Consider the following 285,467-nt stretch of genomic DNA (forward strand, 5'->3'; position numbering starts at 1 on the left):
TTCACCTTGGGCCCCATATGTGCATGCCCAACTGAGAAAATATGAGTCCTTCAGTAAATGAAATTTGGATCTCTTAGAAAGCCTTTGGGCTTCCCAAGTGGCTCAGTGCTAAAGAACCTGCCTGCCAAGCAGGAGATGCAGATTTGATCCCTGGGTTGGGACGATTCCCCTGGAGAAGGAAATGGCAACCCATTCCAGTGTTCTGCCTGGGAAATCCCATGGACAGAAGAGTCTGGTGGGCTACAGTCCATGGGGTCACAAAGTCAGACAAACTTAGGGACTAAACAGCAACAGTAGAGACCAGGTGACCTTTCCTTGAGCATGTCTTGTAGGGGTTCCACCCTCAACTCCAAGCAGTTTTTCAGAAAATTCCTTCCAACTGCTTTAAGAGAGGTTGCAGTTACTACACTTTCCCATCATGTAAATTTTGAGATGAGATTCTAGTGTTTTTAAGGGTGCTCTGGACCGCTGCCTGGCTGGCTTGCCTTGTTTTTGAGTCTAAACTTGGACCAAATTGAAAACTCTAGACCTGTGGTGAGAATCCAATTATTATGTTCCTATGAGTGGCATGGGCCATTCAGGGCAGGGTGGGTGGGACAGAAGAGGGGAAGGGTGCCATGGTCCCTGCTTGGTATGGGGTCAGAGGGAGAGGGCTCTGGGTTTGAAGAGGACTCAGGGATTGGTGACAATCCATTTTAATTAAACTGTAATGGGATTACATAGGCTTTAAGTTTGGAAATGTAAATACTGCTTAAATACATTCTGGAGAACACATAATAAAAGCCACAAACTATCTTGCAAGCAAAGTTTCAAAATAAAATCCATTTGGAATACAGATTATCTGTGTATAAAAATAAACTGATTTGAAAGTGATTTCCTTTTGTGACTTGGAAGAGGAATTTAATCCTTATTTGTGGCAATTGGAAATACACAAAGCAGAATTACTGAAGTACAGTTGAGAATTACGACTTCCCTGCAGCTCAAATGGTAAAGAATCTGCCTGCAATGCCGGAGACCTGGGTTGGATCTCTGGGTTGGGAAGATCCTCTGGAGAAGAAAATGGCAACCCACTCCAGTATTCTTGCCTGGAGAATCCCACAGACAGAGGAGCCTGGTGAGCTACAGTCCATGGGGTCGCAAAGAGTCAGACACAACTCAGCAGGTAACTACTACTACTACTAAGACAGTAGTAGTAGAGATTTAGTGAAATGAACATCTTGCAAGATGAAAAATTTATGATAAAATACTCCTCCAGAAGATAATCTCTTATAAAGGTGCAACCTTATTTTTATTTAATTATATTTTAAAATATTTATTTATTTATTTTTGGCTGTGCTGGGTTTTTGTTGCTGTGTGTGGGCTTTCTTGAGTTGTGGTGAGCAGGGGCTCCTCTCCAGTGGCGGGGCATGGCCTTCTCATTGTGGTGGCTTCTCTTGTTGCAGAGCACAGCCTCTAAGTGCCCAGTCTTCCGTAGTTACAGCATACAGTCTCAGTAATTGTGGCACACTGGCTTAGTTGTCTCGAGGCATGTAGGATCCTTCCGGGTCAGGGATTGAACCTATCTCTCCTATACTGCAAGGCGGATTCTTAACCACTGTACCACCAGGGAATTCAGCAGTAACCTTACTTTTAAAAAATACTTTTTTACTGAAGTTTAACCTTTGTACGGAAAAGTAAACATATCGTAGGTCTGCAGCTGGAGAAATTTTCACAAGCTGAACACACTTGTGGAACTAGCTTCCAGATCAAGACACAGCACACTTCTTGTAAATATCAAGAGCTCCTCATCTGTAGGAGTAGAACCGGAGTAGGGACCTGGCTGGAAGGATGGCCAGAAAAACTGTCTTGTAACTGGGATTGCTTAGGAAACTTGGTTTTAATTGCAATGCCTTGGATTGGGCAATGGGAATTGTGGGGTGCGGGTGACACGTGGAGCTGCTGCAGCTTTGGGGTCATCCTCTATTTAGGTCTAACTTTGTCTCTGCCATTGCTTTGAAGAGTGACTGTAGGCAGGATTCTCAACCCCCTGAAGTCTCTGCAGTTCTGAAATGTAGATCTCCATGAAGACAGCAGCCAGCTTGCTCACTATCATGCTATTAGGATTGATACAGTGCCTGCCACAAGAAGCCCCAGACAACTGCCTTAAAAAAAAAAAAGAATAAAACAGCTGATGAATACTATATACAGCCCCTAGAAGATGTTTAATGATGTAAATAAAAGTCACAAAATGAGCTCATTGATCCATTAATGCCACATTTATGAATATATTCCCCAAGAAAATTGTTCCACATAAACATTATTTCCATAAATGCATATATATTTAATATATAAAATAACACTTGTTCATGACTGTGAAATACTGAAACTAATTCAAAGACTGCTAATAGTGGGAAGTGGCTATGTAGTTATGAATTGTTGAAACAATGGAAAACTATTTAGTTAAAACCTGGCAAGTATGTAGACTGTTGAACATAGAAAAAATTTTATGTTGAAAACAATGTTTAGAAGATATATAAAGTGTATATATACCAGTGAATGAAAACTGAGTGAGAATTTGGATTGAGAAAGTTTAAAAGTGACTCTATTTTTCCTCTATGAAGTTACTTAAATTTTTTGAATTCATTCTCTTTTCCCAGAAGAAAACAAAATGAAATGAAGCACCAGCCCCCACTGCTAACTCCCCATACTTGGATTCATTCATCCACCCCCAGCAGGGCCTGCTCTTGGTGTGCTGTCCCTGCCAGGCTGTGGGCTGGCGAGGGACATGGAGCGAAGGCGCTGGCAGGAGATGAGTTACTGAGAAGCATGATGATTTCCTAATCATCTGCATGCTGAATTCATGGCAGAAGCAATTTCCTTAATGAATAAATTGGCTGCTGCCAGAGCAGGTCCTTTGCCCAAAACTCTTTTAAGAAGGATGACATTCAGATGTATTCTCTGTAATTGACAGGCCATCCTCAGCTGATGGCTGCCATGGATTCATCTTTAAAAAAAAAAAAAAAGAGTTTTTATCAGTATTTTGGCTTCTCTGGTGGTTCAGATGGTAAAAAATCCATCTGCAGTGTGGGAGACCTGGGTTTGATCTCTGGGTTGGGAAGATCCCCTGGAGGAGGGCATGGCAACCCACTCTGGTATTTCTGCCTGGAGAATTCCCATGGACAGAGGAGCCTGGCAGGCTACTGGGTCGCAAAGATTTGGACACGACTGAGCGACCGAGTACATCAGCATTTTGAAGTAAGCCACCTCAATCAAAGCCCAGATAACCTAAAATGTGCAGTAACAATTATTAGTCAATGAGTCATGATTTCATCTTAGTTTTGTTTTTCTAAGCAATACATTATATTGTTGTCTATTATTGTTTTTCTTTTTTAGACTATTATTTTTTATGCTCTATCATTATGAAGGAACTTTCTCATAAGACAATCAAGAGGTATTCTTGGATGTACAAAGTCTTATAAAAGTACAAGCATCGACTATTGCTTGTTGTCATTTCCATCTGGTCCTTATGAACTCCCTGTGAGAAAGCTCTCATTCCAGTTTTTCAGGTGAGGGAGACGTGCAGGAGGACCAACCATGCGAGCAGAGCGATGATGGAGGCGCAGGGGGGTATTATGGCAACACAGGAGGGATATCTGATCTAGCAGCTGGTCAGGTGATCAAAGAAGATTTTTCAAGAAGAGGTAGAAGTTGGAGGAGTGAGTCTTCCCTGGAAAACAGAGTATGTGTCTGAAGAAAGAATGATAGTGGAGAGTGGGTAGTTGGGATGAGAACTGAGGCTAAAGTGAAACGAGGGTTTCCTACTAGACAGCCCTCCAGAAGATGGAATGGACCAGGACGCTTCATCTCCAAGCCCTCCCTTTTGTCTGCCTCTCAGAGTCGGACACAACTGAAGCGACTTAGCAGCAGCAGCTGCCTTTGCTATGATAGACGCTATTGCCTTTGCAAGATGAGCCTCCCTGTCCTTTTCCTATCTCTGTGTGTGAACCATGCGGCTCTGGGGAGGGCATCTTTTCTGTGAAACTTTGGAAAGAAGAGAGAGGGAGGTTACTGGTACCTGAGAGGCTCTGGACTTGAAGGTTTGTTAATTCCAATCTGACTTAAGTCCTAGAAGGGTCACTCACGATGCTATCTGAAGTTGCTTTTGGTAACTCCTCTGTATTGATTGGGAGAAGGCAATGGCAACCCACTCCAGCACTCTTGCCTGGCAAATCCCATGGATGGAGGAGCCTGGTAGGCTGCAGTCCATGGGGTCGCTACGAGTCGGACAGACTGAGCGACTTCACTTTCACTTTTCACTTTCATGCATTGGAGAAGGAAGTGGCAACCCACTCCAGTGTTCTTGCCTGGAGAATCCCAGGGATGGGTGAGCCTTGTGGGCTACCATCTATGGGGTCGCACAGAGTCGGACACGACTGAAGCAACTTAGCAGCAGCAGCAGCAGTCGTATTGATTGACATATAATTGGAGCACCCCTGCCAATTAGCCACTAGTGAAATATCATTGAAAACCTGCTTCTATTTTTCTTCACCCAGAGCTCCTTTGGGGAGAAACTTTCTCTTCAGGTGAAATTCCACTGAAATCGAGCCAGTCAAACTTCCATACATTATGTAGTGACCTGTAGTGGTTCTGTGTGGGCATCATCTGAAGGTGATCTATCATGTCTGTATAGGATGTTGCTCCAGTGTAGACCATAACTCCTCCCACTACTCCTCTCCTAGACCCATGTTTAGCCATCTGCCAAGGGCTACACCCGTCATCAAGTTTTGTCATCTGTCTTTGCTGCTACAGTGCTGCTCTGGAATAGCATGGAGAGTTATGCAATTGTAAGTGTGCTGCAGGCTATAAAGCTTTCTCCTTTGACCTCAGTTTCCATAGTCCTGCAGAGAGCTAATCTTGTCCAATCACTTAATGATTTGGGAAACTGAAGCCCTGAGAGCTGGTTTGATGTGCCTCTTAGTGCCAGAACTGCCTGGGAATAAAGGTCACTTGACTGAATAGAGCTTTTTTCTCCAGTCTGAGTCTTCGGAGCTCTCTGAGTGGCCAAGCTGAGGCACAAATTTCTTTGCTCATATCATAGTTTATTTTTATGCTCAGTTCAGTTCAGTCGCTAAGTCATGTTTAACTCTTTGCGACTCCGTGTACTGCAGCATGCGAGGCTTCCCTGTCCATCACCAGCTCCTGGAGCTAGGTCAAACTCATGTCCATTGAGTTGGTGATGCCATCCAACCATTTCATCCTCTGTTGTCCCCTTCTCCTCCTGCCTTCAATCTTTCCCAGCGTCAGGGTCTTTTCCAATATGCTACAAGAAGAATATTGTAGAATATATATGTATTGTAGTCACAGCTGGGTATAAGACTCTTAGAGCACCCTTTGCCACAGAAACCTTTTTAGTGCTACTTTGAATTCCCCACTGATGATATAAAATTGCCTATTATTATATTTGATGAGATGATTGGATGGCATCACTGACTCAATGGATATGAGTTTGAGCAAGCTTCAGGAGTTGGTGATGAACAGGGAAGCCTGACGTGCTGCAGTTCATGGGGTCACGGAGTCGGATGTGACTGAGCGACTGAACTGAACTGATAATTATACTTGGTAATTCCTGTTTAACAATAATTTTAGTAATAAGGACTGTTTATTGTGTTTTCTATGTGGTGACTATGTACTTGCAGTATGTTTACATGATGTACTATGCTAAGGATTTTGTATATTTAAGCACATTTAATACTCTCAACAACTCGGTAGATATTATCACGTTGCATTTTACAAAGAGGGAAATTGAGGCTTAGGGAGGTTAAGAAACTCTTCTCAGTTCATGGTAATCAGTTGGTCAGTTCAGATTCAGTTCCATATCTACCTGATTTTAGAGCCTGCATTCTTAACAATTTTGCCTCAGCAACTTCCTTTTGTAGATATATAATCAGGAAATTTGACTTTATTCAATCTCTTAGAAATTATTTAATAACCAAAATACCTGACATAAGCATATTTTTCTTGGTCCTGGTCCTACTACACTGGGGTCGACATCAAACTTGAAACATGTCTTAAGTCTCGACACTGGACTCAGTAATGAGGAGGTCACAACTGCTTCATTTAAATCATCCATAGGTTTAAGGAGCTAAAGTCTGAGACCCAGGGAGCTCCTAAGGGGACCTTACTCAAAGGTCTGATGACAAAGAAGTGTCCAGGACCATGGTGTATGAGAATGACCCGATGTGGAGTCTTCAAAGTATGGCCTAAAATCTGACATCCCATCCCCTACACTTGGACATTCAATATTTGGCATTTTAAATAAGCAGTAGTAGAAGTTGGAAAATATGGTGCCTGCCCATAGATTCCATGTGCCATGTTTTGTGCTAAGGCAGACTCTCCCTATACTGAACTGTTACAATAATTCCATCAAGAAATTGCCTTTCTTATTTTCATCTTTATGAAGAAACCAAGGCTCAGAGAGGTTAAGTAACTTGTGCAATGTTACCCAGCTTATGTGTGGTAAAAATGAATATGTGAAAATCATGTGAATTTTTTATGTGATCAACTCATTTGTAAAGGCTGCTGTGCTATGGTTAGTCACTCAGTCATGTCTGACTCTTTGCGACCCCATGGACTGTATCCCACTAGTCTCCTCTGTTCACAGGGATTCTCTAGGCAAGAACACTGGAGTGGGTTGCCATGCCCTCCTCCAGGGCATCTTCCCAACTCAGGGATTGAACCCAGATCTCTCACACTGCAGGTGGATTCTTTACCATCTGAGCCACCAGGGAAGCCCAAGAATACTGGAGTGTGTAGCTATACCTTCTTCGGGGGATCTTCCTGACCCAGGAATCAAACCGGGGTCTCCTTCATTGTTGGCAGATTCTTTCCCAGTTGAGCTACCAGGGAAAACTGTAAAGGTTATTATGTCTTATTAAACAGAGACTGTAGGTGGACAAGGATAAAAATGTCTTGGAGGGGAATGTCTGAATTTAGAGGAGTGATTTTTAAAAATTATGTTTTGAAGCAGACATATCCTATAGATCTGTTTTACATTACTTTACATGTGACCTGTCATGAAGACTGCCAGTGGAGGAGGTTATAAGCCCAGATTGTATTAATAACCTTTACTTTGAAGTTTGGCCCAAAAGACCTTTCCCTCATCTGAAGCCGGGCTGGCCTTGTGATGATGTCCTTCAGCAGACAGGATACCGTCTCCAGGGTGATCTCATCGTCTGGAGCTCTTTCATCTGCAGTGAATGAGAATTTATTTGACCCTTTCATGAAATTTAGATGCTGCCATATTTATGTGGCCTTGTTTAAGTGACAGGCACCGAATACAGCTGCTTTTAAGCAAGTTATTTTGTTTAACCAGAAGCCTAGCAGAGTTCCTCATATATAGGTAGCTGTCCAGAAAAGAGAGAAACAATTTTATCCCCACAAGATCTCTGAGAAGTGGTTCCTACATTTATCACAATCTTGCAGATGACTAAACTGGGGCTACAGATTAAGCAAAGCCATATCATTGCATAGATAATGGAGTCTGACTTGAGATGCAGAAAATGCCAAGGACAGTGCCCTTTCCATTACATTTGTAGCCAGTTTTTGGAAACACCTCACGGGAAAAACCATGGCAAATTTTAAAAGTTTTGGTGATTTCTTCTCCTGACCTCAATACAAATTCCCTCATAAATCAAACACTGGCTGATGAATCAATAAATGAAAGGAAGTGCTCACAGTATCTGAGGCTCATCACATTGCTCTCTTTTGCAGTTTCCAAAGTGGCTGGGATCCATTAGGAACTGAAGCGGCGGAGACCTCTGTCAGCTGTGGTCCCCACTTCTTGGAGCAGAAGGCCAGAGAGAGAGAAAGCTGTTTGAACACGTCTCATTCACACCAGGTTGTTACTGAGGTCTTTTTCATGTTGCTGCCAGAGCAGCTGCTTGTATTTTTATCGCTGGGCTGATTTTAGAGATCAAATCAGCTTCTGCTTTTTGACTGGGTGGAGTTGTGGGTTCCAATGCTGGGGTATAACAGATTCAAGTTTTCTCTGCTGGGGTAAGAGTGGCTTAGACAAGCGGGGTCGGGTGGCTCCACAGAGATGGGATCCCTCATTAATCTGTTTGTCAATGAGGAAGATCCCTGTCATCAAAAAAGGGAAAAAAGACTCAATTTCTCCACTTCTCTTTCTTGTTCCAGTTGAACACCAGCTTTTGGATACTTTCAGAGTAGACTGTGTGTCTCCCTTGGATGGCCCAGAAAAAGTAACATCCTGCAAGCGGCTGTCAGAGGTCCTGAGAACACAAAGCCGTCTGGCTCTCCTTCCCCGTGTTGAATGGCATTTGTCTCAGTAGCCCACTGAGGGCTGTCTTCCTCAGGATTCTGAACTTGTAACTAGGAGTTGGGGCTGCGAAGATGCTGAGTTCCATCAAGTGTGTGTTGGTGGGAGACTCTGCTGTGGGGAAAACGTCTCTGCTGGTACGTTTCACCTCGGAAACTTTCCCTGAGGCCTATAAGCCTACAGTATATGAAAATACAGGTGTAGACGTCTTCATGGATGGGATCCAAATCAGCCTGGGCCTCTGGGACACGGCCGGCAATGATGCCTTCAGGAGCATTCGCCCTCTGTCCTACCAGCAGGCAGACGTGGTGCTGATGTGCTATTCCGTGGCCAACCACAACTCCTTCCTGAACCTGAAAAACAAGTGGATCGGTGAAGTCAGGAGCAACCTGCCCTGCACCCCCGTGCTGGTGGTGGCCACCCAGACAGACCAGCGGGAGGTGGGGCCCCATCGGGCCTCCTGCGTCAATGCCATCGAAGGAAAGAGACTGGCCCAGGATGTGAGAGCCAAAGGCTACCTGGAGTGCTCGGCCCTCAGCAACAGGGGCGTCCAGCAGGTATTTGAATGTGCCGTCCGAACTGCTGTTAACCAAGCCAGGAGACGCAACAGAAGGAGGTTCTTCTCTATCAACGAGTGCAAGATCCTCTAAACTCCAGAGACTTCATCCCACTTACTCACCACAAAGACCAGCTGGGACAGAGAGAGCAGGCAAGCCAGCAAAGGACTGATGCTCTTTCTGGGCATGGCCTGACTGGCTTTTACTACAGGGTACAGTTGTTGATGGGACTTAGCCACTGGATATTTTTATAATATGTACTCTACGAATGAACTCTTTGCCCAGTACAATTAGAAGATTCCTTGGGACACTGTAATGACTATTTCATCTTTGATTCAAAAACCAAAGTGGTCTCCACACTTTTGGACAATGAAGTGAGTTTTCCAAAGAATACCATATTTAAAGACACAGTTTATTTAAATAATAACAAATGAACAGCATTTGTATATAATTAGTTTTCACACTTGGAAAGTCTTTTCCTCCCTACTCACAAACTGATGTGTGAGTGAAATGACCTTACAGGGCTCTGACGTATGTTCATAGTGTTAGCATTTTCACCTGAAGTAGTAATTTTGTTGAAATCACACTTGCCTGTTAGATTTTATTAGGTAACCAATTTTAAAATCACTGTAAACTGATCCTTGCAATTAATTTTCCACTCATTTGTTATTCAGAGTTGTATATATAAAATACAGTTAAATGTCATAAGATTACTATAATACTGCCTAATGATTTTTAAATGACTGTCATTTTATGTCTCTGTAATTATTGAAGAAAACTATTTCTTATAGTATTGCCTTTCACCCAAAGAATTTCAATTATGCACTAAGTATTCTGTCATTCACTGAAATAGATTGAAGGAAAACTTATCAGATAGAGAATCAGACTGCCGTAAGTGATAGCAGCAGAGCTTGGAACAGATGTGGGGAAGTCTTTCATTTCAGAGACTGCTGCACTTTGCCTGCTTCCTAACTTATTGTAGGTCGTATGAAAGAGCAGGCTCAAAGTTCCCCATAACAGTGATTTAGCAAGATTTGTCGTTTGAGCTGTAAACCGAGCTAGCATGGCAACATAATTCATTAATTTTAGGGTCTAATCAGAATAATTGGGGCAATGTCTACATGAATTGATATGTGTTTAAAGGGAAAAAGGGAATTTATAGCTTTTACTATTTCTTGAGTATGAAACATCTGAGTAGAAAAAAAACACAAATTCCAAGGACAGGTAACAGGAAAACTGTACAGCAATTGTAATAAAAAGTTATCAGGGGAAATACTGAATCAATGGAACATCCCCCCACCATTCTATCTGATAGCTTAAAAGCAACAGTATTAACCATCTCTTAAAGCTGAAAACAGAGGACTATGTAACTTAAGAAATTGTGAAGCCTGGAACCCACATGTTGCAGTTACTTACTTAATCAAATAAAACCTAGAACTACTCTGAACCACGATTATTAAAGTCCATCATTGTTATGGTGCAACACACCGTCACACACCAGTGGTAAGGCAGCTGGCATAAATGACTATGATTAGACTTACACTGACCTAACAAAACCAATTTTCTAGTTTCCTTATGTGGCCAATTATTTATAGCACTAATCAGTGTCAAAATCAAAAGTGTGCTCATCTTTACACTGCCTTCTCTCTTTTTCCTCTTCTCTCATCCACCTCCAGTAAGACAACTGGACCCGGGGTCTGAGTCTTTGAGTCTGAGGTTCCCTCAGTTCCCTGGGGCAGACACGTCTGCCTGTACCCGACAGCACCAGCTCTCCAGTCCCATGGCCTGTCCTCGCCTCTGTGTTACCTGTTTCCCATGACATGAGAGCTACTCTATCCAACTTTCTATGTTAAGCATCCAGGGAGTGGAGGCCTTCAAAGCTGGCCAGGCAGGGGCAGTGATGGGAGCACATTTCCTCCTGATATGCTTATTGACATCCCTCCTCTTCTCCAACAATCACAAATGGTCTTAAATAACTCATGCAGGTTTGCCTTCAGGGCCAGTCTTTAGGGTGGGAGGTATTGCTCAGTCGTGTCCGACTCTCTCCAACCCCATAGACTGTAGTCTGCCAGGCTCCTCTGTCCATGGGATTCTCCAGGCAAGAATACTAGAGTGGGGTACCATTCCCTTCTCCATGGATCTCCCCGCCCAGGGATCCAACCTGGGTCTCCCGAATTGCAGGCAGATTCTTTACCTTCTGAGCCACCAGAGAAGCCTAAGAGCACTGTGCATGCATGCTACGTCATTTCAGTCGTGCCCAACCCTGTGCAACCTTATGAACTGTAGCCGCCGGACTCCTCTGTCCATGGGATTCTCCAGGCAAGAATACTGGAGTGGGTTACCATTTCCTTCTCTAGGGGATCTTCCCACCCAGGGATCCAAGCTGTGTTTCCCACGCTGCAAGCAGATTCTTTATCTTATGAGCCACCAGGGAAGCCCCATTTACCGTGATACCAGGAATAAATTTCTAATGACAAAATTGGCTGTCTTCAAGCTTTTCTTTCTTTCTTGTTGAAGGGAGATTGGTGGGATGGCAGGTGGCAGAGGTAGGGATCTGAAAATGGGAAGGGCAACTGACTCGAAGTGAGGGAAGAGGAGATGATTCCACCATGCAAGCAGTGGGGGAAGGGAAGTCCAGAGAGACGCAGTCTGATGACTTTGCCTTCGCCTGGGCACATAGATGCGTCCCCTGTCAAACTCAAGGACTCCCTCTGGGAACCCTCTCATCTGAGAATAGGAATCTATGTGGAAATCCTCCCCAGTGATGGGACCTGAAAGAAACTGCGGCCAACTGGTGTCTGTCTCCCCTACCTGATGACAGTGCTTGAAGTCAGAGCCACCTCCTTAGGGTTCCCAGGGCCTAGCTCAGGGAAAGAATTGCAGTTGAACGCAGTCGTGTTGAACTGGAGAGAAGGACAAGAATTGGGCACTTGTGTTGAAAGTGGTCATGGGAAGGAACCCCACCTTGTGGGGGTGGGGGTGGGGGAGGGAAAGAAGTGACAATAGGTCATTTTGTTAGAATTCATGCAATGTATTCTGCGAGAATGTTCTATGTGACTGTATATCTCTTTCTCCTGCCTGGACTCCAGTATGTTTCTTACACTTCAAAACATGCAGTGCTTTCTTTTTCTTAAATTAATTTTTTAAATTGTTAATTCTTAACCATCCCAAGTAGCAACATTAACTATGCTCTTGTTTACACTGAAGGGTTGGTTTGAGTGGTTGAATAACTCATTTTCTTTTACTTTATACTGACAAAATGGGGTGGTAGAAGCTAGTGCAATGAAATTAGGCTGAGTGACAAGAAAGTAGAAAGCATTCCAACAGTTATAATTTGTTGAGGGCTTTGGAAATGCTAGGTCCTGTGCTAAACACTCGAGTGTTTGTTATCTCACCACGTGGTGTGAGTACCATCTTATGTGGGGAAACCGAGGCCCAGCACACTGACTGATGAGTCCGAGGCCCCAGAACAGGTGAGTGGCAGCACCAGGAGTCTCGAGTGTGTTTGCTGAACTTCAAAGCTGTGCTCAAAACCGCCGTGTTGAGAGCAGCCTGACTGTATGTCTTTACCACATGTGATCTCATATAACCTTGTATGCCCCAGCCCTACCAGTCAAGTGGCCTGTATTGTAAAACTGATTTTTAATAAAACATTCCAAGTCTGATCTTTGCCCTACCTTCTGATTTTTCTTCCTGGCAATGAGAAAGGGGCCCATCTAAGTCATGGAGCACCATCATTTACAAAGGTGTCCATGTCCTGACATAGAACTTAATCCCTAATGGTAGATAGACCACCATAACGTGGGAGTTAAGAGGTAGATGGTTGTGACATATTTTGGAGTCACAAAGTCTGGGTCATGTGTCTTTCAGCCTCAGTTTCTCTAAATTAAAAGAGATACTAATTCCTGGATTTCTCTAAGAATTCATACAGTAGTGACTGTGGAAATGTATTATGTCTGTGAACTATGGTTCATGGCTGTGTTTTCATGGTTTGGGTGGATCTCTATGCAGATACATGGGCTGAAGAATCTAGGTCCGATCAGAATATTCTAGGACTTGTTGATACTGGGCCACATAATGGGAAATTACACAGAAGCGGGTGCTGTTTGTAGCAGGGCTAAATAGGGTAAGATGAGCAAAATGGCACATAATGATAATAGCAACAAACTGTATTTGATTCCTACTGGTTCCAAGTTTGTGCTAGGCCAAGCTTGACATACACCATCTAATTAAATCCTCAGAACTACTCATAAGGTAGATATTATTCTCTTTCTTTTGATGAGAAACCGAGGCTCAGACTAATACACAGACATATTTTCCTTGCATCTTTACTTTTCAAAGTGTAATTTTGGTGTAATTAAACTCCACCAGTTAAAAATTATATGGTGCGTTGCATTTAATGTTCATTACGCTTGCTACCTTAGCTAAGATGGTGAAAGTGACTCTTGTTACATGCTGATGGTTAGGGCTCGGCAGTCTTCCTTCGTGAGCGTCCTTTTGTCACTTTTCCTAGGAGAAAGTCTCAGATTGTTCCTATCACATGCTCGTGGTGGTCTCTGCTGGTTGTCCCTACTCCCCCATCTCCATTTTTCACCCTTGACTGCCCTCCCCTGTGGCTGAGAGGCCAATCATTGGACTGCATCACCCAGGGTCTCTTCCTGGCTGGCTTTCACTTGGATGCAGCTGCTAGGAGACTCTGGAAGTCAGAGGGCAGGATGAAATAGTTGGGCGTTTTTTCCTATTTGTTTGCTGCGTGGGTGATGCTTGTCCGTAGAGTCCCTCCCACCTGCTGAGCAGCTCCTCCATATCTCCACGGGGCCTCTGGACTGAATTTCCTCTCTCTGTCTCTCAGTCCTGTAGGAGGTCCCGCTGGTACTAGTCTTGAGATACTGCCTTAATCCAGACCTCTCCCAGTAGTGCTTTCATTCATATCTCTTCATCTGAATCATCTGGAATAAATTTGGTTTCCTATGAGATTTTGGCTGGTATATACTCACCAAATATTCAAGGTCATCTCTATGTGCTGGCAGTCAGTGAGCACTCAAAACTCTTCCTATGTGTTTTATGCACTCTTGTGTGCCTGATGTATTTCATAATTTAAACAGATTCGTTTTGTTTTTTTTTTCAAAGTTCAGGTTGTACAGTCAAATTACCAGAATTTGAATTCTAGCTCTGCCACTCACTAGCCTTGCAGCCTTATGCAAGTTAACTCCCCTTCTGTGCATCAATTTCCTCATCTGTAAAATGGAGGTGGCAAGGATTAAAGAGAAGAATGAATACAGGTAAAGGCTGCAGTATGACTGGCACATAATAAGTTTTCAACAAATGGCAGCTGTATCGTTCAGTTGGCATATTGTGTATCTCAGAGCTGGGAGGATCCTGCTCTTCAGTGGACGAAGACATTATAATCCTGGACTGTTAAATGACCTTACCAAAGCTCTATGAGCTTGTGGCAGACAAGGTCCACCTCGTTCTCAATACCACCCTTTGGATTCTCTTCCTCTCAGATTCATGAGTAACAGGTTTTGTTTCACTTGTGCACTTTTCGTAAGCTCACTTTTCAATCCAGGTTTCCTGTACTTTGTAATTTGCAGTATTCTTTCTTAGCACAAAACAGATGACTTTCTAGTGCCTTACTGAAGGGATCAACAGAGCCTTCAATCCCTTATTCATTCATTCATCATTTACTAGGCTCCTTATGCTTCCCTGATGGCTCAGACAGTTAAGAATCTGCCTGCGATGCAGGAGACCCGAGTTTGATTCCTGGATCGGGAAGATCCCCTGGAGAAGAGAATGGCTACCCACTCCAGTATTCTTGCTTGGAGAAGTCCATGGATAGAGGAGCCTGGCAGGCTACAGTCCATAGGGTCACAAACAACTGGACATAACCGAGCAACTAAAACTTGATGTTCTTTAAAAGGGGTGAGTCAAAGAAAGTAGAGAACCCCATCATTAAAAGAGATATAGATCTGAGCATTTCTCCATTACTGGATTTATAATGTTATTTCATAATTATGTGTTTATGTTTCCATGCTCCCATTGGACCATGACCTTCTTAGCACCAAGACTGAAAATAGCCAAAGCTACTGCTTCTGTGGAGTTTAGGATCTAGTTAGGGAGGGATAGCTGTGTATGTGCAGATAATAACTACGTAAACAAATCTGATAAATGTGGATGTGTGATCAATGCTATAAAGAAACAAATTAGGAAAAGAGAGAGAGGACATTTGGTAGTTTATTCTCTGAAGTGAGGAGAAGCCTGGCTGATGTAGACAGATTGTATTTAAAAAAAAATAAACCACCCCTCTGAAAAAGAGAGCAAACTTAACTTTGCTGGCCTCAAAAAAGGGACACTCATGTTTTTCACAGTAATCAGTGTTCAACACCCAGTTCCCTCCAGAAGTGACGGACTTAACTGGGGATTCCAGCCCATCTGGCAGTTCCAACCCTGCTGGAGTTGGGGCTGTTCCAAGAGATGAATTAGCAGACTGGCTCAGAAAAGTGACACGGTTTACAGAAGCAGGTTGATGCTGGGGGCTTACACGGGCAAGTGGTTTCCAACGGATTCTGAAAACAAGGAAGGAAATGACTTAGAACTCATAGAAGAGACAGGCCACAAAGGAGGGCCAAGAGCTTGCCTGCTGTACTCTGTGGACCTATTCCAAGAGTTGGTGGGTGTATGGTGGCACAGGCTTGAGAAAGAGCAAGGTTACAGCACAGTAGAGCCCGTCTACTGATGCAGTCGGAGTACTTGCCCTTTATGGCCGTGTTGTGTAAACAAAGCATAGCAAGATGCCCAATCTGTCTTCTGTCTGTGGAACTTTCACGCAGAGGGAAACAGGCAGGGGTGTAATTTACGAGTGAGTCACGGGAATTAACCGAAGGGCAGTTGTTGGATGGTAAAGCCATCATTTCAGGGAACTAAAGGCTTACTGAGGATTTTGATTGAAGCCATGTTTTTTTTAAGTTTTCAGAAAGTCTTCAATAAATCACTGCACGTATGTACTTCTCAAATATATCTCTCCCTCCCCATTTTCTCCTCCTCCTCATTTCTCTCTGCAGCCAGGTACCCCTGTCACCCACCTCTAGCTGCTCCAGCATCTGAAATGGGGCCATGCTAATAGTAGACCCTGACCTCTATTTCCTGAGTGAATCAGTCTCCACGATCACCATCCCACACATTCATTCATGGAGCACTTTAAATGGGTCCAAAGTGCCTTTCCATGTCTTACGGTACTAATTGCCAGTGTTTTTTTTAGCATTCTCTAGCTTTGTGTACATTTTCTCCCAGGACCTCACAATAATGCTGTGTGTTATTATTTGGCCCATTTTACAGGCCAGGAAGCTAAGACTCAGGAAGGTTGTTGCTGTTTTTCAGCTGCTAAGTCGTGTCTGACTCTGCAACCCCATGGATTTGAGCACACCGGGCTCCTCTGTCATCCACTCTCTCCTGGAGTTTGCTCAGATTCATGCCCATTGAGTTGGTGATGCCAGCTAACCATCTCATCCTCTGCTGCCCCCTTCTCTTGCCCTCAATATTTCCCAGCATCAGAGTCTTTTCCAATGACTCAACTCTTCGCATCAGGTAGCCAAAGTATTGGAACTTCAGCTTCAGCATCTGTCCTTCCAGTAAATATTCAGGGTTGATTTTCTTCAAGACTGACTAATTTGATCTCCTTGCAAAGGGACTTTCAAGAGTCTTCTCCAGCATCACAGTTCAAAAGCATCAGTTCTTCAGGACTCAGCCTTCTTTATGGTCCAACTCTGTCATCCATACATGATACTAGAAAAACCATAGCTTTGACTATGGTGGTGGTGGTGGTTTTTGACTATAGGGGAAAGTTAAATGACTCCATCTATGTGCATCTAGCTAATGCTTGGCAAAATCAGGATTGTGCTTAGATCTCTTGGTTCCAAACTCCCGTTTTTTCCACTCTATCAGGATTTCATCTGAGGCTCAAGATGACCCTGTGAAGAAGTGAGAGAAATGAGAGCCAGGAAGGTGATGTGATGTGTCTAGGCCATGCACAGTTACTGTTCAGAAGTGAGGTCCCTTCTAAGCCCAGCTCGCTAATAGTATCATTTTTATTATCAGAACACATTTAAAAAAATTGAACCCACTTCTATGTGGTTGCCTCTGAGCAACAAACTGGAAAGTCTGAAAGAAGGAAATTATCTGTCCAGGTCCAAATCATATTTGCACTAATTCTCTGTACTTGCATGCAAACTCACACTTTTTTTTCTCTCCTCCTGTTAGTGTACATGCTTCTGTTGAGGGTCTAATATCTAAAGCAACATGGTTGGAACATTTTCTTGTGTTCTCTATTATTTTTGTCTTATTATTTTAATTATTTTATTGTATAGTATCACTTTATATATTATAATTATTATATTATTATTAATGTGCTATTACTAGACTCACATTTTTGGAGTTGGAAGAGATCTCAGGGAAGATTTGGCCCAAGCTTATCACTTTGCAGATGAAGAAACTGACTCTTATAGTTGCCCAAGACACAGAGCTGCAGGCAAAGCTGAGACTTAGAGGTCAGGTCTTGGCTCTGAGGAGCTCTTCCATCTTCCCTCAGGCCTCAGACCTCCCAAGCTCTACCTTTGAGATTTGGACTCTGTGTTTATTTGTTTCAGGTTTCAGTGATGGAATTTTAAAGGTTTACCCTTTGCTTAAAATGTCAGGGACATTGGCAGGTGATTAAAAAAAAAAGAAGGAAAATGTCAAAGGGAAAGGCCAACACGTGAAACCAGAAACAGTAGAGGAGCAAGAAGGTATAAGACACAGCAGCCAGTCAGCAGCGCTGCCTTGCATGTTATTAACAAGCTCAACAACCAGAGCTATGAGCCCTGAACAACTCAGAGCTGGGCTTTCATGGGTTCAGGGGAAACCAGAGACACACTCTCCCTTCCTCCACCCAAATGCTCAGAAGGGAAATCAGCAAACCAGCCTGGTCAGGACAGGTTAAAAGAGTCATAAAGGAAAGCGATTCTTCACATAGATATGTATTTCTTTTGTTTAATACAAGTTTTACTTAGTTTTGACTGCACTGCGTCTTCGTTGCTGCGCGGGCTTCTCTCTAGCTGTGGCGAGTGGGGGCTACTCTCTAGTTGTGCTGCACCGACTGCTCACTGCGGTGCTTCTCTCGTCGTGGAGCACGGACTCTCGGGCCAGTGGGCTTCCGTATTTGCAGCATGTGGGCTCCGTAGTTTCAGCTCCTGGATTCTAGAGCACAGGCTCAACAGTTGTGCACATGGACTTTGCTCTTCCGCGGCATGCGGGATCATCCTGGGTTAGGGATGGAATCTGTGTCTCCTGCATTGGCAGGCAGATTCTTTACCACTGAGCCACCAGGGAAGCCAAGATATGTATTTCTATGCCTGTCTTCCCAGATTATACAAGTATTGCATCCTTGTTGTTTAAAAAACTTAGAAACCAATACAATATTGTAAAGTAATTGACCTCCAATTAAAATAAATACATTTATATTAAAAAAATTAAAAACTAGAAAAAAGCAAAAGACAATAATTAAAATCACTGTTTTAATTATTATTGATAACACTGATTATCACTGTTAAACCTTTTTTTTTGGTATTTACCCCTCCAGAATTTTTCTTATATATGTATGTGTGTATCTTTGCAAAAATGGGATCATAAGGTACAATCTGATTTTCAATCTACCTTTTAAATATTACTATATTGGGAACAGCTTTCAATGCCAGCATATTAATGAATATACATACTCCTATGCTGTTGTATGTAAAGCAGAATGGTAACTATTTTAGATTTTTCCCAGGAACCTGAAACCATATATTGGTTAATTGCATCTCTGGGCGTCTATTGAACTTTGGGAAGTGTGTATGTGTATGTGTGTGTATGTGTGTCCTTGCTTAAAGCTGTAGTAAAAACCACAGATATATCTGGCACTATGTGCTTTATGTATGTTAATTAATTTTCTTGTAAGCACCCAAGATGAAGTTAATATCATGATCCCCATTTTACAGATGAGGAGACTTACCCAAGGACAGACACCTAGCCTGTGTAAGAGTCAAGATTCAGTCCAGGCTACGTGGGGCAAGCTTATGTTCCTGACACTACATTTCCAAGAATGGTTCCACCTGTTCGGTTTCACCCTCTAGCTCCTGTCACGTAACTGGGGAGAGGGTGCTGTAGGAACTCCAGTCCTAGAAAGAAAAGTCTTAGTATGACAGGTATGAAGTCCAGAGAGTTCTTGCTTTCCTATCAGGCTACCTGTAAGTTCATCACAGAGTTTGACGACCATCCATCCAGCTCTTTTTTCTCTGGTCTTCTCTGACCATCTTTCCCCTACCTGTCATCCCATCTTTTTCTACTTTCTCTGCCCTTCCTGCAGGCTTGGGCTCCATGTAGAAGGTCTCCAGTGGAGGCTTAAGCCCTTCAGAGTGAAACAGCTATGAAACAAACACACCTTTCCTTGGTTACTATTGACACCTGTCAGAAGTATTTGATGTTAGGCTCTCGCAGTCACTTTCTTCCATTTTACCAGACTTCCTCCCAGGAAGGGCTGGGAGGGGATCTTGAGGAGGAAGGAAAGAGAGGGAGGGGGGAAGAAAACCCCCATCCTGCCACAACACAGAGCTTCGGATTTTGCTCCGCTTTGATGCTAACGTCTCTGATTCTCCCTGGTTCATTCTGAAGTTTGGGGGTGGGGTAGGGAGGACAGCATGAGAGCCACTGAGCCTCTGAGCTTTGAGAAGCTGTTTGATGAGGACCCTTGAGTGGACACCTCTATTTCCCTCCCCTCCAAAGAACAATAGCCACCTTGGGTAAGTCTGCTGTTAAAGCTGACTGGCTGGAGGTTTGTGTAGGACAGACTCAGGGTCTCAGCTCTTCCAGGTTTTCAGAATGGAACTTGTCATGTAAGAAAATCATCTGGCCTTTCCAGTGGGTCTGTGATCTTCTGATTAGACCACCTTGGTAAAAGACCTTTGCTTTTTCTTTATTTCCAATCATTGCCGACCAATACTGCTTAAAAGTGCAATGAATTTGTGGAAGAAGAAGAAAAGACAAGGATTTAATAGGAAAAAATGAAGTAAAAAAAGACGAAATGCAAGTCCTATTTTTATTTGTAGATTCAATAGACATTATCGAATTGCTAAAAAACTTTCTAAATACATACTCTTGATTTCTCTGCTCATCTTACTGTGGTCCAGTAACAGTTTGCAGACCTACCCTGCTTGGTCTTTGGATCACAACTTTGAGTGACTTTGATCCAGTTCACTTGTCCCTTCTCTGTTTGGAAAATTCATTCATTTGCCCATTCATTCTCTCAATAAACATTTATTAAGCACCTGTTACAGGCCGGGCATTCAGGTTGATCCTGACTTTCTCAGGTTTACTGTAACACCATGATCATGTGTTATTTTTACATAATTAAACTTCAATAGTCCTGGAATACATAAAGATAACGTGATGTCCTTCATAATATCACTGGAAAGAAAAATTGTCTTAGACCTGGTCTGGGACAGATTCTTTCTGTGTGTGATGTCATTCAAAACCTCTTACTTGGGAGAAAATCAATGCTCCTGATAAAACACCTACACAACTTTCTGATAGACTGTAATGGGATTGAGACTTGTTCTGGGAAACCAGTCACCCTCGCACTTCCTTCCCCCATCCCCTGTTGACCGTTAGACAACTGTGTGGTTGACATTTAGCCATACATTCTTTTCTTCCCTTTTCTAGTCTGATTATCTGGCCATTCCTATCAAGTGTGAATCTTTGAAATGGACTCTTAGAGACTTCTTCCCTTGAAGAAAGCCAACAGCAGTTTGCCACATGATCGTATCTAAGGAAGGAGGAGACAGTTTTGATGGGTTGGTGGAGTTGGCAGGAACCTGTGACCTTGAGCAAGCTTTGTAATATTTCTGAGTTTCATTTCATCTATGAAATGGAGAGCATAACACCTCAGGTTGTGGGAATTAGGTGAGGCGTTGGATGAAAAGTGTTTGGTAAGGAACGTGTGCACCGTAAGGGTTCCTCATTGTTATCACATTATTGACCAGAGACGTATTAATATGTGTCAATATGTCTTTTGTTACCCAAACATTATTAACTGGAGACGTTTCAATATTCACTTACATAACAAATTGCCAGCCACAGGCATAAGTTTCTGCAAAAATTCCCCTGGTCAATAATGAGTTAAGATGATGACTGTGGACTCTGGGTCTCCTTGAAGTCAAAAGGCCTGTGCTACCAAGTTGCTCCTCTGCTCCAAGTCAAGCTCTGGGTCTTGGCTTGCTCTGGTGGGAATGAGACTAGAGACACAGACTCTACCCGGGGGCTCAGGAAAGGAACTACCCAGGGCAGCAAAAGCCCAGTCCCTCAGGGGGAGGAGGGAACAGCCTGCAGTGGGGAAAGTCAGCCAGGCTTGCTGACTGACGGGGTAACTCAATTTCCCACACCTTGAAATCTCCCCCTAAGGTCAAGGGGAGGGCATTAAGCTTGAATCGAATCCGCTTGGGGCCAATTCTGGCTGAAAGACTTACAGCAGGTGTGTGATCTGGAAGCCAGCCAAGCCGACTCACCCCACAGCTGTGGGAGAAGGCAGCGGTCTCCTGTGGTTTCAATTCTGCGGCTGTTACTCAGGCACCGTTTATGGGCTGTCCTTTTTCACAGCTTTTCTCTTCGCTCCTCGAGGTTTGGGTTGAGGGGAGGAGGGAGGTCTGTTTTGTTCTTTGTGCTCTTGGTAGAAGAAGCACACTTGTCATGTAGTGGATAACGTTTCTCCTTCAGCCTCGATTTATTGTTTCTGAGAGAGTAGAGTCTGTGTGTAAGAGGCCCTGGAAAAGGCATGAGGGTGAGATGAAAGGGTGGAGTCAAGGGTATGGGAAGAGGGGAGATAGGAGTCTGGCCAGTGTTCCCAGACCACATAATATTGTGGAGACTTGAACACTGACCGGTCTCTGCCATAGTCCCCTCTCCCCATAGAAGAGGAGGCAGCAGAAGAGAAAGCGTGTTATGCAGGTGGTACAGCGACACCAGCCGGCAGAGCACCTGTGTGAGAACTAGAAAATGGCGCCTGCTCTGGGTGCACATGGCCCCTGAGCTTGGCGAACTCAGTCCGTGTGGGCCTTCAGTCTCCATTGTCCCCTCTACCTAGAGTTTTGTTCAGTGAACAGCCTACGCGACTGTGACCAGCAGCTCTGACTGGGGGGACGATGGTTCCCAAGTGCTGTGAAAGATGAGGCTTACAAGAAACTGACTTAAGATGTAAAACCTGTCCTGGGTTACGGCTACCATGTCTGGTGGGTGTAAAGATACAGTGCGTTTCCAGAAAGAAAGCCTTACTTCTAGGCAGTCCCTCTACTCATCATGTAGTCTGTACTTCCTCCATGAGGCATCGGTCAAACCCTGTATAACTGAGTTCTCCCCCTCCTCTTTCACCAAACTTGGGCTCCGACTCTGTTTCCCCCTTGTTTTGCTTCTTTTGGCTCCCCAGGAAGAGGCTTCCTGGACTTCAAAGTGAACTTTCTACCCCCAACATTTCTGCTACTAATACTACCTCTTACAGGAAAACTCTGGTGCCTTATTCTGCTGAAAGAATCTTTTTTTCCCTTCTTATCAAACAGCACCTCTTTCAGAAAGGAGAAGAGGAAAAAGATAAGAGGGTAAAGGAACATGAGATTGGAGAAAATCCTGTCTAGTCACACATAACTTTTTGCTTAAATTCATTCCCTGCCTCCCCCACCGTGGAGAGAGCGTCTAAAGCTTTCATCAGATTCTCAAAGGAGTCTAATGAGCCTAAAATTTCAAGAGCTGCTGCTATCAAATGATTCACAGAATCCAAATGAAAAGGATGTAGAAAGTTCAGGGAGGGTTTATTAAATTTATTTTATTGCACTGTCTGATTTTCAGGAGATGATCTAATTTCTTTTAGACCTTGAGCGTGAACACTGCCACTGAATGTCTTACCTGGCTTGAATGGCCCCCAGAATCACATTATTCTAATTGCCAACTAGTAGGCAATATCACTCTTCATCCCCTCATCCTCCACATGTCACCAGAGTTACAATCCTAAAGTATATCTTTCATTATATCTCCACCAAACTCCAAGCAGCTCACTGGTGTCAAACTCCTCCATTGTCTGGCCCACCCAACCTCCCTGGCCTTATCTTGCTCTGTTCTCTAGCTAGTCCTGCAGTTCAGCTGGATTGGCCAATGTACTGCCCGGTGCATGAACATCATGACCATCAGCCTCCGGGTTTTTATCTTAACTTAGGTCCTTGTTACCCCTTTCCCCTCAGCTTTCCAGAAACTTCCCATCATTTAAGGCCAGCCCTCTGATGTGGCGTGCCCTGCTTCTGCATTCCCACGGCACCCCATTTCCCCCATCACAGACCCCGTGACTGTGTACAGGAACTCTTACCTTCCCTCTTCACCTCTCCCATTGGTCAGTGAGTTTCTTCTGGACGTGGTTTGTGTCTGGCCAGCGATCTCAATATTGCCTGGAAGTTAGTATGTGCTTGGTAAACATCTGTTGGATAACAAGCCTTCTCTGACAATTGTAGTGCACGCCTCCACTGAGGCTGTATTTTCTCAAACTTTCAATATATTTATTGTTTTTACCAATGACTGATAATCAGAATTACTGGGAGAGTTCTTGTAAAATACAAATTCTCAGAGCTCTATTCTAGCCCTACAGAATTAGAATCTAGATGGGTGGGGCCCAGATTCTGTATTTTTACCAAGTTCTCTAGATGATTCTGATAACCTAGTTTGCTTTAAATCTGTAATTCTCAAACTTTCTCTTTTTTGTCTTGGGATCACTTTACACTAAAAAATCACTGAAAAATCTAAAGAGTTTTTGTTGATGTGAGTTGTAGTTATTACTGTTAACCAAATTAAAATTACAATGGATAAATGACAAAATATTTATATATTCACTTAAAGTAACGATAAATCCGTTCACCATTAACGTAAATGACACATTCTTGACTCAAAAATATTTTCCTAAACACAAATTTTAATGAGAAGTGTACCATTGTTTTGCATTTTTGCAGTTTGCTTTAGTGTCTAACTTCATAAATGATAGCTGCGTCTCAGTCTGCTCCTGCATTCAATATGGCACAACTTGTAATGTGTCGTTTCGGATGCAGTATATGAAGAAAATTCAGCTTCACGTGAACAAAGAGAAGCACTTTAATAGGCTTTTTAGATCATTGTGGATGTTTTTTCTTTGAAAGTACTCCAAAAATTGATGTTATAATTCCTTAAAAGTGAGTTGCAATGTAAAATCTGAGCCACATCGATGAACTCTGAATACTTGCAGAGAATGAGAGAAATAGGTCTGTCAGTCCTTACTATTATTAGAAAATAGTTTTGACTTTTTTTTGAGGTTTCTACAGTGATTATTGTTCGTTACTTTTACAACTTTTTCATGAAATAATTCTCATTGTTTATTTCATGCAGCAAGCATTGTTGAGTGCTGTGCGGCAGGTGGTATTCTCGGCACTGAGGCTCTAAATGTAACCTATCCCACGGTGAAATTAATTGACCACAGAGGCCCCAATTTCAGAATTGCCTCCTTGAGAACCCAATTTCAGGGTTGTTGCTAGGCCATCTGACACCTTTGTGTATATTAGAGGTCTCACAGGCACACACTTCTGCAAGAAGAGCCCCCTCCTTCAGGTGGACATAACCTCACACTGGACACAGAGCTTAGAGAAAGGACTGTGGGTATAACTGTAGCTACCACTCACTTATTGGCTGAGTACTTTTGTGCAGTGAACAACTTAGGCAACTGCTCGAGGTAGTCTTACATGTTCTTGTTCCCTAAGCCGGTTAGCCTCAGAGCCAGAAGTTGAACCTAGGTGGTGAGGCTTCAGAAGGTTCCAGGAAGTCTGTGATCTTAACTACTGGACTATGTAATCCCTGATGCATAGGGGACTCTCACCAAATGGCAGGTGTGTGAGTAGTAGTTTTAATATTACATCCTCTTAGACTTTAACAGATTTCTGTTGAGAGATTTATGTGACTTGAAAGATGTGGTACTTCCTAAAGACTAATAAAAAGAACTGAACTTATTTCACAGAGGGGTATGTCCACACCACTTCAGCACAAACAAATGTTCAACAACTACAAAGAATACGGGTCCACTTTGATGTTAACTACTAAAACTTTGTCACTGGGGCATTGATAACCTCTCAGCCAAGTGACAATATTACCTGGTCACTTATCCTTTCTTCAGCTGTGTCAGATGCTGCTGCTAAGTTGCTTCAGTCGTGTCCAACTCTATGCGACCCCATAGACGGCAGCCCACCAAGCTCCCCCGTCCCTGGGATTCTCCAGGCAAGAACACTGGAGTGGGTTGCCATTTCTACTGGGTTTCAACTGGAAGAGAACTGAGAACTGGCTGTTGGATTTATTAACGTAATAGTAACCTTATCAACAGCCATTTCATCTGAAAGGCATTGGCAAAAGCTTGATTAGAATGTGTTCAATTGGGTCGAACTGAATTTTTCAATTGGATCTCACTGAAATGTCGAAGAATGGGCCTTCATCAGCTGTATTTCTACAGATCTCTGTATTTTGTATAGTTATATTTCATTCCTTTGCTACTGCACGAACCCTTGCAAAGTTTGGAGATGCAGACATCTCAGCTGCAGTTGTTGGTGGCCAGAGGGTGGGGGAGACCCACTGTCTGCAGCAGAGTGATGAGACTACCTGGAATGTGGCGAGCTGAGAATAGCTGAGGTCTGGGGGAGCCTCTCGCCACCGAATCAAAGCTCTCACCTGCAGCCCTTCCTGCACCTGCGTGTGGAGCACTATGAAAGCAGGCAGCCCAGCAAGTACAAACAGCTTGACAGATGACCTGACCGAGGGACTGAGGATGTGGTTGGTGGGGGATGGGGGAGGTGGGGGGAGACAGAGATGGAGAGAGGGCAGGTGACTTTTTCAGTGCTTCCAAGAATCACGTGAACAGAGATTAAAGCTCTGTGGAAGGGGCCAGGAGAGAATTAACCGAGGCCTCATAAAATTAAGCCTGGACTAAAGCGTTGTGTGGTCATGACAGTCTGTTGTGCCAGCTGCAGTGTCTTCAGTTATGAAAGGAGGTGACTGGTTCCTGTAACTCTGAAAGTCCCTTCTGGTGCTCTGAGCTGATATAGCATGACTGTAAATTTTATGAGTTAAGACCAATGTTTTAAAAAATCAAAACTTTTTTTGGTCTTTCTTCCCAACAAGTAGGAAAGAGTGTTTCAGAAATGAAGCTTGTTTTGGAACCTATACTACCTACCAAAAATAATAACATAAAATGTCCTTTCACTAATCTTCTAATATATCTCTTCTAGCCTTTTTGGATTTTCAACATGCTTCCCTAAGATGTTTCATAAATTTACATCAAGAGCGTATGGTAGGAAGGTCAAAGGCCAGGTTTTAGCATCATCAGATGGATCTGAGTTTGTTCTTTCATGGCCATTTGTTAGCTGTGTGAACAAAGGCAAATTATGTAGCTTCTCCAAATTCCTGTTTTCTCAAATAAAAAATTGGGGATAATACCAATACCATTCTCATGGGTTTTTGCAAGGATGAAGTGAGATAAATGAAGATTCAAAGCTTAGCATAGGGTCTGGCACATAGCAGGCTCTCATTAGCCGCTCTTACCAGCATCATCATCACCACCATCACCTATGAAGTGAGAAAGGGCAGAAAGAATCATCCATTTTACACCACGGAAAACCAGAGTCCATACTCAAACTACAAGATTCAGGAAGAAAACTGAGTTCCACCAGCTCATCAATTACGCTGTCTTTAGTCAGTAGCTCCCTTCCTCCGTTGTGAAAGTGAAAGTGAGGGTCGCTCAGTCGTGTCCAACTCTTTGCGACCTCATGGACTATGCAGTCCATGAAATTCTCCAGGCCAGAATATTGGAGTGGGTAGCCTTTCCCTTCTCCAGGGGATCTTCCCAACCCAGGGATCGAATCCAGGTGTCTGCATTGCAGATGCATCTAAACCCTCCTTTAGAGGAATGTCTGATGGATGGAGTGGCTTCTGCTCCTCACTGGTGCCCAGGAGGAGGGAGATCTTCCTTTCCACATGCAACCAGAGGAGGGCTTGCTGAAAGCTGACTGTGACCGTGACACCCTGGGTGTGAATGTTCCATCAGACAACTTGGAACCCGGAGAACAGGGATCATGCTGTGTTCAGGCCACCAGGCAATACTGTTGACGGTGAGCTGAACACAGCATATTGCCACTGGTGAGGATGAACCTTTTATTTCCCTGTTATAGTCTGTAATATAGTGTTGGAATTTTGCTTTGTTCTGTTTGGTTTTTAACAACAAGAAGGAATGAATGTGGTTTGGGAGTAGGAATGAAAGAATGAGTCCTAGTGTAAATGTTCAGATTGCAGGTTTTGAAAGAATAAAAATTTTGCTTATATAATAGCTTTTTCTTATGTCTCCCAATAAAACATATCAATATTCAACTACATTTATTGATAAATACCAATAAAATAACATATTGTGATTATTCACCTTGAGTAATAGCCTAAAATACTTACACTTTTTATGGTGGGATAGCATAATGATCTCCAGTGTTCTTGCCTGGAGAATCCCAGGGACGGCGGAGCCTTGTGGGCTGCCATCTATGGGGTCGCACAGAGTCGGACATGACTGAAGCGACTTAGCAGCAACAGCAGCAGCATAATGATCTGTATTTTCCAAACTTTAGAATTAGAGTATACTTGATAATTTTATTAAAATTTTAACTGAAAGGACTATTTATATTATTCAATATCCTCTTCCAAGTGTTTTCAATGTGTACTGTATTTTTGTAGAATTGCAATTAATGTGTATTTATTATTTTGTGCATGCATATTTTTCACTTAACACTATTTTCTGAACAAATTTTCATGTTTTCCCCCAGTGATATTTATTTTAAGGTTAAATATTCCATTGCATGTGTAGATGCTGTAAATATCTAAAGTGTTTTTGCCTATGCTATTTTTCTGAAGTATCTTCAGAAGGTGTTTTTACCTTGATCAGAAGGTATAAATATTTTATAATTCTTATCAAAGTTGTTTAGTACTCAACAAATTCACATTATTTTGGTCCCTATCAGTTCTTAGGATATTTCCAAATAAATAATCTGCTTTTAAATTAGCTTTAATTGATAATAACTTACCAGAACCAAGTAAAGTTTAGAAATAATTCTTTCAGGAGAAAGGGACTAAAGTAATTTCACTGAACATCTCTTAGAGACAGTTTGCATCTATCTAGGCACTATTCATGGATTTAGTTAATAAGTGGGAAATTTGGGATTTAAACTTGTCAATCTAGCTCCAGAATGTATGTACCAAATCATCGTCTGTTCTGCTAAACTTAATTCTTAAAGAATCCACCAAGGCATGTGTGTGTGCTAAGTCACTTCAGTCATGTCTGGCCGTTTGTGATCTCATGGACTGTAACCTACCAGGCTCCTCTGGCCATGGGATTCTCCAGGCAAGAACACTGGAGTGAGTTGCCATGCCCTTCTACAGGAGATCTTCCTGACCCAGGGATCGAACCCATCTCTCTTAAGTCTCTTGCTTTGGAGAGCGGGTTCTTTATCACTAGCGTCACCTGGGAAGCCCAAGGCATGTGTTTTTAATCTCATTTTACAGAGAAAACTGAAGCCTATAGGGTTTCAATCAAGAGCTCAAACTAAGGTACTCGTAGGGAGTGGGTGTAAGATGACGCTTTTCCCTCCACTAGTTTTGCTTAGAATATAAAGCTCTCAATCTGTTTTGATAGTCATGGTTATAAGAACTCTTGGTTTGCTGTTAACTGAATGATGAGAAAAACAACCACTTAAGAATGATAATGAGATGTTACTAGTGAGAGTTCAGTTCAGTTGCTCAGTAGTGTCCGACTCCTTGCGACCCCATGAATCGCAGCACACCAGGCCTCCCTGTCCATCACCAACTCCCGGAGTTCACTCAGACTCACGTCCATCGAGTCAGTGATGCCATCCAGCCATCTCATCCTCTGTCGTCCCCTTCTCCTCCTGCCCCCAATCCCTCCCAGCATCAGAGTCTTTTCCAATGAGTCAACTCATTTGGCATGAGGTGGCCAAAGTACTGGAGTTTCAGCTTCAGCATCATTCCTTCCAAAGAAATCCCAGGGCTGATCTCCTTCAGAATGGACTGGTTGGATCTCCTTGCAGAGTTAAGACCTCTCAATTAGTCAACACAAACAACTTAAAGTTTAAGATGACCATTCTTGTTAAACATCATAGGTAAAGACAATGTGATCAGGGGAATGTTTAAGACATGACTTTGTCAGGCCTTCTTGTGACTCAAATAGTTAAGTCACTTAAGCTCTCAACCTCTGTTTCTTCATCTTTAAAATGGGAACAATAACATCTACTTCATAGTGTGGTATAGAGATTAAATGATGTCACGCACTATAGCACATGTAACTGTTCAATCAGTGTTACCAACAATGCTGTTGTTGTTCAGTCACTCAGTTGTGTCCAACTCTTTGAGACCCCATGGACTGCAGCATGCCATGCTGCCCTGTCTTCCACCATCTCCCGGAGCTTGCTCAAACTCATGTCCATCTCATCCTCTGTCATCCCCTTCTCCTTCTACTTTTTATCCTTCCCAGTATCAGGGTCTTTTTCAGTGAGTTGGCTCTTCAAATCAGGTGGCCAAAGTATTGGAGCTTCAGCGTCAGCATCAGTCCATCCAATGAACATTCAGAACTGATTTCCTTCAGGATGGACTGGTTTGAAATCCTTGCTATCCACGGGGCTTTCAAGAGCCTTCTCCAACACCACAGTTCCAAAGCATCAATTCTTTGGTCTCAGCCTTCTTTATGGTCCAACTCTCACATCCATACATGACTACTGGAAAAACCAAAGCTTTGACTGTATAGACCTTTGTCAGCAAAGTTGTCTCTGCTTTTTAACACACTGTCTAGGTTTGTCATAGCTTTTCTTCCAAGGAGCAAACATCTTTTAATTTCATGGCTGCAGTCACCATCTGCAGTGATTTTGGAACCCAAGAAAATAGTCTTTCACTGTTCCCATTGTTTCCCCATCTATATCCCATGAAGTGGTGGGACCAGATGCTGTGATCTTAGTTTTTGAATGTTGAGTTTTAAGCTTTTTCACTCTCCTCTTTCTCCTTCATCAAGAGGTTCTTTAGTTCCTCTTTACTTTCTGCCATAAGGGTGGTGTCATCTGCATATCTGAAGTTATTGATATTTCTCCCGGCAATCTTGATTCCAGCTTGTGCTTCATCCAGCCCGGCATTTCGCATGAAGTACTCTGCATATAAGTTAAATAAATAGGGTGACAATATACAGTTACCAACAATAAAATTTAGTAATCCTACCGTTATTATGCCATGACTCTCATTGTTGTCCTGTACTTTGAGAAAACAGACCTATAAAAGAGCATATGACTCATTAAAACAAAAAAAGAATGACAATTAGTGTCAACTTGCACTCAGCTTCTGTGTCAGAAAGACAAGAGGGTACAATGGCAGGAGCAATGAGGAGTCGCAGCCTTCCAGCCTCCTCTCAAGGGGGCTGTTCCCCCCAGTTAAGTATGATCATGGGGCCAGCAGGCCCCGCATGGCCAGGTATGGCAGTTAGCTATTGCTACCTGACAAACTACCCCCAGACTCAGTGACTTGCACAATAAGCATTTATTATTTACCTTCAATAATAGGTAGGTAGTTCTTTAGTCTTGGCTGGATTCACTCATGCATGTGAGGTCATCTTTTGGGTCAGCTGTGAGTTGTTTGCTGATCTTGAATAGGCTCTCTTGCGTGTCTTGGGCCTTGGCTGGGACAACTGAGATAACTCGTGTTTGTTTGATATGATCTCTTACTTTCCTGTGAGTGAGCCTGAGCTTGTTCACAGGGGTCTTGGCACGTTTCCAAGAAAGAGAGAGCTATGTCCAAGGCCTCTTAGGTCCCAGCTTAGGACTGGCATGCTCATTTCTGTCATATTATTATTTTAGACAATTTTAAGATAGTTTATTATTAACCAAGAGCCATTAGGATTTACAAAAAGGAATAAGCATAGCTAGCTTAAGATAGCTGTTGCCAAAGAACCTCAGGAGATTCCTGGGAAATAACACTTTAGACTGCCCAAGATCTCTGGCACTGCAGTGGAAGTTTCCTTCTCATGGGACTAGAGAAGATTAATAAGTGACGACTGTTATTCTCAGGTATGGCATACTTAGATCCATTTTCCCTTACTAAAAATAGGATGTGCATTCACAGTTATGGAGAATGATGCCTGCAAATTTCCAGCAAAATGATCGTATTTGTCTCAAAATTCTTGTGTGTATAGTTACTCAGTGGTGTCTGACTCTTTGCACCCCCATGGACTGTAGCCCACCAGGCCCCTCTGTCCGTGGGATTCTCCAGGCAAGAATACTGGAGTGGGCAGCCATTTCCTTCTCCAGGGGATCTTCCCAACCCAGGAACTGAACTGAGGTCTCTTGCACTGCAGGCAGTTTCTTTACCAACTGAGCCACCAGAGAAGCCCCAAAACACAGTGCAATGCATCAGCTGGGAATCGAACCCAGGCCTCCCACATGGCAGGCAAGAATTCTTCCACTGAACCACCAATGCAAGCCTCAAAATTCTTACTGGCATATTTCAATAAAAGAATTGGGAGGATCTTGCATTTCAGGGGTCCACATGAGATCAGAGTGTTTGGATTAGATGTCTCCATAACTCATTTCTGTCATATTCTGTTGGCCACAGCAAGTCACAAGGCTTGATCCGGAGGCAAAATGTGGGGACATAGATGTCAACTGTTTATGGGAACTGCTGTAAAGTGACGCTGCAAACCGTGCGGTCAAAGGGAGGGGTGAAGAATCGGGGCCATCTTTGCAACCAATGGACCACATGCTGTCTTCCAAGTTTTCAGCAGAAGTTAGAAATCCAGATCTTTATATATGAAATCTTCTGAGTTTTATGTACTATCAACTAATTTACAACTTTCAAGACAGTGGTGGGTCAACACTCTGAGTTGGATGTGGTTTGTCGGCCGTTTGCAACCTTTAGGTAAATAATTTGCTGTTGTTTCCGCAGTACTTGGCTGAGAAGGAGATTTGAACCAGGGCTGTCTGGACTCCAGGCCCATATTCATTCAGCAAAATTTTCATGTCTTCCAAGTTAAGGCTTTGAAAAACAAAAATAAAGAAAACACAGTCCCTTCCCTAAAGGGTCTTCCAGTCAAAAGTGGGAGACAATATGTAAACAAACAAACATTTAATTCGTGTGATTAAATGCTGTGCTGAGCTGTGCTTAATCACTCAGTCGTGTCCAAAGGTTTGCGCCCAGGGACTGTAGCCCATCAGGCTTCTCTGTCCATGGGGATTTTCCAGGCAAGAATACTGGAGTGGGTTGCCTTGCCCTCCTCCAGGGAATCTTCCCAACCCAGGTATTGAACCCAGGTCTCCTACACTGCAGGCAGATGCTTTACTGACAGATTAAATGCTACAGATTGATTAATATAACTGGCTCTCTCTCTGCCTTTTCATATATGCCGCACCCTGAGGACTGATGCTAAAGTACTTTGGCCACCTCATGTGAAGAGTTGACTCATTGGAAAAGACTCTGATGCTGGGAGGGATTGGGGGCAGGAGGAGAAGGGGATGACAGGATGAGATGGCTGGATGGCATCAGCGTCTCAATGGACATGAGTTTGAGTGAACTCCGGGAGTTGGTGATGGACAGGGAGGCCTGGTGTGCTGTGATTCATGAGGTCGCAAAGAGTCAGACACGACTGAGCAACTGAACTGAACTGATCCAACCCTTTGCATATTTTCCGTCTATCAAAAGAGACTGCAGACTGTCAGGTTGTGCCGGCTGGGGAAGCCCGTTTTCCTTACCAGCTGCACCCAGAAGCTCACCCGCTCACTCTCCTTCATTCTCTGTTCTTCCTCCTCCCAGCATGCTGCAGCCAAGATGAGAAGGAATCAGTCCCATGGAAGGAATTTCATGTCTCTCTAGCAGTTTGGCAAGATGAGCTTGAGAAGGAAGCCACATCAAAAAAGGAGGCTGCTGCCACCATTAGGCATCTGCAGTGCAAATGAGTCAGTCAGAGCCCTCATTTCCATGAGGTGCCTGCAGCTACCTTAGGGGCAGTTAATACTTTCCATTCACAGAGGTATCTGCGACCATTTACAGTATATGCGTAAGACTCCCCATGACACAACACTTCCCATGTCACCTCATGTTGACAAGTCAATTCTGGGCCCAGAGTAGACTTTGGTTTAATCAGTACTGTAATATTCTAGATCCATTCTCTGACCAGGAGACAATATCTGGGGAAGTAAAAATCATGGAGTCAGACGACCTGAGTTAATTAAAACCCTAAATGACTTTATTTTTAAATCAAGTCTTTTTTTTTTAGACTTATTATATGTGAACCATTTTCAAAGCCTGTATTGAATTTGTTACAGTATTGCTCCTGTTTTATGCCTTTAGTTTTTTGGCCATGAGATATGTGGTATCTTAGTTCCCTGACCAGGGATCAAACCCACATCTCCTGCATTAGAGGGCAAAGTGTTAACCTCTGGACCACCAGGGAAGTCTCCCTAAATGACTTTAAAGATGTTATTAAACTTTTAAAATATCAGATTGTGGTTTTATAAAATAATAATTTTTTATTGACTGAGATAATGATAATGCCCATCTCATAATGTAATTAAATTGAAATGAGGTAACGTACTCAGCATGTGAGAGGGCCATATGGAGACTCAGTGAAAAGTTCATCTCTGTCATTTCTGGGGTATCCTCAGTCTTGCTGCTGACAGAGAAATAAAGAAGGTAAGAAAATGTACTACTTGGTCTGACAAAGGTTGTCCACAGTGCATGGAATGTACTTCCAATGCTCCCAGTACCACTTGAAGTTGGAGTATTTCCCAGGCCAGTCAAGTCTTAGTGAATTGACCAGGCACAGAGCTGCCGATGTTTTTTCTCATCCTCGAGACAACAGGTGGAGGAGGCAGGGCTCCAATTGCCCCGATACAACTGGATGGAGCAGGGAGAACCTGTATTACAAATACTTTAGGCCAAAGCACCAACCAGAGGGTGATCCTGAGAGGCATCAAGGGAAGGCTCTGAGGTCAAGTTGGAGAAGTGGAAAAGCGGAGAGAAAAACAAGAATGAGAGTGAAAATAGAGAAGGTTTGACTGAACTCTCACTCTCTGCCCAATTCTCTCTCTTTTTCTCTCTTCCTTGAAAATGTGCAGGAGATTCTACCTGGCTGCACTGGGGCTTCTTTAGAAAGTTGGGGAAAGGGACAGGCCCAGGAGTGCACAGGAGTGTTCTCTGAAATTTCTGTCTTACAGATGGGGAGTCCCTAGTGGGTGGTGGGCTGCCCTGCTGCAGGGGGTGGGGGAGAATGCTTTTAGCTCCTCAGGGTGCGAACCAGCTGCACTTAGAGAGAACAGAACATTCTCCTCCTTACATTGATTTAGGCTGATTTTCACTGTCAGATTCTTTAATGAAAGCCCTGGGAGTGGGTTGCCATGGTTATGCTGGTTTTAACATCTAGGAACTTAGGGCTAAGTGGCTTCCCCCAGGCCCTGCAGCTTTTAGCTTCTGCATTTAGATTTTTAACTTCTCCTCCCAGGAGACACTGTTCTGCAAAGGGGAAAAGATTGCAGACAGGCATGTCCTGGGAGCCACGGGGGGAAGGAGGTAACTTTGATTTGAAAGAATTTATGCTTTCTCCATAGAAAAGAGATAGAAAAAGGTGGTGATCAAGGGAAAGGGCTTCGTCAGAATCCCAGCTTAAGCTGATGACCTTAAGCATCTGAACAGTGTGCACTTGAAGAGTTAAACGAGATGATATATCAGCCATGAGATTCCAGTGAGTGTTGTTCATCAGGTTCTTTCACTCCTGTTACCACAAGAGCTCCAAAAATAACCCCAGATGCTGTGTCAATGGCTTCCCAGTTTTCAGGAGGACTGAAGCAGTTGCTCAAGGACCTCCCTCTCTGCCCTTTGAGACTTATATGTGCCTGTTTGGACATCATCTCCCTCCACTGCCACGCCTGGCCTGCCTCTTACTGTCCCCCTCTTTTTGCTCCTCAACCCTTGCTTTTCATGAGGACTTCCAGGTCCTTCTTTGGTTTTCAGCTGAAGTCACCTCCTCGAGAAGCCTTTTCTCTTTTTTAAAAATATAATTTATTTATTTTTGGCTGTGCTGGGTCTTTGTTCCTTTATGGACTTTTCTCTAGCGGTGGAGTAAAGGGGCTGCTGTCTAGGTAGAGAGCGCGGGGCTTCTCACTGTGGCGGCTTCTCTTGCTGAGGAGCGCCAGCTCTAGGGTGCATGGACTTCAGTAGTTGCCGCGTGTGGGCTCAGTAGTTGTCATTCCCCGGCTCTGGAGCACAGGCTCAATAGCATGTGGGGTCTTCCCAGATCAGGGATTGAACTCTCGTCTCCTGCATTGATAGCTGGATTCTTTACCACTGAGCCACCAGGGGAGCCCAAGGAAGGCCTTTCCCAATCACCTTAATGGGAGTCGCAAAAAGTCAGACAAGGCTGAGTGCACACACACACACACACACACACACACACACATACACACACACACATACACACACAATCAACCACCCTACTTACTACTCAATCTCTGTCACTTTGTTTATTTTCTTTAAATTCATTATAGTCTGAATGATTTTATCGTCTTGAAATAGCTCATCATCATCTGAAGTTATTGTGTTTATTATTAATTTCCCCTGATTAGAATGCAAGCTCCTATTTTTCTTACTATATTCCTTGGGTTGAACCTAAACTTGGAGACCCTCTGGAAACTGTGCCTAGCATTTGGAGTCTATGAATTTAAATAAAACAAAAATTATACCTTTATTTTCACTAACCCCTAACTGAAATGTAGCATTTCCTTTCGTTGTGAATGTAGGCAACAAACCACAGTCCTTGAACTGTGCTTGAGACTTTGTCAACCACTGCCCTTTTACAGATATCTTGAAATGTCATTTACGCTGACCACTAACAAGTTAAGCATTTTCTAGACCCACTGCTGGATCTTGTTATTTAACGCAATAATAAAGAAACATATATGTTACTGTATCAAAATTTTAAAACATTTTAATAACTATTTTAATACATTTGGCTTCTTTTATAATCCCTTCTATTTGTTCTATGAATTTAAAAAGCATTAGCCTGATCCTTCCTGGTGGCTCAGATGCTGAAGAATCTGCCTGCAATGCGAGTGACCTGGGTTTGATCCCTGGGTTGGGAAGATTCCCTGGAGGAGGGCATGGCAACCTAATCCAGTATTCTTGCCTGGAAAATCCCCATGGACAGAGGAACCTAGTGGGCTACAGCCCATGGGGTCACAAAGAACTGGACGCAACTGAGCCACTAAGCACACAGCCTGGGACATAATTCAACGTATATAACAGCTCTCTTCTTCCATCTTTAAAACCCTCAACGGCAGGTCAAGTCCCTCTCAAGCCTCAGATCTCTCCTACTTCTCCTTCCATCTTCTCTAACTCTTCCACTTTCCTTTTTTTCTCCACTTTTAAGGGCACATTTGATTACATTGGACTTACCTGGATAATCTAACGCACTCTCCCTATAGGGATAACCTCCCTATAGGGATAATCTCCCTAAAGTCCTTAATTTTATTTGGAAGTTTTTTGTTGTTAGATGTTATATAACATAGCATATACACAGATTCCATGGACATTTTAGGGGAGCCATTATTCTGCCTCTCCTATCAACGTTCATTGTAATCTTTTCAACTGTTTGTAATATGTTGGGAAAAAGAGGAAGTACAATAATATCTACCTTATCTAGTCAAAGTGGTGAGGTTCAAGTGAACTAAGTAAACAGTGATATAAAGTGATATTTATATAGAATTCATCATCCTAAAAAAGGAAAAAAGCATTAGCCTGAGAAAATGGTCCATAGGTATCATCAGAGTTCTAATAGAGATCATGGCACAAAAAAGATTATTTATCTTTGTGGCCTAGAACAGTGCTTTGACCTATAGTAGGAGCTTGATAAAAAAAATGTTTTTGAGTGAATGAGTTAGTAGATGAAAGGAGGTAGAGAAGGAAACAGTGTCCTAAGCAGAGGAAGCAGCATTCAAGGGCTGGGGGCTCTGTACTCTGTTCTAGAAACAGAAAAACTGTCTGGTGTGGTTTGGGCTTTGAGAGCGGGGGCAGGGGGGTGGGGTGTTTTAAACTGACACTAACAAGGTAGGCTGGCTGAACCTCACCCCGGGGCAATGGGAGGCTGACAGAAGGTATTAGGCAGAAAAAAAAAAAAAAGAAGGTATTAGGCAGGACAGGGATAATGATATTTGGGTTTAAAAAAAATCCCTATGACTTCCAAGAGGAGAGGAAAATGAAGAAACAAGGGCAGATGCCAATTAAGAGGCTACTGTAGGTGATTTGAAGTACACTGGAAGTGAAGGTAGAGAAAGTGGATGGATTTGAGAGTGACTTCAGAGCTGAAATAGACACCACCCGAGGGCTGATTAGAAGCAGGGGGTGAGGGAAAACAGGAAGTACAGAACCACTGTGGCTTTCCTGCCTGAGTTCCTGAGTGAAGGTGGTGGCTCACGGAGGTGGGGACACCATGGTAAGGAGGAGCAAGGTGTGGGGACAGGTCCCAGAGCACCTGAGCCTGCCGGTAACAGTGTTCTTATTTTGTTCAGCCTGGCTTTGCTGAAATGCCTTAGACCGCAAATGATAGTGTGAGACCCCAGTTTTAGTGTTAGTCCTGTCACTAACTTGCTACCTCAGGCACTCTTCTCAACTTGTTTGTTTTCTCAGCTGAACAATGGGAAACACTTGGTTCTGAGACAGCTTACATGCTGGAGTGATGCCCTGCTCCACCCACTGTCCTTGGGTTGTGTCAGAAACATTTGAGCTTATGACTTTGCCAGAGAAGTCTCAAAGTTAGTGATTTTTCTCTAAGCCTTGATTAATAGCTAGGATCTTATATGAATATCATGATGAAATTAATTAATATTAATTAATAATAAAGGCCAGTCAATATTGTTCCTTCATCATATCTTACACACTCTGCTGAGTGTTTTATGTACACTATTCCTTTTAATTCTCTATAATAACTCTATGAGAAGATTGTTTTTATTATACTCAAATTACAGATAAGGAAACTGAGGCTAGCATTTTAAGTTACTTCCCCAAAGTCACATAGTTGTAGTTGGGAGAAGAGAAATTGAAGCTCATTCAGTCTGACTGTAGAATCTGTACTGTTAATCACTACATATTCCTGCCTTACGGATTAATTACTGTTTCAGTCCAGGTGTTTGTAGGAGTTATCCTGACCCCTAGGTCCCAGGTTGAATTGAATCATCACTGCATTCCGTACCCTGTGTGATGCCCAGGCCCTCCCCGAGATGTTGGGAATTCGGGTGGGCTTGCACTGTCATGGCAGTCTGGCTTGAGCTCCTGCTTCTGGGGAATTCTTCTGGTCCCTGGGCCATCCTGCATGCGTTCTCTTCCTTGTCTGTACTCTGTCAGCCCAACTACGGGACCCAGATACTTTCCCTATTTCTACCAAGGCTCTTACTCACACATTGTAACGTATTTTGCCAAAGGTCAAAAGATGGAGGGTTTATAGCACAGAAAAATGCAGATTTAAAGAAACTGAATAATAGCTAGCTCCATTTTTCGAAAGTCCCTTAGTGATTTTGCCATCGTATTACTTAAGATTTAGGCTAAGCTGCTGAAACAAGATCCTTCCCTCACAACCCCTGCTGACTCTCCCACCAAAAAACACTCCGCTTTCTCTCTAGGCTGTGCCTGCTTTGCTTCCCTTCCGTCTTGTTGCTTTGCCATCCCCTGGGAGTGACTCTATCCTCTTCGGTATAGACAAAGCCAGGTCAAACCACAGCTACAAAACAGCCCATGGGAGAGAGAAGAGGAGGGAACGGAGGCTAAGGATTTCCTCCAGGGCAAGTAGATGCGCACATCACTTCCCTTCTCATTTCATTGGTTAGAATGTAGTCACGTGATCACATTGGCTGCAATGGAACCTGGGAGATGTAGTCCCAGGTAGGGTGGTCACGAGCGCAGCTGGGATTCTGTTACTATGCCAGGAGGGAAGAACTGGGTTTTGAAGATAACTGGAGGTCTCTGCTTCGACCAAGCCTCTTGCCCTTTGCTTAAACTTTCTCTTCTTTCTTTCTTTCCACTTTCTTTAATTTCAGCTGTCTGCCTCTGCCTCCCTGCTCTGCCCTCTTTCTTATTTGTTTTTAAAGCAGAACATTTTAGCCATCTTTTATTTCCACTCACCTGTTCTCCCATGACTGAGGGAGACTCATTTTCCATCCCAAAGGACCTATAAAGCTATTGTCCTAAGCAGAGTACTTTATATGCAAATTGGGAGCTGGTTCCAGCTGTTAAGATATTTTTTTCCTACACTGGTACATGGTAAAAATAAAACAAGGCACCATTTAAAGACATCTCCCTCCCCCACCCCCAAAAAACTGAGTTAAGATCCAAAAAAATCCATTGGTCTGTCAGGTAAACATCCCAAATACTAAGTGACTGAATAAACCCTCATGAAAATAAGAGGCTGCTTACTGCTTAAAATGAAACAATTTCACACTGCAACAGAGCAGAAAATCTAGACTTGCAGAAAAAGTTGCATAAGAGGCAGCTGTTACTTTTGTTACTTGAAAAGTAAAATGATCTTTGTGAGAGAACTTTATACTCTCCATCCCCACCTTCCTAGAGACCATCTGCCCTCGGTTCTGCCAAACCACACAAGCATTTCAAGTTTCTGCTAGGATGGGTATGTCATGTCTGATTACATTTCACTGGGCAAAGCAAGTCATGTGGACAAGCCCCAGCTCAGTGGATCAGGAATCTCTCACTCTCCCCACAGGGGGGACTACAAATTATAAGGCAAAGGGTGTGGATGAACAGTGTTATTTTTGTGGGGGTGGATATAATGCATAATAATCAATTTATCAGGTCATGAGAGGTAGGATTGGGAATGGAGACTGAATTCTGGACACGGAGACTCCTAACGTTAGACCATGTAATTGGGGCTTTATTGGAAGACTACAGAGAATCACTGAAGATTTTGAGCAGGTTTCTGAGGTTATCAGGAATGCCAGTTAAGGGCAGGACCTCTCCACCTTTTGAACTCACTTTCATGGGAGAAATTGTGATGACCTTGAATTAATAAGTTGTTACAAATCAGCATTTTATTCCTGCCTCTATCTGGACAATGAGGTAATTGGATGATGGGATAAGCCATTGTAATTGTCAGGGTTCCTCTGAGAAACCAATAGTATATATATCAATAATAGTAATAGTAGTATACATATAATGGAAAATGGAAAGAGATTTTAAGAAATTGGCTCATGCAATTGTGAAGGCTCACAATTCCAATATCTGGAGCACACAGGTTGGCAGGCTGGAGACCAAAGGTAGAGGGGCAGACTGCAAGGAGGATTCCTGCTTCCTCAGGGGATTCATTCTTTTTCTTTTTTGCTAAGGTCTTCAATTGATTGCATGAGGCCCACCACCTTATGAAGAGCAATCTGCTTTACTCAAGTGCATTGATTTAAGTGTTCAGTTCAGTTCAGTTCAGTCCAGTTCAGTCACTCAGTTGTGTCCGACTCTTTGCGACCCCATGAATTGCAGCACGCCAGGCCTCCCTGTCCATCACCAACTCCCAGAGTTCACTCAAACTCACGTCCATCGAATCAGTGATGCCATCCAGCTATCTCATCCTCTGTCGTCCCCTTCTCCTCCTGCCCCCAATCCCTCCCAGCATCAGAGTCTTTTCCAATGAGTCAACTCTTCGCATGAGGTGGCCCAAGTACTGGAGCTTCAGCTTTAGCATCATTCTCTCCAAAGAAATCCCAGGGCTGATCTCCTTCAGAATGGACTGGTTGGATCTCCTTGCAGTCCAAGGGACTCTTAAGAGTCTTCTCCAACACCACAGTTCAAAAGCATCAATTCTTCGGCACTCAGCTTTCTTCACAGTTCAACTCTCACATACATACATGACTACTGGAAAAACCATAGCCTTGACTAGACGGACCTTAGTTGGCAAAGTAATGTCTCTGCTTTTGAATATGCTATCTAGGTTGGTCATAACTTTCCTTCCAAGGAGTAAGCATCTTTTAATTTCATGGCTGCAATCACCATCTGCAGTGATTTTGATGTTAATTTACCCTAAAAATATCTTCATAGCAACATCCAAGCTAGTGTTTGACCAAATTTCTAGGTACCACTAGATAGCCTGGCCACCTTGACACATAAAATTCACCATACCAGCCGCAAATGTCTCAGCCTTTACCTGTAAAATAGGCATCAGTTCAGTTGGGCTGTGGGGATTGCATGGGTAAGTGGCAGCTAGAGAGCAGCTGGTAGGAATGAAGGGCTATGTCAGGCTCTAGGGACTGACATCCACCTCAGGCAGCCAGGCCTTCCTCTATAAAACCTACTAGTGGAGGGACTTCCCTGGTAGTCCAGTGATTGAAAATCTGCCTCATAACACTGGGGACGAAGGTTTGAAAACTAAGATCCCACATGCTGTGGAGCAGCTAAGCCCGCATACTGCAACTACTGAGCCTGTACACTCTGGAGCCTGTGTGCCACAACTGGAGTCCGTACACCACAGTGAAAGACCCCGCATGTGCAATGAGGGTCCCGCATGCCACAACTATGACCGACACAGCCAAATAATGAATATTAAAGAAAAATCCTACTAGTGGAAAATTGTCTTCTGAGAAGTAGGATCAGTGAAGGACTCCAGTGACCTACCCTCTTGGCATGGCCTCTGCCCTAGTTCAAGCCTTGATGACGTTTTCTCTAGACTGAGGCACTTCTTCCTTATGCTGCCACTGCCTTTCCCCAAGCACAAATCTGAGCACACACTCCTTAGAAAAACCTCCTCAGTGGTGCCCCACCACATTCCCACAAGGCTGAGTGTGTTAGGCCATCCGGCCGCTGTGCTACAGATCTCTAGATCTACTCCAGCGCCTGCCTCCACCACCACCATCCACCCTGCTTCACCTCCCTGTGGAGTCTTAGGCCTTGTGAGACGTGCCCTATCAGCCCCCTCTCAGGAGAGGTATCCCCTACAGCCCCTGATTGTATCTGTTTTATCTGCTGGGTTCCCACATGCAATTTTTTTGTTTGAAGAAAGGATTCTGTGTGTGGTGGGGGAGGGAGAGTTTGGAGCGATTGACAACACCAAACTGCTCAGAGTTGACTGCATCCTGCATGTCACTTCGCACTTCTGCTTCTTTGTTGATGCTGCTCCTGCCTCTCGGAATGCCCATCTTGCTCTGCCTGGACTCACACTTCCCTTGCTATGGACAGAATGTTTGTGTTCCCCCTAAAATCGTATGTTGAAGCCGTACTCTCCAGTGTGATGGTATTCACATCGAAGTGGAGCCTTTGGGAAACAATTAGGCTTGAGGAACTCCAGAAGATGGAGCCCTGTGCTGGGAATAGTGCTCTTATGAGAAGGGACAGAGGAGAGCGCCCCCAATCCTGCACCATGTGAAGACACCCTGAGAAGGCAGCCTTGTGCGAGCCAGGAAATAGGGCTTCCACCAGAGGTTGAATCTGCAGGCACTTTCAACTTGGACTTTGCAGTTTACAGAATTGTGAGACATACAAGTCTGCTGTTGAAGACACCCAAAATCTGGTATTTTGCTACAGTATCCTGAGTTAACTAAGTCATTCCTTAAGCCTTAGCTCAAGAAACTCCACTTCCAAGAAGCTGATCTGAATCCCAGAGTGGGCTAATGTGCTTTGCCTGTGTTCCCACTGAGGCCTGCATGTGTAGCTATTCTAGTATTAGAACAGCTAATACTTTCCCTATTAGGCAATATAGTCTTGAAAACAGGCATTGTTTCTTTATTTCCTCAGTACCTTGTGTAGGTGGGGTTTAAAACACTGTGTGTAAAAAAAAAAAAAAAAGTGTTGTGTGTATTAACATTTATAGAGATATCCACTTTTTTTTGGTAGATTCTGAGAGCTGGAAGTTTTACATGCACAAGAGTTAAGACCAAGTCAGCTCCTAGAAAACACTTGGCAGTTGGCTGATGGTTTGCAGACAGCCTCTGCATCGTTATGTTATTTCACACCCTGACATGTTGGGGCTGTCAAAGGATCAAGGTTCTGCTTGTCAGCTCGCTTCAGTTCTGCTTCAAAGAGGACTTCAAGGGTCAGTTAACCCTAAAGCTTCCCCATTTTTGATGGCATAGGGTGCTAAAGAATAGTCCTCAGGTTTATTCCGAGGAATGCCTACCAAGCTGCACTTCCCTCAGGAGAACTCACATAACGTGACTAATGTATCCAGTTATTATTATTAAAGTTAGATTTTTAAAAATTGATAAAAATAATTACTGTGGGTCATAAAAATACTCGATAAATATCCAACAAAAATTAATTATTATCGTTATGAGAATAAGTGCTAAACTAATAGTTTCTAAGAAAGAAAAAGTAAAGCTTATGGTAGCTAACCATGACCCACAGTTAAAGCTTTCTGAACTATATTGTAGCATTTCAATTATTTATTGCAATATACTGGGCTTAGGAGCTGGTTTTCACTTGGGGCCTCTCATGTACTTGAAGTCGGATGGTGACTGGACTTGGAGGCATCTCAAAGACTGTCTGTTGTCTAGGGCTTCAACTGAAGCTGAGGACGGGAAGGTCTATTCTTGGCCTCTCCATTGCCACCTGGGCTTCCTCAAAACATGGCACTGAGCTTGAAGAGGAAGCACCCCGAGAGAGAACCAAGCTAAAACACCTTTTATAAACTAGCCTCAGAAATCACACAGTGTCCTTAAGTACAGCCCATATTCAAGGGTAAGGTAATTAAATTCTAACTCTTTATGTGAGGAGTGCCAAAGAATATGCAGACATGTTTTTTTTTTTTCCACTGTAAAGAATTTTTTTTTAAACTTTCACAATGTTACGTTGGTTTCTGCCATACAACAGTGCGAATCAGCCATAATTAGACACACATTCCCTCCCTCCCCGCCCTTGCCTCCTTCTCCTTCCCCATCCCGTCCCTCCAGGTCATCGCAGAGGACCAGGCTGGGCTCCCTGCGCTGCACAGCGGCTTCTCGCCAGCCGTCCATCTTACACCTCATAATGTATATGTGTTGATGCCACTTTCTTCATTCTTCTTGTCCTCTCCTTCCCCGACTCTGTTCACAAGTCCATTCTCTACATCTGTATCTTCTAAAACCATCATATGTAGTAACTCTGCAAACTTTATGGTTTTCATCAGAGAACGATCATTCCTCTGCTGACTCTTACAGTGGGCTCATTCTCTGAACATCCCGGGCACACACAGAGCTTTAGCACACATCCACCTATTCTCAGAGGCCCCCACACCAGGCGTATTACCTTTTAGGACAAACAGCTCTATGATGCCATCTATCTCCTGGGTTTTGTCACTGCCTTTAAAAACCCTTGATGGTTCTGAAAGTGCTTTCTGCGGTCCACCATGATTCTCTGCAAACGGCTTCAAAGGGGAAAGGCTCTTTGCGGAGGCTGGATGAGTGTTCCTCTGGTGAACTTTCCCTCCTCAGAAAGCTGCATGGGGTAACTGAGGTAAAACGGAAGGCTCTGCTTAAGTCAACAGCAGGTAGCAACTGTAAGGAGGGCAGCCATCAGAGAAGTAAATAGGAAGTGGATGAACCCTTTTTGGACCACGATTTTGTTGCTAATAATACTGAGCATTTATTGAGCTCTTCCTGTGTTCTGGGCACCATGAAAAGCATGGTGCCTGCATTACCTCATTTAACTACTCTTCTTATCAACTTTAAGTGATAGGCACTATTTTAAACCTCACTTTACAGAAAAGAAAACAGTGGTCAGAATGGTTGAGTGAATTCCCCAAATCTGCACAGCTACTATCAGATAGAGCCTGAATTTGAACTCAGTTATGTCTGACTCAAAAGGCAGTATAGTGGTTATGAGTGTGACCACTGGGGTCAGAGCCCTAATGCTTGGGCTTGAAACCTCATTTTGGGTGATCTTTGACCATTAATCTCTTTGTGTTTCAATTTTCTTGTTGGCAGATAGGGGATGAAAAATATAAATATATATATAAAAAATAAATATATATATTCATCTCACGGAGGTTTTAGCATTAAATGGGATGAGGTATATAAGGTGTTTAGCACTCAAAAATGTTAGTTATTCCTCCTTCTCCTCTATTACTTACCTCTACTTGGATAGTAACTTATTCAAAAGCATAATATGCTAAAGATCCAGAGATGTAAGGAAGTACAGATTGAGGAATCAGCCTTTGACCCACTATCAGACCTCATTTCAGTTCTGAAATTTCAGTTGTGACTCTATGTTCCCATCTGCAAAGTGGGCAGAATACTGAGACTTTGTGATGATAAATGGAGGCCTCCCAGGTTTCTCCACTATGGCATTCCAAGCCATCTCTATTTCCAGATCTAATTAAGTTTGCAAACGAGGTAATAAACCAAATACAAATTATGCATAATGGAAATTGATTCAGGAGCTCAGGATCAGAAAGGAGGGCTGGGGACAAGTCCTCTCCACCTCCTTTCTGGGTTTCAAGCACTTTCCAATCCCAAGTGGTCAGATTTTGGTCTCTTCTCTTTGGGTTAAAGTCTGAAGAGTAGGGCTATGATTTTCTAAAATGTGTTTAAACTGCAGGAAAGCTGTAATCTGTTGCAGTAGGATTTCTTCTGCTGTCTATGTGAATAACTTGGAGGCTCTGGCTGGAAAGGGCCCAGGGCAGAGCTTGGAGGGTGGTGTGGGCCTCCCTCTCCCATCAGTGTGGCTCAGCTCCCTATCATCGTGGCCTACACAACTCAGAGAGGCTAGGAGGTTCTCACACCGGCCCCAGGCTGTCGATGAGAGCGGTACAGCCCCCTCCTTGGCAGGCTGATTTGTGAATGTGCTGAACTCTAGAACACTAGGCAGCCTAACCACAGAGCGAGGTGTTTGTTTCTCTACCGGATACACCTGCCCAAAAAGCAGCGTTCCCTCATGCTTCAGGCTCTGGTTTGTCTTACTTTTGAAAGATTGCACCCTCCAGATAAACCATTGTGTGCACGGAGAACCTTCAGAGGCTGAAAAGCAATGAAATTGATTTTCTTTTCTTTGGGGGCCAAGGGACAATTGTACAAAATTGTTTTTCCATCTAAATGAGCATTCTCCACTTTCCTGTTAGTTGGTATTTCCCAAGGCACACCAAGAGGACTTTAGGGATTTGGGATACATGGACGCAGCATAAAAGAGCATTGAGTCACAGACTGAGAAACTTAGTCCCTTTTTATTTATTTTTTTCAATTTTCCTGATTTTGTCAGGAAAAAATTTTTCACTTGAAGCCTGAATTTCTTTAACATCTAACACGTGTTAATCTCCCTTTCAAAACACACATACACAAAATGAGTACAGACCTCAGATTTAGAGTCTTTAATTAGATGTATTGTAATATCTACTATAATATTGTCTAGATAAAATTTGATAATATTTTTGCTGTGATTATTTCTAGTATTATATTTTTAATTTTGCAGAGTTGTCTTTAATTTATGGCAATGGATAGCAATTTACCATTTATTTTAGGGATGTTTCTTTTAAGAATAAGTATATTCAAGTTTTAAAAATCAGTTAAAGAAAAATGATAAGTAAATATTGTACAGATGCTATTCCTAAATAGTGTAAGTCATGAGGATAGTTTGTGGTGGTGTTTGGATGTGCTAGAAATTGGGGAGTGCACAAGTTTCTGACGTGCTAGAAATTGGGGAGTGCACAAGTTTCTGACGTATGACCAATTAATTTGCAAAATCATGAGAATGGCAGTTCATTACTCACTTTGGGTTTTGTGAAGACAGTGCATGAAATGCATGGTCCTGGAACATACTCAAGAAAGTTAGCCATTATTAATATTATTGCCAGGAAACTACGCTTGTGTAAGCAGTGCCTGGCACACAGCACACAGGAAAGTGTAACAGTTCCCATCACTGCTGTTTTTATCGTTAGCATCATGTGTTAGTTTGTGTCTGCTTCAAAGCAAGTGTCCATGTGGGATTAGGTGTGTAAGGGATTTATGGGGGGGAGGCCTGTGCAGGATGAAGCAGAAAGGAGCAGGAGGAAGTGGAGACAGAAGTTCTGTGAAAAGTATGTGGCTTGGGCCGAAGGAGTCTCAGACTTCAGCGCAGTTACAAGAAAGGTTTGGCACCAGGTGGACGATGAGTTCTGGAGTCAAACTTGACTCCTGGAGAAGTCTCCTTTCTGTGCTCAGTCATTGGTTGGGAGCATCTCACAGGACTTATATGCAGCGTACATCATGTGAAATGCCAGGCTGGATTAATCATAAGCTGGAATCAAGATTGCCCGGAGAACTGTCAACAACCTCAGATATGCAGATGATGTCACTGTAATGGCATGAAGTGAAGGGGAACTACAGAGCCTCTTGAAGAGGGTGAAAGAGGAGAGTGAAAAAGCTTGAAACACAACATTAAAAATACTAAGATCATGGCATCTAGTCCCATGATTTCATGGCAAATACAAGGGGGAAAAGTGGAAGCAGTGACAGATTTTATTCTTTTGGGCTCCAAAAATCACTACGGACAGTGACTGCAGCCATGAAATTAAAAGATGCTTGTGCCTTGGAGGGAAAACGATGACAAACCTAGACAGCATATTAAAAAGTAGAGATATCATTTTGCCAAAAAAGGGCCATATAGTCAAACTATGGCTTTTCCAATAACTGTGTACAGATGTGAGAGTTGGATTGTAAAGAAGGCTGAGCACCGAGGAATTGATGCTTTCAAATTGTGGTGCTGGAGACTCCCTTGGACAGAAAGGAGATCAAACCAGTCAACCGTAAAGGAAATCAACCCTGAATATTCATTGGAAGGACTGCTGCTCAAGCTGAAGCTCTGATAGTTTGGCCACCTGATGCAAAGAGCTGACTCATTGGAAAGGACTCTGATGCTGGGAAGGATTGAAGGTAAAAGGAGAAGAGGGTGGCAGAGGATGAGATGGTTAGATAACACTACCGACTCAACAGACATGAATTTCAGCAAACTCTGGGAGATTAGTGGAAGACAGAGGAACTTGGTGTGCTACAGTCCATGGGGTCACAAAGAGTCAGACGTGACTTAGTGACTGAACAACAATAACAACAACTCGTGGAAGTATGGTCTTCACGTGACCATAGCAGCATCTGACCCAGATGCTGGGTCCCTGCCACTCCCTCCCTCCACCCCAGCAGGAGACCTGAGCAGTACTTTTTGTGACTGTCATGCAGATCATCTTCATCTTACTCATAAAAAGGGGGCCTGAGCATTTTCTCTAATTCATTTATCTGGTTAACTAACACCTGGTCATTGCAACCAACAGAGAGATTAAAACTATTTTACACCTAAAATTAAAATATGAAGTGAAGTGAAGTCACTCAGTCGTGTCTGACTCTTTGCCACCCCATGGACTGTAGCCTACCAGGTTCCTCCATCCATGGGATTTTCCAGGCAAGAGTACTGGAGTGCGTTGCCATTTCCTTCTCCAGGGAATCTTCCCAACCCAGGGATTGAACCCAGGTCTCTGCATTGTAGGCAGACACTTTACCCTCTGAGCAACAAGGGAAGTCCAAAAATTGAAATATAATATTTGACTAATGATTTTCTTGTCTCAACACTCAGCTAACAAACCAAACACATTATTTACTTTAAAGCATTTATCATGATCACAACTCTTTATTAACCTTTTGTCTTATAGCTCTAATTTTGGATTTCAAAAGTTTTGCATTTCAGGCAGAGTGAAGCAGAGTTGACACTTTCATGCAAATTGCATCTAATAAAGGTTCTCAAATGTCAGTCCACACGTATTTGGCTCAACATTTTTGAATCAACATTTTAAAAGCGGGAGATAACATTTTTTTAAATGTTGATAGCAGGGTTCTCTTGAAAACCACAGGTCTGGGACACTGAGCCTACATTTGTGCATGACAGTATTATCCAGGGTGAAAGCAGCTGCCGCTAAAGTGGGGCTCTCTTGTTTGCTATTAAAAAGCAGAGATGTTACTTTGCCAACAAAGGTCTGTCTAGTCAAGGCTATGGTTTTTCCAGTAGTCATGTATGGATGTGAGAGTTGGACTATAAAGAGAGCTGAGCACCAAAGAATTGATGCTTTTGAACTGTGGTGTTAGAAAAGACTCTTGGGAGTCCCTTGGACTGCAAGGAGATCCAACCAGTCAGTCCTAAAGGAAATCAGTCCTGAATATTCATTGGAAAGACTGATGCTGAAGCTGAAGCTCCAATACTTTGGCCACCTGATGCGAAGAACTGACTCATTGGGAAAGACCCTGCTGCTGGGAAAGATTGAAGTGGGGAGGAGTAGAGGATGACAAAGGATGAGATGGCTGGATGGCATCACCGACTCGGGATAAGTTTGAGTAAACTCTGGGAGTTGGTAATGGACAGGGAGGCCTGGTGTGCTGCAGCCCATGAGGTCACTGACTGAGAGACTGAACTGAACTGAACTGAACTGATAGGACACAAGCCTCTTCAGAACAGAAAGATGAAGACAGAGAAAGAAAAGGATTCACTCCAGGGAGGCCTGGAATGCTGCAGTCCATGGGGTCGCAAAGAGTTGGACATGACTGAGTGACTGAACTGAACTTGTTTGCTTCAAGACCTATGACTCACATAAAATATGCATATCCCCTTATATCCAGGAGGCTTCACTGATTTATAATCATATCTGATCCTTTTGTGCAGAGAGTGCTAACTTTGCCTCAATATTACAGTCTCCCCTTCTTCTATAGTGAAATTATAGCTGCAGGCATGACTGCCCATCTAGGGCTACACTTTCCAGTATCCCTTGCAGCTAGGTGTGGTCATGTGACTAAGTTCTGGCCAGTAGTATGAAAATGGAATTGACATTTGAAACTTCCAGACTGCTTTTTAAAGAAAAGTCTCTTCTTTTCTTACCAGCTGCAAAGTGAATGTGATGGTGGGAGCTGGAGCAACCATCTGATATCACAAGATGGAAGCTAGTGTATTGAGAATTAACAGCAAATATGCATTGGAGAAGGCAATGGCAACCCACTCCAGTGTTCTTGCCTGGAGAATCCCAGGGGCGGCTGAGCCTGGTGGGCTGCTGTCTATGGGGTCGCACAGAGTCAGGCCCGACTAAAGTGACTTAGCAGCAGCAGCAGCAGGAAGAAACTGGGTCTCTAACATCAAGGAGTTACATACTGGCTCTGGAAAACTTATGCTCAGACTGTTATATCAGAAAAATTAACTTCCATTTTGTATCCCTTTTTCACAGCAGCCTCATCTGTATCTTACTTAACACAACTGTTTGCAGTTGAGTCTGTGGAATGTGGCTTAATTGGAATTGAGGTCTAAAAGAAAAGAAAATGTACGATTTGGCAGATTGTTTTTCCTTATAAATGGGACCTGTGTGGCCAGCATCAAGTTGCACGGAAGGCTGAGATGAGGCATAATATTGCTTTATGGTTAAATCAATATTGGAAAATCCTGGCCACGTCTCACAGGCTCTGTTTGCAGGTGGTGCCACTTTCTGGCTGTGAATGATTTGTCCACACGGCTCCTCAGGGGCTTTCATATCCACAGCTACACATCTCAGGTCCACAGGCTGCATTCTCATCTCTTCTTCATCTTTACCTTGTTTTTGAAGGCCACACTTGAGCAAGCAGCCCTCCCACCTTTTCTCGGCAAAGCTCTTGAGTGGAACAGAGTAGAAATTTCTTGGTTGGTACTATTCCGGCTCTCAGGGGTCCAAGAGAGGCTTCCTAGTGCTAAACACAAAACCACTGAGGATTCGCACAGTTTCGATTTGAGCAGACCCTACTGTATTAGGTGAGGGTAAAGGACTAGTTATAAAAATGATCTATGACAAAAAAAAAAACAAACTTACTGCCTCCCCAGAGGCAGGAGCCAAAAATGACATGTGTTCATTAGAATAATGAATAAAGTATTCAGTGAACTTTGGATAATAATGCTGAACAACTTAGTTTGTTGTTAATCAATCAGTTGTGTCTGATTCTTTGTGACCCCCAAGGACTGTAGCCCACCAGGCTCCTCTATCCATGGGATTATCCAGGCAAGAATGCTGGAGTGGGTAGTCATTCCCTTCTCCTGGGGATCTTCATGACCCAGGGATTGAACCTGGTGTCCTGCATTGCAAGCAGATTATTTACTGTCTGAGCTACTTAGATTGCCCATGAGTCTCCAGACTGGGACTATTTTGGGCAACAAAGAGGGGAAGAAAAAACTTATTAATGAGCACCAATGTGCCATGAATATTACATACATTTTCTCATTTAATTCTCAAAAATCCTATAGGATAGTATAACTATTTTGTTTCTTCAAAGCAGAAATGCTAAGAAAAGGTAACTTGTCAAAGATCATATAGTTAGGACATAAAACAATCAGAATTTTGACATTTTTCGACCTATGTTCATTCCATATCATGTAGCCTCATGGATGCTCTGAGGCTGGCCTGATCAGGAGGAAGAGTCAAGCGTGATCACAGACAAAACTTATGGGGATGGAAATATCTGGGTGAGGAGGGTAGCCTGGAATGGAGGCAGGCAAACAAGAAAAGGAAACGGGAGAGAGACAAGTTGGAGAGACTGTATACCTGCATCAGAGCATCCTAAGGTCCCCACAGTACAGAAGACCAAGACGAGTGCAACTGTCTGCTCCCTGAAGGAGAAGGGGTTCTGAAGAGGAAGGGTACAGATACACAAGGCGATGGATTACCTGGAAGCAAGAGGAGAAAAACCTGAAAAAGAACATTTTCTATGCTCCTTATATTGAAGGGTCTTGCTGAATAATTGGTTGGTATGTAATAACCAGCCAGTTTCTGCTTATTTAGTGCTTTTCCCATTCCTGGCAAAGTCTTTTGATTGACATATGTATCCTCCTTCTTCTTTTATATAGATGCTTCTATGTCCATTCACACTGTTCCTCAAGACCAAAAGGGAAAATAATTCCCAAAGCAATGTTCTGGGACAAGTAAAGCTATCAACCATCAAACAAAATTGCATCACTTTTTTCCTTCTTTAATCATCTCTTACCTTCCGCCTCTTCAGGGAAACAGTTCATCTTAATTTTCATTTCGTGATAAAGTATTTTCTAACCACATCAGCAAAACTCCTTTCAAAGTCGACAACTAGTTTTTTAGACATAAAACACATGCCAGTTCTGTCTGGCACAAAGTAACTCTAACAGATCTAATATATTTCTTTATCACTCAGCCACTGATGAGTGTCTGATAGTTCTAAGCTCCCTTAAACTGAAAAGTGAAGTCGCTCAGTCGTGTCCGACTCTTTGCGACCCCATGGACTGTAGCCTACCAGGCTTCTCCGTCCATGGGATTTTCCAGGCAAGAGTACTGGAGTGGGGTGCCATTTCCTTTTCCAGGGGATCTTCCCCAGCCAGGGATTGAAACCGGGTTTCCCGCATTGTAGGCAGATGCTTTACTGTCTGAGCCACAGTTTTCTTGCTGCTAAGTCACTTCAGTTGTGTCCAACTCTGTGTGACCCCATAGATGGCAGCCCACCAGGCTCCCCATCCCTGGGATTCTCCAGGCAAGAACACTGGAGTGGGTTGCCATTTCCTTAACATTAAGTCAATTAGTTAGATGGATAAAATTTTCAGAAGTGGAGACACTGCCTGTAAGATGTAGCTATTTATATTTCAGAGATGGTGGGGAGGCAAGCTGGGGTCACCGATGTCTATATTTAGGCTATAAGGAGAATGATGTCCTCTAACCTGGGTCAATCAAGCTCTTTTTACAGAATGAGTCTCAGGTGACTGAATACCATTCTCCAGATAGGATCAGGGAAGGATATAAAATTGAAACATTAAGATGAAAAATGCATTTAATACACCTAACCTAACAAACCAGCTTCCCCCATGGCTCAGCAGGGAAAGAATCTGCTTGCAATACAGGGAGACACCGGTTCGATCCCTGGATCAGGGAGATCCCCTGGAGGAGGAAATTTGACAACCCGCTCCAGTATTCTTGCCTGAAAAATCTCATGACAGAGGAGCCTGGTGAGCTACCATCCAAAGGATTGCAAAAGAGTTGGACATGACTGAGCACACACAGCACACGCAAAATTAGCAAACATCTTATCTTAGCCTAGCCTACCCTAAACATGTTCAGAACACTTAGATAAGCCTGCAGTTGGGAAAAAACTCATGTAACACAAAGTCTATTTTATAATAAAGTATTGACTATCTCATGTAATTGACTGAATACTGTACTGAAGGTGAAAAATGGAATGGCTGCCTGGTTACAGAATGGTTGTAAGTGCATCAGTTGTTTACCCTAGAAATTGAGGGGCTGATAGGAGCTGAGGCTCACTGCCCAAGCCCAGCATCATGAGGAAGGACTGAACTGCATATTCAGTTCAGTTCAGTTGCTCAGTCCTGTCCAATTCCTTGCGACCCCATGGACTGTAGCATGCCAGGCTTCCCTGTCCATCACCAACTCCCAGAGCCTATTCAAACTCATGACCATCGTGTCGGTGATTCCTCATATTGCTAGCCTGGAAAATATCACAATTTCAAGTTACAGTTTCTACTGGATGTATATCACTTTGCAACATTATTAAGTTGAAAAATCATAACTTGAACCATTGTGAGTCCAGGACTGTCTGTAGTTAGGAACTGGAAAGTACATTGACTCACCAAGTTCTTTGACTTAAGTCTTTTGGCTGCCTTGAACTGATAAAAACAGAAATGCAGCTTTTAGCGCCATGGACAATAGTTCTCCATTGCTGTGACCCTGGCCTAGTGGGGAGGAAATGAAATTAATTTGGGCAAAGACATGTGCTGTCTGTCCTGTCCATTCTTCCTGTGGGGGCCCTGGCGTAAAAGCAAAGGGTTTTGCATGTTGAGCTAGAATATTAGGAAAGAGGAAACAGTGTCTAAAGCGGGACTTTGGGGTCAGGGATTGTTCAAAATATAACAACTTCCTTTTGCTTTTTCACCTTTTTCCTTTCCTTTTTCACCTTTTCTTTCTTTTATTTTTACAGTGAAGTTCCAAGTAGAAAAGGCAATTTTTGCCAAGTGCTACAATTTACGCCGATTGGGTTCTGAACATTAAGGCCCTCTTTACTCTGGCGGTAATTTAAAATAGCAATAACGGGAGAGCCCTGAGTTATAGGTGCCTCGTTTAATGCTATGATAACCCTCTGAGACAGGGATTGTTCTCCTCTCCTGTGGATGGGGAAATCACAGCTCAGAGAGGGTATGTGGCTTGCCCTCAGTCACTCAGCTGGCAAGTGGCAGAGTCTGGGGTTTTCTCTTTCCACCGCACTGATCACCGTGACTCTCACGCAGTAGTCGCTTCAGATACACGTGAAGGTTTCTATTCCCAGCAGCCCTCTGGGCTCCATGTGATAAGCAGCTGTTACTCTGCTTCCCACAGGTGTGTTGTGAGGCTCCCCAGAAATTCAGTTCTTCCTCTCCCCATGCATCCAGAGCAAAGGGCAGGTGAATTTCATAATGATCGCTTTAGAAGTGATAAAAATTCCCAAAGAGAATTTTATTACTGACATGGAGTTGGTAGCCTTTTTTCATAAGGAATGCACTGTGGAATGCTCTGCTTTGGTGAAGAGGAGACATTCTTAGAAATGGAAGACGAAGAAGAAAAGGGAGGAAGTGGGGGAGAGCCAAAGGGAGAATGTTCATGTAGGATGAGGAGTATTGGCTCTTCTTTCTCCTCCTCTTTAGCTTTAGGGTTCTCTGCCTTCCTTCACCTGGGAGAGAGAATGCACCACCGACATTTAAGTCAAATAGACCATGGCTCTGTGAAAAAAGAGACAACGGGCCTCAAATGGAGTCACTTGTGCCAAGCCCATGTCACCAAATCAGAACTTAAAACTAACCTAATTACAGTTTTTATATCCACCAGGAATGTCATCTTAATTCCTGTTTGAAAATTTCTGGTGAGCACCAACGAAGCAATCTACCATGTAGATCCTTTTTCATCCCTCAGAGGAAGATAAGGCAATTGCTCTTTTCTTATCCCTTCCCGTCTTGCCTGCAAAAGTCTTCCATTGTGTACAGCTCCTTGGAGGTCCTTTTTATACGCTAGATGTGGTGCTGTCTGATTCATGAATTGCTGGGTAAAGACATTTTGAAATTCAAATTTACTCAGTTGAATTTTGTTTCTTAAAAGTTCAGATCTCAGCTCTGGTGAAAACTTGTGAAAGCTATTTAACCTCAGTTTTCTCATCTATAAAATGGACTAATATTAACTTTGTTGGATCACTGGGGGAACTGAATGAAATAATGCAATGTTTCTCCAAGGAAAATATTTATATGGGTTTCTGATGATACATTTTTTAATGTAATAATTAAGCCACATATAGATAATTAGCATGCTAAACCTGTCATTTCATAAGTCATATTACTTAGGGCAAGGCTAAATTTAAAAAAAATCCAATTTAAAATCTATTTCCAATTAATTATTTTTATTTTTTTGTTTTAACAATCCAATTTAAAATCTCTTTTGATACAATGTTGAATGTATGATATAGACATTGCAAAAAGTATGTAGGGAGGGAACTCTGAGCCAGTATGAAAGCTGCTGGTCCAGCCTCCTCCCTTCAGGAAGCGACTCCTTTCCCACTAGTCTTGGTTAAGGAAGGCATCTTTGGACAAAGAAAAGCTGGAAGACTCAGGCTGGACAGGAAAGCTGAGTTACACTGGGGTCCTGGAGTTAGCTGCCCTGTGGAGTCCCTGGAATGTCGCCTCCTGCTGCTGCCCTCCCATGCTAAGTGCTGGCCCCAGAGTCCTGAATACAAGTCAAAGTTGACACCCAGCACCCCCACACCTCCCTTTCTGTCCCCTTTCTCACCTCTCCTCACCCTGCCTCTGGAACTCCCCCACCCCCATCAGTCCCACCTGGCCCAGGCCTACCTTTCCCAAAGTGTCACTTGCTTCTCCAACCTGCTCACAGCTGCCCTTCCCAAGATTCCTTATAAATCATTGGAGGACATTCTGATTCTCAGGGGTGCACCACCAAGGGTGACTTACCTTTCCTAGGGGACATTTGTTTTAAAAGAGGAACTGGCTCTCACCACCGCGTGTCAGCCTGTGTTTTTTCCCTCTCTTTCTTAGCTCTATAGTTCTTCCAGGCTTCTTTGGAGCAGTTTGAGCCTACAGCATCGCCTTCCACTGGCACCCAAAGATCTAGGAGGCGCTTCAAGCTGTGACTAGACTTCCGATGGATTCATCAGAAGATAACCCAACCTGGACCCTAGACTCTCTGAAAACATCCATCAGTGACGCTTCCCAGGCAACGCAGGTTTCCACTCAACTCTCTGAAATGTTAGCAACAAACCTCAGTAACTTGACTCTCAACCCAAGTATCAAGTTGCCGTATCTACCAGAATACCCATCTCAACCGACTGGGCAGTTACCTAGTGAGAAAACACCCAATAGGCGGAGAGGAGTAAGAACGCTGTTGAGTGAGCGGAGATACAGGATGCAAAAGTTGATTGAATCTCTCAGACTTCGCTATGCCAAAGGAGTTCCTCGTGTGATCTGACTCTCAAAGAGAACTACAGCAGCAGGAGGACACTGGGATTCGATCAAGAGTGCGAAGATTCCAGTGTACCTGTAGTTATTGCCAGTTTAAGAGAAATCCTTCTGATGATACTTATGAGAATTATTACAACACAACATACAGTAATTATGCCATGGAATCGAATGAGTCATAAACCTTTTTCTTGTACTGTTTTCTTGCTGGTAATTTTTAGGATCATTATGAAGCAGCTTGGGAAAGACTGTACCAATATTTTTATAATGTATGTTGTGTTTGTCTCTTTTACTTGCATCTCTTTTCTACCTTAATACAGTTAACTTATGAGGAATCTATATGTAGCTTAGATTTGAAATGATTTGAATACACTACACTAGTTCCACTTGGATCTGACACCATGAAGTACTAGTTAAGTCTCAGGTATTGCCTGTTTCTTAAACCTGAAGTTGAAACTCAATATCAAGAATTTGAAACAAATTAACTTGGGAAGGAATGTGAAGATAACATTGGCTGGCTTGGCCAGACCATTATTAGTGTGTTAAACAGTAATAAAAATTTTTGATGTGCTGTTTCAAAAAAAAAAGAGGAACTGGTTTAGACCAAATGAAGTCAAATTGGCAGGAAGTACAGTGGCTGTATCACTATGATGGGGATCTTTCTTTGGCTCTCACCTTTCTTTATGAAACAGACCTTCTCTTTAAGTAGGCATTTAGATCCAAGAAGTAAAATCTTTTTCTTCCCAGGAAGTTCTGCCACAAACTTTCAAAATAGTTTTACTGCTGGTGTTAGAATTACAATATTTTGCTTGAGATTAAAAACCCAAAATAGCAATGGCTTAAAAAAGATTTTTGATGGCATCACTGACTCAATGGACATGAGTTTGAACAAGTTCTGGGAGACAGTGAAGGACAGGGAAGCCTGGCATGATGCAGTCCATGGGGTCACAAAGAGCTGGACACGACTGAGCAATTAAACAACAACAACAACGAAAGATTTAAAAACATTTCTGTCTCATGACAGGACTGATATAGGTTCCTTCTATCTGTTTTTGTCACTTTCTTCAATGTTTGGCTTCCACCCTGTGGCTCAAGATGGCCGCTCCAGCTCCAGACCTTGGGTCAGCATTCCAGTTACTGGTCAGGAAGTCAGGTCCCATGAAGGGTACTCTCTAGTTCTTTAAAGCACTCACTACCTTCCTTTAAATCTTCTGGCCAGGACTTGGAAGTGAATTCATTGTACAGCATACTAGGAAATGTGATACTTTTTCCCCCTGAGCAGCCTGTGCCCTGCTAACATTTGATATTTTGTTACTGAAGAATGGGAGAATGGGTTTTGGAGGCAATTACTTCTCTTCCACAAGCCTATTTCTGGGATTGTGAAATGTTCAGACGCAAGTAGGAATCCAGGACTAAAATCAGGCTCTCATACTTTTTTCTGCCATTGTGAAAATGCTGCTAGTGCTGGGATAATGCTTTAGGTCACAGCCAGGACGCTAGTTCCAGCTTTGTGCTAGCCAGTGTCACTGCCTTGAGAGAGAAGTGTAACATTCCGGGACCTCAGTGTTTCTAAAATAAGGTTACATAATTTGATCTCCAGGGTCCCTTCCTGCTCTAACATTATGACTTTATGTAACGGTCTTGGCGTCTGTAAGATCAAGCAGTTAAATAAAAAATAAATATGCTTTTTCCTTTTCTCTGTGGCCATTAAATGCCGCAGGTAATTAAGCATAGATTACCAGTCCCTGGCCACCAGGTATCCTTTTAGCCTTGCCAGCCTACCACAGGACTTCTTCCTGCAGGAACTGGCTAGAAATGGGGTTGGTGGCCAGGAGGCCCACTTTATTTTCCCATTGAGATTTGAAAGCAAGAGGGCTAAAGTGACGGAGAAGGAACCTCACGGTTGTAAAGATTCTGTTTATATCCGGTTGTAGCGGCTGCAATCGCCCATCTCAAACCGCTGGGACAGGAAGTACTTGCAGCCAATTGATAAAGAGGGTACAGTGCTGTGCTGTGAGCATGCTAATCTCGAGGAAATGGGGATCCCAAGGCACCTGGATTAGCCACAGACCAGAAAGGGCCCTTTTAGGGTTCCTTTCAGTTGCTAAGACACACTATGTTTGAAAAAACACCTTCTCCCCCACCTAGAGGGAGAAAAACATAAGCTGTCACTGCTTAACTTCCTTACAAATAATCAACCAGGCAATGGGTTAACATCCAAAATATACCCAAAACTCATACAACTCAACAGCAAAGAAACAAACAATCCAATTTAAAAATGGACAAAAGACCTGAATAGACGGTTTTTTAAAGAACACTTACAAATGGCCAGCAGCTACATGAAAATGTGCTCGGCTTCACTTATCATCAGGGAAATGCAAATCAAAGCCCACAGCGCGATATCACTACACACCTGTCAGAATGTTATTTCAAAAAGACAATAGATAAATACTGGAGTGGATATGGAGAAAAGGGAACTCTTTTGCCCTGTTGGTAGGAATATAAACTAGTGCAGTCACTATGGAAAAGAGCATGGAGGTTCCTCAAAAAATTCAAAATAGAACTACATATGATTTAGCAATCCTACTTCTGGGTATATATATCCAAAGAAAATGACATCATAACCTCAAAGAGATAGCTGAACTCCCATGTTCACTGCAGTATTATTCAGTTCAGTCGCTCAGTTGTGTCCGACTCTTTGGGACCCCATGAATTGCAGCATGCCAGGCTTCCCTGTTCATCACCAACTCCCAGAGTTCACTCAAACTCATGTCCATTGAGTTGGTGATGCCATCCAGCCATCTCATCCTCTGTCGTCCCCTTCTCCTCCTGCCCCCAATCCCTCCCAGCATCAGAGTCTTTTCCAATGAATCAATGAAGAGCATGAGGTGACCAAAGTATTGGAGTTTCAGCTTTAGCATCAGACCTTCCAAAGAACACCCAGGACTGATCTCCTTCAGAACGGACTGGTCGGATCTCCTTGCAGTCCAAGGGACTCTCAAGAGTCTTCTCCAACACCACAGTTCAAAAGCATCAATTCTTCGGCGCTCAGCTTGTTTCACAGTCCAACTCTCACATCCATACATGACCACTGGAAAAATCATAGCCTTGACTAGACGGACCTTTGTTGGCAAAGTAATGTCTCTGCTTCTGAATATGCTATCTAGGTTGGTCATAACTTTTCTTCTAAGGAGTAAGCGTCTTTTATTAGCAATAGCCAAATGATGGAGACAACCTAAGTGTCCACTGATGGATGAGTGGATAAAGAAAATGTGATGTGTGCACAGTCATATCTGACCCTTTGGAACCCCATGGACTGCAGCATGGAATTTTCCAGGCAAGAGTACTGGAGTGGATTGCCATTTCCTCCTCCAGGGCATCTTCCTGACCCAGGGATTGAACCTGCATCTCCTGTGGCTCCTGCATTGGCAGGCAGGTGGATTCTTTACCACTGAACCACTTGGGAAGTTCCGTGTGTATGTGTGTGTGTGTATGGATAATTATATTATTCAACCTTTGAAAAGAAGAAAATCTTGCTATTTCAGATTCATGTGGATGAATCTGGAAGGTATTATGCTAAGTGAAATAAGCCAGACAAAGACACATACCACGTGGTATCACTTATATATGGAATCAAATAAAGAAAGTTGAGTTCAGAAAGAGGCTAGAATTGTGGTGGCCAGGCACTGTGGAGTAGGGGAAATAGGAGAGGGATTAGTGAAAGTATCAACTTTAGGTTTAAAACAAAAAGAAAACAGAAGAGGAAAAGCCCGGAGACTTCCATAGACCATAATACTAATTCCAGGGGTAAAGCTGGTGCTGTCCGTCACCAGTTGTTCCCTCTCCCAGTGAAAGTGTGGTATGAGTGGAGTAGTGTAGACTCAGACCCACCGCTGGGAGCCCAGCTCCCTCAATATGCAGCGAGTGCACTAAGAAGTTCTGTCCATGCAAATAAGTGATGGTATGTCACCAAATGAAATATTATGCAACTTCTACAAAGAACAGATCGATTTAGGTTGATGTAGAAAGATGTCTAAGATACAGTAAGTAAAACAAGTCGTAGAACAATGTATAATGTCAAATAAACTAATATATACATATACTTCTATATTCATAGAAAATTTCTGATAGCAGTGGTTACTCTAGGAAGTGGTACTAGACAGACAAGAGAGGGAAATTTACTTTTTAATGTCCTGTTTAAATACTACATGAACAGGGAATTGCCTGGCAGTCAAGTGGCTGGGACTTGGTGCTTTCATGGCTGAGGGCCTGGGTTTAATCTCTGGTCCAGGGGACTGGGGCCCCACAAGCCACACAATATGGCCTCCCCCAAAAAATCATAAATAGTTCAATATTGTAAAAGAAGATTTTTAAATGATCAGGACTTTTGAAATCATTTTTATGATTTTTATCCTGAGGAAATATATAGTAAATGTTTGTATCAACATCATCATGACAGCATTTATTATTATGCTGTAAGACTGGAAATAACCTAAATGTCCAGCATGAAGAGAATGGTTAAGTAAATAATGGAAAATGGACTAAGACTCTTGGGAATCCCTTGGACTGCAAGGAGCTCCAACCAGCCCATCCTAAAGGAAATCAGTCCTGAATATTCATTGGAAGGACTGATGCTGACGCTGAAACTCCAATACTTTGGCCACCTGATATGAAGCACTGACTCATTGGTAAAGACCCTGATGCTGGGAAAGATTGAAGGCAGGAGGAGAGGAGGATGACAGAGGATAAGATGGTTGGATGGCATCACTGACTCAATGGATATGAGTTTGAGTAAACTCTGGGAGTTGGTGGACAGGGAGGCCTGGAATGCTGCAGTTCATGGGATCACAAAGAGTCAGACACAACTGAGTGACTGAACTGAACTGATAATGCAGTCATTTACAAAATCAATTTTCTGAAAATTTTAGCCAGATGGGGAAATGCTGACACTCTACCAATGGAAAAAGCAAGCTCCATGTAAATTCAATATTAATATCAATGAGGTAAAAAATGCATCGGGAGAAAAATAGCCTAGAAGAAAACATTTCCAAATGACAATAGTCGTTGCCTCTGATAGTAAGATTATGGGGGATTTTTTTCTTTCTGGACCTTTGTATTTTCACATTCTTTACAATTTTTTTGTGCAATGAGTAGGCATTATTTTGTAATGTGAGAAAAAAGGAAAGTAAAATACTGAGAAAACTATTACATGCATTCTTGGCATGAGTCAGGAGCTGAATTTTTATGTTTAAATTAGTTTCAGAAACACAGGAGCGGTTTCTAGGCAACCTGCTTGGGAAATCATGTTCCTTTCCATTGTTGCTGGAGTGTGCGTGAGTGTCTCAAAGAAAATGGACCTCAAAGATGAACCCTTGCGAAAGCAGACTCCTATGAGGAAAAAACAAGCTTTGTCACGGAGGCTTGAGTTTCTATGACCTCAGAGACACATAGGGACCCTGTGGTATTTTTTTTTTCCTGGCCGATGAGTGCTTGATTTTAATGAGGATTGCCGTAGGGAGGTAGAGTAGGACAGCTATTCAAGTCTCTGCAAGTGGTATGGGAAATTGGGGTGGGGGAACAGGGGCCAAAACCAATAACCGAGGTGGATGGCTTTGGATTCAAGACAGATTGCAGTTCAAGACGTGACAAGACTGCCTCATCCTCATGTGAGCCATTTACTATCATTATAGACAATCCTGCTGAGCCAAAGGGCTTTTAAGCAGAAGAATGATTGAAAACTGGAATCGGAGCCTAGAAACCCTTGGCCCAGCCACATGGGCTGTGGAGGATGGGCTGAGTCAAAAATGATTTTGAGCCTTAAGGGAGCCGTGTTCTTTACAAAGGGTTTGTACAAGGTGCAGAAGGTGTTGTTCTCAACCCACAAGGTAGGCTTGTGGACCTCAACTACATTGTTTCAGCAAGAAAACAAAAAGCATTCTGCTTGGTAGATGGGGTCAGAGCTCAGCCACTTGCTCCTACACCCCCTGGTGGTGGTCTTTTGTAATTACAAAAATTAAGCAAGGAAGTAAACAGCAGGCGGGGCCTCCCAGGGGGCTCAAAGATACAGAATCTCCCTGACCATGCAGGAGACACAGGAGACACAGGTTCCATCCCTGGGTGGGAGAGATCCCTTGGAAAAGGAAATGGCAACCCACTCTAGTATTCTTTCCTGGGAAGTCCTAGGATTTCCCTAGGGGAGCCTGGAGGGCTACAGTCCATGGGGTCTCAAGGAATTGGACACGACTGAGCACACGGCACGAAAAGCATTTGGAGCAATGATAGCAGTTAACTGAGGGTTACTGCCTCTGACCTCGGCTCCCTCTAGACCTCATCAGAGTCAAGGGGGAAGCTTCAGATCAGGAGATCTGGCCTCAGGAGTTACAGGTTCAATTTCTAATAGAAGGAGGAACCGGAGGGCAGGAATCCTCCACAGAGGATGTGAAGTAAGGAGCCTATTCTGTCTCCAAACTTGTGAACTCATGTCCTGAATTCCCCCCAGTCATGGGCCACTGGATCTGGCCGCCTGTCCTTTAAAGTGGCAGATGCCTAGAGGGAAAAGGAAAAGGGAGACTAATATATTTTTCTGCCCCTCCTCATGTGGGCTTCCCAGGTGGTGCTAGTGGTAAAGAATCCACCTGCAATGCAGCAGACATAAGAGACGCTCAATGATAAAGAATCCGCCTGCAGATGCAGCAGCCGCTGGAGATGTGGGCTCCATCCCTGGGTCTGGAAGACCCCCTGGAGGAGGGCTTGGCAACCTACTGCAGCACTCTTGCCAGGAGAATCCCATGGACAGAGGAGTCTGACAGACTTCTCTCCATGGAGTCGCAAAGAATCGGACAATACTGAGCATATGAGCTCACACCTCATGTGATAGGCTTCAAGGGCAAGACCCTTCTCTTGCCATCTTTGTAATCCAGGACTTAGCACACGTGTTTGTGCAAAATGTCTGTAGTCCTGAATGATGTACGGAACCCATGAGGTAGATAACATTACCCCTGTTTTTCCAGTGAGGAAACGGAAGTGTAGAGAAGTTCAAAAATGCCCAAGCTATGTAGCTAATAAATGGCAGAAGAGGAACTCAAACTACAAGTTCCAAAGGGTCTGTTCTTTTCTTTCTACCATGATGCCCCCTCCTGCCACCTCATGCCCTCTGGCTGGTCCAACCTGTCAGGTGAAAACCCCACTGTCTCTGTCCTCTGAGTCAATCCAGCCTGGAGGGCAACGTCTGAACTTCTCATTTAGCAGTGAGTCACCCCTTCAAGGCATATTCTTCTTATATTACTTGTTTAACTCTTTTACTATTATTCACTTTCCCTTAGAGGTTTGTCTTTTCCTCCAAGAAGTCCATAAGCATCTTGAAGGAAGAAGTAATTTATTCATTCTTCACTAAACTGTGCCCAGCATTCAGTAAATATCTGCAGGAAGAATGATTTTAGTGGCAGAGTTCTGGTCAAAACATAACCTCCCAGGGCTCATTGGTACTAGGAAATTAGCAAATGATTTTAATTTTTATCTGAAAACATTCTTATCAAAACACCTAATTAATTGACTTTTTACTGCCCCACCCTACACACACTGAGGGGCTGACTGCCTAAGATAAGTTAAATCCAGATCTCTTTTTCTAGGAACTTAGCATCTTGAGCACACGCGTAGCTGTGCTGTTGCAACACTGGATTTGGGTCAAAGGTGGAATCTAAATTCAAATTCACCTCTTCCATTCTAACTGGAATCTGTTGGTTCCCAGGCCAGATACAGGATTCTGCTCCAACAAGCTGTGACACAGGTGGTCCTGGGAACAAGTAGCTGGCTTCCCTGCCAGATGCATTTATATCCAGATTTGTTTTGCCTTCCTCTTACGGCTGCCCTCCAGGGAGCCAAACCTGGCACAGGTACACACATAGTCAGGTTAAGATCCAAAGCGCTCAGCCCTCAACATCCTCCCACGGTGGACAGCAGGCAGCACCAGTCCTCAGGGGAAGCAGGCCAAGACTGCCAGGGGCAGGTGTGGTGTGGGAGGGTGTCAGCTGGCATCCTGACAGGCTCTGGCCTCTCCAGTCATATATTTCATGAACATTTATTGGACACTTCTTGTTTGCCAGACACTGGGGATACAGTGACAAATAGAGCATTTGAGAGGTGTTAGTCTAACACGTATCCATTGTAAAGAAACAACTGGATACAGGTTAGATTAGCAGTGTGTGTGAGACCGTGATAAGAGAACAGACTCTGTAATTTCAATACCTTTAGATCACGACACTTTTGCACCCCATTTTATGTCCCTGAACATGTTCTGGTGTCTCCTAGCTTATAGTCTATGGAAACTTGATTAGAGTTTGTATCCTACTGTTGTGTGAAAATTGTATAAATCTTAGTTATGTTGAATTGGTTCATGGTGCTCTTCAGGTCTATCCTATCCTTCTACTTTTCTGTATATTCATTACTTTTTGAGAGTTTGATATTGAAACTCCAACTAAGAATCTGAATTTATCTGCTTAAAAAATGATTGTAATATATAGTGGAACTGTAAAAAAAAAGAAGAAAGGAAAAAAAGAGAGAGAAAAAAGTGTGAGAAACCTCAAGAACACAGAGGGAATAGAACAGAATTCTGCCCCAGGAGGCTGGGAAAACCTTCATTGATTAGGTGATTCTCGAAATGTCTTGAAGGAGAAGTTGTTCCTGGTTGGGTGAGGCAGGATGAGGGCTCCAGGCTGAGGAATAACACGCACAGCAGCATAGAGGCGAGAAGGAATGTAGGGAGGGCGCCTCGGTATTAACACTGGGTGGGATGACCCAAGGTGAGAATATGAAGGTCCTCTTCGACTTAAGGCAGGTCTCCATCCTATGGATGGTGGGAGAATGTGGAAGGATTTCAAATGGTGAGGAGCTGTAACATAGATTTCAAAATATCTATGTAATGACAATGAGGGTTTCCCTGGTGCCTCAGATGGTAAAGAATCTGCCTGCCGTGTGGAAGACCTGGGTTCAATCCCTGGGTTGGGAAGACCCCTGGAGAAGGGAACGGCAACCCACTCCAGTATTCTTGCCTGGAGAATCCCATGGACACAGGAGCAAGGTGGGCTATGGTCCTCAGGGTTGCAAAGAGTGGGGCAGGACTCGGCCTCTGACACGTTCACTTTCAATGACCATGTGGGGCTAGAGGAGGCAGAGCCTGAAGCATCACAGGTGGCCCAGTGATCACAGGCGGCCAGGCCACACCACCCTGTCTGTGCCAGGAGAGATAAGAGGGGCGCTGTGGCCTTAGCTGACGGGACTGAGGAAGCCTGGCTAGTGACAGGTGGGCTATGGTGGTTTGTGGGGGCAGTCTAGGACATGCCCAGTCTTGGCATGGGGAGATGGGAATGGTGGCCCCATTCACCAAAATCAGGAACACATGGTGGAGGTCAGGGAAGAAGGGCAGGGTAGTTGGTGAGTTAAATTTTGACCACATCTAAATTGCATGTGGGACCTCCAAGCAGAGCTGCCTAGTAAGTGGTTGGTATGTGGGAATCCGAGCTCCCGGAAGAGGCTGGTTTCTGATGGTAGAGGCTGGATCAGGCTTCTGTGTCTGCAGACATTCAATAAACATTGTTTTGAGAGCTAATTAATGATTACAGGGCACTGGGAAAATAGAACGATGTTGCAATGTAAATGCGGATGCTCTTACAGTAATGGACTGATGGGTGCAGAAAAGCTCAGGCTAAATAACACTAATTTTTTCCAGCTATAAATAGACCTTCTTCTGCAGTCGGGGTTTTCAATTGCACAGTGAAAAGAAACGCAGCAGTGGAAGCGAGGGAAAAGGGGAGAGACATCTTGTTTACAGGGTACAAACGGTAGCAAAGTCCAGCCACAGTGGAAAGGTAGGGATCTGACTTGGTGCCGGAGTTTAGAGTCTAATATTCTGGGTTCAAATATTGATTTCTCAACTAACTGGTTAGGTGTCTGTAATAGATTATCAGATGTGTAATAGATGTTTGATAACTACTTGTAGAGATACAGTCACAGTTTTAAGCTCCTTCAAACCTCAGAAAAACCTCACCGTATGTCCTTTATTAAGCTTCCTTTGAAAACTAGTAAACTGAACACAGAGAGTTTAAGTGATTTATCCAAGGCCACTCAGCTCAAAAGCGGCATTTCCAATATTTGAAATCAGACAGTCTGGCCCAACTAGCGCCACCTGGGAAGCCCCAGAATCCTTTTAAAAAGAGGCAGTTAACTACTGTGTTATGCTGCCTTTCCATGTAAAAAAGTAAAAATAAAGGAAACATCACTTTGGGCTTCCAGTTTATCACTGCATGGATTTGGTAAAGAGCAAATCACCTAATTTACATTAAGGCCTCAATCACAGGTGGACATTTCCACTGTGTTCTCCCATAATTGATCCTTCAAGGAAGCAGTGTTCAACAATTTGTTCCAGATCTTCTTTCCACGAAAAGCTATGGGAGTTCCTATAATTGTGTGACTTTGTATTTGCAGACCATAGCAGGCTCCCTGAGCAGCATTACCATTCAGTAAGAGACCTATTAAATGCAGTGTAATCTTACTGAGGGCTTTCCAGATGACTCTGTGGTAAAGAATCTGCCTGCTGCTGCAGGAGATGCAGGAGACCCGAGTTCGAACCCTGGGTCAGGAAGATCCCCTGGAGAAGGGAATGCCAAACCACTCCAGCACTCTTGCCTGGGAAACCCCATGGACAGAGGAATCTGGCAGGCTATAGTCCATGGGGTCGCAAAGAGGCCAGCGTGACTGAGTGACTAAATAATAACAATTATAATGATCACGGGCTCACGAGTCAGAGAGACTTTGGTTCCATCCTGACTCTGCCTGGTTGTATTACCTAAAACTCTTTAAGCCTGCTTCCTCGTCTGTTCATGGGGTGATATTAATTAACTGCATAGGGCCGTGAGGGTTACAGACAGTGGTACAGAGTTCATGATCCAGGGTGAGAGTCATTAAGGGCGCTAAGACACAAATAGATGTGTGAAACGGGGAACATGCATTCTAGGAAAAAGGAACTCCAGAAGTCTTGCTTTGGCAGGGAACTGGGAGTGGCTAAAACACTAAGAGAATCAACAGGAGGCTGTGTTGTAAATTTATTAAGCAATTAGCATTCTATTAATTTGTCAACAATCAGCATTTCTCTCTCTATAGGACATATATAACTAATAAAGCAAAACTCATGATTTTAAGAGAATAATTTCCCTCAAACATTTGAACACTGATTGTGAGCCTAAATTAATAAGTTCTTTCATCCATTTAATTAAAATCACAACATGAGCACACTGGATTTTCATAAATGCATCAGAAATCTTAAAAAACTGACAAGATGCACGCTAAAATTGCAGTGGTTACAGAAATTAACATGTAAACTGTACTTAAAAATTGCTGCTACCATGGATTTAAGTTGGTTGTTCATCATATCCCTTGTTAGCCATATTTTAATTCTTATTTTTATTTTATACCTTCCTGGAATTTCTATTTCTACATCAGTTTATAGCAGCAATAATCATACACATCTCCCCCACCATGCCAAAAAATTTCAGTCCAGTCAAAATTGCAGATTTTGGATTATCACATGATTGGTTCTTGGTGAGGAAACCATACCTAGCAATTCAAACCTGCACAATTAATCTTTAGGTTGAAACTTTTAAAAACAATCAAGTCTCATTTTTGATGTCACAGAACTTTAACGTCCCTTTTAAGTTCTAATAGATTTTGAGTTTTGAAAACCAAAAGAAGCATGGGCTCTTTAAAGTGTCCACAGTCTGGTACACAGTCGGGGAAGGAGAGGATGGGATGAACTGAAAGAGTAGCATTGAAACATATATATTGCCATATGTAAAATAGCTAATGGGAAGTTTCTGTATGACACACGGAGCTCAACCTGGTGTGCTATGACAACTCAGAGGGGTGAGATGTGGTGGGGGATGGGAGGGGCATATGTATACTTAGGGCTGACTCACATTCCTGTAAGGCAGAAGCCAACATAAAGCAATTATCCTCCAATTAAAAATAAATTTTAAAAAATGTCCCACAATTCAACCATCATAATATATTGATCTGATCTGTTACTACCTGGCAACTTGCATGTGCTTTGTTAATACCTCATTATAATGGTAGTGTCATCTAGAACCTCACTACTCAAAGTGTGGCCCACGGACCAGCAGCATCAGCATCATGGGGACGAAGACTCTCACTTCAGACCAGCAGACTCACAACCTGCATCAGAATAAGACATCAATCTACCCTGTAATTTGACTGCACTTTAACACTGAGAAGCACTGATGTAAAGAATCCATCTGCTTGGGGATGACGGATCGTCTGCTGCTGGCACCCCTCTTCTGTCGTGCAATTCATTTATCCTCTTGGCAGCCACTATTGCTCCCCCTCTTTCCTTAGTCTGAGATTTCATTTTAACTGCTAAGATTTTCTGCTACATTGGCCAAGAGAAGCAGGCCTGGGACTGAATCCGAGGAATCCAGTACTGGAAGGAGTAGATGAGGTCGAGTTGTCCAGAAATCTAGGAAAAAAACAAGAGAGTGTGACTGTCATGGAAACCCAAAGCAGAGACCTTTCAAGGTTCTCTAGTCAGGTTCTCTTATCACACTGGTGAGCACGTAGTAAGTCCTCCGTAAACATCGGCCGTTGTTCCTGTGATTATTAATAGTAGTAATTCAAAAAAGAAGAACAGATGCTGTGTTGAACAAGCTGGGGAAACCCAAGAAGCATCAGTACAGAGATTTCTCATAAGAGTAATATTCCTGGACCCTTTGAGAAAGGATTTATGATCCCTCCAGGGTATTGAATGAAGAAGAGCTGATCTATAGAATAAACTCAGAAAAAAAAAAATTGAGGTCAGAGGAAACAGTCTGTTCACTGGTGTGCTTACATTTATTTTGGGGGGCAGGATGAGTGGTGTGAAGGAAGAGGATGATAACACATCTAGGTACACTGACTTTTGCAGAATGGCACAACTTTTCCACCACTTTATAATCTGGACCCTGACCTTGAATACTGTTTTCAAAATTTCCTGCCCCAAAGAAATGAGATAGCTAGTCCTACAAATTTGATGAAGAGTCAGTTTCCCTGAGACCTGAGAGTGCTCTGTTAGAAATTAACCCGGGTAAGGAATGAGGACAGAATAACACAGGAACATTCTAGAAAATATATTGATTAGGACACACTAACTCTAGTAATAATCTATTTCATAGCTTAAATCTGTTGGTAGGTTGTATTATCATACGTATTTAGCTATTAGCCAGAAATCCTAGATAAATCGATGGATCTCTGTAGATTTTGTGTCTGATGCTGTTGCATTTCAAGGTGTGTGTGTGTGTGTGCGCGCGCTCGCGCGCCATCTCCTTAAAGTTGGCTGAAAACCAGATTTCACTTGTGACGTTATCTTTAATACCCTGTGTGGGGACGTGCAGGGAGTTGACAGCGACACCTGGTGGCTGATAAGGTGAAGTACCCCGGCTTTGTTAGAAAAAGGATTTGAATTGTGTCTCAAATTTGGTTTTTGATAGAGAATTCTTCATTCCAGTTCCTTTTTGTAGAATTGCAGTTACATGTTTAAAAAATAGGCTTTGATTCTTTTAGATTATTTTTATATCCTCCAGCCTTTCTTTCCTAAAGAAACCATCAGTCAGGTGGATTGACTAGCACCATAGCTGGGCTAGGAAAGCCAGGCAAATGCAAATTTAAGGAGGTGCCAAAAACATCAGTAATGAATACAGATCACATTCTAATGCAATTAATTTAAAAAGTGAAAATTAATTCAAAAATTCTTTATAAATAAAAATACTAAAATTTTTAATACAGGAATCAATACTACTGATTTTTCCCTTTTTATCTCAGGTTCCAATATGTCTCCGAAGGCACTGAAAAGAGCCAACAAACTCGATGGCCTAGCCCCTCACCGGCTTCACGCATGTTCAGTGAATGCATGGCAACCACCCCACCTCCACCCATGGTTTCCTTGTCCCTCCTGTGTCACATCCCGTGTCCTCTCATTCTGGTCAAGGGTAAGGAGCCTAGGTCAAGGGCAGTGATCGAGAAGAAGAAAAAATAGAGAACAGAAAACTTAAAGGTGGCCCTGGGGGAAAAATAGAGAATGGAATCTTCCATTTTTCCTGTTTTCCTTTACAGCACACTCTTTCCTCCATGTTCTTCCCAAACCTGCTTCTCAGGAACAGGGCCTGAGTCACACGGTCACACCTAGCTGCGCTCTGCTGAGTGGGTCTGAGGTAGAGGAGGGCATTGTTCCAGTGAGAAAGTTCCTTCTTGCTGCTTTTCTGCTTTAACACGCTCGCTTTGTTCCCCTGTGGCCAGGACCAGGGCAGGGCATGGGGGAGGGAGAGGTGAGAGTCTGGAGCCTCAGGCCGTGCTGCTTCCCTGGGGTGCATGTCTGCGGGAGCTAGTCTATCTCAAGTGGCCTGGAAGGGTGGGAGTTCAGTCCCCGCGTTTCCCCATTCCTCTTCCCGAGAACTGGCAATCCGGAAGTAGCCTGGTGGGTTCACAAGAAGAGAGGGTTCCCCTCCTGCCTTCTCCTCATCTGCCTTCCACCTAACTCTGCCTGGTAATCAGACTGATGGTGACTGCAAATAGCAGGAAAAGATTGTGCAATTGGAACCACAGAAACTGCTGTGAAAAGAGGAAGTAAAGCCGGTGGGTTGAGAACTTACTGGGGTGAGAAAGGATCAGAAACTCAAGTACAAAGAAGAATTTCAAAAAAGCCCTGAGAAGCAAGTGACCTTGACAAGGAGGCCCAAAGAGTCTCATGGATGGGGCTGGTCAACACAGAATGAAGACAAACGCCAGAAGTAAGAGGAAGCCAAGAGGTACTCACGCTATACAACTGTGTAAGGTGTTATGGCTTTCCAGTATAATCCCCCTGGGGATTTCAGCAAGAAGCTCATGAGCCCTCTGACAAAGCACAGACATCAGAGCCGGCCCCAGTCCCCGGATCACTCACCAGGACGCATCGGATATCCTAGATCACGCATCAGCTGTTCTCCTAACCCAGAAAACTGCACATCCCCTATCACCTCCCGTGGCTCCTCACGACCCTGGCTCCTCTCTCGGCAATGTAATGGGTCTCTTTTTACCAGTAGAGGTTTTGCTGACTGCTGGAGCCCATGTAGTCGGCAGGGGAAACATACCGACGTTTATCCACAGCCTGCTATACACTAAGTATGTGTTGGCGCTTTATCTGTTTTCTCTTTAATCATCACAATAAACCTTTTGAGTAAATATTATAATTATCATTTTTACAAATGACAAAGCGAGTGAAGTGGAAGTCACTCAGTCATGTCTGACTGTTTGCGACCCCATGGACTATACAATCCATGGAATTCTCTAGGCCAGAATACTGGAGTGGGTAGCCTTTCCCTTCTCCAGAGGATCTTCCCAACCTAGGGATTGAACTCAGATCTCTGAGACTCAAAGAAATTATGTGACATGCTCATGCTCACATAAATAGTAAATGATGGTCCCAGGATTTGAACCTGGGCCACAGGACTGCTACTCTGTCTTTATGTTCTTTCTGTTGCATTAGGTCAGCAGAAACACTGGGAGATGGCTCCCCACCCTCCTCCTGCATCCAAGGCAGACACTGCTAATGATATTGGTGGTTGTTCCCTTCGATCTAGGACTATATACAAGGCACAGTCTACATATAAAGAAGTGGAAATTATGATCCATGTTATCAAGGGGTTTGCTTTGACACAGGTTAAAATATAATGCAGCTGTAGACTAGCAATATAAGGCCATAAATAACACTCCAACCTTGAGTGCTAAAGAGATTCTGACAAGCTTATGAATCATAGGAAATATATCCAGTGTCCTTTGTCTGAAAGCTGGCCTTTTCCCTGCTTTCTAATTCCTTGGATTTCCTTTCTCAGCCTAGATATTACTCATTTATTCAATCAATAGATATCTTCTCTGGGTCTAAGAGTACAGCACAGAACAAGGCCAAGTCCCTACTCTCAGGGAACTTAATTTCCTGTAGGAAGACAGACAACAAAGAAGCAAGCATACAGAGACAGGCACATACTTCAGCTAGGCATGAGTGATGAGACTGTGAAGCAGGGAAGATGGGCAGACGTGAGTGGAGTGTTGCTTTAGGAAAGGTCATCTGGGAAGGGCCTTCTGATAAGGTGGCATTCTAACTGAACCAGGAGGGAAGAGAGAGAGGGAGCCAAGAAGATATCACCAAAGGTCTTGCAGGCAGAAGGAACAGGAGGAACAAAGGCCTGTTTGTGGGATGGCCAAGACCAGCCTGGCTGGAGTGCAGTCAGTGAAGGGACAGTGTTGGAGGTAGAAAGTCAGGGCCTTGTAGTTGCTGGGAAGGATTTGGGCTTTTACTCTGAGCAAAGCGAGAATCCACTGGGGAGAGCTGAGTGGAGGGGTCACATGGTCAGACGGGCACTTTAAAATGCTCCCCTGGGGTGGGGTGCCAGCACCATGTGGACCTAAGTAGCCCCTCTGCCTGTGTTCTAGGAGGTCCTCTTTCCTTCCCTCCGGAATCCCTTTTGTTCTGATTTCACCTGCATTTCCCCAAGTCAAATGGATGTGGGCACAATGGAGGGGCGGTGGGGTCACTATCCTAGAAACAGAGGAGGGATCTGGGTTGCTACTCAGTGATGCTGCTGGAGTCCTGCCTCCAGGGTCTCTCTGTCTCCTTCCTGGGCACCCGAGAGGGTCTCACGTGTACTTCTGAAACATTCCTCTGCTGCTCACTGCTCTCAGCTCCTAGCCTGGCTGTTGCCACAGGTTCTATCACCACTGCATACATCACCCATATCTGGGGACTCTGATTCCCTCCCAGAGGACTCCTGTGGTCACTGTGGAAGTGAGAACTGTCAAGCCTCCAGACATCAAACAGGACTGATGTGGGCTCTCCAGTTTCCACGTGTTTCTGTTCAGTGGAAGGTCTCCTTTTATGTAGAGCTCCCTCTCTCTCGGAATCTGGTACAGGACCCCTGGGAGCCTGCACTGGAAGACAGGTGGGATCCAGTGGAACTGGCTGAGCTGCACTCAGTGTCAGCTCCAGACTCACCAGGCATCTACCTACATCATGCTTGTGCCTTGTGGCTCTCGTTTCCCTTCAGGTGATGATCCATCTTCATCTGGAATGCTGATCCCTACTGCAGTTTTTTTGAGCCTGGTTAAGTGGATTTAAGGGTTTGATGACATATATTACAAACCAGCAAACTCTGACCAGCCACCCATTTTTGTAAATAAAGTTTTATTGGAACAAAGCCACGCCCATTCATTCACATATTGCCTTTGACTGCTTTTACAACATAACAGCAGAGAGGAGTGGTTGCTAGAGAGACCATAAGGCCTGCAAAGCTGAAAATATTTACTATCTGGCCCTTTATCTAAAGAGTCTGCCAACCCCAGTGAGAGAGTTAGATCTGCTAACTCTCACAGGGCAGAAAAGAAGAGTAAGGGCTTCCCTGGTGGTTCAGTGGTAAAGAATCTGCCTGCTAATGCAGGGGACATAGATTCTATTCCTGGTCCAGGAATATACCACATGCCTGGGGACAACTGACCCAATGTGCCACAACTACTGAGCCAGCGCTCTAGAGCCTGGGACCCGCAACAAGAGGAAACCCCTGCAATGAGAAGCCCAAGCACCTCAGTGAAGAGTAGCCCCTGCTTATCGAGACTAGAGAGAGTTCATGCACAGCAGCAAAGACCCAGTGCGACCAAAAATAAGATAAATAAATAAACAATGCATGAATAAATAAATCCTTAAAAAGAGATGAAAAGACTGTCACAAAATATGTAAAGATGAACTCCACGGTGGATTGACAGTAGTACTCACACTGCAATGAAAAAAGGAGGAAACAAGACCATGAAGCACTCATACTCTCCCACTCACGGTGCAGATTGCGTGTCAGATAAAATAATTATTCTCTAATCAGGTCTGTCAAGAACTTGGAAGAGAGAGAACAAGGAAGAAGGGCAGGGGGCAGGGATAGGGGAGAGAAATGAGTAGATGATAGGTGAATTGTGGCTATAGTTTATATGTTCAGTATTTTAAAACATGCTGGGGATGCATTTTTCCCCTTTCATCATCACTTGTTTAGTACTTTTTATAGTTAAGCACTGTTATCAGGGTGTTACCAAGTCAAATTTGGGTCCTCTCACCCGACTCAAAGCAGAGCCAATCTTCTGACACCAGGTTGTGCTGAAGAAAAGGGTAGCATTCATTTCAAAGTGTCAAACAAGGAGAATGGGTGGATAATGCGCAAAGACCTAAATTCCCCAGTGGCTTTCAGGGAAGGACTTTTAAAAACATCATTAGAGGTGAGAGTTCTGGGGTGTTTGAGCAGCTCATGAACATTCTTCTGATTGGCTGATGGTGAGCTAACAGAGTCGGAGTTCAGAAGTCAACAATATCAGCCTTCTGTCTCCAACCTCTGTGGTCAGCATGCAGTTAATGTCTTCCACCTGGTGGTGGTCTTACACCTACAAAACAACCCAAGGGTATGGCTCAGGATATTATCTCTAGCCCTTGAGGAAGAACTGGAGATCCTTGATTTTGATTTAGGGCTAATATCCTAAAAATTATATTTTGGGAACAGACAAGTCCCCTGAAATTTGTCCACAGAAGAGGATTTGGCTCATAGCAACTCTGAAATGGCAGAAACACTTTATTTTGGCAAGGAATGCTGCTTCTCAATACCTTGGCCGCCTGATGCAAAGAGCCAACTCACTGGAAAAGACCCTGATGCTGGGAAAGACTGAGGGTAAGAGAAGAGGGTGACAGAGGATGAGATGGTTAACTGGCATCACTAACTCAATGGACATGAGTTTGAGCAAACTCAGGGAGATAGTGAAACATAGGGAAGCCTGGTGTGCTGCAGTTCATGGGGTCACAAAGAGTCAGACGTGACTTTACTAATGAACAACAACAAGCTGCTTCTCAAAAGATGCAGATATTGAAAGGATTTGTGCTCTCTAGAAATTTTCTGAATTGTAGGTCCCTGGGCAGGGCCAGAATATACTCCCTCAGATGGTGATATCTCACAAACTATGGTGAAATGCTGTTTGGAATTTCTATCCATGATCCAGGAAAGGTAACTGCTGGCCTGAATATCATGAACTTCCCAACTTGAATCGTTTTGTGCCCTGTGAATCTGAATTAATATGCTAACAGATGAGACTATTCCAAAGTTAATGGACTCTCAGGAAATGGGATGTACCCTGGAGGTTCCAGATTTCTGGATGGCTGTGGTTTATTCATTGCCTGAGAGTATGTTTTAGAAAGTCAGTCTAAATTATGTCTGCTTGCTTTTTACCCTTATTGAACTCCAAATGGTGAACTTAATGGATTACTTCTGCCACTAGTTTCTTACAAGTTATAGGACCACTATGTTAAAGACCTCTCTGTCTCTCTCTCTAATTTGGAGCTAATGGAAGCGTAGTAATTGGGTAAACGTGTGTAGGTCCCGAGGAAAACACCTAGTGGTTGTTTTCTTTAATTTTAAAGTTTTCTTTCTTTCTTTCTTTCTTTCTTTCTTTTTGACTGAACTGGGTCTTCTTTACTTTGCGTGGGCTTTTTCTAGTTGTGGTGAGCAGGGACGACTCTTCCTTGTAGTACACGGGCTTCTCATTGCAGTGGTTGTTTTTAGAATGAATTTAAGAGGAGTTTGCTTTCTAGTTATTAACATCTTTGCCCCCTCAAACGTATTGGCTTAATTTGGTTCATGTTAACATTGACAGATGAGCCTCAGTCAGTTCAGTCGCTCAGTCTTGTCTGACTCTTTGCGACCCCGTGAACTGCAGCACGCCAGGCCTCCCTGTCCATCACCAACTCCCGGAGTTTACTCAAACTCATGTCCGTTGAGTTGGTGATGCCATCCAACCATCCATCCTCTGTCGTCCCCTTCTCCTCCCGCCTTCAATCTTTCCCAGCATCAGGGTCTTTTCAAATGAGTCAGCAATTTGCATCAGGTGGCCAAAGCAATGGAGTTTCAGCTTCAACAACAGTCCTTCCAATGAATATTCAGGACTGATTTCAGGGCTCTTACCATTTTTTAAAAGAACTCCAAGTGACCAACTGAATGAACTGAGTTAATGGAAAGCAATCAGACTACCAAAGATGATTGCTTTTGAGGCAGCTTTCAAGCAGCTGGAGCAGTAGCTAACATCATGTGAGTGTTCACTGATCACTTATTCAGGGGCAGTTCCCAGTGATGGGGCATCAAAGACAGAAGATAGAGCATCTCTCCCCATAAGAAGAAGAGGCCGAGTTAGCGTGGGGAGCACAGTGAGCAGGGGTGGGTGGCCTGGATTCTGTCTCTGGCCAAGTGCTGCTGGAGGCAAGCCACTCGAATCATTAGACATCAGCTTCCTCCTGTGAAAATGAGGCACTTGACTCCATTTCAAAAGGACCTTCAGCCTCTAAGATTCCAGAGTGGATGGTTTTTTTTCTAGGAGGGAGGGCTATGCGTGGGCACCAGGAACTGTGTCATCTGATGAATGAGTCAGACTAAGGGCGTCAGAAAAGTCACATCTTCACAATCAACACAAGGGCACAGGCAATTAAGAAACACACTTAGCTGACGGCTTGAGTGTCTGTTACATTTGGAGGATATATTCCTGAAGAGGGACAGGGTGACTCATCGGATGGCTGTAACCTGATGAAGTAGAGCTATCCAGTTTCCTTGCTCTGATTCCAGGCAACCGAACGATCTTAATTCAGTTTTCCAAGGCAGTTTCCCCAGGCAAGAGAAGGGACAGACTATGACAACTGGAAACTGACATTCTTTTGTGTGAGCAGAATTAGATCACATAAGAGAAATGACTGAGAGTATATAAAGCAGCATTCAAATGCAAAGCACCATTAGTTATGAATCATTCTTATACATTCTTAGCATTTGAACTTTTTTTTTAAGTGCTAGTAAACCATGGATGACTTGGTAAATGCAGAAATTCTGTATCTCCAATGCTGATCAGAGGCGAAAATTAGTAATATTTACATGAAAGTTAACGTCGCTCAGTTGTGTCCAGCTCAGCGCTTTACAATTTACAAACGGTTTCTACATACAATACCCCAGTAACTCTGGGAGAGAGGGATTATTTTCCCCATCTCTAGTTCAGGAAAGCTGTGTATAATGAGGACGGTTTGGACTAGCAGTCAAACCTAGGTCGTCTGCTGCTGCTGCTGCTAAGTCACTTCAGTCGTGTCCGACTCTGTGCGACCCCATAGACGGCAGCTCACCAGGCTCCCCCCGTCTCTGGGATTCTCCAGGCAAGAACACTGGAGTGGGTTGCCATTTCCTTCTCCAATGCATGAAAGTGAAAAGTGAAAGTGAAGTCGTTCAGTTGTGTCCGACTTTTAGCGACCCCATGGACTGCAGCCCACCAGGCTCCTCCGTCCATGGGATTTTCCAGGCAAGAGTACTGGAGTAGGTTGCCATTGCCTTCTCCGCGTCTACTGCTAGTCCAAATCAAAGGGCTGCTGCAGCTTCCGAAGGAAGCGAACGCTCTGTTCCCATCTACTGGTGCCCCGCACCCACCTACGCGCGCGCATGCGCACATGCAGACTCACGCACCGCGGACAAAGTCCATGCTCAGTGGGACAGCTGAAGGAGTGGTGAGCAGCAGGGGCAGAGAAGAAACCCCAAAGATCACGGAACTGCTTCTCTTTCCCTCTTCAAAAGGCACTCAAAGCGCTTAGGGCCTTTCTGGATGGGCTACCCCATGGATGCATCAGTTCAGCTTTTCTTAGACCCTGAACTCAGACTGAATCTACTCACTGCAGGTGTCGAAAATGCCTGGTCTGCATAGGTGGAATCTCAGGTGTGTTGGGCTCCCACCTCTCTTCCCTTGAAAGATTGATCTGGATATTCCTAGTGAAGGTAGCTGGGGATTCTCAACTGGGGCAACTCCCCCAGGGCAGCACTGCCTGACCTAACCCACCTGGGGCTCCTGGCATCTTACCTGCTGGAGCTGCTAGTCTCAGATTACTGATGGGGAGGGGACCTGGCAAGCTTGCTCTGTGCCTGGCAAGCCTGAGCTCCCCATCTGCTGTGCAGAGACAGAGACAGAGTGGCAGCTGTGTGCCCGGACCCTTCCCATTGCTGGAGAAGTAGAAGACTGTAGCGCCTAGCCGGGGACTTACAGAGACTTAGGGGGAGGATGAACTGGCCCCATTCCTGCATCTCCTTTTGCTGGATTTACTTTGCTGCCTCCAGACTGAGAGGTAAGAGGCTGGCAGGTGTGCAACTGTCTTAGCTCAGGGATCACTTCTTTGGTGGAATGTTGGGTGGGCCAGGAGAAGAACAGATGCTCCAACTGTAAGGAAGTATTTCAGCTTCTTACAGTCTCATGCTGACCCTGTAGGCCTGCCAGAGAAATAGCTCCACTTGACCCAGAGCTTGTTCCTAGCTGATGGTAGGATGGTAGGTAGGGATGATAGAACCAATGCTAGTCCTTGGTCTGTTGCTCTTTGCCTTGAAATACTCATAACACTGAAGCTTGATCCAGATCCCACTTTTTGAGCAGCTGTAGAACCAGCAGATGGAAAATATGCTCAGAAGTTGTTCAATGACCTTTTTGAAGACTACTCTAATGCTCTTCGTCCAGTAGAGGATACAGATGAAGTTCTGAACGTCACACTCCAGATTACACTTTCTCAGATTAAGGATATGGTGAGTAACATAGTGTTGACTCTTCTGAATGGCTAGAATGAAACTGACAGTGCTTTCTAAAGGGAATGTCTTACCTGGGAATTTGAGGGAAAATGAGAACAGACAGCTCTGTGTGCAAGCTGGAGGGAGAAGGGAATAGAAGCGAATTCCAGGGGAGGAACACTTTCTACAAAATTAATTGCACTAAATTACCTGAGTCTTTCCATGAACATTAACAGTCTTAGAACATCTCAAGAAAGTTGGTTACACATTACATGTTCCATTTCTATGAAATGTGCAAAGTCAGAAAAACCATAAAGACAGAAAGAGGAGTTAGGTTGCCAGGAGCTGTGAGAATGATGGAGAAATAGTGATTGACTGCTTGATTGTCATATGATTTCTCTTTTGGGATGACAAAATGTTCTGGAAGCAGAGATTGGGGATGGTTGCATGACATTGTGAATAAACTGGAAACCGCTGAATTGCACGCTTTAAATGGTTAAAGTGGTGAGTTTCATGCAATATGAATTTTATCTTAATTTTTAAAAGATGTTTTAAGATGACATACATTAATGCTCATATGTGTTTTGTTACACAGTTATGAAACTTCAAAATCTTTTTTTCTATACATTGTTGATGTTTGCTGACTTTTTCATTCAAAAAAAAATCATTCATCAGTTGATCAATTTTCAGAGAAATTTGAGCAGTTGACCCATGCATCTGATGATTTAAATATTTGTCCCCTTGATGCTCCAAACACTAATCAAGCAGGAAAAATATGACCTTGGCAATCGATCAAGGAGATAGACTCAAAAAAACTCTTGCTTACTTATTGGAAATAGATTAGTGTTCTTGGAATTCCTGTTTTGAAGACAGGTGTTTTACAGACAAAATGTGTTTGATTGAGGTGTCTACTGGACAGTTATATCTGGGTTAATTTTGCAGGATGAGAGAAACCAAATTCTGACTGCCTATTTGTGGATCCGCCAAATCTGGCATGATGCATATCTCACGTGGGATCGAGACCAATATGATGGACTGGACTCCATCAGGATCCCCAGCGACCTGGTGTGGAGACCGGATATTGTCCTATATAACAAGTAAGTGCAAGTCAGTAGCTTCTCAGGAATGAACTTGTTGATTAGACAGAATGTAAACATAATGGGGCCTCCCTGGTGGCTCAGTTGGTAAGGAATCCAAGTGTAATACAGCAGACCCAGGTTTAATCCCTGGATAGGGAAGATCCCCTGGAGAAGGAAATGGCAATCCACTCCAGTATTCTTGCCTGGAAGATCACATGGACCGAGGAGCCTGGCAGGCTACAGTCCCTGGGGTCACAAAGAGTCCGACATGATTTAGCAAGTAAACCACCATCAACCACCACCACTACCACCACCAAACATAATGGAAGAGGGAAGTTTGAAACACGCATGAAGTTAAGTCAATTCATGTTCCTAGATCCTGAACTGATAGTTATAAAACCTCAGATAATAAAATAATAATGGTCATAAAAATCTTAGAGCTACATTCTCCCTTTCAGGTGAGAAACTGTATTGGAAGTCACGTTAGTTTTCTAGGGCTACGGTGACAAAGTACTACAAACTGGGTGGCTTAAACCACAGGAACTATTGTCTTGCAGTTCTGGAGGCTAGAAGTATAAGATAAAGGTATTGGCAAGGTTAGTTCCTTCTGAGGCGGTGAGGGATCAATCAATGTCTCTGCCCTAGACTCTTGGGTGGTTGCTGGCAATCTTTGGTCTCTTGACTTGTACAAGCATCACCCCAGTCTCTGCCTTCTTCTTCACATGGCATCGTGTTCCCTGTGTGTTGTCTGTGTCCATATTTCCCCTTGAATTGACGACACCAGTCATATTGCATTAGATGCCCACCCTACACCAATATGACCTCGTCTTTTTTCTAAAATTAAAGATAAGTTTATTGCTTTTCTTAACACAGAAAATTTACAGATTTACTGTTTAAAAAAGATAAAGTTGTCTAAATTACCCTGATAGCTCAGTTGGTAAAGAATCCGCCTGCAATGCAGGAGACCCCGGTTCGATTCCTGGGTTGGGAAGATCCCCTGGAGAAGGGATAAGCTACCCACTCCAGTATTCTGGCCTAGAGAATTCCATGAACTGTATAGTTCATGGGGTCGCAAAGAGTCGGACATGACTGAGCAACTTTCAGTTCAGTTTCAAGACAGAAGTAAAAATTACTCATAATCCCACAGAATATGATCTCTTCTTTTAAATACATTTAACTACTAATTACAGCTGCACTGACTCTGTTCCAAATAAGGTTGTATTCTGAAGTGCCAGGGGCTAGGGTTCAACACATGAACTTTTTGCAGATGCAATTCAGCCCGTACCAGTGGTGCTTCCTTGTCTATGATCATGTATGGAAAATACATGATACTGTTAAGATTAAGGGGCTTCCCAGGCAGTGCAGTAGTAAATCTGCCTGCCAATGCAGGAGATGCAAGAGACAAGGGTTCAATTCCTGGGTTGGGAAGTTCCTCTAGAGTAGGAAATGGCAATCCCCTCCGGTATTCTTGCCTGGAAAATTCCATGGACAGAGGAGCCTGGCGGGCTACAGTCCATGGGGTCACAAAGAGTCAGGCACAACTGAGCGACTGAGTACATTAAGATTTAATCAGAAGGAACCAGCTAAAAGCTGGCCCATGGATTTTGGACTTTGTATAGAGTGGAAGATGAACTGGATCATAAGATCCAGTTGGCCTTTTCCTGGTCTGAGAGCAAGGGGTTTTAGTGAGTGGGCAGATAAGGCTTAAGTTTCTAAAATTGTAAAGTGTGCATGAATCACCTGAGGAACCTGCTGAAATACAGATTCTTATTCAGTAGGTCTAGGGTAGGTAGAACTGGTCATTCTGCATTTCTCTGAGCTCCAGATGGTAGTGCTGCTGGTCCATGGACCACACTTTGAGAATGAACCAGATCACTCTGTCACAACTCAGGCTCAGCTGCTCTACCTGTTGTCAAAAGGGCTCTCTCCCTTCTTATTCTGGAACTCAAGTCTCTCAGAGTTAGGAAAAGTCCTCTTTGAGCAGAGTGAGATGAATGAGGAGCAACTTGGAGAGGGGGATCCTCTGAGGGAACTCACTCTTCTACTGGGCGTGAGTTTCCCTTCAGGATGCCACACTGGTTGGTTGCAGCCTGGATTTTAGTTTCAGTCCCTACTCAGCTTGTCCAAGGGTCACAACTTTGTGAATCATACCTCTGATCCTGCTGACTATTCCCCACTCTGAGTGGCCAGAGGTATCTTCCGTATGCCTTCCTAAGCAAGTGCTAAGCCTCTTTCAGTCATGTCTGACTCTTTGCGACCCCATGGGCTGTAGCCCACCAGGTTCCTCTGTCCATGGGATTCTCCAGGCAAGAATATGGGACTGGGCTGCCATTTCCTCCCCCAAGTACTGGTGCCTTATTACCATGGTTCCCACCCTACGCACCCCCCTCACAGCACACACGCGTATTCACATACATAGAAGGCAAGAGAATGGGCCAGGATGTCCATCACCTCCTCCTGGAGAATAAGCAGAGGACATACTTTACATAGAACACTTATAGCACTCTGTAAGTTCCGAATTCTCCCTGAAAAAAACAGAATGCTGGTTCTCCTTTTCCTCTTGCTTTGATTGACTGAAGCAGTGACCAGCTCTTACTGAAAGTCTTCTCTGTGAGCTGGAATGGTGACCTAAGTTAAGTCTGCCCCAGATCTCCTTTATCAGAGAAGCCAGTTAATCACTCGTGAGCTCACACAGACCTGTGGTGGCTTTGGTAAATTTTGACCCCATTCTCCATCCTTCCCCTCCCTGCCCAGATCACTGGCCTCCTTGAGATGTGTGAGTCTGGTCCCCACACTTTTCCACACAGACCTTTCCCACTATACTGATTCATCAATTCTTTTCTGTTCGTCTGGGTTAACTCTTAGTCTTCTTTGCCCTCCTCTTATGGACAGTTCTGTTTTGAATCCTCTTTTCTCCTGTGTATTCTCCTTCTCAGTAACATCAGAGTTTTACTATCAATATTTAGAGGAAACCCTAAATGTAGCTGTGATTGGATGTCACTTGCATCCTTTTGAGCAGCTGAAATGAGAATGGAAGAGAGTTAGAGTATCAGGCAAAGAAGGGACCCCAGTGATAAGTGTTGCCCTTACCCTGGTCCTTCCAGCTGAATTCCTGGACCTGTAGAATCTTCTGATCTCAGATATAATATCAGTACTTCTCAGAAACCAGTACCAAAGCTTGTAGACCCCAGAATGGGCTTCCTGAGTGGTGGTAGGGAGAATAAAGAGGGATGTAAGACAGGTGATCCAGTTGTGTGTGATAAGCATAGTTTGGGCAGGAAGATGCTGAGCATCTAGATTCACCATTGGTACCTGAGTCCATGGGTTAGATTATCTGGGGTGAGTGAGCAGGATGGTGATGTGCCTGGAAGCTATTTCATGTGAGGAGCAGTTGAATTGATTGATGCTTAGTTAGAAAGACAGAGGTCCTTAGGAAGACTTGATGGCTATCATAGGCAATCAGAGAGAAAACAAGGTGGAGAGAGAAGAGGAAATTCCTCCAGAGGACAAAACCCAAAACAACAAGAAGAAGTTAAAGTGTTTTGAAATTGCATTTTAATTCAATTAAAAGAAAAACTAATAATTTGAATAATGAGTTTTCCTAAGAGGTAGTGAGCTCTATAACAATATAATGACTCAAGCAGATATTGGCTATTAGCAGTTCAGTAAAGGAATAAATAAATTGAGGCTTGAAGTTCTGGTGGGGTTGTTTAGTATAGGTCTGTGGGCAATATAATGGTTGGTGTAAGAGACTGCAAGGATTCCTGACATTTTTAAATTAGGTAAAGAGTGGATTACAGAAATTTCAGATGTGTGTTTATTATGAGATAGTTTTAATGGTTGGATTTCAATAAACAGGTTTAACACTTGGATTTTAGACCTAATGAGAAATTAGGTACCCTGCTGAAATCAGAAGATTTGTCTATAATTTAGCTTTAAGTTCTGTTTACGTAGCTTAGGTGAAAGAAAATGTAGGAAAACTTTCAGATGAGATTGGATATACATATGTCAAATTTGTTCAAATTTTACATTTTAAATGTATGCAGTTTATTGTATGTCAATCAATAAAACTCTTTAAAAAGAAAAAAAAGATGAGATTGGTAGTAAAGGAGGGAGAAGAGTAACAGGTTTGGAGAAAAAGTGTGGATTTATTGTGAGACCTGTTCACTTTGGGAGACCAAAGGAACATTCATATGGAGACGGCCAACAAAGAGATTGCAAAGCAAGTTTAAAGCCTGGAAAGGTCAGGGATAGAGCTGTCAAAAGCCCTTTAAGCCCTTATAGAACTGCTCAAGGAGATTTGGAAGCATTGGTGGGCCATAGGAAACCATTGCAAGTGCTGAGCTGTAAAATAATGTGATCAGAGAAACCAGGGAAATAAAGTACTGGTCATGAAGCAATTAATAGTAAAGTCTTCAAACTCCTCCTGAGTAGCTGGGGTGATGTTTTCAGACAGTGGGCTCCTTTGCTTCTGGGTGGGTTGGCCCAATAGGAAACATTGTGAGCAGCTGGAGGGAGAAAAGTAAGGTTGGGGCATGTATTCCCTTGCTCCCTTCCTAGAGTTATTATCTTTGGCTGGCTGTGTCCTTTGACAGAAGGCATGTCTCCTATTGGAGAAGGAAATGGCAACCCACTCCAGAATTCTTGCCTGGAGAATCCCAGGGACAGAGGAGCCTGGTGGGCTGCTGTCTATGGGGTTGCACAGAGTCGGATGCGACTGACGTGACTTAGTAGCAGCAGCAGCGGCGGCAAGTCTCCTATCATGCTGACCCTCTTCTGCCGCTCTTCCCTCCAGGTACTGGTAATTGCACCTTCCCTTCATTTCTTCAGGCCCAGGAATGGTAATAACTGTGCTGTTACTGGTCCTAGAGTGGTTGCCCTATACTTATCTTAGTAGAGTCCTTTTATTAAATCCTCCTCAAGCTATCTAATTTGAATGTGCCATCCATTTCCTGCAAGGACCATGACTAATAGAATCATTCTAGCTCCAGATATATTCTCTCTGACTCCCAGATCTCTTATACCAGGTAGGATAGGTGAGTGATGCTCCAGTTCTCAATATTTGGATGGCTAATTATATATACTTTTTATTTTTACAGAGGGTAGGTTCTGTCATTTTCAAAAACGCCATTTTGTTGTCTTCATAAGACCCACATTAAAGATCCCCTCTTTAGACTTCCATTAAAAATTGAGCACCACAATTCAGCTGCAATGCTTTGATTAGAGTGGACACAATCAGACCATTGCCTTGTGGTACCTAAAGGTTAATAAGTAGGAAAAAACTTGTAAAACATGTCAGTTCTTAGATCTAATACATCATCTTCTAGCAATTTAACCTAAGGAAAGAGTCAGTGGATAAATGCAACAGTTTGATGACAGGTATGTTCACTGTTGCATTGTTTGTAAATGTAAAAAAATAGAAACAAGCATAATGCTGAGCATCAGTGAGCTGGTTAAATTACTACGGCACATCTCTAAAAAGGAGTATAATTGCATATAATTTAGCTATGAAAATAATGTTGCAGAAGATTATGGACAAATGACCACCTACATTTTAAAATTGTCTCAGTCTTGTTTTTGGTAAACTAACTTTTTTGTTTCAAGATAATTTTACAGAAAAGTTGGAAAGATGGTACAGAGTTCCTGTATACTTTTCACACAGTTTTCCTTAACATCATGTCTTACATAACCATAGTACATATGCCAAAACTAATATAATACTATTAGTGTTGGTAGTGGTAAAGAATCTGCCTGTCAATGCAGGAGACAGAAGAGACGCAGGTTTGATCTCTGGGTCAGGAAGATCCCCTGTTGTAAGAAATGGCAACCCACTCCAGAATTCTTGACTGGAGAATTCCATGGGCAGAGGAGCCTGGTTGATTACAGTCCACGGGGCCGCAAAGAGTCAGACACGGCAGAACGACTGAGCACACAACTAATCTACAGGTTTTATTTGGACTTCACCAGCTTTTCCACTAATGTCCTGTTTTCTGTTTTAGGATCTAATCCAGCATATCACATTACATTTAGCCATAATATAGTTTATAGGGAAAAAATTGTAAGGAACACTGAGAAAAATATGCATTAAATATTAACAGAAATGGATCAGTTAAGGCTGAAAGCATTGAAAACTGACTTTGTCTACCCTGTCAAAAAAGGAATTTGTAGGAAGGATATGCTACAGCTCACTGAATTAAAGGAGAAAAATCATTGATAAGGCCTTGGAAAGAACAGACTAGGACTACTCCATAGTTCAAGACAAGGGGCTATTGAATTTTTAAAAAAATTTTAAATAATTGATTTTTCTAGGAATCTATTATCAGATTGACTCTTTTTTGGTCTTTGGGTCACTCTGCTTAATATTTAAACCCCAGGGAGTATGAATCAGTTGGACCTAGCTCAGGTCACAAGCCAGCCCCTGGCCAGGGGAGCCTAGGGTACCTTGATCATCATTTCATCTGCCTTACAATGGTGGTGGAAAAGTCATTCCCCAAAGCAAAATAGAAATTTTGTACCCCCAAAATGCCAGCCATAAATGTTGATAAAGCAAAACCAAGATATATCTAGAATAAATTATTATCTTTTAATTATAGATGAATAATTTTTTCCTGTGTTTTTCAGATGTTCTACAATAAACATGTAAAATTCTTCCAACAGCAACAAAGAGCTACTTTAATATTCTTGTGCCCAAAGTTAACAAAATCATTTAAGCAGAGCCTCTCTGTCAGATTTTAGCCTCATTTACTTTTTGTCTGGGTGTTTGAATCATTATACTTGGACCAAGAGAATGGCATTGGGAACGGAGAGGAAGGGATGATAGGCAGAGATGCTTGTTTACCTTTGGTTGCCCTGGGCTGCACGTGGGTTCTTAGTTGCAGTGAGCGGGGTCTACTCCTCGTTGGGGTGCACTGGCTTCTCACTGCAGTGGCGGCTTCTGTTGTGGAGCACAGGCTCCGTGTGCACAGGCTGAGATTGTGGTGCATGGGCTTAGTTGCCTCGCAGCATGTGGGATCTTCCCAGTCCAGGGACTGAACCCGTGTCCCCTGCATTGGCAAGTGGATTCTTAACCACTGGACTACTAAGAAAGTCTGGCAGAGATGCTTTAAAGGAAGAATCCAAGAGAACTTGGCCCTAACTAGTTATAGGAGGTGGAGAAGAAGGGCAAATTAGAGTTGATTTTGGACTTTCAAGCCAGTGTAACAAGAATGGTGGTCCATTGCCAAAGACACTGAAGTGATGGGAAAAGGGCAGTGAGCTGTCTGGGTTAAGGAACTTGGTGAGTTGTCCTGGTAAGCAGCTCTCATTTTCCTCCTCTGACCTCCAGGGCTGATGATGAATCTTCTGAGCCCGTGAACACCAATGTGGTCCTGCGGTATGACGGGCTGATCACCTGGGATGCACCAGCCATCACCAAAAGCTCCTGTGTGGTGGACGTCACCTACTTCCCCTTTGATAATCAGCAGTGCAACCTGACCTTTGGCTCCTGGACCTACAATGGCAATCAGGTGGACATATTCAATGCCCTGGACAGTGGAGACCTCTCCGACTTCATTGAAGACGTGGAGTGGGAGGTGCACGGCATGCCTGCTGTGAAGAACGTGATCTCCTACGGCTGCTGCTCTGAGCCCTACCCGGATGTGACATTCACTCTCCTTCTGAAGAGGAGATCCTCCTTCTACATCGTCAACCTCCTCATCCCGTGCGTCCTCATATCTTTTCTGGCTCCCTTGAGTTTCTATCTCCCAGCAGCCTCTGGGGAAAAGGTCTCCCTGGGAGTAACCATACTGTTGGCCATGACTGTATTTCAGCTCATGGTGGCAGAGATCATGCCAGCCTCAGAAAACGTCCCTCTGATCGGTGAGTTAAAGTCTCTTACACTTTTGAGTCAGCTTTCTGGTGACTGCAGTTGTATCTGTGCCTTTAAATTCATAACAATTAAATCAACTACAAACTCAACACAGGCTCATTTAGTGTCTTCAGTTGGCATCTCTGAATAGTGATGTGGCTGTTCAAGACAAAGCTGGGCTTGAGGTCTCCAGATTTACCCAAAAGAGGAATGAGAGCCGTGTTGTTTAGAGCAGTGGTTCTTGAAGTATGGTCCCTGGACCCACAGCATCAGCCTCAATTTGGATATACAGATCCTCAGGGCCCACCCTAGACCTGCTGACTAGGGTCGGGGTAAAGCCTGCAAACTGTTTTCACAAGCTTTCTGGGTGATTCTGATGAGCTTTTCATTCAAGTCAAAAAACCACTGGCTTTTAGGCTAAGGCCCTGATTTTGAAGTCAAAGAAATCTGCATTTGAACTCTGACTTTGCCATTCCTTCCTTGATCAACCTTAAGCAATTTACTTAATCTTTGAGTCTCTACTTCATCATCTTCAAAATTTGTGTAATTGCTACCTCACTGTGCCATTGCTTAGCACAGAGCCTGGCTTATGGTGAGGACTGAGCAAACAGTGACTGTTAGTATCTTATCACATCACAAGTGGTTTCTTCTTGGGAAAAATGGTAAACAAGATGGGAATAATGAGCTAGATTTTTAAGCCTACCATCTACCCTTGATAGAATAATTCTCAATCTTTATTGGGTATAATAGGTGTGAGGGAGACTGTTATAAGTACAGGTAACTGGTGGTCCAGTGGTTAAGACTCTGTGCTCTACTGCAGGGGTGCAGGTTCAATCCCTGGTCAGGAAAGTTCCACATGCCATGAGGTTCAGACGAAGGAAAGAAAAAGAAAAAAATACAGGTTCTCACAGCAAAAGAGGTTTTTAAAAAAGCAGTCTTGGACAAGATTTGGGAATCTGAGGTGATTCTAAAGTAGATCACATTTTCAAACATCTGCAATAATGAAATGTTCCTCCAAGGGTAGACTGTGGCTGCCATCACTGCCTTCCTTTTCCTTTACCTCTCTTGTTGTGAGATCCCTCCTAATACCTTTAATACCTACTTCCTGCCACCAAGGATAACACCCAGATCCACCACCTCTGCCTCAGTGACTTATGTTGTAATAGATGCTTTCAGGAGAAGGCGGTGGCACCCCAATCCAGTACTCTTGCCTGGAAAATCCCATGGATGGAGGAGCCTGGTAGGCTGCAGTCCATGGGGTCGCCGAGGGTTGGGCACAACTAAGCAACTTCACTTTCCCTTTTCACTTTCATGCATTGGAGAAGGAATTGGCAACCCACTCTAGTGTTCTTGCCTGGAGAATCCTAGGGATGGTGGAGCCTGGTGGGCTGCTGTCTATGGGGTTGCACAGAGTCGGACACGACTGAAGTGACTTAGTAGCAGTAGCAGCAGCAGCAGATGCTTTCAAGAATCAGAAGCTAGATCTAGTTTTTAGTTCTGTAAAGCAATCAGTAGGGGGAAATTTCAGAACACCAAGAGACTTAGTGACCAATAGAAAAGAAATATTATACTGCCTTTTCTCTCCTGAATGTAGTATTACCCATCTGAATAACATTCAGATGTTATTACGTTGGTTTCTCTGTTTGGAGAGTTCTTCCTTGTTATGTTTCTCCAAGCAAGCCACACACACACACACACACACACACACACTCACACTCACACTAGCACTTGCACTCATGCACATCCTTTTGAGAAATAGACACAGAAAGTTCTCTCCTTTCTCATCACCACTAATAAAGAGGAAAGGGTGTGTTGGTTCTTTCATTACTTTTCCTAAGGCAGAAATGATTGACAGTGATGACATCCAATCATAACCCTGTTTGAGGCAGGATCGATAGGCAGATCCTGCTCTCTGCTTTACCAGCTAAATTCAACAGGAAGCTGGCTCAGTTTCTGAAGAAAGATGTCTCAAAACATGACTCATGAATTTTACAAGCATTACTTTTCCTGTCTTTGTGATAATATGAAATGTATCTTTTTAGGAAGGGTGCACACAGATCTTTCTTGAGAGATTTAATAGTCACAATGTGTTATTTGTAGCACCTATGAAATAGAGTTCCAGTTTTAAGAAATGTATTTACATTTACTTCATTAAGTATAGCATTTGATCCAGGCTTTTGACCCATAGCCTTTACAATGTTAAGAAAGATTTTATTTTTAGTTTACTCAGCGCTTTTAACAAATAATAAACAGATGATGAACATTATCAAATGTATTGTTTTCATCTGTTAAGACAATCATGTGAGTTTTTCTTTTCCTCCATTAGTGTTGTGAATTACAGTTTTCTGTGGTTGAACTAAATCCTTCTTTATCTTGATGAGTTATCAATTAAAGACACCATAGGATTTGGTTCAGAGAAGGTGATGGCACCCCACTCCAGTATTCTTGCCTGGAAAATCCCATGGATGGAGGAGCCTGGTAGGCTGCAGTCCATGGAGTCGCTAAGAGTTGGACACGACTGAGCGACTTCACTTTCACTTTTCACTTTCATGCATTGGAGAAGGAAATGGCAACCCACTCCACTGTTCTTGCCTGGAGAATCCCAGGGATGGGGGAGCCTGGTGGGCTGCCATCTATGGGGTCGCAAAGAGTTGGACACGACTGAAGCGACTTAGCAGCAGCAGCAGCAGCATACTAGTCACCATTAATGTGTACAACTTCCAGTTGTTTATTTGTGAGTCAAATATGAAGACAGTTTTTCCCTCTAAATATATATTTATTTATTTGGCTGCTTTGGGTCTTAGCTGTGGCACGTGGGATATTTCATTGAAGCACATGGATTTTCTAATTGAAGTTCATGAGCTTAGCTTCTTCTCTAAATGTGGGATCTTAGTTCCCCAACCGGGGATAAAAACCACATCCCCTGCATTGCTAGATGGATTCTTAACTGCTGAACCACCAGTGAAGTCCCTTGAAGACAGTTTTAAGCTAACTTGGTTGCTATTATTTTCCCAGGCAAATACTACATAGCCACGATGGCCTTGATCACAGCCTCCACTGCCTTGACCATAATGGTGATGAATATCCACTTCTGCGGGGCCGAGGCCCGCCCAGTGCCACCCTGGGCCCGGGTGGTCATCCTGAAATACATGTCCAGGATCTTGTTTGTCTATGACGTGGGTGAGAGCTGCCTTAGCCCCGACCAAGACAGGGAGCGAGACTGTCTTACGAAGGTTTATGACAAACTTCCAGAGCCTAATCTGAAAACACCCAGAAATAAAGACCCTTCCAGAAAGAAGGAAGTGAACAAACTCTTAAAGAATGACTTGAGGTACCAGGGTGAGAACCTGGAGGATGGGGACAGCTACTGTGCACGGTACAGAGTGTTGACGAAGAATATTGAATACATCGCCAAGTGCCTCAAAGACCACAAGGCCACCAATTCCAAGGGGAGCGAATGGAAAAAGGTTGCAAAAGTCATAGACCGATTTTTCATGTGGATTTTTTTCATTATGGTGTTTGTGATGACTATTTTGATCATAGCAAGAGCAGATTAGTAAGCATTTGATATGTGGGAATAAATCAATATAAGTCCCTGTGATCTGCTCTAATGCTCTTCCAAATCAGAAATATCTATATCCATATTTACACACAGATACACAAATATATATATATTAGGGGTTATATTGTCTTTACTTTCTATTTTTTTTTGATTGATATGCAGTTACTTCACATTTAATTTTCTTCATCATTAGAAACATACCTAACGTTAATATATTTCTTTGAGCAGACTACTTCCAGAAGTATCTTAAACATGTTTTTCTAAAAACTCAGATAACTGGGATTCCAGAACAAAAATAGAAAAAAGACATTTTAGTCAGCATTTTACTGATGTCCTTTCCTTCTACATTTCCAAGAAAAATCCAGACTTAGGTAGCTTTACTTATGTCCCTTAAAAGAAAATGTCAAAACACATCCAAGCAAATTTGCTTTACATTTCTAGAAATAAACGGATGTCACTTAAATATGACAGTTTTAAGTTTTTGGACATTATTCTGTCCATCTAGAACTGAGGAATTCATAACTAACATTCCAAAAATCACAACTTTAAGGAAGTGACATATGTGTAATTATGGCTGATTTGCATTTTTCTACAGCAGAAACCAACACAAGATTGTAAAGCAATTTTCCTCCAATTAAAAAATAAATTTTTTTAAAGATGAGAAAAAAAATCACAACTTTTAATACATATGAAATAAAGTATCCAGGTTATAGAAGATTTTAATATCAAAGTATAATTTACATGATTAAAAAGTTCTGATTTCTATACAAAGTAATCTACTTGGACAGTATAAGAAGCTGATAATGTATAATTTCTAAGTAACATCAAGTGATTTTATCTTCTCACGTTGCAAATGAAATGTTAATGGCCTAAAAACTACACAATCTGCCACGGATGACAATAAGGAAGAGTAGCACATATCAGCAAGTCATCAAATGTAACAAGTTCCTGTTTTCCTTGTTTGTGATCCCCAAACCGGCAGCATTCTCGTTTCATCCACTCTGCTCTTATGTATTTGAAAAGCGGGTGCTATCCATCTGCCACAGGAGCACTGTTCACCATACCAGTTGAAAGAACCCAACTTGGCATTGCATTTGGGGCAGAGAAGCTGTCCATCTATCACTCCCAACAAAGTGGATTCCATCCACTGTACAGGTTCAATGAAGTAAGATGTACACTGAGCCTGACTCCCTCTGGAAAGCATAGGGGATGCCGTCATCCTCTTGTGGGCAAAGGCTGTAGGACCGCTTCCTTCATTATGATCCAAAATGCTAGAACTTCTAAATAAAGATCGCCTGCACTTTCTACATTTGTAGAGACCCCCATCTTTCAATCCTTGTGAAATGGCAGATGGGTCAACCGCAAAGAGTTCTTGAGGTAAGTTCTGCAATTCTGGATACTTCTCTGTAACCTTTTGTAAACGATATTGTTTATAAACTGCACTGGAGGTATCTACTTCACAGCCCATTGCCTGGTATAATTTCAGTTGCCACTCAAACCCCTCATTCATCTTGGCCTCTGGCTTGACAGACTTAAGGATTTCATAGGCTTTTTCAAAGGTAAGCTGGTCAGTCTTCATCATAAAAGCGGTTATTACAGTCACACTTCGACTGACCCCTGCATGACAGTGCACCAGCACCGCGCGGCCCTCGGCGCGAGCCTGGACGATGAAGGCCACACAGCGGTCCAGATGACTGAGCAGGTCGGTCTCGGGTCTGTCCAGCGCTGGCATGAAGAGACTCCGTAGACCCTCGACCCCAGCCCCCGTTTTGAAGTTAGGCTCCTCCGAGTCCACCGTCAGCACTGCCGTGACGCCCGCCTCCCTCAGGTGGTCTGGCTCCGCGACGGCCGCGGCTCCACCCAAGAACAGCCCCGGACGCACTTCCAGCGTGTGCCTGGCAGAGCGGGCCCGGCTCCGGCCGCTGATCTGGTGCTCGCAGCCATGGCTCCCGTCCTGCGCCTCCTTTACTTTCTATTTCTAACTTCAGATCAGTATTATAGCTGTCAGTTTAAATTAAGCAGGAGGTTCAAAATTTCCAGGGCAAGACAATGGAGGAAATAGAGAAAAGTGACAGTGAAGTTGCTCAGTCGACTGTAGCCCACCAAGCTCCTCCGTCCATGGGATTCTCCAGGCAAGAACACTGGAGTGGGTTGCCATTTCCTTCTCCAATGCATGAAAGTGAAAAGTGAAAGTGAAGTCTCTCAGTCGTGTCCGACTCTTAGCGACCCCATGGACTGCAGCCTACCAGGCTCCTCTGTCCACAGGATTTTCCAGGCAAGAGTACTGGTGGGTTGCCGTTGCCTTCTCCTAGCTCCTACTAGAACATGCTTTTAAAAAAAGAAAAATAGTCATATATTCCTTAGTGTTAAGTCTCCATGTTACCTTTCTCATTTCTCTGGTGCATTTCAAGCTGTATTTCAATTGATGGAATAAAAACATTTTGCACCACATAAAGAAAGTCTAAAGATCGGCAACTCAGTGGGGGAAAAGAGCTTTCTTTATATTGATGATGTCATATATGTTGGTTATGTTTTATATGAACCTTAAAGATGAAGTCATTCCTACATTTAGCCTTGGGTTTAAGCAAGATCACCTGCAAACTGGGCTGATTTTTTCATTCAGTTATTCACCAAACATTTATTTTCTCCTACCTATAATAAAGCTACATGATTCACATTTGAAGTGGGTATTGTACCAAATCTTATGCACAGGTCTGATCCTTGCTAATCTTCGCCACAATTTTGTGAGCTAGGTGGACCAGTGGTTTTAGTCACCTTTCTCAGAGGAAGAAGCTGTCTCTGAGGAAGGTGGGTGTAAGTGACCTGCCTCCGAATCCACCTAGGTGCTAAGTAGAGCTGGGAGATAAACCCTTGGCCCTGTGAGTCTAGGCCAGGTCTACTAAAGTCACACTGCTTTTTGGCTGAGACAGATCATGATTTAGAATGGTAGTGATTGAGGGATTTTTTTAAAGATTTTTTTGATGTGGATGATTTTTAAAGTCTTTATTGAATTTGTTACAATACTGTTTCTATTTTGTGATTTGGTTTTCTGGCCATGAGGCAGGTGGGATCTTAACTCCCTCACCAGGGATCAAACCTACATCCCCAGGATTAAAAGGTGAAGTCTTAATCACTGAGCACCAGAGAAGTCCTGATTGAGGGATTCTTGTTCTTAGTTCTGAATTTCTGCTCTAAATTACTGTCTGTGCTTCTCCAGTGTTTTCCTACTTTGAGTCAAATATGTCTTCAAATTTCCTCACTTGCATCTTGATTAAAATGATCCAAGTACTAATACACATGACCTAACTTCCAACCCCTCAATTATTCTTTTACCAATAAAAAACAAATGAGCCAACATGGAGAGAAGACAACGGTTAAGCTAGAAAAGAAGGATGGTATTTGGTTTAAACATATACATTGTTTTTTAATCTTGTGTTTACTTATTTGTAAAATATCTATTGTGTACCTACTATATACTGAGTGCTATGTCAGCTTTGAAGCGAACAAATACAAAATGTGATTTCAACCCTTTGGTTTCTCATATGGTGCTTTGTAGTTCAGTAGAGGGGATAATTAAGAAAGCAGACAAATACAACGTAGTGTAAAAGTGCTATCATAGCAGCATGGACAATATGCCATGGAACAACGAAGATACATCTGTTTGAGGGAAAGCTTGGGAAAGACTTTGTAGGGGTGTACCGTTTGAGCTGGGTTTTGAAGATTGCATAGGCATTTGCTAAACAGAAAAAGGAGTGAGTTGGGGTTAGGAAGATTTGGGGAAATATAGTTTAGAATCAGATTATTTTTTTTCTTTAACTATAGAAGTACTTTTATAAGTTACAACTGCATTTGGCAATAAATAATAGAAAACCCAATGGACTGTGACTTAAGCAGATAGAGGTTATTTATCTACACAAAAACAAATCCAAAGTTACAAAGTCCAGGGATCTAACCATCTTCCCTTTGTGTTGTTTTAAGGCACAAAATTCTAAATTTGCAGTAATTTATTATAACAGCAATAGAAGACTAGTACAGTACCCAGCGAGCAATTTTATGTGTATAACTTTTTCTGTATTTTAGATCATTTGTCTTAGATAGATATATCTATAGCCAGATGGAGGCAGCCCTATTGAACCATGTGTCCAAAAATGTTGAATTTATCCTAAAAACGTCTGAGAACATGAAAGAATTGCAATCACGGAGTGATAGAGTCAGACTTGTATTTCAGAAATGAGATTGGGGTGGAAGTCAGAAGATTGTAGAGAAAAGAGAGATCTACTGAAAATTTTTAAAAACCAGTTCAGGGAATTGATAGTGAAGGCTTAACCCAAGATGGTGGGAATAAGAATGAATCACGAAGTATTTATGACCTAGACTGGACAGGACTTGGTGACCTGTTGGATGTGGGTTTGGGGAGACGGTGACATTGAGAATGATCCGAGCTTTCCATCTCAAACAACTGAGGTGAAGAGTAAAGAAGGACCAGGTTTTGGAGGAAAGAATTCTATTTAGGATGTCTTGAGCTGGAAATGCTTGTGGGGCATCCTGGTAGAGAAATTCGGGTAGTAACTGAAGATGCATTTAGAACTTCAGAGAAAAGTGAAAACTTCACTCAGGTTAGTTGTTAACGTATTCATTAAATGATTTCAGTGGGTAAGACACATGTTACACACAGTAAGAGAGTCAAATGAACAGAAATGCATTATTCATCAGGGTTCCAGAAGCTTATAACTGTCCTGCATCACTAAAGCAATTCTCTGCTGTGCTGACATTTCTGCATTCACAAATCTACTTCCCCAAGCACACTGAGGTCCTCTCCAGGTCTAGGGCCCAGAAACTCTGTCATTATTCTCTTTGTATCCTTTGTGATAAGGATATTCTGTTTTTATTTTTTGTGGCAATGAAGGGTGTAGTATGAGGTCATTAGCCATTAAACACTTACTGAAAGAATGAGAGAGTAAAAGGAAGACTTAAAAGGTTCCCACAAAGTGCCAAAATGTTTAGACTGTTAACGAGCCCCCATCCTATGCAATGTACAAAAATAAATTCCAGATGATTCAAGACATAGATGTAAAAATAAACAAAAGCAAAAGGCATGTAAGAAAGCCTACTTGACTTTCTGAATAAAATTCTCCACCTCCATAAAATTTAAGACATGGTTACTGCTTTGAAAGAGGAGTCTAGAAGATTCCCTGAAATGGGTGAGGGGTGGGGACAAAAGGGACTGGGGTGGTCATTATGCTGAGGAAGTGACTTTGAAGATGAGCTCTGATCATAAGAGGGAGTTAACCAGGATAAGACTTGGGCAGAGTGCCAGGTTGCAGGCAGTGGAAAGGTCAGAATTCAAGCTCAAGGGCAGAACAGAGCTTATTATTATTTGAGAAAGAGAAAGGAGGCCCTCGGGGCAGAGATGGAATCAGTGACCTGCAAAAGAGGAGACTGCAAGGTGAGCGAAGTGAGCAAGGCTGGGTCACCAGGGCCTGGTGTTTTAGAAACACCAACAGCTTTACTGTCTGACCGTCTTGGTGCAGTGAGGGGTGCCTGGGTTTGTTGAGGTCCCAACCTTTGTTCTTTCTCCTTTTTCAGCCTTTGTGTCTACTTTCCGATCAGTTCATTGCTCAGAACAATACTTGCCAACACAACCATGAGCAAACCTGGCAAATGGACTGTCTTGGTCAAACTGGAAGCACAGGTTCCAGAATATTTTGAGCAACACTGGTGGGGCCACTTGTCATCAACTCCAGAGGCAAGCAAAGAGCTCTCTGCCTACTTCTTCCTTCCTATCAGATTACACCTTTGAAACAGGCCCTGGCTGTTAGAACTCCATGAACTTGTCAGTATGCCCAAAGTTCTCTAACTTAAAAAATAAATTCTGCAGCAAAACCTCATTTGTCTTTGTGTATTTCTATCTCTCTACTCTTCCCAGCCAAGGTCCCCCACCCTCTTGCATCTTTCAGGGTTCCACCAGGACACAAATGATGTTCTCAAATTTGGATAATTCAAGGAAGGATTAATAAAGGAGTATTTACAAAGGTGTGGGCAGGATGTAAAGAAACACAAAGGGTGGTAGGAAACACTAAGGCTAGCAAAGGAGAGCTATTACCACTCTGGGGCCTGAGAGGAGGCAGAAGTGGTTACCTGAACCCAGCTGGAGAAGATTGTGAACTTCGATTGAGTGAATGCAGCAGACCCCATGGGCAGGGAGTTGGGGGAGTCCAGGAGTCCAGGGAGGTGGACTTATCTCCACCTCACTCTCTTTCCCTTCAATCTCCTCCCAAGGCTCACCACTGGCCAGACTCAACACAGTCATGGAAACTTATTGATGTTAGCATATATCTGGGACAGACGGCACAGTGGTGAAGGGTAGAGCACGGATCTGAACAAAGGGAAGACACCTGGGGCATTCTCTCACTCTTTGACTTCACTCTACAATTACAAACTGACTTTCTTTCACTGCACTCAACTGAAACTACTTTCGCCAAGTTCATTATTTGGGAATTGCCAAATCTGCTGGATGCTTCTGAGACCTCTCTGCTGCTGTCAGCACAACTGACCACGTCCTCCTTCTTGAAGCTCTCCTCTCTGGTCTTCTGGGCTACCACTTTCTGCTTCTTAAGTGGATTGTTCTCAAAAACCTTTGCTGGCTCCCATCCCCTCTCCTCTGGTAAATGTTGGTGCCCTTCACTGTTCCATCCTCAGCTTTCCTCCTCATGGTTTTTACTACCACACATGTGCTGATTATTCTCAAGATCGCTTGTCCATCTTGCTCTCCCTTTAGCTCTAAATTCAGTATACTCTTCATGTCAACCAAGTATTGCAACTTGAATGTCTCACAGACTTTCAAACTCAATATGCCCCAAATAAGCTCATTATCTACGCTATCATCGAAGTCCACTCATCCTCCTCTGTTCTGTGGTATTTATCTACACCGTCATTAACTCTACCACCTAGGCTAGAAATCAGGCGGTCATTCTGGATAACATCAAACCAATCACCCATCCTGTTGATTCTACCTGCTAAACGGCCTTCAAATCTGTCCTCCTCCCTCTAGGCCCCTGGCAGTTGCCTTATTTCAGGTCTTTGTCATCTTGGCCTGGACTGGTGCAGTAGTACTTTAACTGGGTCTCCTGTTTATTTTCCTTCTGTTCACTCTCCTTCGCTGCTGCCAAACTAATCTTGTGACTCTTGCACCTAAAACTTTCAAATGGCTAACCAAACACCTACAAGTTGAGTAAAGTCCAACTTCCTTAATATGATACAGCAGAGATTCAAAATGTGTGGTTTTTTTCTTTTCCACTGCTCCAGTAATAGATGTTCTTTTGTTCCCCCCAGGAGTATGAATTATCTTCTTGGCCTGGAAAGTAACCACCTTACTATCTCTTACAAGAGAGTTGTGAGAGTCTGAGACCCTCTGGGAGCAATCAGAAGAAGATTTTGGTGTTTGATGGTTAGAACAGAAACAAGCAGACTGACTTCCTATCCTGGGCATGTGATTTAGAGTGAGCTAGACATGTACTCCCACCTGAGACCTTGATTCTTAAAGTTTATCTGGAAGAATGAATACTAAATACCAATAGCCAAGAAAAAATATGCAAAAGGAGACTGGAGAGTGCTGACCTGAGAAGATATTGAAGGCAAATAAAATTGGGATTAGGCTAGGAGCAGACAAAAACAACAAACAAACAAAATCAGTAGAAATGAGCTGAGAATCCAGAAACGTATCCCAGTGTGTGTGACTATAATATATGATAATGAGGGTAGTTCAGATCAGTGGGGAAAGGCTATCCATTTAAAAAAAAAATGGGGCTTTATCTTAATATTAACTCCAAATGGATTAAAGACAAGTGTAAAAACAAAATCAAAACATATAGATTCTGTAAGAAAACGGTGAACTAGGATGTTGCCCACTCATATCCCCATGCAACAACAGTAATCTGACAGCTTTTCGTGGACGGAAGTGCCTTTGTGGGAGCACCGTGGACCCAGACAGGAGACTGGGAGACCCTGGTAGAGCCCGAGGCTGAGGAGAGCCATTTGAGAAGGCAGGCACGTATCCAGGTGGCAGATCCACCAACTGTGGTCCTCGTTATAGACGCAGAAACAACCTGGGGCCTCAGCCGCAGCCCCACGTGGCCTCGGCCCTGACACCAGCACCATCTGATGAGGGCCTTGGCCAGAGATATGGCCATCTGTGTCCCCGTACGTAGGCTTGCCCACCTGAGTTGGACTGCAGATGCTGAAACAGCCTATGTCTGGGTGGCGCCTCCTCTCAGCCATGGCCAGGAATACTCCTGTTTGTTCAGGGGCGCGCAAGGATACACGCCTGTGTCTCCTGAGGCCTGATGACCTCAGTCCCACCATGATACTGAAACAGCCCTATGCCTTGGTTCCAGCCCCTTTCAGCTGCCATCAGTCAGGAGCAGTCCTGTCCACCCAGGGACCCAGTGGGAGACACGCTTCTCGATCCAACGCCCACCAACCTCGATCCAACTGCGATTCTAAAGCAGCCCGGTGACTTGATTCAGCTCCTCTCAGCTGCGGTCTGGGACTGACCCTGTCCTACCAGGGACTTTACACCTCAAGGAACTAGAAAAAGAAGAAGAAACTAACCCCAAAGTTAGCAGGAGGAAGGCAGTAACATATATTAGAGCAGAAATAAGTGAAACAGAGACAAGAAAAACAATAATACAGGTCAATAAAACTCAGGATTGGTTTTGGAAAAGATAAACAAAATTGACAGACTTTTAATTTTTACATTAATCAAGAAAAAAGGGCAAAGGACTCAAATAAATGAAATTGTAGATGAAGGAAAAGACATTACAGCTGATACCACAGAAATGCAAGGAATCACGAGCCCACTATGAACAACTATATCCCAACAAATTAGACAGTCTAGAAGAAACAGAAAAATATCCTAGAAACATACAACCTACCAAGTCTGAATCCTGAAAAAATAATCTTAAATGACCAATAACAAGTAAAGGGGATTTGTTTTTCAGGTAACCAAAATACTTCCAACTAAGAAAGCCCATGGGAACAAATGACTTCACTGCTGAATTTTACCAAACATTTAAAGAAGAATTAATACCAATTCTCTTCAAATTCTTCCCAAAAAATGAAGAGGAGGGAACTCTTCCAAACTCATTTTATGAGACCAGCATTACTTTCAAACCAAAGCCAGGTAAGGACCCTACAAGACAATAAAATTTAGGCAAATATCCCTGATGAACATGAATGCAAAAATCCTCAACAAAATACTAGCAAACTCCAGTCAACCATGTGTTAAAAGGATCATGCACTATGATCAGGTGGGATTTATTCCTGGGATACAAATCAATAAGCATGATACACCACCTTAACAGAATGAAGGATTAAAATCTTCATCTTAAGTGTTCTAGTCACACATATGAGAAAAACAGCAACTATGTAACACTTGTAAATTAACTTGAAGGTGGTGATCATTTCACAGTGTGTGCATATATTAAATTATCACCTGGTACACTTTTAAAAAATCACATTGTACTACCTAAATACATAGAATTCTTATTTTTAAACTATAATAAAACTGGGAAAAAAAGAAATTTAGGGGGCTACATGTAAATAGCACAGGTTTTTTTCTTAATTGGAGGTATACATTGATATGGGTTTCCCAGGTGGCTCAGTGGTAAAGCCAACTTAACTTAATGACATCTGCAAAGACCCTACATCCAAGTAAAGTCACGCTCATGGGTATGGGGATTACGACTTCAACACTTTTTTTTCAGGGCACAATTCAACCTATAATAGTCATGTAGTCAATACTTGATAGAATAATGTTTTAATTTAATTGAAGTCACAGGTTCTTCATATTAAAAGAAATAGTCATAGAACAAACAATAAAGTTCTAGTGATCTAAGGGAAAGTGTAGGAAAAGCAACATGTGTGCTGATTTGTAGCCAGTGATTCATGCCAATGGAGAGGGTGAAGTAATTAAAATAAGAAGATATGGGAAAAGCAAGGATGGAGATTATTACAGATCTTTTTCTTTTGTACAGGTTTTCTTTCCAGGTCATAGAAATCCAAATATAATAAAACTTCCCTTTACACAGAATGTACCTTATTCAATTTAGAAGTAAATGACTCGCCACAGATTGAAAGCGCAAGGATTAAAACTAGAACACACATTCTCAAATCGGGGATGGCGCACTGTCTCCAGGGGACACTGCAGAATGGAGACGTGCCTTTGATTCAAAAAAGATAATACCATACAGTTATTGTTTTCATTCATCAAACCATAGGAAACAAAACTAACTAAGTCTTGGCTGGTAGGGATATAAGGAATTCAGATAGATTTTGAAGAGGGGCTGAGTTAACTTTGTAAAAAGTTGAGAAACATTGGGCAAGAATAATTCAGAAAATCATAAACTACAAGAGTTCAGCATCTTCATGGAGACAATGAAAGTCTGGTTCTTCTTTGAGTCTGAGGGCAACAGCATTTTGACAGACTCTGGCTGTGAGGTCTCCTTTCTGGCTATAAACCAAAGAAAAGTCTTTGCCCTGTGTCTGGCCTGCAGACTGTCATCGCACCCTGATTACTTTACTCATTTATCAACTGATAACTCCACTTGGAGGTACCAAGTTTAGAACGTTGACATATAAACCCAAAGCCAGTGAACTTTCCAGATCTTGGAGATTTGAATCAGGGCTCCTCCCCGACCCTTGAGAGTCTTGGGCTGAGATAAAATGAATTCCAGGCCAAAGTTGATGCTATGGTACTTATTTTCTTGATAATTCAATAATAACTGTAGTAGCAATTAAATTTATTTGCAAGGGCCTAAATGTAGCCCAGAGGAGTCCCTGTAACCCAGAAAACCTACCTATAGATAGAGATTTGTCTTGTTCTTCACCAGTCACGTTGAATTCTTCATGGTTGATACCGGGAAAAGTTATTTAAGCCTATCTGAGCCTTCATATGTAATTTAGCCGTAGAACTACATGTAGCAATTGAGATTCTCACATCAGATAACTGGACCAACGTTCAGAGACTAGCTGCTAGGCAGAGAGCTGGCCGACATCCAGGTGTTCTTTGACCCTAGGAGTGGACTCCAGGCATTCCAGTCCCTGCACCCGCTTGTAGGGTCAAAGCTACAGAACTCAAGATTCTCTGTTTCTTCAGGGAGACCAGTCTTACCATTGATTCAATGCTTACTAGAGAATTAGGCAGTACCTTACACTGTTTTTAAAAACGCTCTGCAAATGGAGCAAGTATTACAAAATTTTTTGCAATGAGAAATAAAAAGAATAGCTTTCCTTACTTGTATCAGGAAGCAAAATCTTTCCCAAAAGCCCCAGCAGTGTTCTTTGTATTATATCTCATTGGCCAGAACTTGGTTACATGCACACCCCTAGGCCAATCACTGACAGAGCTTAGACCACACCTTTGCATAACTGGTTTTAAAACAATCAGATTTTTTTCCCCTGGGCTGGGCAGAGGTGATGGGGGGTGTTGGTCCACTTTCCTTCACCACATTGTTGCGCTCCCAATACTGAAGAATAGCAGGGTTCTGTTGCCAAGGAAGATTTTGGTTGGTACTCAACAGTGTAGACCATAACAACCCTGGGGAAAAAATAGAAAACAGGGCACCAATTAATCCAGGTACTTGCATACCATTCTTTATGCAATAAGGACAAATTAAAATTTGTCCCTATCTTGTCAACATAGACAGCAGTCTTGAATAAGAAACATAAACTCTTATCTGGGTCCTTGCATGTTGCAAGTGGCCCAGCTGAACACCCTACCAATTCTGAGACCAGCCGATAGAAATACAAAGTTGGCTCCTAGAGCCAGTTAAAATTCTGAAACTTAAACCTTTTACGAATTTTTCTCAAAATTTACCTGGCTTGATAAATTGAAAAAAAAAAAAAACTTTAAAAATGAAGGAAATATTATACCAACATGAAAATCAGAAAAGAATAAAGAACTGAACATAAACGTTGAATAAGACTTCAAAACTACATTCATTAAGTCATCCTTAATGACTGTGAAGGGCCAAATACTACCAAGTTATTAGTGACAGAGAGCTTCCTGGTGGCTAAGTGGTAAAGAATCCGCCTGCAATGCAGGAGAGGCAGGAGACGCGGGTTCAATCACTGGATTGAGAAGATTCCCTGGAGAAGGGCATGGGCAACCCACTCCAGTATTCTTGCCTGGAGAAATTTATGGACAGGAGAGCCTGGCAGGCTACAGTCCATGGGGTCACAGAGTCGGACATGACTGAAGGACTGAGCAGCATGAGTGACAGAAATAATATAAAATGAAAGACACTGCCACAGAGGTTAAAATGTTAGGTGCTATTCAATGCAGGGGATTCACTCTCTTCTTTAACATAAAGATACATGTGCCAGATATGTATAATTCTATTAATAGAAAATCTGTTTCACCTGTCTCCACTAAAATAAAGACAAATACTTACTAAACATTGCTTTGAAGAGGTGCTCAATTTTTACCCTGTCTAGTGCACCCAGTGAGGCAGTGGGTATAAAAGGGCTTTGGCATTCAGCAAGCTGGTCTTGAACACAGGTTGCTTACTTCCGCTTCTGTGAACTTGAGCAGGTCTTAATCTTGCCATGTGTGCATACTAAGTTGCTTCAGTCGTGTCTGACTCTGTGCGACCCTATGGACTGTAGCCCACCAGGCTCCTCTGTCCATGGGATTCTCCAGGCAAGAATACTGGAGTGGGCTGCCATTTCCTTCTCCAGGGGATCTTCCCGAGCCACGGATCTCGTGTGTCTCTCATGTCTTCTGCATTGGCAGGCAGGTTCTTTACCACTAGCACCACTGGGAAGCCTGAATTCTTGTTGATTCTCAAATCCTGAGTTGTAAAATGGGAACAACCACTCTCAGTGTTTCTGGTCTTGTCAAGCGCCTGATCAAGTCTAGCAGATATAGTCAGTTTTAACTTCTTATTAGAGACAGGGTTTTCAGTATGTGGTCCCCAGACCAGCAGCATAGCATATTTAGGAATGTGCTAGAAATGTAAATCCTGAGGTTCCGTCTAAGAGCTACTGAATCAGAAATTCTGAAGTGGGCCCAGCAATCTGTTTAAGCAGGCTCTCCTGGAATTCCGATGTGCACTCATGTTTGAGAAGCACTAGTGGAAGAAGGGCAATGAGCCACACTGCTTGTTTGATTTCTTACTGTGTAATCTTGAGCAAGCTACCCAGTTTCCCTCCACCTCAATTTCCTCATCTGCAAAATGAGGACAATGGTTGTATTTGTCACATAATGCTGCCGTGAAGACTGAATGAGTTAATACATATGAAGTGCTTAAATAGCCCACAGGGTTAAACAGATGACAGCCGGTAAAATTAATTACTAATAGTCCTGTTATAGTTCTTGTTCTGTTACGAATATTCTCAGGCCAAAGGTCATTTGAGACTCACTCTGTCAATGAGTGGGTCATTTGACAGACCCACTGTGATGGTGTTTTAGTATCCCTAAACCTTCGTCCTGTTGTGGAACTTCTGCTCTACTCCCATCCACAGTGGTTTGAGGCAGCTGTCCCCAATCTTTTTGGCAGCAGGGACCAGTTTCAGGGACAATGATTGTTCCATGGGTGGGGCTGGGGTGGTGTTCAGGTGAGCAATGGGGAACAATGGGGAACAGCAGATGAAGCTTCACTTGCTCACTGGCTGCTTACCTCCTGCTGGGCAGCCCGGTTTCTAATAAGCCACAGATTGATACCTGGTTGGCTAACCCTGGGAGGGAACTTGGAAATGATAGGAGTATACAAAAAATGTGTCTTTTCCAAGAAATCAGTAAGTCTTAGTCTAACCCTATTTAGACATTGAGAGAACAGATTGAATCATGTCTGAACTGTTAACTGCTGTGATCATGTGGGTTCAATCAAACTGAACTGGTTCTCCTGAGTTCAGTCATTTTATTTCTTAACAATTTTGTTTCTTTATTTTTCACTGTGCTGGGTCTTTGTTGCTGTGTGAGGTTTATCTCTAGCTGCGGTGAGTGGGGGCTACTCTCTAGTTGCAGCGCGTGGGCGTCTCATTTCAGTGGCTTCTCTTGTTTTGCGGCATGGGCTCCAGGGCATGCGGGCTCCATCAGTTGCAGCTCCCAGGCTCCACAACACAGGCTCAATAGTTGCAGCACATGGCTTTTAGCTACTCTGCGGCATGCGGGATGTGGGATCTTCCCAGACCAGGGATAGAACATGTGTCTCCTGCACTGGCAGGCAGATTCTTTACCACTAAGCCACCAGGGAGGCCCCTGGTCTTTCTTAAATTTAAGAAGCAATTCATTACTGTACATCAATTAATTACACCTCAATAAAGTTATTAAAATATTCTGAGGAAAAAAGAAGTAGTTCATAGAAGAACAAATACTGTATGACTCCACTTAAATGAATACCTCTAGGTGTTTTGGGGAGAACAGCATTTTGCCAAACACTGGCTATAAAGTCTCCTTTTTGGTTATAAACCAAAGAAAAATTTTCTTTGCCTTGTTTGGTTTGAAGACTGTCATTGCAGCCTAATTACTTTAGACATTTACAGGCTAATAACTCCACTTTAGGTCTCAAGTTTAGAAGGTTGATATATAAACCCAGAGCAACTGAATTGCCTTGTTTCAAGATCTAGAAGATTTGAAACAAGGCTCTTCCCCACCCCTGAGAACGGGGGTGGGTTGAAATGATTTCCAGGCCAAACATTTTTTTATGTCCATTGTGATCTCTCCCCTGAACTTCACAGCCATAGATACAGCTACCTTTTGGATGTCTAATAGGGATTTCACATTTAACATGTTCAAATACCAAACAGAGATTCTGATATCACCCCCCCACCCCCACCCCTCATTACAAACCTTAGTCTTTCCCCCCCATCAGTAACCAGGAACTGTTTCCCTGGTTGTTCGAGTTAAAATCCTTGAAGTCATCCTGACTCCTGTCTTTTTTCTCCTACTCAAGATTCATCCCATCCAGTCAGCTCTGCTGCTGCTGCTGCTAAGTCGCTTTAGTCATATCTGACTCTGTGTGACCCCATAGACGGCAGCCCACCAGGCTCCCCCGTCCCTGGGATTCTCCTGGCAAGAACACTGGAGTGGGTTGCCATTTCCTTCTCCAATGCATGAAAGTGAAAAGTGAAAGGGAAGTCGCTCAGTCGTGTCTGACTCTTTGCGACCCCATGGACTGTAGCCCACCAGGCTCCTCCGTCCATGGGATTTTCCAGGCAAGAGTACTGGAGTGGGGTGCCATCGCCTTCTCTGCAGTCAGCTCTAGCTATCCTCAAAATGATCAGAATGCAATGCCTTTTAACTACCTCCACTGCTATTACCTGGGGACTTCCCAGGTGGCTCAGTAGTAAAGAATTTGCTTGCTAATGCAGGAGATGCAGGAGATGTGGGTTAGATCCCTGGGTCAGGAAGATCCCCTGGAGTAAGCAATGGCAGTCAACTCCAGTATTCTTGCCTGGAAAATTCCATGGACAGAGAGGAGGCCTGGCGGGCTTACAGTTCATGGGGTTGCCAAGAGTCAGACATGACTGAACGACTGAGCATGTATGCACGCATGTCCTACTATTACCTGGCCCCAGCCACTATTATCTCTTGTCTGGATTGTTGTGATAACCTTTAACTGGTCTTCTGGTTTCTGTGCTTGAATCTATTCTCAGCCCAACAATGAGAACAATGCTGTTGAAATGTAAATCAGTTGCTGGGGGCCGGATTGTGCCTCCCCAAGTTTACATGTTGAAAGTCTAACTCCTAGTACCTTAGAATATAACTATACTTGGAGATAGAGTCTTAAATGATTTCAGTGAAAACAATGCATCCAGGCGGTCCCTCATCCAATTTGACTGATGTCCTTATGAGAAGAAGGAACGTGGGCACAGAGAGAGACACCCCTGTGACGGACGTTCACAGAGGAAAGGCCAGGTGAGGACACAGTAAGCCTAAGGAAAAGGCTTCAGAAGAAGCCTAGCCTTCCCACACCTTGATCTTGGACTACAGCCTCCAGAAAATAATGTGAGAAAATAAATTTCTGTTGTGTAAGCCACTCTGTCTCTAGTGTTTTGTTATGGCAGCCGCAGCAAACTGATACATCAATTTATACTCTCCTTTCCTCAGACCCTCCCACGGCTTCCCACTGCATTACAAGTTAAAGCTGAAGTCCTTATAAAGATCTACAGGGCCTTTATCATCCAGCCTTCACGTCCTTTCTCTTATTTTACATTTCTTCCTCTCTCCCTTGTTCATTCTGTTCTAGCCACTCAGCCTTTCTACTGATCCTTCAAAACAGCAGTCACACTTTGGCCTCAGGGCCTTTTTACTTTCTGGCATCTCTACTGAGAAACCCCTGCCCCAGATACCTGCATGACTCACTCCTTCGTCTCATTCAGTTTCCTACTCATTCCTGGCCACCCTGTCAAAAGGAGCACTTGTTCTTCCCCATCTTTAAGGCCCTCCCCTCTCTGGATTTCCTTTTCTTCTTAGTACTTATCACTATCTAACATACATTTTATGTGATTTTTAAATTTTTCGCTTCCCACACTAGCATGAAATCTCCTAGAGGGTGGGTTTTGTGTTTACCTTGTTCACTGCTGAAGCTCCAGGGCCTGAACAGTGTCTTGTATGTAGTACATGCTCAATATTTATTTTTTGAATGAATAAATTATTTATTAGTGTGATATAATTGACATATAACATGATATTAGTTTCAGGCATGCAACATAATGATTTGATATTTATATATATTGCAAAATGATCATCACAATAAGTCTAATTAACATCTATCATCTCACATGCTACAATTTTTTTTCATGTGATGAGAACATTTAAGATCTACTTTCTCAGCAACTTTTAAATATACAATAAATATGAATAAAGTATTTGACAACCAAAGAACCTTTTTTAAAATATAAATTTATTTAGTCATCAATGAGGCAGAATATTTCTTTCAAACGTTTTTTAAATTATTTACATTTACTCTGTCTATTTTGTCTACTCATGTTCTCTGGCCATTTAAAAAATTATGGTCCAAAGACAATGCTTCCTCTATACTGATTTTTTTTCAATCTAAATTTTTTACTTTGTATTGGAGTATAGCCGATTAACAAATTCGGAACATCCCGAGGGGCTCAGGCATACATATGCATGCATCCATTCTCCCACAAACCTTCTTCCCATCTAAGCTGGCATATAACATTGTGTTTTCTCCCCAAAACATGACTAACTGGTATAAGTTATACATTAAAGAGATCAAGTTTTTTGTCTGCCATATTTTATAACATATATACATTGGTTTGTAGCTAGCCTTTTTATAATTTTTTAAACAAAATAATTTATAGTTAAATCTATTGTGAGTTCTTCCTCTGAGGCAAGTTTAAAGTGGCAGCTTTTTATAATTCTGTCAGTTTCTCAGAAAATCTCTATTTCCAGAGACTCATTCATCTGAAATTCACTCACCTTGGGCAGGAGACATTAAGCTGTTTTCATTCAAGGAGTGACTGTAAAGAGGTTTTGTACTATTGACTGCAAATGGTTTTGCCCTCACAACAATGTAATTGTCAGCCAACGGTCGTTCGATTTTTGCATTTTTTAAAGATGTATTCCGGAGAAGGCAATGGCGGCCCACTCCGGTATTCTTGCCTGGAAAATCCCATGGACGGAGGACCCTGGTGGGCTGCAGTCCAGTGGGTCGTGAAGAGTCGGACACAACTGAGCAACTTCACTTTCACTTTTCACTTTCATGCATTGGAGAAGGAAATGGCAACCCACTCCAGTGTTCTTGCCAGGAGAATCCCAGGGACGGGGGAGCCTGGTGGGCTGCCGTCTATGGGGTCGCACAGAGTCGGACACAACTGAAGCGACTTAGCACCAGCAGCAGCAGCAGCAAAGGTGTATTCAGGGCCCAGTCTCACCAGACAGGCCTTGGGTATATGGCTGGTGGTCTCTCTGAGACACCTTGCTGGTGCAAGGTCATTTCATTTTTTTTAGCTTCGTCTTACCCATCTTCAAATGCCAGTCACCGCAATAAGTAGACTCCCCTACTCTGATCCCAAAAGGCTTTGTGGCCTCTGGCAAAAAGATGAAGAAATGGAGGTACAAAAATGCTTAAGTAACATGCTACAATTTAAATACTTCCTAAGAAGGTAATAGTCAAAATGTTTAATAATCAGCATGGTGCTGGTTGTTGTTTAGTTGCTAAGTCATGTCGGACTCTTTGCAACCCCATTGACTATAGCCCACCAGACTCCTCTGTCTGTGGGATTTCCCAGGCAAAAATACTGGAGTGGGTTGCCATGGCTTCCTCCAGGGGATCTTCCCGGCCCAGGAATCGAATCTGGGTCTCCTGCACTGCAAGCAGATTCTTTACCGACTGAGCTATGAGGAAAACCCTGCGGTGCTGATAGCAAACATAAAATAGACACTAGCAGAAGCTGACCAATCAAAATAGATAGGGCATGACTCCTAACCAATCAGAACAGAAGACACTGTAAACAACCAAGATGCCCCGCCCTCACCACCAGGAAAAAGCTCTTTTTCAGTAGGGCCACGACTTGGGCTCCAGAGTCTCTGCTCTTGAATACACGCTACTATACTGTCTCAGCACCAGACTTTCCAACAGTGAAATCTGATTGCTGGTTTCAAGCCCTCCTGTTCAAGTTCATCTCCTTCTGTTCCTCCTAAGCCTTCAGCAGCAATCTGTATCCAAGTCTGGGTATAGCAATATCATGAAGGGAGAGGACAGACTGAAGCTGTGTGTACACTAGAAGAGATATGTGTACACTAGTGTTGGGGTGTTTGGGGTGAACCGCCGCCTGAAGAAAACTTACGTGAAGCGGGGGGACAATCCATGAAACAGCCTGGAGCAGCTGTCCACAGTGAGGAGTAACAGCATTTTCCCTTCCCCAGGATCTTGAGAAATTTTTGGAAGGAAAATACATTTCCTGCAAATATAGAAGATGTGTTTTCAAAATACGATGATGCTGTTATTAACGGAACTGGTGGGTGGAAACATTGGGAATGCTTGGCATGGACATGAGGAGAATCCAGGGAAAGGTTTAAGAACATCATCTTTGGAGTCGGATAGAACTCAAGGCATGGCACTGACATTTATAGATGAAGTGGCCTAAATCAAACCTCCTCACCTAAATCGTGTGTGTGTGTGTGTGTTAGTTGCTCAGTCGTGTCTTACTCTCTGCAGCAGAACTGTAGCCCTCCAGGCTCCTCTGTCTGTGGGATGTCCCAGGCTAGAATACTGGAGTGGGTTGCCAAGGGGATCTTCCCACCCAGGGATCTAACCCACCTGGGAGGCCACTCCTTAGTCTATAAAATAGATGAAATAACAGTGCCTAACTCCCAGGGCAGCTGTGAGAGTTAAAAGGATATGTGTTTCCAGTTGTTGAGCACAGTGACTGGAATGTTCAGGCAATGCCAGGCATCACTGCAGAGAGCAGTGATATCATCATCTTCATCATTACCACACTCTGAAGTATTTTGAGTCCTTAAACACACACACGTATCCACAGAAGAAAAACCCAAGGTAGGAATGCTTGGATATTTCCACCTAATCTCCAAATTAGGCAGAGGAAAAGAAAGCAGTGTGGCAAATCAGGAATGCGAGAGGCCAAATTTGAGAGCTGTTGAGAAAGTTGCTGTGGGCAGGGTAGTGGGCTCTGAGCTCAGGAGATTCCTAAGGAGTTCACGCAAGGAAATTACCAAAAAAAAAAAAAAAAAGGAGACAGCTTAATTTGGGTTTAGGCAAGAAGAGAAGCCTTTGGTACAAGGGTTTGGCCACAATCCAACAAGAGAGAAAGTAGTTAATGGTGGTTACAGAAGACAAGGCAGGTAATGAGAAGCACTTTTTTTTTAAGATTTAAGAGAGCATCTCAATCTGTCAGACTTTATCCCTTGCCTTTTCATTCCCCCTCTGGGAATATTAAGGTGGTCAGGAAGTAATGCTAGTTAATTCCATATTTTTACACAATGTTTTGATTCAAATATTTTCAAGGTGATTTTGGTTGGCACTGATGAGGTGAGGGCAGGTCAAGTAAGGCGAAGTGAGTTGAGGAAAGTGAGGCCAGGTGAAGCCAAGTGAGGTATGTATTCTCCTACCGTGTGGGAGAGAGTGGAAATTAGTATGACCTCTCTGTAAAGCAATGAGGCAATGTATCTCAAAATGCCTTAAAATGGTCATTCATTTGAGTGAAAACTTGGGAGTAGTATTCTACAGAAATGATCAGAAATTTTGCCAAGGAAGGCTATTGTGTTATATATATTTCTAGCAAAAAGCTAATATGATGAAAAACTATAAAGAAACATAAAAATCTGAGCAGTGGTTATATCTGGGTATTTCGATTATGAAAAATTGTTTCAGTTTATTTTTAAGATTGTCCTAAATTTTTCCAATATGTTGCTTATAAGAAAAATAAACTCGTTAAACAAAAATCCACTTCCTCCTTTCAGTTCCTCCTCTGCCTCCCTCCCTCTGCAAACTCAGGACCTAGTTATTCTGGTAATTTCAGGCACAGAATGATGCATTGTGGGTTCTGTCCTTGATTCTCTCTTCTTTTGTTGATTTTGCTGTGGACTGGGATTGTATGGCCTTCCTCCACTGTGGATAGACCCCTGCCGGATATGTTCTCAGTGTCACTGATCCACAAAAACTCTGCCACATTGCTTCTCATCAAAGCCAAACTGGGCAGGGCAACTTGCCAGTGGCATTTGCTCAGGTTTCATTCAGCATATGCTGCTTAGAGTTCATCTTGTTTCAGAGGAACTGGGAAGGGCTAAGGAAGAGCGAAGGAGAGAGAATCGTTTTCCGATTCATTAATATTTCTCTTTAGGAGATTAAAAGTCATACCTGATGTCCTCAGCTGGGTATATCTTGGCTGTTGATAACCTGCTTTTTGAGTCTCCTAGATCAAGAAGAAGACAGCATGGTTGAGCTGACAATTTGCGGAGGAGAGGCTCTTTCACTAATTCATTCATCCATTTGCAACTATTTGTTGAATTCCCCTTCTGGGTTAAGCATTGTTCTAGGTTCTAAGAATATAGCTGTGAACAAACCAGGAAAAAATCTCTGCCTTGATGGAGCTTCTGTTCTAGTTGGGGTGAGAGTCAATGACCGTCAACAGTGCAATGAAGAAAAATTCAGCAGAGTAACAAGAGGTAGAGCAGGGTGGGGTATGTGTGTTTATGTGTGTGTGTTTCTCACCTATGTTCAGTGGCCAGCTGCTGAATAGCAAGACCGGTGTCAAATTCGATTTCTTCAGGGTTGGAAATTTATGAGGAAAGAGATGGGGGGCGGGGCAAAGGGAGCTGAAGATGTATGTATGGGAACAATGACAGTTTTCTCCTGTAGAATAGGATCTGGGAAATTTGGAAGGTCAGAACAGGAGGTCAAGAGACAGGACTACTGTAAGTCCTGGTGGGATAAAAGAAATGTTGGAGTGAGAGTCAAGAGAGAGTAAACTGGAAAAAATAAAAGTGGGCAGTAGTTGAGATGCTTAACATTAACACTGTGAGTAGATGTTAGACAGAGTCTAAGGTAGGACCGTGGCCGTGGTTGAGGTAGGATGGAGGACACAAGTATTGAAGGAGAGAAGGAAACAATGAAAATGAATAGAGGGCTGAGCTTGGAGTCAGGATCCTGAGTCCGAGTCACAGCTTAGTTACTGACTAGCTGTAATTTTGAAAAGGTTATTCGACCATTCTCAGCCTTCACTTCCCTGACTGTAAAATTCCACTTCAATGAGCAATGGGAAGTTTTAAATGGTATTAACATATGTGACAGTATTTCAAAACCAGGAAAATGCTCTCTGTATGTTAGGGATTGTATCCACTTGCCGAATGATGCAAGATAACTTTTCCATAGCTAGTGAACCAAAACGAGAATCAATAGAACTCCAGACTTTCCGTTTCTGGGACACTGAATAATCTGAATGACTACCAAAGGAAAATAATAAATCAGTCAAGTGGATGATTCGTTAGGACTGTCCTGTTGACAGTCTTTCCAGTTCTTTTTCTGTGATGAATAGTTCTAGATGTATGGTGTCTAATGACTTACAATCTTTTTGGAGGTTAGAGGCATGGCTTTGAGGGCAGGGAGTAGGCACAAGAACTAGGAGGAGAAAGGTGGTTAAGCAATTCAACCTTTCAGTCAAAGAAAATTGCAATAAGCTGCTTTGTTCAGTTGTTTTAAAGGAATTTGATTTACCCTCAAATAAGAGTGTCAGGCTTTATTTTGGGGGGCTCCAAAATCACTGCAGATGGTGACTGCAGCCATGAAATTAAAAGACCCTTACTCCTTGGAAGAAAAGTTATGACCAACCTAGTTAGCATATTCCAAAGCAGAGACATTACTTTGCCGACTAAGATCCGTCTAGTCAAGGCTATGGTTTTTCCAGTAGTCATGTATGGATGTGAGAGTTGGACTGTGAAGAAGGCTGAGCGCCGAAGAATTGATGCTTTTGAACTGTGGTGTTGGAGAAGACTCTTGAGAGTCCCTTGGACTGCAAGGAGATCCAACCAGCCCATTCTGAAGGAGATCAGCCCTGGGATTTCTTTGGAAGGAATGATGTTGAAGCTGAAACTCCAGTACTTTGGCCACCTCATGCGAAGGGTTGACTCATTGGAAAAGACTCTGATGCTGGGAGGGATTGGGGGCAGGAGGAGAAGGGGACGACCGAGGATGAGATGGCTGGATGGCCTCACTGACTCGATGGCCGTGAGTCTGAGTGAACTCTGGGAGTTGGTGATGGACAGGGAGGCCTGGCGTGCTGCGATTCATGGGGTCGCAAAGAGTCAGACATAACTGAGCGACTGAACTGAACTGAACCAAACAACCATTAGGATGGGCTTCCCTGGTGGCTCCGTGGTAAAGAATCTGCCTGTAATGCAGGAGCTACAGGAGACAAGGGTTTGATCCCTGGGCCGAGAAGATCCCCTAAAGGAGAGCATAGCTAACCCACTCCAGTATTCTTGCCTCAGAATCCCATGGACAGAGGACCCTGGCAGGCTATGGTTCATAGGGTCACAAAGAGACACAACTGAAGAGATTTAGCACGCATGCACAAACATTAGGACAACAATGATGGAAAAGACACAAACACTGGGAGAAGGAAGTGCTTGTTTTGGAAGGCATTGCTGAGAAAAGCCATTTAGCACACCTGCTAAAGAAGGCCCTGTGATGGAGGGATGCAGAATCATAAGTATTTTAATATTTGTAAGCACCATGTTCTTTCATTTTCTTTACTTCCTTTGACTTGTTGTTGTTCAATCACTAAGTTGTGTCTGACTCTGTGATCCCATGGACTGCAGCACGGCAAGGCTTCCCTGTCCTTCACTATCTCCCAGAATCTGCTCAAACTCATGTTCATTGATTCAGTAATGCCATCCAACTGTCTCATCCTCTATTGCTCCCTTCTCCTCTTGCCCTCAGTCTTTCCCAGTGTCAAAGTCTTTTCCAGTTAGTTGGCTCTTCACATCAGGTGGCCAAAGTATTGGAGCTTCAGCTTCAGCATTAGTCCTCCCAATGAATAATCATGGTTGATTTCCTTTAGGATTGACTGGTTTGATTTCCTTGCTGTCCAGGGACTTTGACTTAACCCCAGTTCTAATAATGCAGACCTTGCTTGTGCCCTCATGACCAGACTCTAAACTTCTACTTTCCATTTTAAGAATAGGTGCCTGGGACTTCCCTAGTGGCCTGGTGGTTAACAGTCTGCCTTGCAGTGGACTCGGGTTCCAGAGGAACCCAAGGATCATCTGGGCCAATTCCTTAAAGTAGCCCTCCTCTAAAAATCATTGCCAGTTCAGTTTCCCAGATCCTAGGAGAATATGAAGGACTTCCCAGGGGGCACTAGTGGTAAAGAATCTGCCTGCCAAGCAGGAGATGTGGGTTAGATCCTTGGTTTGGGAAGATCCCCTGGAGAAGTAAATGGCAACCCACTCCAGTATTCTTGCCTGGACAATCCCATGGACAGAGGAGCCTGGTGGGCTACAGTCCATGGAGTCACAAAAGAGTCAGGCATGACTTAGCAACTAAATAACAACAACAAAGGAAGATAAGAAGAAATGGAATCTGGGAAGTGGGAAGAAATCACAGAAGACTTAGCACAAAAAGCTAAGGTAATTTACATACTGAAGAGCTAGCGGAGAGAGGAAAGGTGGAAGGAGGAAGAAAAAATATAGGCTGAGTATTGGGGAGAATTTGGATTTGGGAAATTTGCTAAGGCTTGTGAATTGGATTTCTGTTGATATTCTTTGAGAGATATGAATAAAGATTGAAATTTAGTTTTTATTAATTTTGAGTACAGTAATATGCTTCCTTATCTGTGACTCTATTCAGAGACTTGGTCACATGGGCACATGGCTTTTATTAGGGTTATGTTGTTGTTTTCGTTCATTTGCAAAGTCATGTTTGACTCTTTGCAACCCCATGGACTACAGCAGGCCAGGCTCCCGTCCTTCACTGTCTCCTAGAGTTTGCTCAAATTCATGCCCATTGAGTCAGTGATGCTATCTAACCATCTCATAGCATCACTGTTGTATTTAAGTAAAATAAAATGCTTAGCATGCTAACTGCCCACCCCACCAAATTAGGTTTATACTTGATTGCTTTTTATGTTAGGGAAACTTGATGATTTCTTTCACACTTCCGTTTCTGATATCCAAATACTAGTGTTAGTACTGTAGACACTTTAAAAAGCTATCTAGGAAGTATTAGGCAGTGTTGGAGAATTCTTACATACTTGTTTTCATCCATCTAAAGAAGAATTCATTTCCTACAAATCCCCTCTTATTTGCCTCTGGAAACGTCCTTCCTTCTGACTAAATTGATTGTTTGTTTCATTTTTAAAAAGATAGAATAAGTATTCAACTTATTGTTCAAGAACTTATTGTCCAAGTATAAACAACACCAGCTTTAATCTCTCATTGTGTATGCATGTTGTTGTTGTTTAGGCCCTAAAGTCATGTCTGACTCTTTGTGAGCCCACGGACTAGACTTCCAGGCTCCTCTGTCCATGAGATTTCCCAGGCAAGAAGACTGGAGTGGGTTGCCATCTCCTCCTTAGGGGATCTTCCTGACCCAGGGATCGAACCTGAGTTTCCTGCTTGGCGGGTGGATTCTTTACCACTGAGCTACCTGGGAAACCCAGTGTATGTATGTGTCTATGTATATTCTAAAAAAAAAAAAAAAGAAAGAAAAAAAAAAAACCACTAGCAAGGTGCATCGGAAATTAATAGAAATTATCTATAATGGGAAAATTATCTGTAAGGTGAAGAAGGGATGGGAATAAGAGACGAGGATGGAAGTGAGTATTATAAAAATAAAATTTAAAAGAAGAGCGTTAGATCTAAAGTCAGAGAGACTTGAGTTCAAATTCCAATCCTGCAACTAACTACCTTGAGAATCGTTTGCACTGCAAGGAGATCCAACCAGTCCACCCTAAAGGAGATCAGTCCTGGGTGCTCATTGGAAGGACTGATGTTGAAGCTGAAACTCCAATACTTTGGCCACCTGATGCAAAGAGCTGACTCATTGGAAAAGACCCTGATGCTGGGAAAGATTGAGGGTAGGAGAAGAAGAGGACGACAGAGGATGAGATGGTTGGATGGCACCACCGACTCAATGGACATGGGTTTGGGTAAACTCCAGGAGTTGGTGATGGAAAGGGAGGCCTGGCGTGCTGCGGTTCATGGGGTCGCAAAGAGTTGGACATGACTGAGCGACTGAACTGAACTGAACTAACGACTGATTGACCTTCGAAAATTATTTAATCTCTCTTGGCTTCAGTCCCATTAATAAAATGCAAGAGGTAGCTGGGAATATAAAGTAAGATAACAGCAATGGAATACTTAGTCCAGTGCCTTGTAAATAGTAAATGACTGGTAAATATTAGCTATAGTTAATAACGTCTTGGCTCAGCATGAAAGATCCAGGATTATGTGAATCTTGTAAGATTCTGAAGCTTTGTAACTACTCCCCCCCTTTTTTTTTTTGCCCCCTTGTTTGTTTGTCTTACATTCTTAGGAGGAAAACCCTTAAGAGAATAGGTTTATATTTGTCTTTGAGGACAGCAGGAATGAGATGTTCTTACTCTGTAGCCATTTTGCTGTGGGATGAAAGAGTGATAAGAACTCTAAGGGACAGAGAGAGTGAACGCAGCTTTAGAGAGGAAATAGAAACAGGTTAAGATTTCAGGGCTTATTGCAAAGAAAGAAGAGGGAGTCTGGAGTCTGGCCTAGAGGATGGTGGCCTGATAGAAGATCGGAGGGTATTTCCATATCCACTATGGATTTCTCCCTTCTTCCTCTTTTATTTTATTTCAAAATTGTTTCCCTTCTTCCTGTTTTAGCATGGAAAGCTAGGAGAGAGCATGGCTATGGATCTTTTTCAGCATGGCTTAAAAATCCTAGGGGTTGTTTTCTTTGTTCCCATCAGGAAATAGCTCTTGACTCCCCCTGTCCGGCAATCAATGCTTCATTGTTTATGAAGCTGAGGAAGTCCTTGGTGCAGATTGTATAATCCAGTCCAGACCTTTAGCATCTAATGCCTCTTTTAAAAAGGAACCAAAGCCTCTTTTCTTCCTGACATTTCAAGGTCCAGCTGAACCCAACAGCTTCCAAGAATTCTGCCACTACCTGTGTGATACTGGGCAAGTTTTTAAACCTCCAGCCTGAACTTGGGTCTGTTCCCAGTGGAGACCAGCTGTGGGAGCACCATTCAGCCAGATCTCTCTCCCAGCACCAGATTAGTGGTTTTAGCAAGCGTAACAGATGATTTTGTGAATGTGTTTCCACGGTGTGTGCTCCCCCGTGAACTTTTCAGTCTTCCATCCTATTCTCACAATCTTTCTCTTTGTACAATTCACAACTGATCTGAGTCAAAGCCTTTTAAAACTCCATGGCTCCTCCTGCAGCAGGTGAGGCATGGGCCTATAACAGCCAGATATCTGTGATTGGAGTCTTGCCGACAATGATGGAAGATGAGTTAATGAAAAGTTGCTCACAGAATTTGTAAGAAGGTAGGAGAAACAGGCTTGGAAACCAAGGAGGCTAGGCAGCAGACACAGTGTGGCCAGGATGCCACCACCCTTACCAACCATGGCCACCATCTTTGGACATCAATCTTAACACAAGCCTGCCTTGACTACCACCATGGACCCAACACCATTGCTCCTACAACTTTGCACAATTCAGAGTCCTAGGTGGTGGTATCCTAGACAAGAAGTGCAAGATTTGCCATCTTTTCACGTCTACATTATGCGTATGTTGGCTAATCCTCAGAAGATAACAGTGCAGCTACACTGAGTTCATGTCCTCTGGTTAACTCTTGAGATGCTAGTGCCAGAAGAAGGCTCTGGCTTATAATAGGGGAGGGAATTCCTCAAAACTTGGAAGGAGGATTTAGATGCTGAAGAGCAAGGGGGAAAAAAAGAATGTCCACTGATGTGCCAGAATCTTTAGTGTTGTAAAGTGAGGTTTTTTGGTTTTCAACCAAGCCCTTTGCTCTGCCCTCCTCCACCTTCCCTCCTATTGAGCTTGAGCCTGGCCAAGTCCTGTTATGCTTCAGTACCTAAGCAGGTGGATTTGCTCCCTTTCAGCACCTGGATTCCTGCCATCCATTGCTCAACTCCAACTGCTTGTTGTTTTAACATTGGGCCTCCATCCCCAGCGCCTTCTTCTGGCTGAAGTCTTGGCGTCAAGTTTCCTTTCATGAGGCTGCACATTGCCAGCTAATCATAGATCTTGGGACTTGGATTGTAATGACCTTTTCCTTCCTTCTTGACTCTTCTCTCCGAGGGTCTTCTCTCTAATCCCTGGATGAAGCAAGAGTGCTAGATTGAAGAGAGACTCAAATTGGCTAACCATGGACTTGGACAAGTAATCTGACTTTATGAGCCTCAGTTTCCTTTTCTGGAAAGCCCAGGGAGTGGTGACTGTAAAGATTTCTCTAGCAGCTGAATCACAGTGATAGTGGTTCTAACTTCAGTGTCTTATTTTTCTCAACTCCACTTCCTGGGTTTCTGCCTTTCCTGGTTTTCCTACTCTTAATTCTGGTCTGCATTATTTCTATCCCTTTTGTTCATTTTTAACACACCAGTTATGGAGTCACAGTAAAAAGGGGAATTTTCCATTCTTCACTCAAGCCAGAGTCCTCCCACTCAGTATCGTGTATACATTGCCCCAAATCACTCAGCCTGAGGACTCTGACTTCCGGGATCACAAGAGAACAGTAGAGGGGCTGGGCTCTCAGCACGTGACCCTCACCCTGCAGCATGGGGTTAAATATCCTCGGCATTTTCTCAGTAAACACCCAGAGGATCCTGGTTACATTATGTTCCTTAGACAGTATGGACTGCAACTTTAGAATCAGATCTCTGCTCCCTGGTTTTACCCAGAAGGAGGAAAAAGGGCCAAACAAAGAGATCCTTTGTTTATTTTATATACCAGAGGATCGTCTTGCAGGTTTTTCCACTCTGCTGTTCCTGTATTATTTCTTTCCAGGTTTCATAAAAAAATAATGGCTGTCATAAAAACAGCCACCATGTGCCGACAACTTGCTTGGTAACAAACCTAGTTCTAGACGCTGGGTTACCCCATGTAACCTTCTCAGTGAATGCAGGTGTTTGGCACCAATACCCTCCTTCTACACTTGAGGAGACTGAAGCTTCAGGGAGCCATATGACCTTATTCTAGGGACCCTCTCTAGGGTGGAGGATCCACCCACCTCCAGGGGTGGAGGAATGTCTGCTGCCTTTCTGACTCTCTTCTTCCCAGAAGACTCCACGTCTCCTGAAGTTTGCCCCGCTTCAGCTGCCTTGCTGGGAAAGATGGCACAGACTCTGTGGGGCCAAAGACTCCTCAGTCCTGCCACATCCCTGTTCTCACAGAGGCTGCCATGCTGGGGGTGGGCCCTGGCCGCAAGTATACACTGGGCTCCAGGAAACATGGCTCCGACATCATCTCTGGGCCTTTTTGGGGCTAGAGCAGGAGTGGGATCTAGAGGTTTTTTAGTTCATCTCTTCATCTTTACCATGCTGACCCGTTTTTAGTCCACTTCTCAAGTTTGGTGATAGGCTCAGCTTCTCTCAAACTGTTCAGAATAGTTTCCATTTTGATTGAAACCAAATTGCCTTATTCTACCCTGTCATAGACCAGCAATAATTAGTTATGGCCTTCAAAATACTAATTTCTTTCCCTCTTTTCCTTCCTTTCCTTAAAAAATATTAAGCAAGTGCTTTGGGGATTTGCCTTTGCCTGTTAAGAAATACACAAACTATTGTTATGGGAGTTATAATTGGGGGGATTAATGTGATTTTCTTTTGCTTTCTCCCTACTGGATGGAGGAATCATTTTATCTAGAGAAGTGATTAAAATGGTTCCTGAAGAAATTCAAAGAGAAAGAAAGTTAATACTCAGTTTCTGACATCAAAAATGGGATTTCACAGCAAGACAATAACTTGAATGCTGAGTCTGGGATGAGGGAAAGGATATTTCTAAATAATTTAAACTCCCATGTGGTCTAGAGCATAATTTCTCCAATAGGGCAGAGAAGATAACTCTCTTTTTGATTTAGGTTTGGCCAAGAGTCTGTAGGTTGTATCTGGGTTACAGCCAGGGAACTATAAAGCAGAGGAAATCAATGAGTTGTCTCTTCTCATCTGGGGCATCGTGGGAAGAAGAGGCCATGAAGAGAAGCTAAGTTAGGAGGGAAAGTGGTGAGATACATGTTCTGATGAAAGGCATACTGGATAAGCTTAGAAGAGTTCTCTGGTAGCAGACTCTGCTCTGGGCCAGTGGCAGGGTGGGCAGTCTAGTGTGGTATGAAAAGCAGGCAATGTGTCAGGCAGAGAGAGAGGAGGAGCTCCACAGTCCCAAGTCTCCTTCCATTCCCACTGGAGAGCCAGAGAGCCAGCCCTGATGCCCACTGCACCCACATGGCAGAGGGAGCCTAGGACAGAGCTCTGAAGGGCCCACAGCTTAAGAAGGAGCTTAGATGAAGCAAGGTGCCAGGGGACATGTGGGTGGCAGGGTGGGCGTGGAGGGGTAGACCAAGAGCTATGCCAGTTGCAGACACCAGTAATGGGGCCAAACACCTACTAAGAACCTGCATAAATTCAAGGTGCCTTCTTCCCAGCATCATTGCCAGAACCCAAAAGGCACCAATTGAATAAACATTCAATTGACTAAGGTTTAAGTTGGTTTGGGCATTCAGTTGTCTTTCTCCTCTTTACCTAGCAAGTAGCAACAAATAAGATGAGAATACGAAGAAAACACTTTCTTTGCACATCCAAGTTGTATGGTGAAGATATTTAAGTCTCAGTTCAGTTGCTGGGTCATTTCTGACTCTTTGTGACCCCATGGACTGCAGCACACCAGGCCTCCCTGTCCATCATCAACTCCTGGAGCCTACTCAAACTCATGTCCCTTGCATCGGTGATGCCATCCAACCATCTCATCCTCTGTCATCCCCTTCTCCTGCCTTCAATATTTCCCAGCATCAGGGTCTCTTCCAATGAGTCAGTTCTTCAAATCAGGTGGCCAAAGTATTGGAGTTTCAGCTTCAACATCAGTCCTTCCAATGAATATTCAGAACTGATTTTCTTCAGAATGGGCTGGTTGGATCACCTTGCAGTCCAAGGGACTCTCAAGAGTCTTCTCCAACACCACAGTTCAAAAGCATCAATTCTTTGGTGCTCAGCTTTCTTTATAGTCCAACTCTCATACCCATACATGACTACTGGAAAAACCATAGCTTTGACTAGATGAACCTTTGTTGGTAAAGTAATGTCTCTGCTTTTTTAATATCCTTTCTAGGTTGGTCATAGCTTTTCTTTCAAGGAGCAAGCGTCTTTTAATTTCATGGCTGCAGTCACCATTTGCAGTAATTTTATTTAAGTCTATTATCCAATATTTCAGTGGAAGAAAATCAGCTTTTTCTATTTCATGCCAGTGATTTCATTTCTTAATACTTTCTTGGTCCTGATGGCTAACCTCTGGAAAGTTCCTGAGTGTTTATATCCTCTGAAATTATAAAGTATGTTCTTCTTTTCCTCCTCATCAACATCAGTGACAACAGAAAGTAGGGAAGTTTACTGTTATGAGCTGAAATGTGTCCCCACAAATACATATGTTGAAGGTCCTAGCCCCTAGTTTGTTAGACTGTGACTTCATTTGGAGAGAGGGCCCTAAAGAGGTAATTAAGTTAATGTGAGGCATTAGGGAGGACTCTAAGCTGATCTGACTGTTGTCCTTATAAGAAGGCAAAATTATGACACACTAAGAAACATGGAAAAGACTCTGATGCTGGGAGGGATTGGGGGCAGGAGGAGAAGGGGACGACAGAGGATGAGATGGCTGGATGGCATCACTGACTCGATGGACGTGAGTTGGAATGAACTCTGGGAGTTGGTGATGGACAGGGAGGCCGGGCGTGCTGCAGTCCATGGGGTCGCAAAGAGTCGGACACGACTGAGCGACTGAACTGAACTGAATTGAAGAAACACCAGGGATGCACACGTAGAGCAGAAAGAGTATGTGAGGACACAGTGAGAAGGCAGCCGTCTGCAAGCCAAGGAGAGAGCCCTCAGCAGAATCCTGCCAACACAGTGATCATCAACTTCCAGCCTCCAGAACTGTGAGAAATAAATTCTGTTGGTTTAGCCACTTGGTCGGTGGTCTTTTGTTATGGCAGCCCTAGCAAATGAATATACTCACCTTTCTTTGTTTTTACCTGGATAACAGAATTGTGCATGTGAGTGTCCCATGGTTTAAGAGAGCCCCACCTGGAGTCCATTACTGGCACAGTTTTTACAGTTGCAGAGTTCTGAGGATATTGCTAAGTATATTCCCATTATTTAGCATAAAAGTGCATCCAGGGCATGATGGATCAGCGATGGTATTAACTGAGAACATACAATCTGAGGGTCCTTGCAGCTCTCACTCTTCTGAGTGCAGGCAGGAGACAGAGTGCCAGAGGCACACGAGGATGGCAGCTGGGTGCACTTCTTGCCCATTTGAGCCATTTTTCTGTGACAGATGCTTCCTTTATACTGATGGGGAGGCATGGAATTAGTAGCACACAACGAGAGACAGTAAAAAAAACTGAAATGTAATCTTGAACGTTGATCACAGTACAAGATGTGTAGCGAAAAACTTCAGGAAGTTTGTCATTTAGCAGAAATCTTCCAGCTGGGAGGGTGACAGAAACCTGTTGACTTGTCATCTGAAGGCCTGGGGTCTTGTGAGTTTTCTTAATGAGCAATGCTTCCAACCAGCTGGAAACCAGCTCCTTAACCGACATCTGGAAATCATTCATGGAAATCAGGGGGCCCCTCCTAGATATGAGGCTCTGAGAAAACACAGCTCTGAGAAAGAGGCTACAAATGAGGCTCTGAGAAAGCCATTTGTAGAAAATGCACCCTGTACATAGTCAGAGGCTTTTTTTTTTCCCCCCTTTTCTGTTTTTTGTTATGGAAATGGGGTTGACCCAAGATATTCTGGGAATAAGTCAGCCTGAAGCCCTCAGCGTCCTGCCCTAGGGATCCGAGGCTGAGGGAAAGAAATCTTGCCCTCTACTGTGTCCAAGGTACTCGATTCTTGTCACATTCTGTGTCTGAGCTAAGGACATTAGTGAAAAGTGAAAGTGAAGTCGCTCAGTTGTGTCCGACTCTTTGTGACCCCGTGGACTGTAGCCCACCAGGCTCCTCTTTCCATGGGATTCTCCAGGCAAGAATACCGGAGTGGGTTGCCATTTCCTTCTCCAGGAGAATCTTCCCAACCCAGGGATCAAACCCAGGTCTCCCACATTGCGGGCAGACACTTTAACCTCTGAGCTATATTAGGATGACTTGAAATACCAGGCAGGACTAAGAGCATCAACAGGGCGCCACCTGCCTTCAATCTGTCTTTCTGTTCCCTCCAGCCCAGAGTATAAACTTTGACTTCATCTACCCAACTCTCTCTGATAATCATTCACAGGGTTTTATTCAAAACGAAAAGACTTTCTCCCATTCAACTGGAGTCCAGAGGGGAATTTTTTTCTGAAAGTGGAGAACTGTCTTTCCCACTCAGCCACCACTTATTTGGGGGGTAGAATACCAGGAGATGGTCCTGAGAAAATGCTGACATGTCTGTTTTGACTTTGGCCCAAGAGCACGTTTGTTTCCTTCTCTAAGCTGGGAAAGACCGAAGGGAGGAGGAGGAGGGGACAAGAGAGGATGAGATGGTTGGATGGCATCACTGACACAATGGACTTGAGTTTGAGTAAACTCCAGGAGATGGCGAAGGACAGGGAAGCCTGGTGTGCTGTAGGCCATGGGGTCACAAAGAGTCAGACACGATTGAGTGACTGAACAACAGCAACCATGCAGCATTTCAAGGACAACTGTTTTCAATACACCCAGGTCCTCCTGCCAGGCACCTTGCACCCTCTTCTAATCCTGTGGTTAGAGAAACACCCCAGTTTTCTCCTTGCACCAGAGCCTTGGAACTCCTTTCAAAGGGATGGATGAACAAGCTTTCTGGGCTGTCAAAGGTCTTTGCTATATGAGTATTGCTATAGCAAATGGTCTGATCTCTTCCTTTAGATAAGCAGGGCCAGAGTTGAGGCAAAGAATCTTGTTCGTCATGGAATAACAAAATGCTAGAATCAGAGGTGCCTCCCAGGTCATCTGGTCCACAAGACACAGATAAGAAAACTAAGACCCAGAAAGAAGAAATAACCTTGCCAAGGTCACATAGGCAGTAGTAACAACACCAGCTGCTCCCATTTATTAAGCACCTACTACATTAGCATTTTACTCATATTCAGTTCAGTTCAGTTCAGTTGCTCAGTCGTGTCTGACTCTTTGCGACCCCATGAATCGCAGCACACCAGGCCTCCCTGTCCATCACCAACTCCCGGAGTTCACTCAAACTCATATCCATCGAGTCGGCGATGCCATCCAGCCATCTCATCCTCTGTCGTCCCCTTCTCCTCCTGCCCCCAATCCCTCCCACCATCAGAGTCTTTTCCAATGAGTCAACTCTTCACATGAGGTGGCCAAAGTGTTGGAATTTCAACTTCAGCATCAGTCCTTCCAAAGAACACCCAGGACTGATCTCCTTTAGGATGGACTGGTTGGATCTCCTTGCAGTCCAAGGGACTCTCAAGAGTTTTCTCTAACACCACAGTTCAAAAGCATCAATTCTTCGACACTCAGCTTTCTTCGCAGTCCAACTCTCACATCCATACATGACCACTGGAAAAACCATAGCTTTTAGGTCTCCCTAAAACAACTTTCCAAGGTAGGTACTATTATCTCTGATTTACAGAAAGGATACAGAAGCCAAGAACAGCCAAGTGCCTTGCCCGGGGACTCCCAGTTGAGCATAAAGCCAGGTTCCCAACACATACTTGGCTACTGCTCTCTGAAGTAAGACCCTGTTTTGGTGGAATTGCCAGAATGCTGGGTTTTCCATACCTAAGATATGGTGGACAGGCTGCTATTGTGGTTTCATAAGTGAACACTATATACCAGGGTGCAAAAAAAAAACCTGGCCTTCCCAGGGTGAAAGGATTATACCTCAGTTCATCTTTCCTCAGGCCTCTCCAAAGAGGCTGCAAAATGTTGACAAACGAGATAAGTGCCAGCAGCTGCGCATTTACTTCCGGATGAAGTGTATACCTGGCATTTGCTGCTGAAGACACAGAAAAGCAAAGAGGATGTTAGCTTTCTCATGAGGTGGCGTGAAATCAGAGTCTCAGTGCAGGTCTGGGAGGTAGGGCAGAACTGGTGTGTGCCTCTTCTTGACCCTTCCCTCTCACCACTGAGAGGTGTCTTTCCTTCCTTCATGTCCCAACAGCCCCATGCGAAGCCCTCCTCCAGGCCAGGAGCTTTGCCCCACAGCAACATACCTGCCCCAGGTGACACCTCTCTGGGATCCTGCTCTCTGCCTGCCCTAGGCTGGCTGATCCCTGATCCCTGTGCTCAGGGCAAAGCCTCCTTCCTTTTAGGCAACACATCTGAAATTTAAAGGGTAGAACAATTAAGTTTCTGAGCAGTCTGTTGGGAATATATTTGGGGAGCCAGGAAGGCTTTGTAGGGGGGACATATGATCACAATCTGATTTCCCAATTTCTAGGGTTGCCATGAGCCTGATACTCTGGTTCCCTCCTCCCAAACTCCGGGGGGCAAGATTTCCAAGGCTCTGCCCATGCCAAGTACATAGTGAATGACACTTATTTGTATTTGTGTCCTCACACAAATGCTATACCTAGTGTGTGTGTGTGTGTGTGTGTGTGTGTGTGTGTATGCTTAGTCTCTCAGTCATGTCCAACTCTTTGCGACCACATGGACTGCAGCATTCCAGGCCTCCCTGTCCCACACCATCATCCCATTTTACTGGTGAAGAAACTGAGATTTAGTGACTTACCAAATTATTATAAGGAGGAAGTCTGAGAGAGGTCCACGTGACCTTATTGCATGCTCTGTGTCTGTGCAAGGGCACAGGTCTGTCAGCTCAAAGTACTCCTGTAGCCCAGGTTGAAGTGATTTGTACTAGCCCGTGAGAGCTGATTATTTGACTTTCAGGAATTTGTGTGAGCCAACTGTTAAACACAGCCATTATTGAAACAAGAAATTCTATAACTTATAAGAAAATAAATTATGGCAAAAACAAAGGTAACAAATAATAAAAACTGACCACTATTATCTATGCTGTTCTGTTATTCAAGCCTGTTTTATCCGTATGGTAGAAATGCTAAATAATGCTGGACTATTGCACTCTCTTCCTAAGCAGGTGTTTGGTGATAGGACCTTGGTATCTTGAAATCAACCATGGTGGGATTATTCATACCATGGAAATTGGCAAAGGCTCAGGGCTTTTTCTTTCTAGAGAGCCAGTTGTTACACATTTACTAGCAAGCCAGTGCTCTAGCTCATTACCTCCTCATCACAGACAACAAACCTTTATATCGTGGGGTTAAAAGAACATATACATCTAATTTAGTATTCTCCAGACTTATTTTATATTGGGCAAGACTATTTTGTCAAATACCATGTGGAAACCCAGGAACTGAAATAAGGAAAAGCAAAGCTCAACTAGCTGTCATTTCAAGGCTTTAAGCTTTGTGGTGGACTTCTACATATAATGTAGCAATAAGTGATGAAAGATCTTTGTCAAGCCTTTTCTCCGGCTGAGAAAGAAACTTCTCTGGTCTAAGAAGTCATTTCTATGAAGCCAGACCCCTACATGAAGGACTGTTCTCCTACCTGCCCCCTAATCATTGATATTCACCGAAGTCCCGTTCTTGATCCCTCCTTTGTCAATGTGTATACTCTGTCTGATCTTCATTCTGTGTCCTCGGCTACCAAATTCATATATATCAAGTGCTGGTTTCTGAACGATCCCAATAAATAGAACTTTTTCTCTTCCATGTTCTAAATGAACTAAGAAATTAAACAAGGAGTTAAAACAGATGCTAATAATAAGGAACAAGGATATGTTGTATTGCACAGGAAATTATAGCCATTATCTTGTAGTAACTTTTAATGGAGCCATGAAATTAAAAGACGCTTACTCCTTGGAAGGAAAGTTATGACCAACCTAGATAGCATATTCAAAAGCAGAGACGTTACTTTGCCGACTAAGGTCTGTCTAGTCAAGGCTACGGTTTTTCCTCTGGTCATGTATGGATGTTAGAGTTGGACTGTGAAGAAGGCTGAGCGCCGAAGAATTGATGCTTTTGAACTGTGGTGTTGGAGAAGACTCTTGAGAGTCCCTTGGACTGCAAGGAGATCCAACCAGTCCTTTCTGAAGGAGATCAGCCCTGGGATTTCTTTGGAAGGAATGATGCTAAAGCTGAAGCTCCAGTACTTTGGCCACCTCATGCGAAGAGTTGACTCATTGGAAAAGACTCTGATGCTGGGAGGGATTGGGGGCAGGAGGAGAAGGGAACGACAGAGGATGAGATGGCTGGATGGCCTCACTGACTCGATGGACGTGAGTCTGAGTAAACTCCGGGAGTTGGTGATAGACAGGAAGGCCTGGCGTGCTGCGATTCATGGGGTCACAAAGAGTCGGACACGACTGAGCGACTGAACTGAACTGAACTTTTAATGGAGTATAAACTGTAAAAATACCAAATCATTATGCTGTACACTTGAAGCTAATATAATATTGTAAATCAACTATACTTCAATAAAAAAATACTGAAAACCTACAAAAAAATCAATTATATTTCAACACATTAACAATAAAAAGGAAATAATTCCATTTACATAGCATCAAAAAGAATGAACTACTTATGAATAAATTTAACCAAGAGTTGTATTCTGAAAACAATGAAACATTGCTGAAATATATTAAAGAAGACTTAAGTAGATGGAAGCACAGTCTGTGTTCATGAACTGGGAGCCTTAATTTTGTTACTTTGGCAATACTCTGCAAAGCGATCTATCCAGTGGAATTGTCCTTGCAAAAAAAAAGTTTTGGTGGGGGAGGGCAAAAGTGAAAAAGCTGACCTGAATATTCATATGGAATTCAAGGGATCCCAAATAGTCAAAACATTCTTGAAAGAGTAGTGCAGATTCACTGTCCAATTTCAAAACTTACTACAAGACTAAGGTAATTAAGACTGATGCTGACATAAGGGTAGCTATATAGATCAACAAAATAGAACTGAGAGTTTAGAAACAAACCCATACCTCAGCAGTGAATTGACTTTTGACAAGGGTGCCAAGACAATTCAATAGGGACATAATAGTTTTTCCAGTAAATGGTAGTGGGACAACAAAATACCCAAAGAATGAAGTTGGACCCCTACCTCACACCACAGGCATAAACTAATGCAACATGGATCAAAGAGGTAACAGCCAAACTAGAAAACACAGGAAAAAAAATGGGGTAAAATCTTCATGACTTTAGGTTTGGCAGTGAATTCTTAGATATGATGCTAAAAGCACAAGCACAAAAGAAAAAAAAACATAAACTGGGCTTCATCAAAGGTAAAACTTTGTCACCAAACGTCAAGAATAGTCTTTGTCAAGAATATGAAAAGGATGGGAGTTCCCTGGTGATCTAGTGGTTAGGATTTGGTGCTTTCACTGCCAAGGCCTGGGTTCAACCTCAGGTCAGGAAACTGAGATCCTGCAGGCCACGTGGTGTGGCCCCCAATTTTTTTGGATTATCTAAAAAAAGACTATGAAAAGGTAACCCATATGATGGGAGTAACTATTTTCAAATCATGTATCTGATATGGGTCTGGTATCCAGAATATATAAAGAACTTTTATAACTCAAAACCAAAAAAGCAACCCAATTAAAAATGGGTAAAAGACTCAAATAGATGTTTCTCCAAAGAATATATACATATGAGTGGCCAATAAGCACGCAAAAACGTTATTAACATCGCTAGTCATTAGGGAGGGGCTTCCCAGGTGGCGGCTAGTGGTAAAGAACCCACCTGCCAATGCAGGAGATATGAGACGCAGGTTTGATTCCTGGGTTGGGAATTTCCCTGGAGGAGGGCGTGGCGACCCACTCCAGTATTCTTGCCTGGAGAATCAATCCCATGGACAGAGAGATCTGGTGGGCTACAGTCTATAGGTTCACAGAGTCAGACACAACTGAAGCTACTTAGCAAGCACACAGCAGTCACTAGGAAAATGCAAATCAAAACCACAACATATACCCCTTTACACCCACTGCTGCTGCTGCTGCTAAGTGGCTTCAGTCGTGTCCGACTCTGTGCGACCCCAGAGACGGCAGCCCACCAGGCTCCCCCGTCCCTGGGATCCTCCAGCCAAGAATACTGGAGTGGGTTGCCATTTCCTTCTCCAATGCATAAAAGTGAAAAGTGAAAGTGAAGTTGCTCAGTCGTGTCCAACTCCTAGCGACCCTATGGACTCCAGCCTACCAGGCTCCTCTGTCCATGGGATTTGCCAGGCAAGAGTACTGTAGGATGGCTATAATTTAAAAAAAAAGAGAGAGAGAAAAGGGGGAAAAAGGGAAAAAAGCCCTGTATTGGCAATAATATGGAGAAATTAGAACCCACATACAGTACTGATGGAAATGTAAAATGCATCACTGCCATTCAAAACAGTTTGGCAGTTCCTTAAAAGTTAAACATAGAATAATGGAATTATCGTATGACCTAGCAATTCCACTCCTAGGTAGGTACATACCCCAAAGAGATAAATACAAGTGTTCAAACAAAAACTTGTACATGAATATTCCTGGCAGAATTATTCATAATACCCCAAACACTAGAAACTACACAAGTGTTCATCAGATGCTGAATGGATAAATAAATGTGATATGTCCAAACAATGGCATAAAAAGAAATGAAGTACTGATACATGAGATAGCATGGGTGAATTTTGGAAAGAAGCTAAAGAGAAAAAATGCCAGTCATAAACAGCCACGATTCTATTTATAGGAAATGAGCAGAATAGGCAATTCTGTAGAGACTGAAGGCAGATCAGTGATTGCCAGGGACTGGAGTGAGAGGGTATGGAGAGTGACTTCTTACTGGCTAAGGGTTTCTTTTGCAGGGGGCTGGGGCAGTGATGAAAATGCTCTGGAATTATATAGTGATGACAGTTATCCAACATTATGAAGGTCATAAAAGCCACTGAATCATCTACTTTAAAAGAATTGGTGAATATTATGTTACTTTTACCATCTGTTTTTAAAATGAGATGAAAATGTCATGCTTATTACTGGTGGAGGAGACTGGAGGACATTGGGGATCTTAGTTTAGCATAAAAGCCAAATGGGCCTACTAACTGAGCCCTCAAATTCAGCAGGTTTACCCAGTCTGGTAAGCAATCTTCCCAGGCAACAATGGATCTGGGAGGATTTTGGAGAGGAAAGAACAGAGGGAAGCTTGTCTATTGTTAGGCTCCCTTTCAAGAGGAAGAGGAAATTGCATAGCCACTAAAGCCCAATCATTCCCAAAGTTAGCAATCAGAGGTGAAACTACTGCTCCAGAAGCGCAAAGAAAACAGAGGCAGAGAGAGGCCCGGTGTTATGTTCACTGAACTCACTATCCATGAAGGGAAGCATCAGGAGAAGTGATGATACTTCCTCATTAGTAATACACATTCAGATGTAGAAAAGAAATAGGGTTTCTTTGTTTTACATAATAGTTTGTAGTTTGTTTTCTTGGGGAGCCAGAATAACAGTGATACTTAGCCTTACAAATGAACTTATCCATGAAACAAACAGACAGAGAGAACAGACTTGTGGTTGCAAAGGGGAAGCGGGTGGGGAAGGGCTGGATTGGGAATTTGGGATTAGCAGATGCAAACTATTATATATAACGCAAGGAACTATACTCAATATCCTGTGATAAACCATAATGGAAAAGAATATGAAAAATAACACACACATATATATAAACTGCATCCCTTTGCTGTACAGCGGAAATTAAACACAACTCTGTAAATCAAGTACAGTGAAATCAACTTTTAAAAAATACTTGGTCTAGCAATTAAAGGCATCTTGGGCTCTTTTGGTTTACAATAATCTCTTTGCCATTAAAAGTCTCTTTTAAGTACATATTCAGTTAATTTAAAGTTTATCTCCCTGCCTGAACTCTTTTTCCCCTCTTGCTCTTTTTCCTTCAAAATGCCTCTGTGTTTAAAGAAGCTCATATAATGTCACGGCAAGAGGTAGGAAGTTTTGGATCTTCCTGCTGGCCAAGGTGTGGTTTCTGATGCAGTGAGGTGATTTAATCTGATCTCTGAGTGTTTGGTCCTGGTGCCAGTCAATGAAGGGCCTGGTTTTCTTGGCCATGCACAGGGAGTTGAGCTCTGTCTAGCTCATGAGAGCATTTGATGGCACTGGACCTGCAGACCCGTGGAGTTGCAGTCACGTCCTCTGCCAAAGCCCTGCCTCCGCAGTGTTTTCTGTGGGTAACCCTGGTTTCATTTCCTTCTCTGCCGGGCAAGTGGAACATGCCGGCAGTGGGGTGGTGGGAAGATGTGGGAACACGTCACAATGAGACAATGGAGAACCCAGAACTAGCAGCACGAATGCAGGTATGTCCTCCAGTCCCTGCCTTCGACACACCATTCTGCCTCTCCCTGCCGTGTGGGATGTGATAGGGCTCAGCACTGGCTGCAGTGTTCTATGACTCTCTTTGAACAAGTCTGGGGTCCCACTTGATTTTGCAGTATCTCTTCTTGCTCCTCTGTACAAAAATATTTTTAAAATAATTGCCTGGTTTGTTTTTTACTCTGGAGTGGGACATTTGCCACTGACCTCCTGTCCTTTCTCCTAAACTTAGCTTCCCCTTTTCTCCTTTCCAGTTGATATGACACCGAATCCACCAAACAGAATGGATGCTGATCAGAGTGAACATTGGTTGTTACCCAGGTGCTGGCAGCTGAGCACTCTTGACAATGCTCAATGGTCTGACTTGACGGGATTGGATCTTTGAAAAGGGAGCTGCCACAGTTCAGAAATTTTGCTCATCTTTTGTTACAGCTTTTCAAAACTATTGTCTCACTATGGACAGAAAGGAAATGGAGAGTCAAAGCTGAGCGATGACTTGGACACCTGCCTGACATCCTATTCTCCCTCCCTGAAGCATTGAATCACACTGATCCCATCAAGAGTCCCCAAACAGCTGATTAAAGGTAAATGAAAAAGACATCCATTCAAGATTTCTGAATGCAGTATTGTTATAAAGTATCATACTTTATAAACTCATAGTTTTAGCCCATTTTCATATATCCAGATACCTTCTGAACTTTGTCTGAGTTCTCTACAGGCATCTCAAGCTTGGTATGTCCCAGGTCCAGCTCTATTCAGGATAGAGTGTTTAAATTAGGGCATTAAGCTATTGCGGCATGTTTTCTATTCTTTTTAAAAAAAAATTTTATTGGCGTATAGTTGATTGACAATATTGTGTTAGTTTGACGTGTATAGCAAAGTGAATCGGTCATACATATACATATGTACATGTACACATATACATCCCCTCTTTTTAGAGGGGATATACCCCATTCTTTTCTCATATAAGCCATTTAGAGTATGGAGTAGAGTGTTCCCCTGTGCTATATAGACAGTATGTTCTTACTAATTTGCGGCATGTTTTTTTAAAACTTTGGATTTCAAGGACTTTATTTCTAGTTCTGTTTGAATGGATATTTTTAACATCTGAGTGAAAAGGCTGTTCTGTAAGAGATGCACAGAAATGTCTGTTTAACCTAAGAGGCAGGACTACGTCGAGCCAACTAAGTCATTGTACAGCCTCTCACAGAACCGAAGAGCTCTAATCCTATTGTTCACAATGGAGTCAAAACTCTCATGAGTTCTATTTAGGGCCCAGATGGGCCAGTGACATCATCAGCAGTTGAGTCTATAAGGGAATACTTAAGCTCTCATTTCTGGAGTCAGACCAAGGATCCAAATGCTGGCTCTTCTACCTACACAGCTGTGAGAGCTCAGGCAGTCATGTAAACTCTCTGACCTTTAGTTACTTCATTTGTGAAATGGGAGGTAACATAACTGCCTCATAGAGTTGTTGTAAGGATTTAATGAGACACTGCATTTAAAGTCTTTGGTGCAGGGTAAACACTTGCACCACATTATTTAATTTAGAGTATTGATATGATCTTGGGCAAGTCATTTATCCTCTCTAAGCCTCAATTTCTTCCTTGATAAAATGGAGAGAATGCTCACCATTGTGCTTTTAGGTTCCACCACAAAGTCTGGCACAGTAGATGCTCAAAAACATTTCTTAATAAACAAATGGATGAATGAGGGGGAGGAGAGAAAGAAGAATGTCACCTGTAACTATCTTACAGATTCTCATGAGGCTTAGGTGACATGTGGCTGAAGAAAGTCTTCTGTGGACAGTGAATGCTATTCAAAAATAAGCTAAAATTACGAGCAGTGTTTTAAGGTAAAGGAAGTTCCTTAACTAGAGTGACTTTCTGGAATTTTATTCAGTTCCTCTCATATCTAGGACACTGCTCTTAGCCTTATTCAATTAATTCTCCAGGAGTCTAATTATTTGGTCCCTGTTGTTGTTGTCACTAAGTCATGTCCCACTCTTTGTGATCCCGTGAACTGCAGCACGCCAGGCTTCCCTGTCCTTTACTGCCTTCCAGAATTTGCTCAAACTTATGTCCATTGAGTCAGTGATGCCATCCAACCATCTCATCCTCTGTCATCCTCTTTTCCTCCTGTCCTCAATCTTTCCCATAATCAGGATCTTTTCCAGTGAGTCAGCTCTTTGCATCAGGTGACCAAAGTATTGGAGCTTCAGCTTCAGCATCAGTCCTTCCAATGAATATTCAGGGTTGATTTCCTTTTGGATTAACTGCTTTGATCTCCTTGCTGTCCATGGGACTCTCAGGAGTCTTCTTCAGCTCCACAGTTCTTTGGTGCTCTGCCTTCTTTATGATTCAACTCTCATATCCATACATGATTACTGGAAAAATCATAGCTTTGACTATTCAGATCTTTGTTGGCAAAGTGATGTCTTTGCTTTTTAATATGCTCTCTAGGTTTGTCATAGATTTTCTTCCAAGGAGCAAGTGTTTCTTAATTTTGTGGCTGCAGTCACTGTCTGGAGTGATTGGAGCCTAAGAATATAAAATCTGCCACTTCTACTTTTTCCCCATCTACTTGCCATGAAGTGATGGGACTGAATGCCATCATCTTAGTTTTTTGAATGTTGAGTTTTAAGCCAGTTTTTTCAATCTCCTCTTTTATCCTCAAGAGGCTCTTTAGTTCCTCTTCATTTTCTGCCATTACAGTGGTATTAGTACTTATATGTACTCTGCATATAAGTTAAATAAACAAGGTGACAATATATAGCCTTGTCTTACTCATTTCCCAATTTTGAATCAGTCCGTTCTTCCATGTAAGGTTCTAAGTGTTCCTTCTTGACCCACATGTAGGTTTCTCAGGAGACAGGTAAGATGGCTTGGTATTTCCATCCTTCTAAGAATTTTCCATATTTGTTGTGACCCACACAGTCAAAGGCTTTTGAGTAGTCAGTGAAGAAGAAGTAGACATTTTCTGGAATTCCCTTGCTTTCTCTATAATCCAACAAATGTTGACAGTTTGACCTCTGGTTCCTCTACCTTTTTTAAACCCAGCTTGTATATCTGGAAGTTTTCAGGTCACATACTGCTGAAGTCTAGCTTGAAGGATTTTGAGCATTATCTTACTAGCATGTGAAATGCGTGCAACTGTCCCATAGTTGAACATTCTTTGGCACCTTTGGCCCCTAGCAACTCAGAATTCCTAGCCCAAGCTCCCTAGATTGGGATGCCTTCGTGGTAACATGCCTGCTATCACGTCATGAGCAGGTGGATGACCTCTTGACCCTTGAATTAATAACTTTATTTAACTGGGTAAGGCCTTACATTCCAAAATTAGAACTTGATTCTTCAGTTTATTGAACAAGGGATCTGTCCTTGGCGAAAATGCATTACTCACCTCAGTGTGAATTAGTTCATTACTTTCCTTTCTGAGAGGGAAGTTTGATCATGGGAATGTCCACGGGCGAGATTCGGAAGCCCCCAGGGGAAATGCGCTTGGGAAGGTAATCCTTCAGTGCCTGGAGACTCCAGGTTTTGTACTCCATGTTCTGCCATAGGGGCTGATTTTTCATCTCTTTTTTCCAATGACCTTCGTGGTCAAGTGACTCTGTGAGGAGACCAGTATAATTTCTAGAAGAAACAAATGACTTTAGGTCCTCACAAAATGAGTGAATTATAATTATACTTCCCCACCCCATCCCCAGGTCAGAGTTAGACGATCCATGTTCAAATTCCAACTCTTTTAGTTACCAGCTATGGGGTCTTGCGGGGTTGGGCTTTCCAGGTTGCTTAGTGGTAAAAGAATTGGCCTGTCAGTGCAGGAGCTGCTGGATACGTGGGCTCAGTCCCTGGGTCGGGAAGATGCCCTGGAGTAGGAAATGGCAACCCACTCCAGTATTATTGCCAGGATAAACCCATGGACAGAGGAGCCTGGTGCGCTACAGTCCATGGGGTCACAAAGAGTTGGACACAGCTGAACAACTGAGCACTCAGGCACGCAACCTTGGTGAAGTTATCGAATCTCTCTTTGCCTTCTTGGTATTTATCTGTAAAACGGGGGTAATACTAGTAGCTATCTCAAGTATGGAAAAATAACCCATGCAAAACATCTCTATACTGTGAGAAGTCAAAGCAGTGATTTCTTTATGAGGAGGGAGTGTGACTGGAAAGGGCTATAGGGAAGCTTCTGGCATGCTGGTCATCTTTTTCATCTGGATGCTGGTTACATGGATGTGCTCAGTATGTGAGAACTCATCATGCTGTATATGATATTTGCATAATATTGCATCTGTGTTATTTTTTAATTAAATTTTTTAAAATCCATGTAAACTACTTGACATATCATAAGTTACTATCAGCCATTACTTGATCTCCTGCTCAGTGATCACTGTCTAAGCTTTAACATTATTCCCAAACACAAGGAGGGGCTTTCCCAGGGGCTCAGCGGTAAAGAAAGTGAAAGTGTTAGTCACTCAGTTGTGTCCAACTCTTTGTGACCTCATGGACTGTAGTCTCCAGCTCCTCCATCCATGGGATTCTCCAGGCAAGAATACTGGAGTGGGTCGCCATTTCCTTCTCCAGGGGATCTTACAGACCCTGGGATTGAACCTGGGTCTCCTGTAATGCAGGCAGTTTCTTTACCATCTGAGTGACTAGGGAAGTCCCCAGTGGTAAAGAATCTGCCTGCAATGCAGGGGACACAGGTAATGAGAGTTCACTCCCTGGGTCTGGAAGATCCCCTGGAATAGGAAATGGAAACCCACTCCAGTATTCTTGCCTGGAGAATTCCATGGACAGTGGGGCCTGGAAGGCTACTGTCCACATGGTCACAAAGAGTTGGACTCAACTGAAGTGCCTGAGCAGGCATGCACAGAAACACAAGGAAATTGACAAACAAGAACAAGAAGTACAGACAGCAGGCCTTGACTGGGCACTCAATGGTTTAATTAGATATTTGTACTTAGGGGTTGGGAAATTATGCAAAATAGGTTATTTTTGTTATTGTCTCATGCTCAGACTGCTTCCTTCTATAGACGTTAGAGCACATTTAGAAATAGTTACATTTCCAGAATTTCTCCTCTTATGAAAGCATCTTATTTGGAAAGAGGAGAGAAGGTGCCTTTTGGGAAGCTGAGTTTGCATGTCATTTGGTATGATTGAGAAAATGTCAAATGGACATATTTGAATTGGGGTGGGAGTGAAGCTGGTGAAGCTGATAGAAATACTGTTCTCTGGTGCCAACACTTCTTAGAATAAAAATTCTGAAAAAGGAGAGGAAGAGTCCCAGCAGAGGGAACTGGCAAGGCCCAGTGCTATCATGACACCATGAGCTCAAAATGTCTTGACCCAGCACCCCCAGCAAGGTCATCTCAGAAACAACTGGGCTTCAGCAACTTGTCTTAGCTGCCTCAGAATGACTAAGGCCTATTTAAGCCTCATGGTTGGTTAATCATTAATGAAGATTTTTGACAAACAAAGTAGAACAAGCCAAGAAAGAAGGGTGGCTAAAAATTAGCTCAGAAAAGGTCATATTTCTTGCAAATGAAAGGTTTGGTGGTGTTTTCGATTGTGAGTATAATTGCGTGGAATGGAGTCAAAAGGATATATAACCCTGCTAAGGAAGCCAGTGTGTTTTTAGGAGATTTTATTTAGGACTTTCCTCCATCCTCACATTGATCTGTAGGACTATGGGCCTCCATCACCTTTCCCAAGAAAGCTGCATTCTCTCTTCCCAAGAGAGAGTGGGGAGTTTGGCCAGTCCTGGCAGCTGCTATGTGATTCCAGACAGGAAGGATGGAAGGTCCCAGAGGGTGGAACCTGCCTCTAAAGAAAGAAGGGGTGAAAACTCTCAGAGCCTCGGCTGGCCCTACAAACTCCCATGGCAAAAATCAGCGTTGGTGGGCATCACCTGGTGCCAGGAAGGCCGAAGAGAGGCAGTTAGCCACTAGGGGGAGCGCTCAGATGCATCATGCTATTGATTGCTAGACAATCCCTCAGCCCTTCAGTTTAGATAAAGGCAGTTGCCACCATTTTCTAAAAGAAACTCAAAAGTCCTAAATTGGAATGATTTAGGGTTCTTCCTACTTCCTTGTTATCTGGGCCAAATCTCTTCCTTCCAGAGTTAACACGGGCCTATCAACCATGTTTAGTGTTGGTGGGGACAAAGGTTGTCCCCACACACCCTTTCTCCTCTTTTTTGAGGCTGCAACACTGAACATTGTTCAGGTACTTGCGTTTTCTTCTGGGCCTGGGCATTTCCTGTTTCCTCTTCTTCCTGCTCATCTGCCCTCCCTCCTCCCCCTCAACTCATCCTGTTGTTCTTTGCTTAGATGCCACTTCCTCTCCAAAGTCTTCTTAACCCCTTGCCCAGGCCACGGTGGGTGCCCCCTCCCATTTCATAGCCTTTTCATCACTGTCTTATCAGGCCTGGGAGCTTCTGGAGGGCAGAGGGGGGTTGATTTTGTTGATCATCACCTCTCTAGTGCATCATCCTGTTCTGGTAGAGAGCTGGCACTCGACAAGTGTTCACTGAATAAATAAGTGAACAAAAGCATAGAAAGGTGTAAAATGGAAAGGCTTAATGCAGTTAAGACAGTGGAATGCATTCACACTACAGTTCATAAAGAGGAAGAGAAAGGAAATAACTTTCTTGTCTATGATGTACCCAGTTTATTTAAAAATTTATTTATCCAGGCTTTTTAAAGATTCATTAACTTATCTGATTTTCACAGTAACCTTATGAGGTTATCATCTTTTACCAATTAAGAAACTGGTGCTCAGAGAGGCAAGGTGTCCTTTCCAAGGTCACATGGCTGATAAATAGCAAAGCCGGGGGTTCATCCCCTAGGCATCCAGACTGCAAGCCCAGCCTGTTTCACCAGGCCACAGTGCTTGCCAAGGGTTTGGGCAATCACTGAGGGACACTGGGCACCTAGAGACGGAAGACTAATGAGAGGAAGGAGAAGGAAGGCCATGTCTAATCTGATAGCTTAGAACTTGGAACTGAAGCAAAACATGTCTCCTGAGTTTCATTCTGTGTTTAAGCCTAATCATGCCCTTGACCTTGAACGGTCAGAGAGGAGGAGTGTGTCAAGGAAGTGGCAGGACAAGGATAAAATGAGTACATCTGTGTTATCCTACCACTAATTTATTTTTTAAAGCTGAAGATGCTTTTTTTTTCCCTTAAGGTCGTTGTGTCAAATGTGATTTTTTTCAAAGCAGCCATGCCGAAATGTCACATTTCATGTTTTTTTTTTTTAAAAAAAAAAAAACAACTCTCCCCAGAACACTTTATAATAAAGATAACATGTGATATACTATATACATCTCTTTAAAATAGTCAAGTACCCTAATGCCCTTAAAACAGGGTCTGGTGAGCCAGTAAGGTCAATTATAGTTGACAAAATACACTCAGCATGGGGCATGCCATGTCACAGCACCCAGTAAAATGCTGGGACTGTTCACAGGTTATCCTTCTTTAGGAAAGAAAAATTAGAACTTTTGTGTTCTAGCTGTCTTTACTTCCACCTAAATAAGTGCTTATGCATGTTGTCTTGACAGATATTTTTGGAATTTAAAACTTGGGGATCTAGTCTAGTAAAGAATCATAAGGGTATAGTTGCCTTTACAGTAGTTTTTTAGTCCCGTCCATAATCCTTGATACAGCATCATAAGTCGACTTCCATCTACCAGACAATTGTAGCAGCTCACCTAGTGCTATGTCTTCCGAGCTGAACGTAGGCATTTCGGCCGTTCTACCTCCAGTTCCTATCCCTGAGGAAAGAGGCTGCATGTGAAAACACATTAAAAGTCAACAGAAAAGAAACTACTTTTGGAGATAAGCTTTTCTTTTTGTAGGCTGTGAAGCAGGCTGTTGGTACTACTAAATCTATTTCCAGGGTCAGTGTGCTGAGACTTGGAGTCTGAATTTCTGCCCTGGTTCCTACCAGCTGTGGGACCCTGGCCAGTCACGTATCGGTTCTGCCTACTTCACTAAGTGCTTGTGAGGTCCCGAGGTGACGGAAACCAAACAGCCTTAGAGCCTAATGAATCACACAATCATAGCATTTATCCCCACCCAACACACTGTTTACCTGCTTATTGGGTCTGTGTTCTCCCGCTTTGAATATAAGCTCAATGTGTACAAAGTTTTGTTGGTTTTGTTCATGCTGTACTCATCACAGCACCTAGAACAAAGCGGGGCATTTAGTAGAGATGTAGGAAATGTTCTGTAAGGTTAATTCTTTTAATTCGTTTTCTGACAAAAGCAATCAAACTCTGATTCTGCAACTTAAAGGGCATCTGTGCTCATCTCCTAGAACCAGACAGTATCAGCAAATCTCGTTGATTTCTCACTTTGGGAAGTTCTCTGGCCTTTCCTGTATGTGAAAAAGACTTTATCCTTTTAGGAGGAAGCAGGAAGTTAGAATTCCAAGAACTGTAGGTTGGGAAGGCCCATAACTCAGGCTACTCAAGACTAACTAGGTAAAATTCTTAATCAATGGCAAAGCTGCATGGGGCAGTTTTTAGAGGTAATTCCACTGACAAGTTACCACTTTCCCTTGAATTATTAATTGGCTTTGCTGATGGATCCCACCTGAAGTTAGTGACGATTTATAGAGAAAAAGGCAGTGTCTTGCTAATCTTGCTGCATGCTGTCAAAAAAGGTGAAACAGAAAACTCTGGTTTCCAGTGAGGTGACCAACATACAGGTCACACCAGTACTTTCATGAGACCATCGAACAACTCAATGTCACATCAACTGAGTCCATGTAGATATCTAAGTGTAAAGCTCTTGGGATCATAAACAAACTTCAGCACTGAGAACAGTGACAGGCTTTGCCACATCCTTCTCTAATCCAGACGCTAAGTAGTAGTTGAGTGTTCAACTTTCTACCACCTGGACCCAAGGCTGCAAACACTGGTAATTCACAATTTCTACTATGTACCTCAACTTCATTAATAATTCCAAATCAAAGACATGACTTTCTCCAGCCAGAAACAGTCGATTCCTTCTATGCTATAAGGGTTTTTTTCTAATTTTGTTTGGGGGGGGAAAAAAGTGTAGAAAGAAAACACAATTTAAAATAAGGTACTGAAATTGCTTTAAGAAAGTTTTATTTACTGCATACATCCTAAGAATGTATCGTAAATGAAGCAAGATCTAAATAAACTTAAAAGCTTTTCAAATACAAAGCAACTAAAGATAACTGCCAGCATGTTTGAAAACAGAGAACTCGAAAGCTTTTTTTTTTTTAAACATTTTTATAGTTTGTTCTTAACCCTAAAAAAAAGTTCACATTTCAAGTTACAAACTTACCTCAGTAGTGTACATATGTGAAATGGTTTTGAAACAAGAGGAACAGGCAGACCTAAAGGTAGGTAGGAGGCTCACTGATACTTAACTGGCTATGTCACCAACATTTATTTTTAAGGTAGTTTGGTAGTTGCCATGTTAAGACACCATTTTTTTCCTTTTTTTTTTTTTTTCCATTTTTGCAAATAATTTACAGGCACATGTAAAATACAGTAAGATCCCTGGGTCAGTCTCATCCAGTGAACCTCTGTGCTAATTAACCCTTCACTGGAAGGAGAGTAAGACAGCACTTCTTTCATACAAAGTCAAGGGATGGGGACTGAACGCAAACTGCATTTTGTTGGATTACTCATTACAACGGATTTGAGTTTGGATGCAGCTCGCTGGGTACATCATCAGAAACATTGCACAATTACTTTCTGTCATTTAACAATGATGGAAAGGAAGGTTAGGAATGTTTAAAGGCCTTTGCAGGCACTCAATAGTCTTATAGAATAGTTAAATAAATATTGCTTATATATAAAAAATTCATCCCACCCTAAGATGAGGGAAAAGAGAGCATATGGGAATCTCTTAATTTAAAATGTAAAACAGAACTAAAACATCTGCTAAGGGCATGATCCTATTATTAATCCACAATAAGAATTCAGCCATCAGCAAAATTCAGTGAGTGGAAACATTTGATGGAATCTCTAATATGACGTAAAAACACAACTATGTCCTTGCCATCTATTGCACACCTCACTTCCTTGTTAGAACCTTAAAAAAAAAATTCCAAGTTGATGTATTTCATAAAGTAGATGACAATCTTAACATTTTACTGTATTTTACATTCACTCTGCTAAACAAAAGCCTTTAAACAGGCACAAAACACTGCAACAATACATTTACTTCCTAATAAAACAAAACTGTTTAATAACATTGAAATAAAATGGTTTCGTTTTGCATTCAACTATATACCATGAATTTCTGCAACATAAAACAACTAAAAATGAGCATTAGGAGATATTTACAAACTATCCTTTACTCCTACAGGTCTCTCCTCCTCCTCCTGGCTGTGCACGCCCCAATTCAGTTCACTTGCCACACGCACAGCAACAGCGGAGGGAGGCCCTGTTCAATAAACACAATATTTCCAATACCCCTGACAACCACAGACATTGTGCATGAAACATGATAAGGCAGCTAGAAGCATAGCCGTCTGCTAACAAGAGCCTTTGGGGTCTTGTCTATAATAACATTCTCTGTCTCTACAAACTTAGACTTCAAAACAAATATATAATAAAAGCATTAAGAAAGGAGTGAAGGTTTCATATTGGACAATTAAATAGCTATGCGAAGATGCCTTATGCAAACTATTAAAATCTTGTGCTTACACATACTCTGCTATTGAAAATAGCTCCCCAACCAAACCACAACCCTCCCCCAACAAAAACCCATACAAAACAAAAAACCCTAACAAAAAGAAGTATAAAAGCCATCAATGTTCTCTGTCAGAGTAATTAATTTGTCCTTGACTTGCCAAATATGAAGGTGGGTCTGGGGAAGGTGGGGGTGGGTGTGGGGGGGAGAGTGGGGGAGGTGACACGTCTAAGAGCAAAGGCACATGGACATTGAGTAGGGGCCCAGGACGATGGCAGCAGGTGACAGCGCCTTCCAGTGTTTGGACTCAGAAATGTGACAAGTCTTTTCAATATTGGCTTAAGGAGAGGTCGAGCGTTTCAAGAACAGAACCATCGTGAATAACACATGGTTAACACCCGTCAACCCTTAATTCCAGCAGAAATAGAGGTTTCATTCATTTTATAATTGCACTTTCCAGTATAACTTTTAAAATAATGTTTTCTGTAGTATTTTTAAAGCACTATTGTTTGTATCTTTAAATATTGAATATATTTTTCAAAATAGTTCCCTAACTGCTCAAGTGTGCTTTTTTAATATATACTTGATATATTATTGAAGGTACTACAAAATAGAAATCTCTGGAGTGCAGAAGTTAAGAAAATAACCTTCATAACTGAAAATATATCCTTAAAAATACAAAAACAAAAACCTCTATACAAATGTACTACCACGTACAAATTTTTAAGAGATGGTGTTTAAGGCACAAACCATTGCAAGTCTCTTAGAAATGTATGAACACAGGTCTGCTAAATTGAAAACAGTCTTAAAAAACTAGTGAAAACTTCATGTAATATAAAATATTCCAGTATGGTATTCGATAACATTCTTCGCATTCAGGTTTCGTGTGTGCTAACCGAACACGGTCTTTCTTCATAAATAGTAAAGTGTTCCTTCAGTGGCGGCAGCGGCGGGTCTCAGTAGGTCTGGTACACGTCGTGGATGGGCACCTGGATAGCAGCGGCGGGGAAGGCCTGAGGTATGTAGCCTGCGTATCCGCCGTACACGGCAGCAGCAGCCGCTGCATTCTTTTGTAGTGTGGCGATCGTGGCTGTGGCTGGAGCAGCAAATGGCACATAACTGGCTCCGTAGATCCCAGCAGTGGGAATTCTCTGAACATTTGGAGCCACCGTGTACACTGGAGTTATTGGGCGACCCTGAGGGGAGAGAGAGCATTCTTATTGATCACCTGTAGGTATCTAACCAGATAGGCGGAGGACACCACCCTAACGGCAGAAAGCAGAGAGGAACTGAAGAGCCTCTTGATGAAGGTGAAAGAGGAGGGTGAAAAAACTGGCTTATATCTCAACATTCAGAAAACTAAGATCATGGCATCTGGTCCCATCACTTCATGGCAAATAGATGGAGAAACGATGCAAACAGTGAGAGACTTTATTTTCTTGGGCTCCAAAATCACTGCAGATGGTGATGGCAGCCAGGAAGTTAAAAGATGCTTGCTCCTTGGAAGAAAAGCTATGGCAAACCTAGACAGCATATTAAAAAGCAGAGACATCACTTGGCCAACAAAGGTCTGTATAGTCGCAGCTTTGGTTTTTCCAGTAGTCATGTATGGAGAGCTGGACTATAAAGAAGGCTGAGCATTGAAGAATTGATGCTTTCAAACTGTGGTGCTGGAGAAAACTCTTTAGAGTCCCTTGGATAACAAGATCAAACCAGCCAATCCTAAAGGAAATCAGCCTTGAATATTCACTGGAAGGACTGATGCTGAAGCGGAAGCTCCAATATTTATGGTCACCCTGATGTAAAGAGCCAACTCACTGGAAATGACCCTGATGCTGGGAAAGATTGAGGGCAGGAGAAGGGGGTGACAGAGGATGAGATGGTTGGATGGCATCATTGACTCAATGGATATGAGTTTTAGCAAATTCAGGGAGATGGTAAAGGATAGGGAAGCCTCGTGTGCTGCAGCCCATGGGGTTGCAAAGAGTTGGACATTACTGAGCGACTGAACAACAACAACCTACCCATTCATTCAACAACCCCATTCATTCATTCAACTCCCAGGGGCGAGGGAATGACAGAGAAACAAAAGTTCCATTCTCAGGGCAGATGGACAGACAAGCAATAATCGTACAGGACTGAGATGGGAGCCACTGAAGTGCAGCTGCATCCTCAAGGCACATTCAAATTCCTAACTGGTGGCCACGACAGGACTGGAATGTTCAGGGAAAGTGCACATACTCTGGAACCTTCTGCCCACCATTCTATTCAATCAGCCTACATACCAGAGCGAGCTAGAGATGGGAGTTGAGGTCTACCTTTTACTCAGTTGATCTCACTGTAATTATGAATACATATTTTTCCTAAAATACATGCCAGCTGCCTCAACTCATTCCTAACTGAAGGAACATGATGTACCAAGAATGGAGAGGAGCACAGCCTATGACTTTATGGAACAAAGTACACAGCTCTCCCAAGGGCCAGCATCTTAAGCTCTGACCTAAAAAGACTGTGATCACACAGGATCTTCAACAAATGCGTTTGCTTCAGCCATCGCCGACCTAAGATTTGACACCACTAAATATACAGTTGCTGTGGAAGCTTAGAGAAGAGGCCAACTAACTTGAGGGGCAGGAGGAAGCATCTCTGAAGTGGAAAAATTTGAGCTGGGTTTTAAAAGATAAGTGGGGGCTTCCCTGGTGGCTCAGATGGTAAAGAATCTGCCTGCAATGCCAGAGACCTGGGTTCGATCCCTGGCTCAGTCAGATTCCTTGGAGAACAGAATGGCTACCCAATCCAGTGTTCTTGCCTGGAGAATTCTGTGGACAGAGGAGCCTTGTGGGTTATAGTCCGTGGGGTTGCAGAGTCGGACACGACTGAGCAACTAACACTTTCACTTTCACTTGGATAAGGTGGGATTTCCACATGATGAGGAAGTGAGGAAAGAGGCGCTATCCGAAGTAAGCTGCCTTACTGTAGATGCCATGCTGGCTCTGGAAGTCCAGGATGCTTCCTTCCCTCTGCTTGAGAGTGAAACATACTACATTTTCAGAACAAGTAGACAAGGAAGACTGTGGTTCAGTATTTTCCAAAATGTGTGCTACGGAGTTCATTCTGTGGACTGCTTAAGGGAAAAGGAGATTTTTGGTAAAACAAAAATTAATATTGGTAAAAATTTTGGTAAAAATAATATTGGTAAAAGTTTGGTAAAAAAAATAAATCACACATTTATTTAACGAAACATCTTGTGGACCTTATGTTTCATAGCATGGCCTGTGGTACAGATAGTTCAGGATATGTAAAAGGGAGAATTAGATTTTAAAAAATTATTTCTTCCTGGGTTTTTATAAAGGAATTACTTATCAATTCCTTTACAAAAATCCACAAATTAGAGTTACAAAATTATGTTCAGAATTGAAGAGTCATTTTTTTCAACTGTAATCCAAATAATAATTACAAATAATATCTAAATGATAACAATAACAGAGATTACAGTCTGCTAGGCACTATTCTAAGTGCCTTATTTAAGTGACACTATTGAAACATCATCACAACCACCAATGAAGCTGGTGGATTATATGGAGAAGCTTAGACGTTTTAAATGACTTGCACAGGTGACACAGCTTTTAAGCAACGGGATGTGTGAGTCTGGCACCTGTGCATTTAGCCTTGCACTATCCTGCCTGCTACAACGCAGCCACAACGAACGTTAGTAACACTTTACACCAAGGAGAGAAACTTTGGAACTGGGAAGACTGTGGTCCATAGCAGGACACAAGCTATCTTCTCCAAATCTGCGGACATCTCTTTAGTGACAAGTGCACAAAGGAAAGGATCACCAGGAAGGTGACATCTGAGAGAAACCACTCCATGTACAAAAGTGCAGCCCAACACCTGAGCTCAGGGCAGTGTGATGAGGCTGAGTGTGGGGAGCTGGGGAGGAGGAGAGAGAAAGGCCTCAATTCCCCCTCCTCTCAAAAAAGGAATGGTTCTTGCTCTACCTATACCACTGACTGGCTGTGAAGATTGAAACATTTTGAGAAATAAATGAAAAAAGGACTGTCTACACATGTAAGCTTTTTTTTAATTTTAATTGCCTGCGAAGGCTATATGAAATTTTGGATTTAAATGGCTACAAAGGAACATCTCTGAGCTCCTGCAAAACAGAGGAGGAAGATGGAAGGTGTTCCCCAGGAAGGTCATGGGGAACCGATGTGTGGTTTCACTCTGAAAAGTGTTCTTTTTACCAATCTGTGGAGATTAAAATGCTCCTTCCTCTACTGCAGTTTGGCAGAGAACACAGAGGAGGTGGAGGACAGAACGTATCAGACAACCCAGGTCAAAGAACTCAAGGCAGGACAGACGGTACTCAGCTTTGAGGGAGAGCAGCGGAGCCACACACTCAAAGAAGCCATTCTCACGTTACAGAAGAAGTGGCTCCAGGCATCCTGCAGACTATACTGGAGGAGGGAAGCACTGCCACAGAAATCTACTGATGATGACAGCACACTGAACAAATCCCAAACCACAAGACCCCGACGCCAGCTTCCGTGCAGACTGATATAAGACAGAAACAGCCTGCAATCCAGAACGTAATCGTGAAGCCTGAAATGTGGGCCCAACCACAACTGCGACCACTCAGCAAAGACCAAAGTTCACAAGTTTCCCAGTAAAGAGGAATTAGAATTAGCAGAATTCCACTAGGTAATGCTTGTAGGTTACTGTATGTATTTATAGTCAGGACACAATAATAACTACCTTGTGAGTCATTTCCAACCCAAGACTACTGCTGGGGTTCACAAGCCTAGCTGTTTCAGCATTACTGAGGAGGTGGGACAAAATATGGATTCTAGAACGCCAGCCCAGTTCTGCTGAATTGGAGTCTTCTGGGGTTTGAATCTAAGAATCTCTGTTTTATAAACATGTCTCCTCGATAATTCTTACCCAGTTAGATACAAGACATCCCCGGCCTGAGTTTTTATGCTTATGGATTGATGAGGTGTTTGATATTCACTGCTTCACAAAGGATAGCTTCAACAAGATTATTTTTCTATCTAGGAAAATGATATATAGTATAAGTATTCCCTGTGTGCTACATATTGCAGAAACAAAGAAATATATATAAGATTTGGCTCTTGCTCTGAAAATACTTTAATTGGGGAGACAGAACATAGAACTTGACTGGTAGTCAAGTAGCCACTACTGAGACGTACAGGACAGATGGTTTCCGAGGTGAGGTAGATGGAAAAGGTTCTAGAGAAAAAAACCAGATAGAGGAGAACACTATGAGTAAAGGTGGGGAAGGAGGATGGAACGGTAAAACTGGATTGGGAGGAGAAATGGGAATAGCTGGATATGGTTGGGAGAGTTTTGTAAAGTTTCATAAACCTTTATAGACATTTCTGTCTCTCTACAGGCACTCACATATATATATGCATACATATATACCTATGGATATACTCATAGAGAGAGATGGAGGGGAGGAAGAGGGGCAGAACTTTAAAAAACCTTTACTGGACTATAATGTGGAATGCAAAAATTACAATCTGGCATGAACTATCTCCTGGGACTCCATGTGTCACCTCAGTAACAATACGTACACGAGTTAAAAATTATCCTATGTCATTAAAAAAAAAATAGGATGTATAATGACACTATGAGAAATTACATATGTCATTTTTGGATATTGCTTCCTATCTTTAATACAGTGGCAATTTTAGGATAGTACAATTCTTATCTAACATTTTCCTTTCCTGTCATGATTTATCTTACAAAAATATTTCTATCACTCAGACCCATAGTTCTAGCAGAAAGCCAGGCACAGTGTCAGTGCTCCTGCGGAGTATTAAGTGAATCCGTGATACATGAGACCTCACACAAACACCGCAGCAAGAAGCCTACCTGGAAAGGTGGCGGCGTGGACACGGCAGGGATGACAGCAGCGGCGGCTGCAGCGGCCGCAGCAGCACTGGCTGGGTCGGGCTGCACAGCGATGGGGCTGATCATGTGCTCCATTGTGTGGATTTTACCATCTTCAATCATTTTAGGGGCCGGAGCTGCCTGAAACATGGAATATTGGGCGCCGATGGCAGGGATGGCCACTGCAAGAGAAGGAAAAGGGAAGCACAGGTCAGTTATTTCTAGTCACTGAGGGAAGCGCCATCACTTCCTCAATATTTTTAAAAACAAGTTTAGCAGCCAGGGGCTCTGCCTGCAAACGAATGCTCTCTCACTACAGGTGCTATCCAAGAGGGGAGGTGGATGTACCCTATATCCTGCTGGACTTTCAAAAGGAACCATGTGGCAATGGGTGGGATCTCCCCACAGATCCTCAGGGTAGGCAAGCCTACAGTTAAGTTTCTGTGCCCACATCTTCTACCGCTAACAGAATTTGGAACAGAAAAGCATTTAGACTCGTATTCTTGAGGTCCTACAGAGCAAGAAAGGGCCTTGCAGTTTTGAGAAAACAGGCTCAGAATAAGAAGTGAGAGCAGAGGCTTGAGGCCCAAGAGTGTGAGAAGAGCCTGCCAGTTCCTTATCACCTATCTTACTCAGTACCAGCCCCACTGCCCTTTTTCACTTTCACCACGTTTTAAAGAGCAGGTGCTACTGAGAGTTTCATTCTGAGAACTCAGAGGTCAGTGTATATCCTCCCTGACCTGCCAATGCAAAGACATGTTTCTGTGAACAAAGTTCAAAGGACTCATTTCAACCAGAGGATCAGACAGATCACAGTGTTCGAATGTCAATGTATGATGCTGCTGCTGCTGATACGTTGCTTCAGTCATGTCTGGCTCTTTGCGACCCTATGGACTGTACAGCCTGCCAGGCTCCTCTGTCCATGGGATTCTCCAGGCAAGAATATTGGAGTGGGCTGCCATGCCCTTCTCCAATGTATGATAAGGAGAGGTAAAAAGACAAAAAAAAAAAAGAAAAAAAAAAGCCCTGATTTGGGGGAGGTTGTGTGAGTGTGTGTTGTATGTTTTGAGGATGGTAAGAATATTGAAATGCACACAACAGAGTATACTTTCACTTATTTTTATTCTCCAACTGTAGGTAATTTTTTCGAATAAAAGCCGATTTGATATAAGGTAAAAAGAAATGCTTGCATGCTGTGTGCTCAGTTGCTTCATTCGTGTCTAATTCTTGGTGATGCTGTGGACTGTAACCCACCCAGCTTCTCTGTCCATGAGATTCTCCAGGCAAGAATACTGGAGTGGGTTGCCCTCCCCAGGGGATCTTCCCGACTCAGGGATCAAAGCCATGTCTCCTGCTTTGCAGGTAGATTCTTTACCAGTGAGCCACTGTGGAAGCCCAAAGAGAAATGACTGTAGGCTAAACAATGGTACAGTCATTCAATGAAATAAATCTAAAATCTAAACCAGATCTTTTACCTGCCTTTCCATCTATGTGATCTTGTGCCTAGATACTTCACCATTGCCTGGTGTTCCTCCTAAAATTACCGAGTTCTAATTTTCTGAATGAATCAGAAACAGAGGTCAAGGGGACAGGGCCTAGAAAGGGCTATAAGTTTGAGCTACATCTGAGTTGTACTAAGCAACTCCGGATTGTTCTGGCTACCAGCCACAGGAATTTCTACCCCATGCCTCAGAACACAATTACATGCTTAAAGATCTTTGAGTTCTTTTCTCTGGGCTTCCCTGGTGGCTCAGCTGGTAAAGAATTTGCCTGCAATGTGGGAAACCTGGGTTGGGAAGATTCCCTGAAGAAGGGAAAGGTTACTCACTGCCGTATTCTGGTCTGGAGAATTCCATGGACAGTCCATGGGTTTGCAAAGAGTTGGACATGACTGAGTGACTTTTCTTTTCTCTAGTTAAATCTTAAACTACTGCCAACGGGAATACTTTTCCCAACAAGTAGAAGAGACAACTCCTGTATCCAGGCTCTGCTTTATGGAATTAGAGAGAAACAGGATCAGTTTTATATTGTTTGATGCATCAATGACATTTCCTAGGAAATCCAGTCTAAGGAGTCACTTAACTGCAGAAGTGGCAGAATTTTTTTCACAGGCATTAAAAAAAAAAAAATCACTGGATTACTTCAAAAGGAAGCTCTACTGAGAAAAGGCCTTGTAAGCCCCTATGTGGTCAGTGCCAACCTACACTCCTTATACACAGCTCCCTTGAAATTGTTTTAGCCAGACGAAGGAGTTACAGTCCTAGCCAACACGAAGTCAGGAGCTGAGCTTCGAAGTGCGGATGCTCTCAAAGAGCTCTTCAACCTACCCTCCATGAGACTGGGAGAAGGTCTGGAGGAGTATCATGATGGAATTTCCCATGTGTTTGGGTGCTTGTGTGGTGTGTGCACACAGGGGGTTTGTGCCGTGCTCACACTGCGCAGTTCAATAAAGCTCCCTGCAGCTTAGGATCAGAAAAAAGACCTGTCTCAGATGACTGACGGCATTAACAACGTTGGAAAACTGGTTTGTGGGGCCTGGAGGATGGAAGCAAAGTTCAAGGTCCTTCGCTTCAACTACTTGAGTGCCCCTCTACCCTCAATCTACTGATCCAGCAAGAGGCGGAAATGAGAGCTGGGAATTAGCTGCAGAAAGTTTCTCTGCTGCCTTACTCCCAGGTGTTCTGATTGGTTAAGACCACGATAAGGGACAGCAGCATTATTTACTCCTGAAGGGGAATTTCCCAACAGCTCTCAGAACTGGCAGAGTTGCACCTTCTGGCTTCTGATGACTGGGGTCAAAACAGGCTTGAGTAAGGGATAGAAAGCTTTTAGCTGGTAGAAGATACAGAAGAGCCTCACATTTTTCTACCCCCGCACCCCTCGCCCCAACCTCCCTAACTGAGAACCTGCCTAATTGAGAAAAAGTCTAACAACTGGCGACAGCCATTTGGGAAACCCACTATAAGAAAGTTTGACTTGAACATCGTCAAAATTAGACCATCCCCCAAGCTCTAGATAAGAAGGCCCAGGAGGCCACGATCCTTGCCTAATCTCTGCCTGCCTTTGAGAAGAGGAACCCACATGCAGATGAAAGTGCCAAGGAAGTCAGCTCAAAGAGAGAGAGTTGGGGTTCAGGCTGAATAAATGCATTCTCACTCTGGTTTATACTGACCTGTACCAGGCTTAATGGCAACTGGGTTGACGGCAGAGATTTCCAAATTTGGTACAAGTTCATATCCTTTTTCTTGCTGTTTTCCTTTTCCTTCATGATATCGGCTATATATACCACGGCCAGCAGAATATCCCCCAAGGTAGGAACCCCTGGGGCCCGGGGCTCTGTTGCCAGCTGCACCTCGACCCCGGCCTCTTATGCTGCCTGCTTATAATAACAACACAAAAAATGATGAGCTACCAACAGCAACTGTACAGGAGGTGGATCTTAACCCAAGGTTCTTGGCACTTTGGTATCGGTCCTGGCTCTAAGCTACAGGTGGCTACACCTCTGCTCTTTAGTGAGCTCGGAAGATGCTTCAGACTTTCTGGCTCCAGCCTAGATGCATCCTAAGATGTCTGCTTAGTACACAAGATGAACTTGAAGGGTGAGTTCCTAGGATTGAAACTGCCACTCCAATAAATAAAAATTTTCTAAGACGGTCACAAAACTAGATGTAGAAGGGGAAGTGCTAGTTCATCTTCCTCATTTTAGGCGTGAGAAAACAGGCTTCGGGAGCTTAAAGGGGCTGACTAAAGTCACAGAGCCGGTTAATCAGACGGCAGGACACAGAACCCCAGTATTTTGCTTTCCAGTGTAATGCCTGCTTTCAGTACAGGCTAGTCAGTGACTAAGAACAACAAAACAACACAAACAAACCCAACAATACTGTGCCCTTCACTCCCCAACATTCTAAAGGTTTAATTTCACAAGTAGGCTTTAACCTAAGAACCCAGAGACTTGCCGTCTAGCCCCACGTTGGATAAAGGCCCTGGGAGGGCAGAACGTAAGAAAAGCTTGGATGCTGCACGTGATGGGTAGCGTTACCTCACGCTGTATATATGAACCATCTACATTTTCCTCGATGCTGTAGCAGTGACTGCCCCAATGAGGGTGAGTAGGAGGGGTCGCCGTCCACCAGCTCAGTAAATGACAGCCACCACCTCCCAAAGGGCATCCATCTGGCAGATGCGTCTCCCCTACTCCCGCCCACGTAGGCAAGGAACCCCCACTAACCTTTCACGAAGTAGTCCCTGTTGGGCCCGATGAGCGCGTTGTAGGGGTAGCCATAGTAGGCTAGCGTGTAGGGGTCACAGGAATACACGTAGCTGGGCTGCTGCACCACTGCTGTCTCGGCTGCTCCGCCACCCTTGGCTGCCTTCTGGTAGCGGGAGTACTGCTCCTTGTCAACGGGCTTCGCCAGCGTCACCTCGAGGCACGAGCCCTCCAGCTCGGTGCCGTTGAGGTTGTTCATGGCATGCACGGCGTCCTCGCGGCTGGCGAAGTGCACGAAGGCATAGTCGCGGATCTTCTTGACGCGCTCCACACAGCCCGGGTTGAACTGGCCGAAGCTCTTCTTGATGGTGTCCTCGGTGGTCTCGATCATGAGGTTGCGGACGTAGAGGATCTTCACGGTCTCCATGACATCCTCGTCCACGTCGATCTCGGGCTCGGCCCAGTCCACAGCGATCTGGTGGCCCCACAGCTGGATGCGGCCGGGCATGAGCTTGCGGCGCGCCATGGCAGCGGCACGGTGGCTCTCGTACTCCACGAAGGCGAAGCCGCGATTCTTCATCTTGTCGGCCGCGCTGGCGTAGACGATCACATCGAGCACGCCCTCCGTGACCTTGGCGATCTCCTCCAGGATCTCCTCGCGCTTCTTCATCTTGGGGATGCCCCCGATGAAGAGGCGGCAGTTGTCGACGCTGCAGCACACGCCCAGCAGGCGTCCGGGGCGGATCTCATAGTTGTTGAGCTCGCGCACGGCGCGCTTGGCCTCGTTCTTGTGGCAGTACATGACGAAGGCATAGCCGCGGTTCTTGCCATCAAAGTCCATCATGAGGCGCAGCTCGTAGATGCGGCCCACCGCCTCGAACACTGGCACCAGCTCGTCCTCGTACACATCGCGGGGGATCTTGCCCACAAAGACCTCGCAGCCGCGCTGGGGGTGTGGGCCCTCCCAGCCGGGCGGCGGGCCGCCGTACTTGCGCTGCCCATTCTCCTGCACCATGCTGTAGCCCGTGCGCTCCATCAGCGCCAGCAGCGCCGCCTCGTTGGGCGCGCCCGCCACGCCCTCGGGCACCTTGGCAGAGGACCCTGTGGCAGAGTCGCTGCTCATGGCTGCGGTGGAATCCTCTGCGGTCATAATGTCACAGGCATCCACGGCCGGTGGAGACCTGGGGAAGGCAGGAGGGAGAGGATGAGCCTAGAATCTACACCAAGTTGAGCCACAACTTGACTACAATTTTTTTTCTTCTTTTTCTCCTCTTTTTTTTTTCTTAAAGCCATCCAAGACTCACGCTTAACTCTCGGGTGGTTAAATGAGAAATACGATGGGGACTTCTCTGGATGAGCGGCAGCTCTAAAATCGTCTAAATTAGGCAAGTTGTTTTGCAGGAAAAACCAGAAGTGACTCAGGAAAAAAAAATCAGAAGGAGCAGGTACTTCCGCCTAATCAGCACCCCCAACAGCTTTGAAGCATAGAGAACCTGCTGTCATTGTGGGTGGAAATCTCACGTCTTGAGGCAGTTGGCAACATCTTTTGCTTAATTCCTGCACTGTCAACTCAGATTGATTTCCTTTCAGTTATAGCATTTTACCCCCTTTATTTCTTTGGCAGACAAAGCCTGCTTTCTTTGCTTTCTTTTTAAAGAGGCTTTTTCATTTAGGAATGGAAAGAGGGCAGTGTATTTACATTGTTAAGGAAAAAAACTGAGGAGGTGTTATTATAGAAGATACAGAACTGTGTGCTGAAGCTTTTTACAGGGAAGAAATGGAATATCCACAATAACGAAGGACTTGGGCGAAGAACTGTGCGAAGAGCTGGTAAGTCTGATTTTTACGGTGTCACTCCCTGTCAGCAATTATGAACCATTTATGGATTTGGAATCAGTGCACAAAGAGCTAGATTAGGTTCAGGCTGGGGATTTTTGAAACAACTATCTGGTAAACTACAGGATAGTTTTCAGAGAACTGTCACATCCATTATCTTATTTGATCGTAATCTCCTTTCATGGTAAGTGACAGTATCATTAGTCCCAATTTGTCTATGGGGAAATAGACTCAGAATAAATTACTCATTTCACACAGTAGGTATCTGCTCCTATCGGGACTTGATTTCAAGCCATCTTGTGTTCTTTCTTCTAAACCAGTGCTGGGCAATAGAACTCTCTGTGATGATGAAAAAGCCGTTGGTAGCCACTTGTGGCTACTGAATACTTGAAATGGGACAATTGCAGAGTTTTTCATTTTTTTCTAAAATTAAATAGCTACATAAGTGCAAGTCTAAAGCACGCCACCTTCACTCCTTCAGAACAAGGCCCTTAGAAATGATTTAAAATTATACAGTGAGATTATCACTAGGCGCTTCTTACTGTGCCTTTGTAAAGAATAGCTCTGATTATCTTTTTTTTTTAAATGAAGTTTATTTCATTTTTTTGGACTATGAAAGTATTCAAGTAAATTTTATGGAAATTAAGAAAAAGTAGGAAAAGAAGTTATTCCTAATTCTCCTACCCAGTGATAGCCACATAAACTTTCCCATCTTGCTTTTGATAGTTTCTTTGGGGGGAATGGGAGTGGTGGAGTTAGGCTTCCAACAAATTTATATCTGCTGTTTTACTTCATTTTATAAGCATTCTTCCACATTCTTAAAACTGTAAAAATATGATTTATAATAGGAATATGGTTTCATCATTCAACTAAATTTTTTTTTCATTTTTAAAAATGTACTGCTGGGAATTCTACAAAAGGATATTAAGGGAAATTTCAAGGTTAATTAAGGTACATTTGCTCATCTAAAGAAAAAAAAAAACAAAAAAAGAATGATAGGGACACAACAGAATGTATGTTTTCGCCTGTTGGCCAACCAGTACTACCTTGGTTCGTCTGCTGAAACATCAAACAGCAGTACAGTTTCATGCGTTAGTGAGTGGCCACTGGACTGATGCTGAAGCTGAAACTCCAGTGCTTTGGCCACCTGATGCAAAGAGCTGACTCACTGGAAAAGACCCTGATGCTGGGAAAGATGGATGGCAGGAGGAGAAGGGGACGACAGAGGATGAGATGGTTGGATGGCATCACCAACTCACTGGAGATGAGTTTGAGTAGATTCTGGGAGTTGGTGATGGACAGGAAGGCCTGGCGTGCTGTGGTTCATGGGGTCGCAAAGAGTCGGACATGACTGAGCGACTGAACCAAACTGAACTAAAACCAGAGTGCATGACTATGTGTGAATCCTAGCTTGAACACTCCCTAGTTGTATGACCTGAAGCAAGGATATTCAGCTCCTTCATGCCTCAGTTTCCCTATCTATAAAATGGGAACAATGATAACAGTATTAACTTTGTTACATTTACAAAAGTGAGTTAATACATACAAGCATTTTGAACTGTGCCTGGGAAATTGTAAATGCTCAAGAAATGTCAGTTATTACACTTCATCCAAACTTCTGGGTAAAACTTCAGACCAATTTAGTTTTAGAGTAATTTTGACACTTTCTCAGTTCTTTAAAAACATCTGTTTGATATTGCTGCTATTCTTATTTTTAATTTTCTTTGCTCTTCAGTTGCTTGAAAGCTGTTTTGGCAGCATATCTAATTATTATGAAGCCTTTTTTTCTGGTTTAAATTTGAAAATAATATAGTTCCTGGAGTTTTGTGTTGAAGCAGAAATTTCATATCAGATTTGAACATGAAGATCTTTCCCTCCTTCCAAAAGGAAGATAAGGATATATTCTTAAGATAAGAAGATTCTTTGTACAAACACCTATGCATTTATAATCTGTGACCTGGGAAGGAAATGCCAGGTATATATATAAACACATATGAGGGAATTCAAGATCTTAACATGGTTTAACTACATAAAACAGTGACTAAAGTCCAAAGGAATAGTCCTTCTATCTCTTTTGAGAGATGTAGAGTTGACTTTTTCTTAATACTTTCATAATTGTACTTTGAAACTACTCTTTAACTCGCACAAAAAGCTGTATAATGCCAGGCTAGGGGAGTCATTTTCAATTCCAGCCCTATTAATTTCACCAGAAAATCTGTTGCTTTCAGTAAGTAGTTATAGCTTATTCTCTTGCACCTGCAAGCCAAGAAAAGCCTTTTTTTCCTGAGCTTTCATCATCTGGGATAAATGAATCATGTTACTGGCCCCCCTTCCCTTTTTACTTTGAACCCTAGGAGGTTTGGAATTGAATTTGTCACTTTAGTTTTATAATTGTGTAAGACATTACAGCACACTCTCAGGTTCATCTGATCTTGGCTATAGTTTCATTTTTTTAGTCTCCTATATAACCAATGCCATGAATTTAGCTATGTATATTATTCATCTAACTGTTTTCATGTCCTTGGAAGCCATCTCTATAATTCTGGAGTTAGGAGAGGAATAAATGCATATACCCATGGAAAAAAAATATAATTTGCACGAAATATAAATTAGTATAGTATTTAAATGAACTATTTTTACACTACAGATACATAAAAGCAACTGAGAACCCCAATGAGATACCACTCTGCATCCATTAGCATGCTATTGTGTGTGTGTGTGTGTGTGTGTGTGCGCGCGCGCGCGTGCACGCATATGTGCGTGCTCAGTCATATCTGACTCTTTATGACCCCACTGACTGTAGCCTGACAGGCTCCTCTGTCCATGGGATTCTCCAGGCAAGAATACTGGAGTGGGTTTCCATTTCTTCCTCCAAGGGACGTTCCTGACCCAGGTATTGAACCTGGGTCTCCTGCACTGCAGATTCTTCACCACTGAGCCACTTGGGAAGTCCTAGCATGCTATTATAACCAACCAAACATACAAACTAATGAAGTAAAATAAGTGTTGACAAGAATGTAGAAAAACTGCAATCTTTTCTCATTGCTGGTGGGAATGTAAAATGGTGCAGCTACTGTGGAGAACTGTATAGCGGTTCCTCAAGAACATAACACTTATCATATGATCCACCAATTCCACTACTGGGTATATACTCAAAAGAACTGAAAATTGGGACTCAACACAGATATTTGCACACCATTGATCATAACAGTATTATCCACAGTAGCCAAAAGGTAGAAACAACCCCGAAGTCCATTGACACATGAATGGGCAAACAAAATGTGGCATGTATACTCAACGGAGTATTATTCAGCCTTAAAGAAGAAGGAAATTCTCACACATGCTGCAGCATGGATGAACCATGAAGATAAAAGGACAAATATTGTATGATTCCACTTTCATGAAGTACCTAAAGAGTCAAATTCATAGAAAGCAGAATAGTGGTTGCCAAGAACTGTGGGGAGGGAGAATGGGGAACTATGGTTTATGGTGTCCCAGTGAGAGATGATAAAGTTGTGGAGAGGGGTGGTGGTGATGGTTGCACATCAGTATAATGTATTTAATGCCACTGAACTGTACATGTAAAAACAGTTAAAATGGTTCTTTATTATGTAAAGGTTAACACACATAGTGAGACGGCTCAGAGATGCAAAAAGGATAGAAATAAGGTTCTGTAAAGTTAGGATTTCATTAGAGGCCATTACAAATGGTATATTGCATTAGTTTAACACATTCAAGAAAATCTTATGGTCTACAAACTTCATTCTTCTTATCTTTATGTCTAAGATGCCATAGTTAAATAAATTACCATGCTGTTTAATGAGTTTTCAAAGCCAAAGGCTTAGATATGTAAAAGATATATGGCTTATTTAATGTCTTAAAAGCAGGGGAACTATATAGCATTAGCTGTATGACCCTTCTTTTAGAGATGAAACAGAAACCTTATTACAACTAGACATGCTTTAGACCAGGGCTTGGCAAATTACACCATGGTCCAAATATAGCCTGCCATTTGTTTTTTTAAATAAAGTTTTATTGGAACAGTCAAAAAGATGGCTCTTTTTCCATTTCAGTGGCAGACTTGACTAGTTCTGACAGAGATTGCATGGGCCATAAAGGCTGAAATATTTACTCTCTGGCCAGGTATAGAGGTTTGCCAACCTTTGTTCATGGAGAACATCAATGAGACTAGATAACAAAGATTCTTCTTGCTAAGGTATTACAGTCACTTTTCCCTCTGTTTCCTATGCTGAGCAATTACTTAATTTTAGGACCAGTTTTAAAGAGTCTTCTCAAACTGCTTGTGCCTCCACCCTTGCAATTCTAAGCTGTCTTCCATTTAACTACACAGTCAAATTTATGAGACCAGAATAAAAGACATCTGCTGAAGAATGCTGGCTCAGCTCCTCACACTTATATGTAAACAAAATTTCTTTATAAGATTTTAAATTCATTCATTCTGCACATATTAATTGAGCACCTGCTGCTGCTGCTGCTAAGTCGCTTCAGTAGTGTCCAACACTGTGCGACCCCCATCCCTGGGATTCTCCAGGCAAGAAACTGGAGTGGGCTGCCATTTCCTTCTCCAATGCATGAAAGTGAAAAGTGAAAGTAAAGTCGCTCAGTTGTGTCCAACTCTTAGTGACCCTACGGACCGCAGCATACACAGGCTCCTCCGTCCATGGGATTCTCCAGGCAAGAGTACTGGAGAGGGTTGCCATTGCCTTCTCCAAACTGAGCACCTACTATGTGCCAAATACCAGTGGATCTCGTCCTCCTGGAGCTTACCTTGAACCCTGACAGTGTGTCTTAAGAGTCTGTACCACAGCTGCCCTGAGTAACTCCTACCATTGAACTGAAATGATCCACGCAAAGCTCCCAGTGCAGAACCTCGGGCCAAGTGCTCAAGAAATGTTAGCATAAGAAATTCGAACTTAAAAATCTTACCCAGTCTTGTCTTAAGACTGAGTTAAGAATCTTCCTTGTGTTTACAGAGAAACAAGAGGCTACCCCAGCCAACCTTAAACTAGTCAGAATGAGAAGCCTAGCCTGTGAATTCTGGTGTAGACTGGCATATCAGAGCCTCCCAGATTCCGTTCATAGCAGGTAAGTTGTCTGGCAGTGTGATTCTCCACTGGTGACGTGGCTCAGCCATCTGAGTGTAAGCCTGTTTCTCACCTAACCTTTGGCTATAGCAGTTTGCAAGAGGCTCTTCCAGAAAGAACCTGCAGAGACTTGCTGCACTGGGCTCAGATGGTCCCGTAGCCCACATGGATGCCAGATCCCTGGCAGCAGGACCTTCCCCACACAGAGCCATGCTCTCACACACTGAAAACGCATTAGTCTTCACTGAAGGCTGCTCTCATTAAACAAACATGGCATTATATTCAAAACTACTCATTTATTCGCAGTTTGGCATGTAAAACAGGAGAATATACTATCAAAATCAAGCTATTATTATTTTGGACTATTAGCTAGAAATTTTGTTTTTGTTTTAGGTTGAGTTTGGGCTTGTTAGTGTAAAATAACATCTTGGGGTTAACTCAGGCTTAAAGCAGAAATCATCAAGGATTTGAATTCCTGCAGATGGTGACTGCAGCCACGAAATTAAAAGACGCTTACTCCTTGGAAGAAAAGTTATGACCAACCTAGATAGCATATTCAAAAGCAGAGACGTTACTTTGCCGACTAAGGTCTGTCTAGTCAAGGCTACGGTTTTTCCTCTGGTCATGTATGGATGTGAGAGTTGGACTGTGAAGAAGGCTGAGCGCCGAAGAATTGATGCTTTTGAACTGTGGTGTTGGAGAAGACTCTTGAGAGTCCCTTAGACTGCAAGGAGATCCAACCAGTCCATTCTGAAGGAGATCAGCCCTGGGATTTCTTTGGAAGGAATGATGCTAAAGCTGAAACTCCAGTACTTTGGCCACCTCATGCGAAGAGTTGACTCATTGGAGAAGACTTTGATGCTGGGAGGGATTGGGGGCAGGAGGAGAAGGGGACGACAGAGGATGAGATGGCTGGATGGTATCACTGACTCGATGGACGTGAATCTGAGTGAACTCCGGGAGTTGGTGATGGACAGGGAGGCCTGGCGTGCTGTGATTCATGGGATCGCAAAGAGTCAGACACGACTGAGCGACTGAACTGAACTGAACTGAATACTGGTTTAGAGTACCTTTCAGTAGGATTTTAAGTTTGAAGTGGGACATTTTTCTTTTGGCCCTGATGCATGGCTTGTGGGATCTTAGTTCCCTGGCTGGGTTCGAACCTAGGCCCCCAGCAGTGGAAGCATGGAATCCTAACCACTGGACTACTAGGGAATTCTCTGAAGTGGGACATTTTAGAGGGCAAGGGATAACACTGTACTGGGAAATATTTCCAATGTTTACCAACCAGTCTTTACCTGGGATCAAAAGCAGGCATGAGTTTACGCTCATGGTAATGCAAACTACCAGTTAACTTTGGCTCACAGCCACGTGTGTGTGTGATTAATACGCAATTTGGAATTGGAATTCTTGGGGTGGGGGTGGTTTATTTGCTCACTAATAGACACACTGCAACTTGAAGATAATATTCAGTGGTGAGCAGTGCACTAACTGGAATTTAATCCCATGGAGGGTTTTAGAATTTATTCAAGAGGTAATTCTGGCTCTGTTTGCAGTTAGAGTTCTATTTTTATGTCCCCTTATTTGTAACATAAAATGTGTCTTTACTAATAGTCACTTCTTAAGGCATGACTCAGCATACACAATGTATTGCTAAGTCACTTCAGTCGTGTCAGACTCTGTGTGACCCCAGAGATAGCAGCCCACCAGGCTTCCCCATCCCTGAGATTCTCCAGGCAAGAACACTGGAGTGGCTTGCCATTTCCTTCTCCAATGCATGAAAGTGAAAAGTGAAAGTGAAGTCGCTCAGTCGTATCCGACTCTTCGCGTCCCCATGGACTGCAGCCTACCAGTCTCCTCCACCTATGGGATTTTCCAGGCAAGAGTACTGGAGTGGGGTGCCATCGCCTTCTCTGACTCAATGTATGGATATAATAAAATACATACCATACTGGTGACAGCAAGGACTTTGGAGCTGAAAAAACATGAGTTCAGGTCATGACTGTGCCACTTACCCGCCATGTCATATGAGGTTCCGTGTCTACATCTCTAAGATGGTTCTCATAACAGCACCCATCTCAAGAGGATTGGTTCCAAGATTAAATGATATTTAATATCACACATGAGGGGGAAAAGAATTGAAGACCAAGTTCTACAAAAAGTTTCCAAGATTTGGTCTTACCCTGAGCGGTTATCTTACTGCTCTGTGCCAAGTTACCACCACCCATTAGACTAAACAGCAGAGCACGGACAGGTGGGCAGGCCTCTGGGGGTAGGGACATTTCTGTTACCCCAGAGCTTGAACGTATAAGAGCAGTTCTGATCAAAATGGAGGCAGGATACTTGGAAATTACCTGGAGGCCCAAACAAAAAGCTGAAGCACAGCAACCTTTTCTACCTCGGCCAGTAACCTTGTGCTATTTGAAGTCATGGCCCTTGGGACACACAAAATCCTCCCATGATTCTCTTTTATTTAGGGAAAGTCCTGGAAGGATAAAGAGGCCCTAGATAGTGGCACTCTGGGCCATACCTTCTGCCAGCTCCTGGCTGATTCTGAGAAGGGTTAATTCATGATGGGTCTTCAACTGCACTGATGCTGGCACAGATTTTGTTACGGTAAAGCACATCATTTGGTGAATGACTGATAAACAGGTGAAACTCGAGAGGTTCACTTTCCCCAGGCATTTCTATCAACATATCCCTGAAATGAGGCACTTGGCTGTGGGTTCCCAGGGACATTGGCTGTGTACCAGGAGAGGGGTAGAACCACCTGCCTCAGAGAGGTGGCGTGGGGGAACTTTCTGTGGGGTTTTGGCAGCACATAAATACCAGTTAAGAATCTGCTATCTGTACTCAGCCATTAAAAAGAATGAAATAATGCCATTTGCAGCAACATGGATGGACCTGGAAATTGTCTTACTGAGTAAAGGCAGTCAAACAGAGAAGGAGAAATATCACTGGTCATCCCTTATACATGGAATCTTAAAAAAAAATTGATACAAATGAACTTAACAAAACAGAAAGAGACTCACAGAAGTAGAGAACTAACTTATGGCTGCCTGGGGGCAGGGGAAGGGATAGTTAAGGAGTTTGGGACAGACATGTATACACTGATGTATTTAAAATGGATAACCAACAAGGACCTATTGTATAGCACATGGAACTATCTGTGCTTGATGTTATGTGGCAGCCTGGATGGGAGGGGAGTTTGGGGAGAATGGACCCATGTATATGTATGGCTGAGTCCCTTCATGCTCTGCTGTTCACTTGAAACTGTCATATTGTTAATTCGCCATACCCCAATACAAAATAAAAAGTTAAAAAGAATATGCTATCTGGTTAAGTAAGTATTACACACGTATACTTCTTTCTCAACAGGTTGATGGGTAATGCTGAAAAAAAAAAAGAAACCGGCAAATTCGGACACATCTGCTTCCTGAATTAATGTTCTCCCAAGCCGTGAACAAGCAGTAGAAGGGACTTCTAGTTTCACCCCCTATCTTGGCTCTTCTGACCTAAATGTTTGAGGGATCTGGCTCAGAACAGAAAGGTTGACAGGCCTACAAATACCAGAGAGGAGAAGGAAAAGCAGTGACGGCTTATATCATAATAGTAGCTTGAATGTATATAGTGTTTGGCAATTTAGAAAACTGTTTGATGTATGTAATTTAATTTCCTAAAATCCAGAATCTGAGCTGCAAAGGAACCTTGAGTGTCATTTAACCCAACGTTTCTGAACTGGATTCCCTACTGCCATTGTGGGTGTGATAATTCTTGGTTTGGGTAGAGGGGTCTCCTGTAGACTGTAGCATGTCTCATAGGATCTCTGCCCTCTACATTCCCAACGCCCTCTACACGTGACAACCAAAAACGTCTCCAGAGAGGCAAAACCGCTCCCTGCTGAGAATTACTGATCAAGTCTACCTTGGAGTTATAAACAGATTATACACTTACACATATGTGCGTGCTAAGTTGCTTTCGTTGTGTCTGACTCTTTGCAACCCTAAGGACTGTAGCCCACCAGGCTCCTCTGTCCATGGATTCTCCAGGGAAGAATGTTGGAGTGGGTTGCCATGCCCTCTTCTGGGGGATCTTCCAAACCCAGGGATCGAACCCAAGGCTCCTGCATTGCAAGTGGATTCTTTACTGCTGAGCCACTGGGGAAACCCATACACTTACACATGAGAGGTACTAATGATATAGTAGTATCTCCACACTCAGCATGGGCTTGCTGTCTTGACCTGGCTCTTCCTGTCAAGGCTATCAAAACAGACATGTGCAAGAGATTTCAAAGGTCCAAAGCAATGTCTCTTTGATACAAAACTACTCAAATTAATTTGGTTGGAAATATATCAATTTAATTTTTCAAAGCAAAGCACTACCACCATAAAGCCTTATCACACTGATTCTGTTATTAGACTGACTTGCCATCCGGCAAACTGACAGGCTTACGTCACACAAATAGCACTTTTGCAATCAGGCTAAGGATCTGCCAAGCTGTAGAAATGCCTTATTAGATTCAGACCCCTTGGCTTCATAGACATGTGAAAACTGCTGACAATCTGGTTTTTAAGACTTAGACCTTTATCTGGCGTCACTGCTGGTTTCTAATTATGTCAAAAGCTTCACTTAAGAGTCAGAATTTTGTTTTTTGACACGCTATGAACAACTATTGCCCCTGGAACACAAGTCAATTCACTGATACTAGAACCAACCTCTGTACCCCTTAGGCAGAAGGCAATGATCTGATAAAACAGATGCTCAAACAATGTTTGTGCACGCATTCATTCAGTCACTCATTTATTCATTCATTTGAACACTTGCTGATTGCCAGGCTGTGCTACGTGCCTGGTGATGCCGTCGTGAATGCAGCACAGTCTTTGGGGTCCCCTGCCTAGCAAAGGTGGACGGAGGAGGGAGAAAAGAGAGGGCAGAGCAAACACCATGTGCAAAGACGGGCAGCCACATAAGGTTCTTTAACCCTAGGACTTCCCAGGTGGTGCAGCTGATTAACAATTCGCCTGCCAATGCAGGAGATGCAAGAGATGCTGATTTGACCTCTGGCTTGGGAAGATCCCCTGGAGGAGGAAATGGCAACCCACTCCAGTAGTCTTGCCTGGAAAATTCCATGGACAGAGGAGCCTGGTGGGTTACAGACCATGGGGTTGCAAAATTGGACATGACTGAGTGCATACACACACACACACAGGAGATCACATATGTTCTTTCAACAAACATTGCCAAAGGTATGATCATAGCCTTGTAAAGTTTACAAGCAACAATGGACTGGGAGTCAAAACAGAACCCAAAGAGTGTCCCAGCTTTAACAGGTGGGTGAGGACTGAAAATCTGCACATCTGGCTAATTATATTTAGAGACAGATGGAAATTCTGCAAGGGTAATCCACCTTATCCACCTACACCTAAAACTACATTATTATATATTGATTGCATGACTGCAAATATAATACCCAATGATGTTGTAATAGAATGAATTAGTTAAAATCATGAAGATCAAAATCAATTTTATCGAGCATCTTTATAAGCCAGACACTTTGCTCACTGCTATCATTTACCACAGTGGGATGATTTCAGAGGAGGACTGTATTCCACAGCATCTCCAGCATTCCTGGGAAAGTGGTTGGAGAGTGTTATCTCACTCATATGCTTCTTAAGAAGAGAGTGGCATAAAAGAGAATAGATGACTTAAATGCAACTTAAATGCAACAGATGACATAAATTCCCTAGAGGGAAGGAGATGGACTAGAAATAATCTCTTACAAAATTTCTGGAATGTATGGTTTAAAAACTCTCGAGTTGAGCACTTACTGTGTGCATAAGACACCTTAAGGAAGTTATCTGATTTTTCGAGATGTCCCTATGAGATGAAGTTTAAAATGTGGGCTTTAGAGCAGGGAATTTGCAGACAGGCAGAGGGCCAGATTCAACCCTGTGGCTGTTCTTACAGAGTCTTGTTGGACTCAGTTTGTTTACATATTGTCTATAGCTGCTGCTCTGCTATAACAGTGGAGTTGAATTGCTGCAGCAAAATTCAAAAAAAGATGCCGGTTTGACCTTTGGTTTCGGAAGATCCCCTGGAAGAGGAAATGGCAACCCACTCCAGTAGTCTTGCCTGGAAAATTCCATGGACAGAGGAGCCTGGCATCTCTATTTTAGGTTCTATATGGCCCACAAAACCTATTGACTGGCCCTTTCTAGCAAAAGGCCTGCTATCTTGGGTCAGATTTCCTGGGTTTTGAGCCCCAGCTCTTTAACTGTGAAGCTGTGTGACAGTGATGTAGTTATTTATTTAAAGTCATTGTTCCTCACCACCCTCATCTGCAGAATGAGACTGGACTGGTGGTAACAACAATCACTATCTCAAGGCGTCACTGTGAGGAATAAATTAGATAATAATACCAAGTCCTTAGAACAGAACCAAGTATACAGTAAGAATTTGATAAATGTTAGCTATTATTGCCTCCTTTTTAAAGATCAGGAACTTCAGGCTCAGAGTGATCAAATAACTTACCCAAGACCACTCAGAACTGAAATGTAACTGATGACAAAGCCCAGGGTCGTTTCTGCCATGGTAACCCTCTTTGCTATGTTCTTAGTAATAGCAGAGTTAACTGCAGCCAGTGTTTACAGGGTAAAACTACTATCAGTGAGAGATGGACCTTGGTTCACAGAGTTGAAGGAAACTCAAGCACAGATCCACAGTAAAATTGTTGGAAAACCATTCCTTTCTATAATACCAAATGCCTCACTGCACCGCCCCACTTCTCCCACCCTTCAGAGAGTGCTGCAAACTGTTCCACAGCCTATTTCTGGCCCTTTATAAAGTAGTTAATAGGTTCAAATTCGACTTTTTAGACTTAAAAAAGAACTATTAAATTATTAAATGGAAATGTTTAAGGACTAGAGTTCACATAATCCAAATGCTCAAGTGAGAATATGGGACTATGATATAGAAGTGGGAATGGGGGCTACTCACCCAGGCTCTGGAATCAGACCTAGCTTCATACCCTGGCTCCACCGCTTGAGAAGCAAGTGTCGTCACACCAGCCATTTAATCTCCCTAAGCCTCAGCTTCACCATCTATAAGATGGTGATAATACACCTCACGATGTTGTGAAGATTAAGTGAGACAATGCATAGAAAACAGAAAAGTACTTGGCTATATTAAGTGCTCAAATTTATTATTTTGTATTTTATATAGTATATGATTTTTAAATAATTATTATTCCAGTTGAGCAAAATAGATGTTTTTCAAGGATATACTCTTGGGAGTACAGCCCCGTGTCTAAGTCATACCTAAGAATGACAAATTTTCTGCTTGACAATATAATTTTAAAAGTTAAAGAATCTGAAGGAATTTACTCCCAGATTTTTGTGGCCAAACTGAAAGGGAACTTCTATAGCTATTACCTTCTATATTGCTATAGGAAATGCATCATTATAACCACACATTTCACATGTGGTTACAATGATGCCTTTTTCAAAGCTGATGATTATGCAAAAGAGCAAACACTATGTTCTTTTTGATATTTGTTCCAGTGTGTATTACCTTTTTCTTACTACTTAGTATACACTAATGCTTTGTGTCTACCCATTGAATGTAGTTGTAAATACTGTTTATTAACTATGATATATTCAAATTACCACTACAAGTTTAAGAAAGTTACCTGGGAGTAATATTCACAGAAAAGTTTCATGTGCCAGCATTGGAATATATGAACTGGTGGTCTGATGGACGGTAATTTTTACCATAAAAATATTCTTTAATTTGCAAAGGGATTTATCATAGAGTTCCTTTAGGTAGGAAGTCTTCTGTGTCATCTAGAATATGACTCAAGTTATTGAAAAATTGATCTCTCTCTCTATATATGTCTTTCCTGAATATACCTTCCTTATATCGATATAGACCTACAACACTATGCCAAAGTTTCGGTCCCATTTTCAGAAACTGGATAATCAGGCACTTAAGCTCAAAATCACAATTACACCAGTGGTAAAATGGGAATCACAATTTAATAAAGGAGCTTCATCTTTGGGAGTACAGTCTTTAGTTTAAATTCTGTTTGATAAATGGTCCATTTATCTTCAAGACAAATCTGGACAGTCCAAATATAGAAGATATATATATATACACACAAACACACATATTTTAGAGTATATACACATATACATATTTTGGAATATATATATTACATATATATTCCAAAATTTGTGTATAAAGAGTATTTTTCATTCATTTAGTTTCTTGAATTTATACCAAAATAGATTTAGAAAGTGAACTTCCCCAAACATAAGTGTATGTAGCTTTATGATGGTGTGTAAATCCTCTTCCTTTCCCCCAGTTTCAAAGTATATTAGCAAGTGATAGTTATATAGTAATAGTATGGCTATTATTGTGCCATGTTATACATGAGTACATGCTCTATGGGTTATGTTCTTTTATTACCTTCTGGTGGTATGTCAAATCATAGTATGCAAGAATATCATAGGTCTCCTTATAAGAAAAATGACAAATTGCCTGTTCTGAAACAAAGACTCTAAGATGGAGTGACATAGACAAACATTAGTTTCAGTTTTAGGTGTGACCTTCTGATTTTGTTTGGTTAACATTAGTCATCTCAGTTCTGACTAGGGAACAGTATCTGCCAGCACAGAAAAAAAATCAGATCCTGTTTAATGTTGATGTTCTTGTATTTCATTGACAAGTATCCCAAGGCACTGGTTACAGTGAAATAGAAGTTGGCCAGAAATACTCTCAACATTGGTTAAGCCATGGGTTACTTTCTTCTACAAATATTTAAGTTGAATTTGGGATATTTTTGAAGTTAAAAATATTTTCAAATACCACAGCAATATGACTGTAATAGGCTCTTCGTGAGAAAACATATAAAAGGAAGTAAACTTTCTAGTGGGAGGCCGAGACAATATGCATTAAAATGCAACTTTAAACTAACCCCCAAATTACATTTTCTTTTTATCCACTAAACATTTAAATGTTATTCTCCCTTAACTAACTTTCTAGCTTTGTTCTTCCTCTAGTGATACTTGGTTTATTATCATTGATATTATTTTTGCATATAGTGAAAAATGAAAATAATAGTTTAAAGAACACGTGCTTCTAGCAAAAGTATGCCTGAAGTTAAACCCTAGTACTCGGTAGCTTAATTCTTTTATAACAACTTGGACTCTCTTAGAAATGGGGCCATCTGAGAAAGGGCCCTTTGTAACAGAAAAAGCAAAATTTACTTCCTATTGTGAAGTGATTGTAGACAGTTTAGCCTATTTCCACTTTATTCTACACTGTCTGAAATGTATTAGAAAAAGTAAAGAAACATAGTTTATTTCATTATCTATAATTGAAGCTTTTCAAAGGCAGAGACCTTAATTGGTATCCCCAGTGCCTAGCACAAAATGAAGAAATGTTTCAGTAAAGGAAAAAAAAGGAAAGAACCGATGAGTGAACACTGCCTTTTATAAGAAATGTAGTAAGATAAAGCTCGAAAAAGAATTGTAATATTATATATATAACTACCAATAAATTGCTTTGGATATCCTATTTATATTTAACTTTTGTGTTTTACCTGCATTTAGAACTATGTACAAATAGCCATACAGAGTATTGTCCAGGGAATAGATAGGGGAAATTCCCTGGCAGTCCATTGGCTAGGACTCCACACTCTCACTGTTGAGGGTCTGGGATCAATCTCTGGTTGAGGAATTAAGACCCCACATCCCACGAGCCACACACACACACACACACAAAGGATGGATAGGTCCATTTTGGCATTGTCGTTTCTGTTATTTAGTTGCTAAGTCGTGTCCGACTCTTTTGAGACCCGCAGGGACTGTAGCCTGCCAGACTCCTCCGTCCATGGGATTTCCCAGGCAAGAATATGAGATTGGGTTGCCATTTCCTTCTCCAAGGGATCTTTCCAACCCAGGGATTGAATCAACATCTCCTGCATTGGCAGGTGGATTCTCTAACACTGAGCCACTAGGGAAGCCCCAGCTTTGGCACAGGAGCTGGCATTTCTAATACACAGCTCAGGCATCAGCAAGGTCAAGGGGAAAAGCCCCACCAATCACTGATAGATGGACGATAGCCAAGGCTCCCAAGAGTCTTCTTGGAAAGCAGGCACTGGTCAGTCAGGCAGCTGGAGAACTTCCATGACTTTTTTTTTTTTTTTTTTTTTGGCCTGAGCTGATATGCTTAGCTTCTACTATATTGTCTCAGAGATTTGGTAGAGATTTTATGCTGCCACAAGGAAGTAGACACAAAGCCAGGGCTTGACCATGAGGGCAGTTTCCAAATGCTCTTTTATGTGCGGGTATCCTGAAAGGTTGGCTTTTACAGTGCTTGAGCTCACACACTGTTGTAGGGTCCTTTTCCCTCTGGCATTTCTCTGCTCCTGGGCAGTTGTCTCCCATGCAGGAGTGAGTCCTGATGACTTGGAAGAGAAATCGCAAACTAATCTGACACTGGATATAATACAGAAGTTCATAAATGTCCACACAGGAAATCTCCACGATCCAGTAGAGTCACTTATCTTGCCACGCAGGCAAGCGCAGCCTCTTGTTCAGGGATAAGAAATGGGGAAGCAGCGCTGAATCTCTGGTCTCTTTGGGGAGGGAAAAAAAAAAGCACTACTGCCATTTTTCCTGTTTATTCATATTTCTTTCATCTTTTCTTTTTCTTAATTATTTTTTTCTCTTTCTCATCTTAAATTGTCACTTTATATTCCTGGTTTTCAAATGTAAATACACGGTTAATAAGTACTCCAGGTGATCATATACGACTAGAGTGGTGCTACTGTCTGATTAGCAGCCGTTTGCTTTAATCCTTATTTAAATAACACACACACCTTTTTACTGAGAATTCACCATTTGAACAAAATGTGGTAACATGCGGTTTTAAACTAGGGAAAGGAGAAGAGTTTGTCATTTATGAATTATTTAAATACTAAATGTCTAATTTTTTTTCCAAGGTAGAATTTGCAGGTTTGGGGGAGGAGAGGGAAGTTGTTCTATTCTGAGGAAAGATATCTTTTAGAAGAAGGGAAAGTTGGGGGCGGATGGAGAAGAACCAGTTTTCCCAGTGTCTATAATTTAACTAGGCAGTTAAAGTTAGTTGGAAATTTACATAAAAGTTACAAAGACTATAAATGCTACACAGAAATCAAAACTATATTAGTTAAACCCATGAAATACAGACTGAAATTTAAGAAAGGAAACGTGCAGAAACCTATATCCAGAGTTTTCCTGAACTTAGGGTGTTTAGAATGAAATGGTCAAGTGTCAGGAAGTTTATGATTTTTCAGGTATAATAAACTTCTGGGACTGTTGTTTGAGACATAATTGGTGCTCACGCCTCACACAGTCTGTACTTTCCTTGTCTGCACTCGGAGTTAATATTTCAATTGAAAAACTAGCATACCAGCAAAAACGTCTCTGATTTAAGCTAGTCATTTATTCCCAGTCTCAGAGGAAAAGACTGGATATTCTCTGAGCTAATAAAGTGTGAAATGACTTTAATGCTTCAGGGGAAATATACTATATCAGTCTTGCAAACTGTTTTTAGAAAGCGCGGCTTAGTCAAACAAGAAAATTTAATAGGCTTAGTTATTTCTTTTTTCTCCAAATTGCCTTTTATGGCATAGAGAAGATGAGGACCTACAGCAAACAGTTTATCTCTGTAAACCAGTCGCCATGAAAAATAAGAGGGGACAGACTGGGTCAGTGTGTTTCTCATAGGTCCTGAAGTCAGCCTTAGTAGATTTAACACTAATTTACTTGAGATTTGGATGCCCAATTGCCAATCCTGGGTTCTGATGCAGAGTTTCTAATTCATGTGTGTGTGTGCATGTGTGTTCAGTCGCTTCAGTCGTGTCTGACTCTTTGCAACCCTATGGACTGTAGTCCACCAGGTTCCCCTGTCCATGGGATTCTCCCAGGAAGAAGACAGGAGTGGGTTTCCATGCCCTCCTCCAGGGAATCTCCTGACCCGAGAACTGAACCCTCATCTCCTGCATTGCAGGCAGATTCTTTACCCACTGAGCCACCTGGGGGAAGCCCAATTCATCTGTAGAACCCTGCAACTATGAGTTATGTGAGTGGGGTGCTGTTATCTCCAAGCCCATCAGAGCAGCCCGCCCAGCGAAGACCTTTGGTCCTGGTGATACTGGGTGAGGCAGCTTTTACATGGCCTGGTAGTTTCTTCTTACTTCTCAATATTCTGCAAGTGAAGGCTACGCAGACCTTCACATTTTACACTGTAAGCACTTTCAGGTTCTGTCCACTGTAAAATAGAACTAGGATGATTGTTTGGAAAACATACTTTGCCCACATAACCATGGTTAATCTAGTTTGATTTTTCTAAAGCAGCACAGAGAGAAATTTATTTTTGTATGAACATGAATAAAAATTTGCTGTAGCCTACAGTTTACAGCCACATCCAGTATCTAGTGTGGAGTGACCTCATTCTTTCCCTCTGCTGCCATATATGTGTACATATATAACACACACATGCACACACATAACACACGCTCCCATTTTCCTTCTTACCCTAAAATGCTACCTACTTCTGCTGTTCTTTTGTTGGGGATTTCATCAAGCATGTTTACATCAAAATGCCTGCTGATCCTGGTCACTGCCTCACTCCTCTCGCCGCTGTATCCTAGTTACGGGAGGTAAGCCAGCTGAGCTGTTAGTTTTCCAACCACTTCAGCTTTCTCTCACTTGTCTATTGGGAAACTACCGAAGCCTAGACTGGAAGGCAAAGTGAGTGAGGATGAGCATACGCGGGAATATGTGTGTCAGTAGCTTAAATGCCACATGTCATCAGTGAGACATGGTGAGATTGAAAAGTACCTGTTTACAGGAAGAACCCTGATGAACCCTGACTCTTACCATACACCATATATAAAAACTGACTCACAATGGGTCAGAGATCTAAATGTAAAAAGCTAAAATGATAAAACTCTTAGAAGAAAATATGGAGGAAAAGCTTTATCACACTGGATTTGCCATTGATTTCTCAGACATGACACTAAAAACACAGGCAAAAAAAAAGAAAAAACTGGGTAGACTGGGCTATAGCAAACTGAAAACTTTTGTGAACCAAAGCATACTATCAGCAGACTAAAAAGGCAACCCATGGCATAGGAGAAAATAATTTCTGAAAATATTAGGGAATTAATAGCCTGTGTACATAAAGAACTCCTAAAATGCAACACTAACAAAGCAAACCAACCAACTTAAAAATAGGCAAAGGAATAAACAGGTGATTCACCTAAGATGATACACAAATAGCTAGCAAGCATAAGGTGCTCAACATCACTAACCATTAGGAACATGCAAATCAAAACCACAGTAACATATAGCCACAATAACATACCACTTCATACTTATAAAGATGTCTATTATTTAAGACAAAACAAAAAAGAAATAAGAGTTGACAGGAATGTGGAGAAATTAGAACTCTCGTGCATTGCTGGTAAGAATACAAAATGGTACAGCTGCTATGGAAAAGTTCCTCAAAAACTGTATCACATGATCTACTAGTTCCACCACTGAGCTGGTGGGACCAGTTCCAAAAGAATTGAAAATAGGGATTCAAACAGATATTAGTACACCCATGATCACAGCAGTTTTATTCACATAGCCCAAAGGTGGAACTATCTCATATGTTCATCAGTGCATGAACGGATAAACAAAATGTGGCACATATACAAAATAGAGTATTATTCAGCCTTAAAAGGGAAGGAAATTCTGAAACATACTACAATGTGGATGAACCATAAAAACTTAACACTAAGTGAAACATACTAGACCCAAAGGATAAATGTTGTATAATTCCTCTTATATATGAGACGACCTGGAGTAGTCAGATTTATGAAGACAGAAAATAGAATGGTTGCCAGGAGCTGGGGAGAGGGAGTAATGGAGTGTTATTGTTCAATAGGTGCAAAGTTTTAGGACAGGAAAATGAGATAGCTCTGGAGATAGATAGATGATGTGATATTTGCACAACACGGAAATGCATTTAATGTCCATGAACTGTACAGCTAAAAATGATTACAGTGGTAAATTTTATGTCATGGATATTTGGCCACAGTAAAAAGAAAAAAAAAAAAAGAGTCATGGAAAACCAGCGGAGTTAGTATGTGGAATAAAAAGGAGGAAGGGATGCAGGTCTTTAAGAGAAGATGGGAAAATTATTAGAAAAAATGTCTAGATTATGCAGCTTTTTCTTCATGTTTATGATTCAAATGGCAAAGAGAGAAAACTGATCAATGTATTGGCTTATCAAATGAGACTTTTCAAGTGTGTGAAATCTAGTCTAAAAGTGTCCTTGTTCTAAGATTAGAGTTAGTCTGAGGTACTGCTACAGTTCCTTCATGCTTTTAGATACGGGGAGGTGTTCCAACATGTGTGTAATTTTTTTTGTAAGTACAGGACAAACCGATACTACAGGGTGACACAAAATCCTAGTAGAAAGGAAGCCAGCAAATATTTCTATCTACTGTGTGTTAAAATGGAAGGGACAGTCTACTTCAAAGAGAGGGCTCAATGGCCAGTGGCATACTTTCTTCCAAAGTTTGCTCCAGTCTTCCTGACATTGCTCAGTAGTTGAGTCAAACCATTTTAACATTTCTGGTAGGTGTAAGTGGTAATGGCAAAGCATAACTAAATATTCATGAGCTTATTTACTCCTTAAACCTATTGGATGTCTTCCATTGTTTGAGAATCTGATTAAATTTATGAACAGTATTAGTATAGACTTTCAGTGTATCTTTGTTGAGATGGGTGGCAATTGGTGAGGATGCTGATTAGACAGAACCAGTCTGTAGAAACTATCACTTTAAAATTCTAGTCGTGTGAATGCATGCTAAGTTGCTTCTGTCATGCCTAACTCTTTGTGACCCTATGGACTGCAGCCCGCCAGGCTCCTCTGTCCATGGGATTCTCCAGGCAAGAATACTGGAGTGGGTTGCCAAGCCCTCCTGCAGGGGATCTTCCTGACCCAGGAACTGAACCTGGGTCTCTTATGTCTTCTCTATTGGCAGGTGGGTTTTTCACCACTAGTGCCACCTCTACAAATCTCTGTGAAGGCCACTGACCATTCTTTTGAGATATATCTATGATTTTAAATCTTAATGTGAAAGAATGCAATCTGTCCATGTGTGTGGTGGTATGAACATTGTCATATGTAATGTTTGGGGATGGGGAAGGCAAAGGTCCTTAGCCTTTGCTATATTATCTATTACTTATGAAATAAAGATGTTAGAGTTAAAAGAAACCATAGAGGCTATCTTGAAGGATTTTCCTATTACTTTACTTTTACATTTAAAAATAAGATTAACTTGCGACTCCTCTGGCAGTTCAGTGGTTAAGACTCCACACTTCCAATGCAAGGGGTGAGGGTTTGATTTCTGGTGGGGAAACTAAGATCCCACATGCCATGTGATATGGCTAAAAAAGTAACAATAATAAAACTAAGTAAATAAAAATATGATTAACTTGAAATTTTTTCCTAATACTTGATGCAGGGAAACTTTTTTTCTCCTACAGAACTGCTGCATGTCCAGAAAATGGAAGTTAAACAACACATCATGTTGCTCACAGTTAAGTTTAGATACCTTTATTGTTGTTTTCACTACCTGTGTACTAACATATTTTTACTAAAAACTATCTCATTCTTTGTATGTGTGTGCGTGCTCAGTCATGTCGACTCTTTGCGACCCCATGGACTGTAGCCCGCCAGGCTCCTCTGTCCATGGGATTTCTCAGGCAAGAATACTGGAGTGGGTTGCCATTTTAGTCTCCAGGGGATCTTCCCCACACAGGGATCAAACCCAAGCAGACACTCTTTAGATATAGACAAATTGAACCTCTCACTTTAAAAAAGAAGAAACAGGTCTTGATAAGTTGTGACCCATCCAAGTTTAAGTATTTTTGTTTGTTGTTTGTCTGGACTCACCAACTGAATTAGCTTCTTGTAGACAATGAAAAGACCTTTTGTTCCCTGGAAGCAGGTGGAACAGAGATGAACACAAGTGGTGGCATAGATGCCAACCGAGTGACTGCAAGCCTCACGGGTGCATTCCCCCATGAACAGGTCAGAGGCATTGAGGTGGACACAGCATCAACTGGATGATACTGTCTACTTCAGAGGTCTGGTGTGTGTTAGGGCTGGGCTGGGCCAGGGGAGGGGACAGGCTTACATTTCCTGACCTTCTTAGATTCATTTATGATTTTAAATCTTAATGTGAAAGAATGCAATCTGTACACGTGTACAGTGGTCATATGTACGTGTACCTACGAACACTGTCATATGTCATGTTTGGGGGTGGGGATGGGAAGTATACTTTAGTACATTCCTGGAGGATAGTTTGACAACCTCAATTACAGTAGTCATTAACAGTTCATCCTCCAAAAAAAAGTTCATTCTCATTAATTCCATTTATAGAAATTTAACCCAAGAAAATAATCAGAGACATGAGTAAAATTTATAGTCAGGTATGTTCACTACTGTGGTATTCATAGCACAATGTAATGAACATAATAGTATGTATTTATATATGATGTAACAAACCTTCAAAAATATGAAAATGGCTTAAAAATTACAGCATAGTTGTAGGCTAGAATATTTATTTCATGTTCTCAACTATGTTAAATTTAACTACTTTGTTAAATTATATTTTAGAATATATATGAAAATTTTTTAAAGGGCTTCCTAAGTGGCTAGGTGGTAAAGAATCCGCCTGCCAATGCAGGAGATGCGGGTTCCATCCCTGAGTCAGGAAGATCCCCTGGAGAAGGAAATGGCAACCCATTCCAGTATTCTTGCCTGGTAAATCCCATGGACAGAGGAGTCCAGCAGACTACAGACATGGCTTAGTGACTAAGCAACAACAATTTTTAAAAACGAAAAAGGAATATACTACGGTGTTAACTGTGGTTATCTTTGGATTTTTGGATTGTAATTTTATATTATTCTTTAATTTCCAAGTTTCCTTTAATGAATATGCTTAGATAAAAAGAAAAAAATATTTAATTAGAAACAATTTTAGCTCTCTGTTGTCCCTGAAGTTAGTGGGCATGTTCAGAACCCAGCCTAGAGGATATGAAAACGGACGTGGTGAGGCAGGTGGGCTGAGGGTAGGAGGAGGGAGGGAGACAGTCGGGCAACCAGTGTCACCAGTAGCTCCTCCCTAACATACAGGGATCTGCTGTCTCTACCTCTCAGAGCTAAGTGAGGGCTGTGGTTACGGCTGGGAGGGCTGGCCGTCCAAGACTCGGGGTGAGGCTGATGCAAGTAACCTCTTTCTTCTATGCCTCCTATCCCTGCCACAGCATGCCTAGGATTATCACCCACAGAATAATACCTTCTGTCTATGGAGAATTATATAGTTGTCAAAGTGCATTTATATATATTGCAGTTCACAGGATTACCATGATTTGGAGAGTTTAACATAGTTATTTCTACCTTATATGACAGGTGAGGAAACAGAAATCAGAGGAGGCATACAGATTGTTCAAGGACATATCAGTAGCTCTCTACCTTTTACAAAAGACCTTCCTTGCAAAAAAAAATTTCAAAAGACAACTCTGAGTGAAATCGCTTGACCTCATTTGGGGGTGGTTGGGGAGGGTGAGGGAGACAAGATATAGAAGCAGTAAACAATTTCCCTTAATTCCTAAGATGCTCACATAGCAGCAGCAGGAGCGTCTCGTCTTGGGCCTCAAAGATGTAAACTGAGCAAGGAAATAAGGATTTATACTGTTGGTTCGAAATGACTTACCAAATGACGTATCATGTCATATGTACTAATGTCAATAAACATACATCTGGTACACACTCTCTATACAGCAGATGTACTGGTTGATAAGAATGAAAACTTATCAAACTTTGGCAAGGTGTACTTACCAAAAGCCACCAATTCGATTTGTCTGATCCTCTACACGATGTAGAATAAGAATACACAGGAAGATTCAGGCAGCTTTCTTGGGATTTCTCAATTCAGTTTTTGGAGTGCCCCGTGAGACAAATCCTAAGGAGTTAAAAAAAAACAAAACCTGCTAGGAATGTTTTCTATTTCAATAACATTTTCATACATGCATTATGAATTTGGGGCCATTTTCTTAAAATACCTAAACTACTATTACTCTAATTATCATATTCTCTTCAGATCAAGAAACGCAACCTTTTATTCCTCCTCCTGTCCTTGAAGAAACAGGCAAGAGCCATAAGAAAATGACCAATTTCTTCCCTTTGTTGCATTTTCCCTTCTGTCTTATTTAGAACCCTGCCTCCCCACCCCAACTCCAAGATGAACACCACAGCGTTTAGGAATGAATACAGATGTAGCTTATATTTTATGCTTATAAATCCACAAGAAGAAGAGGTGGTACCCCTTTAAAGAGATGATACTATCTAGCTCATGGACTCCCCCATCCCCATTTGGGGGCTTATGTCACACATCACTATGGATCATCACATTCTTTCGTGCTAGATCCAGAGGGTCTCAAAAACCAGTGAAACGAGCCCTTTGGCCAACCATCACCAACTGATCAGAGCTGGTATAAAAGAAACTTGTTATTCTGCCCTAAAATGTGTAAGACACTTTGGAGGATGTTGTTTGCATGGAGTACTGTAAAAAACAGGATTTAGAGTCCTAGGATAATCTTGAAAGTCATAATATAGAAAGCATTCAAAAGAAACTTAAGTTCAAGAGAAAGGTATTTTAAAAGGGTATGTGAAAAATATATATCCTGAGCACAAAACTTTTACCTTTATTTCACACCTGGAAATATTAATATAATCTGCCAAACTTCAGGAATATTCTCACCTAACTACAGAGGGCCCTCATGAAGCCATCTGAAGACCAGGATGAGTGCCACAATCCAATATGGTGCAGTGGCTGCAGCGCCAGACTTGGAGGACCTAGAAGACTGGGATTTTAATTCTAGCTCTGCTGTGCTTTGTTCTATGTTCTTAGGCAAATCGTTTTACCTGGCTGAGCTAAAGTTTGCTCCCCTGAAGAAAAATAAAAGAGTTGGATTACCAGTAGTTTTCAAACTCGTTTTTTAATATTTGTTTTGCTTCTTTTTTTTTTTTTTAAGGTGTAGCATCCTTTCTTTCACCAAAAATTTACCTAGATACAGAAACAAACTGATAAAACAGGAGCTGGCTAAGCTGAAATAGGGGGTGATATGGGGAAACATCTCCACCCATTCTGCTCCATCGTCCATGCAGGCTGTGTGGGAACACCATAGGTTCTTTAGAACCACAGAGCACAATTTAGAACCTGCCAATGAAACAGCCTTTTAAGTCAGTTACAGGCTTCCCAGGTGGCGAAGAACCCACCTGCCAATGCAGGAGACATAAGAGACATGGGTTCAATCCCTAGATTGGGAAGATCCCCTGGAGGAAGGCATGGCAACCCACTCCAGTATTCTTGCCTGAAGAATCCATGGATAGAGGAGCCTGGCGTGCTACAGTCCATGGGGTCACAAAGAGTTGGATACGACTGAAATGACTTAACATGTACGTACATAGTCAGTTACAGCTCCAAAATTATTCCATCATAACTATCTTTATATTGCAGTGACTGGCAAGGCATTCAATGGCATCCATAACATTATAGCAACACAAGCAATAAAACTAAGCCATGAACTGACTTTAATCCTAATTATTAATGATCTACTAAAAATAAAGCTACACCCTCAAATATATCATAGAATAATTGCTGTTAAACTCTGTACATCTCAAAGCATATAACCCTCACCTTTCTTAAATGCGGCATCCTAGATAATACCTAATGATCACCATCACAGTGTTTGATAAAGAACAATAAATGTGGAAATTACAAGGTGTGTCCTGAAATTAATTCTGCCCTGTCAAGACAACAGAATAAAATGTGAACTCCTGCACTATTCATTTACTATTTAAGTGAATCCTGACAAACTTGCTAAACTTTTCTGGGCCTCACTCTCCATATCCATAAAGTGGAGCTAATTTCTTGTGTGACTGTATGGAGAACAGAGAAAATACTTTAAAACCCTATTCCTGGCACATAATATTGGTGCAAAATTGTAAGCTTTCTCTCTATAATGGCAAATGTTTCCCTTTGAAAAATAATGTCATGGTAATGGAGATGTAAACTCTATGAAGTGGAAGCAAATTATTAATATATAAATGAAATTATAGGTTTTACATAGTTTTGTGCTGAGTCTTAATGATGGAAAGGATTACTGAAGTGCCTCTCATGGCAATTTAAGTAACAGAAAATTTCCCGGGGGGAAAAATACTTAGGACTATTTATTTACCGAAAAACCTGATTTTCCAGAATGACTCCAAACACAAGTCATTTCATAAATATTTTAATACTATTTTATCATGAAAATCTTCAAGCAAAACCCACAGGCCACTTTTTTTCCTTTCACTCCACACTCATCCTGACACAATATTGGGTGTCCTGGGGCACCCCATTTAAGAAGTCCATCTCTAGTATAAATCCTCCATTTTACTATGGAGTAAACTGTCTTACTGAAGGTCACATACGATTTGTGGGGAAGTTCATAGAGAAACAAAATAGTTTCCAGACAGAAACTGGGTTAATGCATTCACTCCAACCCTTCACTCCTTGTTCTGTGAAAAAGCTACAGATAGTGTCCATTATAGGCTTCCTGGGCGGCCCTGGTGGTAAATAACCCACCTGCCGATGCAGGAGACCAAGAGGCGTGGGTTCGTTCCCTGGTTTGGCAAGACCCCCTGGAGGAGGGCATGGCAACCCACTCCAGTGTTCTTGCCTGGAGAATCCCATGGACAGAGGAGTCTGGCGGGCTATGGTCCATACGGTTACAGAGAGTTGGTAGAATCCGAGGGCAACCTTCTGTTGGGTTTACGACACCTATGGCATCATCTTCATTTGCCTGCCCCGATTTCCTCCCTCTCTATTTTGTCTACCATATGTATTTTTGAAAGCTGTTCAAATCTATTTTTGGAATGAGGCAAGGTATAAATAAATATGTGAAATTAATAACTGTCTTTTTTCCAAAAGGAAGCTCCAGTCTAATATCAAGTTCCATGTCACATTCTGCTTCTTTCAACTCTCAAGCATAAACTGAGGCTAAAAATAACTTTCTCAACCCCAGTCCTCCACCAAGAATGAGAATTCTGTTTCTTAAAAACAAACTGGTTCTAAACATAAATCACCTGTCCACACCCCAGGACAATAGTATACGAGTCTGAAGGGAACAGCTACCCACTCCAGTATTCTGGCCTAGAGAATTCCATGGATTGTATAGTCTATGGGGTCGTGAAGAGTCAGACAGGACTGAGCGACTTTCACTTTCACTTTTCACTAAAGCTACCAGGAGACTACCGGAGCAAGAGTCTGGTAACAGAGTGCTGGTTCGAGCTCTGCCAGCAGCAGCCTGAGACCCTCTACAGGCACGCCACTTAGCTTTCTGGCCTTAGCATCCTCACCAGCACACTGAAGCTGATATTAACGCCACAGGTGAGAGTCATTACGAGGATAACATGAGACACTACATTTTGAAAGCATCTTGCCAACCATCAGCTCCTGCCTGGACAGCTGCACAGCCTCCCAGCTGACTTCATCCCATCCACTCTTGCCTGCTGCAATCAATCTGGCTCTCAAGACAGGCAAAGTGACCTTTTAGAAACACACAATTTGGACTTCCCTGGTGGTCCAGTGGTTAAGAATCCAGCTGCCAATGACGGAGACATGGGTTCAATCCCTGGTCTAGGAAGACCCCACCCAGCTTGGGGCAACTGAGCCCGAGCACCGCTAACTGGAGGTCTTGCATCTAGGGCCCACGCTCTACAAGAGAAGCCAGTGCAACGAGAAGTCCGCGCACCGCGACTGGAGAATAGCCCCTGCTCTCCGCAACTAGAAAAGAAGCCTGTGCGCAGCAACCAGATCCAGAGCAGCAGAAAACTAATGACTAATTAAAACCCACACAATTTGATCATGTCACCCTCCTGCTTGAATCTCTACCCTCTCTTCCACTACCCTTAGAAGAAAGTCAATGTCCTCAGTAAGGGATGTAAGGAAGACTTTGGCTCCTTCCCCAGCCTCATCTTGTGTCACTTTTCCCCAACGCTTGCTACTCCTAGAGCTTTAAATCTTCCCCAATGCCCTGCCTAGCTAGCTTGTTCTCATCCTTACACTTCACTCCTCAGAGGTCATCTCTGGAGCCCCTCTCATAACACTGGCTCGAATCTAATGAAATTGCCCCCTGAGGGGACAAAAACAGTAGAATAGTGGCAATTTTACTTGGTTTAATTTTACAGTAGTTGGTATAATGGCAGTCTTCTCCAGTCAATTATAGACTTGACCAGGGCAGGATCCAGATCTGATCACAGCTATAATCCCAGTGTCCCACACACAATCCTAGCACACAGTAGGTGCTTCACTGTTTAATTAGTGAGAGGGACTGTTACTACCTTTTCAATACTAAGCACATAATTGATATACTGTCATTGGTAGTATCATGTTTTCGTTCAAATGCTACTGTTCCATAGGAATAAAATATAGCCAAAAGAAAAAAAAAAAATCACCTTTTAAGACTTCCCTGGAAAGTCAATTCTGGAAACCATGACTTTTAGTAAGTATACCACATATCATCAGGAATAGAATTTAGCCCACTGATAAGGTATCATTTATGGATTTTTTTTCTTTTTCAACTCAAATGTTTCTTACCAAACAGCAGAATGAAAACAACTCTCAAAAGAAACCAGATGATTTGGATTTATCTTTTTTTTTTTTTTTTTTTTTACACCTTTTGCCATATGACAGCAAAGCAGTTGGGGGAAAACTAGCATACAAAAGAATGCTGGACTTGAAACAGGAATTTAAAAACACACTTCCTCATGGTATTAAAAAAGAATACACCTAAAACATCCCCAGATCACCTTGCCAAGTATACCTTATCTTATGTCTCTCCTGAAATGAACCGAGCAAAGACCAAGTCCAAACAAGTGGGATGGACTTCCCTCGTGGTCCGGTGGTTAAGACTCGGAGCTCCCAATGTAGGGGGCCTGGGTTCAATCCCTGGTCAGGGAACTAGGTACCACATGTTGCAACTAAGACCTGGCGAAGCCAAATAAATAAATAAATATTGAAAAAATAATAAACAAATTGGGATGATTTGCAGGGTAGAGGAGGCTAGTCCCAACAGTACTAATTACAACAAATATTCAAGGAGTGCTTATTAGGTGCCAGGCATTGTGCTAAGCATTTCATGTACACTTATTTAATTGTTACTACAACTCCATGAAGCAAATTCTGTTTATAGTCATCCTGAACATGAGGGAATTAAACAGAGGGAGACTGCTCATTTGTTCAGGTTCCTTAATTGTAAGTAATGAAGCTGGGATTGAAACCCAAGAGGTCTGAGACCAGGGTCTGTGCTCTTAATTATTGTGCTCTATGGAAGAATCCAATTGCTTACCCAGTTTGGGAGTAGAAAATGAAAACTTCTGTTACAACAGAAATGACAGATCACTCTATGTATTTATATGGCAGTTTTAGAGTCATTTATGAGAAGTCAAAACTGTGAACAGCAAATCCATGGATTGTCAAGGCCCACCATCTAAGGGTTTTCTGAAGAATCTCAATATCCACCTTCAAACAGTAAAAGATATTCTTGCTTGGGTTAGAAATAAAGCCAGGAGTGTAACTTTTTAGCTGAAGAGTAGAAAATGTGAGACACTCATAAATATTACGGGCTCAGAAATACCTGGTTACCCAACTTGTTCCCTAGATTCTTGAAAAACTGGCATGCTTGGGGAAGTTTTCGAGAAACCCTATGAAAGGCATAATCAGAGCCTGCAATTTCACTGTCTATGGCTGTCAATAATCTCTAATCAGATTGTTTTTTCTCGCTAACATTTAACAAAATTATCTGTCTTTTTGTCTTTTCATAGCAAAGAAAATGAACACAGTAACACTAACATCACAGAAATTATTTTTTAAAATGAACGCAAATTACCAATTCTTTATGTATGATTCATAAATGGTGGTTACTGCAATCTCACTACCCACTCCCTCCATTTCTTGTGTGTGACATTTGACCCTTTTTATAATGTGCACCTTGTACCAGTGAAACCTAAGGCACCAGCTAGTTACTTATTAAACCTGGGTGCCAAGGGCTGACTTGTACAAATTATGCTGTTAACTGCCCGGCCTGGCCTGTGTGCAGAAGTGGAAAAAGCAATCATCATAGCTGTGAAATTCTGTCATATCGGCAGAATTGAACTACAAATTGCAGCAATTCGTGCCTGACCTCTGATCTGTGAAGTTAAGTCTAAACCTTTGAACCTCAGCTTGGAGTTGAGAAATAGTATTTACTTGTACCCAAGAAGATGGCTGCTGTGAATAGTTAACCCCGTGTGCCTGGTGCTCCATCTATCTCCACCTGCCCTGAAGAGTCGAGAGGGAGATCTGGAGGGTAAACTTCTCATAAAGTGGCATTATGAAAAAAAATCTAATAAAAGTAGAAAATTTCAGAATGTAACTTTTTTAAGGGAGCATATAAAAATAATTTTTAAAAAGGAGAGAATCTGAGATAACTGAAATTATTGGACATTTAGACAAAGTGAGAATGTGTGTTAAATAATTTTTTTATAAATTAGGCAAAAATAGAGTTTTGACTACACATTAAAACTTTAAAAATTTTTAATCAAATGAATCTCTCATATGTTGTATATTTAAACAATTATCTAATTTCTGTATAAAATACAAACTCATATTAAGTCAGCTCTATGAAAAAGCAATCTTGGGAAACCAGTTTTACTTTTCTTTGAACCTAAGCTTACCTTCTGATACTAAACTTTAGATGTAGGCTAAGGAATAAGTAAAATATCAGTAATAAATGTTTTTATGTATACATTTTGTTATAACATTGATTCATTGTATTTTATTCATAATGACAAGGGTTTTTCTTTTTAGGATTAGCTTCAAATGCTATCCAGATCACTCCATTTCCAGGTAGAAAAAAGCAAATAAAGATTCTTTATCTCTGGCTTCTTTAATATTAGAACATCTAAACAGCATATAAAATATAAATTATTCCTTCTAATAAAAGTGAAACTAATTTATATAGTGCTTAAAGTATATAAACCTACACTTAACTAATTCCATTTCATAAACTTTACTGTTGGCTTGAAAAAAGCAGTATGATTGATATGAGAGTCTTTTTACACCTGAACTTTTCTCAGTCATTATCAGTAACCTTTATGTAGTAACTCTCAAGAGCTAATTCTATTAATTTCATATTTTTCCTTATCTCATTTAAATAATCACACAAAATTCTTTTGTAGCAACTGAGTCTGAAATGACTTTGAAAAACAAATGTGGATATTACTGATAAATTCCTGCTTTTAATCCCAGAATGAAAATAGCAGCAATCTATGAAAACATGACTTTTTTTCCACCTAGTTTTTTCAAGTGTGATAAAGTGAAAAGATGCTAGACAAACTGTTTTGTTTTTTGTTTTTTAAATGTTCTTAAGAAGTTTGGTTTTGCTGCTGGTAAGGCAAACTGTGCAGCATTTGAAATTCTCACAAACTTCTAAAATTTTTTTTGCCCTCAATTAAAAACAAAATGGATCACTTGTTTATTCAACCTGATCTAAATTACTTTAACTAAACAAAACCATCTCCTCCTCTCTTCCAATTACAACAAATAAGGTGTCCCCTACCTTTCCAGTCTTGAAATCTGGATGCGACAGGCTAATAATGGTAACAAAAGCTTTGCTTAAGCAAACTTTGCTCCTGATCCAGGAACTGCGTAACTCTATTATACATGACACACTTCTCCTCATTGGTCAATGAGCTTTGGCCACTTAAATGCCTTGGGAGTCATTTGCTAAGGGCACCTGGAATGAACTTGAGTGGGTGGTACAGAAAGAAGGGAGGTGTTTAAATCACCAGATACAAAATGCTCCACACCAGCCTGACAATTTAATAGCAAACTTTCGGTAGCAAATGGATCTGGGGAAGACCCAAGAAGACAAAAGTTTTGACATTTCATAGAGAAGGAAATGTACCTGAAGTATTTTATTCTATCACCAATACTAACTAAAAGGAAACAAATGTATTTTTAAAATTCACCTTCCTAGAAATAAGGTGGGTGCCGATTACATTGTTCTGCTTGCTACAAAAAAAAAAAAAACAACAAAAAACAATTCTTACTTCACCTGAGTTGTTGAGTTTTAAACACTTCATGAAGTGCTTAGAAAATTTCCAAAATAGAAAGTACTCAAAAAATGTTACCATGATTTCCTAGAAATGTTCTATTTTTTAGTTTTTTATTTATATATAGAATTTTTTTTTTCTTCTCATTGTATCTGGGGTAGGTAACTGGGAGTGAGTACCCTTTATCTTTTCTCCTAATCACTACCAGTAATAGGGTTTAGATAAGCCTGGTAGAAAAAAGAGAGAGGCAAAAATTACACAAGAACTAAACCCTCATTTATTTTACTTTATCCATTTGGAGCTGGCAATGGATTTATTGGTAAGAGGCAGGGGAAAATAGAAGGGGTAGAAAGAAAAAGGAGCAGTAAAACATGATTCATGGACAATAAAAACAGTCCGTACATAACAACGGGTTCGGAGGACCAGAAACACTTAAGCAGAGTAAATATATTCCTCTGTAAGGAGCAAAGAGATGGAAACGCTCTGGGGGTTGAGATGGTCACTTCAGGCAGCCGGCAGATCAGGGAAGAAGGGACCAGAAGATGGACTACAGGAGGCTTCCTGAAAGCTAACCAGTGACATCTGGGACCACCTGAGCCAGGATTAACATGCGCTCTACAGCTCAGGGGTAAGGAATCCACCTGCCAATACAGGAGACGAGGGTTTGATTCCTGGGTTGGGAATCCCCTGGAGAAGGAAATGGCAACCCACTTCTTGCCTGGGGAATCCCATGGACAGAGGAGCCTGGCGGGGATCACAAAAGTTGGACAGGACTTAGCATACAAAGAAAGCACCCCACAGGGTCCAAAGAAAGGAACAAATCTATAACTCTTCCTGAAACAAACATTTCAAACTTGTGGTCTTGAATTTTCCATTAGTTGTTATTTTGTAAATCCCATAACTTTAGCAATCTGAAATAGCCAGGATGGGAAAAAGGCCAGAGTAACAAGTTTTAAATCTACTTATCTACTTACATTTTTTAAGAGAGACAGTTTTATTACTCCCAAATGAAATAATCTAAAGCTATCAATAGTGACAAGAAAATTATCAACAGGTTACTTAGTAAAGGGTCAAAATCCAGAACAAGTCTAAGATTATAATCACGTTAAATATTATATAAAACTAAATTGCTAAGTTCTGATTAAAGGAAAATGGAAGCAATCTCTTGCAATGATACTAAGGCAGTGTTTCCAAAAAACTGCTAAATTTACACTGAATTCCTTTTGACTACAAAAGGAACCCAGAAAATCTGCCTTTTTATATAAGTGTAATTGAGTATATTATGTAAGAATATTATATAAGAATTTAATAAATTCTGGATGTGTGACATGCTTTAAGCATTAGGAAGAATATTTTTGGTTTAAAGGTTTGGTTTATGAATGCCTGTGAGAGAAAAAGAGAAAATGTGTTTGTGTGTGTGTGAATTCTTATACAAACATTACCAAGAATACAAAAACATAGGGAACAAACCATCTCAAGATGATAAATTTCTAAAGTAAGGGCAGGGCAGCTTTTCACTGAATATCTAAAGGCATAATTACCATTACAGCCTACCCTGAACAAAAATGAGCAACTTCTGCCTGCTTCTGCTTTGAACAGAGTTAATTTTAAAAATACACATGGCATACCAATATCTATGGTCTTGGCAAAAAACAAGGCACACAAGTTATCATAAATGCACATGATATAGACAAGTACACAAGAAAAGTAAAAGTCAGCCGTTCTGCTGGTAGGGACACCGATTCCTATTACATAAGCCTCCGTGAAGGCAGATGTACAAAAACTGTATGTTGGTGGCATCACAGTAGACACATGCTACATTTGCTGCCTAACTTCCGACAGCTCTGGCATGCGTAAGTCATCCCTGGAGGAGCATCCTTTGTCTTAACAAAGCAACTTTGTTTTTAGAGTGGACTGACAGCAGGCAAATATGAGATCTGAGACTGGCAAAAAAAAAAAAAAAAAAACACTAAGGTAAGCTCTAAGGTAAATCTGGAGAAAGGAATAAGAAATAAGATTCAGACAGATCATGGAAAAGAGATGTTGTAGCATGGATGCGGACCTGGTAATAAGCCAGGAAATTGTCATGTGGGTTATTTTAAATATAGGTAATATCTCTCAGAGCTTCCCTGGTGGCTCACCAGTAAAGAATCTGCCTGCCAGTGCAGGAGACTCAGGGTTCAATCTCTGGGTTGGGAAGATCCCCTAGAGAATGACATGGCAACCCACTTCAGTATTCTTGCTTGAAGATCCCCATGGACAGAGGAGCCTGGTGGGCTGCAGTCCATGGGGTCACAAAGAGTTGGACATGATTTTGTGACTGACCAACAACATTTATTAAAGTCCCTTTTACATCCTATTAGGAGAACATTATTTTTTATTTTATCTTACCTAAAGACTTAAAGATCTAGCCAGTGTGAAGATCAAGTGAATGTGTGTTGCTCTATATTTAATAGTAGTATATAGCTTTCCAGAAGTAAACTTTACACTATTTAGAATTTCAAAACTTTTGCTGAAATTGGTTACTCTATTAATGCATGACTAAAGCAGAAGAGGAAGAAATGGTACACACACACACACACACACACACACACACCAAGGTACTAGCCTTTATATGAAAAAGTGTCAATTATCAGCACTGAAGCCATATTACCTGTATGGGTGGTGTCAGCAACAATAGTTGGTCATGACCAGTAACTAATCGACATTGGGAAGGTGAGTTCAAAGAGGTGAAGGCATGCAGGTATGAGAGTCCTCCTAAAGAAGGATAAACATGGAACCCACCAAAAGAATGGCAACATTATAAAAGGATTAACACCTCCAAACATCTTTTGGTTTCCACGTATACCCAACATACACACACCTTGGCCTCAGCTGCATGCACTGTTAACATCCCTTTACCTACAGTAATCTTCACTAACTCTTAGAAACCTGCTAGGTTTGACAGTGATCACTTCCTGCTCCCCTACCACAGCAAACTGTCAGTCAGTTCAGTTCAGCCGCTCAGTCATGTCCAACTCTTTGCGACCCCATGAATTGCAGCACCCCAGGCCTCCCTGTCCATCACCAGCTCCCAGAGTTCACTCAAACTCATGTCCATCGAGTTGGTGATGCCATCCAGCCACCTCATCCTCTGTCGTCCCCTTCTCCTCCTGCCCCCAATCCCTCCCAGTATCAGAGTCTTTCCCAACGAGTCAGCTCTTTGCATGAGGTGGCCAAAGTACTGGAGTTTCAGCTTTAGCATCATTCCTTCCAAAGAACACCCAGGACTGATCTCCTTTAGAATTGACCAGTTGGATCTCCTTGCAGTCCAAGGGACTCTCAAGAGTCTTCTCCAACACCACAGTCCAAAAGCATCAATTCTTCGGTGCTCAGCTTTCTTCACAGTCCAACTCTCACATCCATACATGACTACTGGAAAAACCATAGCCTTGACTAGACGGACATTTGTTGGCAAAGTAATGTGCTTTTGAATATGCTATCTAGGTTGGTCATAGCTTTCCTTCCAAGGAGTAAGCGTCTTTTAATTTCATGGCTTCAATCACCATCTGCAGTGATTTTGGAGCCCCCCAAAATAGTCTGACACTGTTTCCACTGTTTCCCCATCTATTTCCCATGAAGTGATGGGACCAGATGCCATGATCTTCATTTTCTGAATGTTGAGTTTTAAGCCAACTTTTTCACTCTCCTCTTTCATTTTCATCAAGAGGCTTTTTAGTTCCTCTTCACTTTCTGCCATAAGGGTGATATCATCTGCATATCTGAGGTTATTGATATTTCTTCCAGCAATCTTGATTCCAGCTTGTGTTTCTTCCAGTCCAGCGTTTCTCATGATGTACTCTGCATATAAATTAAATAAGCAGGGTGACAATATACAGCCTTGACGTACTCATTTTCCTATTTGGAACCAGTCTGTTGTTCCATGTCCAGTTCTAACTGTTGCTTCCTGGCCTGCATACAGATTTCTCAAGAGGCAGGTTAGGTGGTCTGGTATTCCCATCTCTTTCAGAATTTTCCACAGTTTATTGTGATCCACACAGTCAAAGGCTTTGGCATAGTCAATAAAGCAGAAATAGATGTTTATCAGGAACTCTCTTGCTTTTTCCATGATCCAGCGGGTGTTGGCAATTTGATCTCTGGTTCCTCTGCCTTTTCTAAAACCAGCTTGAACATCTGGAAGTTCATGGTTGGAGAATTTTGGAGAATTGGAGAATTTTGGAGAATTGGAGAGTTGGAGAATTTTGAGCATTACTTTACTAGCGTGTGAGGTGAGTGCAATTGTGCAGTGGTTTGAACATTTTTTGGCATTGCCTTTCTTTGGGATTGGAATGAAAATTGACCTTTTCCAGTCCTATGGCCACTGCTGAGTTTTCCAAATTTGCTGGCATATTGAGTGCAGCACTTTCACAGCATCATCTTTCAGGATTTGAAATAGCTCAACTGGAATTCCGTCACCTCCACTAGCTTTGTTCGTAGTGATGCTTCCTAAGGCCCACTTGACTTCACATTCCAGGAACTACAGCAAACTGTAGTACCTCGTAATTACCTAATTACCAGTCTTTACTTTACATATCCTGTGGTAGTTTTAACACACTTTTTATTTTTTAAAAGAAGAAGCTGAGAAGAAATACTGAATGCAGGTGGAGAGGAGATATCTATTACAAAGTCATAAATAATGTGTAAAATCCAAGCCCTGTGTTCTACTTTTAACACAAAAGCCATACTGTAAAAAGGAGAACCCCCTCCCCACAATGAGCAATCCGGTTAACAAGAGCTCAGGAAGCGTGTGATTTTGCAAAGTAATATGTAGGTTTTACTCTTTAATAGTTAAATGGTATTTTAATTTCCTCTAAATTACCACAGAAATCCCCTACCATTCTGGATTTACCAAGCACTGTGCTTTTCTGTCCAGATGTGTTTATTTTCAATAATGCTCTGCAATATATTCAAGCACAGAGGGAAAAAGCAGTCAAAGACCTGGACCCTGATGTGGGCTCTATGAACTGGGAGCTAATAACTAATAATCTTTTTGGAGACAATTAAATATCAAACAACTGAAAGACATAAAATACAGGGCGAACCGCAGCACCACGTGCTGTGCAGACACTAAATGCTGCAAGGTCACGTAGGAGCCTTATCAAGTTGACCAGAGTCCATGGGGAAAGCTTCCATCTGGGGGTGCCAGCAGGCTGCCTTCTGATTTATAGTCATTTTAGGTTACTTACACGGCAATCACAAAGCTCACAACTTGAAAACATGCACTTCTTGGGGCTTCCCTGGTGGCTCAGTGGTAAAGAATCCACCTGCCAAAGCAGGATACACAGGTTTGACCCCTGATCTGGAAGGATCCCACATACCTCAGGGTGACTAAACCCATGCAATACAATTGACCCCGTGCTCTGCAAGCCAGAGAGCCGAATCTCCTGAGCCCATGAACCGAAACTACTAAAGCCTGAGTACTCTGGAGCCCGTACCCTGCAACAAGAGAAGCCACCGCGATGCGAAGCTTGTGCACAGCAACTGGACCCCTGCTCACTGCAACTAGAGAAAAGGCCGCACGGCAACAAAGACCCAGGACAGCTAAAAAGAAATTTTAAAAATAAAAATACACTTCTCTGTTTAGTTTGTGATTCAAAAAAAAAACAAAACCTCTTTGCTGAAGAATTACATAATGTATTTCATAAGTATAATACCTTAATCAACCAAGAAATTGAATCTTATCTGGGGCTTGAATGGCTGGCAAGGTCCTAAATAAGTCATGTTGTCTTTAAAAGACTGTGAACATTTTTTTTTCTTTAAAACTCTTGGGTTCACTTCTTGTTTAAGCTTAATTATATGATCAATATACTTTTGCCATTTTGTAAAAGAAGCTCTTACTTTTTGAGAACATAGAAGCAGATATTCTAAAGAAAAAATTTAATATGGAAACAATAGAAATCATGTAAAAAACAATCTAGCAGATTAAAACTTTAACTGCTGTGCATCTATAAACATCGGTTAAGTCATTAATTAGAAACATGAGGACACCTTTAATAGATCAATTGCAAGGCTGGTCAGTTTAGATAATGCTAAAATTAGCAAGCAGTGTATATTCAATAAAAAAGAACAACATAAAATAGTACTGAGGCAAATAGCTTAGACATAATGAACCTAAGTTTCTATGAGCGCATGGTAACTTCTCAAGATACTCAATTTAAATTGGTTAGATGAGTCATTCAGTCATTCAACAAATGGTTACTGTCATTGACTGTCTTTGTTCTAGACCTTGAAGATAAAGTGGTGACTAAGACAGACATGGTCCTTCCTGTTATGCTGGAGAAACATAATCAAAATGAAAATATATGTTTTGGGGAGGGAGCATAGTGACAAATACTATGAGGAAGAATAAAGCAGAGTTAGGAGGGAAAAGGGGGAGCTATTTTGAGTAGGATGGTCAGGGAAGTCCTTTTTCTCTTAAGGAAAGACTGCAGTGGGGTATCTGAAGACAAAGATAGTGAAGCTGAAGTAGAGTGAGCAGAGGAGACGGGGCCAAACGCGGGGCTGACAGGCAAGGATTTTGGTTCTACTGGGTTTAATGGAGGATTTTTAGCAGAGAAGTGACGAGATCTGATTTTCTTTTTCTTAAGATCACTCTGGGCTGAAAACGAGATCCCAGGCATGCAGATGACGAAGCAGAGAGATGGACTGGAGGCTGTTCAGGCCTGGTAACCCTGGGGTCCTGAGAAGAGAAGTTGACTTTGAATTACATCATAAAGGCAGAATGGGCAGAGCTGACTACTGGATGACCTGTAGGCCGGCAGTGTCCAGGATCCTCACACTGCAGCCCGGGCAGCTGGGGTCAGGGTGGTTCCATAACACCGTGTCAGTAATATGGGTAAAACATTTTGCATGGCATGGCATTCATTCATAAGCAGTAAAAGTGCAGATGTATAGTATCAGTGATGTTAACCATCGGGCAGCATCTCAGAATATTATTTTTAAAATCTAGGTTTAAGCTAATCAACTCAGTCCTTCACTTCACTGCTAAATGTATTATGCGTAAACTCTGCGGTCCTCTCCATTTCTAGTTTTCTTTGGTACTTTTATGGTTGTTTAATTCAAAAACATGTGCATGCTATGGAAAGCTGACTTCAGGGCCTAGAAACAATAAATACACGAAATACAGTCTCATCGACCTTCGTTATTAAAAGAGACACGCTGGGTGGGTGGGAGAGAGGCTATACAAAAGATCCATATTATTGAAAACTTCCAGATTTGAGGGAAACACAGACTTGTGTAAACAAGAGCCTCCGTGGGAAGCCTGGGAACCTCCGCAGGCTTCCTGGAGGTGAAGGAGGAGGACTCTACGTGGGTGCCTCCCTCATTCGCTGTCTGGCCGTCGTCTCCACCGGGCCCTTTGAGTTTGCTGCTCTTTGTCTATTGCATACTCTTTCCATCTTGGACTTCATGACCCATCCTACTGAATGCCCCTCATGACTATGATCCGCTTTGGAAGACCTTTATTACTGACTCCCCCTCTGTCCCCCAACACTGACTTCAGTCTAGGATCTTCCTCCCTCATCCTCTGTGTCCACTCTCCGGTTACACCACTTGGCCTTTACTTTCTATTCTTCCACTTGAAAGAATAGTCTACAGTCTCTTTAGATGTCCTGTTAGCTAATAATATGAAATATACCAGCTAATATACTTATCATATATGCATGGTAAATGTATTTTAATCTCTCACTTCAAGAATTACAAATGACTGAAACTTGACAAGATGTTCAGCCTCATTGGTAAACAAATAAATGTAAATTCAGACAAGATACATGCTTAGAATATCACTTTTAACCAATAAAATTAGCAAATATTTTTAATGAATAGTGCTAAAATGCCACTCTTTAGTAAGACAAATATAAACTGACCAAAACCATTCCTTAAAAAAATTGTAATATATATGAAAAGCATTGAAAATATTTATTCTCTTCATTTGGCGATTAAATCATTAAGATCTATCTAAAGAAATAATTAAAATGAAGTTTATATATAAAGATGCTTATCTCAGTGATACATTTAGAAACCATCCAAACAATTCACCTTGAGGGAATGGTTAAATAAATGATGGTACAGAAGCTACTAAAAATTATATTAGTTCTTTAGCCACTAAAAATTACATTTACATAGAATTTTAATGTTATGAATAAAAGTTTATGATATGTGAGATTAAGAAAACAGTACAGAAAACTGTATGTATAGCATGATCTCAACTGATACTATAGATGTAAAAACTAGAAAAATATAATAAAATGTTGATAGTGGTTGTCTTCGGATAATAAGAATATTAAATATGGTGATTTAAGTTTTTCCTATTTGTAGTCTATATTTTAACATTACATTTGGTTATCAGAAAAATTTAAATGATTTGATAAGATAATTTCTTGTTTTAGCCCCTTTCTCTCCTTTTCAACCCATCCTTTTAAGTTCTTAATGCCAATTATTTCCCTTTCTCTTATCAATTTAGCTAACACTAACCACATACAACCTCTTTCCTTCCCATTCGATAGCCACTTTTCCTGCTAACCATTCAGAAAGCAGTAAGAACTATCTAGCTTAATGAAAGGAATTTGAGGTGATCCTGATCATCCATAACGTTACGAGCTTTTTGATCATGAACTGCAAATCTTAACTTCTGACTGCAAACCACTGCATAATTTCCCTTTGTTCCTCTCAACCTCGACAGATACACACCCACGTGCAAAATCCCCTACTCTCTTTCTACTTTCTATGTCTGAACAGATCTGTGTTTTCTTTCACAACTCTTCTCTGGAGTCATCTTCTCAGAAAGGCTTCTTATGTAGTTATCTGCCTTTCTCTACATGGCTTTCTTGCCACACTGCTTCAGCATTTCTGCGTCAGACACATATATATAGACATACATATATGTGTGTGTGTGTGTGTGCGTGTGTGTGTGTGTGTGTGTGACTTTGACAACTGTGTGCCATTTGCAAAATGGTTTGGAATTTCTGTTATCACAGCATTGCATAAACTATAATTCCACATTTGAAAATTAAAACTTATACACAAAGTTTAAGACTTTCTTTTGATTTTTTTTTTTTGGGGGGGGTTGTTGTTGATTTACATGGTTGCCATTCATTTGCATGACAAGCTGATAGTATTAATACCTTACAAAATACATCATATACAAGCCATCTGCTTTCAACGTGTCTCTCTGCTAAGGGCATACACACAGAAATTCACTAACCTGGGTGCTCAATGCTCTTGATAAAATTTCAAACTACTGGTAAAATATTTTGACTTACCATATGGAGCCATAAATCATAGTTAGAAAATTCAGCTTAGGAAGAATCCTTGTGAAACAAAGACTGCAAAGCTAAATCTTTAACACTTTGGTGAACAACTATGAAAACAATTGGGAAGAAGGAAAGTCACAGTAACAGATGCTCCCTCTGTGTAGTAAGAGCCTGCATGTGTGTGCCTCTTCTGTTCTCCTACCATGTTTGTTTCAGGCTCCCCATCTGAAATCCATATGTGTCCCTGACACCGCAGTGCACTGAGAAGCACTCACTTCTCTGGCATTGTTTCATAGGAAAGGAAACAAAACAAAACGGCAATGGAGCAACTTGTTAACACAATGTGTTTTTAGAAACACCAATGCTGAAATCATCAGCCCCAGAGTTAGTTCCAAGTGAAACTATGAAAGGATATATATATGAAAATCACTTTGATCTGATGTTAATGAAAATAATAGTGTCAGTCATGACTCCTTAAAATTACTCAAGGGAAAGTCGCTCAGTCGTGTCCGACTCTTTGCGACCCCATGGACTGTAGCCTACCAGGCTTCTCAGTCCATGGGATTTTCCAGGCAAAAGTACTGGAGTGGGTTGCCATTTCCTTCTCCAGGGGATCTTCCCGACCCAGGGATCGAACCTGGGTCTCCCGCATTGTAGGCAGACGCTTTACCCACTGAGCCACCAGGGAATTACTCAAATGGACAATTTTTTTTTAATTGGAAAAACACATTACTGTGAAAACGTAGTTTTATAAAGAGGAAGTACACACAGCTTACAAGCATGTGATTAACAAAAACTGCTTATTAGATTTCTTTTGAGTGGCTGTCTCTAATGTATTTATTGGAAGTAAAACTACAAAATAATAATAATAATTAATTGAAGCGACAGAATACCATTTATAGTACTTAGTTCTCTTTCAAAAATGAAAGGGAAATTATGATAAGAAATCTCCATTTTAGATTCAGTTAATAATTGAACTTAGGACGGAGACATATCAGTTAATAATTGAACTTAGGTTGGAAAATTAAATAACTAAATGCAGTAGTTAAGATTGAAACTAATTTTCAAATCAAACTAAAAACTGGTCCCAATCATTAGTTTTTCTTTCAACCAAGAATTAAATGGAATTTAGAAATATTTATTAAGGGAAAGGCTACCCACTCCAGTTTCTGGCCTGGGGAATTCCATGAACTGTATATAGTCCATGGGGTCACAAAGAGTCGGACACAACCGAGCAACTTTCATTTTCATAGCATTAAAATAAAGTCAAAGACAAACTACAAATGGGATGGGCTACAAGACATATAAAGAAAAGTCAGTTTCCTTACTGTGCAGGAGCTCTTACAAACCAATAAAGCAAATGCAATTCAATAAATATGAGCAAAAATATGAATAGGCAATGTGCAGAAAAATTCAATTGTCAATACACATAAAAATATGTTCCACTTTATTCACACTGAATTTTGTTCCATTAAATAAATGTAAATCTAAATTTTAAAAGTCCTATCAAATCAGCAAAAATTTGGAAATTTATAACACCCACTGGTGGTGAAAGGTGGGAAAAACAGGGATTCACATATACTCTAGTGGGAATATAAATGGGTATAAAAGGACATGATCAAGCATTCTAAGATGCCTAAGGATACAGAGTAAATTCTTTTTTTTAAAGATTTTTTTGGATTTTTTTGGTGTGGACCATTTTTTTTTTAAACTCTTTATTGAATTTGTTACAATACTGCTTCTGTTTTATGCTTTTGGTTTTCGGTCTGAGGTATGTGGGATCTCAGCTCCCTGACCAGGGAAGTCCCCAGAGTAAATTCTTTCATGTGCATATTCTTTGTGTTGCCTGACCTACACTATAGGCCCTTACTCATACACTAGAGACCCTCAATTCAAAACCTGTTAAATGACAAAAATACATTAACTTTTTCACTTGCATAAGAAAACAATCTAGCTCCTGTCCTATCAAAATGAAGAAATGTTTATATATTCAGTAGTAAGGACAATTACTAATTTGTATAGTGTTGTATAACTTATAGAATTCATTCTTGTTCATACTTAATCTCAGATTGTGGTGGAGTAATTAAAGTTCTCATCAACTTTTAGAAATGGACTACATATAAGGAATACTTATGATATTACACCCTGGGATAGGGAACAGACTTAAATGGAAGCTGTAAAATCCTCAGAGGAAAGGTGTCGGAGGGTGGTGAAATGAATGCTGAGAAGAGAAATGGGTTGAGAAACACTGGCTTGTGAATTTAGAAGTTCTGGTAGGTCCAATTCCCCATACTACTATGATTCAACAGAGCACACGTGCCCTGCTTAACTGTAAAGGCACTCACCTAGCATACATTATGTGGTTAGTCTCTGGGTAATTTAGATAATTAAACATAAAGTTTCATCTACTGTTATCTGTTGGGTGATCCCTGATTGTTACTGTTTTCTGTAAGTCACCCCTAGTCTACTCACAAGGATTCACATTTACTTTGGATCCCAAAGTCAATGCCAGTACTTAGAGTGGTCTCTGGTGGTCCAGTGGTTGGGGATCTGCCTGTCATTGCAGGGACATGGGTTCGAGCCCTGGTCCAGAAAGATCCCGTATGCCGCGGGACAACTAAGCTTGTGTGCCACGACGACTGAGCTTGTTAGCTGCAGCTCAAGAAATCTTGGGTCCAGCAACAAAGACCCAACTAAGCCAAACATTAAAAACAAGTAATAAAATTAAAACATATATATATATATATTTTTTTTTTTTAATGCCAGTACTTATTTACTCATACTGGAGTGGATGTGTCTTAAGATTTCAGTAGTCACCAAAAATTACTCCTTGTGCTCCCCCAGGAGGGAACAACCATAGGAGAGCCAAAGTTTATTAGCTCTTTTACACCAGAAATTTCTTTTAGAAATCTTTATTGAGGATTGGCAGGTAGAATTCAATGTGGCAAAGAAAAAAACAGAATGGGTCAGAGTCTCAGGAACTGACATGGTCCTTGTGGTCCCTATTATCTGATGATGTTAGTGATTTCACCTGTACCTCATGCATTTCTTTCCTGTTAAAAACTAGTATCTAGATATAATATATAATAAATACACATACACACACCTTAACAGCTGCTTCAGGGTGTGTGTGCCTTAACTTGATGTCTTGGCACTCTTTGAAATGATCATCTTGAGGGTTAGTGGTCTCTTATTCTGGCTGGCCTAAAGTTTTTGGAAAATAGTAGACAGCCAATAACACAGGTTGGTAATACAGAGCTTACAAAATATATTGAACCTAAAGCTTTTAATAATATATTCTCAGCATAGCATAGAAAATTCTATTGGATATTTAAGTGTTTAAGGAGCTCAGGCCTGGAGAGGTAGGTGTCTGTGGTGCTGATCCCAGGCCACTCTAACTGCTTAATTTAGAACTCATGGCCCATTACTTATGGCGCTCAGCACATCTGCCCCATCTTTCACACCCTTCTATTTGTAATCAGGCTACACAAAGAACAAGAGTGGCTTGACCCCACGTATAAAGAGACAAACAAAATTTAATTGTTATTAATACAACTGCGTCTTTGACTAATTCACACTAAGTTCAGTCTTCCAAAAAATAAATATACTTCTTACCCGTCCTTGGATAAAATTCATCTAATTTTATATATCACAAAGAAAGCTGATTGTCAATTTATAGACTAATGAGTTCTTTTCTTCACTTTTTCCCTATGTATAATCTAGTATTCTCAAATTTCTCTGTATCTACAAGGCCAGAGGAAAAAAGGGGGATATCCACATCCTTTCTAATACTTAGTGATCCTTCTAATAAAAAATTTTAATGAGAAAAAAAAAGACAGGGGAGGGAGAAAGACTAATTGAGTAATTGAGTACTGGTTGTACTTACTCTACTAACTAGAAAATAACTGGGGGAAAATGTCTTTAAAATACTTTATTCTTCGGGTAAAATGGTAATAATTATTTCCCTATAACAACCCAAGAGATGTTGTGAGGGAGAAAAATATACGATATGCATGAAAATGTTCTGAGTGTTCAGGAAGAGAAGCAATGTATTATTATTAAAATAATGCTCACCTATTGTTTTAATAGTAAATACTTATATTCAAATGGTAAAAACATAAAACTTGTATCTAGTTATAGTCAATAAAATATTTTTATTAAAATATTACTTTGCTTGAAGGTTTTAGGATTATCTTAACTATTATTATTCATAAATAACTAGAGATTGGCTATATTTTCATTTTAAAGGAAGCTAACCGAAGGTTTCCTGATGAGGATTGATCTATATATATATTTTTTCTTTCTCTGAAAGTAACAACCATCCTTTGGCTGAAGGATGGGAATAACCTGTATGTATTTTTTAAAAATTCCATTTAGGCACATAAATAGCAGCCCATGTCTTGAAGCTGCAATGGGAGGACGTGCTACCCTCATGGAGCCTGAAGTGAAGTGAAGTCGCTCAGTCGTGTCCGACTCTTTGCGACCCCATAGACTGTAGCGTACCAGGCTCCTCTGTCCATGGGATTTTCCAGGCAACAGTACTGGAGTGGATTGCCATTTCCTTCTCCAGGGGATCTTCCCAACCCAGGGCTCGAACCCAGGTCTCCCTCACTGTAGACAGACGCTTTTCCGTCTGAGCCACCAGGGAAGTCCTAAGGCACCAGAATCTTAACGTTAGCTCCTCTGTCGAGTTCAGAGAGGGCATTTCTATCCCCACTTCAAGAGGAGAATCTGACGTACTATAAAGCTTAAATTAGAATTTTTTAGTGACACGATTTTCATAATTTATGGTACTCCCATCCTGACCTTGTCTAAAATTTGTTTAGGAAAATTCATTTCTTGGGACTTTCCTGGTGGTGCAGTGGATAGGAGTCCGCCTGTCAATGCAGGGGACACATCTTTGATCCCTGGTCTGGTAAGATTCCACATGCCTCCGAGCAACTAAACCCCCGTGCCACAACTACTGAGCCCATGCCTTAGAGCCTGGAGCTGCAACTCCTGAGCCCCTGAACTGCAACTCCTGAAGCCTGTGCACCCTAGAGCCAGCAAGTCACAACTACTGAGCCTGAATGCTGCAACTACTGAAACCCGTGTGCCTAGAGCCTGCGCTCTGCAACAAGAGAAGCCACTTCAATGAGAAACCCCCACACCACAAATGGAGAAAGCCTGAGTGCAGCAACAAAGACCCAACATGGCCAGAAATAAATAAATTTTAAAGAGAAATGAAATTTCTTGCAATCGTTCTCATAGTATCATTACAATATAGATAGATGGATGATCAAATAAGTTAAATCTGCAATCTTTTGGAGAAAAGAAGATCTCATGTTTGGAAGTAACAGACAAGGTGGCCACACTTCAGTAGGAAATATGTCTTGGTAGTAAACGCAGGTGAGGTTCATTCTGGTAGCACATTCGGGTGAGGTCATGGATGGTTGGCAAAGAAGCACAAACTAATGGAAACAGAACTCCAAGTTCTGCAGTTACTTTACATGGACGTAGCTCAACACAGACCCATCTGAGCTGACAACAACAGCAGCAACAGAATAGCTAACCATTTGCTATGTGCTGACTCTGGGCTTCCTGGGTGGCTCAGACGGTAAACAATCTGCCTGTGATGCGGGAGACCTGGGTTTGATCCCTGGGTTGGGAAGATCTCCTGAAGGAGGACATGGCAACCCACTCCAGTATTCTTGCCTGGAGAATCCCCATGGACAGAGGAGCCTGGCAGGTTACAGTCCATGGGTCACAAAGAGTCAGGCATGACTGAGTGACTAAGCACAGCAACTCTGGCCAAGACTTCACGTGTTAGCTCATTTAATCCTTACAACAACACTATGAGGTAGTGACTATCTCCATGCATATTTTACAAATGTGGAAACTGAGGCTTAGAGAACTTATATACATTGTTCAAAGTCTCACAGCTACTAAGTGAGAGACAGAACTCACACCGAGGCAGCCAGACTCCAGAGTCCATGTTTCAGCCCCAGAACCACAATGCCACATAGACTCCATGACAGTGAGAAGCTAGTATTTCAACAATTAGTCTCTGTGTACCTGCCTCATGAATCCAGCTGCCTTGTGATTCTGTCCCCAGAGGGGGGGTCTCAATGGAATGGCTCAGAATTGGCATTGCTCACCCACACTCACAAACTGTCTTGTGAGATAGAAAATGAAGACACCAATTAAAATGCAGTAAGCAATCTATCCTTCCACTTTAAAAAACTAGAAAAAGAAGAGCAAACTAAACTTGAAACAACACAAAGAAGGCATAGAAATAAAAAAGAATAAAGATTCAAATGGAAATAAAAGAAGCGGAGACTAGAAAAACAATTTTAAAAAAATCAATGAAACTGAAAATTGGTTCTTTAATAGAAAAAAATAGACAAACCTTTAGTTAGAATGACCAAGAAATAAGAGAGAAGACTCAACTTACTAAACTCAGGAATAAAAGAGGGATGTCACTACTGACTTCTCAGAAATAAAAAATTATAAAGGAATACGATGAACAACTGCATGGCAGCAAGTCTACGACCTAGATGTAATGGACAAATTCCTAGAAAGATATTTATATCAAAACAGACACAAGAAGAAATAGAAAATCTGAAGAAACTTATAATAAATCTATTATAAGTACAACAATAACAAAAAATTTGAATTAGTAATAATTTTTTTTTCATGAAGAGCCCAGGAACTTTGCTCATGAATTCTGCCAAATGTTTAAAGTATGATAATCACCAATCCTCCACAAACTCTTGTAAAAAAATAGGAAAGGACAGAACACTTCTCAGTTCAATGTGGCCAGTGTTACCCTACTACAGAATCCTGACAAAGATATCAGAAGAAAACTACAAATCAACATCTCTTATGAATACAGATGGAAAAATCCTCAACAAAACCCAAATTGAACACAACATATAAAGATTATATACCAGACCATTTTAACATAAGAAAATCAATCAATGAAATACACTGTTGTTTAGTCACTAAGTTGTGTCTGACTCTTCTGTGACCCTGTGGACTATGGCCTGCCAGGCTCCTCTGTCCATGGAATTTCCCAGGCAAGAATACCAGAGTGGGTTGCTCTTTTGTTTTCCCGACACAGAGATTGAACCCTGTCTCCTGCGTTGGCAGGTGGACTCCACCACTGAGCAACCAGGGAAGCCCTAATGCAATACATTGTACCTTACCAATAAAGCACAAAAACCATACAGTCATTTTAACAGACACACATAAAAAAATCTGACATTATGCAACAACCTTTAATGATTAAAACACTCAACATACTAGGAACCAAGGGAACTTATTCAATCTGGTTAAAAAAAAAAAAGCATCTACAAAAGTCTACAACTAACATCATACATCTTGGTAAAAGAGTGAATGCTTTCTCCCTAAAATCTGTGACAAGATAAATATGCCCATTCTTTGTCACATTTACTAAAAATTGTGCTGGAGGTTTTAGCCAGGGCAATTAGGTAAGAGAAAGAAATAAAGGGCAATCCTATTGTAAAAAAAAAAAAAAGAAAGAAAGAAAGAAAAGAAAAGAAATAAAACTACATATACTCAGGAATTGGAGAAGTAAATGGTCCTTCACTACAGCATTCTTGCCTGGAAAATTCTTGCCTGGACAGAGAAGCCTGGCGGGCTACAGTTCATGGAGTTGCAGAGTCTGACATGACTGAGCAACTGAGCATATTCAGGAATTCCCTGGCAGTCCAGTGGTTAAGAATTGGCACTTTCACTGCTGTGGCCTGGGTTCAATCCCTGGTTGGAGAACTAAGATCCCACAAGCTACACAACTCAGCCAAAACAACAACAACAACAAAAATCTACATATACTCACAGCTGAAATGATCTTACATGTAGATTATCCTAAAGAATCCACTAAAATACCAGTAGAACTACTAAATATTCAATAAGTTTATCAAGGTTGCAGCATACAAAACCAATCTACAAAAGTAATACAACTGTGTTTAAATTAAATTACAATTTAAATTAAAATACAATTGTATTTCTATAAACTATCAATGAACGGTCCAATAAAAAATTTTTCATTTAAAATAGCTTCAAAAATATCATAGTAACATGAAAGCTTCAAAACACTGTTGAAAGAAATGAGAAGACCGACATAAATAGAAAAACATCCATGTTCATGGATCAAAGGTGTAATGTTAAGATGGCAGTCCTCCTCAAACTGATCTATGTAGTCAACACAATCTTTATCAATATTCCAGCTAACTTCTTTGAGGAAACTGATAAGCTGGTCTTAATATTTGTAAGAGAATTAAAGGAGCCCAAAAGGCAAAATGATCTTGAAAAAGAACAGCAAAGTTGGAGGACTCACATTTCCCAACTTCAAAACTTAGTATAAAGCATATAGCTTTATACTTCCAATATAGCTTTATGCTTCCCAAGTGGCACTAGACTAGTGGTAAAGACTCTGCCTGCCAATGCAGGAGCCACAGGAGATGCTGGTTTGATCCCTGGGTTGGGAAGATCCGCTGGAGAAGGAAATGGCAACCTGCTCCAGTATTCTTGCCAGTATTGCAAGCCTCATACTGCTAACGGGAATGTAAAATGGTGTAGTCACTTTGGATGGAAAGCTGTCTGGCAGGTCCTTAACAGGTGGAGCACAGCTTTACCATAGCCCAGCAATTCCACTCCATAGTATATACCCAAGAGAAATGAATACTCTCTTCATCATCCCCTTATACTTCCCCTCCTCAATCTGCTTCATCACTCCAGCCAACCCTCCTAACAACCTTGAGTGGTTTAGCAGAAAGAAAACAAGCCTTCGAGTCTGGTATGTGTGTGCATGCCCAGTTGTGTCTGACTCTTTATGACCCCATGAACTGTGGCCTGTCAGACTCCTCTGTCCATGGGATTTCCCAGGCAAGAACACTGGAGTGGGTTGCCATTTCCTCCTCCAGGGAATCTTCCTGACCCAGGGATCAAACCCATATTTCTGCATCTCCTGCACTGGCAGGCAGATTCTTTCTCAAAAACTAACCTTAGTCGCTTTCTACTTAGTAACCTTGGATGTTAATTTGTAAAATAAAGATTACACAATACCCAAATTGTTAAAAAATATTTCCAGAGTTCCCACTGTGGGCTGGGTACTGAGAATACATACCTGAATAGGACAGACTCTGCAGCTGAAAAACTCACAGTTTAGTAGGAGACCAAGAAAAGAAGCAAAGATTGCAATATGGTGTGATAAACGCCATGATGGATGACATCGTGAAGGAGGGAGTTGAGAAAGAGGAAGGCTTTATGCTAAGGCTGTGGGATTTCGGCTAGACAATGTGTCCACAGGACACTTGGTACATAGCAAGTGCTCAAAATGTGTGAAGTTCTTTCTCCACAAAGGGTGCTAGGAACGTACAAGAAAAAATTTTTAAGTTTCGTTAAGAGAGATAAGAAACTGGAAAGGGCTGTTCACTGTTCCAGCCTATTACTGTTCTTGTTTTAGTCATGTCTGACTCTTTTGCGATCCCTGGATTGGCTGCCAGGCTCCTCTGTCCATGAGACTTCCCAGGCAAGAGTACTGGAGTGGGTTGCTATTTCCTTTTCCAGGGGCTTAGTTTACCTGAAGAAAGGTGGGCATCAATGTTTTATTTCTTCTTGCTTATAAATATAACTAGAAAGATATTATTGTAATAAATCAAAGTTATAACAAATAAATGTGGGTGTTTTGGGGTAATATTATGAATTTTAATCTAATTCTAATTCGGCCAAATTCAGGAAAATCATTCAAAAATTCCAGACTCTTCAATCATTCAATACATATTTTTTGATTCCCTACTATGTGGTACCAGGAAAGAGAGATATAAAACTGAAACTACCACAAGCTTACAAATGACTAAGAAAGAGAAAACAAATCCTTAATAATTGCAATGTTGACAGAATAACATGTTGTATCTATTCCCTGACAAGGATTATTCGGGAGGTTTTCTTGCTCTTGAAACAAAGCAGAGAACTGATGCTCACAATACTGGTTCCTTCCCAATCAGATCTGTACTCTTATACCAATTTCTAGAACTAGACATTTGCAAATGAGCTTTTACTTGGTGGGGAAAAAAAAATGATAAAAATTTCTCAATATGGACAAGTCAAGCATTCAATGTTCTCAGAGTAAATCTTGCTGAAATGATAAAACCTCCAGCAGTTATCAAGAGTCTCAGCCACATAGATAAACCACCCTAATAATCAGTAAATCCATGTTAGTGCAAGGAAGGTGGTGTAATTCAACTCTGGAGTCTGAGGCAGAAGATGTGGGAATCAGCGGAGCAGCAGCGCAGAGGAAATGGAGCCCACAGGTGCAACAGACACCTACTTTCTCCTGCCCATCCACCCTCCCACGGCTCCTGGCAACGGACCCCTCTATGTCCCAGGACTCAGGGACACACCCAGGTGTGCCACTGTGCTGGTGAACTGGAGTCCTTTTGGATACGAGGAAGCTGAAACTAAAAAACCAACACACAGGACAACAGACTGAGAGAGCGAGGGAGAAAATCAATCCTGATGACCTCTTTTGATTCCTTTGATCCAGTCACGTTCTAACTCCTTAGAATTTCCAGCTAAGTAAATATATATGTATATATGTAATTTTATGTGATTTTATTTGGTATATTCATGGATTGATTCCTTAAACTATTTGGGATTGGATTTCTGTCACTTGCAACCAAATGAATCCTTAAATGGCAAAGGGTCTCACTGAAGCTCTCCTCCTTAGTATGTATTATTATGGGATGGGGTAACCAAGGTCACATAGTACTCTCACCTAACCCCAATTCACTCTTCTCACTCATTTTTACAGTTCAACAAATGTATTCTCCAGGTCTAGTAAAAAGCTTTCTTTTTTCCTTTCTGAATTCCTTTAGCAAAATTTTACTCTATGTCTTTTTGCCCTTATTGAAAAGGGCATTTCATTGTTTTGTATAACAGAAGAGTGGTGCTAATGTATCTTTGAAGAGAAATGCTGACATTCAAACAGAAAATTAACCAAGGATAGGATTTCATTCCAATCCCAAAGAAAGGCAATGCCAAAGAATGCTCAAACTACTGCACAATTGTACTCATCTCACACGCTAGTAAAGTAATACTCAAAATTCTCCAAGCCAGGGTTCAGCAATATGTGAACCGTGAACTTCCAGATGTTCAAGCTGGATTTAGAAAAGGCAGAGGAACCAGAGATCAAATTGCCAACATTCATTGGACCATCGAAAAAGCAAGAGAGTTCCAGAAAAACATCTGTTTCTGCTTTATTGACTATGCCAAAGCCTTTGACTGTTTGGATCACAATAAATTGTGGAAAATTCTGAAAGAGATGGGAATACCAGACCACCTGACCTGCCTCTTGAGAAACCTGTATGCAGGTCAGGAAGCAACAGTTAGAACTGGACATGGAACAACAGACTGGTTCCAAATAGGAAAATGAGTATATCAAGGCTGTATATTGTCACCCTGCTTATTTAATTTATATGCAGAGTACATCATGAGAAACGCTGGACTGGAAGAAGCACAAGCTGGAATCAAGATTGCCAGGGGAAATATCAATAACCTCAGATATGCAGATGATATCACCCTTATGGTAGAAAGTGAAGAAGAACTAAAGGGCCTCTTGATGAAAGTGAAAGAGGAGAGTGGAAAAAGTTGGCTTAAAGCTCAACATTCAGAAAACTAAGATCATGGCATCTGGTCTCATCACTTCATGGGAAATAGATGGGAGAACAGTGGAAACAGTGTCAGACTTTATTTTTGGGGGCTCCAAAATCACTGCAGATAGTGATTGCAGCCACGAAATTAAAAGACACTTACTCCTTGGAAGGAAAGTTATAACCAACTAGATAGCATATTTAAAAGCAGAGATATTACTTTGCCAACAAAGGTCCATCTAGTCAAGGCTATGGTTTTTCCAGTAGTCATGTATGGATGTGCGAATTGGACTGTGAAGAAAGCTGAGTGCCAAAGAATTGATGCTTTTGAAGTGTGGTGTTGGAGAAGACTCTTGAGAGTCCCTTAGACTGCAAGGAGATCCAACCAGTCCATCCTTACTAAAGGAGATCTGTCCTGAGTTTTCATTGGAAGGACTGATGTTGAAGCTGAAACTCCAGTACTTTGGCCACCTCATGCAAAGAGTTGACTCATTGGAAAAGACTCTGATGCTGCGAAAGATTGAGGGCAGGAGGAGAAGGGGACGACAGAGAATGAGATGGTTGGATGGCATCACCGACTCAATGGACATGAGTTTGGGTAAACTCCGAGAGTTGGTGATGGATAGGGAGGCCTGACGTGCTGTGGTTCATGGGGTTGTAAAAAGTTGGACACGACTGAGTGACTGAACTGAACTGAATTCCAATAAAGAAGGTGCCTTCTGGAATTTCCTTTTTGAAAAGTGGTCAGGTCTCGGGGCTTCTTTCTCTCTCCTAATAGAAAATTCTCATATTCCTGGAGAGAATTCTTTTCCAGTTATTACACTCAAATGCTACTGATGTGTAGTCTCTTAAAGGCTCCGTTGCCTGTCAGCTCCAGTTCTGTGCCTGCTTTCCTGAGCAGTGTTAACTGGAATTGCTCAAAGGAACAGAAACAGGCCTCTCACCTTCCAAGATGGCCCACATTGTGGAGTGTGTATCTCTCTCAACAAATCTACTTTTTATCTATCAAAAAAAAGGGAAAGGAACAGAAACAATCGTCCTCATTTTCTGTTTCCTTTTATCTTCCTTCTGCTTCCCTCTTAGAAAAAAAGTCAGAGGACAGACAAGAATAAAGAACAAAACCTAGTGGGAAGTAACTTTTACAGCAAACTATGGAGAATCCGTAAGAGAATTTTCAACAAGGGTTGAACCAAATCAGCACTTGTGTGGACTAAACAGTGGCTCACTCATATACCTGTTTATTTATAGTGCAAAGTAGGGCTATCAGCAGAAACTATGGCTTCTAAACTATCATTCGGTCTAAACTATTATACATCACCTTGGATGAACACCCTTGGCTGGAGAGCATTGAAAAACAAAATAAAACTAGAATTTGTGGAGGGTCCTAGCCCTTGGTCATTTTTAAAAGTTCTTGATGATTTTAATATGTAGCCAAAGTCAAAACCAATCATCTCTACAGACATCCAAACTCTTTATCCAACAGTTGCGATTATGCTGGGCAGCTTGGGCTATAACCAAAATGACCAGTAACAATGCTTCTGCACAAGCAGATAATTAAAGCTATCAGTTCTAGCGTCTTTACTGCATATCTGTTTGTACCCAGCACATTACAGATGTCATCTCTAACATTTGCAACCACCTTGGAAAGTACACAGTACATTCCCAATTTCAGCACAAGAAATGGAGAAATATAGTGGTAAAGGAATTTACTACACAGCAAATAAGTAGCACAGAGACCCCAATCCAAGCTTGCCCTCTCTCCACTATAAAGATAGCCCCTTGTCTTCATGTCTTTAATCCAAAATTGGTATTCTTCTAATATTCTACCACATATGCAAATATAACTATTTAAAAACTGGTGAAAACTCAGAGAAATAAATATTTGAAATATATATATACTCAAAACAAGTTTTCTTCATTTTATAAACTGTTAATGCTTATTATTTTTAAAAAATTTCTCTAATTCTTGGGACTTCCTTGGTGATCCAGTGGTTAAGAATACACCTGCCAATGCATGGAATCCAGGTTGAATCCCTGATCAGGGAACTAAGATACCACGTGCCTTAACTAAAGATCTCGGGTGCCACAACTAAGACCTGGCACATCCAAATAAGTAGACAGATGATAGATAGATAGGGACATAATCCACATGCCAATGCAGGGGACACAGGTTTGATCCCTGGTCTGGGAAGTAAGACTGCACATGCCGAGGGCAACTAAGTCCTCATGCAGCTGCTGCTGCCCATATGATCTAGAGCCTGTGCTCAGCAATAAGAAAGGCCACTGCAATGAGAAGCCAGCTCACCGAAACTAGTGAGTAGCTCCTTTTTGCCACAACTAGAGAAAGCCCCACTTGCTGCAACAAAGAGCCTGTGTACTGCAATATTTAAAAAGAAAAAAATTCTCTCATTCTAGAAAGAGACAAATGTCAAGATCTGTTACCAGCCTACATTCTAAACTCTAATGTCCATTTGCAATGTGAACCAACTTTGTTGAGCAAGCTGGTTTTGCTTAGTTTGGTGAGTGCACAATTGATTTGGGCCATATATCAGTAGCAAACCTTCTAGCAATACATATTTTGGGGGCTCCAAAATCACTGAAGATGGTGATTGCAGCCATGAAATTAAAAGATGCTTACTCCTTGGAAGGAAAGTTATGACCAACCTAGATAGCATATTCAAAAGCAGAGACATTACTTTGCCAACAAAGGTCTGTCTCGTCAAGGCTATGGTTTTTCCAGTAGTCATGTATGGATGTGAGAGTTGGACTATAAAGAAAGCTGAGCACCGAAGGATTGATGCTTTTGAACTGTGGTGTTGGAGAAGATTCTTGAGAGTCCCTTGGACTTGAAGGAGATCCAACCAGTCCACCCTAAAGGAGATCAGTCCTGGGTGTTCATTGGAAGGACTGATATTAAAGCTGAAACTCTGGTACTTTGGTCACCTCATGTGAAGAGCTGACTCATTGGAAAAGACCCTGATGCTAGGAAAGATTGAGGGCAGGAGGAGAAGGAGACAACAGAAGATGAGATGGTTGGATGGCATCACCAACTCAATGGATATGGGTTTCGGTAGACTCCAGGAGTTGGTGACGGACAGGGAGGCCTGGTGTGCTGCAGTTCATGGGGTCGCAAAGAGTTGGACACGACTGAGCGACTGAACTGAACTGTACTTTGAGTATTACAAAAAAGGGAAATTGACAAAAGATGGCAGTATTCGTTTATCCCTAAATTCTACTTTTAGACTTAAAAAAGAAAACATGAGAACTCTTGGGGAAGGACTTCTAATTCACCTCTGCAATGGTGAGACCAGGCCCAGAGCCCTCTCTGGAGCATGGGGGCCAAAGCCAGCATCCCTGCGGCCATGCACTCCCTGGTTTAGGGGTACAGTACACACCATCCACTGTTGATGGGGTTACACAGCTGCCCCAGTGATATCACTTACATACAGAATCTACAAAAATGATACGAATGAACTTATTTACAAAACAGAAAGACAAACAGAAAACACAGGTTCGATCCCTGATCTGGGAAACTCTCACATACTGCGGAGCACCTAAGCCCGGGCTCTGGAGCCCACAAGCAGTGACTGCTGAAGCCCCAGCGCCGTAAAGCCCGTTCTCTGAAACAAGAGAAGCCACGGCAATGAGAAGCCCGCAAATCGCAACTAGAGAGTAGGCCACACTCGCCAAAACTAGAGAAAAGCCCTCACAGCAACGAAGGCCCAGCACAGTCAAAAAAGACATAAATAAATTTTAAAAATAGCAGCCCTGTAAAACAAGAGGTCTAGGTGACTGAAGGTTTAATTTGGAGTCCAAATGTGCATAGGCAATCAGACGATGGCTTCATTTGTGATGACGAGTAAAATAAAAACGGAAACACTCCTAGTCTTAATCTGAGCATAATCTAAACTTCAAGTTGATCGTTTGGGTGGGTCTGTTGAGTTGGACAAATTGCCTGGTGTATTGTAATCATGTTGACGTTATTTTCCACAGGATATTTTTTAGATTGGTCCTTGTTATATTGTTCAGAAAAGAGTACAGCACTTTATTCGATGAATGAGACTGATCTGAATTGAGGAGAAGTCAAGTATGAATGAGGAAGTGGATTTGGATGCTCCAAGTGTTGTTGACAAATGAAATGAATGACCTGGCTAAGCCCATGTTTTTCCCATCTCTCTGATGGGAAGGCAGGGAAGAAAAGGCGGGGAGCGAGGTTAATGACTGTGTGTGAACCAGTCACTGTTCAATGATACAGAACTTGAAAACAGTTGAATTTGGTAAGCCTGAACAGACCTAGGGCAGTGTTGCATCACAGAACTGGTGACTAAAGCCCATGCTTCATATCTTCCCTGGTTTTTTTCACTCCTTGTCTTTGAAATAAGAACTACAAAGCCTTGAAATCCGAGCTTAAATCTCAGAGGGAAGAACAAATGTAACGGAAGTACGATGAGTCTGCACCGGGCAGGGAGGGAGGAGGCTACAGAGAGGTGAGCTCTGCAGAGGTGTTTGGTGGCTGCTGGTAGCCAGCAGTGGGTGACGGGAACTGGAAGGAGAAGGCTTCCTCCAGATCATGGAGGCAGATCGTTCATGAAAAGTGAATTGCAGGCTTGACTTTAGGGGAGGAAGTAGTGGAGGAGAGCTGTGGGCATAGGTAACACCAGTCCCGAACATTCTGAAAAGACTCAGAGGGTTCAAGAGTTTGAAAAGTCTTACCAGCAGTGTATAACTGGAAGGTCAAAAACCTTCTTCCCATTGGATCATGTTTCCTATCTTTGACTCGTGGCTCTGATAGCAGGAGACTTTGAATTTTAGTGATTTTTAGAAACAAGATTTTCAAATGCTGCTTCTGATTACACAAAAAAATCAGTGTTCACCATGGAAAACACGGAAACCCCCCACCACCCCACCCCTGCCCCACACACATACTCACAGTCTGGGATGGATGATTTCTTATTAAAAGCCATAGAGAAGAAAGAGGATATGAGTTGGAAATATGGATAATTAAATGTAAAATTGTAAATCCATCATGAGTGGGAATTTGGGTGGGAGTTTGGATTCTTCAGTGTTATTCTTCTCTATTCCTCTAGGTTATTTTTTCCAAACAGAGTAGTACCATCCATGGAATTAGATTAAGCATTTCTAGATTAAGATTAAGCATAACTAGATTAAGCATTTCTAAGGTTCCTGATACATACTGCCAAACTGTTGTCCTATGAGGTCATACCAAATATGTTGTCTTTGTGTGGCCACCAGACATGCCTAAGTAAACTGGACTCTTTCATGGAAGGAAAATGGTACATCACTGTTTTAATTTGCAGGTTATTTGTGATACTGACGTTCTTCCTTATGGTGTATACCACTACTGCTCTATTGTTCCTTTTTCTGTTGTTTGACTTCTCAGATAAGGCCTTCCATAAGGCCTTATGAATAGAATAATGAATTAATAAAATTATGCTGAATTACTTCTCTGTGTTGCAAATCCTTCTCCACTCAAAATTATCATCATTAACTTAATTTGCTCACATTCCACTCACATTTTTTATTTTGGTCACCACTTTTATGTGACCCGGAAATAGTCCACTTGTGAAATATCTGTAAATGGCAGGTTCTTTACTAAAGAAGAGCTTAGGAAAGGCAAAGGACTGTTAACTTCTGAAGGCAAATTACAAAAATGAAAAAGGTCATTTGTTGTCTTTTTATTTTTCAGAATAAGAAGAGTCCTTAATTTTTATTACAGCAAAGATGAAGAAGAGTTAGACTAAACTTCATAAACCAGGATCCTCTGATATTTTTCTACAGAATAACAGTATAATATATCCAAATCAGTGGTATTTCCTAGAGTTTAAAGCAAAACAAAGCTTTTCACTGCACACAAACAGCAGAATGCTCCTGGAAAGCATACAGTGTGTGACAGCATCACAGATGAGATAGCAGGAGCATGGAGAAGCTTCTCGAAGTCACAGACTAAATGGAAAAAGGCCCAGGAATAAATCAATTCCATGATTCTGGGTCAGTGTTCTTTCCATACCACCTCACTCCCGCAGAACCTGACATTTTCTACAAAATATTTCCAATGAAAACATCTATTCTTCTGTGTAGCAAATAAAGCCCTTATCATAAAGCTCTCCATGCTCAGATGTTCAGTCGTGTCCAACTCTTTGTGACCCCATGGACTGTAGCCCACCAGGCTCCTCTGTCCATGGGATTTTCCAGGCAAAAATACCGTAATACAAGAATACAGTTTCCATTTCCTTCTCTAGGAGATTTTTCCCACCCAGGGATCATATTATGAATGGGATTATATTCAATCATTTTCAATGTGTGCAGATGCCCATGTGTTTATTAACACCTTCATTATATGATCTTACTTTCCCTGACATATCTATTCAAACAACAGCAGGCTCTGTGCCTATGAACTACTCTAATATTCTTTATTAAAAAATGAAAGAGTGGGCATATCTTACAGCTTTCTTATAAGAAGCCATTTAATTAGAGTAGAATAAAAAGCCTTTGTTTCATTTCTACTCAAAGTTTGCATTTGTGATTGACACAGAGATCAAGCTTACTTCAACAATGGCAAATTTAAATGGTGAGGTTTCACAATCCTTAAGGGGGAAAAATGTCACACGTGACAATGTTCAACCCATTGAATTCACTACTAAGTAAGAGTCCAATTCCATTCATGTGTGCCAACTTCCTTCCAGGGAATCCTGTTTGAGAGGAAGGCAAACTAAGATCCCCCGTGATGTGCCAGATACTTTTATAGACTTCATGTTATCTCAATTAATCCTAACAGTAACTGCTAATGGTTGGTAAATTTGCTGAAAAAGTAAAACTGCCACACAGAGAAAGCCAGTGCACTAGGGAAAGGAGGGCATTAGGCAACTGGCTGTGCTTAGTCCTTCAGTTGTGTCCGACTCTTTGCGACCCCAGACTGTAGCTGTCAGCCCTCTTTCCATGGGGATTCTCCAGGCAAGAATACTGGAGTGGGTTGCCATGATCTCCTCCAGGGGCTCTTCTCAACTCAGGGATCAAACCCAAGACTCCCGCACTGAAGTGGATTCTTTACCATCTGAGCCACTAGGGAAGCTGGCTGGCTCTTATTTTATCACGAAGGATAACATCAGCAGGAGGTTAACCTCAGGACGGTGTTTTTTTGTACCCAACTGGCATCTGAGGTATCTTTCTGTCTGACTCATTGTCTTTGAGACCATTCTACCTGCAGCCACATTATAGCTGTCTTAGGTGCTGGAAACCACATGCTTCTATTGCAAGACTTGGCTCTTTGGTGAAGGTAAACAATAACTTTGATGGAGAGAAATAAGCTGTGGCTTTGAACACTTCTTTCCAATTTTCCATCATGGAATTGTTGTTTAGTACACAATAATCTTGAGAATTAGCGAGATCTTGAGAATCACGTGGACCAATCTCCATTCCCAAGAACTAACGTTTCTTCCAGCTTCCCCATCAGGGGTCTCCCAATTTCACTGATGAAGCGAGGATACTCTGCACACAAAACTTGATTGCATGGCAACCTAATCTAGTTTTCTTACAGCTCCAAGAGTTAAAAAACAAAACAAAACAATCTTTTAAAAAATTGAATCTAACCCAGTACCTGTCTTTGTTTAGTTCTAAAGAAAATGCCCGCTTATCAGAAAGGTATATTGAGATGAGTTAAGACTTGTCAACACTTTTAGGGCTCCTGCACTTGCCTCACTTGTAACTGAGAAGATGAAAGGCATTTTTTTTCTGATAGAGTCAGGATGGCATGAGGAAACTGAATGAACTTTGGGGTCAAACTAATCTGAGTGTGAAGGCAGATTTCAGCATTTACTAAAAATGTGACTTTATTCAAGGTTCTTGAGCTTAGTGATTCAGTTTCCCATTTGCAAAAGGGGTTAATGATTCCTAGCCTGCAATTTGAAGAATTGGGGATGATATACATATAGCAGCCAGAGCAATGCCTGGCACATAGTACGTGTACAATCAAATGGTGTGACTTGAGCAGTCATCACAGACCAAAGAATGTCTTGAAAGAGAGCAGATTTTAATGGCTTATGCAATTCACCAAACACTGCTTGGGTGGCCACCCGGGCAGTGGGAAGAGCTGGCACCATGGAAGCAGAAAATCTGAATGTCTCCTCTTTCACTAACTAGGTGTGTGACAGATTCTCTATTTCAGCTTGCTCATATACAAAACGTGTAGATGTTACATCTCGGAAATTTTTTTTTAAAAGGTAAGTATAAAATTATTTCGTAAAGTATTTTCTTAAGTGTAAAACACAAGATATTGGTCCTGTGATTGTCCATAAAATTAAAAAGAATCATATCAAATCTTTGATGTTCAAGCATCCCATATGAAAGGGGCTTTCTACTGTGAAAATAATGATGCCTTTGAAGCAAAGAATCTGGGCATCTCTTGCTTTTTCTAGAAGTGACTCAAAACGTTGGACTGTGACACTCAGGGTATTCTCCTGTCTGTCACTGGGCATACAGGACTGCTTAGCTGTGGCCTCACTGAAATGGTGACCTGATCACCCTGATATACCTTCCCATATTAATGCAAAATTAAAAACATAACCTCTTTCACTCCCAACTCGAAAAGAATCTAAAAGGTATATTCTCCCTTTTGTTATTCTGACTGAAGGGCATTCTGAGCAAGTTTCTGGTAACTTTTGAAGAATGGGATTATGAATGTGTATACTTGTAGGGTGAAAACCAGGAAAGGTACTAAGGAAGAGGAAATTTAGAAATTTTGTTCATTTCCAACATGATCAGTTGAGTCAGAGACTTTGACATATAGACCTTCTGGGAGTTAGAATTTAAAGCACTTCAAACCCCACAATGAAAGATGTGACTTTTGCCTCCCAGGAAATTTCTTGGCAATTCTGACTTGAAATTCCTTGCTTACAGTGATTGAACATTTCTTTATGCACAGGTATTGAAACCTGATCTTATGGAATTCCCTGGTGGTCTAGTGGTCAATGGATATGAGTTTGAGTAAACTCCGGAAGTTGGTGATGGACAGGAAAGCCTGGCATGCTGCAGTCCATGGGGTCGCAAAGAGTCGGACATGACTGAGCAATTGGACTGAACTAGTGGTTAGGATTCAGAGCTTTCACTACTGTGGCTTGGATGTGGCATGGCCAAAATTTAGAAAAAAAGAAAGAAAATAACTGATCTTTATTTTTAAAAAAGAAAAAGAAAACCTCAATAGTTGGCTGAATAGATTTTAGATTCAGATATGCATCTGAAAAAAATCATAAGCCATAAAAATTTATTCATAAACAAAAGTCAGAATGAAAAATATACAAGGGAGACTTCTTTTCAAAACAAGAAAAACCCTGAAGGGAAAGACAGAGAAACTGAATTAAGAAAAGTCAGGTCAATTGCCAGCTTTCTGACCAGAAAGAAATAGGTCTGTGCTACTGTATAAATGCTGAGTCTTCGTTAACGAGGTAGCACAGCCTCAAAAGCCACCTAGCATGCTCACTGCCAGGATAGCACTGCTCGCTGCTGTAACCAACAACTTGGGTGTTAAGATCGATTGTGCAGTTAGGAAACTTTTCTCAGGCTCACTTTCCTCTTCTACAAACAACGGCTGTTACCTCCTAGGATAATGGTTTCAGTTAAATGAACAGCCCATGTAGAGTACTTAATAAATCCACACCCAGAAGGACTTCTCTTTTTCCGCCTTTTCAAATGATAACATTTCCAACCCACCTTTTATGAGATCATGCAACTTTAAAGGGCTGGCACACATGGAATAATTTTCAGCTCATAGAGTCATGTTTTTAATCTCCCCATGGCAAATTTATTAAACTGCAGTGTATTGTTACAAAGAATACTATGCATCAGTGAAGGAATACATTACAGCTACACAAATCAACACTGAGTGAAAGAAGCCAGACACAGAAGAGCACGGATATATGATTCCACTTTTATGAAGTTCAAGAACAGCTAATGTAGGGGCTTCCCTGGTGGCTCAGTGGGAAAGAATCTGCCTGCCAAAGAAGGAGACATGGGTTTGATCCCTCATCCCAGAAGATCCCACATGTCGTGGGGCAACTAAGCCCACGCGCCACAACTATTGAGGCGGTGCTCCGCAAAACGAGAGGCCACAGCAATGAGAAGCCTGTGCATAACTAGAGAGTAGGTCCACACTCGCCGTGACTAGAAAAAGCCCTCGCAGCAACAAAGACCAGCACAGCCGTAAATAGATAAATAAAAATTATTTTAAAGAATAGACAAGGTGATGGAAGTCAGCATAATGGTTACCTGGAGCAGGGTGGGTGGCTGCCTGGGAGGAGAAGCACAGGAAGCTTTCTGAGACGCTGAAAATGTCCCAGACTTTGAACTAAGACAGCTTATATATATAACTTACAGCTTATATACAACTTACACAGCTATATGTAAAAACTCAAGCTGTATACTTCAGAGTTGTTCATTTGACTGCCTTTATGTTATACTTCAATAAATGATATTTAAAATAATATTTTTCAAAGCACTTATTTGACTTAACCTCATCACATTGAAGTTTCTCCCTTAATTGAATATATCCAGTTAAGTTAGAAAACTATTACTTTCTTGGAAGAAAATCTTTATGAAATGATTTGTGGTCCTCAGTGTGATCTTAAACAAATGTTACTGAGCCCATTTTTCTTGGTGAACCAAGGCTATCCTTAGAAGTTTACATGGTTGAGCTGGGCTGAAATGAAAGGAGGGCTTCAGGGGTCATTGCTTCCAAACTGGGTAACAGTAATTTTTGCCCTTTCCCTGTTATCAGGGGCAATTTTTCATTGTTCTGTGCCTGCCTCTAACCATCCTGGTCCTTATCCTCTGCTTTTATTCCTTCACTTATTTGGTACCTGTTTTTAGCATGCCTAATATGTGCTAAGCACTGAACACAGAGTGGTGAATAAGACAGTCACAATTCATGACGTAAGGGGGACTTATTCTTGGGCAGAGGAGGCAAGCATAAAACCAGTGTGATGACTATCTTAAAGGGACAGGAGGACAGGACCTAATTTAGGGGGTTTGGGAAGGTCACCTTGAAGAAGTGACATTTAAGAACTGAGAGGTAAGAACCTAGCCTAGAATGAGATCTTAGTAAGCATTTGTTGAATCAATGGATGATTGATCATTAGCCAACAAAGAAGAGTTCTGATTCACTGTGCATTAAGAAAACAGGAATTCTAAACCAAAAGTGAGTAGGCAGAGTGAGGCCCTGATGGACTTAATGGCTTGAATTTTTTGAATGCTGTGAGGACTGTTTTTTGCCTTACTTAAGACCCTGTGTTACTAGACAAGGATTTTTTTTTCCTTCTTTTTTTTGGCCCCACTGTGGGCACATGGGATCTTAGTTCTGCGATCAGGGATCGAAACTGTGTCCCATTCAGCAGAAGTCTTAACCACTGAACTGCCACGGAAGCCCCACGTGAAGGATTTTTAATCATTGCTTGACTAACCTATACAAGTTCAGTTTTTACCAAAACAAAGCCAGCCCCAAATAGCCCACGTCTTTACACTGACTCCCCTAGTCTGCCTGACAGTCCTGATCCCAGGTTCCCGTGACTGTGACTTTCCTGGCACGGTCACCCAAAAATCTGGAAAGGTGGGTGTTACTCACCCACACCTTCTCGTGACAGCACTGTCCAAGCAAGCCAAAACAACCCTGACTCCTTGGGCATTCCTGCATGTTGCAAACTGCCACCTAATTTGGGGGCCAATTACTGTCCCTAGAGATTTCACCTTCATGATATATTACAAACCAAGAGCTTGCTCTCTAAAGGAGAGAAGGAGCAGATGACAAAATCTTTGCGGAGAGACTTTACCCAAATATATGCCTGATAAGGACTTCCCTGTAGCTCAAATGGTAAAGAATCTGCCTGCAATGCAGGAGACCCGGGTTCGATCCCTGGGTCAGGAAGATCCTCTGGTGAAGGGAATGGCTAATCCACTCCAGTATTCTTACCCGGAGAATCACATGGACAGAGGAACCTGGCAGGCTACATTCTGTGGGTTTGCAAAGAGTCAGACACAACTGAGCAACTAACACACACATGGCTGACAATGCCAGCCTGCTACTATTAACATATCCCATGGAATAGCAGCAAAGTTTTAAATGCCAGAGACAGGGCCCAATGTATCCAGAGTTTAATTTGACATCTGAGTGGATCCATTAACAAACTGCCCAATAACTGCAAGAACTCCTAACGAGAGATGGAAATGCAGACTTTGTTGATCTTAGTTTCTTACAATTCCATACAGACCTTTGGGACTTCTGATTTAAATAAGCAAACAAAGGAACTGCACTGGGTAGGATTTTCCCAGTGAAATAATGGGAAACAGGGAATGGCAAATATCTGGAAATGATTTATTTTTATATTTCTTTCTAATCTTCCTGTTCCTCTGATGAAATTTCAGACATAAAACTATCCATCTACCCGAGAGACAGTAGAATTAATGCATGAGTTTCTTCACTGGTCAGGATCTATTTTGGATTTCTGCAGTATTAATAACATTGAAGGTCAAAAGTTTGACAGACCCTTAAGCAATCAAGGTGAGTCTATGGGACAGAGAAGTAAACAGCAAGTATTCCTACCTCTGTTTCAAAATTTTAAAAGAGAGATAAGAAAAAGGTAATACACTTGTGGCAAGTTACATAAACTTACAGTGATCGGCATAGTGAAATGACTCAACGTAAAATTCAGTTTTCTGATACGCATATAAAAACAATCAAATCTGCTATCCCTCGGGTGAACTGATGTCTTCGGCCCTTCGAAATTGTAGATTTAGCCCTATTTGCCTAAATACACAGAGCCACAGTGAACTTTTCCCATGAAGGAAGTTTCCTCTAATTTTGAAACCATCATTTATTTCAACCATTTTGCAATGACTGGGAACTTGTCAGAAGAAAGACTCTCAGCTTCTGACTGCTAGCGTCACCGGTGAAAAGAGTATGCTAATAATCTTCCTTCATAATCAGTGCTACAGTCCATGGGTCACAAAGAGCTGGACATGACTGAGCAACTGAACAACAACACGCTTGCAGTTTAATCTTAACTTCAGTACTGTCTTTATGATTAGGTTTCCTGCCATAAAATAAAAACAGACTAAAGATTCCACATGCTTGTTACATTGCAAATACCATCCAGCAACTTCTTTTCCCAGGAACTGGCCATTACAGTCACCTTCTGGAGTTACCCTTTTTCTACATTTTCCTACCTACTGTTTGAGTTTTAACCACTAATAACACAGCTCCAAGTATCTGTGACCAGGATATCATTATTACACTGGATCAAATGTAAACATTTGATTATGCCTCTAATTTTATCATAGACTCTCATGTTTTCTACAAAAGGAAAAAAAAAAAGGTAGAATACTTAGCATTCCCAAGAAGCATTGAGTCATTCGTTTCTCCAAAACTATGTATGACCAGGATATAAAGTTATTCCCAGCAACTGTGTTCTAAAAACAAAAATTTAAGGATAGGAAGAGTCTTTCAAGCTGACTTTTCATCGGGGCAAGGAGAGGATAAGAGAGAAGGTTTAAGAGTATTTTCACAAAACCCAAGCCACCATTTAGCAAAAGCTTTTCAGGGAGTGAGTCACGGGGTATAATGAAACGCAAATCACAAGGCTACACGTTGCCTCCTAGGAACACTGCAGCTGGTTCCGAATTCTTTGCTAAAGCAAATGCTAAGTTCTGATCCAGGCCATGGGGAAACCTCCTGAGCAGGTAGATTTTACCTCCTTCACTGTGACATACACGTCCCTGGACTAAAACCGAAAACAACATTCAACCGAAACTGAAGATTACAATTATCCAGGGACTCCGATCCACAGAAAAATACAGTTTGCTAAGCAATCCTTTGGCCCCTTTCCTCACCATTCCTGCCCCTTCAGCAGAAGGAACATGTATATAATCCAACATTTTAAACATGTATAAAAACTAAAGTATGAAACGAGTACCTGCCGCACACCTGGAGCTCCCTTTCCCCTGCTGGCTCTCTCCTCCTACACTCTGGCAACGGAATGCCCTTCAAAACCCTGGCTCAGTGCTTTTGGTAAATGTTTCACGAGACACTAAACAGCCTTGTGTCCCACCCTCAGAGCAAACACCATTGAGAGAACACAATATAATGGTCGAAAAGATATCGTGTGATGTGATGTGCAGTAATGCAAATGAACAGGCGGGCTCTATTTCCACACTTCCCCTTAAGGGGGAAAAGAAAATCCCAAACTTCCAAGGCGTACGGGTGGGCTAACAGATACAAAGTCGGAGTTTTGTGTGTGTGTATTTTTTTTTTTAAGCCTCATTATGATAAGCTCATTGTTCTAATCCCCAAGCAAGTCTTGGCTTGTTAAAATGAAAAAGTGTCAAAGGCAAGAGTTAACAGAGGGTAGAGGTCACGAGTGAATCTGTAGAGACTGCCACATCTAAACATGTACCATGTATTTCTAGTTTTCAGAGCAAAGCGGACGCCAAAAAAAAGCTTTACAGAAACCATCTTCCACAAAAAATAAAACGTACTTCCCATTTTCCATACCCTTCAAGTAATTCACAGTTAAAAACCAACTCTGCTCCAAACCAGAAGTTTTGCATTCCATTCAGGTTAACAATTACGACTGGAGGATAACAGAAACTGGCTGGCACTGAATTATTAGCATACCCAAAAGTCAGGTGCCTCTTGGTACCACCAGGGTTAACAAGATAAAGAGAGAGCACCCAGGGATCATCCACAGCACACATGAACGTCGATGAAGTCCGGAGCGCCTACGGGCAGCTCGCACCTACCTGCTCTTGGAGCTGAGAAATGAGAAAACAGAATTATCCCGTGACCGTCGAGCCGACTCCATAAAAAGAGACCAAGGCCGAAGAGAGAAGGAATTGACTTTGGCTTTGGAATCTCACACACAGCCAGGTTAGGCAAATAAGAAAACCCATTTTCTAGTCCCCACCCCCACCGGAGTCCCCAGGAATACCTAGAATTCTTCATTTCATACCTTCAGGATATCCAACGGGGTAGAAAGAAACCTGAACAGGGAATTGCGATCAAGGCTTTTGGGCACACCAGCTGTGTGACCTTGAGCAAATCACTTAACCTCTCTGAGCCTGTTCTCCTCACCTATAAAATAAAAATATCTAAAACCAGGAAAGATTTTCCCAAAGAACTGCCAGCGCTCTTAATCTGAGAGTGTAGAAAATGGCACATACACATTTCCAAAGCATTTCCAAGGTAGTTGTCCACTTTTCTCCCCCACCCCTTACCTCTATAGGTCCTGCCGTGTTTCCCGTTTCCTCAGTATCACAGATGCCCCAGGTTAGTGCTGTGACTAATCCACCTTGGGTGGGTATCCTCAGGCCGGTTATCTGCCTTGCAGAGGCGTGGTGAGCGGACCTCCCGGGCCTCCAGCCCAGGCTGCCAGTGCCTGTGCTTTCACAGCATTTCTCCTCTTGAATTCATCTTGCCCTCTAACACAGATACCTGCATGCCTGCCTCCCTTCCCCTTTCCTTCTCTCTCTTATTTTTTTTTTTTTCTCATTTTCTCTTTCCTACACCCCTTTCTATCCTTCCTGTTTTGCCCGACTCCTTGACAGAGAGATGATGTGTGTATCAATTACTCCTATCACCCTCTTTCTTCTTTTATTTTATGTGATAAACAAGCTGGTGAGGGAGTGAAACACATGTGTTATCATCCAGATTCTACTGAAGAGAGATCCAGAAAGATTCAACAGCTGGCTCTAGGTCACGAGGCTGAAGCTGGACTTTCCTGACAGGCCAGGGTTTCCCTCCTTCACGGCCAGGACCACCCAATTCCCCACCCTCAGATATGCCTCTTCTCAGAGCCTCAAATTCGCCACATGGTATGACTGAGTCTCCCTGCTAATTCTGGCATATTCTCGTCTTCCTCCCTCTGGGCTCATCAAATTCTTATCCTATTTGCGGGGCAAGGGGGGGGTCTATCTCATTTGACCCCCACAGCCCACCTCCCCTTCTTTAAGCAAACCAAAGAGGAACAAATCTGCAAAGTGACAAACCCACACAACTGGGGAATAATTATTCACTTCATAGGAGTCTTTCCTTTCATTAGTACCTCTCTTGGATACCCAAGCCACGTTGTACCACATATCCACATACAAGGCAACCATTTTCTAGACCGTAAGAGTAGCCTCCTCTGCATCCTTAGCATGCTGTCCAGTGCTTATGGTTAAGGAACATATTTGAATTCTGAAGAAAAAAAAAGTGTGAAGACAATATCAGAATCCAAAGCAGTGCCTAATGGAGTAAACTCCAAGCATGACTCCAGGTATGACTTAAGAGTTTAGGGTTCTGATGCAGTAGCTGTGTTTTGTTCTGTATTCAAAGAGGATGAGAAAAGTGGATTATAAAGACAAGGTGGCAAATAAATTAACCATCAAATCATGCCATGAAACAAGAACCAATGATTAAATGCCAGACAGGGAAGCCTGGCATGCTGCAGTCCATGGGGTCTCAAAGAATTGGACACAAATTAGCAACTGAACAACAATTACTGGTTACCTGATAAACAATCCTGGTGATGGACAGGGAAGCCTGGCATGCTGCAGTCCATGGGGTCTCAAAGAATTGGACACAAATTAGCAACTGAACAACAATTACGGGTTACCTGATAAACAATCCTGGTGATGGACAGGGAAGCCTGGCGTGCTGCATTCCAAGGGGTCGCCAAGGGTTGGACAGACTGAGTGACTGGACTGAACTGATCTATAATCTCATTTAATTTAATCTAACAGAGGAGGAGGAGATAGGTTCAGAGAATCTGCCCCAGGGCATGCTCTTTGCTGATATGGGCAGAGCTGAGAATCAGAGCAGATCCAATCCAGTCATTGCTCTTCATCTAAGCCACTCTCTTCTGCCACAAGGACCCTGGCTCCAGGGAGGATCTGTTGCTCAAATCCAGAGTCACCTGTGCACGCTTTCTAGGCTCTACAAGAACACATTTGGCCCTGTTCTTCCACTGCTTTTCCTTGGGTTCCCCAATCCTCTTTTCACCTTTTCACCCCAAGACAATCTGTCCTGTTCACTTTGAAATCTATTGACAGATTCTACTATCGAGGATCTCAGTTAACCACAAAAACTGAGATATGGATAGTATGGATTTCCCCACTTCAAGTAAGCCTTTATGTTCATTTTTTCCTATGGCCACAAATTTGATATTTGACTTTAAACACTGTGGGCTGTGTTAAAATTCCCTGTGTCAAATATAGTCCTTGGTGTTCTATTGTATTCAAATATTTCATCTCATGCTGCTCAGAGGATAAATTCTTTGTCCCTGAGAAAGAACTGTGCCTTCCAGCAATATAAATGTTTGATAATAGCATTTTCCCACTTCCAGCCATGCAATCCTAAGTTGGGTTTTGTGCTACTGTTTTGGGTATGCCAGCATGCAGGTGTCCCCCTGGTACTTCTAACTGCCGAGTTCTATCAGGGCAGAAAAATCAACCTCTCTCTGCCCTTTCACCAGAGTGTCTGTCATTCCAGAGGCCCACCTCTAGCTTAGATATATCTGAATCTAGCATGTATTTTGGAGAAGGCAATGGCACCCCACTCCAGTACTCTTGCCTGGAAAATCCCATGGGCGGAGGACCCTGGTGGGCTGCAGTCCATGGGGTCGCGAAGAGTCGGACACAACTGAGCGACTTCACTTTTACTTTTCACTTTCATGCATTGGAGAAGGAAATGGCAACCCACTCCAGTGTTCTTGCCTGGAGAATCCCAGGGACGGGGGAGCCTGGTGGGCTGCCGTCTATTGGGTCGCAGAGTCGGACACGACTGAAGCGACTTAGAAGTAGCAGCATGTATTTGGTCTGGAAGATGGTTGCAGATTCTGAAAGGGGTTTTGAGTTCTCTCAGACACCAGCGATAAGGAGAAGCAGCAAGAGGAGAATGTTTTATTTGGAGCGAGGCGAGTAAGTCCTGCAGAATCCTGAAGAGGTCTCTACTCCCCTGACTCATTCAAGCCCCTTCAGTTTTCTGGAGAGGGCATCTGAGAGCATCCTGAAGGCAGCCTCAGAAACTTACCCAGCCCAGCCTAAATCAAACCCTAAGAAAGGTCCCAACAGTCTCTAGTGTTTTTCCAAACTGCTTAAGGAAGGAGATGTTGGGACAGATGAGGGGAACACATGAGGAATCAACTGTCTTTCACTGGGACAGTAACAGTTTCACTGGGACCAGAAGGTTCTCAAAGTGAGGTCCCTGGATCCCCTGGGGGACCCTTTCAGAGGTCTGCAAAGTCAAAACAATTTTCATAATAATACTGACATTTCTGTATTTTTCCCCTGTGTTGACCTTTGCACCAATGATGAAAAGGCAGCAGAGGTTACACTGATGGTACCTCAGCACAAAAGAAGACAGTGGCACCAATTTGCACTAGTAATCACAGCATTTTTCTATTAGCAGGCACTAGAAGTTGTCTTTATTATTTTTTTTGAATGTACTTGAAGCAGGAAAACATTAATTCCATCATTTAACACATCTTGACTCTTGAGCCTACATCTTTTTAAATATTCTGTGTGACGAAATGGGAATCATGCACAAAACACTCTTGCTGCATACTTAGTCATGACTATAGACTCAAGAAAAGCCGCGTGTGTGACAGGGGAGCTACAGCTGCTTCTGGCACAGAACACTGTTTTCACTTGAAAGAATAACTGAAGCTTAACTATGGTTATCCAGATTCTGGGTATCTGGTAGATACTTTCTGGAGAAACAAATGAAATGTGCCTGTCTCTTCAAAGAACACAACTAATGGTATTTGTCTCCAATGATAAAATCGGAGCTTTCAAGCAAAAGTTAAACTTTTGAAGGACTTACATTCACCACCATGAGCTTAATAGTTGGTCATAATTAAATACTTTTCTGATGAAATTAGTTGTGATACTAGTAAATGTGATTTTTAAAAATATTATATAATGAAATGTGTCAATGTTTCAATGATCTTCACAACTCAATAAACCAGTATTTTCCAAATGACCAATTCACAATGTTACAGAATCACACATAGTAAAACACCCATTCATAGTACAAGTAAACCAGTGGATTTTAACATGAGTATAAAAATTTCACTGATATGGTTTCAGATTCCATACTACAACTAATCTTTAAGAAACTATTTCTTATAGAGTTTGGCTTTAATAGCAAAGAGGAATGTTCTCAACTATCTGAAAAGTATATCAAAATACCCATCTCTTTTCCAACTACATATCTTTGTGAAGCCGAGTATTCTTTATTTACTTCAATAAAAATAATGTATTTCACCAGATGGAAGGCAGAAGCAGATATAAGAATATAGTTGACTTCTATCAAGCCAGTAATTATTTGCAAAAATATAATGTGCTTTCTATCATCTATTTTTTTGGAAATATAGTTTTTCATACAATGTTATTTATGTTAACATAAGAAATTCCAATTTATTTGAAGTACTTAATATTTTTAATTTCTTAGTTTGAACTTCTAATGTGATAAATAGTTACAGATACAACCCACATAAACAAGAGCACTTTGGGTTCCTTAATAATTCTTAAGAATGTAAAGACAGGGTTGCCAGATTCAGCAAATAAAAATGCAAGTCAGAGTTAATTTCTGTTAATTTTTATTTTATATTGAAGAATAGTTGATTAATACTGTTGTGTTAGTTAAATTTGAATTTCAGATAAACAACAAATAATATTTAAGTATCCATGAAACTTTTGGGACATATTTATACTAAAAAAAAATTACTTTATTATTTATCTGAAGTTTTTATCTGAGTATCCTTTATTTTCTTTGTCTGTTAAGATGTTCTGAGCCCAGAACGTTTGAGAAAAGCTGCAGTAGACCATGCCCTGCACACATGTGCTTACACACTAACATGTATTTAACACCCACTGTGTATCATACCCAGCACTAAATTCTTGACAGATACTACCTCTTCAGTCATCTCCAAAACCGTATATGGCAAGTATTATTGAGATCCCTAGTTAAGTAAAACTAGTTATTGGTGGAAGGCAAGACTGGAATCCACTCACTCAGACACCAAAATCTCAACTTGTAACCATTAGGGTTACACTGAAATCTAATGGAGAATCCCAAAGATGATGGGTTTTTCTGAATATTTGTATCTCCAAATTTTAGCAAATTGATTTCTTTTTTCCTTTGTCTCACAGCTGTGTATATGTTCTTCTTTCAGAAAGGATGGAAGCCAAGGCTGTGTGTCAGGAAATTCTGTCCAGAACTGGCTGTATTTGACTCAGAGCAAACTTTCCTAATGGATGCTTCCCTGGGCATGACAACTGCCTTTTTCCAGGCTGGGAATTCTAGAATGGAGCAGTGGTACACGGGCACTGCTCGTTACTGTTAATTGGAAGCTGCTAGGAGCTTGGTGCTGGACTAGAATCATCCTTGAGGATTGGTAATTTCTCCAAATGAATCTGTACCAACTGAAGCAAATGCAACTATTGTTTTAAGTGAGCCAAGGTCCTATTTTTCGTATGATCATGACCCAGGCTACTGGATATATTTAATGAGCCAAGGTTTGACAGTAAACAAACTATCATTTTTTATGTTACAGATGGCAGCACAGGTATATACTCACTGCACCTCAAGATCTGCAAATACAAAAATGAATTTGCTTGCAGACAACTCAGACCTCCCCCCGCCTGCCCCCAGTCACCCAGGTGGCGCCATGGTAAAGAACCACCTGCCTATGTAAGAGATGTGGGTTCAATCCCTGGGTCGGGAAGAACCCCTGGAGTAAGGCATGGCAATGCATTCCAGTATTCTTGCCTGGAGAATTCCCATGGGCAGAGGAGCCTGGAAGGCTGCAGTCCATTGGGTCAAAAGAGAGTCAGACATGACGTAGTGACTTAGCATACGTGCCCTAGTCACCTTTCCTCTCCTCCAGTTTCAAGAGTATGTCCCCTGTCAGCTAGACACGGAGGAGGGGCTACACAAGTCTAGACTGCACAGAAAGGGGAAGGCACCCAAGGCATCGAAAAGAACCAGGTTTGATCCCTGTGTTTGTATTTACTTTATCCAGGCTGCCTGTACGATGAGGACAGCAATATTCACCTGGCAAGCTACAGCCCATAGGGTCGCAAAGAGTCGGACACCACTGAGTAAGTAACTACTACTACTACTATGCATAATGAAGTGTAGAAAGCAAGAAACAAGCAAGGCAGGTAGAGAGAGACAGAGAGAGATACTAGTCTTTCAGACAGGAAAATTCTTTAACAAAGGGAAGATTTACCTTTCAGATCTTTTGTTTTGTAAATTTGGATTTTTATTAGATGTGAGGCACACCAGATTATATTAAAACTGGTTGTGTATACAGAAGGGTGATAGAACTTTGAAAATTAGCCTGGAGGAGAGAATGGGACAAAAGGAGAAGAAAAAAAAAAAGTGTAGATCTGAACGATTTTCCAGGCAAGAATACTGGAAAGTGAAAGTGAAAGTGAAGTCCCTCAGTCGTGACTCTTTGCCACCCCATGGACTGTAGCCTACCAGGCTCCTCCCTCCATAGGATTCTCCAGGCAAGAGTACTGGAGTGGGGTGCCATTTCCTTCTCCAGGGGATCTTCCCCTCCCAGGGTCTCTCACACTGCAGGCAAACTCTTTATTGACTGAGCAACCAGGGAAATTGGCCACAGGACTGGAAAAGGTCAGTTTTCATTTCAATTCCAAAGAAAGGTAATACCAAAGAATGCTCAAACTACCGCACTATTGGACTCATCTCACACACTAGTAAAGTCATGCTCAAAATTCTCCAAGCCAGGCTTCAGCAATACGTGAACCGTGAACTTCCAGATGTTCAAGCTCATTTTAGAAAAGGCAGAGGAACCAGAGATCCAATGGCTAACATCTGCTGGATCATCAAAAAAGCAAGAGAGTTCCAGAAAAACATCTATTTCTGCTTTATTGACTATGCCAAAGCCTTTGCCTGTGTAGATCACAATAAACTGTGGAAAATTCTGAAAGAGATGGGAATACCAGACCACCTGACCTGCCTCTTCAGAAATCTGTATGCAGGTCAGAAAGCAACAGTTAGAACGGGACATGGAACAACAGACTGCTTCCAAATAGGAAAGGGAGTACATCAAGACTGTATATTGTCACCCTGCTTATTTAACTTATATGCAGAGTACATCGTGAGAAATGCTGGGCTGGATGAAGCACAAGCTGGAATCAAGATTGCCAGCGAAGTATCAATAACCTCAGATATGCAGATGACAGCACCCTATAGCAGGAAGTGAAGAACTAAAGAGCCTCTTGATGAAAGTCAAAGAGGAGAGTGGAAAAAGTTGGCTTAAAGCTCAACATTCAGAATACTAAGATCACGGCATCTGGTCCCATCACTTCATGGCAAATAGATGGGGAAACAGTGGAAACAGTGACAGACTTTATTTTGGGGGGCTCCAAAATCACTGCAGATAGTGACTGCAGCCATGAAATTAAAAGATGCTTACTTCTTGGAAGGAAAGTTATGACCAATCTAGACAGCATAGTAAAAAGCAGAGACATTACTTTGCCAACAAAGGTCCATCTAGACAAGGCTATGTTTTTTCCAGTAGTCACGTATGGATGTGAGAGTTGGTCTATAAAGAAAGCTAAGCGCCGAAGAATTGATGCTTTTGAACTGTGGTGTTGGAGAAGACTCTTGAAAGTCCCTTGGACTGCAAGGAGATCCAACCAGTCCATCCTAAAGGAAATCAGTCCCGAATATTCATTGGAAGGACTGATGCTGAAGCTGAAATTCCAATATTTTGGCCACCTGGTGCGAAGAGCTGACTCATCTGAAAAGACCCTGATACTGGGAAAGATTGAAGGCGGAAGGAGAAGGGGACGACAGAGGATGAGATGGTTGGATGGCATCACTGACTCAATGGACATGAGTTTGAATAAATTCCAGGAGTTGGTGATGGACAAGGAGGCCTGGCGTGCTGCAGTCCATAGGATCACAAAGAGTCAGACAGAACTGAGTGACTGAAGTGAACTGAACTGACCAGGGAAGTTTGATAATTAAGAAGTACATTTTAGGAACCAAATCTTGGTGAGAACCTAGAGAGCAGGCCTAGGTAGAGAGAGGGTTTGGAGAAATCCAAGGGCCTTTTCCATGGGGTGTCTGAAGGGAACGTAAAAGAGCAATTAAAAAAATTTATTTAAACAGTCAACTTCACCCTGTGTCTCAGGCCCACATGGCAGGGCTGCTGTCTGAGCTCAGATACCGGCCCAGCCCTATCTGGTGGCCCGTGTCTCCCCGGCAGTCTCTCTATCTGCATATGCAATCTAGATCCCTCAAGCACTGAAAGGAGTGTCTGCGAGGAGAGGGGAAAAGGAAAAGAATAACAAACGGAGATGCAAGCCCGGCTCCTGCCTCAGATAAGCTTGGATGACCATGGAGTGTGCAGCTTTTCCCTTCAAGGGGCCTCCAGAATTTATTCTCCTGAATGCTGAATGTCAAGGAAGACACAGCCAGAAACTGTGACTCATCAAATTTCCAACGTCAAGACCAGAGAGCACAGACTGGATCCAAGGACTGGCTTTGCACTCAGAGTCAAGGCCCCTGCCTGCTTCCAATAGAAAGGGGGTGGAGCCATGGCCCAGCCTTCGCCCCCAGCAGCTGCCCTTCCCTGACTTGGCACATGGAGAACAGGGAGTTTTATCCACTGTGCTTGAGCCACAGGCCATCACGACATTTCAGAAAGCGATCTGCCTTGAAAAGTGGTTGGATCTGTACAGGAAGGTCACTCACTGGCTGTTTGTGTAGAGCCACATAGTAAATATTTTCAGCTCTGCGGGCCAAATGGTTATATATGTCTCTTTTTCTTTCTTTGAGAAAGCCTTAAAAATGTAAAAACCCATTCTGAGCGACATACAAAAACTGGCAGCAGAGTGGCTTTAGTTTGCTGGTCCCTTACTTAGAGCAAGAGCTAAGGGTGGGCAGCATAAACTAGGGGTTTTCAGTTTGGTTGTTAAAACCATGAGGCAGGGAGTTGCAGCTACTGCAGCCAGAGCCCCTAGAGCCTGTGAGAAGTTACTGCAATGAGAAGCCCGTGTATACAACTGGAGAGTAGCTCTTGCCTGCCACAATTAGAGAAAAACCCGCACAGCAAGGAAGACCCAGCAGAGCCAAAATAAATAAATTAACTTATTAAAACAAAACAAACCATGAGGCAGCTGTGACATTGCCTTGTTGCTGACAAAGACCACTAATTCTCCATCGCACTTGTCTGGTCTAACATTCTCTGCTTGTGGAGTCATCTTCCCTTTGCTATGATCCTCTTCAAAGAAGAATTTAGCTATAGATCTGGTGAAATCAATCCTTAAAATGATAGTCTTATATAGTCAGAAAATCAGATAAATGGGATGGAATTTTAAATAAGTTAGAATATTTTTAACAGGCTAGTTTTCTGTTTTTTTTTTTTCAGGTGTACCTGTGTGTGTGTGTGTTGTACATGACTGCATTTCTGCTTAAAAGTGAACACTCCATACTTTGGTAGTCCTCATACTTGTGTGTGTGCTCAGTTGTGTCTGACTTATTGTGACCCCATGAACTTTAGCCCACTGGGTTCCTCTGTCCATGGGATTTTCCAGGCAAAAATACTGGAATATTCTTACTGGGTTGCCATTTCCTACTGCAGGGGATCTTCCCAACCCAGGGATCGAACCTGCATCACTTGCATTTCTTACACTGGCAGGCTGATTTTTTTTTTACCAGTTGCACCACTTGGGAAGCATGCATATATATCACAAAATTCCAAACATGGAAAAATCCTCCGACAGAGCCTAGCCTATAACTGTTTACATTTGGGGAAACTATAACTTACTTCAGTTAAATGAGATAGCCCAAGTGACCCAATGACTGGCAGAAGGGCTGGGGCCAGAAACTTGGTTTCCTAATTTCCAAAATTAGCTATCTTTCTACCAGTCTACTTCATTGCACACTGCCAAGTTGGTACTAAAAATTCAATTAGACAAATACAGTATTTCCATATATGCCCAGCACTGGCTTGTGCTCTGGGATACAAAAGAAGTGTAAGAGAAGAGTCCTGCCCAAGAAAAACTTTTGAGCTCACTGAGAAAACAAGGCACACACACATGAAATAAATATATTGCCTTACATTATTATATAATTGCAGGGCTAAAGCAGAACTGATAACACTTCCCATGATGATGGAACATTTCTCTGTTTTTGCTGTTCCACATAGTGGCCAGTAGCCATGTGTGGCTGCTGAGTACTTCAAAAGTGGGTAGTGGGGCCTCCCTGCTGGCTCCGCTGGCCAATGCAGCAAGACACGGGTTCAATCCCTGGTCTGGGAAGATCCCACATGCTGCAGAGCAACTCAGCCCGTGCGACACAACCATTGAGCCCACGTGCCCCAACTACCGAAGCCCTTGCTCTAGGGCGCCTGTGCTCCACAACAAGAGAAGCCACCGCAGTGAGAAGCCGGCACACCAAAACTGCAGAGTAGCCCCTGCTCACCAAAGCTAGAGAAAAGCCGCGCAGCAATGGAGACCCAGCACAGCCAAAAAGAAAATTGATTTTTTAAAAATGTGGGTAGTTCTTGGACTCTTTAATCAATAAAAATTAATAAGAGGCAAGAAGAGGAATTCAGGCAAGGTTTTATTAAGACTCCTGCTGTAGCACAGAGAGTGAGGTGGGGTGAGCTGGTCCCTTAAATGGGGTGAGGGTAGGCACGGAGCAGTGGGAAGGGCAGTACCCTGCTCTGGCTCCCAGCACCTCAGAAGCAGCAGTTGGCCCTTTTGGTTTTGGCCTTTTAGTGTTTTTTGTTCATAATTTGCCTCCACTCAGTATGTGCACAGCTATTTTTAGTTCCTCACAGTTTCTTTGTGTTTTGTTGCTCGAGGAGACATTTGTCCAGGACCAAGCACTGTAGTAAAAGGTCCCAGGACCCAAGACCCAGGCTGTCTCATGACTAACGAAGTGAACTTTTAAGGGTATTTATTTTTAATTCCCACTGGTAGCTCAGTGGGTAAAGTCTGCCTGCAGTGCAGGAGACTGGAGTTCGATCCCTGCATCAGGATGATCCCCTGGAGAAAGAAATGGCAAACCACTCCAGTATTCTTGCCTGGAAAATCCCCATGGACAGAGGAGCCTGGTGGACTACAGTCCATGGAATCCCAAGAGTCAGACAGGACTTAGCGACTAACCCACCACCAGAATTTTAATTAGTTTAAATAACCACATGTGGCTAGTGGTTACTGTATGGGGCATCACAGGTCCAAAAAAGCAGTTAAAGATATGGATGGAAGATATGTAACAGATATCCTGTCACTTCTTCCCCTTGCACCTTTGGCAGAAACCACTGTGGCTCATAGAACCCGTTCCCTCTGAGCAGGGATGAGCTCTCGGGATTCTCCATATTTTCAATTGCTAGGATGTGGCGTATATAATGAAACCTATTTGCCGTCCTTGAGACAAATAGAAGGTGACAAATGTAGCAGGAAGGAAGTACTTGGGCCAAGCTTAGAGGGTGGGACTAGATGAAGGAGACCTTTGGATTCCAGAAGGTTAGACTTTTTCTCAAGAGCAATGGGAGCCCCTGAAGGTTTAAGCAGGATAATGACAGGAGAAAAACATGTTTTGAGAATTTGATCTGATAGTGAACCACAGATAGGATTGTATAATGGACACATAAATTCAGAGACCAGTAAGACAACAATTGGGGCTTCCATGGTGGCTCAGAGGTTAAAGCGTCTGCCTGCAATGAGGGAGACCTGGGTTCGATCCCTGGGTTGGGAAGATCCTCTGGAGAAAGAAATGGCAACCCACTCCAGTATTCTTGCCTGGAGAATCCCATGGACATAGGAGCCTGGTGGGCTACAGTCCACGGGATTGCAAAGAGTCGGACACGACTGAGCGACTTCACTCACTCAAGATAACAATTGATATGGTGCTAGAGAACTCTTGAGAGTCCCTTGGACAGCAAGGAGATCAAACTAGTCAATCTAAAGGAAATGAACCCTGAATATTCATTGGAAGGACTCATGCTGAAGCTGAAGCTCCAATACTTTGGCCACCTGATGCAGAGAGATGATTCACTGGAAAAGACTGGAAAGATACTGGGAAAGATTGAGGGCAGGAGAAGAAGGGGGTGACAGAGAATGAGCTCGTTGGATGGCATTACCGAATCAATGTACCTGAGTTTCAGCAAACTCCGAGAGACAGTGAAGGGCAGGGAAACATGGTGTGTTGCAGTCCATGAGGTCGCAAAAAGTCCGACACGAATTAGCAACTGAACAATAACAAAGAGGGCTATTCTGCTAAAGGTTCTTGGTTTTCCTTTAGGAAAGTAACACTTGCTTACTTAGGAAAATGAGTAAATCACTGAAAAGCATATATAAAAATTAAAATTAGACCTCTACCTTTCATACTCAACCATAGTTGGCATTTTGATGTAGCTTCTTCTAGGCTGTTTTTTTCTTTTTTTTTTTCCCCCCTTTCATGGCTATTGGAATAAATCAGGAATAAAGTTAGGACTAGAAGGAGGAAGGTGGTAGTGTGAATAAAGAGGGAAAGCTTACAAAAGGAATTTTTAAGTGAGACAGCAGAGTGATGAGTAAAAATAATCTCTTCTTATTGGTGCCTAATTAAAGGACAGATGACATTTTCGAGACCTTCCTAGACCTAAAATGGAACTAAACTGTTTACATGCATGTCTCTGTGCATTTCAGAGAAGGCAATGGCAACCCATTCCAGCACTCTTGCCTGGAAAATCCCATGGATGGAGGAGCCTGGTAGGCTGCAGTCGATGGGGTTGCTAAGAGTCAGACATGACTGAGCACCTTCACTTTCACTTTTCACTTTCATGCAGTGGAGAAGGAAATGGCAACCCACTCCAGTGTTCTTGCCTGGAAAATCCCAGGGACGAGGGAGCCTGGTGGGCTGCCGTCTAAGAGGTCACACAGAGTCGGACATAACTGAAGCAACTTAGCAACAGCAGCAGCTCTGTGCATTTTAGTGAACACATATATAGATAGCAGGAGTTGTCAAGACAGTAAAGTTTCCTTGATCATTATGCTGTCAATAATATAGAGTCCATTGATTTCCCTGATGGCTCAGAAGGTAAAGCATCTTGCTTACGATGCGGGAGACCTGGGTTTGATCCCTGGGTTGGGAAGATCCTCTGGAGAAGGAAATGGCAACCCACTCTAGTACTCTTGCCTGGAAAATCCCATGAACAGAGGAGCATGGTGGGCTACAGTCCACGGGGTCTCAAAGAGTCGGACACAACTGAGCGACTTCACTTTCACTGTAATCTGTAAGATTTTAGGTGAAAAGTAATTAAAGTGTATATTCTCGGCAGTGTTATAAGGAGGACGTGTAGATGTGGTTCCCAGGACATGTCATGGGGTGGTGTAAACAGGGGATCCAGTCTCAGACAGTATGCCACCAAGCAGTGACAGTGTCTTCTTAAGACCCCAAGGTTTTTAAGGCCCAAACCATCTTCACAGACCACAGGAAAACAAAAAACAAAAAAACAAAAACAGCTGCTAGAGAACACAAATTATGCTTTCCAGAAGTGTAAACCAGTCGTTCTCCACATGGGACCTACACGAAACTCAACCTTGGAGTTTTCAAAAAATATTGACAGTTGGTTTCCTTCTCAGACCAATGATATCAGGGTCTCAGTAAGCAGGGCCTATGCATTTTTTTTTTTTTTTTTAAAGTTCTCAAGATGACTGATGCCTGAAGCATCAGCAGATATCCCAGAGCTAGAACAGTTCAAAGGGTCTAGGGGCAGTGAGTGATCCAGACCTGAATGACTGTGTTCTTAGCCACGCTGGTGAAAAGCTGCAGCCAGTTCTTTAGTGAAGGGGAACTAGAGGCCAAAAGAGAACCCACCAAGGAACTTTTTAATTTGCATATTAAACTATACATAGCTTCTATTTTCAGAATACACGATCTGTCATTTTCAATACACCCTTTCATCATTTTCACTGAACAAAGTGTGATTGAACTCCTGGGGACTGTGGCTACTCAATGAACTCTGGCAAAGAAACATGCCTTTTTCTGAGGATCCCTTGCCTTCTGAGGGGCTTCTAGTTAAACAGTGTAGACGCTGGCTTCAGATGGACCTCAGTGAGCGTGCCAGCTTTGCTGTGCACTCACTAAAACTCTGTGACTGTGTGCAAGTTACACATTCTGTTTCATACCTCAGTTTCCTGAGCTGCCAAACAGGAATCTTAATGCCTTTATGGGATTATTGTAGAAATTAAATGAGGCCATACAGGTAAAAGGCTTCCCTGGTGGCTCAGATGGTAAAGAATCTGCCTGTAATGCAGGGGACCCAGGTTCAATCCCTGGGTCAGGAAGATCCCCTGAAGAAGGGAATGGCAGCCCACCCCAGTATTCTTGCCTGGAAAATTTCACGGACAGAGGAGCCTAGCAGGATATAGTCCATGGGGTCACAAAGAGTCAGACACAAATAAGTGACTAACATTTTCATACAGGTAAAAGAGATAATACCATTAAAAGACTTCTTTGGTGCCAGGCACAGAGTAAGCACTCAATAAATATTATCATTATTGCCATTATTTATCATTTATTTTCATCATCACCTCTGGGTTTCTTCTGACACCAATATTTTATGGTTCTAAGAATCGCTGGTGGCTGACTGCACAGATGGAGATTGCCAAAAATTAGCAGGTACTAACAAGTTAAGATTTAAATAAAGGCCCAGACTGGATTCGGCTCCCTTCATCCCAGCCTGATTCTTCAATAACTTCTTCATTCTTTGCTTAAGCTGTCCCTTATATGTTGCAGATGCTGGTTTTAGTTTCAAAATGATGTCACTTATTTTGCAGGCACAGAACGTGGGTCATTCTTGATGAAAGCAATGTAGTTCTGTTACTGATATTTCTGGGCAGCACAGACACCTGTGAACCTGGCTGAAGTGAATGTCAGATCTCTGCCTCCGTCTGTCCCTGCTGCATCAACTGCTAACACTTGGGGGCAAACTGCCTGAACGTTGCCCCCGCCCCTCACTCAGCATAATTCTGATGCTTGTCTAATGACTGGAATGAAGACGTTGTTCTTGGAAACTTTGGGGTTGACATTTGAGTGTTGCCCATGAAATTTGCCTAAAGGCCCAATGCTGACGTTAGCCACAGATAGCCTCATAACCGTGAAGTGTTCTCTTTGCTTTCCACCATACCAATAGCCTCCTACAGAGCATACTGCCATCATCGATTGTCATTCTGCCAAAAGACACACATCCTGTTGATGCCCATAGCTTTCTTTTTCTTTGTCCATGATGGGAATAAACCTCTTCCTTTTAGGAATACAGTCCTCCTTTTGTAGGCAAACATCCGCCATGATGTTATTGGTTGAGTCATGGCCTACATTCACCTCACCACCTTTCCATTTTTGAAAACAGGTTACCTTGTTTTGCAAATAGCAAGTCATCAAGCAGGTTGCCAAAGGAACTACTGGCTCTGTGAAACTTTTGTCCAAGTGATGAAATAATTTTAGTAAGAGAAATTATCAGTTTGGGATTAGCCACAAACTCCCCATGAAACCCAATTTTTCCTTAAGAAAACCAGTTTTTCCTAACGTCTATTGATTTGGATCCAAAAAACACACCTCAGGATCATCTTAGTTACAGGAATGACATGTCATGAAGTCACTGGTTGATATCCACAACAAGCTAAGTGTGAATTGGGCATAACTACTTTGATACCAAGTCTTGGAAATTTCTTTGGCATATATCACCATTGGTCTTTATAAATAGCAGAGGACTTTGGCTACACAATAAGTTACTTTTGCATAAGTTCTCAACACCAGCCAGCTCCATACCTGAATTAGCACTTTTATTAAACTGGATCAGATATCAGACAAAACAAAAGGAGACAAGAGGTCTAGACAAGAAAGTAGCAAATTTGTTCTCTGGTAAACCTGGATAGAGATGAGAAAAGAGACTCATTAACTTCTACTGCATTTTCAAAAATACATTAAATATATGAGTTTACTTGTTACTCATATATTGTTGCTTATTGCTAGATTCATTCCTACTTTATTAACATTTTCTCATAACTAAATGGTCTTCCCTGGTAGCTCAGCTGGTAAAGAATCTGCCTGCAATGCAGGAGACCCCGGTTTGATTCCTTGGTTGGGAAGATCTCTTGAAGAAGGGATAAACTACCCACTCCAATATTCTTGGGCTTCCCTGGTGGCTCAGATGGTAAAGAATCTGCCTGCAATGTGTGAGACCTGGGTTCAATCCCTGGGTTGGGAAGATCCCCCGGAGGAGGGCATGGCAACCCACTCCACTATTCCTGCCTGGAGAATCCCATGGAGAGAGGAGCCTGGCGGGCTACAGTCCCTGGAGTTGCAAAGAGTCGTATGTGACTGCGCAACTAAGCACAGCACAGGGCAGCACAGCACAGCATAACTAAATGGCTTAGCTTTCACCCCGAAACTCTTCTGGGGCAAGGATCACATCTGGTCCATCTTTGTATTCCTCACACTCCTACCCCAGCATCTTTCATTATGGAGTACTTTTAAGTTTATTCACCTGCATCAAATTAAATTATGGGCCTTTTTCCCCCTCTCTGCAGTAATAAGTTATATGGTACAAAGTAAATACTAAGTAGTAACATGTGATGGAAAAAAAACATCTATTTTCAGAAGAAGCATAAAAGCCACAATTAGAACCTGCCTTTGGAGACTGACTTCAGCAGCCTTGTAGTTGAGCAAATGAAAGAAATTTGTTTCAACTCACTTGCTTCATCTTTTGTGTACCTGTTCTTTAGCAAGTTTCCTTCATATGGACCACATGAGTTAGGTGACTGTAAGGAGCCTAGTCCTACTTGAGTTATAGCATGCCTTCTTCAAACAAAATGATGTCAAGATCATTTTCCAAAAGGTAGCCCTTCTGGTAATTTTTAGGGATTTGAGGAAAATTGCTTCTAAGAAATTTGTGATCTCATCAAATGAAATCTACAGTAAAGGAACACGAAGAGTCATTTTAGCAAAGAAAACAGTGTATTAAGCTGTTCACCTTTTTCTCTTTTTCAAAAGTAACTTGCATCTTCAGCATACAGGTTAAACAATATCCACTCCTGAATTTATTAACTTACTTGGAATGGAAATCTAGGCTATGATGACCAGGAAAGGTCAGCACTCAAAATGTTTCACTATTTTACTTAAAGGCCACCAGAAATTCTGTGATTTTCCCCCTTTGCCCTCCTATGAATGCCCACCACCTGATGTCCTGTCTTGATGGAGGTGCACAGACTTCCTGTGACTTGAGAAAAGTCAGATAATGACCTAAATGTTAACTTTTTAAGAGGGCTGGCCAAAGAGGTCACCAAAGTTCACACTAAAAGTTCAGATTTCTATATATCAATCATGGCCAGTGATTCCCTTTCCTTCTGAATGGGGAAAACAGATCAATCTTATCTCAAACTGAGGTAGAAAAATCTTGAAAAATAAAATTAGAAGTTCTGTTAAAAAGATATATCTAGCCCTGGTCGGCCCCTACACTCAATACATCTCTCAAAAATGACATCAAATTCATTCATGACTAAGAAACCAGCAAGTTTGGTCAATTCAATGGAACTGGGGTTCCACGTCATATGTGGTATGTGCACATGTCTAAATGCACAGGTGTGAATTTCTGAATCTGTCAGTTAAGTTACTCAGTTGCTCAACAGTACTCTGGATAGAAAATGTCAACATAGAGCATGAAGATTTGATGTCTGAGAATCTCATAATGGTCCAAAATGGAAGTAAGGTCAGTAGCTGACCTCTGTCCATTCTAGTTAAACCATATATATATATATATATATGTGTGTGTGTGTGTATATATATATATATATATATATATATAGAGAGAGAGAGAGAGAGAGAGAGAGGCCATGTCACATCACATGTGGGATCCCAATCCAGGATCAAACCTGGCCCCCTGCTGCAGTGGGAGCATAGTCTTAACCATTGGACCACCAAGGAAGTCCTCCATCTTTTTTTTTTCTTAAATCTGGCTTTTGGATGGAGGAATTATATATCCCATTACCAGAAATCACCCCTCCCTGATGCCATTAAATCAACAGAGAAAAAGAAAAGTGGACACATTTGTTCATGAAAACAATCCCTCACTAGAAGCTGATCACCTTCTGTGAGGGGTAAATGAGGGAAATTGAGAACACAGATTTTGGAATTCAAAAGATTGGTAGGAAAATAGAACCAGGAATCCAGCTCTAGGAAATGATGCTAATAGGAAAGGAAGAATATATGTTGAACCACAAAACCAAAAAAGTCTCTTTAAAGGTCTTTTAAAGACATTCTTACAGACATTTGACTAAGTCAAAAGATTCTTCCAGAATTTGACATCTGTTCATCTGAAGCCACTTTCCTTTACCTCTTTCCCCATTAGGTTCATGCTTATTCCTTGAACCTGATGCTCACTGGCCCATTTTGAAACCCTCCAGATATCCTCATTTGACAAGTCGCTACTGACTGCTCCCAGTCTCCCATGCCTAGTAAACCATTCCTTCTTCTTTGGGTCTCAGTTAAAACAGCACTGAAATTCCAAGAAACCTTCCCTGATGGTCACTCCTTTCACTAACATTCAAAGTAGGTCCTTTCTTAATTCCTTATAATTCTTCTTTGGCCCACTCACAACTCTTTCATTATTTAATGTCTGGTTTGACTACCCCTGGTGGCTCAGACGGTAAAGAATCTGCCTGCAATGTGGGAGACCTGGGTTCGATCCCTAGGTTGGCAAGATCGCCTGGAGAAGGGAATGGCTACCCACTCCAGTATTGTGGCCTGGAGAATCAGACGCGACTTTCACTTTCACTTTCTTTTTGACTACTAGACCAGGTTCCTGGGGGCAGAAAACCAATCTTTTCTGTCTTATTTATCCAGCATCTAGCATAGAGCCTGGCACTGTGCTAGGGAAAACCTTTGTTAACTGATTCACCTACTGACTTTAGGGTTAATGTACTATCAAGTGTGGTTCCCTATAATATAGAGGTTCTGAAAATATTAAAGCCTATATAAATCAAGTGTCTGCCTCTACTACGGGAGAGCTGGGTTTGATCCCTGGGTCGGGAAGATCCCCTGGAGGAGGAAATGACAACCCACTCCAGTATTCTTGCCTGGAGAATCCCATGGACGGAGGAGCCTGGTGGGCTACAGTCCATGGGGTCGCAAAGAGTCAGACACGACTAAGCGACTTAACTTAAATCAGATCCGTGTGATTTGGAGAATCCAGTCCATACTGCATTATACTCTATAAAGATGCTATTTACCCATGCATTTAACATGAATGTGAATTTGGACTCATTCACACATAAATCTGGAGAAGGAAATGGCAACCCACTCCAGGATCCTTGCCTGGAGAATCCCTATGGACAGAGGAGCCTGGTGGGCTACAGTCCACAGCATTGCAAAGAGTCGGACACGACTGAAGTGACTTAGCACAAGGACTCAGGCATACATAAATCATCCTGACAAATCATTCTGGGGTGAAATATTCTAAAATAGAACATCTTACTTGTAAACACCACGATGCCAACCACTGGAGAGGAAGCAGGTGTTGGATAAGACAGTATCTGGCTTTAGGATCTGCTATCTAATTGACTGCTCCATGAGGTCACATGGGCTGTTCTGAATGTCAGCACCACTGCTAAGGAGGTCCACGGGCTACCTGTCTCATCATATGGAGTAACAAAGATACTAGTTTCTAAAGGCATTTGCACTTTGTGAAAAATAGGACACAGAGAACACTTAATGCTAGTCATTTGATGGTTATTAGAAGAATGCTGTATTTCACCAAATCAGAATCTCCATAACATGCATCCCCACTTTAGACATGTTAAATTATGAGGGGAAATGTACTTTTAGAGTTATGAAATGCAGTGAACTACAAGAAAAACTCAGTATTAAAAGACTTCAAGCAAATTCATTCACATATAGCCTCGGTCTTTTTTTTTTTTACTGTGGGAGTCCTCTGGGGCCAACAGTACTTATAAACATATAGGACACTCTGGCCTAGTAAATTAAGCAAATGTCCAGAAGCAAAAACAATATGCATTGGTTAAAACATGAGAGAGAAGGGCTTCCCTGGTGGCTCAGTGGTAAAGAATCCGCCTGTCAATGCGGGAGATGTGGGTTCAATCCCTGATCCAGGAAGATCCCACATGCCACAGGGCAACTAAGCCCGTGCACCACAACTCCTGAGCCTGTGCCCTTAGCCCAGGTGCCGCAACTACTGAGCCCGCTCGCCCTAGAGCTCACGATCTGCAACAAGAGAAGCGACTGCAACGAGAAACTCACACACCCCAACTAGAGAGCAGCCCTGGCTCACGACAACTAGAGAAAGCCCACACAGCAATGAAGACCCAGTGCAGCCGAAAATGAATTAAATAACTTTTAAAATAAATAAATAATGATAGAGAGAGAGGATTAACATTTGGTGTCACTATGTACTATTCAACTACTTTTCTCCAACCCTCGATGATGTTTGTCTGAAGGGAAGACAGAGTCAGATCACTTACCAAACTTCCTCAGTGAGCCCAGGAGTGGCTGCTCACTGCTAGGGTGCCAGACACAAGGTGTCCTGATGCCTCTGTTACCCGAACTCTGAAATGGAAAAGATAACACTATTAACCCAGAGATGGCTAACGAGGAGCGTGTGGTTAATGACAGCTAAGTGGACGGAGGAGAGGTGGGAAAAAGAAGAAATACGGCGCTTTGATTACGGCACACCTTTGTGTGTGCATTGATTACAGGGAAAGCTACATAACCAGTCAGTACAAGAGTTCTGCACTGGCTCACATACATGGAGAAAATAGGTCATGTCCTTTTGCCAATTCCACAAGGCTATTCGGGTTGATATTAACTAAGGTATATTCAGGGCTTCCCAGGTGCCACAGTGGTAAGGAACCTGCCTGTCAATACAGGAGACGCAAGAGATGTAGGTTCGATCCCTGGGTTGGGAAGATTCCCTGGAGGAGGGCAGGGTAACCCACTCCAGTATTCTTGCCTAGAGAATCCCATGGACAGAGGAGCCTGGCAGGTTACTGTCCATGGGGTTGCAAAGAGGCAGACATGACTGGAAGGGCACACATGCCTGCACAAAGGATATTCAAGTGAAAAAAATCTCAACTCTGACAAGGAGAGAAGAGGAAAACACATAAAGAGGTGGTGTAACTGGGAGGGGGAGCTCATGGATTTCCCTAGGTGTTCAAACTCTGCCCTACTGCTTGCTAGCTCAGTGACTTTGGACATTTTACTCAACCTCTCTGATCCTTCTTTTTCTCATCCAATATGAGCCTGCTATCCAACTGTTAGGGACACTGTGACAACAAACAAGACAACAGGGCTATGAGAGCCATGAAGCCCTTAGGGCCCCGTGAGAGAGTCCACTCAATGGAGGGCAGCTATGATTACTATATTCCTTTAAATTTCTTTCTGCAGGGGCACATTAAGTTGTGGTCTTTTAGGGTAAATCACCAAACACTCAAAATGGTTTGAAGTCTGTGAGCTGTTAGCGTTTTAAAATATTTCTTTACCTTTGGAAGCCCTTTGCAGCTGGCTTTTCTGCCCATATATGAACAATATTCCTTAAGTATTCAGCTTCATCTTTACGTAAACACATTTGATTAACTAGGCTCTGTACAGCAGACTTCATCATGCTACTAGTCCACCAAGAATTAATAAAACCGCACAGGACTCTCACTCCCTCCCTTTCCAAGAAAGACCGTAAGTCTGCAACCTACCTCTGGGAAACAAAATACTGAGTTCTGTTAACTCCTCTAGTTGAAATAGGTAATCATTTGTTCCAAAGTTCTTCCCAACTCAATGGCCTCATTAACCAAGGTTGAGCTTTTGATTAACATGCAGGGCTTGAAGGAACTTTGACCCAGAAAGCTGGCATCTGACTCGCTTCTAAGCCCAACTTGTGTCACAAGTGCAGGTTTCAAGGGTAATAAAGGACCTGGGTGTTTGCTTACAGCAAACGGAGGTGGTGCCATGTCATTACAGAGCTTTTCCCAACTGTCCACCCAACCCTTGGCAAAGACAGTTTGCAGCCTGCACGTCGGCTTTTGGAGTGAACAGAATGAAAAGGTGTGGATTACCAAACTGAAAAGCACCTAAGTTCTACCTGGCACATTACCTAAACGTCAGTTGTTTAAGAAACATGAATATGATCCCCAGATGATAGTGATCAGAGCAGAGATTAGGTGTTGGGGCAGGTGCATGCTCTGTCTCCAGATTCTGCCTCAGTGAGCAAACTGCTCTCTCTGAAGGCTCCAGAGTTCTACAACAGTCTTCAGCCACAAAGCAGAGACCACAGCACCTGAACGTTCACGTCCTTGCCTATTTTAAGATGAATAGTGTCCTTCCCAAATTCATATGTTGAAGTGCTGACATCACCCCTGCCTCAGCACCTCAGAATGTGACAGTATTCGGAGATGCCTTTGAGAAGGTAACTAAGGTTAAAAGAGGTCATATGGGTGGGCCCTAAAGTTGCTCAGTGGCTCAGCAGCTAAAGAATCTGCCGTCAGTGCAAGAGACAAAGGAGATGTGGGTTTGATCCCTGAGTCAGGAAGATACCCTGGAGTAGGAAGTGGCAACCCACTGCAGTATTCTTGCCTGAAAAATCCCATGGACAGAGGAGTCCAGCAGGCTACAGTTTATGCTGTCGCAAAGAGCAGGCTGAGCCCTGCTATAGTATTATAGTTATAGTATAGTGCCTAGAGTCATTCTTAGCTTCTCTTTAGGGCTTCTGAGGCAGTGCTAGTGGTAAAGAACCTGCATGCCAATGCAGGAGACACAAGAGACATAGGGTTTGATCCCTGGGTCGGAAAGACCCCCTAGAGGAGGGCATGGCAACCCACTCCAGTATTTTTGCCTGGAGAATCCCATGGACAGAGGAGCCTGGTGGGCTACAGTCCATGGGGTCACACAGAGTCAGACACGACTGAGCCACTAACACACACACAACCCAGTATGACTGGTGTCCTTCCAAGAGATTAGGACACATTCACATTCAGACCAAGGGAAGACCCTGTGAGCACACAACGAGAAGGTGGTCATCTGCAAGCCAAGGACACAAGCCTCAACAGAAACCAAACCTGCCAACTTGATCCTGGGCTTCCAGCTTCCAGAACGGTGAGAAAATAAATTCCTCTCCTTTTCCCAGTCTACGGTATTTTTTTATTGTAGCCCCAGCGATCTAAACCACTACCCACCTCTCTGTACCCCCAACTATATGTCCCAGGACCAGGCAGATAACAAATGAGGAAGTTGACCAAGAGCAAAATAGCAGGAGAGGTGTCAAATTTTAAAACTTTAAAAAATACTGGGTGGCCACACAAAATATGTCCACAGATTGATTATGCTACGGGCCTTTCAGTGGCAACCCCTGGGTTACGTCATGCAATCAGATACTTAAAAGCGCCCACTATTCATCTTGCAACAAATATTAATTGAACACCTACTACAGAATAGATCTTATACTAGACACTAGGCATATCAGTGGTAACTAATATAAGGTGTCTTTGTCTGCATGGTATGTGGTGGTCTGGGATAGGGAGCCCAGGTACTGAGCTGGGCAAGAAATGCCAACTTGACAAGACAAAGTTGCTGCCTTCCAGGGCGCTGCAGATTAACAAACCACAGACACGGAACAAGACAGTCATAAAATAATGGGACACTGGCTGCACGACACAAGGGGCAATGGAAAGGGAAAAGATGACTGCCAAAAGATGACCGCCAACGTCTGTCAAAGTTGACCCAGGAAGACATGAGCCAAGTTCTGGAGGATGAATAACAGTCTGCTTGTCAGACAGGCTGTCTGACAAAGCAAAATGGCTGTCTGAGGAGGCCTTACAAATAGCTGTGAAGAGAAGCTAAAGGCAAAGGAGAAAAGAAGAGTTCCGAAGAATAGCAAGGAGAGATAAGAAAACGTACCTCAGTGATCAGTGCAAAGAAATAGAGGAAAACTATAGAATGAAAAAGACTAGAGATCTCTTCAAGAAAATGAGAGATACCAAGGGAATATTTCATGCAAAGATGGACTCAATAAAGGACACAAATGGTATGGACCTAATGGAAGCAGATCTTAAGAAGAGGTGCAAGAATACACAGAAGAACTACACAAAAAAGATCTTCACAACCCAGATAATCACAATGCTGTGATCACGCACCTAGAGCCAGACAGCCTGGAATGTGAAGTCAAGTGGGCCTTAGGAAGCATTACTACGAACAAAGCTAGTGGAGGTGACGGAATTCCAGTTGAGTTATCTCAAACCCTAAAAGATGATGCTATGGAAGTGCTACACTTAATATGCCAGCAAATTTGAAAAACTCAGCAGTGGCCACAGGACTGGAAAAGGTCAGTTTTCATTCCAATCCCAAAGAAAGGCAATGCCAAAGAATGCTCAAACTACCGCACAATTGCACTCATCTCACATGCTAGTAAAGTAATGCTCAAAATTCTCCAAGCCAGGCTTCAATAGTTCATGAACCGTGAATTTCCAGATGTTCAAGTTGGATTTAGAAAAGGCAGAGGAACCAGAGATCAAATTGCCAACATCTGCTGGATCACTGAAGAAGCAAGAGAGTTCCAGAAAAACATCCATTTCTGCTTTATTGACAATGCCAATGCCTCTGACTGTGTGGATCACAATAAACTGTGGAAAATTCTGAAAGAGATGGGAATACCAGACCACCTGACCTGCCTCTGCAGAAATCTGTATGCAGGTCAGGAAGCAACAGTTAGAATTGGACATGGAACAACAGACTGGTTCCAAATAGGAAAAGGAGTACGTCAAGGCTGTATATTGTCACCCTGATTATTTAACTTATATGCAGAGTACTTCATGAGAAACGCTGGGCTGGAAGAAGCATAAGCTGGAATCAAGATTGCCGGAAGAAATACCATAACCTCAGATATGCAGATGACACCATCCTTATGGCAGAAAGTGAAGAAGAAGAAGTGAAAGAGGGGAGTGAAAAAACTGGCTTAAAGGTCAACATTCAGAAAACTAAGATCACGGCATCTGGTCCCATCACTTCATGGCAAATAGATGGGGCAACAGTGAAAACAGTGGCTGACTTTATGTTCTTGGGCTCCAAAATCATTGCAGATGGTGATTGCAGCCATGAAATTAAAAGACGCTTACTCCTTGGAAGGAAAGTTATGACCAACCTAGACGGCATATTAAAAAGCAGAGACATTATTTTGCCAACAAAGGTCCGTCTAGTCAGTTTAGTTCAATTGCTCAGTTGTGTCCGACTCTTCCCGACCCCATGGACCACAGCACGCCAGGCCTCCCTGTCCGTCACCAACTCCCAGAGTCTACTCAGACTCATGTCCATTGAGTCTGTGATGCCATCCAACTATCTCATCCTCTGTCGTCCTCTTGTCCTCCTGCCTTCAACGTTTCCCAGCATCAGAGTCTTTTCAAATGAGTCAGCTCTTCGCATCAGGTGGCCAAACTCAGTGGAGTTTCAGCTTCAACAACAGTCCTTCCAATGAACACTCAGGACTGATCTCCTTTAGGATGGACTGGTTGGATCTCCTTGCAAGGGACTCTCAAGAGTCTTCTCCTACACCACAGTTCAAAAGCATCAATTCTTCAGTGCTCACCTTTCTTTATGGTCCAACTCTCACATCCATACATGATTACTGGAAAAACCATAGCCTTGACGAGACAAACCTTTGTTGGCAAAATAATGTCTCTGCTTTTTAATATGCTGTCTAGTTTGGTCATAACTTTCCTTCCAAGAAGTAAGCATCTTTTAATTTTATGGCTGCAATCACCATCTGCAGTGATTTTGAAGCCCAAAAAAATAAAGTCTGACACTGTTTCCACTGTTGCCCCATCTATTTGCCATGAAGTGATGGGACCAGATGCCAGGATCTTAGTTTTCTGAATGGTGAGCTTTAAACCAACTTTTTCACTCTCTTCTTTCACTTTCATCAAGAGACTCTTTGGTCTTCTTCACTTTCTGCCACAAGGGTGGTGTCATCTGCATATCTGAGGTTATTGATATTTCTCCCGGCAATCTTGATTCCAGCTTGTGCTTCATCCAGCCCAGCGTTTCTCATGATGTACTCTCCATATAAGTTAAATAAGCAGGGTGACAATATACAGCCTTGACGTTCTCCTTTTCCCATTTGGAACCAGTCTGTTGTTCCATGTCCAATTCTAACTGTTGCTTCCTGACCTGCATACAGATTTCTGCAGAGGCAGGTCAGGTGGTCTGGTATTCCCATCTCTTTTAGAATTTTCCACAGGCTATGGTTTTTCCAGTAGTCATGGATGGACTATGGAGAGTTGGACTATAAAGAAAGCTGAGCACCAAAGAATTGATGCTTTTGAACTGTGGTGTTGGAGAAGACTCTTGAGAGTCTCTTGGACTGAAAGGAGATCCAACCAGTCCATCGTAAAGGAATCAGTCCTGAATATTCATTGGAAGGACTGAGCAACTGAACTGAACTGATGTTGAAGCTGAAACTCCAATACTTTGGCAACCTGATGCGAAGAACTGACTCATTGGAAAAGACCCTGATGCTGGGAAAGATTGAAGGTGGGAGGAGAAGGGGACAACAGAGGATGAGATGTTGGATGGCATCACCGACTCAATGGACATGAGTCTGAGTAAACTCTAGGAGTTGGCGATGGACAGGGAGGCCTGGCATGCTGCAGTTTATGGGGTCGTAAAGAGTTGGACACGACTCAATGACTGAACTGAACTGAACTGTCAGACAGGATGGCAGATGAGGCGCACACATTTTCCAGACAGAAGGAATAGTCAGCTCCTGTGTGTGGGACATGAGAAAGCACAGGCTCTTTGGAGACTGAAGACTAGCTGGACTGAGGGTGGGCAGTGGAGGGAGCAGCAGGATTCATGGCTGAACAAGGCGAGGAGCTCACATTTTATTGCACGCTGAATCACTGGGGAACTTTAATCAGGAAGGTGGCATGACCAGGACTGCTTGTTGGGAAGATCACCCTGACCACAGTGCAGGGGACTAAAGGCAGGGCGACCCAAAAGGAGAAGATGAAGGCAGGAACCAGGGAAACAGACATAGGGAATCTGGGCGGTCAAGGTCAGGGATGCGGAACTGAAACTGTCATGGCGTTCAACCATGGCCACAGGTGACATTGTCCAAGAACATTACGTGCATCAGGAGAAGCACTAATTTTTTAAGGGTACTACTTTGATAGATGAGAACACACATTTCCTAGGACGCTTTTAATTTCATTTATCTTACATTTCACACCAAGAAACTAACTTACTCCTTTTTATCTGTCAAGGTCACATGTGACTGTACCTCAGTGTCCTCATCTAAATATGGATAATAATGGTACCTCCTTCAGATTCCTTGAGCTCATTAATAAAAGTAAGCAAAGTGCCAGAAACGATTATTAAATCAACTATTATGAGAGCAGAAATAAACTTTAAAGGACAAATGGATAATTATTGACTGTGCAGTTAAGGATAATCCTCCCACTAAGAGAATACGAGGCAGATTAAAACCACCCCTACAACCACAAAATGTAAAAACTTATATAATTGCTTCGAAAAGGAGCTGCCTCCAATTTCCTTAATCTCTCCAGAGCTCTCACACAGCCTTTCAGAAAGGACCCTAAAGTGCACGAGCATTAACTTCAATTTATAAAATGCTTTGTCTCAGGTATAAATATATATATATATACATGATTAATGAAAAAAAAAAAGATTAATGATCCAAGGGGATGTGGGACCTGCAAAGGGAGACCCACTGCAAAGAAGCACTAGAGAACTTTCTAGAGAGATGAAAGTTCCTATATCTTGATTGGGGCAGTGGTTCCACACCTGCATGCATTCCACATGGCACTAAAACCTGTGTGAATGTTATTATATGCAAATTATAGTTCAATAAAGACTGCATAAGGATAGAAGGGCTGGAAGATCGGGGAACTGGGGACTCAAGGGGAAATGGATACTCATATTTCAAAGAAAAGGGAAAATAGATATCAGTGAAAGAACTTGCCTTAAAACATTTAATTTCCAAAAACACTGTCTCTTAGAATGGATGAAGCTGGCTAAGAATGTAAAAACTATTCAAGAAACATTCTGAGAAATTCAGCACTTTATCCTCTGTCTAAAGAACAGAACTTTTTACCCCTAGATTCACTGGACAAGCTGCCCTCTTGTGGCTCTGATAAATATTTCCCAAGCACAAAAGTGGGCAGTTAACTAAGTTATTCGTGTAGCAAGCCCAGCCTGTCTGTAAATAAATACTCCTCAATGACTGGGAGTGGGTATGCTGGCTGCTTGCATACAACAGTTACACAGGCCATCCTGGGCTTGTGTCGCAGCTGACTTTTAAGTAACTAAGAAAATAGGGTTGCCACAAAAATACACATTTTTGAGGCTAACAAATTCAAGAGACATTGTAACTGAATTTAAACTTCATTTTCGTAATACAACTATCAGCATATCAGAAGCAAACATCTGTCTCAAGGTGAGTGCAAAAAAACAGAACTGAAAGTTTCATTTCCACCATTTGTGAATACTTTTCAATATTCCCAAGATAATGTTTGCATGAAGGAAGAAAATAATAACAAGCCAGCAAATACCACCCAAACACTGGTCTTCATTAACACTGGTGTGCATCCCAGGTGGCGCTAGTGGTAAAGAACCTGCCTGCCAATGCAAGAGACATAAGAGATGCTGGTACGATCCCTGGGTCGGTAAGATTCCCCTCAGGGAGGGCATGGCAACCCGCTCCAATATTCTTGCCTGGAGAATCCCAGGTCAGAGGAGCCTGGCGGGCTAGCCGATAGGGTCACCAAGAGTTGGACGAGACTGAAGCAACTTAGCAGGCAGGCAGGCAGGCAGGGAATCTAAGTGTCTTATGAAACATTAAATGTTTGTTTAAAAAAATAAGGAAGAGAGGGAGGAGCAAGTAGCATCATTTTTCAAAAGTTACACTAAAAAAAAGAAAAGACGGCATAAGCATTAACTCAAAAGATAATATTTTCTCTTTAAAAAGCAACACATCTTAATATAAGACCTTTTGTTAAAGAAATACATAAAGAAAAGACAAAGATGTAGATGGAAATAGATGCTGTATTTCAACTGTTGAGATGTTAAAAACGCACCTAGTCCAGATCCAGTAATATCAGGCTGGACTAAGTTAACCTACACCAGGGTTATAGTCACTCCTGAAGAATGACTGCTAAATCCATATTCTAGTACAGCAAGCTTTCTTGAGCCTTCTTGACTCTCTACTTCCTTCCCGGCCTCTCTACCACTTCCTCACTCCAATGTGCTAGCTTTCTCAGTTCTCTGCCTCAGACCCCACCTGGAATTTCCTTTCCCAGCCTTCCTTGTCTGGCTCTCCCCACAGCTGGACTCACCTCCTCCAAGCAGTCTTCCCAGATCACTCTGTGAAGATAGCCCTCCAATCACCAGCCCTGTACTCTCTCTCTTCTTTCCAAGATACAGGAATTTCCATCTCTCTAGGACGTTCTTTACTTTATTTTTCTTTGATGCACTTTTTATTATCTGGAATTACATTGTGTATTCATTTTTATCACTTTTTGTTATCTCTCTGCCTCAATGAAATGTGAGCTCCCTGAGAGAAGGGGCTTTCTCTCCTGAAACAGAGCCTGACACTTGTCAGTCCAAGATAATAAACCCTAATGTGCTGTTTCAACACTCTATCACCAACAAGTTCTTTCTCAGACCTATCTCACGTCTCTCTTATTGCAACAAAAGCAAATATTCTGGACTTGCCTGGTGGTCCAGTGGTTAAGACTCTACACTCCCACTGCATGGACCCAGGGTCTGATCCCTGGTCAGGGAACTAGATCCCACTTGCTGCAAGGAAAATATCCTACATGCCACACAACAAAGATCAAAGACCCCGAGCACTGCAACTAAGAAAGTCAAATAAATAAATGCACTACATACATATGTATACACACACACACACACACATATATATATATATATATATTTAAAAGCCCCCACTATGCTTTATTTGAATCCTAGAGTGATGGACAGGGGTTGACCAGCAAGCTGTTAAATAATTCTTTAGGACCACAGACTTTTGAAGGTGAAATGAAGCCTTTAGTTACAACTGACTCCAGTTTTGAAGATAAGGACACAGGCTCAGGGAGGTTAACTGGTTTCTCTAGGCTCACACAGAAACAGTGAATATCAGCAAACACCACATCATGTTAAGGGCGCAGAGTGCTCACCTTATTCATTCCTATAGTCCCAACAGCCAACACGATGCCTGCCAAGAAATGTGCCCAAGGAACTAGTGTCCCCACTTCTACTCATTCAACTGAACTGACTTCCTTCCTCTCATCACTGTCCCACCGATAACTTCCTATCTGAGAACCGTTTCCAGTCACTTGTGTCATCATTTCCTGTCCTCTGTATATATGTATGACAACATACCAGACACCACAATTGTCTATCTGGGGGCTGATCTAACAGAATTAAAATAGTCTAGCATGGAAAACACCTAGGAAAAGTGGAATAGGCAAAGAAAAAAAAAAAAAGGAGGTCCGTGGGCAGGGGGGGATCAAAAAGCTAGCGGTGTCTCCGACCACGGGCGCTGCAGCAGTAATGCAAGGCAGGAGCCCTGTATGGTCCATATTTGTTTTCTTTAGCTCCTAGCAGTGTGCCTGGCACATAATCAAAACCTATTTGTTGCGAGGAAGAAGACAGGGAAATAACACTGCAGATTCAGCTTACTCTCAGTCTGTGTATGTGGGTACTCAGTCATGTCTGACTCTTTGCGACCCCCTGGACTCCAGCCCACCAGGCTCTTCTGTCCATGGGGATTCTCCAGGCAAGAACACTGGAGTGGATTGTCATGTCCTTCTCCAGGGGATCTTCCAGATCCAGAGATCGAACCAGTTGTCTCTTAACGTCTCCTGCACTGGCAGGAGGATTCTTTACCACTAGCGCCATCTGGGAAGACGGTACACAAAGCTTCTGGCAATCAAAATTTCACCTCCCTGAAGGCATCCACAAGAGCTTCGGGGAAACATTGAGACAGATCTGCTAGGAATCTGGAATGATCTTTTCCACATTCGTTTGCAAAATTACTCTACCAAGCTGGGTAGGAGAGCTGTCAGTGGGGTGTGAGCAAGACAATGTGTAAGAAGAAAGGGTGTGAGTGTGTGTGTATATGCATGGGAGCATATGCTCATTGCAAAAACATCAACAATTACAAATTGTGTTTCGCCTTTTTGCTAGTGGTACAGAATCTGCCCACCAATGCAGGAGACACAAGAGATGTGGGTTTGGCCCCTGGAGTAGGAAATGACACCCCACTCCAGTATTCTTGCCTGGAAAATTCCATGGGCAGAGGAGCCTGGTGGGTTATTGTCCATGGGGTTGCAAAGAGTCGGACATGACTGAGCGACTAAGGAAAGCACTATCCTCTAAACCAATTCTTTGTGGAAATAAAAGAAGCTACTTATTTGGGTCCAGCAGTGTTCTTACTTCATGAAGTACTTGAGGTAAACTGTTCAGCTCTCAGTTCAAATGTTACTTCTTCGGGGTAGCTCTCCCCTTCAGCAGCCCATATTGTTTCCTTCGTTTCGCATCTTGGTGTGAGCTTTCCCTTGTAGCACTCATCATGATGTGTGATGAGCTACTCTCTGCTCACTGTCTGGCTGTCCACCCCAAACTGTAATCTCCATGAGGGCAGGACCCTTTTCGGCTTACTCATGTCGGTATGCCCAGCGTGCAGTACAGCACCTGACACAAATACATATTTGCTGAAGGAATGAAGGAGTCCTGAATATCACGACAGACGTGCAGGAGGTGGCCAGCACTTCACTAGCAGACACACACAAGGTCTGCTCCTGTCTCTGAATTGTGAAAGCCTTACCGCCTGTGCAATTCTATTTGGCAATGCATCGCCCAATGACGTGTTATCGCTACAGTTTTAGGTTATCTCTTCACTTTATTACTCTTATTTAACTTATAGCCTGTTTAGGTCTTATCTTCACAACTAGATTTAGAAGCACATCAAGCGTAAGCTATACTGCCTTGAAGTCCTCAAAGCTTCTTCACTGGCCCTCTTTCTAAATGGTTGCTTTACTTGGTGCTCAAAACAGGTATTTTTGCAGGTAATACTACTGAATATTGAAGCCCCCAAGGTCAGAAGAGTGTCTTAAAAAATGTTTTTAAATAAATCAGGAGAGCCCAGGAAGACTTGAGTGTTGTTTAAATACAAAACATGGTTCTAACTTTGCTTATGTGAGGGACTCGCACAAGCGCAGAGAACATCTTAATTCAGCAGAATTCTTTTTAGTTTCATGAAATATCCCTTCCACCATCCTTCAGGTCCCACCCAGCTGAGGAAAGCTCTGTCGTGCAAAAGCAGGATTTTTTGTTATTTTGCTAAGTCAGGCCCTTTTTTATAGAGTAGAAAGAACACTTGTTCCTTATTTCTCAATTCCTCATTTCTGCTGGCAGCACAAAATATGTCCTAGCCCTGACTCTCAAGCACAACAAACCACAAATGAAATAGATAACTCCGTGTGCCTTCAAATCTATATTTCAAGCAGTTTTAAATGGTTATTTTTTAGTCTAATTACTTATGATAGACGATAGATGGATTAACAAACAGGCCTGTGAATAACTCATCTCTAGCCAAGCACTCAATCTCGAGCATTACCCTGTTCTCATTTTCTGCTCCGACCCTCCCAGAAGCAAAACGGTGAAAAACCAAACTCATCAGCTAAAATGCGGTCGTCAAAACACAGCCAAACCACTCAGAATGTTCACGATTTGGGGGCGTTTCCTAACATGGCTAGGGTCACTGACAGTTAATGGTTTCACCAACATCACCTGCAGAATCTGAATCCACTTCGTGAAAATTGCAGAAAATCCCCCAAATGCTTTAAGTATTCACTAAGGTCAGCCTTTAAAATATAAGGGCATACATTTCTGAGTTATGCTTATCTCTCCTTTCCCGAGGCGCAGGCGCTTTAGAACTGATATTCTGCATGACCCGGCATTTCCTTCCCACCCTCAGATGACCCACAGAACTCAAAGCTTTTTTGCCAGGTTCCATTTAAAAAAATCTAATCAGAGCTCACAATATAATCAGTTCCCTGAGGGGGATGACAGATGACCTGGCTCGCCCTGTTCCTCCCAGTGTGGCCCATGTGTCACTTAAAGGCCGAGCAGCCAGAAGGTGGCCCTGTCTGCCTCTTCCCTGCATCTTCCTGCATTTCAATTTTCAACATATTCTCTACATCGTGTTGATCTATGTTCTTTTTGACAGCTGACCACCATAACAAGTCAAAAGTTGATGCTGTTGGGACTTCCCTGGTAATCCTGTGGCTGAGACTCCGAGCTCCCAGTGCAGCGCGCCTGCATTTGATCCCTGGTCAGGGAACTAGATCCGACATGCCGCATCTAAGGGTTCACACACCACAGCTAAAGATCCTGCGTGCGGCAACAAAGATCGAAGATCCTGAGTGCCACAACTCAGGATCCAGCGCAGTCCCAGTGCAGTCAAATTAATTACTGATTTTTTAAAGTTGATGCTGTTCTCTTTTCTTTCATTCTTTTTTTTTGGCGGGGGGGGGGGGGGGGGCGGGGAGGGGGGAGGGGCGGGGGAGGCAGCATGTTTTTAACACTCGCTATGTGCCAGAAACTGCATTAAAACAGACCGTGTGTCTGGTTTTAATTCTCCAACAACCAAGCCAGGTGGGAACCAGTAAGCCTACTTTCAGTGAAGGAAACTGAGGCTTGGAGAGTGTCTCGTTTAAAAAAAAGAAAAGGCTTCTATGAAGTAGACTGGGGGAAAAAAAAAAAAAAAGAAGAAGTAGGCTGAAGCTTAAACTTTGGTCTTTCTGGTATTAATATTATTCCTTATCCTAAAATAATAGATTCTTCTGCTAGGAGATCAGAAATCTCTGTTAGTAACAGTCATCAGAGGTCCACAGGGCATGGTCTGCTCAGTAACTAGAAACAATACACCAAATTTTACATTTTAACATCTCCCAAATAACCAATCTGTATCTTTAAGCTATCACTTAAATCAATTACATGTTTCACAATCTGTACAGTCAGATTACAAATCAGGGAACAAGCCCCTTAAGAGAAAATCTTGCAGCTCCACTAGAGTTAAAGATATGCAAAAACAACAGAAACAGACTATTGGTCTCCTGGGCTCCAAGACTATAAGATAAAAATGAATAAAGAAAAAAAATGTATTAATAACTATCAAAAGAAGAGGTGGGCCCCACTGGGAAGCCCAGGAAAAGCTGGACAGAAAAAAATTGACGGTGCCCACTGGACTTCAGAAGGTTTTCAGCTGCCAAGACAACAAGCTCATCCTACTGTGAAACAGGCTGGGGTTGCACTGGGCCAAGGAAGAGGGTGCAGTGAGACTCTAGGTCCCTCTTCTCCTCAGCTCTAGTTGCATGCTCATCCAGTAGTCTTCCAAAATAATTTGCTTCTCCCTATCCACTCAAGGTTGAGACAGAATGTGCTCATTTCCTCAAAGTAACCTTATTTCCAATCAGTTCAGTTCAGTTCAGTTCAGTTCAGTTGCTCAGTCATGCCTGACTCTTTGCGACCCCATGAATCGCAGCAAATATTTATGGGGGGCACGCTGCAAGCCATCACCGTGCTAGGTGTCCCTTCTAGATCTTCTGTCCTGCCTTGGAACAGGAGCATTCTCATCCCATGGCGCCCCTCAGAGCAACCAACCGTCTTCTGAAAGGTGGAGGACCACTGCCCTGGAGCAGTTTCTCAAGCTGATCCAATTACCTGGAGACCTTGTTAAAAATCAGACTCCTGATTTTGCCTTGGACTTTATGCATCAGCAACACCAAAGCAAAGGTCTGGAAATCTCTCATCTTAAACAGTCCCAGAATTACTGTCCCAGTAATTCTATTCATTAAGGAACTTTTTCAACTACAGTCCTTTGGTGATTCATTTAACCTATTGTGGATGTGGGCTCAGAGGCAGTATATTTAATGCCATGTGATACACTGGGGAGGAACTTCCCTGTAGTCCAATGGTTAAGGCTTCGCCTTCCAATCCTGGGGGTTCAGGCTCCATTCCTGGTTGGAGAGCTAAGATCCCATATGTCTCTCGGCCGAAAAACCAAAACAAAAGACAGAAGCAATATTCAATAAAGACTTTTTAAAATAGTCCACATTAAAAAAAAAAAAAAAAAAGACGGAGGAGTCAGAGTATTTAAAAACTGCTTTGAGAAATAATGAGCTTTCCTGATAGCTTAGTTGTTAAGGAATCCGCCTACAATTCAGGAAATCCCGGTTCAATTCCTGGGTTGGGAAGATCTGCTGGAGAAGGGATAGGCTACCCACTCCAGTATTCTTGGGGTTCCTTTGTGGCTCAGCTGGTAAAGAATCTGCCTGTAATGTGGGAGACCTGGGTTTGATCCCTGGGTTGAGAAGATCCCCTGGAGAAGGGAAAGGCTACCCACTCCAGCATTCTGGCCTGGAGAATTCCATGGACTGTATAGTACATGGGGTTGCAAATAGTCAGACGTGACTGAGCAACTTTCACTTCTTTGAGAAATAATAGTATAACAGCTTCTATGATCAAACCAAGGCTCTTTTCTCCTCATTCCTTTGCCCCAAATTCTACCAAATGAAGTCTCAGAAACTTAGATCCTATCTCAATGAGATCTCAGATGATGTAATATTCAGAAGACCAGCAAATGTTAGGTAGCCCACACTGATATTGATACTGTGAATTAACATAGCCCTTACCCAATGCTTTGAGCAAGTGAGCACTCAATACTTTGTCAACAGCCTGCCAAAGCCTACGGAAGAATTCATGTGCACAGTGCACTGCTCCTTGCAATGGGCAACATAATTTGTCCACAAGATGCTTCCTTTCTATCTGTGATACTCCCTAGAAAGAAAAACTTGTTTCACTGATAATATATTTTTTCCATACTAAGTAGTGTTGGTTCAATACACAAGGATGCTCAGAAGTAATATTATTCTTAGAAGAGACATCAATGAGGAATTCACTCCAAGGGTTGAGAGTCATGTTGGTGGGTGTGAAGTTCCAAATGAAATATCCCAAAGAGGGTCAAATCCAGTGATAAACTCGCAGTTTAAAATCAAAGTGAATGAATCCATGTGCTATATTATCCTGGCATTCTGAAGTACATTTTAGTATGATCTCAGACCTCTAAACTGTTCACCACTCACCTAAGACTGGCTCCAAATAAATCCTTTCTGCTTCATAAACAGCATTTAAACAATGAACACTTTGATGATCTGTGATTCTTTTTTTAATTTTTCTTTTCTTCTCTCTCATGATTAAATGGCTTTAAAAGCTATAAAATGTTCTCTGAACTTTGTGGCTGTGTTGTGATTACCCTATGGGATCCCCAGAAGTCAAATTCTTCTGAACCATGCCATCTTAAAACATTTAAATACCTTAGATATTTACTGGTTGATTTAGATAAGAAAACTGAGATTCAGACAGGTAACTTGCCCGAGGCTACATGGCCACCCAGAACTGGGGACTCTCCCAGGGCATGCGGGATGGTCCTCAGAGATGGTAATGTCCAGTAGGCAGGACCTGGGTGGACTCTTCCTGTCATATTTGAAAGTTACAAAAAATATAAGGTATAAAGGTCATTCCTTTCTATAGACCAGAGTAAGAACACAGTTCCCACATCACAGTGGGGTGTGACTATTTGACTTAGCTCTGGCCAATGGACAGAAAGAAAATGATGTGTGCCATGATGATGTGATGTGGACCTGGCCCTAAAAATCTACTCCCTTGGGTTTTTTCCTTGTCTGGATGATTGGGGTAGCAATGCCTAAGCAACTCTGGACATCACGTGCTGGAAAAGGCAAAACTATTCAAAGGACTTATTCAAGGACTATTCAAGGACTTCCTTGATAGCTCAGTTGCTAAAGAATCTGCGTACAATGCAGGAGACCCTAGTTCAATTCCTGAGTTGGGAAGATCCGCTAGAGAACGGATAGGCTACCCACTCCAGTATTCTTAAGCTTCCCTGGTGGCTCAGATGGCAAAGAATCCACCTGCAATGCAGGAAACCTGGGTTCAATCCCTGGGTTGGGAAGATTCCCCTGAAGGAAGCCATGGCAGCCTGTATTCTTGCCTGGAGAATTCCCATGGCCAGAGGAGCCTGGTGGGCAACAGTCCATAGGGTGGCAAAGAGTCAGACACGACTGAGCAACTAAGCACAGCACATTTTCAGTCCAAATCTCCTAATGAGTTCATGGAGGTGATACTCTGCAAGCCTGCACACACACCAGGACTTCAAGAACTATATTTCTATCAGGCAACCCACTGACATCTTGGGGTCTCTACGTTACTGCTACTTAGTTTATCCTGACAAATACACAAGGAATCTCTAAAGACTGGGGAAAGCACGGCTTTAAAGTAGGAAAAATAAACAGCCCAGGTAACAGATCTGTCGGTTTATCATCAACCGCAAAACAACAGGAAGGAATCAATGGAATTTGGGGAAGAGTAAAACATATCAGACTAACTTAGTTTCTTTCCAGAATACAAGAAAAATCCCTATCTTCTTTCAAAAATTTTTTATTTATCTATTTGGCTGCTCTTGGTCTTAGTTGCACACATGGGATCTCTCATCTTCATTGCAGCATGTGGGATCTTTAGTTGCAGATATGGGATCTAGTTCCCAGCTCAGGGATCAAACCTGGGCACCCTGCATTGGGAACGTAAAGTCTCAGCCACTGGACCACCAGGGAAGTCTTGAAAAAACCCTATCTCAATTTTAGAAACGTTCCTTTGTAAGTAGCTTTTTGAAACACAAAATGGCTTTTTCAAAGAAAGAATGTTAGAAATGATGTTCAGAGCCCCAGGCCCTACAAAAATCTTTTTTCGCCCAAGTGCAATAGAAATGTTTCTAAAGGTAATACCCGTCTTGTGGGCCTCTGAGGCCTGGAAATCCTCAGAAGCATGGAAAGGGGCAGAAGAGCTTCTAATCAAAGGCTGAGGTGTAGAAGGAGGGCTCTGGCATAGGTGGCTTGGCCAGGCTGGATAGTGGGAGTGAAGACTGGGTAGGGGCTGAGAAACACTTGCTCTTTAGCAACCTTAGTCTTGGTGAGAGTACAAAATCCATTTGTTCAGATGCGACATTCCTCATCTTGTACTTCATCAAGGGAAGCAACGAATTCAACTAAGCTTCCACAGTGTTTCTGATTTGACCCCAAATGGCAGTTCCAGTAATGAGCTGTGAAGTTATTTTCTCATTTATCCTGAGCTATCCTACTGATGTTAAGCAGTGCTCAGCGTGATACTTGATACTACACAGCCTTGTGATAGAGGACTGCAAAGACACAGACACACATCCGCCAGCCACCTTGGCGCTGGAGCAGGCCTTTGATGCCCCTGCTGGACTGGATGCCAATTTTCACTTGTTGGCTTATGGGAAAGTCTAGATGTCCTGGGGAGGGGGCTGGGCAGGCCAGGCGGGTGGTGGTAGAGACACAAAGGAGACTTGGAATGGCAGCTGTCCATCAGGAGGTTCAGAGAGATTGCACTATTTTAACAACCAGCATGGCTGGATCAAGTGCATACAGCTGTTTACCAGCCCTGGTGAAAAGCACAAGCTTTGCAAATATACCTAGGCTCCAATCTCAGTTTTGTTACCATCCAACTGAGTAAATGTGGGTAACTTATTACTTATATTCTCTGAGCCTTAGTTTGCTCAACTGCAAAAGGAAGATGAAAACACAGATATGAAAGCAACTAATATAGTGTGTGATTTTAGTAGGTGCTTAGTAAAAGCTAGTTTCCTTAAAACCTCCTCCTTAAGTTATACCATCTTCAGAGCAAGCTCAAGGTACAAGGATAAATGATAGAGGATAAATGATAAGGATACATAATGAAAAGGATAAGAGGACAGAAGGAGAGATGGGAGGTGTGAAAAAAAGGCAGCAAAGAGGAACCTGGAGGGAGTTGGTACCTGTTGTTGAGAAGAACTGCTGCCAGTGGTAGGGACTCCCAGACCAATTAGACCTTTGTGTTAGAGTTCGATTATCTTGATTCAAATCTTACTCTGTCATTATTAGCTGTGTGTACCTGATTTAATGTCTCCATATCTCAGTTTCTCCATTTGCACAATGGAGATAATTTTAGCATCTACCTTCTGGTTAATAAGCATAAACTGAGCTACAGGTAAAGTGCTAAGAATGGTGCCAACCAGATAGCCTAAAAGAAAAAGTTAGTTGCTCAGTCGTGTCCGACTCTGTGATCCTATGGACTGTAGCCTGCCAGGCTCCTCTGTCCATGGAATTCTCCAGGCAAGAATACTGGAGTAGGTTGCCAATTCCTTCTCCAGGGCATCTTCCCGACAGAGGGATTGAACCCAGGTCTCCTGGATTGCAGACAGATCCTTTACTGTTTGAGCCAGCAGGGAAGCCCTACCTGATAGCTATTTTGATAGCCTACCTGATAGCTATTCTTTATTCATATTATTCATTGGTGGCACTGTGAAAAACAAAAAGAGCACTGGACTCAGAGCTGAAAAGCTCTGCCACTTCCTCAAATCCCAGGGATTTTAGGAAAGTTATGTAAATGAAAGAACCTGAGCGCAGGTATCTATAAAATGAGGGAAGCACATTATAGCTAACATTTATTGACCACTTACTATGTGGTTCTCTCATTTAATGTTCACAATACTGTAATGAAGATTCCCTTATTACATCCATTTTCCAGGGGAGGAAACCTGATCTTCAAAAGGTGAACTATCTAACCAAAGTCACAAAGCTGGAAGAAGTCCAGCCACCACTTCAAAGCGAGTCTGGTGAGACACTAGATCTTGCTCTCTGAAGCCCTGTGCTTTGCGGCCTCTGACCCTGAGATTCTGTGAAAGCAGTGCAAGCATGCTTGCGGGGTATCACGAACAGTGCCGCAGCGCAGCAAAGGCGTCTGAAGAAAGGACTGCAATCCAGTGTCCCTAAAATTCTGTTAGGGCTAGTCTAATAGAATCAAGACAAAAGAGCTTTCCGTTGTCTGACATGCCTCAGGGTGGGGCAGGACTCAGGTGAGAGAGAGGTAGACAAATAAAAGCTAATGCTGGAGAATCAAGAGGCCATGAGTCTGATATCATAATAGCCTTGATAAAGTCATCATGCTTTATAAATAAGACAATCTAAAATGACTATTTATATATTAAACCATACCCTGACATCTATTATGATCTCAGTAGATGTTTCTAAAGTCCCAAATGAATAAAATGAATAAAACACCTGAGAATCCCAACAACATTCCTTTTTTAAAAATATTGTCTCTACCATATTTTTGAATGGAAAAACTCAACATCAGATGCCATTTTGCATTAATGTATAAATTTAACATGTCCACCTCCAAAAAAATAACAATAGAATTTTTTTTTTTAAGGGAAGGGCAGTTTTGAACTAGTTAAGTGAATCCTAAAATTCATAACCAGGAGAATCCTGATAGAAGGGCCACCAGCACTATCAAACACTGAAACACGGCAGAAAGTTTTAATAAAGAAATAGTTTGACCCAGGAAGAATATAAGTTAGTGCTAAACCTCAAATAATTTCTACAAAAACTTTTTCAAATACAGGAGCCAGCATCCAGGCAAAGTGAACCAGGTGCAACATAACATGTGTGAGAATCAGCAGAAATACAGGAAATAAAATGAAACTCACACAACTCTAGAAATAATTATTTTGAAATTTAACTCTAGAATTTATAATTTTGAAATTATTAGACAGACTATAAACAATTATGATTATCATGCAAAATGCAGTATTATCATCAAAAGGCTTAATAGTTAAGACAACTGCCTTCTCAGCACCAACAATGGAAGCCAGGAAACAGTGGGATAGTATCTTCAGTGTGCTGCAAATCAACCTTATGATGCTATTCTTATCGAAAATACCTTTCAAAAATGAAGCTCAGAATAATGACATATTCTGTAAAATGAATAGTGAGTTTGTCACAAGTAGACTGCCACTAAAGGATGCTTTAGAAGCAGAAGGAAAATGGTCCAAGATGGAAAGTCAGAGAATACACACTATAATGAGGAACAACAAAAATGTTAAATTTAAATAAACACTGACTACATAAAACAATCATGATCATGTCTTATTAAGTTTTACAAATATTTCATAAATTAAAAATACTATAAAGAGAATTAAAACACATGACATAAGTCAGTAGGTGGGTAGATGAATTTAAAAGCTGTCTAGTGGTTTCCTTGGTGTCTCAGGGGTAAGGAATTTGCCTGCCAATGTAGGAGGCATGGGTTCAATCCCTGGGCAGGGAAGATCCCACGTGCCACAGAGCAACTAAGCCCCGGCGCCACACCTATCAAGCCTGTGCTCCACAACTACTGAAGCCCACGTGCCCTAGAAACCACACTCCACAATTGAAGTCGTTCAAGCTCGCCACAACTAGAAAAAAGCCCATGAAGCCACCAAGACTCAGCACAGCCATAAAAAAGTAGATTAAAACTGTCTAGTAACATACAAAGTGAGCACTAAATACATATATATAAACAGAATTCCAAACTAATAGAGGGGAAAATGGAATGATAAAATATACACACCTATACACAAAAATCATATTCTGGCACATAAGCAGTCACAGCAATGACTGAAACAGAACAGAAAATCCAAAATATATCCAAGCCTATATGGAAATTAGTTAGACAATGAAAGGCGCATCTCATACCAACAAAGAGGGGGACTATTCAACAAATAGTCTAGGTGTTGGGACATCTAGAATTTCATCTAGAAATGTTGGATTTATACCTTATATCTCATATCAGGATAAATTCCAAATGGATCAACTCTAAGTTCTGCAAGAAAACATGGGAGAATTCTTTTAAAACCTTGAAATGAGAAAGACCTTTCTACTGTGGCTCATAAGCCAAAAGCTATAATAAAAGACTGATAAATTCAACTAGATACAAAATTTATTTAAACCACAGAACAAAAACAAAAGATGAATAATCAATGGAAAAATATTCACAGTTCGTATCACCAAGAGCTCATTTCTGTAATACCTAAAATGCTTATACAAAGCAATGAGAAAACGATCAATAAACCAATAGAAAAATGGGCACAGGACACAGACAGCGCTGACCAAGTACAGATGACTTTAACCTTTATAAAAATATGCAAATTGAAAATACACTGAAATATCATTGCTCATGTATCAGATTGGCAAAACCCCAAAAATATGTTACAAATTTACTGTAACATATTTTTAAATGTAAATTTATTTATTTTAATTGGAGGCTAATTACTTTACAATATTGTATTGGTTTTGCCATACATCAACATGAATCCGCCACGGGCATACATGTGTTCCCCAACCTGAACCTGCCCTCCACCTCCCTCCCCGTACCATCGCTCTGGGTCATCCCAGTGCACCAACCCCAAGCATTCTGTAGCATGCATCGAACCTGGACTGGCGATTTGTTTCATATATGATATTATACATGTTTCAATGCCATTCTCCTAAATCATCCCACCCTCTCCCTCTCCCACAGAGTCCAAAAGACTGTTCTATACATCTGTGTCTCTTTTGCTGTCTCGCATACAGGGTTATCATTACCATCTTTCTAAATTCCATATATTACTGTAACATATTAACATATTATGTTGGCAAGGCTATGAGGAAACTGGATGTCTCATACATTTCTCATGGGAGTATATATTGTTATCCCTGTGAAGGACACTTATCTATCATATTATATCTCTATTATAATTATTATTGCATATACTTTTTAACCTAGCAATTGTACTTTGGAGAATTTATCCTACAAAAGATATATTTTACATTTGCAAAATGATGTGTACAGACAATTTCTTTCAGCACTGTTTTTAACAGCAAAAGACTAGAAACCAATCAAATAGGATTCTAGTTAAATAAATCATGGTATATCCATACAATGAAATACTATGTCTCTGATTTTTTTTTTAAAGTCAATATGAGGGACTTCTCTGGTGGTCCAGTGGCTAAGACTTGGGCTGTCAATGCAGGGGGCCTGGGTTTGATCCCTGGTCAGGGAACTAGATCCCACATGCAGCAATGAAGATGGAAGATGCCGCAACTAAGAGCTGGTGAAACCAAAATAATAAAAATAAATATAATAGTCAATGTGAAAAATCTCAATGTACTGAAATTGAGAACTCCAAAATGTATTGACAAGTGAAGAAAAACAAGTTACAAAACAATTCACCTAACAGTCTGCCTTTTGAGGAAAAGGGGAGCGGGGAGTAGATGCTATACGTATATGTATATAAAGAAATTCCCAAAGGATAGATAAGAAATTAAGACAACTGATATCCACATCTAGTTTATTTGAACAAAACAATCAACTTAATAATGAAAAAAGTACTGCGTCTTCATCATTATGCATTCTGTCAATTTAATTTTCCTGTGAAACACTTTATTTATCCATTTAAAAGCAGAGGACAGGGTAGCCAGGCTTGCGGCTATCCATGGGGTCAAAAAGAATCAGACATGACTTAGTCACTGAACAACAAAAGGTACAATATATTAAAATTCGCCACAAAACTGTGAAAGTGAGAATGGAACTGGAGAAGACTTAATCTGGTAAGCATATATCATATGCATCTTTAAAAGATGTATAACTTCAAAAATATTATCTGCATTATCTCTGGGTGTGGGCTTAAGATGATTTTTATTTTCTCCTCTGTGTTCTCAGCTTCTTTATTGGCCTGAATTATTTTTATAATTGGATTAAAATTTATTCTAATAAAGTAAATATTATAAACACTGTCTTCAGCATTTAAGAAAAGGAAGAAATGTTGATTTAGAGGGTAATTAAAAACTGGAACAGTTTAATAAAGATAATTGGAATTTCTATGTCTGCAAAACTTTATAAAAATAGTATTAGACATCTTTGATTTAAATATTCGTTTGTTAAATGCTAAAAGGTGGATCAGATGGTCTTTCGTCACAAAGCTGTCACAGTAACTGAAGAATGGTATTTAGGATACTTTTTCAGTTAAATAATTAGAATGAGGCTGATTGAATAGGTAGAAAAATCTAGACTGCACAAATAGTTTTCAGTTCTGAAGTCTCTCTGTAGGCGTTAGATTATTTCAAACCTTCTCTAAGAATCTAAGTTCCTCCAAAAGTTTCTTCAGAGAATACAGTTTTATTGTTTCAGAAGTGGCCCAGACAAAACTAGCACCATGAGAAGAAACAAGCTTCCTAGTAAGATCAAAATTAATTATGGTTTTTCTAAAAAAACTTAAAAGACTTTTATCTACTCAATTCCAGTAAACCTCAGAGGACACCTTACTGAAACAAAAGAAGTTAAGACAAGAAAGAATTTCCACAGATTTGAGAAAACTCAATGACCCTTTTAGTCTGTTAGGCAAACTTGTATTCTGTAGGTATATTTTAGAATTTTGTGAGTAAACGTGATCCTAGATGATAGGAGGAGGAGAGAAGAAGAGGAGCAAAATTGTAGAGAATGAACAAAAAAATTAAGAGAGACTCATATAGATTACAAAGATGATCAGGAGGTCAATTTTCTAAAATGTAGGCAATGTTATTGACCTCAGAGCAATGGTCCTCAACTGTGGTCCTTTTGCCCCCCATCCCAGACGTTACTAGGCAATGGACAAAGACCCGGTGGCTCAGACAGTAAAGAATCCGCCTGCAATGCGGGAGACCTGGGTTCGATCCCTGAGTTGGGAAGGTCGTCTGGAGGAGGCATGACAACCCACTCCAGTATTCTTGCCTGGAGAATCCACATGGACAGAGGGGCCTGGAGGGCTACAGTCCATGGGGTTGCAAAGAGTCAGACACGACTGAGCGACTAAGCACAGCACAGCACATAAGACATTTTTGGTGGTGGGTGCAGGCAGCATCTAGTGGGTGGGGCCTACTGATACCGTTAAGGATTCTACAATGCACCGGACAACATCCACAACAATCCAAAACATCAATTTTGCCAGGCAGGCTTAAGACATCCTGGCCTAGGTGGAGGGGGTGAGAGAGTCGGGGGCGGGGTGTGAATTGGCCACACAGAAATACTCAACCAATATTACAGTTCACAAATGGAGTATTATTACCATAGCTACCTATAAGGAAGTAGCTATCTAAAAAAAAACATCATCAAGGTGTCTGGCCCTGAAATTTGAGTAACAGCTTTGGCTTCAGCCTCCCTTTAGGCCACTTTGATCAGGGCCTGCTGTGTGCCAGGGTAACCAACTCCCGTGGATTTGCCCAGTACTTCCCCAGTGGCTCAGCTGTTAAGAATTCGCCTGCAATGCAGGAGATGCAAGAGAAAAGGGTTCGATTCCTGGGTCAGGAAGATCCCCTGGAGTAGGAAATAGCAACCTACTCCAGTATTCTTGCCAGGAAAATCCCATGGACAGAGGACCTGGGTGGCTACAGCCCCATGGACAGGAGACTGGCAGGCTACAGTCCATAGGGTTGCAAAGAGTCAGACACAACTGAGCCCAGCACAGCAGCAGCAGTCCTGGTTTTAGTACTGAGAGGAGAAGTAAAGCCACTCTGTTGACCCAGAGCACAGTGTCGTTTGGTCACAAGAGAAAAAATCTGGTTCCTTCATGGATTTCTCTGATCCTTTTCTCATATGTAACAAGCTCCTAAGATCTGGCTCCAGGAGGGAAAGACAGGGTTTGATCCTTCAGATGCTCTCTGTATCCGAAGACTATCTTGGCATCAGTCTTAGTGGGAAGGATGGAGCCTCTTGGGTCTCTGGCTTGTCAACAGTTCATTGTTCTACCCCAACCCAGGCCAGGGGTCCAGAATCTTCTTTGGATAGGAGCCCTGGAAACACGGCTGCCCTGGAGGACCACATACCTTGCTAAGAGGGAGGGTATGCAATCAGCATACCCTCCTGGTTTACCTTTCTTAAACTCCCCCTGGGCAAGCACTCCAGGCAATGGAATGCATTTCTGGAGAGTAGAAACATTTCCCCTTATCTTTCCTACATTATAGTGAAAGTGAAGTCGCTCAGTCCTGTCCGACTTTTTGTGGCCCCACAGACTGTAGCCTACCAGGCTCCTCCATCCACGGGATTTTCCAGGCAAGAGTACTAGAGTGGGTCACCATTTCCTTCTCCAGGGGATCTTCCCAACCCAGGGATCGAACCTGGGTCTCTTGCATTGCAGGCAGATGCTTTACCCTCTAAGCCACCAGGGAAGTCCTAACATTATACTCTCTCCTATTTCTTAAAAATGTTAAACATTCTAAGTACTGCCTGTCCTCTGATCAAAGGACATCATGAAATGTCATAGGAAAGCAATTCACAAATCGGAAAATAGAAAATAAATGTAGCATACTAATCTCTCAATGAGAAATCATTTGTCTGAGGTTAGCAATGGACAGTTATTTCTCTTTCTTGCTAAACATTTACAATTAGCATATTGTAGGCACTGTTATGGGACTTCCCTGGTGGCTCAGATGATAAAGAATCTGCCTGCAATGTGGAAAACCTGGGTTTGATCCCTGGGTTGGGAAGATCCCCTGGAAAAGGGAATGGCAACCCACTCCAGTAGTCTTGCCTGGAGAATTCCAAGGACAGAGGAACCTGGCAAGTTACAGTCCATGGGGTCGCAGAGTCAGACACGACTGAGCAACTAACACACACACAGAGGCACTGTTACAAGCACTGTGTGTGTGTGTTATCTCATATAATAGCAACAAAAATCCTATCAAGTATTACTATGATGAAGCCCATTTTACAGATGAAAACATTGAGGTAGAATAATGTTAAATAACTTTGCCAGGGTCGCAGAGCTGGTGGTAATGGGAGATTAGATTCAGGCAGGCTGGCTCTGAAGTTCATGCTGGATGCTACTACCTATCACTCAAGCCATTTCAGGAGAAAGAAAAGTGGCTTAGAGAAAATGCCCTCCCACCCTAATGCATCATAAACTTTGAGCCCACACCATACAGTTGGTTGCCTGAGGGCATGTGCTGGAGCAGACACCCTGAATGCGTCACTCATAAACACATGACTGTGCTCTTAGTTCCTTGTGGGTTTGCTTCCTGAAACAGCCTTTTTCGAGTGCTGAGCCAACAAATGGACGGGGACCAGTTTCAGTTCTGGGAAGAGGCTAAACCCCATCTAGCCAATAACTGCCTCCACACTCCCACTCTCTGTGAGCTGGTGACCCCAGTCCAACAGAGGGCACGGGAACTTCTTCAAATGTGGAAATGCCTGCTCACGAGGGTCCTTGACTAACACCCTATTAGCAGACTAGACACCTTGCAGGCAGCCTCAGAAAGACCAAGGAGTTAACAGTTACATGAAGACAGTTCTGGAAACAGTTCACATGTCTGACAATCCAGACAAGTGCAGATAGGTACCTCCCAGATTTTATGAAAAAAGAAAGATATTCCTCTCTGCCACTTATTCTCACCTCCTCTGTCTCAGTGTTTAAAAAGTCCTGTGTTCCCTTCCCTGATCCTCTCTTTGGGTGTTTCATGCTTTAAAAAAAAAAAAATGTCCAGAATAACTCTATAGTTACAGAGAGACAGGAACGCAGCCAAATCAGAAACCAAAAGCCCCAGATCTCTGCCTTATCAACAAGCACTTTCAAACTCTGGGGTTTTCTCCTACTTCAGCACAAATCTTGAGATTAGATAGATATAGTACATTGTGTTATTCCCTGGTCAAGAAACCAGCAAACGCACAAGTATCATCTTTTTTCCTCCCTAGCACTTACTTGTTGATTAAATGGTCTCCCTCTGACTCCATTTTCTACTTTCATTCATTTTTAGTTTTCTTAACTTTATATATCAGTTCAGTTCAGTTCAGTCACTCAGTTGTGTCCAACTCTTTGTGACCCCATGAATTGCAGCACGCCAGGCCTCCCTGTCCATCACCAACTCCTGAAGTTCACTCAGACTCACGTCCATCGAGTCCGTGATGCCATCCAGCTATCTCATCCTCTGTCGTTCCCTTCTCCTCCTGCCCCCAATCCCTCCCAGCATCAGAGTCTTTTCCAATGAGTCAACTCTTCGCATCAGGTAGCCAAAGTACTGGAGTTTCAGCTTTAGCATCATTCCTTCCAAAGAAATCCCAGGGCTGATCTCCTTCAGAATGGACTGATTGGATCTCCTTGCAGTCCAAGGGACTCTCAAGAGTCTTCTCCAACACCACAGTTCAAAAGCATCAATTCTTCGGCGCTCAGCCTTCTTCACAGTCCAACTCTCACATCCATACATGACCACAGGAAAAACCATAGCCTTGACTAGATGGACCTTAGTCGGCAAAGTAATGTCTCTGCTTTTGAATATGCTATATAGGTTGGTCATAACTTTTCTTCCAAGGTGTAAGCGTCTTTTAATTTCATGGCTTCAATCACCATCTGCAGTGATTTTGGAGCCCCAAAAAATAAAGTTTGACACTGTTTCCACTGTTTCCCCATCTGGAATCAAGATTGCCAGGAGAAATATCAATAACCTCAGATATGCAGATGACACCACCCTTATGGTAGAAAGTAAAGAGGAACTAAAAAGCCTCTTGATGAAAGTGAAAGTGAGAGTGAAAAAGTTGGCTTAAAGCTCAACATTCAGAAAATGAAGATCATGGCATCCGGTCCCATCACTTCATGGGAAATAGATGGGAAAATAGTGGAAACTTTATATATACATACATATAAATATATATATATATTTTTTTATTTTACCGTAAACTCTCGAGTGACTATATTACTTAGTATATGGAGAGGACAATGTCTAAAAAGCCTTAGGACTGACAAAGATAATGCTCATAAAATGCCTGGCACAATGCCTGGTGCATAGTAGGTGCTCAAAACATAATAGCTACAGTCAATGAACAAAAGCCCTAAATTAAACAGAATCTACTAGTTCTGACTGTCTATGTAGGTAAAATGCTATTGATAACATTTTAGAGTAATTACAAAAAATAAGATCTGACTTCAGGAAGAATTAGATAATTCACTGGACCCACTTTATGGAGGTCATTCAAATCGGATCAACTCTGCCACATGCATGGGTAAATCCACATGAACAAGAAATTTTCTGAAGCATTTTCCTCTGTGGATCTTTCTCTCCAAAGATTTTGGAGTTACTATGTTGAGAAAATGGATGTTAGGGTAGTTACTGATCAGCAGAAATAAAAAACATTTTCTCCCAAACTAATCATTATGATAGAGAAAATTTTAAGCAATATCTAATAATTTTTTGAGCCCAAAAATGCTTTCTAGAGTGCTCCTAAATTCTAGTTCTGTCTAAACTCCAGCGTGCCAAATACCATGGGCTTCTCTCCACTAGGAAATCTTTTTCCAACTAAACTTTGCTTAGTTAGCAAAGTCAAATAATTCCACCTCATGGACATTTTCTAAATGTGTTTACTTCTACTTTAAAAAAAAAATACCACAACTAGAATCCAAGTGACTTACCTGTCTGCTTAATTCCTTTCCTCTTCCTCATTCTCCTCCTCCAACTTTATAGTGCCTTCTCTCAGTTGTGAAAGATAATCGAACTGCACAACAAATGAGTTTGGGTTCCTCATTTGAAACCTAAAACTCTAGATCCTCTTCCTGGTTTCAGGGCTCCAAGAATTCCTCAGAACATTACAGGAGGGCCTTGTGGACAAGCAACGAGGAACCTCCCACATGTGGCAGAGGCTCTGTGACCAGAGCACAGTGACAGTTGATCTACACGTTAAAGGGAGAACAGGCTTGAGATTATGGTTGACAGCATCTGCCAGTGAGTCAAGACGCTGGGGGCTGGTTCACAGGCATTCACCAATGGCGTCAGTCAACCTGTCCCCTGGTCCCGGCCGCCCCTCATTCTTCTCTGCAGTGCTGACCTCCCATGGCGTGGCAGAGCCACAGTGAGTCACACACGTCCTGTCCTCCTAGTTGACCAGCTCACAGTCCCACCCTTACCCAATGCAGGTTTCCAACATGGACGCCAGTAGTCCTGTTTAAGGGCGTCTATGCATGTGGCAAGAACCTGGCCCTCACTTTCAGACAGATGTGATTTTGAATCCTGAATCACCCTTTCTTGCTGATAACTTTAAGACCATCTCATATTTAAAACTGTGACAATAATAACAACTCCATGAGCTTGTTAAATGTCATGTCAAGGACTCCAGGGCCTGGTATACAGTAGCGGCACAAAAGAGTCAGCTATTATTTTTGTTACACTGGGGACTCATGGTCTACCTCAAGAGCTTTCAACAAACAGTAAAAAATAGATTATGTTAGAACAACTTTTATTTTACCATCAAATTTAATTACTTTTTTCTTCTCCTAAAATATATTACTTGACAGGACAATGCTGCATCACTAACCCTCTAATATTATCAACCTCAGACTGGAGTCAGCCCAGATACAGAAAGTGCCCTGGAAGATTCATCAAGTGTTCACTTCCCTACAGAGAATATTTTCTAACTTAGGAAGCAAAGTTATACATACTCCCAAGCAAAGTTGGGAGTTTTCTGACTGTGGCTATAAGTGATACACTAAAACAAGCAACCTGACAACACAAAAAATAACCATATATCATCCTTGTGTGTCAAGCACTGGGGCACTGTTGAAATGCTATTATGGAAGGTTACACTGAGAGGCTGGCAGTAGAGAAAGGTCAGGGCATTTATTCTCGAGGTTACTTCCCTTCTGGGTGACAGAAGGGTGGCTGCGGCCCTTTACCAAAGCCTCCTGGGAGGGTCTCTGTTTTCTCTGGGTTCTTGGCAGTACTTCACAATCCTTGCTGGCTTCCCTAAACCCTGATAATCCCTTTATGAATCTCTCCTCAATTACCCTGGTGAGTGTATATCTGTTTCCGTTGTGTGTGGGGGGGGGGGGGGGAGGTGCGGGGGCGGGAATCTGACTGATGTAGCTGCTCCCAACCCACTCCAAAAGATAGTGTCAAAACAACTTAGCAGAAGTGGCTGGGGGGCAGGGGCCACACCTTAATTTGAGGATGCTTCACCAAGATTTCAAGCTCCTAGAACCAAAGTCTAATGACTGCCTGCTATGATGTCAGCACTGTGCTAGGTGCCGGAAATCGGGGGAACCTTGAGCTTACCGGTTAGCAAGGAGGACCAGGTATACAAATTGAAAAAATTCAGGCAATAGTAAGTTCTGCCCAGCAGTAAAAGCTGGGCAATGGGATGGAGACTCACGGGGATCAGAGAAGGCTCTGAGACACTCGTGCTGAGAACTGGAAGAAGTGGAGGGGCACGAGCGGAGATCTGAGGAAAGGACAATCTAGGCATAGACAAGTACAAGTGTCCTGTGCAAATGTCTGCCAGGAAGAAGTCTGTTTGCTCGTGTTGCTTTTAATTCAGGAACAGAAATCTGGTGATGGAGGCAGAGATGAAAGAGCTGAGGTTGGGGAAGTGGCCAGAGGTCCTGTGATGAAGAAGTCCCGGTGAGGAGTTTGAGTTTTATTCTAAATACAAGGAGATGTCACTGAAGAGTGCTGAGCTTTGCAGGGCACCATTTGGGAAGACAGAGAATTTGAAAGCATCCCACAGAGATGGTTTGTTTGCTTTCCTAGCGGAAGACTTCTTCCTGGTACAATCTGTTTCTGAAAGGATGAGAAGGGGTGGGGTGGGGAGTGGGGTTGAATTAGCACTTCAGAAGAAGAAAGCTCATAACCCACTGACAGAAAACGCTTTGAAAGATAACCTAGAGAGCATTCAAAGTATGTGATTGGTTGAAGAGGGTTGGTGGTTGTGGTGGTGGTGTTGATGGTGGTGGACGTGGATGGAGGTGGTGGTGGTGGTGATGGTGATGGTGGGAGAGCTTAAAAAGACAATTAAATGTCCCTAAGTTGGAGGAGAGTTCAGTGTGGGCAGGGGCAGTAATGAGAAAATGGATTCTACCAGGGTGGTGATTAGACCAACTTCTCAGAGGAACTGACAGTTGAATTGTTTTGATAAATGAACAGGTATTGAGAGTAGGACTTAAAATTGGAGAAGAAACACTTAGGGGGTCCGGTGTAGACACATGATACAGCCTGCAGCCAGAACAATGTGTTCAGGAAATGTCAATAGTTTGTAAGGAATAACTGGGTCATAGTATAGAAAGTGGCATTGGGAGGAGACATCAGACAGACAGGGGACCGGGAACCCACTGCAGAGGACTTGGTATGCTTTGCTAACTAATCGGTATTGAGGGACATAATCAGACATAACTCTCCCCCTGGACTAACTGGTTAGTCAGCACCTCGAAGGCAGGAGCCTTGTTATAATATTCACCTTCGTATTCTGAGCACCTGTCTGAGAGCCTGGCACATAGGAAGTGCTCGATACATACTCCTAAATGAAGCATTAGGAGAGTTATGGAGTGTGCCAAGTACAGAGTAAAAGAAGAGAAACTTCAGGATCAAAGGCTAATTGCAGAATGGGGCAAAGAACAAGGAGGGAGAAAAGGAGAAGAAAGAAAAGTCAAGACTAAGACTCAAAGAGAACAGGTAATTGTAACATTAAACACAACTTGCAAAGGAATGAAGCTCTGACCAAGCCTTGCAGATAACTATAGCAACATGGCAGATTGGGTCCCCAAAGACAATGTTGGATACTTTATAAAGCCCTTAATAATAACAGCAACAATAATAACCTCATAATTCAATAATTATGAACAAACTGAGTGCTTCTCATATGCCAGGCACTTTATATGGGTTACATGTTTTAATCTTTATAATAATGCTATCAGGTAAGGACTATTATTGTCCCATTTTATGGATGAGGAAATCAAGGCTTAACAAGTTTAAAATACTAGTCTGAGGTCACACAACTAGAAAATGGCAGATCAGTAAATTCAAGCCTACATCTGCCTGACTCCAAAATTTGAGTTTTTAACCACAATTTCATTTTGTGTGTGTGTGGTATTTTTTTCTTTTCTTTTCTTTTTGGCCACACTGCGAGGCCTGTGAAACTTTCCCAACCAGGGATGGCACCTGTGCGCCCTGCAGAGTCTTAACCACTGGACCACCGGGGAAGTCCTAATCACAATTTCTTTGGTGATTACAGGATAAAATATTATTTAAGTGCTTTATAAACTTATCTATAATTAGATTCATTAAACCATACTGTTGATTGGCTCTTTTAACCAATTAAAAGTTATTTAAAGTTCCAAAGTTTAGATTGAGATTCTCCTAAAATAAATGGGATTAACTATGTGATGCAGTTTTGGAATCAAAGATATCCCAAGATCACCTGGGTTTGACAAGCTTAAAAAATAAAAAACAATTATTAAATATATGTTATGATTTGCTATGACACAGAATTCCCTGTTCGTGTTTTAACTGAGCTCATTGTGATATTCTCACCAAGTAAACTGGTGAGAACCCTGTGGACCATGACATGGAACCTTTCATTCCAATCCAACAGAGGAGTGCTGTTCTATATTAATTCATGCGAGACATTTATGTGATTTTAAGTTTTATGGTGGTCACTTTTTAAAAGTACAAAACCAGGTGACGTTCATTTTAATATATTTTCTTTAACCCAATATATCCAAAACATCATTTCAACATGTAATCAATATAAAAATTAGTAACTACTAAATGAAATATTTTACTTTTTTAATGAAATCTTCAAAATCTAGTGTGCATTTTACACTGATAGCACATTGCAATTTGGATGCTACATTCTCATTGGAAATAATCAGTATTGCATAAAATTTACAGTTGAAAATGTAGACTCATATATCCAGGTTGCTCCTAACATAAGCTTCCCAATAAAGTTGTCTTTAACTGCTTCCATTTTTACATTTAATTAAAATTTTTAAATTCAGCTCAGTCACACTAGCCACACACATTTCAGTGGCCACAAGTAGCTGGTGGTCATTATACTGGAAAGCATGGCTGTAGCTGTAGATTATGGTTTTTTCCCCCACATGCTCAAAAAGCTGAAAGTAATGCTGGCTAATAATGTGAAGCAACTATTCTCAATTTACAGGGTGAATTACCTTTGCGTTCACTACTTCCATTAACATTGCATACCCTGTGACTGAAAAATAAGGCAGAGAAAATGACTGTGAGGAAAATTATTAATTCATTACTTTGCTTTTCCAACAGGTTGTACTTGGGGCCATTAAATGAATACCTAGTTCATGTGACTGGACTGCTTAAAGATTTATCCCAACAAATCCTTGTTTGCAAAATCAAAAAAACTAAGAGGATTAGACGTTTCCATGTTAATTAAACTAGGAAAACAGAGTTGCTGCTGTTTATTTTAAAACTTTACTATGCACAGGGGAAAAAATTGGTATGAAATGGAACACATGTGCCAAATAAAAAATGAAAAGGGGAAAATAGATCAATTTCCTTTGAGCCTCATTCTTAGTATCTTTTTCATTTCAGAGCACCAGAACTAGTTTATAGTCATCCAAAACGGTGACATTTATTGTAGAAGTAAGGAAGCAACTAAATCACCCCATATATATCCCTAACTGTTTCATTAGGCTCTAATAAACTGACGTTTAAAGGTCTCGTATAAAGAAAAGCACATCCATTACATAACCACCTATTATTTTCTCGCCTCACACTGGCCGTGCTGGTTAACTGGAGTAACCACATTGCTGGGGCTTCTCAGGGCAAAACTCATCTTAGCATTCATGCTTCATAACAAATCAAAGTAAACCCAGGCATCTCCAGAAGATGAAGGTGTCTCAGCACATGAGGGAGCATGGTTTATTAACCAGGCTCCTTCGGCTACTAATGAGGTCACAACGGGTCATCCATCAAGCACCATACAGAGAACATAGCTCTTTAGGGCAGGCACAGAGGCTATTTTTTATTCATTTTGATGCCCAGCACCAAATATAATTCTTGGCAGGTGGCAGGTGGCAGGCACTCTAGAAATATTTGTTGAATGAATGAATGAATATATTCAGGAACAAAAGTGGAGTGGGCATTCTTTGGCAGTCTGGAAGGTGGTGAGCAGAGTGGTATTCTTCTCTTCCCATACCATCCTCCCTCTTTCCCCAACCCTAAGCTTCCTCCCTAAAGTATACTCGATGGGTCAGATCCACTCAGTTCAACCAAGATTCATTAAATGCTCAGCACCTATGGCTAAAAGACTTAGGACAGGAATCCATAAGAGAACAGAGGGTACTCATCAGAGAATTAACGTGTTAGGGAGATGCCATAAAGGCCAGCTCCCCATCTCCCACTTCTCTGCAGAACATGTCGAATGTGAAGATAAGTGTGTTGTGATCTGATTGGTTCACCCTGTTGAAGTCTACAGTTAAAAAAAACACTCTTGTTGAGCAGTGGTGGTGCTGGGAGGCTTCCCTAAAGACTGTGTTCCCTAATGTTAGACACATTGAAAAGAAGAGGCACCTCACATCAGAAGGAGAACCTGGAAGATTAGCCTTTGACCACCAGGAACAGAAACTCCTAAGGTTTGGGGTTTTCTCTTGGATGTGGAGTCACACTTCTAGAGGGTGTTAATGGCAACCTCCGTTTCACGTAAATGTGAAGGAAGGAGACTAAAAGTAAAAGTCCAACTAAACGAGGAAAAGCCTTTTGTTGTTAGAGTATCTAGCTGTACGTAACTTTCTGTGCTATTCCACTCCCTCAAGTATCCTATATCCAGCTTGGACTCAAGATGTGGGGAGAAGGGCTCCTGAGAACAGCTGGGTAGGGAAGGGGGTGGTAGTGGTAACTGGTGACAGATGTCCAAGGAGAAAGTGGTCGTGTGAAGTAAGTCTTAGATAGAAGGACCAGGCACCCCTCCCCAAGGGTGACCCTTTCCATTGCCAATCTGGAAGACCTGGGGTCCTTTTTAAGGGTGTTTTCTGGGTTTTCCTTGCCATAGACAGTGCATATATACACACAGCAGGTAAATGCAAGATGGCACCACGATGGGGTGAATGGGGGTTGGGGAGAGATTCAGAACAGCTGTGCACAAGCAATGAAACAAATTTTAGATAGCAGTGTGGCCTTGGGCATATCACATGACTTCCTAGGTCTTCGGGGTCCTCATCCATAAAATGAGGGGTTTGGTCCAAATATTACCAAAGGGAACTTCCTGCTCTGCTGTGAGCTAAAATGCGTGATACACACTAACTGCTCGAAGAGTCAAGAATGGAGAATTCTAGTGTGCTGGGAAAGTTGGAAAGGTCCTGGTGGAGGAGGCAGGACTTGCAATGGGATGGAGGATAAAGAGGATTTAGCTATCTAGGGAGACAAGCAGAGGGAGAGAGACAAATGGAAGAACAGTTCAAACAGACTCCGAGCCTTAGACTGGGGAATCCTTGACGATTGGAAGTACTAACGCGTTGGGACCAGATGCAGGGACCTTAAGCAGGGCTGAATGAGGAGCTGGCGGGTGAAGTGGGGAGAGACCAGAGGCCCCGACTCCTCAAACTTCCCTGTGGTTCCAAACATTTGAGTAAGTTTAGTCGCTAAATCATGTCTGACTCTTTTGGAACCCCATCGACTGCAGCCCGCCAGGCTCCTCTGTCCATGGGATTTCCCAGGCAAGAATATTGGCGTGGGTTGCCATTTCCTTCGGCAGAGAGTCTTCCTGACCCAGGGATCCAACCTGCGCCTCCTGCATCACATAAGGATTCTTTACCACTGAGCTACCTGAGAGGCCCTCCAAACATTTACCCATTCAGTAAACATATTAAAACTGTGTGCCAGGCCCCAGATGCTGGGGGCAGGGAGAACATGGACACTAAGAATGAAAACAGTAAGCGGCCTGCTTTATCCTTCCACTTTTACGAATTCTTTCCCCTTTCGGGCATATTTTGGGGTTTAATTTCATTTGATTTCACTAAATAAAATCTTGGAGAAGAGTTGAGTGGCTTTCTTTCCTTAACCCTTCAGAGGTTTGTCTACATAAGGGGTATAATGACACTCTTCAAAGATAATTAATTGTAAGAATTAAATGAGCTGCCCAGGGCGGGGAGGGGAATGAATGCCACACTAATTAGGGTTGCTAATTACACAAGACAAGTAAATGGTAGTGCCCTAAACAAATGCTGGTTACTGGCATTTCTACTGGTTTCATTTCAAGGAAGTAAAAAGATGAAAATGCAGTTCCAAGGAATTATAGTGACTGAATTATGGTCAAAGTGATGAAGCCAGGCCCAAAATTTGGGCTGCTGCCAGACAGCACCATGACTGGCATCTATTTTTTTTAAATCACTCTTTTGCCTGGCCAGTTCAAGGGGTCTGGCCATGTCAACTGGATAAGGGGACCCCAGCCTAGTGCCTGCCCCGCTGAATTTGCACTTCTTTGAGAAGTATGCAGAGTCCTCCCAGACCCTGCAACTCAAAGGACCAGTGATACAGAGCAGACGTGGAGCCATGAGATATATCGGGCTGTAGACAGAGAAGGCAGCCAGATAAAACGGAACATCCAGTGATATTTGAATTTCAGATAACCAATAATCTTCACTTGCTAAACAAGGCAACCTGAAGCCAACAGGAACATAAGACAGCCTGCAAGGTGAGTCTGGCAGGTTTTGAGGGGGAACATTCCAGGATCCCTGAGCCTTCCTCATTTAAAATTCAATGGTTCTCCCATAAGGTAATTATTTCTGTGGTGGTTTCTCTTTCAGGATTCAAAACGCCACAATTGAACACTCAGTGAGAGTAACGATAACACATGGAAGGTCTTTATATATGTCTACTTCCAGCTGAACTTTTCCTCACCAGATGACCAAGCATGTCTTTTTGTTTTCTTAATTGAAGTATAGTTAATGTACAATATTATCAGTTATAGGCATTCAATATAGTGATTCACGATTTTGAAAGGTTATACTCCACTCATAGTTATTATAAAACAATTGGCTATATTCCCTGTTTTGTACAATATTCCAATATATCCTGGTAGCTTATTTTATACCTCAGTTCGTACCTCTTAATCCCTATCCCTGTATTTCTCCTACCCTTTTCTCTCTCCCCTCAGGTAACCTTTAGTTTGTTCTCTACATCAATAAGTCTTTTTTTGTTATATTCACTAGCTGTTGTATTTTTTAGATTCCACATATAAGTAATAACATATAAGTATTTGTCTTTCTCTCTCTGACTTCATTTATCATAAAACCATCCACGTCCATCCCTGCTATTACAAATGGCAAAATTTCATTCTTTTTCATGGCTGAGTAGTGTTACATTGGGGCTGCCCTGGTGGCTCAGATGGTAAAGAATCTGCCTGCAATAGGGGAGACCTGGGTTCAATCCCTGGGTCAAGAAGATCCACTGGAGAAGAGAACGGCAACCCGCTCCAGTAGTCTTGCCTGGAGAATCCCATGGACAGAGGAGCCTGGGGGGTTACCGTCCGTGGGGTCACAGAAGTTGGACAGGACAAAGCATACAAAGAAAGCACCCCGCAGCGCACAAAGGAACAAATCTATAAAACATGAAATTCACATAGAAATTCACTGGCTGGGATGAGAACCTACAAGCTTCCCAGGTGTGGTGATAGCTACACTTTGATCAAGGAGATTTATTTTAGCTTCCATCATCTCCATCCTCACCCCTTCTGAGTGAGGTCAAAGTACTACAGTGACGAACTGCTTGAAAGTGAAAGTGTTAGTTGCTCAGCAGTGACCGACTCTTTGCAACCCCATGGACCACAGGAAAGTCCCTAGCATTGCTTCCCTTTCAACCCCTTCTGCAGTGCCATTAAAAATTCTGATATTTACGAACTCCCTAGCGGTCCAGTGGTTAGGACTCCACACGTTCATTGTTGAGGGCATGGGTTTGTGATCCCATAAGCTTGGAGGTGCAGCCCCGCCCCACCTCACACCAAAAAAAAAGAAAATTCTGATATTTGATGGGAGATTGCTTAGGTCTGAGGCAGAGTAAGGGGGATAGAGGTGATAACTAAAGGTTTCTCTTCAAGGTGATGTAAATGTTCTAAACTAACTGTGGTGATGGCTACAATCAGTGAGTATATTAATATCCACTGAATTGTACACTTTAAATAGCTGAACTGTACAAAGTATGAATCATATCTCAATAAAACTTTTTTCCCCCCTTATTTCTAGTATTTAGGAAAGTGATGAACACTAAAACAGAGGACAGAATCCTCAGTGCCTGTGGGGGCATGCAAGGCCTCGAGGGAAGCAGCTAGTTTCATTTCTTTTTTCTACTTTTGATAGAGACATGAGCCCATCTTTCACTTTCCTCTAATTCCATTAATTAGAAAAAACAGCCACTCAAATGGTCTAATCTTTGGCCTTACTAAGGAGGGGTGAGGGCTGTGACTACCTGGAAAGGGTAGTGGGCAGAAGGTGGAAGCCCACACCCAACTCTAGCTGGTAGTTGCTAGGTGGTACTAGGTGGTAGGTGCTAGGCCAGGTACTGATGAACCTGTGTTTTGTATCGTTTTCTCACAAGACAGAAACCCAGGTGCACTGGGTGGGGAGGAAGGGATAGAGACAGAGAGAAAAAATTCTCTCCAAGTTTAAATGTATGCAACTGATGCAATGTTTAAAGATTGGGCAGAACAACAGTGCATGGAAGAACAAACACAACACGCCTTGGGAGCTTCACTTTCCCGTGAACTGCCCATCTGCCACCTCTTATGCAGGTGACTATTCAGTCCTGGTAGAGATCCCTCCTCCTGGAGCAAGGGCCCTTGTGTCCAAGCTGAGGACACAGCGCCTCTCATTTGATGCACACCACTTGGCTGTGGCTATCTTAAAAAGCAACACCCAATGGTGGAAACGACTCAGTTGTCCATCGACAGATACACAAACAAACTGTGGTCTAGCCATACGATAAAATACTATCCAAACCTGAAAAGGAAGGAAGTCTTGATATATGTTAGAACATATATGGACCTCAAATACATGATGTTAAGCGAAAAAAGCCAGATACAAAAGGCCACATATTGCAGATTCCATTAATATGAAATATCCAAAGTAAATAAATCCATAGAGACAGAAGGCAGATAAGTGGTCACTAAGGGGTAGGAGATCAGTCCTGGTGTTCATTGGAAGGACTGATGCTGAAGCTGAAACTCCAGTACTGTGGCCAACTCATGCGAAGAGTTGACTCATTGGAAAAGACTCTGATGCTGGGAGGGATTGGGGGCAGGAGGAGAAGGGGACGACTGAGGATGAGATGGCTGGATGGCATCACTGATGGATGTGAGTTTGGGTGAACTCTGGGAGTTGGTGATGGACAGGGAGGCCTGGCGTGCTGCGATTCATGGGGTCACAAAGAGTCGGACATGACTGAGCGACTGAACCGAACTGAACTGAAGGAGTAGGGGCTTCCCTAGTAGCTCAGATGGTAAAGCATCTGCCTGCAGGGCAGGAGACCCAGGTTCAATCCCTTGCTGGCGAAGACCCCCTGACTGAGCGACTAACACACACACAGAGGGTAGGGGAAAGTGAAGTGAACAGTGATTTCTTAAATGGATATACTGTCTCCTCTGGAGGTGATGAAAATGTGTTTTGGAAGTAGACAGAAATGATGGTTACATTACATTATCACTGTTAAAAATAGCATGGTGATTCCTCAGAAAATCAAACAGAATTATTACATGAGCCAGCAATTCTACTCCGAGGTATAGTCTCAAAGGAATTAAAAGCAGGGACTCAGAGAGGTACCTGCACATCAGTATTCATAGCAGCATTATTCACAACAGCCGAAAGAGTGACAAAAAGATTCATCAAGATGAGTGGATAAACAAAATGCGGGACTACACATGGGGTCGCTAAGAGTCGGACACGACTGATGCGACTTAGCAGCCGAAGCAGCAGCAGCACACATATTATTCAGTCTTAAAAAGGAATGAAATTCTGACACGTTACAAATGAACCTTGAGGAAACTACACTAGGTGAAATACGCCAGTCACAAAAAGACAAATACCATGTGATTCTACTTTGAGTCATCTGACTAGTCAGATTCATAGTAAAGTGAAATTGTGGTTGCTAGAGGTTGGGGAAGGGAAAATGGGAAATTATTGTTTAATAAGTTTCAGTTTGGGGAGATGAAAAATTTCCAGAGTGGATGGTTAAAATAATAAATTTTATATTGTTATATTTTGCCATAATAAAAACATTTTAAAAACTCTTTCATTTCAGGTATATATCAAAAGGCAGATTCTCAGGCTTTGGACCCTGAGTGAGTCTGACCCAGGTCTCAAGCTGTACACACCAGAGAATCGTTGCCCCTTCCTCTCCTCACTGAAATGACATTTTGAAGCTTAATTCAGTTTACTAACCTCCCCATCCCATTTAGTATCAATGGAAACTATTTAGGATACACATTATTATAAAAACACTACTTAATTTTTGTATTCAATAAACCACCTTCAAGGATGGAAACCTTGAATTATACCTGACTACTATACTAAAAGAAAGAAACCCCTGGAAGACCACTTCAGAGGTATCTGAAACCCTCATAAACGTATGTCCCTACTGACCCAAGGAAATAGTTTAGAAAAATCTCTTATTTTTCTCTCCTCCCCTCTTCCACCCACTTTAAACATGAAAATTTCCACTCTGGCCTCTTTTCTGACCAGAACTGTGGAAAAGTGAGGAACACAAAGGACAGCAAATTCCGCTATAGTCAGGGATATTTCTCCTGATTTGAAATGATAATGGAGCGATGGGGGCCCTTACGCAATCTGCTCAGATTGGCTCTTTTGGAGGCATTCTGTGAAACAGCACGTTCCAGTGTCTTTAACATCTTCCGTACTGAGACAGCAAATCTGCATGGAGTGACAATGGGCCCAGACAGGAAGAGTCAAGGCCGTGTGGTACAGCAGAAGCCAGAGCTCAGACTGATCATTCTACAGGCACTCCTATTTCAAACAGGAGTAGATAAGCGGTCATGGCTACCAAACTCCTCTGCCTGGCATTCAAGGCCTCGCCTCACCAGACAGTCTCCTTCATTCCCCTGCTCATCTCTCCACTTCCCTTCATAGAAGGTCAGACTGATCTATTTGCCACCTAATATCTCTGCCTCGGTGCCTTTCTTCATGCTGTCCCCATGGCCAAGAAAATTCTTGCTCTAAATTCCATTGATCTAAACCCTTGTTGTTTTCCCCTGGCACCTCCTTCAGGAAGTCCTTCCGATTGTCCCCAGAAGGAAATCATCTCTCCATCCCTTCCAATCCAGTAACTTTTCTGTACCTCTCTTACAGTTTTTATCACATTCTACTTTGTATTTACCCTGTAGTATTTATCATTTTCTATTGTTCAGTTTTTATTTCACTTACTTAAAAGCTCCTTCAGACTGAAGACTGTATCATTGCTCTCTGTATTCTAACTTTTATGGCAGACACCCCAGATTGCTATTCCCCTCTTCTATCCTAAGGGAACTCCAGAGTCTCCCCAATAATAGACAGGCTACCTGGCTTCAAAGTTCATGAAGCTCGCCATGGGGCACCCCTGGAGTGCACAGCACCATCCATTATTCATCTATTATTAGAAGAGGAAATCATCAAGTTGGAACAAATATCTGTTTAATTCTGGCTTAGGAAAGGAAAAGATCCATTGTTAAAAAACAAGGAAGAGGTATCATTATTTTTGCAAAAGGAACTGAAATTCCTCATCAACTTTTTATAAATTTATGTTTAAAAGGGCATTTGTTCAATTACTCTTTGCTGACCTCTGCCTGTCTCTGCAGCTGGTGTGGACATAATCTCCTAGGGTACAATAAGCCAGAACTCTAGGAGAAAGAAGACAAGGCAAGTCCAAGGGAACTCAGTGTGCTAAATGAAGAGACAGTTAGCACACTGCTAAGCTGAGAACTTTCTGGAGGGAGGAGGTGACTATCCTTGGAGCTGTTCTATCACAGGACAAACAGAATTTGTTGGTTTTGTAGGCATGGGGGTGGGAAAAGCAAGCATAAGAGGGAAAGAAGCTTAGAGCAGAAGAACAAAATGTAATCATCCAGGGGAAGGGGGAT

The 285,467-nt window shown here is 42.3% G+C and overlaps 3 protein-coding genes, 2 non-coding genes and 2 pseudogenes across 5 annotated transcripts; 3 read left to right on the forward strand and 4 right to left on the reverse strand.

Annotated features, from left to right (window-relative positions):
* Nucleotides 1-8,391: 8,391 nt before the first annotated feature.
* RHOH (ras homolog family member H) lies at nt 8,392-8,967 on the forward strand. The gene has a single exon (XM_068975569.1). The coding sequence runs from the start codon at nt 8,392-8,394 to the stop codon at nt 8,965-8,967; it is 576 nt and encodes a 191-aa protein (XP_068831670.1).
* A 22,450-nt stretch (nt 8,968-31,417) lies between these two features.
* Nucleotides 31,418-31,488, reverse strand: TRNAG-GCC (transfer RNA glycine (anticodon GCC)). Its single transcript has one exon. It is a non-coding gene; the product is annotated as a tRNA-Gly (tRNA).
* A 24,637-nt stretch (nt 31,489-56,125) lies between these two features.
* On the forward strand, nt 56,126-56,621 carry LOC138081719 (developmental pluripotency-associated protein 3-like; annotated as a pseudogene).
* A 21,979-nt stretch (nt 56,622-78,600) lies between these two features.
* CHRNA9 (cholinergic receptor nicotinic alpha 9 subunit) lies at nt 78,601-91,662 on the forward strand. The gene is made up of 5 exons (XM_068975583.1): nt 78,601-78,664; nt 78,967-79,112; nt 80,037-80,191; nt 87,498-88,030; nt 91,035-91,662. Exons 1-5 carry the CDS (start codon nt 78,601-78,603, stop codon nt 91,574-91,576), a joined length of 1,440 nt encoding a protein of 479 aa, XP_068831684.1. The 3' UTR covers nt 91,577-91,662.
* A 650-nt stretch (nt 91,663-92,312) lies between these two features.
* On the reverse strand, nt 92,313-140,370 carry LOC138081811 (dual specificity protein phosphatase 12 pseudogene; annotated as a pseudogene).
* Nucleotides 140,371-141,788: 1,418 nt separating this feature from the next.
* RBM47 (RNA binding motif protein 47) lies at nt 141,789-243,198 on the reverse strand. The gene is made up of 6 exons (XM_068974934.1): nt 243,113-243,198; nt 178,321-178,444; nt 153,452-154,611; nt 152,396-152,602; nt 149,206-149,405; nt 141,789-144,500 (listed from the first exon to the last, which is right to left on the reverse strand). The coding sequence occupies exons 3-6, from the start codon at nt 154,578-154,580 to the stop codon at nt 144,261-144,263; spliced, it is 1,776 nt and encodes a 591-aa protein (XP_068831035.1). The 5' UTR covers nt 154,581-154,611; nt 178,321-178,444; nt 243,113-243,198; the 3' UTR covers nt 141,789-144,260.
* Nucleotides 196,528-196,599, reverse strand: TRNAC-ACA (transfer RNA cysteine (anticodon ACA)). Its single transcript has one exon. It is a non-coding gene; the product is annotated as a tRNA-Cys (tRNA).
* Nucleotides 243,199-285,467: the final 42,269 nt, after the last annotated feature.

The sequence above is a fragment of the Capricornis sumatraensis genome, chromosome 7, assembly GCF_032405125.1.
Source record: "Capricornis sumatraensis isolate serow.1 chromosome 7, serow.2, whole genome shotgun sequence".
Taxonomy (NCBI): domain Eukaryota; kingdom Metazoa; phylum Chordata; class Mammalia; order Artiodactyla; family Bovidae; genus Capricornis; species Capricornis sumatraensis.

What these genes read in the sequence shown, in the direction of transcription:
- RBM47 (XM_068974934.1), bottom strand. Translation starts at nt 154,580, where the DNA reads ATGACCGCAGAGGATTCCACCGCAGCCATGAGCAGCGACTCTGCCACA. An exon ending in TGCCATTAAGCCTGGTACAG is followed by an intron (nt 149,406 to 152,395) that starts GTCAGTATAAAC and finishes CTTCTCTTGCAG; the next exon opens with TGGCCATCCCTGCCATCGGC. An exon ending in CCACGCCGCCACCTTTCCAG is followed by an intron (nt 144,501 to 149,205) that starts GTAGGCTTCTTG and finishes CTCTCCCCTCAG; the next exon opens with GGTCGCCCAATAACTCCAGT.
- RHOH (XM_068975569.1), top strand. Translation starts at nt 8,392, where the DNA reads ATGCTGAGTTCCATCAAGTGTGTGTTGGTGGGAGACTCTGCTGTGGGG.
- CHRNA9 (XM_068975583.1), top strand. Translation starts at nt 78,601, where the DNA reads ATGAACTGGCCCCATTCCTGCATCTCCTTTTGCTGGATTTACTTTGCT. An exon ending in TTTCTCAGATTAAGGATATG is followed by an intron (nt 79,113 to 80,036) that starts GTGAGTAACATA and finishes TTAATTTTGCAG; the next exon opens with GATGAGAGAAACCAAATTCT. An exon ending in AGAAAACGTCCCTCTGATCG is followed by an intron (nt 88,031 to 91,034) that starts GTGAGTTAAAGT and finishes TTATTTTCCCAG; the next exon opens with GCAAATACTACATAGCCACG.